Here is a 288,358-nt window from a genome sequence, read left to right as displayed (position 1 = left end):
CCTCTAATTGCCACTGGAAGCTTTCAGAATGCGTGAGTGTAAATACTTCAAGTGTTATGTCAGAGCTGTTACATGATCTGCTTTCTGGTTTCCTGCACACTGGGAAGCCTATAGAACTGCATAATTCCAGTGATGCTCCTGTTCTGTTTTAAATGGCATCACTATCTGTTTTAAATAGCAGATGTGTGGGACACACATCTGGCTTTCTACTGCAAATGCATGGAACCTGACAAAATATTTTGCCTTACATTTTATTGTAAACAATGCTCTGAATTATTATCATTTTGGCTAAAATGAGAAGGGAAGAGAAAAGGGATTTTTAATTTGGAGAAGCCTAATTGCAGACTATGATTTTGGGACTCAGCATATTATGCTTCATTAGCAGACTGAGGAAGCTGATTTAATTAACGTGAAAGTAATTATAAGCTTTTCTTCTTCTTCTCCTTTGTTTTTAAGTACAAGGTCCAATTTTTTACTTTAATCCAGATGACGCTGAAGAAATGTCTAATTCAAATACACAATATGAAATCAAACCTAACTCAAGCAATCTAATTCCCATTCGCTGGAAAAATGACACCTTTCTGTGCAAGTTTAATCGCAGGTGACACTAAGATGTGGGAGGAAGTAGGCACTCTAGAAGGGAGGAATAGGCTACAATCAAACCTAGACAGGTTACAGGGGTGGGTGGATGAGAACAGGATGGAATTCAGCACTGACAAGTGCAAGGTGCTGCACCTGGGGAGGAAGAACCAGCACCATACCTACAGGCTGGGGAACTCCCTTCTTGTCAGTGCAGAGGCAGAAAAGGATCTTGGAGTCATCACTGATGCCAGGATGAACATGGGCTGGCAGTGTGGGGACGTGGTCAGGAAAGCCAACCACACCTTGTCATGAATTCACAGATGCACCTCAAGCAGGTCCAAGGAGGTGATCCTCCCCCTCTGTGCGACACTGATCAGGCCGCAGCTGGAGTACTGCACCCAGTTCTGGGCGCTGCACTTCAAGAGGGATGTGGACAGCATGGAGAGGGTCCAGAGGAGGGCCACTCGCATGATCAGGGGGCAGCAGGGCAGGCCCTATGGGGAGAGGCTACGGGACCTGAATATGTTCAGCCTCCACAAGAGAAGGCTGAGGGGGATCTCGTGGCCTGTTACAAACTAGTCAGGGGGGATCAGCAGGCACTGGAGGAGTCCCTGTTCCCCCGAGCACTCCCAGGAGTGACTAGGAATAATGGTCACAAGCTGGCAGAGGGTAGATTCAAGCTAGTATCAGGAGGCACTACTTCACAGTCAGGGCGGCTAGGATCTGGAACCAACTTCCAAGCAAAGTGATGCTGGCTCCAACCCTGGGGGTGTTTAGGAGGAGGCTGGATGAACGCCTCGCTGCAGTCATTTGTCCCCAGTACTCTTTCCTGCCATGGCAGGGGGTTGGACTTGATGATCTGCTCAGGTCCCTTCTGACCCCACAAACTATGAAACTATGAAACTATGAAGGTGGCAAATTCAAGGCCAGAGGATTGGACCAAACCAGAAAACAGTGCAAATCCCCATGCAGTTTGTAACAGTCACAGATGACTCTGTCCCCCCTGCTGCCCCACAATATATAGGCTGCCACCACCCCAACAGTTGCTTCAGGAATTATGTTGCCATTGATTATCAGATGCCCAGCAGAAATTAAACAACATAAGCAATTCCTCCTTAGACAAGTTCTATCATACCTCTCTGCCCCAAACATGGTCCATTAGCAATCTGGACCCAAAACTTGGTAGCACAATCCAAGCTAAAGGCTTGACTTTGAGTTGGGGTTCTCAATTATTTTGATCCTGTGACAGCTCTAACCCTAAGCACAGTTCCCCACAGCTCATCTCCTTAATGATTCACTGGTCAGGCATGATGAAGATGCACCCTAGCTGGCTGTGCATGTGATATCTCCAAAGGGGAAGCAAACTGTCTGTGTTAGCGCAGCACCGTGCCTAGGCTAATGAGCTCTGTCACAGCAGAGCTAATTAGCTTGCCTACAGCACCATACCAAGTCAGCTATTCTGTTTCCCCTGTGGAAGGCATTTTGTGTGGAACAGCTCAGAGCCTCTGCACAAAGCTTTTCTGTTCCATGAAAATGTTTGGAGAGGAGGGCTGACAGCCATAACACCATTCTTTATTCAACCCTTGAGGCCCTGAATGGCCTCTGAACTGCTTCCATCGAGGACTCAGTGCTGCACACCCTCTCTTTTATACTGGGATTCACCAAGTATAGCACCATGCAACAGCAACTTTCTCAATATACTGGAGAGAGATGAAATGTCAAGTAGATGGATCTAACATCGGAACTCCCTCCAGAAGACTCTGAGCATGAGTGCACATTGCAGAGCAGTGTCATCATATGCCCTTGGCTAAGATATACTCCTTGAATGAACATGAAACAGGCACCTAGAGATTAAACTATAAGAATGCTAGAACAGTTTCTTTTCAGCCTTCTCCTCAGCGAGATGAAATGTTGAGTCCCAGGAGCAGGATTATTAGCCATATTTTACTAAGATGGTCCTGTGCTGTATGGCTCAGTACAGCCAATTGTACTCTAAATTTATTTGAAGTTGATCTGCTTTGAAAACCTCTTTGCTGGAAATTGCTGCTGCAACTACTGTCCTGGCTTGGATCAGGAAAGGGAACGCATTGAAATTGTCAGTTTTGGTTCTGGGCAAGTAGCAAAGGCAGATGATCTGTACAGACAAGTCGGCTGGCAACAAGCTGGCTCTGTCCTTTGGATTTTGGCCCTGCACTGAAATATCAGTTTTCTTTCTGCAAGTCCTGCAGCAACAGTATTTTATCAGCTAATAGAGCTTGTTTTACCATTTTTGAGAATTAAACTGTCCAGTTGCACCCAGGCCAAACCATGTACTAGTGTTGATGCTTATACTGAGAATGCCTTGATGCAGCACTGTAGTGCTGACATGAGTTAATTAACTTGCCAGTGTGAGAACATGCAAAAATGTCACAACAATGCAAGCCATTATGTCCAATGAACAGAATGGCTTAGGCCTGTTCCTGTCATATTATCTTGTGACAGGACTGTCATTAACTTTTATTGACACAACTATATTATGCATAATGAGTCCTTAAGGACAGCTATGATTGTGTGCACTTCATCCATATTGCCTCTTCTTCTACTACATAGATCTTAAAGAAAGGCAAGTTCTTGGACTGACTGTTCTTCAGTGTTTGCTAAACTGTGACATTCATAGTCACTCAGATCTATCTAATGTGATCTAAAAAGGCATTTTCTGTAATGTATCACAGGTATTCCTCAGGGTTAACTGGGACTGGCTGTTAAGGTAGGAAAAGGTTCTAATGTGAGAACACATTTTTCAGGAAAGAGGAAGCATGGCACAAAATTACCATTTAACAGCCATATCTAATTCCTTAGTGTGTACGTGCATTGCCTGTTACACTGGGTACTCAAGTTTAGTCAGACCCTCTAGGTGATAGTTAACTACTACTTCTGCACAACTAATTACATGTGCACTCCTTGGTACAACAATAATGAGTGAGGAATCCAGTAGGCCTGTGAAAATAGGGAAGTATTTGATTCGGATTTGGATTTGGCCGATTCAGAGGCCAGCGATTCAATTTTGAGATTTGGATCAATGTCCTGAATCGATTCGGCTGAATTGGCTTCAGAAGATTCGGCACCAATTTGGAGGTTAGGCCATAGACTATAATAAAGAATCACTGGGATACCTATAACTTTGTCATTTTTTTGGCAGATTTGGATGAAAACAGTGGGGATGATAGCCCCTTCTGAGGGCATGAAACTTGCAAAGTTTCAAGAAGATAGGTGCAGGGGTTTCTGGGAAACTGTACCTCAAGCTTTTGAAAGCAAAACTCGTGATGTGTGACTTTGTGTGTGTGTGTTAAGGCACAGCAGGATGAAAACAGCAGGGATGGTAGCTTGTAATAGGAGACCTTCCCAGTGCTCATGCAGAAACAGCTCACAAAAGGGACAGAAACGCTGCAGATAGAGGCTTACTCATATGTGCTGTTTCTACGGCCCGCCCCAAGAGCACTGTGATTGGAAGGGGACTCAGGGAAAGATCATAGTCACTGGCCAGCCACAGATGTCAGTCTTCCCCTGCCACTCCCCTCCCTCTTCTGTTTCTGTTCACCTGAAAGGCTGCCTTCCAAATCTTGGAATCTCTGAATCTTTTTCTGAATTGATTTGGAGGGTTTTTTTGGTTTCCCAATTTGATTAGGATTTGGTGATTCAGCCTCCGAATTGGGCTGAATCTTTTCCAAATTGAATCGGCAACCAAAGCTTCACACACCTCTGAAATGCAGGCAGGGACTGCCTAACTACAACTTGAAAGAAGGATTTACATTCATAGGCCCCTCATCCATGTCTCATGATTAAGGTTTTTTTGTCATTGTCAGTTCTTCCCTGTGCTTAGAATGTCACTGAGCAGATTTTAAATAATTTCAAGAAAAAAAAAAATCACAGTTAAGACTTTGGGAGAGGGATGGATGGATGGATATCCTACTTAATGCCATAGCTGTCCATTACAAACTACACAATCAAATGTACTCCAAGTTGATTAGTGTCACAGGATGGGGTCCCCAGGGATGGCCGTGATACCCCTAGGGTTCCTTGACCATGCCAATTCAGCCCAAGAGGCACCTTCTTTCTCTCCTGCCACATCTTGTTGTATTATAATAAATAGGAAGAATCCCCTCAAATTTATATTTTGGGCGCAGTCTTGACGGACCCTATGGAACCCTGTGGGTTCTCAGACCCCTCTTGGGTCCTGCTCCAAAGTGGATGCCTCTTGGGACACCCTCAGCCTTATGGGCTAGATGTGTGGCTCCAAACCACCCCTTCACCATGCCCCAGGCCTTGCAGATGGTATTCAGATGTTGTCCCTCCAAGGCCTTAGTTTAGCTTGGTCTCCAGTCATCACTGGGCTCTCCGCAGCACTGTTTCTCTCTCTTGGCACCCACTCTGGCACTGGGGCCTGTTCCCCACCGAATCCAGTGCCCACTCTGGTGCTGGGGTCCCCACACTGTAGTGGACCCCAGCGAAGCCTCCTCCTTTCTCAATAGCCTCAGCCCAATCCTCCGGTGTTTATAAAACAGCAACCAAAAATATGAGCCCCTGGGCTATAACATAACACAAAAAGTTCAGGGTGTGCTCTGCCCCTTTAAAAGAGTCAAACTTCTTCCCTGGCACTAAATGCCTCATAGGCAAGGGTACCTGGTGAGCTCCTGGATCCCCATTAGCCCTAAGTGCAGCATATCAGGCAACTGCAGCTTCTCTAGGCGATTCCTCCCTGGAGGTTCCTTCCCCTTTGGCTGCCGGCAGGGAACTGCCTGTCTAGTCCTAGCCCTGGGGTTTATATGTGCCCAGGGCCCTGCCTCTTCTGGTCAGCTGACCAGCTGCAGGTGCAGGCTAATTCCCTCCTTAGGCCTGCTACCACAGTAACCTGCACCTGTGGGGTTCCTGCCTGACTGCAAGGGCCCTCTCTCTAGACAGTTTCTGCCCTTAAAGGAGCAGGCACCTTAATCCCCTGTGACACTTAGTTGTCATTTGTTGTATAAGCCTGCACTGTATTCACCTGTCCCCTAATTGAATGAGCCTCCCTTTTCAAAAACACAGCACATAAAACTTGCAGGAAGTAAATTTAAAATCCACAGTCAACAAATATTATTGCTAGTAGATTCACACCAATAGAAGTTCAATAGGCCTATAGCTAGCATGATTTCCTATTTATGTGTGAATGAGTATATCTATAAAGGGCCTCTGAACTATCTGGACCACTCCTCCCATCTCCTGGGCACTGACAATGCAGAAGTCAGTGGCCTCACAGCCACTGTCAGCCCCCTTGCTATTGTAAAACTTTATTTGAATATTTCCCAAAGGGGAATTAAGACTGGGTAGCGTGTTAAAAACTCCTTCTGAATGAACAGCTTGGCACTTAGAGGGAGGCCAAAGAGGCACTTGAAACCTGACGTATTTGCTCACCTTTTATCTTGCATGATTATTAAGCTCCATACTTCTCATCTATTTATTCTTTTTGTGTGGGTTAGACAAGGGGTTCTCTAGGAAATAGTGAAGTGTGTGAGAGATTTGTGAGGATTCCCATGCAGGATAGAAATGTGAAGTGGTATGCAGCTAGTTCATGGCTAGAAAGGTCTAATTGCCCAATAAAACATGATTGGATAATCAGTTTCTCCAGCTCCAGGGGTGGAGCCAGAAGGGGTGTAGTGGTGCTACAGCTCCTTTTGGATTTGACCACACTGTGGGAGCCTCTGGGGACTTTTTAACATTCCTAAAGCAAGTGAAAATAGTCTCTCCCTTCCCCTCCCTGCCTTCTGTAGTCCGACTTTCTTTGCTGTTCCGAAGGGAGAGAAGCACCGGAGCCATTCCTGTATGCTACGCAGGTGCTGGACTCAGCTGGGGATGGGGATGAGGGTAGCAGGGATGCGGGGAACTCTCATGCTGTGATGGGCCAGGGTGGGAGGAACTCTCCAGGTACTCTCTAATTGGCTTGTTGCCACTGTCCCCTGACACTGTCCCCCTGTCCTGCTCCCTTTGCTCCCTTCCCCAACCATGGAGAATGCAGCAGGGGCAGGTAGAGGAGTGGCAGGGAGGGAAGGAGGAGGGGAGAGGCTGCCTCTGAGCAGGAAGGGGAAGGGAGGGAGTATTTTCATCTGCTTTAAAACTTGACAAACTCCCCAGAGGCTCTAGTGGTTTGGTCTGCCTGCATAGGGTAGAGGAGACTGGGAGAGGTGAGTAAACCCGCCTCTGCAGTGAGGGTTGCTGCTCCTGCACCTTGCTTTGGGAATCTTGGATCAGTCTATGTCTAGCCCCACTCTATTAATTCAGTCCTTTCAAACTGTTTTAGTTGAATACAAGTCACTAGCTTTGCCTGTACCAGATCCTCAAGTTAGAAAAACAGAACCCTCTTGGAATACATAATGTGAGATACCCAGCATGAACCAGGTGGCTACCTCTTACTAAGTAAAAAGCACTTTGTGAAGTTACTGAACACTTTACTGATTTCTGGGTCTAGTTAAAAATGCAATAATAATTCACTTATTATTCGATCTCCACTTCGCATTCTGAAAACAGTGTCCAGGCTGTGAGGGAGGAGGGCCACTGCTAGACTGCTCACAGCCAGCAGCTGAATTCCCCAATGCCCCCTCCTCCCTGGACCCAAGACTGAACTTCTGTTTGGTCCGGAGGATCACTGTAACTCAGAATGCTTCCTGCAAAGTGTTATGAGTTACAGCAGAGAGCTGCTGTTTTGTCTGCACCCTTTGGTAAGGCTTGCCAGCTTTCCTGGGCTTTTGAGATGGCTGTATCAAGCAGCACATGCTTTGTAAGATCAAGTTAGTTAACATGGGCAAGTTTTGGGCATTTTCTGTATCATGGACAAGATACCAAGTTAGAGACAGGTATTCTGCAAAGGTAAAAAGGTGATGATTTTTTTTTTGCAAGGATGACCTAGAATCTCATCAAAGCAGCACATGGGGGAAAACAAGGGAAAAGGCATGTGAAAAGGTCCATATAACATCATTTAGGGGATGAAGAGGAAAAACTAAACTCTTCCTGCTTCCTGGGGCACTGAGTTAATACATTAGGTTACTAGAATTTGTATGAGAGAATGTTTAGGCCAGCCATTACTATTCAGAAAGAATAATGCCACAGGGACACATATCTGCCATAAGAGTAGGAGGATGACAGAATCTGAAACAAGTTAGCTCAAGGAAAAAGAGACAGTTAGTTTGGACTCATGTGCCTTCAAATAATTTCTCTTACCAGCTTTACCTTATACACCTGCTTGGTCCTATATGCCTCTTTCTTTCCTCATTTAAACCAAACACTGGTTGATCGATATCAATTGTAAAATGCACCATAATGCATTACATAATGGCCAAGATATGAAACTTTTGAAGGCACCATCTGAATTCTTATTTTTTAAATCAATTTGGGATGGTAGTAAAAGTTAAAACAATAACCAACAGCACCATTCATAAGACCATCGACAAGTTGCGACAGTGTTACCTTTGCTCCTTTTCCCATCCCTTATATTATTAGGGCATATTTTTCTTTTGAACACCAAACTTGGGGATTTGGGCCAAATGAAAACCAGATGCAAAGTCAACCCTGATTTTAGTTTTGTAAACACAGTACCATTTTTATGCAGTGGGAATATCCAAAGTTGATATATGTCTCTTTAATTATATATGTAATTCATTAATGATGATAATACTAGGTTTTTAATTTAAAGTTTCCCTCTTCTCACTTCTTTATTTTAATATACACACTTGGTTTATGTAATCAACATACACTATTGAAATCTGTTCAACAGACCTAATTAAAGATTGTCATTTCCTTTAGCTTCAGCCAGGCTATAGTCTTGCATAGTTCAACTTAATCTCCTCCAAAGCAGCGCAGTATAAAGTTCTTTCACACTGAATCAGATGTAGTCTTTCCCAGAAAACTAGTTTGTACAGACCTTGTAAAGACTGGCTTTCCCTCTGACTATTCTAGTAAAATTAATAGATTTTCTTTTTTTTTTGCTCAAGGCTAACACAGGGAAGGATGAGCAATTTAATCACGCAGAAGTGTGATTACTACTACATTAACAGTGATAACATGGTGTGTCAGTGTGCTGTATACCATAAGTAGGATTAATGCAATGAGGCAACACAGCTGAAGACAGGACTCATAGAAGACTATGCTGTATCAAGGAGAGGCTCAGGATACCCTTGGAATAGCTCACTGGATGGAAACTATAAACCATAAGTAGTTGACTTCAGATGGTACATGATAATGAAAGATAATGTAACAGCCATGATGGATGGTAGCAGGAGCTGAGGCCTTGCAAGTAAACTTCCTATTGGATAAGTCAGTGAAGTGGATCCTGAGCCTTTTTCTGTATGTACATTTGACAACCCTTGCATTGTGCTAGCTTGGATCTATTCATGGGTATTCTCTGCCTAAGAGGCATTGGACACCTCACTGAAAGATCACTGAGAATCACAAGGTGGCAGTCTAGGCTAAGTGGCTTTGAATGGCTTGGCTAAGGCTGTACTACAGAATACTGATTTTTCTACACAGGGCCCTGTAATGTTAAGGGGCAAGCATGGCTGGTGGATCTCCACAGTTTAAGCACATGGTACAAACACAGTGGCCTTTAGGAGCCAGTTTCTACTTGTGCAAGGGAGCTGACAATCATTATGTGCAAGAAGGCTTTGCCAGAGAGATTCTGCCTGGCCTGAAATGCTGACCAATTACAAACTCTCAAGATGTGGCAAGCTCAATCAAAGGGCAAGTAACTCTCAGGTCACATGGATGTGGCTATGTTAATAGCTGTAATTACCAAGTCCATTAAAAGTGCAGTCAATGGGATGATAAATCACTCTCTGTGTTCCTTGCTTTCCTGCTGTGCTGTCTCCAAAAGGATTAAAATGAGTAATACCAGAATGTCTGCAACTTAGATGGAGCTCTGAAGGGGTGTCTTTAAGCAAGTGGGGGAGCTCAGCAGGTCTTAGACATTTGTTTCAAAATCAAGGAGAGATGGACTACCCTTGAAGTCATATTGGGCCCAGCAACCAAGTTCATTCACAGCTGACCAGGAGACACACAGCTCAAACAGTTCTTATTCCTATGCCCTTTCAATAGCTTCAGTGTGATATATTCAGCTTCAGTTGCCATAGCTTCAGTGTGATATGTATTATGGGATCATGCCCAGGAAATATTTCTGTTCACTACAAGTGGGGTAAAAATGACATTCATTAACTGCCCATCAAAGCTCCAGTCAAGCTCAACAGACCTAGCTGGGTGTTTTTAAGACATTTAGAAACACAACAATGCTTCTTGCTGCTGCAATAACAGTCACATTTCCCATTCTTGAAAGTAACCATTTTCTCCTGTTGATAAGTGGGCTCCTTTCACAGAGTAGAAAAAGAAGCGACCTGTAAACTTTTGTTCTAAGTAGTTCTTCAAAAACATTTATAATTTGAGAACTAGATTTTGTTTCCTTTCACTGTAGGACTATTTTATTGTTCCATTAGTTTACTCCACTTTTATCTTACTAGGGGACAGCTTGCTATTGCACTGTATTACATTAAAATGTGTCTCAGATTAGAAGAAAGAGCCAGCCCCAAACTGACTGACATCCCTGCTTTCGATTGCCTTCTATGTGAAGCAATAGTGCTGGGGTAGTCTAGTCATGCTGATCTAGGGAAATTATTCTTAAGCATTCTTAAGCAGGGTGTCTTGAGATCCTTTCAAGGGTGCTATGTGGTACCATGCAAGATTAGCACTGTTAGGTGTACAATTCACAAGAAAGAGCCAGAGAGTTCAGATAGGAATCAACGGTGTTTAAAACATTCTGACCTATTGTGGTGTCTCTGAGATATCTGCAGAAGAATTGCTCTATTCTTTTCCTGTAGTCAAAAAAGCAGTGAAAATTAAAGAGCCAGCATTTTCCAAAGGGTGCCTTTGAATCTATCAAGAGGTGCCTTAAGTCTAGAAAGGTCGAGAACCAAAGATCTAGGGAATTAACAAGAAGCACATGTTTGGTCATTCATTTTATAGGACCAATTACATAGGAGAGAGGTTAGACAGGATTTCAGGAACAAAATGCCCTTCCTCAGGTCTCAGAAAACCAAAGATGCAGCCTAACCCAGGCAGAACAATTACTTTTGTATAATCCCATTACATAAATGAAAATGGCCTATGCAAAAGGGAAAGAGGACAGCATACGTGCACCCTTTGCAAACTTTTCTGTTCTCTATAGGTAGTATAATTACTTCTATGTAAAGGTCATTCCACCTTTCAGCTGTTAATCAGCTCTTTTAAAAACTCCCTAGTAGGCCTGTGCCCTGGGTAACAATCCTCACTCCTGCCTCATCCTTTCACTCTGGACAGATCTAAATTGGAGGAGGAAAATACAGGTCTCCCTCAATTTATGTGGTAATGCGTTTCCAGAGAAAAGCACATAAATCAAATCTGCATAAAGTAAACCCACTTTACAATGTAACAAATAGGGATAGGTTCTCATGGCAGTGAGGGAGGAAGGGAGGGAGTGAGGCTGGGATTACAGAAGGGGTGGGGGAAGGGTTGCCACTCCTGGCGCTGCACAAGACAGCAAAGCAGAGAGAACGGCGAAGACCCGGGAATGGCCGGCACCAGCGACCTGCAGCTGCTGGGCTGCACTGTGCTCCACCTGTCTCCCCATGCCTGGGCTCTGCTTGTCTGCAGTCACCTCTGCTCCCTGGGCTGAGCTGTGCCCTTGTGCAGGCAGCTGATGTTGGCTGCTTCTGGAGCTGCCCCACCATGAGCTGGGGTGAGTGCGGACAAGCAGAGCTCAAGGTAGCACAGGACATGGCATTCACCCCAGCCCATGCTGGAGTGGCCCAGGAGCAGCCAACACCAGGTGCCTGCACCGGGGCACGGTACAGCCCAGGAGCAGAGGTGAGTGTGGGCAAGTGGAGCCTAGGTGCAGTGTGGGGCAGGTGAAGCATGGTGCAGCCCAATGGCTGCAGGCAGCTGGTGCCAGCTGCTCCTTAGGCCACTGTAGCCAGGGCTGGGGTGAGTGAGGCCACAGCCGCTTCCCCTCCCCCAACAGACTTACCTGCTGGGGGGGGGGGGCATCTATGCTGAACACATAAGAGCAAATTTACTTCACATATAATGAATTGTGGGTCTAAATATGCTCATTACATAAGAGCGAAGTGACATATAAAGAACCCCCATAAATCGAGGGAAACCTGTAACTTGATAATAAGTGGGCCAGCTAGCATCTCTGCACTTTTTGTTTTACCCTGAATCTACAAACATCAGCTATGAAGCAGATTTATAGCAAATAACTTTGGGTTGAAACCAAGATAAGCTGAGCTAGGCCAAGCCCATTTACACTGATACAGTGCATTCATTTGAGAACTGGCATCAATGAGAAGACATTAGTCGATAAATAGGGACATTTTGTTTTAGTTGGTGTAAAATTACTTCATTGGAAGGGTTTCAGTCATGGGCAGATCTATGATTTTGAAAAGAGGTGGAGGAATGTAGGTGGCATGTTACATGTGATGGTACACCACAATACGCATTTTTCTCCAGGTAAAAATAAACTAGAAGCTTTAGGGGTTTAAGGCTACTTTATTCAGTTTAAGATCAAAGCAAAAAGAAATACAACTTTATTGGAATTTATATTAATTTGCTAAAGCATATATTATGTATAAAAACACAACAAACTGGGTTTCTTTAGTTCTGTTGTCATTTGAATTAAATGTACATTTCTTTGGAGCACATGCCTCTTAAGCAGGCTTAGACTAAAATAGCCATTTTTAAAGGTACATTAAGGGTGTGTGGCTACACATGCATGCTCTTAATGTGCCTTAAAATGGCAATTTAAGGCATCAAATTTAGGCAGAAATAGCTAAGTCACATTAGCGCCCATGTAGGCACAGTAATGCACATTAACATGGAGTGCGTCAATGGAAACACATCGCATTAATGCACATTAGCACATCTGCATATACACTAATGCAACTTAGCGATTTGTGCGTCCATGTGTAAACGCATGCCTAAATTGCTGTAACGCACCTTAAATAAAAGCGCATTAAGTTTAGGCATGTGTAAATACACTGTAGACATGCCTTTTCAGATTCATAAAATAAAATCAAGACTTTTTGAGCATCTTGACAGTACACCCAAAGCTTCACTGAAATTTATTTCCATACCTGAAGCTCAGTTCACCCGAACTTTTTCCATAGCTAAGTTAATGTTTTAGCTAGAGTTAAAAACAGCCTGCAGGGGTGTGTATTAGGAGCCACATTAAGATTAGCTAATAGCAAAATTTCAGAAGAAAGGATTGCTTGATTTGTGGAATATCAAGACCATTAAAAAAGGGGAGAGGGCCATTAACCCTTGTGAGATGAAGAGCTTAGAAGAAATCAGGTTATTACAATGAGCCATGAAGGAAAGTGACTACTTGCCTGAATAGAAATGCTGCTGCCACTGCCAGGCAGTTAGTATTAAATTTGGGTGGTGCAACTGCACAACTCCACTTTCCCCCTGACCTTCCCCTTCCTCTCCCTGTCTCCCATCCCTCTGCCTGGATCCACCCCTGGCTTCAATATATGAATCGGCTTTTGCTACATGTTGGATACCAAGAAAGAAAGTGTGAAACAACATTCCATGCCACTGACTTAAAAATGGTGACACATTGTCTAGATCTGGTCCATTTCTCTTTATGATACTACAGGTTGGAGGATAAGAGCACATAAAGGAAATAGCATGGGAAATGTCAGGCATCCAAACACGTGACTAACAGCTGAAGCATTTGTCTTGCGGTGCCTGCTGTACACTTGTTTTGTCTTCCAAAGGATTTATTTTTAAATAATTTATTTTTAGCTTTGGCTTATAAATCTATCCTAAACCAGAGACGTTCAAACGTTTCCAGCTTACAACTTTACATATGCATAGTTTTTTTATGTTGGTTCAAGCGAGGCATCCTCTAGTCTAAGAGGGATGGTAAGAACACAGGGAACAATTTGAAATGTGATGCGTCTTTGCTGAACAATTGCTATTTAAGGATGTTGCTTTTATTCCCCAGACTGGCTCCCTTCTCATGTCAAGAGTTCTAGCCTGTGACTAGAAAACTTAAAATTCCTATTCAAGAAGGTTGCATCATTGAAACAGCCCCCTATTCCTTCTTGTGCATTGAGAGCATTAAGTAGGCCTTCAACGGGAAATCAGCTAGGCCTGTGCAAAACCACTGAAAAGAATGTTTGTATAGCTGTCACCAATTAGGGCATAATTTACCTTGCATAAACATTATTACTGCAGATGAACGAAAATGACAGCTTATTTTTTGAATCCTGCAGTAAACTTCGGAGAGCCCGCAGTTAGATATTTTCATTTACCAGTGAGGTATAGGCCAGAAAAACTGATACCATTTCTTCACTTCCTTTTTAGATTAGATCTTTTCCACTTCTACCTGACACTTCAAAAAAGGTACATTTGATATTTTTTTGGTTGAATTTCCAAGGATATAACCTACTACACTGTCTTCTCCATCTTTTGTAGGAACAAATGCAATGACACATTTTCCAAATTGTGGGGCTTGTGGCCTAAGAGGTTGGTAGAATACCAGTCGGAGAACTAAACATCAGCCCTTTAATTTTCTAGTCTTTGCTTTCAAGAATGAATCAGTCAGTAGCTGCTTTGGTTTGCAAAGAAAGTCATCAAACACAGAAACTTTGATAAGCTTCTGGTAAGAAGCAAAAATGAACTTTGAGATGTTCAGAGGTTTGAAGACTTGGGGATGTTTCTAGCATTTGCAAAAACAGCCCCTAGGGGTAATCACAAGCAAAATGCCAGAAGCAGGGAAAAGGGCTTCAAGGTAAAGCTATTCTTGTCAAAGCCAACTACCATCTAGGTTTTTTGAGATGTGTCATGGTAAAATATTCAGAGATCCTAACATCTGCAACTTCAGTTTGTTGGCTCATTTTCTGTCTGCTCTGAGCAATTTCCTTTATTGGTCTGCCCATAATTTCCACACCCCAGACTAACATAAAGTAGAGACAGATAGAGTAATGCCTTTTTAAAATAAATATATCTGAATTAGTCATTTGTCCTGTTAGTTACCCTCAATAAGCTGCAAATTATCTTAACTTTTAATGTCCCATTAATTATTTCACTAGGGTTAGCAGACAATGACTGTTAATTGGCCTCTTTTGTTGCACAAATCCAATGTGCCAGCATATGACTCATTGTTCCTGGATTCTCCTCACTGGGACACATTCCTTCTCTTCCTCCAAGCCGTTAAAAGTAAATCTTTTGTGCTCTAATAAAAAGAACAATCTATTTAATCTCTGCGGTGAAATGAAACATTGTCTTTGCAGCCTCCCCCAATCTGACCTCAGATTGATAATCACAGAATCCAACAGAATAATAAATATACATTAAATTAGAAGGCTTTCACCTTTATATCAGAGCCTTGAAAGACTTTCTACTTCCCTCACACACTTTATAACCCCATACTCTCACATGCTTGACATCCCTCACTGTAGTAATATGATATTGTTTCCTGTGGGAGACACAAGTGGACTTTCTCATCAAGTAATTATTTTCTGGTAGGAGTCACCTTACATATCCTAAGACTCTATGGTGTCACCCTCATAATTCCCATTAGCTTCAGCCATGAATAACAATAGAAGTTAAACTGTTCAGCCTTTCTATCTTTCTGTCATGTAGTACAAGTCCTGGATCTGTTCCTCCCTCTACATCAGTCTAATGAATCTTTAGTCAGACTAGATAAAATGATAAAGGACATAATGAGGAACAATTGTGCCTTGGCTAGCAAAGAAGTGGGAGTGGCCTAGAGCTGAACCACCTCCTTTCCAACACTAATTTCTAAGCTATGAAATAATAACACAAATTTATGTCCATCTTGAGCTAAATGCATTCATGATCATTTGAATCCAAAAAATTGTTTGCAGCCACCATCATATTTTAGGTTTTCTGGAAGAGTTTTAGAATACCTCATTCCAACAAGGGTGGAGCACCATTTCTCGTGGTGTTCCTGCTTTGCAGGGAATTTTTGCATTAATTATATGTGTTCTGAAGGTAAGAAAGGCATGACTTTAAACAAATAAGATTTAATACTCTGTTGGAGCCTGCAAGTATAAACAATCTAGTCAAAATATTTGCTACAAAAGTCACGCTCATCTAAACCATGACACTTGTATAAATTTCAGTCTTAAAAGCCTAGGCAAGTTAACTAAGTTACTCTGAGGAGTAACTTCTAGTGTTATAAAAAAAATACTATTACTAAATCTAACCCAAAGCCCACTGCTTCAGAACAACTTCTGGTTGGGTGAAAGCTAGGTGAAGTGAACACACGTAAAAGGAGATGTACTTTTTCTTTTCTAGCATCTTTTTAGAGTTATCAATACATCCCATGAACAACAAAAGAGCTTTGCACCCCTTCATTAATCACCTCTTCATAATATGCAGTTGTGTTCTGTGCAACACTTTTGTAATCCAAAAAATATTCACATGGGACAACTGAAAACACAGTTCTGGCTAGCAGTATGGTCACTTCTGACGGTTTTAAGACCAAATATTGCTTTAAGAAAATTCAACCTAATTTGATGACTGTCAAGTAGTTTATTGTTTGTGGTTTTGCATTGTATTTTGAAAAGGATTTGAGGTTTCTCCACAGGGACCCTTAGAGAACAGCTGCATTTTTTTCAAGAGTTTTGGTTCTGAAATGGAAGCCCAGTAGGACAGGACATGGGACTTTCTGCCCTGCAAAAGCTAGGATTCTTCATTTTAGCTGAAATTAGGATCTAATACGGATATGGTATTATATAAAAATCCTTGCAAATTATGTGACATTATTAATAAAAATGTTTTGCAGAGATAATGGCCAGTGCTGCTTATCTGCCATAATAATTAAATAGCTCTAATAAAATATTGAGATAAATTTCAGTGCTTTATATTATGAAGCTCATCACAGAAAACCCAATTTTTACAGCATTAACTGCAACTTGTTAGGCAGTCATTTTTGAAAGCGAATACCATGATAAATGTTAATAATATGGCTAGAGCACACTTGCACGCAACATTAATTATCCATTTAAAACTCCACTGAAGATACCCAGAAATAGGGTAAATACAGAAATTTTAAAACGCAACCTGAGCCAAATTAAAATGGTTCTGATTTCATCTGCAATATCTGTGTTTTATACAGTGTTTTTCATCTAGCATCTGTATGCATTAAATTACTGTCATGCTTCCTTACCTCTCTCCTGCTTCCCTGGAGAGATCTGTGGATCTAGCTGATGTTCTTGCAGGGCTTACTAGCTCTGCTGAATACTAAATACAAATCTAACTATTTTTTCCTGGAATTTTAATTAGTGATGGCATGTGGCTTTACATTCCCTCAGCCACAGTCTTAATTGAGGGTGTTGTTAGACATTACCTTTCCCAGGTATAAAATGCTCTTAAAATGTACGTGTCCCCACATTAAGAAAGAAAAGATGAGTTAAGTGCCCTCTGAGCATCTCAGAGTTAAACCTCTTTGGGCAAGGATTATCTTCAGGTGGTGTTAGGCAGTAATGTCAGTCCACTCTCTGGGGCCAACACCAGCAATAAGCAGCTCTTAAGTATCTCAGGATGCACTGCTCCAAGCACCCCATATGTGGACAATGTGTCATCCAGAACTGTACTGCTTCTGACTGACAAAGAGCCAGGGAGAGCAGAACAACTGTGGGTGAGTGGGAAACTGTAGGTCGGGAGTATCGGTGAGCAGTGAACTATAGGGAAGCTATGGAAGGGGATTGCAGGTGAACAGGGAGCTGTTGGAGAACCAGAGAGCTGGGCAGGCACAGGATAATTTGGCAGCTCCCCAACACATCCCTGCTCACCAGGCCTCTTGATGAGAATTTTTAGTGCCCTGGACAACTTTCCTGCCAAAGTTGTTATAGTTGCTGTTTTGAGTGCATAAGATTTTCTACTGTGCATGTGCAGTAGGCAGTTAAGATTATTCTAGCAAGAGTAAACTCTTGCCCGTGCCTGCCTATTCTCCAGAACACACTCACAAGCCGCTTTAGCGCATGCACTGAGTATCAGCCGCTGTGTGGATTCCAGCAGCCTCTGAATGAGCCTATGGTTACCCTGGGGAGAGCCCAGAAATTCACCTGCCATGACTTTGATGATATCCTCAGTGGTGGTCTCCCCTTTGGTGGGCTCACTCAGATTGGCTGCAACCCTTGGCGGGTATCCATGGGGCTCTGCCTCCTGTACACCCCCTTCATACGCCAGCCTATAGGACAGCCCTTGATGTTCATACTGCTTGCTCTTCAATGTTGTTTCTGTACACCCCTCTCACCAAATGGCATGCGGTGGCTCGATCCCTATGTTTCTGGGATGTCCTGTCCTGCTCCAGGGTTTCCTGTGGGGCTTCAGTTAGGCCTGCTTATTGGCAACAACCCTCCGGCTGCTCCCGTCTTTGAAGTGCCACTTCTGCCCCTGCCCTTATTGCAGGGCTTCTTGGGGCTGCTGTCCATGGAAAGGGGTATACTCAATCAATAAGGATCAAAAAAAAAAGAAAAAAAAGGAAGAAAAAAACCTTCACCCATAATCCCGGGTAGGGCCATGGTCTGTTCCCCATCCTAATCATGCCCTTCAGGTTCCTGTGGATCCCATCATCCCCTGATGACATCCGGGGTTCTCCCCTCCACTGGGGACCCCCTCATGGTATGCTGGTCCCACCTCCTGTGATGCATGCCAGTGTTGGGGAGGCCCTGGGTGGGAAGAATCCATGGCATGTGCCTCCTGCAATGCCTTCCCAGCATCTCCCTCAGTGCTGGCTTTTATCTTGGCTGGGCAGCACTCAGGGACGATGCCAGCCCAAGCCGGAATTAGGCTTACAAACCGCGTGGCTGTTTGATGTTGGTGCGGTGCGTCTGCCTCTTCCCTTCCTGAAAGAGGTAAGCTTGCCCTAGTTTCAGGGCTCCAGTGGGCTGTTCCATCCCCTGTCCCACCGTGGGGGTGGGTCCCCCATTACCCAGTGACTGTCCTCCTGGGACATTGCCCTTTGCTGCGTAAGAGACTGAGTTTTGCTGTGGAGCATGCATAGTGGCTAGTATCTACCTGTTGAGTGCTGAGTGCAAAGTATTGTTCTGTGTACAGTGGTATGGTAGCATGTGCACAGGCATTTGATTAGACAGGACACCGTCCTGATACCAAACTTGATGATGAGCAAGTTGGAGCATGAAGTGATTGGATGAGTAAGATGGGGTGATTTGGGGGGCATAAGAGTCTGAGTTTAGTTTATATATTGGATTAGGAGGAGGTTTCTGCTCCAGAGAGAGAGGTTCTGATCCATGAGGTGTGCTGATTTTGTTGCTGTCCTAGGTGGTAATGAGATAAGCTCTAGGAAAATTGAACTTGGACCTATTTCTTCTCTAATCAAGCCATTGGTAATTTCTCTGCATGACATTCCTAGAGCTGTGGGAATTATAGGGCATTTTTACATGTGTGTTGTGGGACACGGCAACAGATGCTTCAATAAGGGAGCCGCGCTAATTAAAAGCACCAACATGTTGAATATATTAGCGTCCTCTTCCATCCCCGCACTGAAAAAAATGGCAGCGGTGTGCTTTGAACTAGTTCATCGAATGTATTTTATTTCAAAGCACTCCACCACCATTTTCTCAGTGTGGAGCTGCGCTGGGACACTAATACATATGACGTGGAAGGCTGCTGGAGCACATCAACTTCCATGCTCTAGTAGACTCAGTTAAACAAGTCTGCTCCAACGTGCTAGATTTCCAGCGTGTTGGAGTAGACTCCAAGCACATGTATAGGAGCCCATAGCTTATGGTAAAGTATCACCCTGACCCTCATATTGGGATGAAAGGCTTAGCCTCTGCTTTCTGGTGGGGGGACCCCAGAGCAAGCAAAGTTAAGGATCTTGAAGTCAGGAGGAGTAGCGTGTATTTGCCTGATAGTCTGAGTGAAGCATTTACATAAGTGGTTCGATGTCTGACTATAAAAGGTTCAGTGTATGTAAGCTCTGTAATAGCTGACCATTTGAGAAAGGAGAGCTGGTTTTGCATGAGAGAGAGAGAGAGAGAGAGAATAAATCTGTGAATGTGTGAGCAAGAGAAGAGACTGTTTTGCAAGAGAGAGGGAGCATGAATTTGTGAATCTATGGGCCTGGGGCCAGGGTTGCAAAGCAATGCCAGCTTGTTATCTCTGTGTTCCTAGTCTGAAGGTTGCTGTGTGACTTTGGTATATGTTAATATAACTTTTTTGTTTACTGTTCTATCCTGTTTTATAATTTATATTGTGTTATACCTAACACTATACTTATATTTAATTTAAAATATTGCTGTGCATGTGGTTATTTTGTGAAAACTCTCACATAAAGCCCAACATATATTTAGACTAAGCTTTAACTCTTAGGTTACCTGGCTAAACATTATGGCTCTTAATAATAAGACCACATCTTATACCTTAATATTTTAATTAGTTGCCTGCCCACCTCAATATAACTTCATCTGTGGACTCTAGTTAAAATAGTGATGTGTTAACACTCTTGCAACAAGTCAGAGCTGTGCATGTTAGAGAGGGTATGAACAAGTAAAGGCTGTTTACAGACATGGAAAAACCCCCCAAACAAACAACACTTGAAGCTTGGTGCACCCCCATGCTGAACACAGTGCATGCCCAGAAGAGCCATTGTGTTAGTTTGATTTGGCTTGCCCAACATCTGTATAGACTGCATGATTTAATCAGCTATTAGATAAAAGTGCAAAAAGCCCCACTCAAGTGCACAATCTATACAGATACTGGGGAGCTGAGTTGAACTAAATGCACTTCCTCTTCCAGTAAAGCACTGTTTGTTTGCTTGTTTTTCCCATGTCTGTCAGGAGCCAAATAGTATAATAAATTTAACATTTAAAGTATTTGACATAAACATATGGGAGCCTATCACTCAGGACCACCCCAAATGGAGGAAGAGTCTTCTACTAGGATCTCAACACTTTGAAACCTTACAACAACAAGACGAGACAGAAAAGCAGGAGGGGCAGAAATGGTGTAAAATCTGGAGCCACCCACCCCTCATGGAAACAAGTGCCCAGAGTCTGTCAATTCCAGATTGTGAGCCATCTTCAGACCCACAGTAAGACAATCATGGAAGACAATTATCCTTGACTGTGTGGGATTGCCGAAGAAGAACATTTAAAGTGCAACTGCTCACAGCACGTGCTAACTTCAAAACCACCTAACACTCCTTAGTATGAATTATAACATATAACAACACCCTGAGACTTAAAGACCTGGCATACAGTTTTTTTTATCTCCAGACTATCAGCAACCTTTCCATGTGTCTTCAGTATTACCCTCCCACTCAACTTCAGAATTGGCTCCAATTTGCTTGTGCATGGAGCTCCCTGTAATAAAAAAGCATGCCTTTTTGAGGCTGACAAAAGAGTGTACTTAGAGCAGGATTTCTCACCCTCCTGGTGATCCTGCTACTGGGAAAGCCATGGCTTTACTGTTGCTCAGCTGGCTCAAAGAAAAAGCCGGGGGGCAAGAAAGGTGCATTGCATTACACATAGGCAGGAGGGGAAAAAAGGCAGGCACGAAAGTACTATTTCATGCCAGTAAGGCCAAATAGTTGCTAGTGCAAGATACAGAACTTTTTATTCATCCTCTGTTTAAGTGGAAAAGTGAAACCCCTTACATTTTGGTCTTGGGAAGCTATAGCAAACTGGAAAGGTATAAAAAAAATAATAACATTAGAAACAACTGCATAACACATTCCATCAGCGAGGAACAATGCTATGGCAACTAGTTGCACTTGCTGTTGAAATGAAAAGAACTAATTTTTCCTCAGAATATGAGCAGACTATTAGGTAACGTGTCATAAGTTGAACAGGGTTAAGCTCCTTGTGCAAAATGAAATTTCCACAGGCTGTCTCCCACAACCTACCCCATCTCTGAGCACCACACAATGTCCTAAATCATAAGGGTCAACCCTGAAACTAGCACTTCAGCTATGCAAATTTGCAAATCAAAATGTTCTGTTTTCATTCTATTATGGAACAAAATCAGATTCCCAAACTTCAAAAGCTGCTCCAAATCTTTTGTGATGAACTCTAGTGATGTTGTCTATGGAATGACTAAATTTCTGGAGTGTACACAGTGTTTTGACTTTTAAGGTTCTTAAGACACCTTTTAATGCAACTGTTGTGGGTTGTTGCTTCAGCTTTTGCTTTTCCAGGGTAAACTTGTCCCCACAAGAAACCCAGTGCCCATAACAAAAAAATGCATATACAAAGAACAAACGGTTAACACAAAACCTGCAGTCCTTCCTTGGACCTGGAGAAGGCACCCTGGTTCTGTGCTGCCTCCTCAGCCATGCAGCTTTCCTCTCTTCCTCAACAACCCTTCCTTGGAGCTTTCAACTTCCTCTAGGACCAGCAATCAACCATCTCAGGTTGTTCCTTCCCCTGAGCAGGCAGTCTATTACTCATTAGCCTCCTGCAGCTGAGCTCCCACCTCAAGCCATACACCCAGAATGATGCACCCAGTTATACATTCCCCTCCCAAGAGAGGACTCCAGAATACACTCTTCCCTTTCTTCATTCCCTGAACCTTCTTGGGAGAAAAAGTCTGTATTTGCATGTTCTGACCCAGGGAAGTAATGTATTGAGAAATTGAAGGGCTACAGAGACAGTTACCACCTTGTTAACCTGGGTTTAGCCTCCTGCATAGCATTCAGACACATCCAAGGGGCTTGGTCAGTGACCAAATGAAACTGAGCCCCTAGGAGGTAGTATTGGAGGGTCTCAATCACTCACTTTATTACCAGACACTACTTTCCTATGATGGCATACTTCTGCTTTCAGGGAGGGAGTTTTCTATTGAGACACAGAATGAGTTTTCTGTTGAGAATGGGGTCTTCTCCACCCTCAAACTCTTGGGAGGGAACCATCTCCAGGCCTTGTTCTGAGGCATCTGTCTGCAATATAGGACTGGGACACTGCATAGAGGCAATTTCACTGCCCCAAAAGCTGCCTCACATTTGGGTGACTATTGAATTTTTTATGGTGATCTCTTCCTCAGAAGGCCAGGCAGTGGGGCTGTGATAGCTGTGAGGATGAAACACTGATAGCAGTTGGTCAGGCCAAGAAATGACTTCAGCTGCCTCTTGGTTATGGGCAGCAGTGCTTCCACTAAGGACTTTACTTAGTTGACTTGATGCCTGATTTTACCATTGCCCAGTAATATTCCAGGTATCTAGTCTCTGTATATCCCAGGTGACGCTTAGTTAGGTTACCTATTAGTCCAGCTGCCTGTATCAGTTGTCACACTTCTTTCACCTGCTGGAGGTAGTTAATCCATGTGTTGGTAAATATTACTATGTCATCCAGATAGGCAACTACATATGCCTGGTGTGGGTGGAGTACACTGTCCATTAAACATTGGAAGGTCACTGGGGCTCTGTGTAAACCAAAAGGTAACATCTTGAAGTGCTAGAGTCCCCAGGGCATTGCAAAGGCAGTGATTTCCCAAGATGCTGGATCCAAATGGATTTGCCAGTATCCTTTGGTCAGGTCCAGGGTGGTCATGCACTTTGTGTTACCTATTCCCTCCACCATTTCATCTATTTTGGGTGTAGGGTACACATCACACTTTGAAACTGTGTTGACTCTGTGGAAATCAATGCAGAACCAGATGGTGTGGTTGGGCTTTGACACCAACACAACTGAGCTACTCCACTCACTGACTGATTATTCTATTACCCCTGAGTCTGACATCTTCTTAACTTCTTGTTTCACCACTTCCTCAGTCAGTTTGGGATTCTTGATTTTCCCTTTTGAATTGCACAGCTCACTTTGAGGATAATCCAGTGTTCAATTATTGTAGGCTGGCCTGGATTAACAGTAAACACATCTTTAAATTCTTCCAGGAGTCTCTTTATTTCTACCCATTGAGTTGTGGTGAACATCTCCCCTAGCTTGAGGCCAGTTATCAGATCCAGGAGGGAATCCAGAATCCCTAAGCCAGCTTCCAGTAAACATTTAGAGACCAGACAGGCCTCTCAGGCCTTCCAGGGTTTTAGCAGGTTAACATGGTATATCTGTGAACCCTGCCAATTCCTCACCGGGTAAACCTCATTATTTACTTGACCTACTCTGTGCAGGATCTCAAAATGTCCTTGCCACTTCACCAGCAACTTACTCTAAGAGGAGGGAAATAATAGTAGTGCTCCATCTTCTGGCTGGTAGACACAGAGCTGAGCCTTTTTATTAATTTGCTGTTCCTGGTCCTGTTGGGCTTCTTCCTGCCATGGCAGGGGGTCAGACTTGATGATTTGCTCAGGTCCCTTCTGACCCTACCAACTATGAACTATGAGATTTTGCTTTGCGAGGACCCCCACTAAGTCTAGCCTCTCTTGCAACTTTGAGATATAGTGAACTATGTTTTTTGTTTCTGTTTGCTGGGCCTGCCAGGACTGTTGCAGGAAGTCTAGCACACTCTGGGGCTGCCTTTGTAACTTAAAGGGCAAAAAGCCTGCAGAAGATTGTGGAACCTCTCATATCACAAACAACAAGTAGGGCAATAACTGATTCAAATGTCACAGCTCCTCTGACACAAATTTCCCCAACATCCCCTTCAGTGTTTGATTAAACCTTTTGACTAGGCCATCAGACTAGGTATGCTGAAGTCCTTATTGAATGGAGCTTCAATACATCCATAGTAATTGGGACATGAAAGCCATGTCCTGTTCTGTTAAAACCTCCTTAGAAATGCCCACCCAGGAAGAAAATTGTTGTAGTTCTGTGGCCACCATTTGTGCTGATGCTAAATGAATTGCCATTGCCTCAGGGTAGTGTGTGGCATAATTGACCAGGACCAAAATAAACTGGATCCCCTTGAATTAAGCTCCAGGGGTCCCACCAAGACCACCCCAAGCTGCTCAAAGGGTATGCTGACCTGCTGGATGGTAACCAGTGGAGCCTTATGATTGAGACAGGGGACAACGAGCTGGCACACAGGGCAGGATGCACAATAGTCTTTGATTTCCTGGTATACCCCAGAAAAAAATCTGGTACTCTATCCAGGGTCTTCTCCAACTCCAAATGGGCCCTGGAGGATACATCATATACCAGTTTCAAAACCTGGCCATAGTATTGTTTTGGGACCGATAATAGGGACCTCCAGGCCCCTGTGACCTTGTCTTCAGACACCCTCATCAGGGATTCCTTTACAACTCAAAATGGGGGTCCTGGGCTCCTAATCTTGCATCCACTATGGCCTCATTGACTTGTTCCAATTGGCCATACAAAGGAACATATACCAGATCCTCCCTTTGATCCTGGATGAAATTTTGGCCTTTCCCCAACTGATCCAGCACACTCCCTCCCAATGAGCATTTGAGTTTCCCTGACCCTCCACCTCCTTTGGAGAGAGGCCTATATCGCATTGAACCCCTACCCCTTCTCCAGAGCATTTCCTTTGACTAGTAAGTGCCTCCCACCTGAACAACCACTGCACAACTTGGGTAGAGGTCCAAAAAGTTCAGGGTTTGAAAAAGTAAAGAACTCCCATAGTTCTGGCTCCAAGAGATTGGGGTCAGTCAGGGTTTTATCCATTTTCCAGTCCAACCATATTAGCTTGGCCATTGAGCCCCAATCTCTCCCCACCACCATAGGGTAGGCTAGATGGAGGGCCACCACTGCACTTACATGTCCCTCTTGTCCCCTGATGGCTGAGGAGGACTATGGGATAGGATTGGGTATTCCAATGCATTCAGGTGACATAGACACATTCACCTACTGGGATGTCTGCTGGATTTACAATCCTCTCATGTACAAATGTTTGGCCAGATTCTGAGTCTATAAGATCTACCACATGGATATCCTTGACTTTTACAGGGACCTTGGGTGTGGGCCCTCCCACCTCACCTCTGAGACCAAAGCATAGGAGTATGCACAGTCCATCTGTGCAGGCAGTCTCTATAATGGTAGCCTTTTCCCCTAAACTGGAAGTATGTAATCTGAACCTCACTTCCTCTGCGTGGGCTTTGGGGATGTATCAGGTGGTGTTCTTCTCTGGGATCCCCTGTTCAAGGGCTCTCCTCCTGCCTGGGGCCTTGAAGGAGATGGAGGTAATGCCCTTAGCTGGAAGCCTCCCTAGAGACCCAGCCTGTTTGCCATGGAGCCCTACTTTCCTTGGGCTGTAAACTGCTGGCTTCCCCAGGGATCCTTGCAGTCTAACTCTACCCCCATGAAGTCCTCAACCTTCTGTGTGGCTTCCTCCAATTTGGCCACCCAGTGGAGGTACACCCACCTTATTGGAAGGATGGTACAGAAGTGTTCTAAAGCCACTAGTTCCATGATCTCCACAGTCAACTGGGAGGCTAGGTTTAGTCATCAGATACACAGATCCTTTAGCTTTTGGGCCAAGGCTTAGGGGTTTGCATTCATGTCCCAAGCTGCCAACCAGAACATGTCACTATAGACCTCCTCTGCGAGTCCCAACCGGTCTAGTATTACTGCTTGGAGGAGATGAATCCCAGGCTGAATCTGCTCCCAGGTCCTGGTAAGTGGCCTGTGCCTCCCCAGTTAAAAGAGGGGACATCTTCCACAGCTTCCATGTCCTGTAGCCAAAGATATGTCTCCACCACCCACACAAAAATGGAGAGGAAAGCCTCCAGGTCATCTGCAGGTCCCATCTTGGTGAGTACTCCACCCTCTAGCCTCAGGGAACCTGGGAACTCACCAACATGGGTGGAGATCCATCTTGCATACAAGTACTGTTTCTGGACCTCCTACTGGTGTTGTTGCTGCTTTCTCTGAAATTGCTGAAGTTGCTGCTGCTGCTGTCTCTGGAACTGCTGTTGCTGAGTTTGGAGCTGCTGAAACAGCTGCTGCTGTTCCTTCTACAGCCACTCCAGCCATTTTAGCAGGGTTCCAGACTCCATAGCTGTTATTGAGTTTTAAAATGCCTGTGTAGTCTACCACACATAGTGAATTGCTGCTTCAGCTCTTACTTTCCTGAGGCAAACTGGTTACCACAAGAAACCCAGCATCCATAACAAAACAAATGCATATACATAACAAAAGGTTAACACAAAGCTGCAGTCCTTACTCAGATCTGGAGAGGGCACCCCGGCTCTGTGCTGCCTCCTTGACTGTGCAGCCTTCCTCCCCCTCTCCATCAGCTTCCCTCCCTGGGAGCTTTTAACTACCTCTGGGACCAGCAATCATCCCTCTCAGCTAGTCCCATCCCCTGAGCAGGCAGACTATTACTCATTAACTTCCCACAGCTGGGCTCCCACCCTGGAGCCATGCACCCAGTTACAGTGCTCAAAACAATCACCATTAAGTGGCTTGATATGAGAAACAATGGCTTGACTATAAAAAGAAAATTAAAAAAATAGCCATGCGCTAAAACTGAAGCCATTGTTAGCTAAAATGTTTTTCCAGTTTAGAGTACTTCAATTAGCTATGGTTTGCATGTTCTCTTGCATAGTAAAATCAGTCTGTAGTACCACACTATCATGTGACAAAGAAGATTATGACTTCACATGAGGAAATAGAAAGTGAACCCTTTCCACAAGTGAGTTTTAATTAGTACTATTTTTACTTGGAGCTGGTCAGGAAATAATTACCCCATTCTTTGACTATTTTCTAGATTTCAGAATGTTTCCCTATCCCTCATCAAGATGAACCCAAGAACTATCTAAAGTTTTTCAGTAAAAAATCTGAGAGAGAGAGTCTTCATTTCTTAGAATAGCCAGAAATCTATCAGTAATTCATTCAGAATGCCTTCCAGTACCAGCTCTGTCCAGTTTGGATAAAGGTCACCATGGATATGAGACATCTTTTCCTTTCTTTTGATCAATGCTCAATTTTGATCAAATCCAGCATATTGCCACCAAAAAATTAATGCTTGACAAATCAGCATTTTCTATGCTGAAAGCTTCTGATGAAGAGGTCCTGTCCAGCACTTATTATAATGGTAGCTTTTGCTGTTAACACCTCTTCTATGGGACCCAAAGCTCACAAGGCTGGCTCAGATATAGAAAGGATTAGGATAAGGTTTTTGTTTTTTACTGTAGCAGCGTAAAACCAGTCTGGATATACTGGGTCATCAAGTCTGTTCCCTTGCTATCATCAACAACTATGGCACACAATTCCATTCATAAACTGATCAAGCCAATGTCCCTCATGAGAACGAAAATTTAGGGGAGGGATTTTTTTTTTTATGGCACACACAGTGTTTAACATAATGAGAGAAAGAAAGAACCCATAGCTGAGGCATGGTAAAGAAAATAACTTCTCTAAGAAATAAATATTTTTTTACACTGCCTAATCCTGTTTTCACTCTCATACTGTTCTTGGCTACACAGCAACCAGAACCATAACACAACATAACAATGAACTATAGTTATTTTAGAACAAATGGTTATCACCTGGACCCTCGGTCTGTGATGTTTTCCTTTTCTCTTATTACTACTAATTTCCATGACCTAAAATTGATTGTATTATGTATTCCAGGGTAATGATTTCCTTCAGAACAAACCAAACTTATGTTCTGGATGGGAAACATCTCTTCTTATTACAAATTCTACCAGAAATGGATTATGCTTCTGGAACCATTCTAGCACTTGTGAATAAGACAGAGTATGTTTAATGGGAAAGGGGATGCAATTCAAAATTAAAGGAAGAAAATGTGGACAGGTAGGGAAGGAGAAGAGGAACAATGAACATATTGAAATACCAGTTCCATGCACTGGATGCCTTTCTTGAGATTAATGCGTTTGTTGTATATACTCATAATTGCTTCCATTCACATGGAACAGGTCCAGCTGCTTTCAGTGTCAACAAATGAGAAGCAGAAGGAAGTAGGAATGAAAATAACAGTCTTTTGTTATGTCCAACAGATAGAATCACTGGATAGCATATAAATTATGTTAAGCATAATTAAACACAGAATTAACAGCAATCATTTGTAATGTAACAAAACAAGACAGCTGTGATGAATGAGGAAGGGTCTGAAATACCTCTCATTGACAAAATGAGATGATACACTGCTAAATTACACATGTTTACAGGTACATGAATCTCAGGTCAGAAAACTGATTCCTTTTATCAGTCCATGTACAGAGTCGACAAATTATTTATGAAGGATTCTGATCCTTGGCTCTGGTCTTACACACACTAGACACTATAGGAGTATAACCACTATTTCAGCTCTAGCAGTGGTGCTTCCAAGAGCAGTAACAACAGGGCAGTCACTGCTCAAAGAGCCACTGTTGTCTGCCAGAACTGCATTCAAGGAAGGAGAGGTGAAATGGTGACAAAACACCTATAGATATCACTGTATCACTGGTACTAGAGGGAGTGTCATAGCAGGACATCCCCCCAGAATCCCAGTTCACTCAAATATATCTGAATTTAAGTTTCTAAGATTTGTATGCCTGTTCTCATTTTAAATGAACTGCCTGGCTATTTAACAGTTGTGTACACTTTCCAGAAAGCTCAAAAATACTTCATCAGTAGGGACCTAACAAATTCATGGCAGAAGTGGGGTGTGCTATGGCTCCTTTAATCTTGCAGGTTCCTCCATGCCCCCCACCCCCACACTGATTGGTGAAGGGGCCCTGCTTGTGGCTTGCTTCTGATTAGCAGAGAGGCTAGAGCTAAACTTTTAAATATGGTGCCATTTTCATCTCTTACCACTGATTGGCTGAGGGGCCCCAGATGCTGTTTGCGGGGGACTGGTGGGAAGGCACAAACAACACCATGTTTAAAACCAGGGGTTTTAGCTTCCCTGCTGATCAGGAGGGAGAGTCAGGGCCCTCTACTAACTGGGGGGGTGGGGAGGAAGGGGTGAGCCACTCATGGGGAACACACAAGATTAAAGAAGCCGCTGTGTACTTTACTTCCACCATGAATTCAGTAGATCCCTAGTCATGAGCAGCTCATTTAACTGAGGCAGACTTCTACTCTAGTCTCTTCTTTCCTTCATCATTACTGTTAAGATGACATGATTGATGAGTTAAAATAACATCCTTCAATCTTCTTTGGACAACTGACATTTCCAAACCAGGTTCAGCACATTAGAGAACAGGTTATTTTCTAGTTCATACTCCCTTGCACTAGAACCTGAATGGAGACACCCAGATAGTGTTGCTGCCTCTCTTGGGAACCAAAACTGGGGGGCTCATCCTGATTTTTCAGCCAGAAGAGAGTGGAATTTTCTGACATTTTAACACAACATGTGTTATAAATCATCTTTTTTTCTATAGTGAAATTAGGCTGCTCTTTCTGTGAGACTCCAGCCTGCTGCTTTTTCCTGGTAGACCCTTGACTAACATGTAACATGATAAGCATCCCTTGACCAAGGAGAGATATATGACAGCAAGACCAGATACTGGCAATAATTATTCATCTACCTGAAAAGTTGTGTGCCTGCAGGAAACTGTTAATAACGCTCAGGAGTTACCTTTATTAGAAGATGCCTTCAGTTCCCTTATTGCACTGACCCTCCACTGTGGCAGCATCATCTTCCTGACAAATGCAGCTACTATTTAGGTTTTCTTTTCCAAGTCTCTTTCACACGTAGTTATATTAGTGGCATTCATCAACATTTCCTAACCATGCCCTCACCCCACCCAAAACCTGCCATTCTCTCTTACTCTTGGAATAATGGTCCAAGTTTATCATTTAAATTTCAGTTCCTGGTGTAAATAACTCTGAAATCTTTGGAGAGTTCATGCCTCGATATTTTCAGGTACTGCTACCATTTTAATCCAGATGGAATGATGGGTGTTTCTATGCATGTGTTTTAATGAGCAGTAGCCTATTCTACTGCACATTAAAGTGGCATGGAAAAAAATGCTAATACGCTAATGAGCAGTAGAATAGTCTACTGTGCATTAAGTGTCACCTAAAAAGCATGTGCTTGAGCTACTGCACGTTAGCACAGTCTAAGGCACATTTATCTAGTACCTCATATTGGAGATACCAAATTTAATGGGTAGAAAAAATGTATTAATGAATATATAGGCATGTCCCATGAGCATCACATTCTGTTTCGGTGCATGTTTACAGATTCCAGCAGAGTTCTAGTTTGCCATAAACAAGTCTGTCCTTTCCTCTGCCTCTTCCTGTCTTCCTCTTTCAAAAATGAAAGAAAATAGCTAATGGGTAAAGACTATGCCAAATGAACACCCTTCTTTTTTTTTATGTTAGTGGAGATAAATGCCAGGTTCAGATGCCAACAGCAATTTCACACTTAATCTTGATGCTAGTAGCTTCTGCAAACTGATATCAAAATGGCAGCAGAGAAGGTGTATGTGTCATTCTCCCATTCCTCATGTATTAAAAGAAGCATTTTTCTATAGTTTCTCTCAACTACTGTAACTCACTTTACCATTACTGTTCTTCATGAAAGCTGGACATGCTTTAAGAGAAGATGCATTTTCTACAGAAAAGGTAAGTGTTTTGTAGTCCGATACACAAAACAACCTTATGCTTTCACATCCTGCTTAGTGGTATATGTTGATAAAAATAGCAGTATGTTGCCCAGATAGTTTCACTGTAGATCTAAATCTAAACTTTCTTATACTGGGAGCTTCCCCTTCCTCCTGCCCCTCCCTCACGCCCCCTCTCCCCTCTCGGCATCCCTGCACAGAAACAGCTTTGTGCAGAGTCAGCTATAGCTAGGACATCATTTTGCTTCATTCGGCATCTTGAAGTAATTCAGGATGAAGGAATGAAGACTAAGGGCTCTGGGAGTGGTGGGGGGAAGAGGGTTCTTTAATTAGAGTGGCTCCAAGAGCTACTTTAATTAAAGTGCTCAGAGTGTCTCATGTATCAGTGTCTCCACACTTAAAAATGGCAGCAGGGGAACTTTAACTAAAGCTTGTTGAATGAGCTTCAGTTAAAGCACCCCCACAGCCAGTTTTCAGCGCAGGGACACTGGTACATGAGATGCTGGAGTCTGCTGGCATGCAGTAATTACCATGCTCCAGCAGACTTGGTTAATTGAGTCTGCTCCAATGCGCTGTAATTACAGCACATCGGAACAGCCTCACTCACTGCATGTGTATATGTGCCCTAAATGGTTGTTTCTCTCTGCAAAGTCCATTGTCCCTCTGATGAGTGTTTGGTGTGAGACAGCACATTTTCTCTTTTGTGGAGTGGAGCGAAGTGGGAATTCTGAAATCCCAACTATTTTCTACATGACTTTCAAACATGGCTATACATTAACCTTCTCTTTAGCTGGGTAAATGTGATGAGGCAGTTGACATGCGCAGGTTGTATATGTTGGCTGAAGTAGCAATGAGAACACAAAGGGGTACAAGCATGCCCATCTTCTCATCTGCTTAAATGCTGCTTCGACTGCATTAGGAACTTCAGTCTCTTGAGGAGTGACAGTTCTGATTTCTGATCCCTTAGGCTGTACTGCAGCAAATGTGTTTGCACCAGCTCACTAAGCCCTTCCTTAACCCACAACCTCAAGCTCAACTGCATTTCCTTTTGCAGCAAGATGCAACAAGGTGCAGAATACAAATCCCATGGGACAGGGATTTGTTAATGTCAAGCAAATATGTAGTTGTGTATAAAGAGCAACAGCTCTTATTCACAGTCTGGTTTTGTCCTTCCACCCAAAGCTGATGTGTTGCAGCCCCAGGTCTGTGTGCTGCCTCAGTGCCTTGTTAGACCTTAATGCTGCAAGCCAAACAAATGTTAATCAGTTTAGTGTTGTTTGGCCTAGTGGAACAGTCACATCTTAAGGCAAAAAACCATCTGTGACTGTCCTGCACCTGCACAGCTGTGACTTACCACTCCAGTCTTAGTGAGCAAGAGTAGGACTAGGAGCTAGGGGCAGAATTGGCTCGCTGCTCCCTCCAGGCAGAGCAAGCACTGCATCCCCAGAGTGCCTGGTGGCTGCAGTGCATTTTTGCATCACCTGGACTAGCTTGTTGCTTGAGCTTTGAGGGGCCTGATCCTTTTTTTCCTCCCACCCCCAAGCTATTCCTGCCTGGGCTGCTGGCTGTCCAGGTGCTGCCTGAGCCCCAAAAAGGATCAGGCCCTTTGGAGCTCAGGCGGCACTCAGCCAGCTAGTAGCCCAGCCAGTGGTGGCAAGGGGGCTGAGTTCTGGAGAAGGATTGGGTCCCTAAGAACTCAGGCAGAACCTGATCAGATGATAGCTTGCCCCTCTGGGCTGCCTGGGCTCCAAGGAGCCCGATCCTTTTTTTCTCTGGAGTTCACCCTCCCACCCCCAGTGCCACTGGCTGAGCTGCCAGCTGGCTGGACACCACCTGAGCTCTGAGGGGCCTGATCCTTTTTTTCTCCAGAGCTTGTCCCATCTGCATCACCAAGGCAGGAGCAGCAAGCCAGTCTGGGCAGTGGCAGGAATCACCATGGCATCTGGGCATGTCAGGGTTGCAGTGCTTTGTTCGTATGACATCCCTGGGAAGCAAGGTGCCATACCCGGCCCTGCTGCATCTCCATTCACCATGACTCAGGTGGGGTCACTGTATTAGGAACTCAATTAGGATGATTAGAAATAATACTGCCCTGGAGTGGTGTAACTCTCAGATGAATAACAAGTGCTTTAAGCCACTTAAAGGTGTTAATGTGCTCCAGAAGCTACCTAAACTTATTGTTTAACAAGGCCCTCAGATTTTCCTCAGATCTGATGACTTTCTCTGCCTCAACAAAATTTGAGGCTACTTAACCCTCCAGTCAATTTACAAAGATGTGTGTGTAAGAAGTTAGGCAACACCATCCAAAAATACCTAGTTACTGTTGCACACTTTAACTCCAGCACTGGAAGCAGGATAGCTGCAACAGCAATAGCTGCAATTCTCTGCTGAGACCCAGGTCCTATTAGCTAGGGCAAAGTATGGAAATAATTCTACTAACTCTAGAGTTTACAAACTAGTCAGAGGGGATCAGCAGGCATTGGGGGAGTCCCTGTTTCCCCGAGCACTGCCAGGAGTGACCAGGAATAATGGTCACAAGCTGGCAGAGGGTAGATTCAGACTAGACATCAGGAGGCGCTACTTCACTGTCAGGGCGGCTAGGATCTGGAACCAACTTCCGAGCAAAGTGGTGCTGGCTCCTACCCTGGGGGTCTTTAAGAGGAGGCTAGATGAACACCTTGCTGGGGTCGTTTGACCCCAGTACTCTTTCCTGCTATGGCAGGGGATCGGACTTGATGATCTGCTCAGGTCCTTTCTGACCCAACCAGCTATGAAACTAAAGTAGCATTCGCTATCTCCGCACAATGCTACCTTGCACTGCATGGATGCCGGCATGCAAGCTAGTGTGCTCTCAGCTTGAGTTACCTCTATATTACACTCCACTGTGCCACATAGGCTTCTAGCAGATGAGCAATGAAAGACACAATGGGATTTTTCACAGATTTCATAGACATCAGGGTTGGAAGGGACCTCGGAAGATCAAGTCCAGCCCCCTGCCCGAGGGGCAGGAAGTCAGCTGGGGTCACAGGATCCCAGCAAGATAAACATCCAATTGACTCTGAAAGGAGTCCAGAGTAGGTGCTTGCACCATCTCTGGCAGCAGTCTGTTTCAGATCTTTGGGGCTCGGACAATAAAGAAGTTCTTCCTTATGTCCAGCCTGAAATGGTTTTGGAGGAGTTTGTGACTGTTTGACCTTGTCATCCCATGGGGCACTCTGGTGAACAGGCATTCCCCCAGGTCCTGATGTACACCCCTTATATACTTATAGGCAGTCACCACGTCCCCCCTGAGCCTGTTCTTTTCCAGGCTGGCGAGTCCCATAGCTCTCAGCCTGTCATCATAAGGCCTGTTCTCTTGCCCTCTGATCATGCACGTGGCTCTCCTCTGAACTCTCTCAATCTTCTCCACATCCTTTTTAAATTGTGGAGCCCAGAATGCATGATCCCCAAAATTGTGTTGCCCACAATGGCATGTCAAGAGGCACTGCTGTGGGATCAAGCATCAGATCCCATCAGGCCAGTGCAGGGGGAGCCTGGGAGCCTGATTCTGGGCTGTCCCAGCATGAGCAAGTAGAGAACTTCCATGGCGGGGAGGGCCAGCCTGGCCACATATTCAATTAATGGCAAAATAGGAACCAGCCACAAAGTTCTTACACATATTCTGTGTAGTAACTTTGTGGCTCATTCCTTATTGTATCACACCATTAATTGCATTAATACGTGGCTGGGTAACTACTTAAGATACGATTAACCATTCAATCACATGTTAAGTGTTATATCTGCTAGGGGTCACAGGACTATCTAGAAAACATTACTCTTGCTATGGTTGAAATCAAAGTTCAAGCACACACAGAGGACAGATTTTTTTTTTTTTTTTTTTTTTTACCAGTCTTGCCATGCACAGCTCTTTTCCCCAGCCTTTTCTTCCACAACCACTTCTCTAAGTCTCTCCATCCTCCAGACCGTCCTAGTCCCTCAGTGCTCTTATTAGCACCCCTATCTTGTTCAGCGGGATCACATCAGCAGTTCCCCAGCTGGCAGTGTATCCAGCCTCTCAATCCACCCCTCAATGGCAAAGGTTGCTATGCCACCTCAACAACTGGCAACAACGAATGAGCCCAGGCCTGCTCTCTACTATTGATTTGCAGCCCCAGGTGCATTATCTGCCTCACTTTTTAGACTCAGATCATTCTGTCCTTTCTTCCTAGGCACTCTTCTTACACTGCCATCCTCCTTGGCTACTGTCCTAATGGTTTACAGAACACTGATTTCCCCCCGGCATGACTGCCCTCTGTGGCAGCTTAGGTTCACCCAGCTGTCTCTTGTCCCACTGGCAGGCTCAGTTTACCCATCCTGTGTTGCCACTTGTTTTCTCTTCCACCTGGAGTGTTCAGGAAGGCATAGCAGATCACAGCATCAACCCTCTGGATAGAGCCAGCTCATTTTCGGACAGTCTTCCAATATTAACAGCAATGCTTCTTTCAGTTCTTAAAGCAGGCTGAACAGCTTTCAAAAGGAAGGACATACAGAAGTAAGGGAGGTGATTCAGGCCACAGGAATGGTAGTCAAACTTACTTGGGTTTTTTCTCTTTCACTGCTGTCCTCATATACAACTTTATGTAAGTCACTTTACCTCACTGCATCTCCGTTTGCCTGATGTATCACACACTGGGTGGTTCAGTTTAGGGCTACCACACTGATGGAGGTCATGGTGAATGTTAAGAAAAGGAAAATGCCCATTTATCTTTGTAACACATTTGGTCAGAGGTGGATTAAAGGTAGCATGAATTGTTATTACCTGCTTTGCTTTCCCTTACAAGAAGAGAGATTGCACATAAACGTAAATCCTTTGGAAATGCCCATTTCTGGATTTAAGATCACTTTTTGTAGAGGTCATTCTGTGTGTATCATGATTTGATGAGGGGTAGCCTGAACTGAGTTTGCAGTGCAATGACAAAGGACTAACATCACCAGCAATACCATTTTTCCTTCATTTGTAAAAAATGGAATTTTCCTCAAGTAATAGAGCGATGAGCGAGACCAAGTCTTACAGTGGGATCTTGATCTTGCAATTTATCCTATTTAAAATCTTAACTGCCTGTGCTCTGCAAAGATTAAAATAGAACTAGGGTTAATACAGTAGACTTTAGTTGACTAAATTAAAACCACCCGTGAAATACAAGGAGCGAATGTGTACAGCTAAGTATGTCTGTGAGCCTGTGTACATATATCTCTAAATGTATATTTTAATACCAGAAGAACCATGCTCCTTTTGTATCTGTGGTGAGTCAGAGCAGCTTAGTAACCAGTCTGAATAATAACTGCTGTGTATCTTGCCTGCAGACACTCCATTGTCTCCAGAACATTGCAGTCTTGGAATTCTTTTTGTTCATCAGAATTCAGAATGGTTACCAAGTATCTGACTAGAAGTTACAGATATGGTCCAAGAATGACAGGTCAATTTAAGCAGGCGGTGTGAATTCTTTCAAATGCAAGAGAGCAGGGAAAGACCGCATACATTATGTACGGTTATAAAAGAGATTTATTTTTGCAGCAGAATGCCAGGAATGAGGCAAGAAAACGATAGGAAAATAAAGGCAAATCTATCCAGCTCGCCATTAAACATTTACCTGTTACTGCATTATAAAACCTGTCAAATACTGCAGAATAAGCCATTCAAAAGCATCACATCAAGATTCTAAAATTACTAGTAGCCACTTGTAGGATTATTGGGTGTTCTGAAGCAGGGGAAGAGATATTATCTCCATTATGAGGTGGGGAATCACAAGAAAGAAAAAGTTGGCAGGGGTTGTGGGGCAGTCCTAGTCCTCCTTCCACAGTTTAGCGCAGATAAATGTGAAGAGTTTACTGAGACAGCATTAGGATAAAAGGCCATATAGGAGGGCCCACAAGGGGAACTTGTTTCGGGTTATTCAGGGTCCATCCAATCTGAGACAGAAGTCCAGTGACAACTGCCATGAATCCCTTTTCAGCCATTTTGCCAACTGCATGGTTGTTACAGAAAACACTCCTTTTCTGTAATAATATGCAGAAACCATACGAGAGCCAGGAGTAGAATTCTTTCAGAACCACTTAATCCTTTATCGTAGGCCCAGCAGCAACAACAGTCCTTGCTGGGGTGGTCCAGTACAACGTCACAGAGCTGCCTCAAACAATTCTGAAGACACTAGGGATTACAACTGGGCAATTTTTTGTCCCAACAAGTAGTACATGCACCTAAGTCATGCAGTTTGGAAGGAAGAAAAACTATTTGCAAACGCAGTTACGCATCAACCAAACACACGAGGAAAAAATGTCAAAATATTTCATTACAGAATAAAACATTTTACTCTGGCACTTCCCTGTTGAAATGACATTTTCATTTGGAAAATCAACTTAAACAAAAGAAAAAGACTGAAAACTGAATAAAACAACCAAATGAAACAAAAGCAAAATGTGTGAAGCAAAATCTTTTCATTTAAATTAGACCATTTGTTTTTTTGGATTGGCCAACAAACTGGAAAATCCATTATTTGGCCCATTCTACACAGAAATCTATCGTGTAATGTGCTGTTTTAGGCATATTTGTTTAAATTCTGAAATGCATTGTAATCCTCATCAACGTGTTTATAGTTTATCAAAAATAGCTCAAGCCAAAGATTAACCAGTAGGTCAGACCAACACCTGGTTAGGCTTGGGAAATCTGGGTTCAATAGACAATACCTGAGGAACCTGAGACAAGCCAGCTTACTTTCTCTGTACCTAAATTTTTCATCTGTACATGGGAACACTAGTACCTTTCTATCCTCAGATGAGTGCTATAAAATGCAACATCCATTAGTGATATCCTGAGCCAAAAAGGTATTAATAAATACAAAAGGTAATAATGTGGCTAGAGGAAACCTTTATTTCTAGCTACCTAAGGGAAACCACTTGTATTACTGAGGAAAATCTAATACACTGTTCATTTTCTTTCTAAGCATGTCAGTTTTATTAGCTCATTACTAAGATTGCTATGCATAGAAAATTTCATGAAAAAAAATCACCACAGCAACAGAGGGAAGGAATTTTAGCTGTTTTTCTAGCTCACAAATTACATCAGTTTTGTGGCAATGTAAAATGGTCTTTGCACACCTTTACTTACATATACAAACCCCACTCCCAAGAAACAATGGGCAAAAACTATGTCCTATGATCAGGGATCTACCTAAATCGTGCCCAAAGTGCGCTGCACGGTGACTCTTTCAATTTTTGTCTTTTCCCTGCCGCCCCTGCTGCTGATTGGTTGAGGGGCCCTGGTGGCTTGCTCCTGATTGACTGGGAGGCAAAAACCGTGGTTTTAAATTTACTGTGGTTTTTGCCTCTTGCTGCTGACTGGCCAAAGGGCCCCAGTAGCCTCGTCACTTGCCATTGATCGGCTAGGAGGCAAAAACTGCAGCATATTTAAAACCAAGGTTTTTGCCTCTTGGCTGATCAGGAGTGAGGGGTGAGAGGCAGAGCCGCTGGGGTCCCTGAGCCAATCAGTGGTGGGGAGGGATCTGTGGTGAATAGAGCAACATTAAGGGAGCTGCTGTGCAACACGCTTGTGGCGTGATTTAGATAGATTCCTACCTATGATTGGTAGTGTTGGAACGATGTTGTAGCTGTGACGGTCCAGGGATTATGAGAGAAGCAAGGATTTCTTGGGCTGATATTTTTTATTGGGCGAACAGCACACCTGGGATAGAGTTAGGCAAGTTACCAAATGCAAGAAGGTGGTTTTACATTTGAAAGCTTGCCTAACCATCTCAACTACACAACTGTCCCTATGTGTGACATTATCATAATTTCAGATTCTTTAAATTTCGGATTATAGATTTTTTATTCTTTTGTGCTTCTTTTTTCAAGTTGTGTTTTGAAGTACCTCTAAGAAGCTCAGTTATAGTCAACTCACAAATTAGGGTGAGAACATTTTTATCAGGGTTAGAAACACCTGATCAAACACACATACTCACATAAAGAGCATGCACGCATGCTTGTGCGCTGCATGCAAACAGACTGGCTTGGTCATAAATTTTTGGTAATTACAAATGAACTCAGAAAGCCAAACAAATGCATGAGGACACTGAAAAGAGAGTCCCTATTCAAATAGTTTAATTAAGCTAGATCCATTCAGGACTAATTTGTTCCCTAGCACAAACTCACAGGGGTTCTAAAGCAAAGAGGGGACAATATGTCATGCCTAATTGTATCTTATTTATTTTAACAACTACAAAAGAATTACCCTAACTGACTTGGGGCTTGTCTATATTGACTATGCGCCATACCTGAAACTACTGCTGAGCAGCTTGTCCTACCAACACACAAAAAGCTCTGGAAATAATGCAATACTGCCACTGCATAGAGCACATATCCCAGTGCTGCTCTCAGGCTCTGTCTTAGACCTAACTAGATTGTTTAATAGTGCAGATAAAAAACAACCTTGGGGTTACAGTGGACCATAAACCGAATATGAGTCTACAGTTTGCTCTTGTTGTGGATTTAAAAAAAGGAAAGGGCAACAGCATACTGATTTGTATTAATAGGACTGCTGCAAATCAAGAGGAATTACTTTTAACTCAATTCAGCACCAGTTAGGTTTCACCAGAAGTACTGTGTTCAGTTTTGGGCACCACACTTCAAGAAAGATGTGGGGAAAATCAGTCTGGTTGAGATTAAAAAAAATAATTAAAAGTCTAGAAAAAATGACTTATGAGGAAATGTTGGAAGAATTTAGATCATGTGGTTTAAGGAAGAGGAGACTAAATAGGGGGCTGGATTTGATAACAGTCTTGAAATACCTGGAAAGCAGCTATAAAAATGATGGAAATAGACTCCTCTCTGTGGCCATATTGGTCAGAATAAGGAATAATTCCATAAATTGCAGAAAGGGAAATTTAGGTTGGATGCTAGGAAGAAGTGTTCCTGGCTATGAGGGTGGTTAAGCATTGGAAACTCCTTGGGAGTGTTTATGATCAGGTTAGACAAGCACTCGTCTGGGATAGTTTGGACAGCTGTGATCCTGCCTTGAGCAAGGCTGGGCCTCCTGAGGTCCCTTCTAGGCCTATTTTTTATGATTTTTTTTGTCTACATTTCCTGGCATCTGCTCATTTACATCAGCTCATAGCTGGGTAGCAATGTGCTTCTCAGTGGGCACATCTACATGTGAAAATACTCCCGGGTCAGTTTACTCCGACCCAGGCACGCATCTACACGTGCAAGAACGTGGAAGCACATTTGCTGCTCCTGAACTCCCACTTCCTTCCACATCTTTAAAGCTGTGTGGAATAGACAGAACTTTCATGTTAGGGTATGAACTCTATGAAACCCTTGGGACTGATACTAATCATCCTGTTTAGAATTTAGCATGCCAGCTTCAGAGAGGGAAATGGCTGATTGAAATCTTACTTAGATTTGGATCCATGATACACTGCACCAGACAAAACATATGCCTCTTACTACATTTATGAAATGCATATGCTAAGGAAACCCAGTTTGTGTAATACCGGGAATAAAAGCATGCAATGTGATACTGTCTTATTAGATTTAATTGTTTTAAATGGTGAAGTGGATCAACAGCTGACAGGGAAACCATAAATAAAAAGGTGAATATAAACGGTACCTTCCTCACAAGTGAAATTAAGACAATTTTATATTGTTAAACAGGTGCAGGATAACCAAGTTAAGAACATTGAGACTCCTGAATTTCTGTGTAAAGCAGGGCACAGCAGTACATGATTTCCATGGCGCCTAAACCACAATGCCAGAGGACCACTGTCTGGAGCCAGAGGGTTATTTGGTGGTTTACTGGTCTTTTTGTTGAGTCTGATCTGATGCTTAGCCTGTTAGAGTTAAGTATTGTTTTCTGGGATGAGGTGCATTATTTATGAGAAAGTAGACTGAGTATACCAATTCATTTTATACAGGCTCTACCTGGGGATCTTAAGTATAGCTGTTCCTACTTATCTAACTCCTTCAAATAAAAAAATTCTTTGCTGTTCACCATAATAAAAAAATAACATGACAAAATGAATAAAGTACTCAATAAAAAATGAAAATTTAATTTTCTGGTATGCTGGATGATGATACCCATTATATACAACCATGCACCAGAAAGCCACTGGTCATGATAACAGTTATAAAACTTGGAAGTTTTGAAAAATTTATCTTGTTGAATGTTGGCCAACCAACGAGGAAATAGATATAATTCTATGCAATTAAACACATGTAGTATGAGTTTTCAAGAGTTATGAGTAGCTGCATAATACCTATGCAGTTCAATCACTTTTTTGCCCATGCAATTGGGTGAGTACTGACAAAAAATAGAATTGCAGGAATTGAAGAGGTCTCATGAATGATATGCAAAATAAAAAGCTATTACCTTTGCTTAATCATTATAGGACTGGAAGGGGTCTTCTGAGCCATCAAATCCAGCCCTTTTGTTCACGGATAACTTTCTATACAAAGAGTCCCCAAAACTGTATAATTTAATCTACTATGTACCTGCCACCACCATTAAGCCCCTTCCAAAATCAAAAACCAAAAAGCCAACAATGTGCTAATCATGGGGAGATGAACCATGCCTTTCCACTTCAATGGCAAAGAATAGGTCAATATATGCTCTGATAAATTTGGAAGAGGACTATGTACCACTTAACAGAGGAAGGCAAAACCCATCACATTCTTTGCCATTTGGACTTGGGGAAACAAATTCATTTGTGACCCCACTATGGTGATTGGTTAAATCCTGAGTGTAAGAGCAAAACACTCCAGCCAGGTCCCTGAGAGCTTTTTAAGTGCCAGCAGGAGCATCTTGATTACTGATTTAAGAGCACCTATATTATGTCCTATCATAATATTTCTTCCATAAGCTTTTGAACATCCATCTTGGAATGATTCAGGTTCTTTTTCTCCCCTACTTTGCTCAGAAACCAATTCAACCCACCTTCATTTCTCTAATATTTAGGAATCTTTTTGTTTCCAGTCAAAATTGCTTCATAAGGTGCTTGTAGCCAATAGATCTTGTAACAATGTTGTTCCTTAACTTGTAAGGAACTTGTAACTCTTCTCCCTCTGGAAAATAAGCTTGATAAATTTATTTTTTTAAAGTATTTGTATTATCTCCTTATCTTCATTTTTAAGCTAAAGTCTTTTAATCTCCCTTCATAAATGCTCCATTCTTTTAAACATCCTAATAGCCCTCCTTTTTCCCTGTTTCAGTTTAAATTAAATATTTTATAAACATAAGTGATTAAAACTGTACAGAATATACTAATACCTTGTGCAGTAGTACTAGTCTCTCCTGATATAACCCACCTGATACAACCCAGAACTGCATTAACCTATTTCAGAGCTGTATTCTGCTGGTAGCTCATGGTCATCCCACTATAGGCAGGTCCCTCTCTTCCTCTTCTGCTTCTATGTTATGAATTGTTATTTTACAGCAAAAAATCTTGCTATTAAATCTTAATTGCATGACTTTGCACTTCCTATTATTGAACTTTATACCATTTGTATTGTGCCATTCCATGAGACATATTGCTTCCTAATAAATTATCTTCATTTTAAGGGGCTAGCACCATTTAAACATATAGTAGACAACATTAATATCTCAACATCTGTTATAAGACTGCATTAAATATGTTTTGAGACAGTGACATGCTGTGCAAATATTCTTTCCCCAAATTCAAAGCTTTAGATCTGCTTGTGGGAGATGTTCCCTTTTAAAAAATGTTAGATGCTTTTTGCAAATTACTTCTCACCTCCTTTGCTTTACAATTATTTTTGCTGGGTCATTATTTTCTACCCTTCAGGAGTTATTCACACAAAGTGAACACCAGAAGTAATGGCTGTGTGAAATTAAATCTTATGAATACAGGGAGCCTACTTTAATATTACCTGGCAGTCATGGATAAAATGGACACTTAAAAATCTTTAGCGCTGTGTTTTGCTAGCATACTGGTATTTATTTTTAACACAAAGACTTCTGATGCACACCATTTATTGTTTTTTTTTTCTTCTTTTAAGATTGTTTTGTTGGAATTCATAAAGCCAAGTAAAAAATTACATCCTGCAGCTAGAAGTTATCATTACATGTTTTTCCATGTTAGAAGATGATAAATACTGGATATGAGGCTGATTTATTTTGCTCCTTGATATTACTATTATTCTTAACATTTTTTCCATACCTCTTAAAGAAAACAGCCAATGCACAGACTACTAGAAGGGAATGCTGATCATGCCATTACTGAGCAACTTCAGGGGTCAACACCTCTAGAAGCCAGAGCAATCATAAATGGGAAAGGTGGCAGAACAACAGAAGACTTAGATCTCCAAGACGGCCAGTCCACATCCCAAAATAGGGTGAGCTTCAGTAATCCAAAAGACCTCCCTTTACAAACAAAATTAAAAAGGGTAAATTGTCTTCTTGAGCTGAGATGGCTCATTGAGCCAGTATTGTTAAGATGCACCAATTACAGTCAACAGCATAGAAGTGACTGATGCGACTATTTGTGAGTCCTGCTGCCTTTTACTCAACAACCCAAATGATCTTCACAACTGGAGCTACCGTAGGGCAGCCTCCATCATGAATCCAATGTGAGGCTTGGATATCATGCTTTGGGTTTTATAGAAAGGTGCCTTAACCCACACTACCACTGTAGCTAAAGTGGGACTTACCCAAGATAACGGGATAAAAGTAAAGTTTAGTATACACACACGTTCCATTATCGACTTCTCCACTGGGATGGTCTAACTATGTAGTCTGCATGAAAGGAGGTAAAGGTCTCCATCCAGTTCCCATTGGACAGGTATCCATTTGAAAGCTTCCATTCACCACCAGCAAGACTGAAAACTTAATTCTCTTTTACAGCAGAGACATGAAATCTATTACATTTTACCAGAACTGTATTCAGTACAATAAAGGAAGATTCAGTTCCTTTTATAAAATGTTGAGTGAATACTTATTCTGGGGTAAGCTCCAATTAAATAAATAGGAGCAATGGAGGGGAGGTTTTTAACTACTAAAGATTCAGAATTCATAAGAAAATAATACTAGCTGACAAAAAATATTTAGATTTAAAAATAATTGAGAAGACATCTATCCAAAGCTCTATGTGCCCTGTCATCATTATTAACACAAAAAGAACCAGCAGCACTATGCAATCATTTCAATGTGAACTCAACCTATTTAAACATAAAAGTAACATCAGAGAAAAAGGGAAAACCTATCTTTAACTTGCTAGCCAGAACAGCTTAATTCTCAATGTCAAGAAATAATACTTGAAAAAAGTTGTAGCTTATTCATTACCAATAACTCATTTTACTTCATAAGTCCTGTTATGTTTTACTCATTACACAAACTCACATTTGAGTATGCTTAATGATGTCTGATAAAACATACGAAGGAAACAGAATCTAATGAATCATCTTTCTCATCTTAACTGTAATTTGGTAGGCTAGACGTTGGCTGAAAAATGCTCTTTTTATCTCTCCATTAGTAATATAAGCACAATGGACATAATTGCTCTGATTTTCTTCCCACACTGTTGAAAAACAGAAACAATGCAGATGACATCAGTAAAGTTAACCCAGTGTAATACAGAGTAAATCAATAAGACCCATAAACTTACCGGCTCTGGGGATTTTCAGTCCTCTATAAATTGATTTCATTTTATAAGCAATACATTAGAAACAGCTTGGAAATAGTAAAGAAAAACAAATCAAGCAAATAAGAGAGAAAGTCATACAGCAGTAGGAGGAGCTTCTCTGGCTCTACATTTTGACTCATTCAATTTTGAAACACAAGAGAATGCTGAGCGACATTGGAAAAAACGCCAGTTGTGAAGTACCTTCCCTTTTTCTGTCGCTTCACCAGAGCCAGTTACTTCAGCTCTAAGTTTTGTGATTTCATTGAGCACCATGCCTCCTTGGTAGTCTTCTGTACTAAACAAACCCTAAAACAATTAACCCAACACTAATGGGGTTAATTGTTGATTTGTCTGGTTCTTCGCCAGCATGGCTTCAAATGGATCTAAAGCTTAATGTAAAATATGAAAGGCACAAAATCTCAGGAAACGTGAATAAGGGAAAAATGGGCTGACGCTCACCTAAACAGAGAGATTTTGCATAGCTCTGTCAAAAAACACTGACTAGAAAAGTTTTATTTTTGATAGTAATTTCATAACAAACACTGAGGATGGACCAGTTTTGGTTGAAATCAGTCACTGCCATTTTGTATCAGCACATTTTCATTATATTCTGGGAGGGGGGGAGGGCACTTCCTTTGTCTTGTGAGAAATCAAAGAGAAGTTTGTGTCCTGGGATGCTTTCCTTAGAACATACAGTGAGGAGGAAAGAAACCATCCCTGCAAAGCACTGCCCAGAACCTCTAGAACCCACTCCTACACCATGGAAAAGTATTCACATGCACATAACTATGGAAGGTATTTTCAGGTTTCAACCATCGTTAAAACAACTTAGTAGGAATTAAAATCAAAATTGTAAAAACAATTGTAAAAACAATTATCAGTCTTTTTTGCTAAGGGCACAGACATGGAACCTCTTTTTCATACTCGTAAGAGCATCTAAATTCATGTTCTCTCTGTCCCTCCTTTTTCCTCTTGTCATACACAGTGAGGGTTGCCAACCCAAGAATTTTTTTTTTTTACTGACCATCTGCAAGCCTTTTACTGACAAGTAAGCTTTTTTACTGATATGTGTTTTACATAATGCAACTGTAGCTCCTCTGTCAGACTGTGGACAAGGGCTGGATAAACCACAGTAAAATAGTTTGGTTGTCAGTTAAAATTTTGAAGATTATCAGTGAAAAAAACCCACTTGGATTAGCAACTCTACTTGTCTGCATCAATGGTTTTGCACCTCACCTCTCCCTTACCCCTGCATGCTGGTACCCAACCTGACCTCTGCACCATGCTGTACCCCCTTAGCTTACTCTCCAGGTAGCCCTACTCTGCCAAGAAAGATGGCTGCCTACCTGGCACACAGCAGTGTTACAGGCAGCCAGGAGGCACCAGGAGTAGCAGCAGCAACCCACAGCTGGGGATTGGGGGAGGAGCCACAAAGCCCTAAGAAGAGCTCCCTTTAGGGTGCTGCGCTTTCACTGGGACACGATATGCACTGCTGTCCTCTGTCTATGCTTCAACGCTGCCTCCAGTTTCTTTTCTGACTGACAGCACTATTTTTTTTTTTTTTTTATACAGAATTTACGGACAGGCATTTTTATAGTGGTTATTCACCGAGTATCTGTAAATTTATGGACAATTGGCAACCCTGTACACAGTGCTACTAAACTGCCTGTTAGTGACACTCTAAGCTTAAAGATACCTTAGTACTACACAACTTCTTTTCAGCTAATCCCAGACAAGGCTATTTACAGTTAGCAGCCACTGATCTATTAACTGGGATACAGGTTAACAGATACTTCATAATTTTACAAGAAGGAAGCAAAAATCAACACCTAGAAACCTGAAAACTGACACCTTCCTCCTGCCAGCTAAATTTGCATTTTCACACAGCAGAAGGCTGCTTCAATACAAATGAAATTCTTTGCCCAGCAGAGCATCTACCTACCTGCCTGTGAAATATGAAACATCATAACCAGAAGGAAACATACTTCAGCTTCCTGCTAGCCATTAGACAATTTTGAGGTACACAGACTGCTCTAATTTTTATCTGAATATAATTTGCACAAAATGAACTTTTCCAACCAGGAGAACTCTTATTAAATATGAATTTTCATGTCCACCTAGCAGAAATTTTAAAATCGCTGCATTTTCCTATGCCTGAAGAAGGGTGAGTGTGCCCAAAACCTTGCAAATAAATACTTTTTTTGCAAATATCTAGTTGGTCTATAAAAGATATTACCTTTACCATGCATTCTGATCTATTAACTGAGAATTCACCTACTTAGCATCTTCTTCCCATTCTCTACAAGAACTAATTCCTGCTCTTCCCAGGGAGTGAACTACACATTAAAAATAAGACTGAAGCTTCAAGCTGTACACACACACTAAGGTCAAGAGAGATGGAAAGCTTTGAACTACACAGAATCAAGGGAGCTAATGTGTTCAGTGAAAAAGTGAGAAACGCAGAACAACAGAGTGGTGATAAAGAATGGCAAGAGATATTTTTCACTGGATCAGTGAACTATGCAAGTTTTGCACTGGTACGTTTCTACCCCTATGAACCCTGCATGCTTTGTATCCAGAATGAACTAGAAGCACTCTCCGGTTGACAGAACTTTAAGAGTGAGAATGCAGTTTCCATGCATCCAGTATGTATTGATCATTATAATTAGATTATCTGAAAGACAGACATCCTAGCACTTGCTTTAGAAGCTTTTTTACCCCTTTCCAATAAATTTTCCAGCATCATGAAATCACCCAAGTTATATTCAATATAGTATTGCTTCATCTTTTCCTTTTCTCAGCAGTCTAAGAATCTTAGGCTGGCAGTATCATTGTCTTCATGCAATTCCAGCTGCAAATGACCTCCTCTATTTTGTAATTACACTTCACAGAATATCAGACTATCACAAAGCCCTGAAAGCAATCTCTGAAAGAAACTTGTGTTTCACTCCTTCCTTTGTCATGATACTTGTGCACTGCACATTCAACACACATGTTTGGTGCTCTGGATTAAGTTGGTGGGTGGAAGCAGCGCTGGGTGCTTACTAGAGAGAAGAGTATGTACATGGCTCTGACAGCTCTCATGCCCCTGGGTGGTTAAATGGCTAGACTATCCAGGAGGATTTCCACCCTAATGGAAAGTGTGAGAACAGACAATCATGGTAAAAACACACAAATACATTAACAGATTCTAAAATGTAATGTATTTAGGGGGTCCAAAAACAAGAGGACACAATTTAATAGTATACCCTGGGACCCTAAGCAATAAACAAGAGAAGTTGGATTTGCTCATAGACACAAAGAAATATTATGTACCTAATAAATGTTGGTGGGATAAATCATATACTCAGAGCATCAAAACTGAGGGTTAACATTTATTTTGTAAGTTCAAAATGGGAAGTGAGGAATGTTGCCAGTTGTCACCTGACATGAGAGCTCAGTCTGTCCAGCACAACCACTCACCCTGGTCTGCCACCCTTCAGCTGACCAACCAAACTGGGCAAGGGTGGTTTGAATCCTCTGTCAAGGTTTAGCCCTCTACCCACTCCTGTCACTGGAATGATCACGTGACTCTTCACTTCCCTCATATAAACTTCTGAGCAGGCAACAGAATTTGTCTGGGTACAGGGCTCTAGCTGACCCCAGGCTGCTTTGCTGCTCCCTCTGGCTTTATTCTGTTCAATCCCCCAGCTACTTAACCCGGCTTGCTCTACAACTCCATTCTTCAACTAACTCGAGGGGTGTTGATTAGGGGTATGTGAAATGGGCCGTATTCAATTTGGATTTGGATTCCGACTGAATCGGGGACAGTGATTTGATTCATTGATTCAGATCACTGTCCCTGATTCGATTCGGCCGAATCCGAATATAAAGGTTTGATGCTGAATCAGAGAATCAGCTGTTTGGCCATAGACACAGCTTAAAAGGTTTTTTCTACATACCTTGAGGTACCAGGCATGGCTTGTGAATGCTGTGATGCTGGGGCAGATGAAGCATCCCACAGGAGTGCTGGGGGGCCCCTCACATGTGCTTGGTGGTGAACCCTGAAGTGGACTGGAAGTATGTCTGGTCCACTTCTGGGTCCACTGAGGAGCACGCTGGGGGGTCCTCCCTGCATTCCCTTGGCTCAGCGATTGGCCACAGGTGGATCCCACATGCCCCCCCCACACCTAGGAGGCACCAGTTGCTGAGCTGGGGGGGTGGGGGGTGTGCATACTCCCTGGTGGACCCGGAAGTGGACTGGAAGTGCTTCTGGTCCACTTCCGGGTGTGCTGCCAAGCATGCCGGGGAGCCACTTGCGCTCCTGTGGGACTCTCCATCTGCCCCAGCATTGCAGCCTGGTACCTTGAGGTATGTAGAAAAAACATTGAAAGCTGTATTTATGTCTGAACCTTTCCGAATCTCTTTGAATTGATTCAGAGGGTTCTGATTTGATTCAGAGAGATTAAAGGGTCTCCTGATTCGATTAGAATTCAGGGATTCGGCCACTGAATTGGGCTGAATCTCCACCAAATCGAATCAGGGACCGAAGCGTCACACAGCCCTAGTGTTGATACCACATCCAGAACCATTCTCAGGCTGTGTTGCATTGGATGTGCTTATTGGCAAGATGTCAAGGGAACTCTAAGGAGAACCACTGTCCTATTCTGGAGATTTGGTGGGCATGAAGAGGGAGGAAGTGGGCAGGAGTGTGCTTTTTCTAGGCTCAGCCTGAAAGAAGCATAGAGATGCCCTACCTAAGGGATACTGGTCACCAAAGAACAAAAATTACATGCTTCTATAGCAGGGGTGGGCAATTATTTGGGTTGGAGGGCCACTTAGGGAGTTTTGGTGAGTTGTTGTGGGATGGATCACCACATCCCCCTACTGCTGGGCTGGGCTGGGTCAACAGTCTGCCCCCTCTCCCACCAGCAGCAGCTTACCAAAACTTCCTAAGTGGCCTTGCCCCAGAGCCTGGCTCTGCACTGTGACTGCCTGCTGATCCCAGCCTTGGCCCTGAGGATGTCCATGGAGAATGGTCCAGTACCCCTGTGCTCAGCCAGGCAAATGGGATGGGGCTGCGAGTGGATGGGAAGCAGTATCTGGGAGCAGGATGGGTGGGCAGGGCTGGGATTGTAGGGCAGTAACAGTGTGGGGCCAGGGCCCAGGGCAGAGCCACGATCTACTCCTCCTGGAAAACCCCTACCCATGGAACAGCTGCCTGCTGCAGGGATGTGTAGGCAATGATCATGGCTGTGCCCAGGCCCAACCCTGCACTATTACCACACCACTATCCTGGCCCCAGTCCTGGCCTTGCCTGCCCATCCTGTTCCTGACCACTGTTTGTTCACCTGTAGCCCCATCCTATCTCCCTTGCCAAGCATGCCCATCCCATGCGGGCCCTGGGCCAATCTCCATGGAGATTCCATTCACTTACTCCATCCAGTGTCCCTGATGGTAGGTGTAGGGCAGATGGGCCAGGGTGCCTGGGCAGTGGGGATGGGACACACTGCTGCCAGGGCTGCTGGCATGGAAGTCCAGCTGCTGTACTGCGTCAGCTCCACTGCATGCCTGGGGGCATCAGGAACAGTGACATGTGCCATGGCCTGGGCTGCCCCTCACATCTAGACTGGGTGGGGCCAAGGGATCCGACATGGGCCAGATAAAATCCCTTAGTGGGCTAGATTCAGATCTGGCCCAAGTACCATATTCTACCCCCACCCCCCGCTCCATAGCTATCTTGCAAAAGAGTAGCCAAGGTCTAAATGCAGTACAGTGTATCTAAATATGGGAACATATTCTGACATATAAAGAAGATCGGTGGTTAAGGAACCATTAACTTTTAGCAAGCAATGATCACCTTTATTTTGTATAACACAAAAGCATTCTAGGAGTGTCTGTAGTTTAAGCTTCATAAAGGAATCAACTTTTCAAAGCTTTAAGCAACTGTTTGCTTGACTGCCTAAGAACATAACATTTTTGCAGAAGAGTTAGGCAATGAAAACTAGGAATTTTTTGGACATTTTATTCAATGCCCTAGAAGCCTCACTTCCACAAAATCAAAACCAAAACCTGTACCGATTAAAAAAAATAAAGAAAATGTGAAAAGAGGAAAAAGAATGTAGAGAATAGAGAAAAGGGGAAGTTAATGACAATGAGCAAAAATTGTAAGTTAAAAAATATACACAGATGATAGATCAAGCTAGAGGAATCAATAAAATAGCCATTAGAATTAAAAAAGGAGGCAAGGATTTTTGTGGATGATTTCCTTTATTTGACCAGCTGTGTATCTGGGACAAGCTTTCTGGTACCACATACCCTTTGTCGTGTCTCCTGGGGAGAAGGGAATATGATAGGTGAAAGCTTGTCACTCACACAAATTGTTGCCTTTCATTATTTCTGGACCATAACGGCTATAACGGCACCCCAACACAAAGATCATAAATAGGCATTTTTAAAAGGACATATTAGAAATAAAAGGAACTCCGGGTCAATCATAACTCTATCGTTCAGTTTAGATGATAAAAGTATAAACAGTGATACAGAAGAGGCAGAATATGGAATGTGTATTGTTATTACATATTTGGAAGGAAGCATCTCCCCCGTCCACAGTTGGGGATGCAGATGAAAGTCATCCATCTCCAACAGATGAGGGAAGTGTGTTATAAAATGAAACATTTTCAAATCAAGATGCCTAAAAACCAGCAGGTGTATTACCTTTCAGCTCTGGGCTGCCAAAATTAGATTGCTACTGGTACCCAAACAAGCTCAGATATCTCTATGTTACACTGTAGCTAGCAGTGGATAGATCTGCCTAAGTGAACTAGATGAGGATCTCTCCAGCCTGCTGATGCTAGTTTTTAACAGACCTGGAGGAATGCCCATGTAATTGCAGTGTTTTAAACAAGGGATGACTCAGGAAGTTGATGTCAGCCAACCCGACATCAATAGCAGGCAAAATAAGGAAATGACTAATTTGGGGCGCTACCAGAATTAGAGGCCAAAAAATGTAATTAATGCTGATATTCTTGGTTTCAGAAAAAGTATGTTTTGTGAAACCCTTTTTTTCTGAAAAAACTGCAGATTGTCTGGTTGATGAAGGTAACTCCACTGATATAATTATAATTAGAGTTTCCCAAGGTATTTGACTTAGTGCCACATGTTATATATTAATTAAAAATTTGCCTTACATGGAAAAAACAGGGCACAAACTAGATGGATTAAAAACTAGCTCACTGACAGATCTCCAATTGTAACTGTCAATGTCTGGGGTCTTTTCTAGCTGGCTCACCCTCTTGTTTTTGATCCAGTACTATTTAATATTTATACCAGTGATCTAGATTATATAAAAATCAATGCCGGTGAATCTTGCAGATGATACTATAAAATGAAATAATAAATTAGGAGGAGGACAGGTTACCGTTTCAGAGTGATTTATAGAACTTGATTGCATGTTTACCACTAAAAATATGTTTTAATATATGTGCATGTCAACTAATACACCTGGAAACCAAGAACACAGATTATACTTTGTAGATGAATGTGTGTCTTGGAAATCAGCAACAACAGGAAGGACATGAAGGGTATTATAGAAATCTGTCTCAATGCAAGTGATCTGCCAGTTATGGAGTTCTGGATGTCTAAAAAGGGAAGTTACTGTGACTTTTTTACACAGTATTGGAAAGACTGCTACTAAAATGGTGAACTTTGTTTAGGTGTCCACTTTCCAAGAAGGAAGTAGAAATATAGGAGAGAAGCAAAAAGTAAGTCACAGAAATGATCCATGTGCCATGTGATATGAAGCTTAATAAAGCTCCTCTTCAAAGAAGAGATGGACAGGTGAGTTGATCACCATTTAAAGGTACTTACATCTGAAAAATGGATTTGCTGGTAAGCAGCTTTTTAATTTAGGAAATGAAAACACAACAAAATCCAGTGCAAGAAGCTACAAGGCAGACGCAGTGAGACAAAATGAGGGACTCACCATTGCTTGAAGTCCTTTAGATAAAAATACGTCTTGTTCTGGAATACATACTTGACTGCAGCTTGGGAGAAAACTTCTACAGGCCTTTATGCAGGAATTCAACTAGATGGATGCCTTTTGTAGCCTTCTACAAAAAAGTCATAGAAAAGTAGAAATAGAAAGGACTTCAGGAAGACATCTAGATCAGCACCCTGCTCGAAGCAGGATTATCCCTGATTGAAATATTTTAGTCAAGTGTCTAACCTGCCCTTGAAAACTCCCAAGGATTGAGATCTAGGTCGTCTCTAGGTAGTCTGTCCAATGCTTGACCAACCTCACAGTCAGAAAGTTCCTCCTAACCTCCAACCTAAATTTCCTCTGCTGCAGTTTGAAGCTTTTGCTTCTAAACCTTTCTCCTATGGCCACAGAGAAAAGCCCATCTCCACCTTACCTGGAATCACCCTCCATGTATTTGAAAACTATTATCGAATCCCCCCATAGTCTTCTATTCTCCAGCACATATAACCTTAGTTCTTTCAGCCTTTTCTCATATGTCATGTTTCCCAAGCCTCCAATCATTTTGTTGACCTGTGCTGGACTCTTTTCAAACTGTCCATATGTTTCTTTAAGTGTGGGGCCTAAAATTGGACACTATTCCAGGTGAGGCCTCATCAGTGTTGAATAGAGTACAATAATTACTTTCCTTAATTTGCAAGAGGCACTCTTGTTAACACAATCCAGTATGCTGCTGGCTTTGCTCTGCTTTGCTTTTCTGCAACCAGAGTACACTGTTGGGTCATATTCAGTAAATGGTTGGCTGTAACCCACCAGGGTCTTTCTCTGCAGTACTGGAGCCTAGCCAATCATTCCCCAGTCTGTATTTGTGGATGAAATCATTCTGTCCCAAGACTTTACATTTGTTGAATTTCACATCCTTGACTGTCTTCACTGGGTTTAAGTACTGCTGAATTTAAAGGTCAAATATACAGCCATTACACAGGCAAATGCTTATTATTGTCACTGAGAGTAAAAGAACATTAGGACTTCAGGATTTGGCCCACGCTGTTCAAAATTAATGTTTGCAGACTCCTGCTGTACCTTTCAGAATGAGTGGAAAATTTGAAAGTTAATTAAAATAATAGTTCCACAGCTGAGACCCTGAATACTGCATTTCAGCTGGATCTAATGTTTATGACAAGTTATATTTCCTTCCAAAAAGGCTCTAAAATTGAAATTAAGAATTGTGCCTTTAATATTAATCTTTGCATGTAGTAGAACCTGTTCATTAAATGGAGGAGGCCTGTAAAAGGGTAGCTGCTGATGTATTAGTAGAGAATCCCTTCACAGAATGATACAATACAGTAGGAAAAAGAAGTGCAACTTCTTTAAATGACCAGTTTTTAAACTGCAGCATGCTGCTGCTATTCTGGTAATAAATTATCACTTAGCTAGGCCTTTATACTGCTTCTGGCCCAAATCCCATGGGACAGAAGGCAAGAGAGAAAGCCTGTTAGGTTCACCCTTCAGTTCTCATTCCAAACACCCACTTCCAGGATTTGTACTCCTGAGAAGTTATGTCCTAGTAGTGTGCTTCCAATCCCTGCTGCCTTCACAAATATAGGCATTTTTATTTTGCCTCCAGAGCTTATCCTGGAGAGCCCAACTTGGCCAGATCAGTAGCAGCAAGAACAGCAAAGTGTATGAAATAGGGCTTTAAAGGGTTTTTGCTTAACCTCTATGCATCCCTCTGACTTGCCCTGCAACAACTTCATAAGAACCTGTATATCTTCTTTCGTCCAGTCACATGCAGAATTGTGTTTGATTCCTTTAAAGTTAAAATGGGAGGGAGACAATGAATTTTGTAAGTGGAGAACCTCTATTGAAGTGAAAGGGGGAAAGTACTTTTGGGTTTGATATTACTTTGCTTATTCTAAAATATATTAGTCAGTGTCAGAAATAAGTACCTTTTTTTTTTTTTTTTTACTTGTCACATGGTTCATTCTGAAATGTTGTAAGTGAAAAGAAATGGTCAAGCGCTGCCCTCTGTAAGGCACTCAGTTTAAAACACCTATTAAGTAGCCTGAATACAAGCACTTCATCAGATTCGAAACTGCAGCAATGCTTAACATAGAGCAGCAAAGTGCAGGTCAGCTCATTCAGCTATGCAGTGGGGAGTGAAGCTGAAAATATTTATCAATCACTTGTCTGAGAAAGGCAGACTAAATGACATCTTTCTTAATAATTTTGATAGGCATTTTCTTTCAAAGAGCTATTTACTATCCCAAGAGCATGAGCTTTCAGCAAAGGCTTGTAGAAAATTGAGAGAAACTGTAGAGTCTTTATAATGAAAAAGAAGAGCACTTGGATTTGGTATATTTCCCCACTGTGAAAGATATAATATCAAAGTTAACAGGGGCAGTGATATTATCTAGATATATCCTATTAAGTTCCATTTCCCCTCTTGTGTGTGAAGCCTAGAACTATTTTAATCAAAGTTCACCCCCCGCATCAAAATCCTCAACAACCTTGAAATACCCCAAAATAAGTAAGAAACTGAAAGTTCGTTATATGGGTACTGTTTGCTGTTATATGGGTCACAGTTTAACTTATGGAATAAATGTAGGTTAACATTAAGTTCTCATGGCAGCTAAAATGGGAGAAGAACATGGATCTGACTGCAAGATGGAGACTATGCAAGCATGTGTTTGTTGCAGCATCTCAAAGCAGTTTGAAACACTACAGAAGGCATGCCATGAATGAAAAACTGTTGCTTGTGCTGCATGGACTCTAAATTTGATACTGGGAAATCCCAGTTTTAAAAGAAAACACTCTGGAAAAAAGTGGTGCAGGGCATGCTCCTGGTGCATGCTTAGAAGCAACCAGAGTCTAGGACCTCCAAGGAGATACTCTAGCACTTGGCCAGAGCATCTCTATGCCTGCCGCATGCCCCTGCTGCTCTAGCATACTGCCTCAGTGTGCTGGAAGAAATAGAAATGGGGCAAGGCTGACAGCTGTGGCTTGGACCCAAACTCTGTCTCTGGTAAGCAGGGATATGGGGGTAGAGAGAATGTAGGGGTGGAGGTGGGGGGACTGTGGGGTTTCTGAGGGGGTTGTGGGTTTGGAGTTTGTGGGGGGTATCATACACCTGTCCCTCCCCCCAACCCTCCTGTGGCACACAGATCCTGGCACTGGCAGCAGCAGCCAGCCAAACTGTCAGGGCACTCATGCAACCACAGCCCCACGGTGTGTATGTCTTTGGACAGAACCAGGTCGGCTCCTGCCACCACCTGGGGCTCCTGGCTGCAGGTCTGACCCTAGGGAGGTGTGGGACCCAAGGCAAATCAGCCTGTGCAGGGCCCTCTTAAGAGAGCTGGGTGACATGAGCTGCAGAGCAGGATGGAAGCAGCAGCTGTGGCCCTGGTGCTGAGGCCATGGGCAATAGTATAGCCTGCCTTAGGGGACCGTCTGCAGCATGGGACAGCTGAGGTGAGAGCTGTGCCGGGCAGGCTGGGCTGGGTCAGAGATGCCCTTGCAGTAGGGGGCCCCAAGCCAAGTTGAGCCATGGTGCCCAGTGTCTGGCAGCCTCATAGGCCCAGGCTGTGCTATGGTGGTGGGTACTAGACAGCACCTCTGCTGTAGCCCTCAGATGTTGAAAAGCATGGAACCCTGGGTGATCACCCTGATTTGCTGTACCATAGAGATGGCCCTGCCCCACACTGCATGTAGGATCTACTCACCATTGGGCCGGGCTGGGTTTCCATGTGTCCAGCCCGATGGCACATAGCTCCTGCATGCAGTACTGGGAGTTGCAGGAGCTGACCTGGTCTTGTAAGAAGGAGCATGCCAGCAGGTCAAGCCAGCTCCACTCACTGTGTGCAGCCCCTGGGTCTCAGGCAGTGCCACACTGCCACAGGGCTTTGCCCGCAGGGGGCCATGAATGCCCTGATGGCTCGGCTGGCTGCTGCTGCCAATGCCAGGGTCTCTGCACTGTAGAGGAGGTGGGGAGGGCAGGTGTGTTGCATCTCCTCTCAAGCCTCACACCCACAAACCCCACACCCACATCCACCACCCACCTATCCATGAGCCCCTCCACCCACCTACTCAAGAACCCTACATCCACCCCACCCCACACCCCATCCGATCCTCCTCCCACAAACCCCACATACCTACACATCTCACACCCTGTGTGCCCAGCCACTAGACAGGATGGGACCTGCTGGCAGGAGGTGTGGCTGCAGGCTCATCTGTCCCCACATCCTGGTTAGCAAAGGGGGCAAGGGGAGCTCTGATTTTTCTATGATAAATAAACCAAAAGCAAACAGCATTCTGATGATAGAAGCACTGGTAGGCTTCTAAATTGCTTTAAAATTGTAAATATATCAATAAGACATTGCTTGATTGATCTCTCTTTCTCTCTATATATTGTGGTGGTTCATTTTAATCATGGAAGAACACAGATTTTTTATCAGAGGATTTGCAATTTTTAAACAAGGAACACCAGGATTCCTGCTAGTGAGGCAAGTGGTGGGACCCAGGCAGAGGAGCCTGCCCAGCGCTGACAGTGGGGACCCAGCTGGAGGGCAGATGGAGTGGCTGACCTCCTGGCCATTTGGGGCCAGAAGGACACACTTTGACAGTTCAAAGCATGCCATCAAAATGAGCACATTTTCCAAGTGATAGCTGCCCCGATGGCAGGACAGGGGCACACATGGCAGCAGTGCCTCACAAAGGCCAACTGTGCAGCTGTCCCAGAGGTGCAGATGTCTCTGCTGCAGTGCCTATACAAGAACCCAAGTGGCCATGTGGCAAGGTCATGAACCTGCAGGTCCAAGGGGACGGTTGGTGTCACAGGTGGCAGCAAGTCAGTGCAAGGCAGCAGCCCCCATTGCAGTATAAAAAACTGCCTGGTGAGTAGCTCAGGGCTACTTGACCTCAGGAGCTTCTGAGGCCTGGCCAGTTGATAAGTGGGTATATTAGCCCCTTTTGCCAGCTGGACTGCTGCAGCAGCCCTGACTCAGAGTGGCCAGACTGCAGCAGTGGGTAGACTGCAGACCTCAGTGGGTAAAGGGTTCAGGAGCCACTCTTAAGTCAGGGCTGCTGCAGCAGTCCAGCTGGCAGAGGGGGCTAGTATACCCACATATCAGCTGGCCAGCTCTCAGAAGCTCCTGAGGACATGTAGCCTGAGCTGCTCACCAGGGCAGCCCCAGACTCCAGCTCCACCTAGATGCAGATCTGGGAGGAAGTTGCACAATTTGCCCCACAGCACACGTGCTGAGGCACAAATTTGTGCTGCTGCTATCTAAGCTGCTGCAAATGCTCGTGCCTGTATGTGTGGATGTAGCCTATGTGTTTTAATCTATTCAGAAAGAAAATGGTCTCTTAAGTGTTTGTGTAATGCCTACTTGATTAGAATCAAATTACAGCTCTGCTGGTAAACTAACCTTTTCACCAGAGCAGGTAAAGAGAGGATTTTGTCTTCTTCTGAGTCATTTAGTTCAGCCCCATATGTGGCAAGAGGGGATTATTCATCTTCCCTGTGGCTGGGAATCAGATCTATTTCAGAATTCGTTCAGGGAAATTGTTTATAGAAGTTTCCTAGACTCGATTTCACTATGTTCTTAATCTTTTTTGCTTCTAATTTTCAGCCGAAATTTTCTTAGCTGCAGTAAATACAACATATGCTTTTCTTGTATGTTAAGAATTGACATTTTCCTTCCTTAATAAGTATTTGTAAGCAGTTAACTTTATTAGTCTATTGTCCCAGTCACAGCTTTGAAGATTTGCATAATGTAAATGGCCAGAGTAAAACTGTTTTTCTTCTTGTTTCATTTGTTAAATTCAGTGGAAGATTATCCTGAAGGTTAACTGGGCAATCCCCATTTTAATCATTGTAGCCAATGATCACAATGAGCTTATCCAAAAAACAGAAAGAAAAATAAGGCAGATGTGAATAGGAGCAAAATGCCCAGTTTGAAGGGACAGGGCAAGTTGTTAGGCAGGGCAGAAGGGTCTGTTATTTTCTCCAAATGACACTTATACAAGATGTAACATTCTTTACTTTTAGTAGAGCAATGGTGAAAGAGATATAAAATGCCCATCCTAATTTTGAAAACAAGGAAAACCAAACAAATTAATTCTAATTTGATCCTGTTAGCTGGCCACTGGATGAAGAACAAAGTAAGGGGGCAAACTAATTAGCAAAAAAAAGAAACTGGGCTTGGAAGTAAAGGTCTGAGTTGTAGAAATAATGACAAGAAACCACATTCCTTTTTATAGTATGCTGTTGAGAAGCATTAGAGCAAATTCTGGGGGGTTAAGCTGGCACCTGAATTATGCATCAGTCAAAATTTAGTGACCAGAGGATTAATCAACACCTCCCACCACAGCAGTGGCTTCCTCTGAGAATGAACTTCCAGCCAACACCATCCCCAAGGCTGCAGCTCTGCCCTTGCAACCCACCCCACAGTCAGCACTGCATCTGCCACAGTTGCTGCAGGGAAGGTTTGGGGTGGACAGGGTTAGGGAGAACAAGATGTTCTCCCTAGCTACACTCCATCACACTCCCACCTGAGCTTGGGCCCAGCTTACCCACGCAATTGGGACACTACTATATATGCACACAGTGAAACAAAAAACCATGGCTGCCATTCCCAGGTTGTTCCTTACTAACAGAAACTAGATTTTATAGCATCTTTTAAATGGCCTCTGGCAAAACATTTTCACTGTTATAATGTTCCCACTGATTTCATGGGGAAAAGCCACATGCACTGAGGCAAGACTTCATTCAACTTTATAAAATCTCTTATTCATCGTAACAGCACAGAAAATAGTCACCTTATGCCAGGTATGCTCAACCCCCAGGCTGTGGGCCAGATCCAGCCCATTAAGCCATGCTGTCTAGCCCACAGAACTTCCCACTATCTGAAAATTTGAGGGCAGGGGAGCAACAGCACCTAACTGTCACTCCCTTGCTGCCAAGTTTTTGGACTCATGGGAAGCCCCAGGAGGCAAAGAACATAGCTCTGCATGCTAGATTGGACATGTGGGGCCCATTTGGCCAACAGGTGTGGTACAGGGCTGACTGGGACAGCACAGGGTGGCACAAGGCTGATCATAGTGGTATGTGGTTGATCAGAGAGGCACTGGGTAGATCGGGGTTGACTGGGGCAGTGTGGGATGGCAAAGGACTACTCAGGGACCAATCCAGCTTATGGACCCACTATGTACCACTCATTCAGTCTGCAAAGCCAAAAAGTTGGCCATCATTTTCTTAGGCTGATTAAAAAAGACAAATAATTTTGCTTTTCCATATGTTCCATAACAGTATTGTTTACACACGTTTACACTCATGCCTTACTTGGAGAATGAGACTATGCTTCTATTTCACATCCTAGCACCTGTCTACAGAAACCAGGAAATCTATACATAAAAGGAACTGCTGAGGAAGACAACAAAAATGGCAATTAAAAACCTACTGAAGCCTTAGAAACATTATAGTTCTTTTCAGTATTTATTTTTTTCTCAATGTATTTTCCATTCCTCTCTGTCTTCCAGAGTGGCATTAGCTGTATTCTGTATGTCTATTATATTAAAAGAAACCTACAATACAACCATATTAAGACTGCAAATCAGGGACCTGAAATTAAGACGTGAATTAAGGCTGTCTATAAAAACTGAGTTTTCTCCCATCTCTCTTGGGCATATTCAGTATGATAGTTTCAAATTACACAAAGTATTATTTGGGCTACGAAGTCCTATGGAATCTAACTCAGACTTCCTTGAAAAAGCAAGAACTTATTAGGTGCCACCAGTGAACTTTCTCATACAATATATTTCATTTTAATTGAAGACACCAAAAGAACAAGAACAGAAGTCAAATGTCCATCATAAAGTGCATGTTTCCATTCTCTCCTGTCAAAGTGTGCACTTGACCCAGAGTCTCAATGGCTGACTGCAGTAGTAACCTGGGGACTGAGAATACAGTACACAGAAAATAAGTCACATAAACTGCGCACACCAGTTACCAGTATTTCAATTCCTGATTTTTGCCACATTTGAGATTTTGCTTCCTGCCAGCAAGACACTATAAGTGACAAATTTCACATTTTTTTGTCAAGTTTCCATAAAAGCAAAATACAATCACCTTCTCAGGTTAGAAAAATGAGGTAGCTTACAAGAAAAGATATAGTCTGCTGTACACAGTAAGTTGATTTCTTTCCAGCCACTGAAACTAAGTTGTCTTTTTTTTTTTTTAATTTAAACAATATTATTTTACCAATTTACTGCTTGACTTCACAGTCTACCAAATTAGGTGCAGATATAACAGATGTATATAATAGAATCATCTACTGAATGGATTAATGAAATTACTTTCACACACAGTATGGCATTGCAAAAGCTTTACAATTTAACATGAAGACCAACATTTGTGGTCTCTCTGTATTTCATTGTCAGCTGAGATTAACAAGTTTCTGTGAAGGTTTCTTTAAGAAGTAATTTAAAAAAAATAATTGGATTGTGATGCTCATGAATGCCCATCATTTTTTACCTGCATATCAAAATCCATTTTTTTCTTTTTCTAAAAATATCAAATCAGCATGGGGATGTGGCAGCTCAAGCTTCCTACATACCTTTCTGAGAATTATCTGCATTCACAATCTGTAACTATCAGCTCTTGGTATACAACAATAGGTAGTCCAGACTCTAAAAACATTTAACTTCTGACCTTTTTACTTACGCAGTCGGCAAGGTTGTAAGTAGTGATGGTATTTAAGACATGGAGACCTATGGGGTTGAGGGCCAGTAAGTTATTTCACAGACCACTGAACAGCTCTAGCAAATGCTAAGGATCGTTCATTCATTCCAAAGAAGGGCTGGACTGAATCCAAAAAGTGAAAGGGTCTATACTTAAAGCTCCAGGGAGACAAGATGAATTGCTTTTCTTTATACAGATCAAGGCACAAAGTCGGATCTCAGGTTATCATTCCAGAGTGAGTGCAGAAAAAAGCCAGAAGGTGATTTGCTACTTGGAGGAAAAGGCTTTCACTGAGAGAGGTAAAGAGCTCAGTCTGTTCAAGCTTATTAAAAGGTTTGACCACTTTTGTCAAAATTCTTCTTTAAAGCTAGCTCCTTGCAGCTGGTATTTTCCAAATATTTTAAAGCTAACAGAAATGTGTCTTACAGAATGCACCTTGCAGCTATTTGATGCATCTCCTATAAAGATATCAAGGCTCTTCACAAAATGCTTAAAAGGAGGAGGAGATAACAGATTGCTCCAAGCTAGTTCCATAAATGTGTTACTGTTACTTACTTATCCTCACAAATGTTTTTTAGTGCTGAGGGTGTGCGCACTGTCTAGGGTGGCACTCAAATAGCACAAAGTGGACAAATGTGACTGATGAATCACAACTTCCCCAGTGAGACATGAAACAGCTCTTTCTATCTGAGGAAGTAAGTTGCTGCAGAAGGAAAATTTAAAAGAGAAGAGCAATGCACGGATAGGGGAATGGAAGCAAAGTATTTCTCCAACGAGCTCTCATCTGGCACAGTGTTAAGCTGAACTTAAATAACAAACCAGCTAAGCAGCACATGAACTCTGTCTTTTAGAGGAGCTAGACATTTGTATAGAAGACATTATAGACTTGGATTTCAAAAAGGCCTTTGACTTGGTCTTCCACAATGTCCTCATGGTTAAATTGATAAATTGCAACTTCAGCAACTTAATGGTCCAGTGGCTGGGAAACTGGCTCTGAGGTCAGACCCAGAGAGTGTTAATAAACAGAACTAAGTTGACATGGCACATGGTGACCAGTGGTATACCTCAAGGCTCAGTACTTAGACCAGTGCTTTTCAACATTTTCATCAACGATTTGGATACAGGTGTGGAAAGTGTACTGGCAAAGTTTGCGGGTGACACTAAGTTATGGGGGAGTGCTGTCATGCTGGAAGACAAGCTGAGGATAAAGGCTGAACTGGGTAGGCTTCTAAAGTAGGTGGATCTAAACCTGATGATGTTTAACACTAAGAAATACAAAGTGCTCCATCTGGGGAGAAATAATCCACAACATGCTTACAGGCTCAGCAGTGCTACACTAGCCAGCACCACAACTGAAAGAGACCTGGGGATCATGATCGATCACAAAATGAACATGAACCATGGAGGAAACTGGTGGCAGCCTTTAGCTATAAGGGGGTGAACACTTGTTCACCAAGGCACCCCAGGTGAAGACTAGGAATAAGGGTCATAAACTGATAGAAGATCATTTCAGATTAGACATAAGAGAAAACTTCTTTACAGTTCATGTGTCTGGAGTCTGGAATAGACTCCCCCCAGCGGTGGTACAATCACCTTCCCCAGATCTTCAAAAGATGACTGTACGCACACCTTATTGGAGTCATCTGACCTCAGCAGTCTCTGCCTTAGAGCGGGGGGGGGGGCTCAACCTTCCAGCCCCTAACTTGTATGAATCTATGAAAGCTAAAGAAAAGCCATAGGACACAGGATTACCAAAGATCCCGGGCTGTCTCAAAAGCCCTGCTAATTAAAACTGAAGCTAGAACTGAAGCAAGCAGAGAAGCACAGATAGACTAGTCAAACCAAAGTGATGGACAGAGTGGAAAAACTGGGCTGTTAGCATATGCACATAGGCAAAAGAAGAATTCACTCACTGAAGACTGTAGTGCTTAAAAAAATAATGGCTACCAATATGATGTTTCACTTCACTTTACTGTTTTATCAGGCTTTAAATTTTACCTAAGCTCTCCATCATGTCTCAGCTATCCTTATGCATTTTCATCTAATTTTGCCTATGGGTGGGGAAAGAGTTGGGCAGTGTTCCCATTACAACTGACTTTAAATCCCATAAAGTTTTATGTGGCTAACTGAAATTAATGATAGCCTTTCAAACTGAAAGTCAAAGTGGTTTTTCCATTCACCTCAAGCAGTTCCATCTAGTCCAAACTCTCTTCAACCCCAAAGAACAACCCCTTTCCGTTTCCTTCTCCCATGTCCAATTACTGCATCATCAGCAAAGCACAATATAATCTCTATTGCTTATTAATACACCACCATGAGTCTACACAGGAGTTACCAAACTCTCTCACAATAGTTACTGCAGTATTCCACAACCCTGTATTAGCATCTTACATACTGCAGCTTAAAATAGGAATCAAGGGATGATTCTTCTTAATAAGGTATATTTGCTAAATGGGGAAGAGAGCAAACTAAAGTTCTTCAAATGGGCCAAGCAAGACCATAGTGAAGCTTATACTTGTGTAATCATTAGGAATAAAACAGTTGAATTAGAAGGCATGGATGTCTGCAAAGGAAAGATGAGAGCAGATTTGTTTCAGCACTCTGCTGAATGGATTTCAAGTAACCCGGGTTCCTTGCTTCATTTCTCCATGCTTCCCATTTTTTATATTAAAAGTTATTTCCCCCCCAGACTCAGATGTTAAGGCCACAAGAGATAACTACATTATTTAGCCTGTCAGAAGACATTACAATGTTACCAAATTGTGAAAAGCACACTTTTATGTTTGGCTAAAGCATACTTCAAGAACATTGTTCAGTCTTGATTTGAAGACATCAAGAGATAACTTCTCCCTTTGCTTCTCCAGTGGTTAAGCACTCTCACAGTTAAAACTGAGGCTAATTTCCAAATTGAATTTGTCTGCCTTTTGCTTCCAGTGATGGCTTGTTGTTCTGTGTTCTTTTCTGAAAGAGTAAAAAGTCCTTTAGAACGTGGTAGTTTCTGCCTATGAAGGTACTTCAGTATTTCATTCATGGTACTGCTCTATCTCCTTTTTGGAGCTCTGTAAGACTGTTATTATAAGACATTCTCTCCAGCCATTAAATAATTTGTGGCTCCTTTTTGGGGCCCTCTGCAATTTTTCAGTGTTCTATTTAAAATTTGGACATCAAAAATGGAAGTTACATTTCAACAGTGGACTCACCAATATACTTACATAAGTCAAATCATCTCCCTATTTCTACTCATTACTCACTTGTTTATACCCCAAAGCATCACATTAGCACTTTTTCAGATACTGCTATAGACAATTTATTTTTCCTTTTATTTTTAATATAGCGTTTACATGACTTCACAGCACTAACAGCTCATTGCAAGTTACTTCTCAAAGGGAACATAACATCTGTGAATGTTTTCCAGGATACAGTTGCACTTTCTCTCTGAATGGTCTGTATGCTTTGTTTCTATAGGTATACCTGTGTAAATTAATATATATTTTGCTCAAATGAGCTCAGTTACCAAGTGATTTAGATAGTTTTGTATGCCCTCATCATTATTTATCATGCCTCCAGTTGTATCATTTGCAAGTTTCACCGCAGTGATTTTGTGTGCGCTTCCAGATCACTAATGAACAGGTTACACAGCATGAGGACTAATGTCAACTGCTGCAGAATTAACCTAATAGTACATCCTATATAAGGCTAATTCCCCAATGACTTCTGGAAATCTTGTCAGTTCTCAATCTGTGTGAGGTATGCTTTATTGATACAACATAATGCTAGTACAATTTTCTACTTTCATCATTTAAATAGATAAGTCTCCATTGCCTCCTACTTCTTGTGTGTGTGCGTGTGCGTATGTGTGCGTGTATTCCTAATTCCTGATAGAACCATAGCTATCTGTTGGACACATCTCAATTTTTACTAATTTCTTTACTGTCTAAACCTTTTATCTCAATCCATTTCTCTTTTGACATTGTAGTTTTGACTTGGGAAATAAGCCCTTCTGAGCCACTGAAAGAAAGCTATAGATATTTTAATGGTTGGGACAGTCCACGTTTTGCTCATACTGAATGTAATCAAATCATTAGGAACCTACTGAATTGGTGTTTGACTGATTTTTGTAGTAACTGCATTTCAGGCAGACATTGTGAAAAATGACAGGCTCCATGAAAAACAGCAAGCTCTCCAATTTTGTGGACTCCCTGCAACCCCCCTCCCCCCCCCCCAAAAAATGCCAAAAAACCTCTACTTATTGGCATACAGACAGTCTTGGTGCATCGGGGGCGGGGAGCAGGGCTGCTTGCAGCATGAGTTGCAAGGGCTTCAGCCAGTAGCCACCTGCAGCCTCTGTGCCTTCTGCTATGAGCAGCCCTGCCCCACCACACATCCTCCCTGTCCCCTTCCCCCCATCCTTTCTGTCCCTTTTCCCCTTCTGCTTCCCCCTCCCCCTGCCCCTATACTCCAAGACTCCCTTTTTGCTGGTAAGTCATTTTTTTTCTTTTGCAGACAAATTTTTGTCTGTCAAAATCACAGAGCCTGCTGCTTGGGTGTGGCCAAAAAACACGGCTTAGTTATTCTGATTGAGCTGGGGGAAGCCATAAATACACATGTTAAGTGTGGATTAATGACTTCCCCCAGCTTAATCAAGGTAATTAAGCTGTGGTTTTGGACCATGTGGCAATCTGTGTCGACGGGAAGGATTGCTGTGCCCCTCAGCCAATCAGAGGCATGGGGGCAGCTGCCCTCTCAGGCTGTGCAAATGGAGACTGGCCCTGGAGATCTGCCTATGAAATCATTCAGCTGCCTCTGAGTTCAATAGACCCCTACAAATTATGATTACTAGAGTCCCTGGACAACCAAAAAATTCTATTCCAGTGATTATTTCATTTTCATGCATCATAAATTTATTTTTCATAAAAAGAGAGATATATTCTATTTTCATTTGTCATTCAGTTGTGGATTTCCTGGCTTTTAATAGCTTTCAAAAACCAAACAAACCTGACAATATGTTGATGAATGGTTTGACCTATAAGTTACAACAGGGGTGGGCAATTATTGTGGGCAGAGGGCCTCTTACTGAGTTTTGGCAAGCCATCGAGGGCCGCATGACAGGCAGCCTAGGCAGATAAATATTAATTTTCTAAAATTTTTTAGGGGCCCTGAAGGCTGGATGGAATAGCCTGGCAGACCACATCTGGACCCCAGGCCACATTTTGCCCACCCCTGAATTACAGCATGCACTCCTTGCATTAAGTTCATCTTCCTGAAGGTTGCATATCTTTTAAAAGGTACTACAGTGGCTGGGGCTGCTCTCAGGGGTTGGAATCCCCGCAACAGAAACCAACACTCCCAAAGGAAGGCCCAGGGACTCCGGTGCCACAGGAAACTTACATGGGAAGGAGACAGACAGGGCTGAAGCTGCATTAGCTGGCACTGCACCAGTTTCTCAAACAGCTCACAATCAGACTGAGTGGTGGCAAGCTGATGACATCAGCTGGGACCACTGCCACAGGAGATTTAAAAACCCCAGCAGAAGCTGGGTGCAAGGGGGGAAGGTAGGAGGCAAGATGCAGAGTTCTCCATGGTGCAATACAGCAGAGTGGATTCCTCTACAACGCTGTCTTGCCAGGGGCGAGTGGATGCAGTGCAAGGGATCCAGATGGGAATCCTCAATGCCGAGCTCCCCAGGAAGGCGTTTGGGGTTGGTCACTGTCCCTAGGGCCCTGGATTGGCACAGCCATCTTCAATCCTAAAGAGGGTACCATAGATACAGGCCCAGCGCAGGGACGAAGCAGGGCCAAGTGGCAGGCTGCAACTACAAGCCTGTACTTCATACTGAGGCTGACGGGGCCGAGGCCCAATGGGAGGCCATAAGAGACTGGAGCCAGGAGATGGAGTGGCGACATGAGAGCCCTCACAGTTGGCAAGTGGACTGGGGTGTAGGGGAAACAGAGCCCCAGGATCAGCTGCATTGATCCAGTGAATATTACCATCTCCAAGTCAGGGCAGGAACACCACTGAACCCCTCCTTTCAATTACAGTTCCATCAAGTTGTGGCAGGCAAGTCGGGGGCCTGGCCCAGGGAGCAGGGAGATACACCACCAACTGAGGGTGCCATAAGTACACAGAATACCCACTCACTCATGTTACTCTGATAACCTGGTAATCTAGTCTCTATGTCTGTAGTAGGGCTGTATGAAACAGCACCTTTTTGTTTTGACTTTTATTTCACTATTTCTATGGGACAGTGTTTCATTCTGAGTTTCATTTCACTGCTCCCCATGCACTCCCCAGAAGATGGGGATCATCCTGTTCTGGGGAAGGAGGAAGAAACAGGGGATAGGAGAACTTCAGACTGAATGCCTATGCTGCTCCCAAAGACATTTCTAGCAGTGGAAATTTCTCAGAAATTTCTACCACTAGAAATGTATACCTGTTCATGGTCAGCATGGCTTGCATTTGACAGCTAGCAATAGATACTTATACAGTGAGAACAGAATTAAGATGACTGAGTCAATTCACACAAGCCATGATCCAAGGTTAAATATTTTTCATTCAGAAAATATGAGGGCTTATTTTAATCAAATGAAGGACTTGGAAAGTGAAAGGTTCTCTATTACCAAAACTTCTAAAGGGGAAAATATTCCCTCTCCCCTTACGCACATATTTGTACTTAAAGACAATAATTACTTATAAACTCATTGCTTTTCTGTCAGAAGCCTGTAAAAAAACTGTTAACTTCACCTCTCTAGGATCTTATAAAATTACAATAAGATTATTGATAAAAATAGTGGCTACATCAAATTTTGTTTTCTATTAAACCAACTAAATCCTTCTGTCTTCCTTATTTTAATCATCCTTCTGTTTTCTTTATATTATTAAATCCTCACATGCAGTCTTAGACAAAAGTTATTCCTTTCCATTGCCATGACAATAACATCCTTAACCCCATTCTAACAGATGTTTTCACTTGATCTTCCCGGAGAAAGTGCAAACAATTCATCCTCACTTTCAAAGCCATCTGGAGAATCACAACTGCCCATACACTGGTTCCCATTTCATTCCACTCTTCTTTCCTGGATTCCAAAATTTTTCTTTCCATTCCAGCCAGGTACAGACATTATACATAGACTGGCATAAGTGATTGGAAACTGATCTACACCTAGAACAGAACAGAAGTTCAGGGCACATAGACTGGTTTAAAAATGGTGGAACCTGGTCTAAGACTTGGATGGATGTAGTATCAGATTGAGCTGATTTAGGTTAGACTGGACTATCAAATTTCTGTACCATATCCCCTATTGAATCAAGTTAGGTTGGTGTCTGCCAGCATCCTGCAGGCCCCTGAAACCTGCACCCCCCACTCTGGCTGCCACTGACAGGTAGCACAGCCTGAGTCAGCACAGGTCATAGGGGCCGCTCCACTCCCCACCCCCAACATTGCCTGCTGGGCACAGGTGGCGGGCAGAAGACAGGGCTGAGACAAGGGGCTGAACTGGCCAATCAGGGGTGACTCATTGCTGACTGCACTTGGCATTCTCCAGCAGCCTGCTGGGACATGTGTGGGAGCACCCCCCAATGTGTTTGCTCAGTGCATGCACCCTGCATACACTCCCACTAAAGGGTGAACTTGTGTTCTGTTCTCTCCCGAACTAACCTAGTCCAGTTAGAGAAACCCATTTAAGTTAGTTTCAATCCATCTTGGGATTTTTGAATGTCTGTGTGAAAAGGACTTACCTCAGGGAGCCAAGAGGTGGAGGGATGCCATGCGGCAAAATGGAGCCAGCAAAAGTGAAACTGCAGTGGGTCCACCCACTGTGGATACAGATCAAACGGAAAAAAAGCAGACAAGCCAGAGGGAGCCAGGAACGGCTCCCATGTTGGCTTGGATGCACTTTATACAGGCATGCTGGGGCCGATTGGCTAGCTGGATGCCTGGAGCTGGGCCAAAAGGCTTGGCAGAACACCAACCCGGGGGGCCGGAAGTAGGGTCCCCAGCAGAGCTGGGGGTGGGAGCCCACAAGCAGTCCAGGGGAGGAGCTCTGGTGGGCACCCCAGGAAGGGTTTGTCCTAGGACTTCACTGGCACCCAGGACTGGAGGTGCCTTCTATGGAGCCAGGGTGGACAGCTGCAACCTCTGATGGAGACTGGCCCTCGGTTGGGCTTTGAGATGCCACAGCTTAGTCACAGCTGATGGACCGATGAATCCAAATTCAGAAGAGAAACAGGGCACTGGCGAACAGAACAGTGTCAAGCATAGACACTACATAGACAACGAGAGAGGGCTGCCAGAGATGTTCACGAGAAAAGACAGTGCAGCTTATCCGTGGCTATCAGACCAGTGGGCTTGAGCACTGTGAAAATCCAGAATACCATCTCCGATGATGAATGGTTCCATCACAATTGGTGGTAGGCAGGGTATAGGGGAGGCAAAGGCCCACAAGAGAGGTGTGGAGGGAGTGAGCAAGGAGAAGCAGCAGGAGAAGCAGGACCAGAACATCATCCTCCCGATTAAAATGAAACCAATCAAAGACGTGGCAGGCGTAGCCTCTGATGCACCACTCCCAGGTTGCTTATCAACCTGACCATCCATTCTGAAAGTCACAGCAAGGCTCAAGCAGCAGCCACACACATAATGTCCCGCAGAGAGACACAGAAGGTTACGGTCTGTGTCTAGCCTCCTTCTCTTAATGCTTTCTCCTCCATTCAAACACTCTTAAAAACCATGTCCAGTTTTCTCTCTCCCGCAATGGTCTAATCAATGATTTCAGTCCACTTTCTTTTTCTTCAGCTGCCATGCCTTGCACATTCTTGTGTGTGGAAGGTACATTCTTCAGGCAACAAGGCTGTTTGTTATATATTCTGTATACTAACACTGCTGCTAAAATTCTTCACAGTGAATGGGATAGTGACACAAATAGTAAAACAACTCAGGTTTGTCAGTTCAGCCACATTTCTTGGGAGGAAAATCACCCAAAGGCCCCACTATTGAGCTCTACTCACCCACTTTTCTTCTGGGACTAGAAAGATGGGTTCACAGCTGGCTTGGTCCTAAATATCTTAATTCAAAGAAATAAGACCAACAGTATTCACATTTCCTCTAATATTTTACATCAGTGGATTTTTTCAATTTGTGCGTTTGTGCATGCATATGTCTCAAATTGAGTCTTAAGGAAAAACACTTTAATGTTAAGTGACAACTGAATACAATTATGGGTAGGATTAGCTGGGATAAAACCAGATTTAATTTTAAATAAGCTTAGACTGTTTTGTGTCTGATGGCCAAAAGGTACAACAGACATAGGCAGTGACTGGGGCCCTCTATCCATGGACTGTGAGGAAGCAACCTGCTGTTCCCACTGTGAAACCCAGAACTGGAGGCTGGGAAGCCTCTCATGGTTCCATGAAGCACTCCCACCTTGTGAACTAAGACTGAGCTTTCCCCCTTGTACAACCAGCAGGAGCTGTGCTAAGCTCTTCTAATAATAATGCTTAGTTCTTTTAATCTTCAAAGCTTTTTGAAAACAATAACTAATTAATCATCACAACATCCCTGAGAGGTGGTAGTTAAATATTTTCATTTCCCAATGAGCACAATTAGTCCTAATTGTGTCTTGTTTAACTTGACCATTTAAAACAAAGGAGTAACAGGAGTCACAGAGAGGTTAAATAATTTGTATAAGGCTAGAGACCAAGTCAGCATGGGAGCTGGAATTATGACACGGTAGTTCCTGCTTCTCAGCTGTAGTCCTGGAGCACAAGGTTAGACACTCAACCCTTCAGCTTCCGTTCCTGAAATCAACTGCTCTTTCCATATTGAATAGGCTTCAAAGAAGAGATTTTTCTGAACATTTTATTCCTCCTGTAGTTAGGAAAAGCACCTCACTGATTAACTCCCTCCCATGACAAAGCGAATGATTATTTTTTAACCTCTAAAGAAACTGGAATGCAAAGTTACCATTCACGGTACACTTCGGGATTTATTAAAATTTGATTACAAAAGCCAAAGGGAAAATGCACGCCGCATTTTGAACAGCTTTGAAAAAAGTCCATCTAGACAATCCTTTATGAATGAGTCAACCCTTGCATATCATGGGAGAAAGCATGTACATTACAAGTTATAATGTTCTTTCCAAGTGTCATTTCTAATTAGAAATGGGTAGAACACAGCTGCTTTTTAATATCCAGTAAGTACATAATAGGACAATATTTTGTAGTCAAAGACATTCTACAACTAAACAAATTCAGAAGTCATTGAAATAAACAAACATAAATGATTTTTTCAGATATCATTGATCACTTCATGTCAGGTAACAATTCCTAATAATCATACCTAAGAAGTTAGAAACAGCAGCAGCAAATAATGTGGTTTGGGGTTTTCAAAAAAATATTTATATCATCTTGCAGATTCAAACAGTAATTTACACTGCAGAATTAAGGGAGAATGTTCAACAAACCTAAATCAGTAGAAGTTGCTACATGGCTGCAGGTCATGTTATCTGAGAAACTTTCTCTAACTTCGTGATAATGCCTTGATCTACTCAAGAGGTAGATGTTGTGACACTAATGTAATAGACAAGTACTCTCTGGGCATGTCTACACAAGACATTTAATGCACAATTGACTAATTAATTATACAGTAAATGTCTCAGCAGACACATCTACACAAGACGGTTTGAGCACAGTAGACTAATTCTACTGTGCATTAGTGTGGTGGGCAAAACCTGTGCTCATGTGCATTTGCATCACCAAAAAAAAAAAGCATGTGCAGTAATGTAATGTACAGTAGCTCTGATTATGGCACATTAAGGCAGTACCTGTAATTACATGTACTAAACTTAATGTACTGTAATTATGGTGCATTAATGAATGTGTAGACATGCCCAACACCTACATGTACACCCCTTTTAGGCTGGAGTAAATTAATTTACTCTGCAACAGGACCGTACTTGTTAAATTTAAGCACTATTCAGCTGCAAAGTAAAACACTTTGCAGCAGCATACATGTAGATGCTGGAGGGTTTCACTGGGGCATGAGGGTGAAGCACCATATCACTTGTTTTAGTAAAATTCAGATAGGTGGCATCTATCATGCTTCCTATTGTGCTTCTTTTGCCTAGAAAAATCAGCTCTCTTATCAAAGAAAGCTATCAGCTTAGTTAGTTTAGCACAATCTGCCTTTGGTAAACCCATGTTCCATCTTATCCTATTTTCCATCTACTCCCATGTCTAATAATTCTTTGCCAAAATTTATTCTGCAACCTGGCTTAGGACTAAAGACAACCAATGCACCTGTAGTTGACCAAATCACTTCTTACCCTTCTTAAATGTTAGGATTATTTTTGCTCTTCTCCATTATGTCATGCCGCTCTCAACTCGAGATCTATGAAAAATCCATGCAACCAGATATGCAAATTCATTTGCCAGTTCTTTCTGAAATTAATAAGTACTTAAAAAAAATTATTCAAACTAACGTTTTAGGATTTTCTGATGTACAAAAGCCACAGGATAACCTCTTTTTAACTCAAATACAGGACAACCCTGAATGCAAGATGACCCACCAATAATCACATTCCACACACAGAAAAATTATAAATGTATTATAATTTTCCATGTATGGAATCTAATTATTGAAGGATCATCTTAAATTCACCCCCCACTCTCCACACAATACTGCAAGGGATGAGGAGGATGGTAAGGGGACAGGCAGTAGGGGACAAATAGCTGGGGAGGCAGTAGGGGGCAAGGAGCAGGGCAGGCATCTTACCCCCTGCTGCCTAACCCTCTCCCCAACTCACCACCCATTGTGCCTGTCCCTCTACTGCCTCAGGTTCCCCTGATTCCTCCTTTGCCTCTTGCCCCCTCCTCTCCTCTCCAAGTCACTTCTGCCACTTGCAGCCTCAGGTCCCAAACTCACTTCCTTCCATCTTTCCCATGCCTGAAGTCTCTACCCCCCCCCCCACACACACACACGCACACACTCTCCACTTTCACTCTGTGCTGACAGGCTCCATCTCTGCTGAAACTTGGGGCATGGAGCATGGCTCCAGCCCAGTCCATTAGCAGTGGTGTGTAGCAGGCACTGCTGTTCCACCCTGGACTCATAGCAGCAGCTATAGGGAGCTGGCACTGCTGGGGAAGTGGAGTTGGGGAGGTGGGAGGACAACCGGGAGCAGCAGGGGAGAAGTGGCTGGGTGTGCAGGGATTGTGAAGGGAAGGTATCAGCTCTGGCTCTGGCTCCAGCTCCAGCTCCAACCCCGGGCTGGGACCGGAGTCACACCCACTGCCTGCCCTCTGCTCCTACCTGCCTGCCCTTGTGCTTGATTGTAAGACAAAGGGCTTTTCCTCCCATGTTAAATGGGGGGGGGGACCTCATTTTCTAATCAAGTAAATATGGTAATTAAAAAAAAAACTTTCACCATTCTCCTTTTTGAAGCAACATAGCTTGAATGAGATAAATGAAAAGCCCTTTGTATTGCTAAGCCTGGATCAAATATTTAACACAACAATGACTAAAACATTTTTGACAAAAAATAGGATTAAAACCTTCAACACACTCTTTTTGGAATAAAATGTGTACATATTGAGGACTGTTCCTTAAATCTGTATCACAGTGCAGTATTGTTAGTGAAAGCAAAATATTTTTGAGCCATTTAAACAGCTTAGTTTTGACCTCTCTAATTATCTCCTATCAATGATCCCTTTTAAAGTTCTGTGACTAAAATTATAATCTTCTGATTATATCTTCTTGTTAAATTAATATCATGTTCCAAGATAAATCATTTAAAATTGTGTTAGGTAGTAACTCACAGGGAAAACACTATACCAAACAAATATAGTCACAAAACATACATTTCTCAACTTACATTTCTTGATTTCCAGAAATGTAACCTGGACCTGTCATCTAAGCAACAATCTTATCAAAAGTTTTTACTGCAGCATTATATTATTGTCAGGCAGCTGGTTCTGTACGAGTGTTTTTATAAAAAATGTGTCTTCAGCTCAGATAGCAACCTGCCGTCTGATTTTAAGGAAAAGGAAAGACTCTAGCCTCAATTACATTAATGTGGATCCAGAATAACTACTAAAACCAAAGTAGCATAACAAAAATTGCTCTGGCTTAACTAAAGTAGTAGAGTCAATTCTTGTGAGAAGCCGAAGACCTAAATTCAAGAAAGCATGCTTGATCGAATTACAGAGAGTGCTGAAAAATTCTAATAATTCACATTTTTACAACTTTCACGTAAAAGGATATCAGTGCTTCACAAATATTAATCCTCAAATTCCACCTGCATGATGAGAATTATAATGCACATTTTGGCAATAAAGGCACAAAGTAAGAAAGTAGCAGAAAAAAAGAACCCAGAAAACTTTACCACTTTAGTCACGTTTATATTAGCTCCCTGCCAAGACGAGGACCACCAAAGATTAAGACAACATTTGATTATGTATACCTGTAAGCCATGGCCTAGTCTCTTTAGGAAGAAAGTTTTCCTGTTCACTCTCTAAGGAATGCTCATTTGAATATAGTTACTAGGATTTGGCATTTTTACAAATGTTTCTTCTAGGTGCTATAATAAATATTTTTTTCACTTTTTTTGACTAATGTTAGGCAGTTAAATTTCTTACAAGATCCTTAAGGTTTAGCCATTTGCATAATGCCAGGCAGAACAGCAGTCAGCACCAACTCCATAAGCCTTATAAAAGAACAGAGTTATGAGTTTTATTAAAAACAACAAAAACAATAGCATATCAGAATGAGCTGTACAGAATAATGGCTACTCACTCTTTTGCACTGGCTCACTTGGTCTCCTGCAGGGCTCCTATTTCCATCCCACTCAAGCTCAGTCACCATGCTGGGTGAAATAAAAGAGGCAGATAGCAGGAGCGCTGCATTCAACAACAGAAAGCTCTCTATTTTATTTATTAGAAACTCTAAAGAGAGCAACAAATCTAGAGGAAACACTATATCTAGGTCTACTGTTTTCCTCCGCAGGAATGAATTCTCATGTTTTTGATAGGCTTCAAGGTATGGAACTTCTTCAGAGCTGAATGCAAGTCCTAATTCCAGAATCCAGGTGAAATCAGTGAAGGAATTTAGATTAACCACAATTGCATAGACAATAATTCAGGAGGAACAGCAGAAAGATTATGCATACTTCAAATACCACTGCTTACTGTTTCTTCAGTTCTAGAAGGCCAGGACATTAGTTTTACACCCCATTGAAAACAGAGTCTTTCTTAATCTGATTAAATGGGTGCAAGTTCATTTTTAATGCAATGTTTTGTGGTTCCTACAAAATGTACCAGGTAGATAGAAGTTCATTCCATATGTGAACACCAATTTAGTTTTGCTTTTTTGAAATGAAAGATTTTCTTGTAAGGAAAAGTTACACTGTTTCTGTGTAACTATAAACATAATAAAGATTGTGTAAATAACTGCCATCATTTGTGGCTGGTTCGTGCAGAATGCTGCTGACAGCAGTTACTATTCTTTTGATACACCAGACACATGCTTTGCATACCAGCAGCAGCTGACACCACAATTAGCTCTTGTAGAGACAAAAGAACTCTTCTGGAGAATATTTGGTTTCCATGGATGGTTGGGTCCGTACTACCACAAACTTGTCAGCCGCCCAAATCCTGAAGTCCTCCACCAGGGTCAAATTCTCTCATCTTTACTTGACCAAAATTCCTGTTGAAATCAGCAGGACTTTTGCTGGAGAAAAGCTGGTGCACAGGACTTGAAGATTTGGCTTGTAATTGCTACTGTTACCATACAAAACCATATGACAGAACAATCGAGTTTCTGTAGTAAACCAATAGTTGTCAGTCTGGGAATAGAACCTGGCAAACAGTTTTGCTTTAACAAATCTTGGAAAAATGCTAATTTCACGTTATCCAATATCCAGGAATAGTTCCATCTGGTCTCCAGTAAGGACATTGGAAACTTTGCTTATTATCGTAATAATATTCTATGTAATTTAATAAGGTTACATATATCGTACTTTTGACAATTATACTCTTGTTAAGCAATTCTATAACTTGCCTTAAAACATCTCTAATAAAAAATATCCCTGTCTACTAAGTTGCAGCTGGTTTTCTATTAAGTTACCAAGTGCTGTAAATTCACATATCTTTATTTTTAGATATTCCTATTACCTCATGAACAACAGTAAATTTGTGCCCAAAAAACAGAATGTCAATCATTCATTGCAGTTGGAATAAAAGCTCCATATGCTGATACAGAACTGCCATGCCTATTGCTTTCCTCACAGGCTACATGGTTTTTTGGCCTTTTTCACAAGTCTAAAGGGAAACTAATATAGCCTATTGGTTTTTCTTCCAGCTCAAGGCTCAAGGGGAGATTTAATATGAAATCAGAATGATTTGTGTGTGTGACAGAACAGCCTTGTCACTGAAATGTTTCAGAAAGTCATGTTCTGCTTCCCTGACTCATCTCTTAATTTGATTATCCAAATCCCAATTTCCCAGAGGCTCTCGCAAGCCATTCTAACAAACATCTCTTTTCCTGTGCTTTTAATGCCCACATTTCTCACATTATTCTATTGCAAACAGACACGTTATATGGACTTCTAGGAGCTAACTTCTTTTTTCAGGTTGTTGCCTGAGCTAAGCAAAGAAATGCTTTTGCAAGAAATAAATGGGAGTGCATATTTAGAATCCCTGCCTTCCCATAGCATGTCATTGTCTGGTCTTCTAGGAACATTTGTATACAACTGTTTCAAATGACATGACTTGCTGTATTTACTTTGAACATTTTTTAGGTTAATGATAAATTGGGATAATACTAACAGGCATTCCCTGTTCCATGGTTTTTACTTGACATGAGGAAAGAAAATTACATGCAAGTGCTACATTATTTTTTGCTTGAATTTATACATAGCATACATAGTTGCACTAAGCCCCCCCCCAAATACAAACTTATGCCCAAACTGCTTTACTATCTACTTCAAGTTTCCCAAATACATCAACATTTTAAGTGAATTGTACTGGTTTGAAGTGAGGTCTGAGGAAACAGTCAATGTAGCTGAACAGAGCAGCTTACAGACAAAAATATCAGTGAGCTGCTTCCAGCTGGATCACTAACTTAGAAATATGTGGTTGAGTGTTGAACCATATATTTTAATTCAGTAAAAAGAAATGTTTTGTACTGTATGGATCCTTTTCATGAACTGGGGATTTCAAAGCATCTTACAGACATCAAGCCACCCAACACCCGAGGAGGTCAGTACGTATTTGTTACTCCCCTTTTAAATATAGGCACCCTGAAACACACAGAAACATCAATGGCTCAGTCTTCAGAAGTACTGAGTATGAGTCTGGAAATCAGGCCCTTATGGACTTGCCTGAAGCTCACCAGCAAACCAATGGCAGAGTTGAGGAGATGGTACAATTTGACTCTCAGCCCCCTGCTCTAATGTCTTGGTGACCTCTAAAAAATGTTCCTGGATTATCACAGAAGAGTATTGTGTCCAAAACACAATAGAATGAACAATATTGGAAGGATGCATTTTTTACTTAAACAAAATATGTGCACCCACATATAGCTCACTAGAGGGAGCACTTACACCATTGCCTTCTAACATTATCATTATGATCTGCAGAAAGATATTGACTCAGGTTCTGAAGGTTTTTCCATCTCTAGAAGCTAAATGAAAATAATACATCTCTGTAAGTAGACATGAAATCAACATTGCTATTCCTGGGAAGGGTTTTCCTTTAAAAAAGTGTGGTTTTATAAATAAATTCTATTATTTTGACAAGCAGAGTATGGTACTAGTACAAAGATGCATATATTGGAAAACTAGTCCTTCATCCCCTTCCAGGGTCATTTTTTCTTAACCCCTCTTTTGATTTTCAACAGTTGCACCACTGATAATAATAATAAAAAACCAACCTAGGAACCCTATGGCCTTGGCAAAGAAAAGAGAGACTGGGATCTTGACAGCCTCTGAAATGAAATCTGTTCCCCTAAACCTTCAGCAGTTTACCACATTAATCCCACTTTGGCAATACTTTCTGGGGAAAATAACTGCACAGCCAAATGATAACATACAACCAGTAGAATCTGATGGGTGATGGCAATATTTCCAAAAAGGCTGCAACAAACTAAGCCATAGAACATGCATATCTCAATATGCTTGCCACAGTACTCTTATTTGCCAAGATAGCTCAGTAATACTTCCTGAAAGGTTGCTGTTTCAGAAAAATGCCAGCTCCTGGTGTCATTCTTTTTAAGGCAGAAATATCATGTATATGCAAGAACTTTATGAAGGTAACAAAATGGTAACCAGAACTAGGCATTGACCTCCACTTATACTACAGTCAAAAGCCATACCTTTCAAATGAATGATGACTATTTGTCTTTGCAGGCAGCCCCAGCATATTTATAGAATAGAAAAATAGTACTTGCTCTACATACATGTAACAGCAGCTCTGTATGGCATCCTGTTGTGTCTAGTGACACTTGAGCCCATGTGGACTGGATGGGCATTCAACCATGGTTCTAACAAAACACAGGGTCTATTGTGATGGTGTAGCAAGGGCTAACTGTGAGTATATCCCCCGCTGCACATCCACAGTAATCCTAGTGATACTGAGACTGGATTCCTGCAGGACCTTACAGCTAAGGCATACGGGGCTAGACAACATGCTAAAATTGGGAAGTGGCCTTTCTATTCCTGCCTGTGTTACATGGCATAATGACTTTAAGCATCTCTTTCTGGATTGCTGTTTCTTTGCACCTTCCCTCTCACTTGAGGCTCATCTCAAGCCAAAGTGTCTAGCATACCAAGACAGTTATTCTCAGGTGGCTCAGGTGAAGACTGCAGTTTCTCTCAGCAAATAGTGTCACACAAAAGGGAGATTTGATTACACATCTGAAAATTCAGAGAGAAAATAACAATCACCTCTGCTTATCCAAGCATTGAAAGAAATGTAATATAAAAAGTAGATGGGGAAAAGGGAGGGGCAAGACTGGCCCTTGCACTAAAAGACAAATGCTTGTTTACTTGCAGAAATGCTCCATGCCAATAGTCCATGTAGTTGTAGCCAGGGAGCCAACACAGCTGGCTAGATTAAGCAATTTGGCAATAACTACTAATCCAGATGTCAAACAGACACCTGTCAAAGAAAACTATACTATTCTACCACAGAAGACCATATCACCCCACTGCTGTTGGATTTTAGATTAAGACTGTAAGGGACTCTAGGGTTTTGTTTTTTCTTAAAGGAAGAAAAGGGAAAATGCAGTAATTACCCATGCATTTGTATTAAAATCCTTATTGTATACAGGGGTTTGGTGGCATTTGGGGCAGTGATCATGAACATGTCCTATTGCCCTGCAAAGGCATTCCAGTGAAACTTTCTCCTTATCCAGTGGGCTCTTATGTACCACACTGGTCTATCCTAGCCACAGATTATATAAAATCATAAGCACCATAAAAAAGGTTACTGAGATTCCATCAGTCTGTTTATAAAGGACTGTTTATCAGTCCTTTATGTATTGTAGCTCTCTCTGACACTTCAGTGCCAAAGTATAATTCAAAACAGATCAATCAATCCTGGATAAGGACAGAAAGATCAATGTGACTCAGGAAGAATTAAACCCATTTCTCTTTCAATTCTTTGGAGGCTTTTAGAACATTAGATGTTTCCCTATCATCAATATAGCTAATAGTAGTAATGCAGCTATTATAGTACTACTATTATAGTAAATGGCTCTTCCTTACCTTCTGACAGAGTACCAGCGACTGCAGGCAGTCGCATACACTGGTAATGTGATGACACATTATCCAGCTCCAATAGAAGCTTTCTAGCCTGGTCACTCTCAGGGTTGCCAACTGTCCATAAATTTAGAGCCACTCCATAAATAACCAGGTTAAAAATGCCTGTTTGTAAATTCCATAAGAAAATGGTGTCATCCATAAATCACACAACAAAATCAGCTCTGCAATATCAACTCCATAAAAGCATAGAGCTGATTGAAGCTCCATGGTCAAAAAACAAGCTGGACACACTGTTGAGGAGCAGACAGAGCACAGCAACACCACTTGGTATCTGAGACAGAGTGCAGCACCCCAAAGGGAGCTTCTCAGCTCTTCTCATCAGCTATGTGCTGGTGTTGGTGCTGCCTCCCAGCTACCTGGCAGGTAGGCAGGCACTAGTCCTTCTTTGGGGAACCATACCGAGATGGGGGGGACTGTAGCTGGGTATAGATAAGGCTGAAGGGGGCAGGATAGTGCATTGTGCAGCCAGGAATATTAGGTTGGGAGACCTCTGGGGTGGAGGCAGCACTGTGTAAAATTATTGCTGTCCTCAAGCAGGATTACCAACCCAAGAATTTTTTTTTAACGAATACTAAACTTTTTACTATGGTTTGAACCCAGCCCTGGTCCAAGGATTGACAAAAGCATTTATGTAGATGATGACCCTACTAATGCCATCACCAATACAATAGCGATGATTTTTTTTAAGAGAAAGAGATGGGCATAGATGCATCCCACAAAACTAACTGCAGGTCAACTGAACGCTCCCTGAAATTCTTCCACCATGGCAGACAGTAACTGTGAAAACATTAATGTCAAACAGGTTTTAGGAAGAAGAATGACATCTATTGCATTAATTCTCTGGACATTTCCCTGGTCATTCACCTCCAAATGGTTCACACAATAATTCACAATAACACAAAATGGTTCCGGTCTGATCTACTGAAAGGGAGAACAAGGCAGCTCCAAATTTTTGGAAGAGAATATAAATGGAGGAACAGCTCAATTCATAAATAAGGTAGACTGAATAATTGAGGTAAAGCTTAAATAGCATGCCTGGGGAAACAGAAGGAGGTAAGAAAAACACTTTCACTACTGGAATTAAAATCTTAAATCAAAAACCAGTGTATCGCATGAAACACAAATAGTACCGAGTCCTGGGAATTCCAAAAGGGAATCTGATGACGTAGGAGTATCTGTTTAATTTAAAGATAATTCCATTAACATAATCAACCAAAGAAGTACTAAACCCACAAATCCAAAAGGTGCAATACTATTTGCTGGGGGAGGAAGGACAGTGGTGGTAGAGTTAAACAGAGTACATAATCCCAGCATTAATAGTTGGCGTGCTGACTCTGTTGTGTAAGTTTCAGGATCAAGATGAACAATCTCAAGGCAAAGTTCTTTACAGAAGAAATGCCCTAATGTCATTTGTCAATCTCTGCCACCCCCATATAATGACAGACCCCTGTAAACCTGAACTACTTGCATGCTGTTTTCCATTTCTCCCAATGAAAGATGTCCATAAACGAATTACTGCTCCAACAGCTAAATCCTCCTGCAACAATGCCAGTTCATCTTAAGGCTAAGCTGCCTTATCTGTTCAAAAGCCAAGACTGCTTGCAATTATGATTCACACCTGATTCCCTCCCACTGCCATCATCTGACAGGAACCTGCCCTGTGTTTTAGATAAGTAAAGCCCATCTGCCTTGTACTTTGAGTGAAAATAGCTTTTTAAGGCTTACCATTTTCCATCATCCCCTTGATCACCCTTTACAGTGGACTCAAAGCAGAGGCTATTTTCCAAGGGCAAAGACACAAGAAACATAAGTTGTGCTCACATTCCTATTCTCAGCCCATAAAGCTCAGGCATCTTTAGTCCACCACACAAACATTCTTGGGCCTATTGGAACATAGTTGATTTTGGTTTTCAGAAGTCACAGATACTTGAAATGTTTTCCATTTTCAAAGGCCCAAAGCCGGTGTATTTATCTAAGTACTAGCAATGCTTGTTACTGTCTTGAAAACAAATTAACATTCTAGTAAAATATTTTAATGGCTTTTTTTTTTTAAATGGCCATATTATATAATAGTGTTTCTATATAATGTGATAGATTTTCAGTCAAGTGAAGACTCCTGCCAGGGGCTACTGCTGTGGTAGAAGAGGGGAAGGCTGGACTCCAACCAGAATGTGGGCAATTTAGTACTGTGGTTTTTGTTCTTTTCAGGCTGTCTATTCTGGCAGCATTTTTAGAGCTTGCACAGTGGTTGGAACTTGGGTGGGTGCTTTTCTAAATTTAGGCAAAAACAAAAAAATAAAATCCACCTTCACAAGAACTCCTGTTAGCAGAACAACCCCCCACAAACAAAAGACGCACACAAATATGCGGGTGCGCGCGCGCGCGCACACACACACACACACACACACACAGAGGGAGCCAGATGTCACCTCTGAGCAAATACCTCAACTTTTAAATTCCATTTCACAGCTCCTGCCCCTTGGTTGGTTGGTTTGTTTACTTAAAAGATGTCACATCATCTGTCTTAGAAAGGAGTTTGGCACCAGTTTGATGCGCCAGATGTACTGTGGGTAGCTACAGAGATGCTTGAAATTTTTTCAATTAAAAAATTTAACTGAAAAATACCCTTTTTTCAAAACTGAAAATTTTTGAATGGAAAGGGTCAATGCCCATATTTTTAAAAAACCCAAAGTTTTCTTGAAGTATCATTTAGACCTTTTTTAAAAACCACCCACTTAAATTCATTAAAAATGTAAGTCATTCAGTGTAAAAAGAAATTTAAAATAACTGAAAATGAAAGAAGACATTTAGCACTATTAAAATGTTTTGATTGACCCAAACCATTGCTTTTCAAGCTTTCAGTTTATGAATATTTTCAAGATTTTAACTGCATGTTCCTGTTCAGCAATGGAACAATTATTGACCTCTTGAAACCTCTTGAAACTTTTGCTACGAGGGAAAAAGTATTTCCCTCTAAACTCTTGTATGAAGTCTCTAAATATCTGTAGACTCAGTACAGAATGGAAAGCTTTCCTCAGAAGTGTACCCTTGCCTCACACATTTCCTTGATAAGTCTTCCTTCTTAACCTGGGGACAGTGCTTGTAAGAACCGCTTAGCCATATTTTGTATTCTCACCTTCCAGTCTACCTCTCCCTCTCTCCCTTGAATACACACAACATATAACCACTTATTTTGTTGTTTCTAGTGACTTTATCCATGCAATGGATTAGGGTATAAGCTTTTCAGTGTATAGTCTTTTTGAATGTTGATGCATTAAGTACTGTGAGGTTAGAGTTTTAAAGCTGTGATGGTCCAGGAAATGTACAGGAGGCACTCAGAGCCTGTGGTGATGGACAAAAATTGTCTGAGCTAGACAAAATACCTTTTTTTTTTTCCATCTTTACAAAATAGACTGGTGGTTTCAAGGCAATTCTAATTAGAGAGGTTACCATGTAAACCAGCTGTATACTTCTCAGAATTGGCCAGCTCATTGGTGAAAGACAGGAAGGAAAAGGTGCTAAGCATTAATCATTTAGAGATAGTTTGCACATACTAAGGCATATAGGTATAGTTATTGCATTTTCTTTCCAAGGGATCAATGACTCTTTCCCTATGCAGTGACCAGTGGCCTAATTGTACTCACTAAAGACAATAGTTAAACTAATGCCAAGTGTTTTGAAAATCTCACCCTATCTACTTACATAAAATAGCACCTACTATATTACAGATGGACACACAGACTAACATATTAGTTGGCATTTGCTAGCTAAGAGCAATTAAGAAGAAGAAAAGAATAATATTTTTTCATTTTTTATGATGCTTGTTTATAGCCTCATAGCCCTGTAATCATTTCAATACCTCCCAGTGTGAAATAAAATTAATAGGACAAATGAAACAAGTACAGTTATATTTTAGCCACGAGACTCTTTAAGACGGAGACATCAACATTGCAATTTCAATGATATAACCTAAGTTAATAAAGCATACCTGTTTTTTCCCTTTTGTTTCTTGTTAAGGGTCAGCTGTGTCTGGGACACGCGCTTTTGACTGTCTGTGGGTGGCTGCATGTTTCACAAGTCCAGATCCACAAAACACCCACTCAGGGCCAGAAAGTGAATGGCCTTGAACTAAACTCCTATATGTTATCGGATTAGCACAAAAAAAACATATAATGGTCCTCGTTAGCCATGCACATTTCCTGTATTCATTACAGAAATAAAGCACTATAGAGAACATTTCATTTGCAGAACAAACAGCACTCACTAATGGAAGGCAGAAAGGGACAGTGAAAATGGAAGCATTAATGTTTGGGGCAATGGCATTTTTTCCAGGTGATTGACAGGATGCATTCTCACTGCTGACACAACCTATTTATTTCTGTTGTCCCAGTAATTTTTTTTTTAATCTTAGGTTTTAATTTTTTTACATGATAAGCATCAGTTCTGTAAGAGACAGAAAGCCTGAAGCAGAATCTATCTGATGTATGTGGTTTTATGTAAGCAATGCAGCGTTGATGGGTAGTGAACAGAGCACATATTCACCCTTTGGTGGTGGGGCAGGGAAATCTTAGGCCAGTTTCCACCATTTTTAAACCAGTCTACATGTGCCGAACTTTTCTTCTATGGGCATCGACCGGTTTCTTATCACTTACACTGGTAAAAGTATAACACTGTACCTGGCCTCTACCACATCTGAGATTCATGTCCTGTTCTGCCAGTGAAGTCCAACTACATAAAAAGAATTCTGTTGCATTTTACAATGCAGGAATCCAAGTCACAAAATAAGCTTGATCTTTCTGATGATGGAGGATGAGAAGGGACCAATGGTGAGAGAATCATATTTCAGCCCAAGTTGGAAAGGATATTTTGCACTGTCCTTGGCAGATATTTCCAAACACTTATCATATTGCTACACATATGGGGGGTAGTGGAAAGCAGTGTGCCAAAGCTGGGGATTTTGCCTGGGATGTGCCAATGGTCCTGACTTAAACCCAGAGGTTCCCGGCTAGACGGTCTTGCCCCTCCACTCAGGGTAAGACTGATTACCACATCTGGAGTCAGGAAGGAATTATATTCCATGGTCAGACTGGTACAGGCTGTGGGGGATTTTGCTTTGCTCTGTAAAGATGAGTGTGGCCTTCTTGCTTGGATCTCCGAAGCTTATTTTAACAAAACCTTCAGAGAAGTAGACATTGGCTGCCATGGTTGCCCTGTCTTATATGTGGCAAGTTAGGGTGTTACATCTTGTGGCTGTGTCAGGAATGACTGTGTAGTTTCATACATAGGTTAAATAATGGATTTCTATAGGATGGTTTGAATAGGGGCAATCCTGCCTCTGGCAGTAGGGTTGGACTGGATGACGTCTGAATGTCTCTTCCAACCCTATTTTTCTATGATTCTATATCTACATTGTGATCTTGATTGGCTGGATGGAAATGTCTTAATGGAAAGTTCTGATTTTTTATAAGTACCAAGTGCTTTCCCTCTAAAACTTGAGCCCATTTAAGAAAATCTCTAGTTGGGCACCCCAAAATCTCAACTTGCTTTGTAAAACATAGGCCCGATATCATGGCACTAGTCACCCAGAAACAGTGGCGCGTGCATTTTCATTTTAATGGGGAGTCCAGTGGCTGAAAGCAGAAACTAGGGGAAAACCACAGAATTCCTTTATTCCCACACAGAAAACATTACGTGGATATTCAGCTGCACATTCAAACAAATTTGGCATCTTCATATGTAAACAATTCAGGATATAAATTGTGCTTTCCTGTACTGCAGAAAGCCCAAGCACACGATAGGCATTAAGGATATTCTCATTAACCCAGTAACTCACATGGTGTGCATTTTTTTTATGCAACTCTTTCCAACAAGTCACAGTGCAATAGCTAAAACAACAGGTTTGCTATTTCCTTTTTTCTTTTCCTAAGATAAGCATTCTGGTAACTTCAGTCTAACAATATAGTTGTATGCACCTTCATGGGAGGCATATCACATCTCAGCTGTACAAGCTGGGAGGACATGACATATTTACAGCTAATCTCTTCCAGAAAAGAGAAAATGGCCTCTTGTGTAAGAGGTTTTCCTGATTGTATGCCTCAGTTTACCCAGCAGGACAAAACATGATTGTAGGAAGAAATCTAATGCTAGTTTAAAATGAGAAATGACACCATCTCTGTGTCTCACTAACTCAGCAGGGGTCACCACAGGATGTCTATACAGACTCTTTTGCTAAGATGTTCATATGGATTTTTGAGCTCCGTTCTGTTAAAATACTAACTATTGCAAGCATTTGCTATGACACACTTCAGGCCCACAGCATTGTGAGTAAAACACAGCAGTGTGCAGCATAAAGCCTTCTGTGTTTGCTGAACTCAACAGGAATTAAACAGCTGCAGCACCCTGTAGAAGGCAGTTAGCATTTTGCAGGATAAAGTATTGCTTGTACTGGTGCTTCTCCAATAAGTCACCTTTCTTGGCGGTTTAAGTGGATCATAGGTCATTTTTCCTGAAGTTGGAATACCATGGCTTATGGGAATAAGGGGAGGCCCTCCGAAGTGTGGGAAGTGTCCCTTTTCTCAGGATCTCCTGAGCTTATGTTAACTATCTACTTCCATGTATTTTGGCAGGGCACTGGTGTTACCTTGCCTTCTGTCCTTTTCCCTGTTATAGGGCATTCTCGGCATTTCAGATCTATTTCTTTGTTATTGTGAGAGAGGGTTCAGAGTGATAGTTCTGATGATTCCTTTGGTTAATGATGAGTTCTGAATGCAAGGCACTGGATTCAATGGCCTTGAAGGCCCCTTCTAGACCTATGTCCCTAGTGCTGTGCAAATTGGTGGGTTTCACCCTGCTTCCTTCACCTCTCATGTCTTTCTTGTGTTCTAATCTCTTTTTCCCCCTGCTTCAGTCATTTTACTTTACCATTTTATCTGAAACAGATGAAAAAAGTAAGTATAAACTGTATATCATTGACCTATATACCAGCATGCTTACTCTCACTTTTAAAATTATTTACAGAAGCCAGAAGCTTTAGCATGCAGTATACAGAAAGATATACAGGTCTTCCTCAATTTATGTGGGTTCTTTATATGCAAATTCACTCTTATACAATGAGCATATTTAGACCCATAATTTGTTATATGGGAGGTAAAGTCGCTCTTATGTGATCAGCATAGATGCCATCCTGCCTAAGCAGGTAAGTCTGTGAGGAGAGGGGAAAGGGCCGTGGCCCCACTTACCCAAGGCCTGGCTACAGCGACCCTGGGAGCAGCTGGTGCCAGCTGCCTGTAGGTGCTGGGTTGCACTGTGCTCCACCTGTCCCCCTGCACCTGGGCTCACCCCAGCTCCTGGGCTGTGCCATACCGTGGTGCAGGCACTTGGTGTTGGCTGCTCCTGGGGCTGCTCCAGTATGGGCTGGGGTAAGTGTGGAAAAGCGGAGCCCTTGGTGGTGTAGGGAGCATCACTCACCCCAGCCCCGGCTGCAGCAGCCCAGGAGCAGCCAACACCAGCTGCCTGCACCAGGGCACGGCGCAGCCCAGGAGCAGAGGTGAGTGGGTACAAGCAGAGCACAGTGCACCCCAGCAGCTATAGGCAGCTGGTGCCACCCACTCCCAGGGCCACTGCAGCCGGGGCTGGGGTGACTGCCGCTCTGTTCCTTCTACTTTGCAGCCCTGGGAGTGGCACCTCACCCTCCGCCTCTTCCCTAGTCCCAGCCTCACTCCCTCCCTCACCATGGGATAGCCCATGGGTTCGCTTTATGCAAATTCTATTTATGCGCTGTTCTCTGGGAACTCATGTACAGCATAAACCGAGGGAAACCTGTAGCTCATGGCCTGAAATAACTACAATCCAATGGGAGAGATGACACAATGAAGTGGGGAATGAATGGACGGCCAGGAGACACAGCAATGGAATCCAGAAGTGGCAGAAAGGCTAGTGGAAACCAGAAACAAAAGTTGGGGGTTTTTTTAAGTATGTTAATTCATTTCTGGTAGGTCTGGAGGCACAAGTCAATTAGGGTAATGAAAACCAGAAGGTCACTGGGTTTAGTAGGTCAAAAAGAGTGTTCCAAGCTGAAAAGGCATCACCAAAACCAGTTCCAAGATGACTGGGAAAGGGGTAGCCAAATGAAGATATCAGTGGTAGGACACAAAAGACGGGCAAACCAACGTAGACGAGGAACAGAGAAACAGGAATGGACTGAAGTAAAATAAACAGAGGCTGTGTTTACATTTGCATTCCTAAATGGCAACACATTTTGAAGCAAAATGAAACTTCTAATGTTCCTCCACTTTTCTACTCATCATTACCTGCTACAGGAACCAGGTGATGAGTCTTTTCCAATCTGTTTTTTCTGTAAGTCATTATTATGACACTAGGTATTAAAACAACTATGTCTCTCAATGAGAGGTGGTGGAAAGTTCAGTTGCCTCACAGGGCAATTGTTCATAGTTAATGGGGAATCCCAGGGGTGGATACATTATTTGTCAAGGAGGGGGATGTGACATCCCATCCTCCACCTCCTCCTCTACACCCCCACCCACTGGTGCAAGCAGACCTTGCTGCAGGACCTTCTCAGGACTTTTTTCAAGTCCCCAGAAGACCTAAGAATCTCCCCTCTTCCCCTCCCTGCTCAAAGGCACAACCCCTCCCCGCTACCCTTTCCCTCCTTTTCCTGCCTCCTGCTGCTTTTCCCATTGCCCCAGGTGTGGAGGAAGCTTTAATGCATCTCCTGACTTATCTAACTGGGCAGCACTAGCGATGGGCTGTGGGGCGGTTCCCCCTTCCTGCTCCAAGAGGCTGGGCTGGGTACAGAAGTGCACTCCTCTTTCCCCCATTCCCACTCCCTATCTTTTGACATGTTTCCAGAGGTATTTTCAGCAGATTTCAATTGACCCTACCTTAGCTGCCTGGTGAAAATCATTGCCAAAACCAAGAAAGAAAAGAAGTCGTAATCCTGAGTCTTGTACCTCATCTAAACTACAGGGAAATACTGTGGGATAAATTTTGCTCATGTTACTCATGCGATTCACCCTACATACACCTTGCAGTACCTGGCCCAATTCTTCAGTGTGAAATGATGAAGCATGTTCCAGGAGATAATCAACACCCAACTCATTATATTAGCTGACAGGACCCGCTGCTGGGAAATGCACATAACACACATGCATACACACACGCACATGCACACACACGCACTGTTAGGACATACCAGAATTAGTAGGGGCAGCAAAAGCATTAATAGATACTTCAAAAGAATGTTAAAAGGAATTTTTCAGTGCATGCTTTCCAGTTGCTATAAATGTTTTACTGCTTCGTGCTCAACACCTGACAAATTTGAAATGCTTTTGCCCTCAAACAAACAAACAAATAAAAAAACCCCAAAAACATAACTCAGAGGGAGGTATTTGGAGAAACTGAGGCACAATAAAAGGTCAATGATTGTCTTAAGCACACAATGCATAATGATGGTTGGGCCACAAGAGGAAACAAAAATCCAGGTCCTACATTCCCACTGTTTGACCATAAGCCAACACCACCTCATGCATGCCTCAAGCGCCACTCCTTTGCAAGAAAAGTCAAGCAGCATTCGTAAAGCTATAGATGACACCAGCAGTATAGTGATACTGGGGCTGTACTAAAGAGAATTGGAATCATAAAATGAAGTATTACCTAAGGAAGGGGTGTAAAAGATAGGGCCTGCAGGCTGGATATGACCTTCAGAGGCCAGCCCCAGCCCACAGTGCTGCCCCTGACTGTTGGAGTTGACCCACAGGCAGCATGCAGGGCACACCAGATGGCCCCATGTGCTGGCCACAGTGCCTGCTCCAGCTCACATCCCAAAGTGGCCACTATGTGCAGCACAGCCATAGAGAAGCTATGTGCTGTTCTGCTGCTATGTGGCTGCAGGGCCAGCTGGTTTTGACACACCTGCCCTAACCAAACAGACGGTAAGAGGACAGGGAGCAGAAAGCAATTGAATTCTGAGAGTGTAACGCTAACAGAAAAAGACAGAAAAGAGGCATGAAAAATGTACAGCAACTTTTCCAGTCCTTGGGCCTCCTGTAGATCATGTCATGCTTTATATTGCACGTGCTCCTTCTCTCAGGCACTCACAGTGAGACACTGACAGATTGGTAAGCTTTTTGTTTATTTTATTTTTAAGGCTCTTCTAGCATACTTGTTATTAGGACAAATGCATGCATTTTGTCTGCTGAAGATGCTCAGTGCTTTCTTTGTGTCCTTATTTGCCTCCCTAACCTGTTTTCTTTCATGTCCCATCATATATTCTCCTCATTCACCCCTTATTTTTTTTTGCTTCACTCCATTTTGAATTGCAAAAGAAAAAGAGAAAACGTTTCTACTCAGTGTTGCTGTCAAAATGCTGCTCCCTTCTGAATTGATGACCCAGATGTTAATTTGCAGAGCTAATTTTTCCTCTTAGACACACAGAATGGATTTCATCTAGGTGGTTGCTCTGTCCCTCTATATGATAAAACGACTGTTGTTGACATCACAGGGAGCCCTGGGAATGCATAAAGCAAAACAGACAAGATTTTCTGTTGGGGATCTGAGGAAAGCCATGTAGCCTTTAGACTTTAGGAATGCTGCAAGGAGCTGAGAGCCTTCAACTCTACAGGAACACTTATTATTGTGGAAGACCAGGATTTTTGTGAAGAATTGCTTCCTAATTAATCCCCCTTTACAGGTTTTGAATTTATCCAAGTTTGGCAAAACTACTGATTCTGACTTAAAAGTGGGGGAAGAGGAAAATTAGGCCGTTTTATTTTATTTGTATTCACACGCGGGCGCACAAATGGTTAACTCTCTACCGTATTCATAACTTTACTGCCAGATTTATTCCTCTGCCATCTCAGAGTAAAATACCATTTTCCAAGCAATTTAATCTCCCAAAGCTATTACATGTATGCTATTGATTTATTTAACATTAAAAGTACCACCACCGCTTTAAAGTTACTTGAGGTTCTTGAGAGGTTATTCTTGAGGGACAGCTGTCCCTTTCCTTTCTCCCCTATCACAGTTACCATATTGCCACTCTTCTACCAGCAAAGCAGTCAAAAGACTGGTTTTACAAGAAAAAATAGCTCATGCTGTAAACCCAGTCTTCTGACAAGTGGGTGGTTTTCTCAGAGATCTGCTTCTCCGGTTTTATGTTTAAGTTAAGTTGCTTTTTAAGATCTCCTATCTGCAACAGTTTACTTGTTTAATTTTGGACAAAGATTAAAGCACAGACCCTCAGGGAAGACAGCTTCAACCAATGTATCCTTGTCCCCTAGAATAGTAGAAGACCTGATGGCAGAATGTGCTCTGGGGGAGAGGGAGATGTGAGTTCAAGTACCCTCAGAGAAGGGAATGAAGTCCTGAACCAAGTGGATGACACCTTGACCATGTGGATGAGCTACTAAACTACTGCAGAAAATTAAACTACCGGAGGGTAGTATGCCCAGGTCATTTGAAAGAAAGCAAATTTTGTGGAAAACTTGATCTGGAGGAGGTGCTCTGAGAATGCCTTTTGGATCAAAGTCTTTGGAAGAGGAGGCAGAAAAATGCTAATTTTGCAGATACCAACAGCATTTGTGTACGGACCAGATGCTGAGTTGCTCAGAACTGTTCAGACTGAGATACTCCTTCCCAAAAGCAGACATTTACACACTTGTTGAAATCTTTGAGGCTAAGCAGAAGTGGCTTTTGAGGGTAGTTATTTGGAACGTACATGCCTAAATCCTGCCAAGGTTCCACTTGAATTGCTTAAGAGTGGATTTGCCCCATCCACCATACAGCCTATCACTACTTCCCTATATCACAAGGCTTTTGTAAAGTTCAATTTATTATCATATGTAAGGAAGTCAGCTTTGCTGCCATATAAGACCAAGAATTAAATGAGCAGCTCTCAGTTAGGACATTCTCTCAGCTGCCATTTCTGCTTACAGTGGAAGGCAGCTCCTCAAACAAGCTCCAGCTCCTTTTCCAGTTCCAACTTCAGCCTCTATACTGTTTGCACCAAGCATCAACTTCAGAAAGACTCCACAAAGCCAGTTACAAAAAGTATAAGAAAAGGCACTCTCCTCTTGCTTACAGCTTTCTACAATGATTTTAAAACTTTGTTGGTGAAGCTGAAAAATGTAATTCCTTGATTCCATGCCCACAGGGATTTCGTACCTTACTGCCAGCTTTTGGAATATGGAAGCCAAGCCTGTAACTACTGCATCTATAAATCTTGTCCCAGAAATCATGCTCAGGTATTTCATTCATGCCTTTTCTTAAACCTAGTTGTGAGGCCGACATAGACTGGCTATAAGGATTAGTCATAGCCTCCACTATCCTGGCTAAGGTGGTCAGAAAGGAGCAATTTTCCTGATTTGTACGTTGAAAACTTTCGGGAGTCTGGTCCACATGGAAGTCTCAACCAGAGACTCACTTTGTTCTAAAAAATGATCGGTTCAAATTTTTGGTTTTGATTTGTCCTATTGCACATGTTAATTAAACCAAATGCCTCCTTGTATAGCCTGTTGGGCTCTCTAGTACCACTTTGGGTTTGGTAGCAGAAGACAGGTAGAGCTATAATATGGAGAAATCTAATGGATTGCCAACTTACTGGGTATAATATAGGGGCAGGTTCCTTGGGAATGTCAACTGAATAGTCCTGAAAAACAGAGGATTCACATAAGGAGGAGACTTAAGTAAAAATAAAGTGGAATTTATACTGCAATTGAGAGAGACTATTTTAATTACTTCCTCCTCCAAAGACATACAAATTTGGTAGATAAAGAAAAGCAACAGATACAAAATATTTTGATTGAGTGTATTAAGCAAAAAACCTGGCTGGTGGAACAAACATGGCTCATGAGAAAGCAGTGAATCACTCTTCTGTTCACATCTATCTATATTGCCATTGGGGTGGCAGAAAGATGAAACTAAAGAGAGCTGTAAGTTTTCAACGTGCACAAGGGAAAATATTCATATAAGCAGGGCTCTGCACATTGCCTCCAACCCATCTACATGCATACATACGGTCTTATGCTAATTACTAGGTTAGTGAATCATAATCTAAAGAGGTCAACATATTGGAAAAAAAAAAACCAAAATAATTCCTGAATGGAAATTCCTGAATTCTGATTAGACAATTAACAATGGAGATGCCTCAGTATCCACATTCATATAATATGTATGGCATCTAGCATGTGAAAAAGAGGTAAGAAGATGTTCTGAACTGTAAGGTACTTTCAAGTGCTCTCATATAATGGGATAAAATGTATTTTTGTGTATTTGACAGAATGCTCCACAAACTATGCGAGCTATATTCAGAAGAAAAATGATACCAATGCATGCTTCTTTTATTTTGGGATATATGAAAGTGCTGTCTCTGCCTTACATTTAAGGAGTTCAATGAGCAGCCAGCAGATTTCCCATTGTGAGCAACAAGCCACTACATTAGGAAAACCGAAGGCTTCTGACAGAAAAAAAATGTATTTAAAACCTAAGAAACCGACTAGTATATTTTTACAATAGATTTTGACTAGCTGGGCATTCCCTTCATTATGTTGTCTCACACAGGCACTTTTTCTCCCAGATGGCCAGCAGAATATGAGGGCAAAGGGTGGATGAAAGAGGAAAAAGCTGATAGTGCCAGCATACCCATACTAATTAGTGTGCACTGTAAACCTAGAATATCCTTTCTTAGTAGCAGGCTTTGAAGTCCTCAAACTGATGAGGCTAGCAATGAGAACAAGTGGAATACCCATTGCTAAGCCAAACTACACGTGAAGAACAGCAGGGGCACTTTGCAAAATGACAAACAGCAACATTAGCCACAGTAGGTTGAATCAGGCACGTGGGAGGGACAGTTGGTTGAGAATAGACAGTAAGGTTATATGGGGGCATATACTGTATCAAAATGACTAAGGAACAATGTCTCAGTAAAAGCTATGCCACAGGTTTAACTTCTGGTGTTAAATGTCATCATAAATACATAGAGGGCTGAACTTTTACTTGCATCCATGCATATGTACATGTACAAGTGTAACATCCATTAGCATAACTAGGGCAAGGTGAGTGGGGCATCAGCACCAGGCACTGATTTAGATGGGATAGCTGCAATATCCCACATAATCCATACCCTCACTTTCTGGCACTCAGCAAATCTCCCTTGCAGCTCTCCAGCACTTGGACCAAAGCACTGAAACTGCTAGTTACATGTCTGGTAACATACACTGATAACATGTTAAACCATGGAAGCAGGGTACTGTTTTTCAGAGCCCCAGGACTCCAGTATTTGAAGAACTGTAAAGCAGTCTTATGTAGTTCACAAAAGAAAAAAATAAGACATAGAAAAAAGCTGAAGTAAAAAGTTTGATGACACTGTTGGCACTGGATTTATGACCCAAATACCTTGTTCTGGGAGGACCCAAACCCTCAGACTGACCATGATCTCTCCATTCAATAATAGGTAAATTTTGTTGGTACACAGTGATAGTAGATAAGAATAATGGGAATGATTCTGTATCTACCAGTCCTAGAGCTGTCATCAGAGGGAAAGTACATCTGGCCAGTATGCAACCTTGACTCTGAGGTTGTCTCTTGAATGTGAGATGTCAACAGCCTGGGGGTCAGAGGCTGAGGCTCCCCCCGCCTCCCCCCCGCAGTGGGGTGGATGAGATGGGTTGGACTGGACTGGTGGTACGCCCTCTGTCCATGATGGCCTCTGGTTCCCCCCTTGGGGATTCTTTGCTGCTCTAAAATCCCTCCTTTTGGATCCTTTTTCTCCTTCTGATGACTTTTCATCTTAGGCATCACTGATTGGTGTCTCTGTGGTTGTCATACTGTCTACATTCTTTCCTGATAGCATATTCCTTTGTTTCACAAGACATCATATGCACACATCCTAATTTGGTTCCTTCTGGGTCTTCTTTTCATTTGGTTTGTGTACCAAAACTGGAAATCCCAAGGGCCCTGCAGTTGGGCACTGTGACCTGGTGCTACCTTATCTCAAGCTATGGAACAGTGTGGTTCATGTCTTTAATTTCCCAGCCCGTGTGTCTGCTTGCTGCTTGCCTGTCAGACACAGTAAGCCCTGAGTAAACTTCGAGAAACAGGCTTTTAAAAATCAACTAAACCTAGCTGTTGTCCTGGACCATAATTCTAAACATTGGCAAAGCACACGAGTGCATGCACCACCGATGCTGCCGACAGCATCTGCAGGTAGTCACTGCTCGCCACCCCTCCCCTCCACCACTGACACCACTAGCAGCATATGTGGGTAGTCACCGATTGCCACTGGCCACCCCCCTCTCACCTCTGATGCTGCTGCAGCCACGTGTGGGCGGTCCCCGCTTGCTGCTGCCACACCTCTGCCACTGCTGCCTGTGGGTGGTTGCTTTGCCCCCCCGGCCTCTGGGCGCATGCGTCATTTATGATTCTAATACAATATCTACTTTACCTACAAGCCAATTTCCAAAAGCAAACCTCTAAATACCATTTTCTAGCCATCAACATGAGGAAGCTAGTTTTTTAGAAGTGTTTCTTGATTTACAAGAACCACAATAACAAAGCTAAAATAACACACTCCTTTTATTCTAAACCAGTTTTTCAACACAATCTCTCTGCAGGCTGAACAGAACAGCTGGTAAACTTTGCAAGCAACAGCTGTGTTTCATCATGGGGTTAGCTACTACATTCCCAGAGTGGGCAAGGTGTTAGGACCTTCATAGGTCTCAGATTAGGTTTTTGGTGGCCTGGCTGATTTCATTGTCTCTGACAAATAGCAAGAAACATCTTGCTCGTTTCTATCCTTGTGTTCTCTAATTAACTCAGTAATTCTCAAGGAGCCTTATTCCTAACATAATAACAAAAATTCTTGGACCACTATTAATATGCAGATTAGTTTTTTTCCTTTCCTCTTCCAAGGTGCAGAGCAGCTCTGATGTTCACAGAAGGCTGCAACTGTCAAGAGAATAGAACTGGCACAAAGATGGTTTCTACCTTCTGTACATGCTAAGCTAGATATCTCAGCTCTTGACATCTTCTCTTCTCCTCTTTTAATTGAGTCTTCTTGCCAATATATCCACAGCACAGACTAAATTAGAGTCCTTATGAAATTAAGGTGGACTTGATCTATTTTGCTTGTGGAAACATTTCCCTCATCTTAAAATATGAAAAATTGAGATTATACATTAGAGGAAACCTAGACACGTTGCCTTTATAGCTATATACCAAACATCCTAGGAAGTCATTGCCTCATTCACTGAGGAAAGGGTTAATCTCTGTTCATGTAGCCCTCCTTGTACTGCAGGAGGAAACTTTTCAAAATGTATCCATCTAGGGAAGGTCCGGAAAATCCTTCTGAGCATTCTCAGTGGAGCAATAGTGGTCACTGTGGTCAAGGGAGTAACATACTATGCTACCAAGCAAATTGAAGTTGGTGTGGCAATTGGTGCCTAGAAAGGAGTGGTCTGTGAGGACTCTGTGAACAAGAGCAGGGTCTGATTAACTGAAATGGACAGTCCTATTGAAAACACTGACTGATCAGGGCTGGGTGAATTTTGGCTTCTGGCTGGGAGAGGGGCAACAAATCAGTCCAGTGTCCCAGGGACTGCAGGAGGTTGAGGAGAATTTTGATGACATCTCTCTCAGCCACAGAGGGACATGCATCCTGTTCTGAGCACCTGCCAGGAAGAAGAAATATAACACCAGTATACTGGATTCATCCCAAGTCTCTAGAGAGGGTGGATTTGATCTGCACTAAGAACAGCTCTCAGATATAATGTATCTATATTGCAACCTTTAATGTTTCTTTATAAAGTTTTCATCTCTTGTTGGTTATGCATTTGTTATTGCAGTAAAAAGATAAATTTAGACATTTTTTATTCATTATTATTTACTGAGACAAATTTAATGCCAAGTACCCATATTAATGTTGATATTTTTCATGTACATGTGTACATATCCCTTCCATGAACATCAGAGTTGATCTCTACCTTGGAAAAGAAAAGAAGAAAAGCTAATCAGCATGTTTACGATATAGATGTGGATATACATCTGTAACTACATATCTATAGTGAGGGAGAGAGAGAGAGAGGGAGAACCAAGTTTTATATATATAAAAAACGGTAAATGATTATGAAGCAACTTTAATGGATGAATTATAAAATATAGGGCTACATTTGGGGTGTTAAAGTCAAATTATGGGAGTTTCCTCCGACTTCTTCTCTAGTTTCTACTAGTTCAATTTACAAAAAAATTACAGTAGATTGTTGCTGGTCTCACACAGCAAAACTATGTTGTATTCAGGGTCAGAGTATTGCACTCCTGATCATGAAACCATACTTCAAGCTATTAACCTATCCTGGCCAGCAGCACTGCCCTCATACATACAGCACTGCCCTGCATGTGATATCCAGGGTCCTGATTTAAAGCAGAATAGCCAAGTCTGCCAAGCTGCAGCCTATTCAGGCTAATCAGGATAATTGCTGCTACACTGCTTCCATTCAGGAAGAAAGTAGCTTATGAGGATCAATACTGAATGTCTGAGGACACAGCTGCCAGGCCTGGTCAGTTTGCTGGCTATATCTAACTTCAGTTTTAAACATCTCAAAACATAATGCTGTTCAGATTCAGAATTCTGGCATCCAGTCATAATAAAAACTCATCAGTGCAAAGCAATATATGGTCTAATCTTCAGAAGTGCCATCACCTCAGGCATAAGACAGCAAAAGCAAAATAAAAGCATAATGGGAATTGGGAGGAAGATACTTAAAGTGGCAGCCAGTTGCAACATGGCAATTTTAACGATGCAACCACTTCCTTCTTCAAAGTTTACAAAGCCAGTCTCAGAAAGTCATGGCAGGATCAAGAAAACACTGAGAAAATGTACACAATGGCCATCTGGATGGATACTTGGGCTTCTGAAAGGGAATACTAGTAGATCAGAACTCACTGGCTATCACCACCACCAAAGAACTATCTATTGCCCTAAATCTGGCATAATGGATTTGCTCTCCAAAAGAAAGAAGAGACAAGGCAATTCTTCCTCTCAGAAAACATTTGTTTAGGCTATATATTAGGAAGAATCCATAAATTCTAAGATTCTATACCCAGGATGAAAATTTAAAATGTACAAAAAGAAGGAAAGGCAAATATTAAGTTGACTCCCATCAAGAAGTGCCATTGGACACTATATGCAGGATGAGACTTAGGAGAAAATGAAAACAAAGATTTTTTTGAGGAAACTAATAAATTGTCACAACTTTTTAAAAATACAGCTGGCTCCTGGTTTTATCTAGGAACCTAATCTTAGAAACACAGATGTGAACGCTTTAATGCTTTAACATAGGTTTTGCATTTATAGTACAGATCTGATTATATTGACATATGCCGCATTACTATTGTATGTTTTAACCTTCTAAGTAACCTAGAAGATTCTTAAATCTAGTAATGGACTACTGAACATAGTAAAGTATTTCATTACTCATAGCAACTACATCTAGTGTTGCTCACTTCATGGATTTTCCCTGTGAACTGAGCTAAGCAAAGTTAAATATTATCTAGCTTCAAGCCAGGGGTAACAGGAGAATTGGAATGCACATCACTGCATTTAAATCCCTATAAGAATTGGCAATGCTATTTGCAAGTGTAATACTTGAATGTCCCAGGAGATGGCTAAGGCAAACAGGCAGGTGCAGGCACTGACAGAGAGAGGGAAGGAACTCTAAAATAGCAATGTATCTTCCTTCCAACTTGCCCTGAAATATTTCAAAGGAGCTGCTTTAACAAATCATTTGACGTGTGGTGTATATCGTAGTGGGCAGGGAAGCGGGGCAAAAGGAAGGCAAAGTATTGGCTTATGCAGCTTGTCCAGGCATTCACTTTGCCAAGATAATGGCCTATGTTCCCTGTAAATGTGTGATATGGAATGTGCACATTACAAGGCAATGAAGAAGTGCTCTTAAGTTAGTCATTCAGGAATGACACCGACAGTGCTGGAATATATTTGCAAGTAACAGCTTTTCTCGTTGGCTACGTGCTGGAGTGAGGCCTTGACAGAGGCAATTTTGGCAGAAACCACAGCAATTGCATATGGCTGCACCCTGAACAATTGCTTGGCACGAGACAAACTGAATTCCATGCTGTGAAATGTGTATGTAGATTTAATTTACTTGCATGTAGAGTCCAGTTTTATTTAAAAAGGATGACCTGTTTTTTGGTGGAATCTGTCTTATGATCTGGCACTCTCACCTATTATATTTTGCATCACAGACAAGTTGTACTGGTTTACTTTTATGTTATAATTTGACCCCTTAGTATACAATGGTTTCTGAGGGGAGGGGGGCATTTCTATCACCCAGAAACTTTGATAAGGACATAATGAGAAGAGCATTTGTGGCTCATACTGCAGTTCGCTTAGCAAATCAAACTCCATCTCTAATTACTTTCAGAGGAGCAAGGTATTGGTTGATGCAGTTTAAATGGCTGACTATCAGTGACTGATAATCCATACTATTCATAGTGGACTCCAAAGTTTCTTAAGGCTGGTGATACAAAATGTTCAGCATGCTGTCTGCTTCATGTCACATGGCTTTTGGGAAATAAATTCTTGTACATGGGGTTGGGAAGGAATTCTTTTGCCTGCCTGCTGCTGTGTATCAGGGTTTGGTTGGGTTTTTTCTCCCCACTTCTTCAGAAGCATTATGTATTAGCCATAGCCAAAGCTAGGGATTTTGACTATGGTGTGCCAAGGCTCCTGACTTAAACCCAGAAATTCCTGGCTAGAGGGTTTTACCCTTTCCTCCACTCATGGGCAGATTGATCTCCACATTTGGGGTCAGGAAGGAATTTTATCCCATGGTCAGATTGATAGACACTGTGGGGTTTTGTGTTTTCATTTGTAGTGATGGGATGTAGCTTTCTTCCTTGAATCAAATATTATCTCCATCCCTATAGACACAGTAACTTGTGGAGATGGTAGTATGGTGGGCAAAATTCAAGGTCTCCACACAGGCACCATTACCATAAAACATGGCTTCACATGGGTCCTATGAATATTAGTCTACAGGTTTTGAAGGAGTGGAGTATTCAGATCTGAAAGGATACCAAATTGCTTGCTTTTTTAAACATGTAAGGCCAAGATGCGAGAGATATATGAGCCACGGAGTTGAGAACATACAGGGTGGAGGATTCCCAATGACCTTTCTCCTTAACTAATTACTTATATACCACATTTACTCAAATCCACATTGAGTTTTTTTCTCCCCATTCAACATGGAACCCCCGCAAAACCTTATCTGGGGTTTGAGTACCAGCATAGGGCAGGCTCTAGATCCAACCCTGACTTGGGCCTATGGTCAGAGCCACTGCTTGCTCTGGGTAGGGGCTGGGACTGGGATTGGGGTCAACATGTGCTCCATGGGCCAGGCTAAAGCCATGATCAGATCCAGAACTGCTGCACAGAGTAAGAGGTGGCTACAGGGGGTGGGAGGTGGCAAGGGGGTCAGAGGTCAAGTACCTCCCTGACACTGCTTTCCATGCCACAGGGGTGAGGAGAGGACAAATTTAAGCTACACCTTTAATAATTTGATTCTATATATGTAACATTATAACTAATTTATCACTCAGTCTAATCATTTTCCATGTGTCTAAAGTCTTAAATTTGAAGTTGCCTTAGATTTGAGAAAATTTAGTATAACATTCAAAGAGTGCATGCCCCTACTCAATCACTCCTGTCCATTACTTTATGGGAAATACATTCTTCTCTCTAAGAATAAATTTGCCTTCTATTTGAAGCATTGATTCTGAACTAAATTCAAGTACAACCGTTATTTCATATTTCATCACATCCTACTTCACATTCGCATATGTACAGTTCAGCAGAGTTTTGCTTTGACTGGAAAATCAGATACATGGGATAAAACTGAGACCCTTTTATATAATGACACAGGGTTATTAAATTGCATGATACCTAGTGAAAACTTGATAGCTGATTGAAACACTTGCGTCCTCATGTAGGCAGGCATATAGGTTTCATTTCTGAATGAATATGATGAAGGCATTTAAAAAGTTTGATTGAATAAGGAATCAGCTGAATTGAGCATGGCATTTTCTTTCATTTACTTGGATTGTCATGAAAGTTAACACTTTTATAAATGCAAAATAACGCAATGGTTGAGCTATATAGATGAAAGCTTGCTTTACACACATGCACGCGTGCGCACCCACCCACACACATGCAGACACATCTCCCCTCTTCCCCCATGCAAAAAAAGACCCTCCCCAAATCGTCTCACAAATTGGAGTTTTTGAGTCTGAAGAAGCACTTTGGACAGCATACTCATGAGGAACAGAACTTGCCTTCTTAAAAGATATAAACCAATATTCCCACTTATTGGTATGGCTCCCAGTGCCGAGGATTTAAAAATGACAGCAAATACTGAGAGTCAAAGAATCACAAGCATTCACAACTGCTGATTAAAGGTGGACTTGAACCATGCTTCCCTAAAATTCTATTTTTTTCCTAATGGTTAAGACCTTTGTCAAAGCTAAAATGTTTTCACATTCACACTGAGCAGTTGGGGTTCATAATCTGGATCAGACAAGTAATTCCTTGTCATCTGAAAAGCTGTTTTACTTCTGAATTTCACTTGGCTGTGAGTGAAAAATCCTGTAAGGTTTTCAGAGTGCCAGTTAGATCCTATTACAATCTGATTGAACTGCCGTGCCATTAAAATGCTTAGCAGTGGGTTTTTCTTCTGTCCTTGCAAGATGCAATTTGCTTCTTTACATGTGCCTCATTTAGGAGACTGACTGATCACTACACATACAAAGAGCAATCAAAACAGCCATCGTTTAAATCAATACTGTTAGCAGTTTTCCAATGACTCTACTAACTAAAGAAAGCTTGCATAAAGCAAACAATGCACTAGGGAAAGCTAGGTCTCACAGGCAATAACCTCTACCTCAGTATTTCAAATGGGATGTATGAAGCATATCACCAGTGCCCTAACACTAAATGTCAAATATAATCCCACACCCATTGGGCCCACAGGACCCCACTGAAATAATGGCATTAATATGAGATTATGGGGGGATATTCTGCACTCACCCCTGTTCAAGTGAGAGCAGAATGGGTCCACTGACAAAAAAACCCCCATCACTTCAAGAAGCACAGATTCAGGTTTTTTATGTGAAATGTCTCTGCTCCAGAAGTGACAACCAAATAGTGATGAGCTTAACAGATGATAATTAAATCCTTATGCAAAGGTCTTACACAACTTAAGCTAATTCCTTTGACTTCAAGGGCATTGTGCCAGTAGATACCTTGCCTGTACCTGGCCCATTGCCATTATTTATGCAAAGCTGGGCTCTTGTTTTCTCTTGATAAATGCCAGCACCACAGTTCTCTTGAAGGAATCTCAGCAATCACAGTATGACAAGAGACACCAACATGCAAACTGGAACAGTAGATAATACAAGAATTTACAGCTTTTCTATGCACAAACACGTGGGAGAAGGCTTCGGTTATTAGGGAAAAAAATCTTAGTCATAAATAGCAGGAATCTTGGCTCACTAAACAGAATTACAGCTTCAGTCTTTGATCCCCTCTTTGAATCATAATTGCCAATTAAAAAGAACACATATTTAAAAAGCCACAAGTGCTGAATTTGGCTGGCTTGAATGGGAACGGGATTAGTAATCTAACGTTATGACATGAAACTTTGAAATATTTATAACAGGTACATTAAAAAGGTAGTAAAGCAAAACCTTTAGGGCTCAAAGAAATTCAGGTAACGATGTATATTCAGGTAACATGACTATTAATCATGCTATTAAAGGCTTTATAAACCCTTTAAAAATGAAATGGTAAAATATAACATCACATTTTGCTGACAGTGGTATAAATTATCTCCATTTACTTGTTAAGCTATAGAATGTACTACCAAGTGCTTACAAGCCTTGCCATATAAAACATTTAATAGTTTCTAGCTTTTAAACCTCAATCCCCTATATCGATCCAAATTAAAAGACCCCTCTTTTGGCACTCAGCTCCACTGACTAATAAAGATTAATTCCTATATCCACTATATGAAGTTAATTAACAAATTTATCAAATTTCACATGTTGAAGTGTTGTTTAATAGACCTTGGTCTGGCATATATCTTTTTTTTTTAACTATGAAAAATTATGCATCAAAGTTCTATAACGATTGGCATCCTATTAACATGTCCAGCATTGTCATATTAGTTTGCTAGTAGGAGAGAGTTAACTTTCTATACTAATGCAAACAACAAGACTTTCATGTAGAGTTTACAGACACCTCTAGGTTCTGCTCCCATCCCAGGTTATCCTGCACATTTTAACACTCAACTCTGACAGCACCCACACACATACTAGGTGTGTAAGAAACTTCATTATTGCAAAAATTTGGTGGGTGGAGTGGTGGGGCATGTGTATTGAAGGTTCTTCAATAATTTAGAAATCACCTGGAAGAAGTGAGCCTGAAAATACTTTAGGATGACCATTCTATGGTAGAGAATTCAATGAACAAATACATATTATCTGAAATGCCATGTAGTTCCTTGACTAAGGAATTCCTGAATTTTAAACCAAGTGCTACCACTAACTAGTTGAGATACCTTGGGCTTCTCCCTTAACTTTCCATGATCCACCTACATGTTGGAACTGATACTAATCCAACTGCAATTTAAGATTTCCAAAGTGGTTTGAACATCTGAACACTGATTGAAATGCTGTGAACCATTAAGGCAAATTTCACTCTTTTCATCTACCTGACAAAGATTTATGTAGGTAAAAAAATCTGAATCTGAACTTCATCTGACAGAAAATTACTGAAGGCAGAGTTCATGGACCCCCTTAGCAAGAGTGTGTTTCTCATTACAACTGCTGAAGTTTTGGTTATAGCTGTGTTGGTCTACGGACTTAGGAAGACAAGGTTTTTTGGCTAGATGTGATATGTTTCATTAGACTAACTGAATTGTGGGAAAAAAGTTCTTAGCATGCTTTTGGGCACAATCACCTTTCTTCAGACATAGGGAGGCTCTGCAGAGACTCACAAACTACTCATGTAGTGCAAAGGTGGATAATATAGGATGGAACAAAATTTTACTTTCATCATTTGAGATGACACCAATGTGCTCCTTCCTATTTCAAAAATAAAATTCTAAGAGCGTCTGATTAATCAGTGAACCTGGAGTTCTGATTCTTTCTCATTTGAACACATTAGTGGGAATAGCTTTTTACTTTCATTTTGGCAGTACTGTCCTTCATCTGAGTCTGTAAAATGTATTTTTCCACGGCTAACCGGTATATCTCTCTCCTCTGTAATGAAGATGTGAACAACTATTCCATGTGCTCGAGCATCAAGGCGGCCATACAGTCAGAGGTTGGTAAAGAACTCCAAATGAGTATATACATGTGAATTTTACTAATTATGTGTACAGTGCCCTCTACTTAAAAGCCTCTAAGTACTTGGCCCAGTACTATTGGTGACATTACTAGTAGAAATGGAAAGTGGAGGGAAGCCACAGCACCCATCAAGCTGCCTGACCAGGGGTGGTGCTTGGGGAAAAAGGGTTAGGTGGTATGGGAAAAATGTCAATTAACCTTGAGTAACCAAGGCTAATTGAACTTTCGCATAGCTTTTGCCCGGCTTCAGGTAAAAGGCACAGCTTTTTCTGGGGAAGGGTAGGGGGAAATGAGATCGGGTCATGGGGCTGGGATTGGGTCAGCAAGGTTTGATGGAGGGCTCTATGCAGTACAGCCCTCTCCCAGTCCCCCTTAACCTAGGATGGGAACACAGGGGGCCTTTAGAAAGGAGCCACAACCCCTGTGCCTCACTGCCTCCAAGCTCCATGCTCCTACTGCTGAAATCTCCCTCTCCCATCCAGAGCAGGGATAGGGCACCAATACACGTGTCCAACGCTGGCTCCAAGGCTTGCTAATTAATACAAGTTGGAGCAGACTCCATGAACCGAGTCCACTGGAGCGTGCTAATTTGCAAGCTCCAGCAGCCTTGGCATCATGTTTATTCAGTGTCCCCACTTCAAAATGGCAGTGGGGGTGCTTTAATTAAAGCTAATCAAATGAGCTTTAAAGTGCTCCTGCCACAAGATGCTGTGGATGCTTTAATTAGAGTGGCTCCTGAGAGCCATTCTAATTAAAAAGTGTCCCCCACTGCCCCTACCAGGGATAGATTCATGCATAGGTAAACTGGGCACATGCCTAGACCCTAGAGTCAGAGGTCCCCAGAGTTGCTCACCCTGGGAGCCACTTCTGATCCTCCACCAAAGTTTAAGAGCTGTAGGGGGGGGGCCTTCAGCCAATTTCCAGAGAGCCGCAAGCACCATGCCAACGAGCCACATGCAGCTCCTGAGCTGCGGTTTGGCTACCCCTAAGTGAAGAAGGGGCCCAGTTGTGCTTATTTTACATATTATAATTATTGAGTGAAAAAAGGAAAATAAATATAAAGTATTAAGTCGGGGCCTATGAGTTTGTTTGCCTAGGGCCCATTAAAGGATTAATCCAGTCCTGCCCCCCACTCCAGAGCACGTGTAAAGAAGCCCATAGAGGCCAGGTGTCCTGGCTCCTAGCTCACCAACCTGCTAATGGCAAGTCAGAGCTGTGAAGGCAAACAGTGGCATAAACCCTTAATGTGCGAGCGCTCACAACACATTCATTCTAACTTTAACACGGCTTAACATGCCATGGATTTAGTATGGTCTGAGTGTACTGTGTAATTTCACTCTAAGTGCTCACCTAAGGCTGTTTCTCTGGTTGCCAACCCTTCGGTACACGACTGGCCCATCCTTCCAAATATAAATGAAAACCAAACTCCTGAACAGCATTAACATTTGGAGAAATGCATCTAATTGCTTTAATCTTTGCATGGATTGGTTTTGTTGATGTTCCTGGCATGCGCTTTTCCCACCCCAAAGCTCCCAAGTACTGTAACCTAGTACAAGGACAGGATTGCTTATCTTCTCTCCCCTTTCCTGAGCTCCTGGAGTGCTGCCTGCTGTGAATATTTCAGATAGGCTTGCTGCTCCCATTATGTCAAATATCTGCACATTATTCTTCTTTATCTTCTGGCAGACAACAGAGCAAATCTACATTCTAGAGTGCCTTTCTCCAATGGCAAAGCAGGTGTTCATATCTGAAGAGTGTCAGATACTCCATTCTAACAAGCTAGCTACTATTCTGGCTGCTTGATATTATCAGACTACAACAGCAGGATATTCTGCAGTCAAACATGTTTCTACACTGTATGCATTTCTGTAAATACTGGCAGAAATAGTTTCTACATGTTACCCTTCCAGTGGCTTTTATAGTAGTTGTAAAATTCACCTTTCAGAGACTGGCATGGATAAATGAGTGATGCCTATATTTAAAGCTTTTTAAACTTAGGAGGAAAGGACTGGAAGGCACCCCATGGTTATCCAATCCAGTTTCCTATGAACACAGACAACCAAATCATATAATCCTGGTCATAAATTTATCAAGCTGTATCTTAAACCAAGGAAAAGTACCCTGTTTGGGTTTTTTTTTAGTGTTCCTTATGCTCCTTTTGGAAGGCTTTTTCAGAACCACATATTTTCTAACAATCTGAATTTATTCATGGCCAGTTTATCGCCATTTAATTTCAACCCAACATTGTCCTTTACCTTAAATAGCTCTTCTTCCTCTCTGGTGTTTACTGTCCCCTTGATACTTTTTAAAGACAGTAATCAGATCCCCTCTCAGCTTTTATTTTCTTAATTTCTTTGGTCATGTTTGTACTGTTCCAGGTTAAATGCATTTTTCTTGATTAAAGGTGACCAGGCTTCTGCTCAGTATCCCATAGGAGGTCTCTCCAGTGCCTTGAACACTGGCATTAACACTTCTCTATGTTTATTGTAAATTTCTCAACTTATAACTTCTTTTTCTCATCTGGATCACAATTTTACAGTAACTATTCAGTACATGTGGATGAACCCTCCTCTGAATGTTAGGTCAAAACTGTTATGAGTAATCAAAGGAATGTTTCTGTAGATAAACATTCAGTACTTGCTGAAACTTTTCACACCCAGGCTAGGGACAGAAGTTACACATAAATTGGTTTAAGTGATCAGAAACTGTTTTAAACCTATAACACAACAGAAGCTCAGTGCACATAACCTGGTTTCAAAATGGCCAAAACTGGTTTAAGATAAACCTGATTGAATGTAGTATCAGACTTAACTAATTTGAGTAAAACCCAAACTTATGAAACTTCTGTCTCAGACCCCTCTTCCTGATTCAAGCTAAATCACAGCCCCCCAGCATCCCAGAATGCTTCCCAGCCCTGGGCTGGGCAGTGCTATCTGCTCTAGAGAGCAGGGCTGCCCCTCTGCCCCCTCACTGGAGCAGTGATGGCTGGCTGACAAGGTAGTGGGAGGGTGCAAGCCCTGCTGGGAATGCAGCCTAGTCTGCAGGGGAGGGGACTTTCCCCCACAGCAAACCTCCCTGGGGCCAGAGATGGGGAACTAAACACCCCTTCCTCTGCTTAAACTTACTGCTGGCTGTGACTGTAGACTACAAATCCCAGAGGAACCTAGAAACAGGAAGAGGAAGTGATGAGCAACACTGCAGAGTCCTGCTGCCATAGTTCTGGACTGCAAACCCTAGAGACTTCAGGGGCAGCAGAAAGAAGAAGTAAACACTGCCAGAGAGCCATGCTCTAGTGCCCCCCTCTCTCCTCCCCAGCTTCTGGCTTGAGCCACTACAGGTATGTGGCTCCATTTCCTGAATCAAAGCTAAATGTCTGTTCACTTCTGTTTCAGCTTAATCTGTGCATCTTAAACTAACCTGCAGAGGCTGAGTTGTTTCTGCCTTGGGCTTTTTGATCACCTGTACCTAGCCCCAGAGAGCAAAATGCATTTAACATTGGGAGTAGAGGCAACCGTGAAAAACCACTATGCAAAGGTGGTTTAGCATATTTATTAGTAATGGGATCTTTCACTTTTACATTCTCAAGTTCACAGCAATTTGCATAGAAATAAAATAGTTTAGATAGCCAGTTTATATCTAGTGCAAATTAGCAGTGACTGACCAAATGTTTGAAAGATGGCTTGTTCAGCAGACTGACTGAAGAGAGTTGGCACTCATGGTCCAGTTTTCAGCTGATGCTACTTGAAGATCACAAAAACCTACATTATATGGCCTTCATAGAGAGGATAAAGATTGAACAGAGATATCTTACACTGTATTTCTCATGCCAAAAGGTGATTCCCCATGGCCATGGCTGAAGTAAGCCTCTGGGACATGAAAGAAGGATTGTTCTTCTTTCCCCACCTTATCATCCCTCTTCTCTGAATTTAGGGTGCACTGCCTCACAGAGAATATTAGTAGAGGTGAAGACACTTTCAAAATGGAAAACACCTAGATGAAATCACTTGCCTATTGGTTCTTTTAGGAGCCTATATCTTAGATTATTTCTCAAAGCCAACATTTAGCTAGAAATCAGGAAAGTTGAAATAGGTAGAGAAAAAAAAAAGATTTAAGTAGATCAATACAAACTGAAAAATACTTGAATTTTGTATAAATTCTACAATGTCTAAAGGGTGAATGTTTTTTTCTCAGTCCCTCGAGTCTCCAGAACAGTTTTCTTTTTAATGACAGAAAAATAATTCATTTAGAAATTATTTAAAACTTCTCGATACATTTGATATGCTTTGTCTCTCACTGCCTCTGACCCTCACTGCCACACATTTGCATTCCCGCTGAGCCTGCATTCTTGTATACAGGAGAGCAGAAAACAACTGCAAACACTACCTCTGCCTGAAGAAGGGTTTGTACCCAAAAACTTACAAAGACCAATTTTTCCAACTATTTAGTTAGTCTAATAAAAGATACCGCATTTAGCCAAAGAACCTTGTTTGTCTGTACACTTGAGGCATTTTGGGATGCTAGCTAAACTGAAACCTAGGTGCTAAAACCCTTGAACTGCATACTTATTATTTAATTTGTCTAAATAATATGTTTAAATTAACATGTGAAGGTACAAGATGAGGATGAGAGAAATGTAAAGAATTTACAGTAAAGAAATACTGGAGTTTCGCTTTTACTGTGTAAAGGAATATTTACTTTCCCAAGCTTTTGCACCAAATAACTGAGTTAACAGACATATTCCATGTCCATCATATAAATACAATGAGAACATCACAAAATTGTTTTCAGCTTAGTTTTAGCCTTTTGCTGCTCCTTATACATATTTTCTTCACGTTGTCTGTCTGATGGCATGAGTCTAAGTTTATAAAATCCCAAAGGCCATGTAAAACTCGTATTCAACTTCTTAGTAATCAGTATGAGACATTCAAGATCCTACCACTGGATAAGAAGATATAACGGGTAGTTAGTGATAGTGTTACAAGGTTAGGAGAAGGAAGCAATTGAAAAAGAAAATGATGTGCCTGGAGCTTGAGGAAAAGAAGGAAAGGCAGAAATATCATCTTTAGGGTGAAGCCGATGATGTGGAAGAGGAACAATGAATCTGAGGCCTTATAAACAGAGAAGAGATTAACACTACTATACTAGAGATACAAATGCAAGGTAACGGATTTAACTGAAAGAGATTAAAAAAGGCAAAAATTAAGGGAAAAATTAAATACCTGAAGATAACTAAATTTAGGTAATAAGTGATATGAGGCCAAAAATCTCAATAATATTGCTAGTAGAGAAGTCATCATATTGACATGGTCACTTCACAAATACGATCACCTAATTTTTGGTTTTTACAAGATTGTCGGCTTTAACAATAAAACTTTCACACAGACACAAAATTAAACATAAACTTTATGGTGAACTTCTTGAATTATAAGGCTTGTAAGGAGCTGCAGTGAATTGACAAGCCAAACTTATTAGTTTTCAACAATCCTTGCGTGAACAACATTCCCCTTTGTCCTGTGAATTCACACACTTATAGCTTCTGGAATGGTTTTATTGAAAGTGCTGGGTTGCTTTTTTAAACTTGTCATAGAAATAGCAAGTGAAGGACTCACTGCCTAAACAAAAGGAAACTAACAGGCTTCTTGCTCAAAAATTGCAGGCTATCATTTTTTAAGACCAGATTAGAGGTAGAAGGAGGGAAAAAATCCTGAACATAAAAGTTCATTCTTAAATGCCTTTCAAATCTCAGAAAAATGTACTTTATTAGCTAGAAGAATGCTGGACAGTATGAATACTGCAGTATAAACCATCCTGCATACTTAGGGGAGGCAATCTCATCTAATAAGTGCCAGCTATTAATGTAGGAAGCAGAATTTAGCTCCCCTGGCGCACAGGGAAAATCAATTCCTTTTTTTGTGACTATTTTTTAAAGAACTGTGGCTGCAGTATCTGCACCTAGAATTCTTTTCCTACAATATATCAGATTAATAGTACTAGATCAACAAAGCAGGATTTAAATACGTAACTGCAGTCAGACATGAAGATAGTACTGGATCTAATATTTTTTAATTTGTGACTTATTAACTCTTCTTTTAGACCATGTTACTGATTCAACTAAATGGAAGCTTTGTCTTACTTTTCTATGGATTCAAGGCCCAATCAGCTTACAAAAGATAAGCACCAGAGGAAAACCATATTCCCTTTACTAGGACATCCACTATACAATGAATAATGAGTATACCAAGTATCTGTCAGTTTACTAACACCTGGTTTACATTTCACAATGTGAGATCTGAGAGTATTGGGATGTTCTAATTGGTGCTGAATGCTGTCTTTATGACACTGCTGCTTTCAGAAAGAAGCCCTCTTTCACCTGTCGGTATTTCAGTGTGTCAGTAATGTGAGTTTATAAAGGCTGTTTGGTGCTTTTTAGCTGAGTTAATAGCACAAGATGAGAAGGGTTTGTGTACCTCTCCTGAAACTTACTGCAACAAATACCTTTTAAAAAGGAAATTCTCCGGAAGCATTTCTGCACCACTTATTTTAAGGTGAATTACTACTGGATGCCGTATTAACTGCAGATGAACTAATGAGATGAAAATGACAGAAAAAAAGGTATTTCAATACTTCAACAGTTTAAATTCAGTTTAATACTATACCTTTTCCTTTAGTTTCTACTGCAATTCATTAGAGCATTACTTCAAATCCCAGAGTGTAATAACCCATTGTGCCAATTATACTTTTTCACTTTGGGGCAATCCATCATTTTTATTTGATTTCAGGTATAAAACGAAAAGTAGGAACCAACAAAATTACTTGAGACCATAATGACCTGGAACAATGAGGACATTCATCTTCAACCTCTGCTGTGTAGTTTCTACAAATAGTTTCAATTAATAGCTTATTGCTAGAGCAGCTTTCAAATATGCATTAAACATTGTGCTTGATCCTAGAAGGTGCTGAACTTGAAATAATAGCACTTGAAAGCCCTCAGCACTATTCCAGACCATGTGCATTAAAACCACATATCCACTAGGACTACGCAAAGCTTTGGGTGCCGATTCAATTCGGAGGAGATTTGGCCCAATTCAGTGGCCGAATCTCCAAATCTGAACTGAATCAGGAGACCAATAAAAAGGTCTGAATTGACTCAAAGTTCTCTCAGTCAATTTGGAAAAGATTCAGAGAGCTTGGGAGATTTGGGCAGTCCCCGTTCACCGCTGCAGGAAGCTGGATCCAGACTCTATGCTGGTAAGTAGGGGATGAGGGGGAGGGGGGGCTGGGAGAGGGGACTGTGGGGGGACCCCCACCAGGCCTCACCCCCTGCTTGGTCCCCCAGCCCCCCTGAGTGCCCCCAACCCCTGTCTACTCTCCCAACCCCACCTATGGCTGCCCTGCCTGGCCCCAACATCCCGGGTATTAAAAAAAAAACAAAACAAACAAACACAAAAAAATGCCCTGTACTTACCAGTTGCTGCCAGCCCATGGTGGGTGGGAGTAATCCTAGCTGCCCCCCACTGCCTCGTGCTGCATGGGGGTCTCTGCTGTGTGCCTCACTCCGCTGCCCGCTCTCCCAGCCCCGCCAATGGCTGCCCAGCCTGGCCCCACCATCCTGGCTCTTTAAAAAAAATGAAAAAAAGCCCTGCATTCATTGGCTGCTGCATCATCTGTTGGGGCTTTTCAGGGCTCATGGAAGAGCCCCCATGCAGGGGAGAGCAGTGGGGGGCAGCGGGGATCACCCTCACCCCTGCCTAGCAGGAACCAGTGAGTGCAGGGCTTTTTTTTTCTTTTAAAGAGCCAGGACACTGGGGCTGGGTGGGGCAGCCATGGCGGGTGGGGGGCTGGGAGAGTGGGTAGGGGTTGGGGGCTCAAGGCAGAGTCCCCCATGCAGCAAAGGGTAGTGGGGGGAAATGGGATTTGCCCCCTGCCTGGCAGCAGCCGGTGAGTGTGGCTTTTTTTTTTTTTAAAGAGCCAGGACACTGGGACTGGGCAGGGTAGCCATTGACAAGGCTGGGGGAGTGGGTGGCGGATGAAGCCTGTTTGATTTGGAGATTCAGCCAATTTGATAGCAGCTGAATCTCTGAATCAGATTCAGCTGAATTGATTTGGGACAGTGATTTGAATCACCAAACGGAATCACTGTCCCCTGTATCAGCCAAATCCAAATTCAAAGCGAATACTAGCCACTTGACAGGCCTAATATCCAGCCCAATCCAATACCAGTATTTAGCAGGAACCTGATCCTAAACATGCCTGCATTCAGACAAATTAACTCAGTGTGAAATTCGTATGTCTAAGGACTGTGCGATCAAGCTTAGTCTGACCAGAGATGTGTGGCAGGCAGCTCAGGGAGATGAACACTGATCCCCGCAACACTGTGGAGGAGAAGGAAAAAAGCTGTCTCCACCAACCAGTTATTAGCAGTTCATGTTCTGTCAGCAATACACAAGTGTATAACTCTTCACAATACAGTTTGTGAAGAGGAAGGAGCAGCAAGTCAATGGGTAGGAGCAGAACATTAATACAATGTGTCTGTGAACCAGCACAAGATTCGTATAGTAATCACATCACCATATGCATATATACATATTTCTTCTTTTTTGGCAGATATATGGATTCTTAATCACTCTTACTACCAGAGCCACACATGCATATGTGTACAGTTGACAGAGCAGAACAGTGGGTATTCTCGCTATCATTATTGTTTGAATCTGCTAGCCCATAGAGCACTGAAAATGGGAGATCAGGGCTGTTTTGACAGACATCAGTCAGAAATATTATAACTCCTACCCCCAGCCCTAACTCCAAAATCTGTGGTTAAATTGCCACATATTTGTTATCCATTGAGAAGAATTTGACCTGCCGAATTATCAACTTTCATTCAAAATATTATTCCCAGGTATGGGTGCTAAGTGATAAAGTATTTGATCCTCTCTCAGCTGTAAAACATACATACATACAGTAGTAGGCAAATAGGTATTAACCCATCAAAACGTTTCTGCTTCATCTTTTATCTTATACAATCAAATACCATTAGATACAATGAAAAATCCTATCCACTAGTAATATAGTAAGATTCTTCTCTTGCCATAATTTTATTTGTCCAGATTTTTTTCACTCAGGCTAGATACAGATATTACACATAACGTGCCTTAAGCACATAACGTGCCTTAAGCACATAGAAAGTGCTTTAAAGCTATAACAGAACAAATGTTCATGGCACTTAAAGTTCTTCAAAAATGACAGTTCCCACTCTAAGTTAACCCTTGATGGATGTGGTATTAAACTCAAGTGTTTTAGGTTGTAGTGCTTTTTTGAACATCTGTACCACAACCATTGCTCATCAATGTAGGATGTATTTTGCTGCCATCCTAGGGGCCTCTCACTGGGCAGCTTTCAAGGCTTCGGCAGTGCTTGTCTGCTGTTGATGATCACTGGCCCACTGCCGCCCTCAAGAGGTCACAGAGAGAAGACAGGAACGTCTCTGTCTCCTCCCTGTGCAGCCAGATGGGGTTGGGGGAATGGAGACTCTGCTATGCATATCTCACCCCAAGCTTGTGGGCTTGGGTCTTGGTGAGGGCCAGGCTGGGTCTGTGTGGCAGAGAGATTCTGTTTCCCCTACCTTGCCCAAGTTCTTGGAGCAGCAAAAAGCCGTCTGGCCAGCTCTGTGCTGCAGCTGTCAAAAGCTGGGGTGTGGTGGGAAGGGAGAGAGCCCGCCACAGCTTGCTGGCTGGAATCCAGGGGAGTGGGCATCAGGCCAGACCAGGTCTGTGCAGTGTAGGGGCTCCCTTCCCCCACCTCCCACCTGAGTCTCCTGACCAATGGCAGCCACAAGCTGTAATGCAGGGCTGTTTGGCCAGCTTTTTGTCATGCCAGGAACTGGTTGAAGGGGAGGGGGGGAGAAGGGAGTCCCCCTTGTCACAAGGGCTGCCCTCCCATAGCTTGCTGGTTGGGGTTTGGTGGGGAGGCTGGGTCCACACAGTGGCCGGGGGGGGGGGGTGGGCTTCCTTTCCGCCATCCCAATTCCTTGTGCAGCAAAAAGATGACTGGACAGCCCCACATGGCATCTTCTGGCTGCAGCTGTCAAGAGGCGGGGATAGGGGTGGGTGTGGTGGGAAGGGAGCCAGCAAGCTGTAGGGAAGCCCTCAAGGAAGGAGGGGTGGCTTCCTTTCCCCTTGCCTTTGCCCCAACCTCCTCTTGACAGCAGCAGCCAGCTGATGCCTGTCTGGCTTTTCACTCTAGTGGAAACTGAGGCCGGGGGGAAAGGGAGCCCCCTTCCATGAAGCCTCCCTCCCAACTGATTGGCTGGGGTCTTGGAAAAATGCCAGGTCTGTGAGGAATGGGGGACTCCCTTCCCTAGTTGCCAACATGGCAAAAAGCAGGTTGGGCAGCAGCTCCTGGATGGAGCTGTCAAGCTGCTGGGGTGGGTGAGGAAGGGATACCCCTGACATTTCCAGACCCCAGCCAGCAAGCTGTGGTGGGGAGCCTTGTGAGGGAGGACTCTGTTCCCCCTGTCTCCACTACCAGCCACTGTTGAGGTGGTGGGCAGAGAGTGGGGAGGGGTAGGACTGGCTTTTGCAGCCTCCTAGGAGACATGAGGGAGCACCCCCCTCCCCGGCCTTGGCCAGCGCAGGCAAGCATTGAATCCCCTCCCCCTGCCAACCAAACAGCAAATGTCTGTTCAGTTCATTCCTGCTCTAACTTACAGCACTTTAAGGAAAGTGTGATAGTTAGAGTGCTTCTGCCAGGGGCTTTTGAACCTCTGTACTTAGCCTCAAACAACAGGCTGTTTTACATTAAGCATAAACATTGATTTTCAGTTAGTAAAAAGCGATATTTTAGTTGCTATCATTGAGTGTAAAACAATGTTCCTTAAAATTATTCAATGGTCTCCACAGAAACAGATCAGCCAATATTGCATCTGATAATATAACATCTCCAACCCTACAGCCTTATTGACTTCACATAATATTTCCATTCCATCATGTAGCAGCATGCTCGGTAACAAATGAATTAAGGTACTGTAGCTTTTCTCCTCTAACATTTTCCATATGTAGTGATAGGTACTAGACAAAACACAGCAGATTGGATTGTCACCATCTAAAATTTAGAGCCTAAGTTTGGAGGTAAGTTAATTTTATGCAGTGGAGTCTATGATTTCTAATGACTGTGTTGTTAATACATCAAGATCGTGTTGGGTTATACCTATACTGCAAAAAGCAGGACCATGCAAGGATGCCTCAAGCTAACTCCAGAACCAAAATCAATACACACATGCTCCAATGCCTCTCTAGACATGCCTATACTGCTTGTACTTTTGAAGCCAGAGAGCACATCTACAAGAGACACAACAATGATGTAGCTTATTGCTACAACAACATAGCATCAATGGGCACAAACCATGACCCCAATGTTACAGTACAGTAGGGTCAGAAATGATCTGTGCACAACCAGGACTGCGCAGTAATGGCAGTTACTGTGGAGTCACTTAGTACTTGCTAAAGCAAGTACTAAATGACTGAGCGGTAACAACTACGTAGTCAGGCGCACATATAGATGCACCCAGAAAGCCCCCAGATTACTTGGGGTATACCTGGCAAGTGCTGCATTGCACTGCACTCCAGACACACACACGCTTACTCATTTAAAAATATTGCACTGCACAAAAAGACTCCACCTTTACTTGCATACATAGTTAGTAGAGCTGGCCTGGAATTGCTGACAAAAGCAAAACTTTGAAGAGAAATCCATCAGGTTCAATTACATTTTTCATCAGAAGGGTTTTACAGGGGCAGGATTAAATTAGGAAACTGAGGGAAGAAACAAAAGTAGATACTAGGACTGTCAACAGCTCATCCAGGAAGGGCAGTAACCTAGGATGGGGGACAACCAGGTTAAAGACCTAGCTTGAGGTTATATGTAGCATAGGCCGGAACATTGCAGATGACTGCCTAACTGCAAGGTGTTCACTCAATCATTTCCTTTTGTGAAACTTTTCATTAGGTCTCCAGGTCATCTCAGGACAGAATAAAACCAGATACAGATACCTTGACATCCGTCATTCAACAGAATTCCTGTTTCCTTGTCACTCCTAGTAATTAGTGGCACTCTGATGCAGTTCTTCAATACACACACGATTTGTACATGATTTGCAGCTGTCCCTTAAAGGTCCTAGGCTTTTACACATAAGATAAACTTTCTTACTTCACATATAAACTGTGCTACAGAGACACCTTAATAGTGTCCAATTCTTTGTTACACGTCTGTTTCCAGATTACTTAGATTGAAATATGCAAGCTAGCCAAGTTGCCTACATGAGCTTGTAATGTCAATGTCTAAATAATCACTTTGTAGTGGTCTCTAATCAAGATAGTAGTGCTTGTTTGCTTTCACACAGAATTCCAGCCTCATTGTTTATTCATAACTTCTCATAGCCAGTGACTAAAGTATATCGTATATGACCAAACAACAACTGCACACCAGAATGAATGCACACCAGAAATCTATCAAAGACAGGAATACCCAATTACCTGTGGGGGCACATTTCTCACAAGAAAACCACTCTCTCTCCAATCTCTCAGATTTTAAAGTAAAGTACAGTTTTTAGGGGGTTGTTTTATATCTGCAAGCACCTACCAATAAAAACCAAAGTCAGTGCCTATGGTGTTTTGTGATGATGCATCACACTACCTGCATCAAAATCCTAAATCTACCCATGGGAACAGAAGAAACACTGGAAATACTAGCTTCCCAGTGATATTTTACTGATGTGCCCTCACCCTGACTTAAAAACTAGCAGTACATCTTTCCATGTGAAACTAACTCAGGCTCCATTGCCCACTTACCTTCCAGCCCTGGAGGCCAGACTGCAAAAAAGGACACAGTGGCTAGATCCAGATGTGCAGGTACATGTGGTTTGTGGCAGGGCAAACTTACCATCTCTGAACACTGAACAGTTGGAGTACAGCAGCCAGTTTTGGGTGGCGTACTTTAAGAAGGATGTGGATAGCTTTGAAAGGGTCCAGAGGAGAGCCACTCGTATAGTTAAGGGTTTACAGGCCAAGCTGTATGAGGAAAGACTGAGGGACCTGGACCTCTTCAGCCTCTGCAAGAGAAGGCTGAGAGGTGATCCTGTGGTCACTTACAAATGCATTAGGGGGATGCAGCAAGGTATGAAAGATGCTCTGTTCACTAGGGTGCCTCCTGGGAAAACAAGGAAATATGGTCACAAACTGACAGAGAGCAGATTTAAGCTAGACATCAGGAAAAACTTCTTCACGGTGAGGGTGGCCAAAATGTGGAACGGGCTCGCAAGGGAGGTGGTGCTCTTTCCATCTGACCCCAGCACTCTTTCCTGCCCAGGCAGGAGCTCGGACTCCATGATCTGTTGAGGTCTCTTCCGACCCTAGCATCTATGAATCTATGAACACTGCGAGGCCCCATGCAGCTGGCTGGGTGGGGGCAGGGTGTCTTGAGAAGGGGGAGCAGGCAGCCCTGGGCTGGTTGCTTCCCCGTCTCCATGTGCATCAGTGTGGGGTTTCCAGTGCTTCATGTTCTGTGGGGGGCTGGCTGGGGCACAGGGTGCCTCAGTATGGGGATCACCAGCAGGTAGTCCTTGCGCTGAGGTACCCTGTGCCCTGGCCAGCTGGGGAGCAGCACATGGAGATGTGGGAGCAGGCATCCCTGGGTTGCCTGGTCTCCTGTCTTCACGTACTGTGGAGCCCCATGCCAAGGTACTCTGTGCCGCAGACAGCTGCTCCTTGGTTGGCTGGGGTGCAGTGTGCCTCACATGGTCCTGGGCTGCCTGGTCCCCCATCTTCATGTGCTGCTCCCAGGCTGGCCAGGGCACAGGATGCCCCAGCATGGGGGCTGCCTGTCCACTAGCCCTGTGCTGAAGCATCCTATGCCCTCCCCATCCCAAGCAGAACAGGAGCACGTGGAGCAGTGGGACAATGTGTCCTGTTGCAAACTGTACAGGCAGGGGTGTGCACTGTGACAAAAAGTAGCGGCACAGATGTTTCGCCACTACTTGTGCCACTGCAAACACATGTCCCTGCTCACGTGGATGTAGCCAATAAGTGATAGTTTGCTATTTGCAGTAGTGTTTCTTACATGGGAACAAAGCCCAGATCTACCAGATCATTCCATAATAGAAGAGAAAAAATATTTTAAAGAAAATTAACACTAATGACAACATGCCCCAAATTCAAATATCCCAGAACTCCAGGGAACGTCTGGTCCAGATGATGAATATTACTGCTCAACCATGGGTTAAACAAAAACTCTGGTTCTGTTGTCACTCTGCCCCACAACTTATACTTTCCCCCACTTCCTCATGCCTGCCCTTGCCACAGCTGTGGATCCCCAAATCTCCTGTTTACTGCAGGACTGCATAAATGGACAAGAGAGTAGGGGAGAAGGAGAATAGAACAGTCTTTAAACTAAAATAACTGAATTAGAGTTCTACGAAACTGACAGGTGTTTTAAAATAATACAGCCTACAAAAATGTATCTCCATTTTGAAAACCCCAAAGGTTTGGTTGCACTAGGTTTTGAATGTGTAGAAATTTTAGTTCAATCAGTTTTACTTATTTATGTTTAACCAACTGGTCATGTCATTATTGGCTAAGGTCAAGAAAGAAACAGTTGCAGTGAGAATAATTATCCTTTGGATGCAGATGATTGGCTTTTGGCAGCAGTAAGTGGTAGTCAAGTACTGCAGCTGGATTTAAAGAGGGACCTGCCTTCTCTGAAGATCACCAGTACCATGAAAAGAAAGAATTCTGATCTCTAGGGATTCAGCTGATGGTTGTGCACACAGAGAACAAATGCCCCAGACGCTCATGAAATGATGTAGTCTCTCAGAAGCCCTTCAGATTTTACATCTCCATCACAAGTACTAAACACACATTGACTGCTAGTGGATGGATACTGGAGCTGGGTGATGGAACTGGAAAATTCTAATTTAAAACAAATATTAAAAAAAAAAATGTCTAAACTTATTCTTAAAAAACTCTCATAAAAAGCCCTTGAAGGCAAACAGATAGCATCACAGCAGAAGGAGGAAACGAAAGACTTAGAAAAAAAATAAATGAAATGCTAGTTAAATCATAATATTGAATAAATATGATTTTTCTGACCCATAAAATAGTTACGTCAGGATTTTAGAACACCCAAATTAAAAGATCATTGCCTTTGTACAAAAACAATACTTAAAAATATTCTTAACTAGTTACTCTGTTTACTTAAATGACATGTATTTTATACAGATTGCTCATTGCTAAAGAAAGAGCCAAGTTTTTATCTAAAAGGGGTGCATCTACATGTGCATTTTGCTGTGGAGCTGACTAATTAGTTCCACAGTACGGCATCACTGTCCACATGTGTGCTGATATTAGGGCACAGTACATTAATTAACTCCAGCATAAGATAATACTGTCAGGGACAGTACTACCTTATGCTGGAGAAATGAACTATGATCAAATGCTTATATCGATGGTGATTGCTGGGAGCATATTGTGCCCGGTCAACCCAGCCAGCCGAAGGCCAGAACCTTCAAGTTCTGCCAGCCCCTCTGCACCCAGTGCTACAACCTGGAGCCCAGGCTGACCCCTCATGCCCCCTGCCATCCCAGGGATGCTCCACCCTGGCCCTAATTGCTGTGGTCCCAGGCACATGTATAAATGCTGTGCCCAGGAGCAGTTTACTCTGGCATGTACTGCTTCGGGGTTTGTGGTGTAGTTATAATAGCATGTGTAGATGTACTCAAAGAGAAGCAAAGATTCAAAGGTAACTTCTTTTGCTTTTCTAAGTTGAAAAAAACTCTAATCTCTTTAGGGAATTAATGAAAAGGAAAAATATATTGAAAAGTTGATGTACTTGGACACCTGGAAATATGCAAAAAAATAGAAGCTATATTGCTCCTCACACGTCTGAGTTGTTTTAGCTGTTCAACTGCATAGCAACTGGCTTTTTAAAGAGTGAAATGCCTGAGGCACTTGACCTTATCATTTGTTTTTTGCTGTACCCAGCAAGTGCTTGTTTAATTATTTACACAGCTTAATAATGCAAATGTCTCTATAGGAGCAAGCAGCATAGGGTGTTTCAAGAAACCTATTTTTTCCTGTTTTTGAGAGGGTTTTATCATTTCTTCAACTAGACAGCAGAGAAAAAAACCCCTACCTCTGCCTCTAGAGCATTTTCCTAGTTTGGCAAACCTTATGGAAAAAATTGACAGAACGTGTTGTGTTCTAATAGCATCTACCTGCTCTGAATCCAATTTCTCTTCATGTAAAAAATAAAGAGAAAAATGGGGGAAGACATGCTCTAACTTACAAAACTAGCTCAGAGGAGGTGAAACAAAACAATACAGCAACAAAACCCTGTACTCATCCAGACAGTTCCTTTTGAGATTGGGAGACAGTGGACACATGATCCTATGTTGCCATAGCAATGCACTTCAGCAATGTAGTGTCCGCAGGCAAAACCCATAATGCCACAGCTACACCGCTGTACTGATGCACTCCCCCATCATGGCACATCACTACGGCAATGTAGTGCCTAAAAATAACCCTGCACAGCATGCATGGTGAAGTACTGGCTGTTACTGCGCCATTTTTTAGTACTTCCAAAAGGAAGTACTAAATGATGGCGCAGTAACAACAGTGCCATAGCAACATATATAGACTCACCCACTGTCATCAATTAAACCACTCCCTCATTATTTAATAAAACTGTGTTGGGAAGGAATATAGACTGGTGAACATCCAAGTAGCAGGCTTGCTGTGCATTGATGATATACTCCAGAGATACATGCAGTAGTAGAAAGAGAGTATACTTTTATACTGATAGACTCCCATTTCAGGTGACTGAGTAATGAAATTAAAAAAAAATATTGGCAAAGAACTCTTCACAGGTTTATTTTCTCACTCTCACATCATATACTGAATTGGTTCCTTAATGAAAGAGGTATTATTACGTGCCTCCAACTCTCTAATGTCAAGAAGTTTTCCATTAGAGCAGTTTACTGACCGCCCCCCCCCCAGCAATATTTTCTTCATTTCAGTTCTGTGAAACATATTATTAAATTTTTATTAGTAAGATTAAAACAAATTTTAGTTTGGGTTCATTGGACACAAATTGGAAAATTTTGGATGGTTGGACTCACCTCAAACTGCTGAGTTTTCAGGTTAATTCAACAATTTTTTTTTCTCTAATGTGACTCCCTACCTGGGAGTTATAGTTTGGGAGCCTGACATGCTCATTTTTTTCCTATAGTTCAGTCAACTATAGGAGACTGATGTTTGGGCAACATCTCCCAAAATGCAACACTGAGTTTCCTCTAGTCCAACTATAAGGCATATAAGTGCTGCATGACTAGATGCATCACGAGAGAAAATTCAGTCTTGGAGCCTATTATGTAGAAGAAAAATCAATGACCAAAATGTTTTGCTGTTCTGTAGTGAAAAGAAACAAAAACAAAAGAAAAAACATACATTTTACCATTACCAAATGAAAAGTATTTGGGGCTATTTCATTTGATGAAATTTAAACTTTCTTTCCACTTGGGATGAAATACAATTGGGAATATCAGAATATCCTATGGGGCAAAAATGTCAGATTTCACTAGTTTGTTCTAAGGATGAAGTTCAGATATGTCAGATTTCACTAGTTTGTTCTAAGGATGAAGTTCAGGTATATGTAAATGGGATTTTTTTTCCATGGCTCTTCCATATTCTTGCATAATTTTTGGAACAACAACAAAAGGAAGAGAAATCACTTACTCCAAACTTTGCATCTCAAATGAAACATATTCTTCAGTTTCTCACCTCTCTATTATGTCCATTAAACAATGTAGCCAGTTTTGAGGAGCTTTTTCTTATGCAGTCTGCAACTCTTGTCACAAGTATTAAGAATCATGATACTTTGGTGACATATTTATAATTTGATTATTGCAATTGTCAAATGAGAAGGTGGAAACACAAAGATGTTAGTGACTTGTTCCCCTTACTCCCACACAACAAATCCAGAAGAGAATCTAGTCCACCCTAACTCCTTACCCATAAATGAAATAATTGGATAATGATCCCAAACCCTCTTTTCAAATTTAGCGCTGCAGTTTTGGTGAAATTAAAATATACCTTCTTACTCAAACTACATGCTTTCAGCAGAATGTGAAACCCAGGTACATTAACTTTTGTGACTCAGTTTATTTTCTACTACGTTTTACTCCAATGGAACAAGAGCAAGCTGGAGTCCAATCCTCTTTGTTTATAACAAGATTGCTATTGCAGATCCATGGAGAATTTGCTATTAACTTTAGGTAACACAGGATTTGGTTTACAGAAAAATATTTAATAACACAAAGCTCTAGAGCAGATTCCTTGAAGCAGGTATCTCTGCAGGTACACTTTGAAGAGTGTGTACTTGGGTTTGTAACATGGGGGTATATCAAGGATGAAGAATGAGCCCTGCTTGACACTCAAAGCCCATGATAATTTGAAAGGATGGCAGTTAGAATAGATATGGCCTACCCAAACAACTGTTTGATGTGTAGTTTCTGAAAACATTAAACATGCTAGGTTTTAGAGAAGGCAGGGTAAATCTACACCTTTCTTGCTAACTAAACCAGAGATGTATACACTAGCTTTCATGAGCCTGAGCTCATTTCATCAGATATTTAGTGTCACATTTCACACTTTAAGAGAGAGTTCTACAAAGGCTTGTCTAACAGTTTGCATTCTTCTTCTCTTGTCACCTGGACATTGGCAAGGGACAAATCCAATTAAAAGTCAGATATTGCTTAACTTCTTTCTCAGGGAGTGCATTTACATGCGTCATTAAGGTGATGTGATAAATTCCAACGCAATTTGCCTCAGAGAAAAATGCTCCTGGGTGAAGCGTTTACACATGCACCTGGGACCACAACAGTTTGAGCTGGGGTGGAGCAGCCCAAGGGGGGGCGGGGGTCAGCCCCAGGCTCCAGGTGGTGGTGTTGATCAGTGGAGGGGCTGGCTGGGGCATGAGGATACTAAAATTTGGGGCAAGGCAGCAGGCAGCCCCTGCACTTTAGTACCCTCATGCCCCAGCCAGCTCCTGTCACCATTTACATGCGCGTTTTGGCAGAGTAAATTACTCTGCCATAGCATAGTATTGTCCCTGACAGTACTATCCTACAGCAGAGTTAATTAATTTACTGTGCCCTAATACCACCACACATGTAGATTGTGACGCTTTACTGAACCAGTTAGTCAACTCTGCAGTAAAACACACACATAAATGCACCCACTAACAATTATTTCAAGCGAACCACGCTGTAACTGTTCCCTTTTAATGTTGCACTAAGTGCCAGCCATTCTCCATGTGCAATAAGTTGTATTTTATGCTCCTTTTGAAAAGAATGTGTAAAAAAAAAAAAGTCCAACATTTTACACAGCATAAAAGTTCATTTGACTAATTTAAAATACAAAGCTCAGGTCTGAAATATATGCCACATCTTAGAAAGGGAGAAAATAAAGTCTTTCAGCCATTGTAAATGGGATCAGGCTGTAAAGTGCTGTGAAATACACAAGTAGATTAGTCTGACAGCTGTTAGGTGGAAGACAATGTAACTAGTAGTGTCACCACCTGCAATAAAGGACATACGACATTATAAAATGTCCAGAATGACTTAGAGTCAAAACATCTTAAGAGATATTTTCCTTCTGTTGGTTGAAGAAAACAGTTTTCTTTAGTACCCTCCAAAGTTCCTTAATTACTAGTTCAAGGTTTTTCTACCTACCACTCATAGGGCAATATAGAAAACAGTAGTCAAATGCTACACCACCAAGAACTAGGGTTGGGTATTTGACTGGTCAAATACTGGTAAAAAATACCAGTACATTCAAATAATACACAGAAAATTTTTTTTCCATTAAGTAGCATGTCAAAAACAATAAAAAGTCATATTTCTGTCAAGAAATCTGACCTTTGACCAGTCAAAAATATGCATTCAATTGATAATATTTGATCAATTTATTGACTGGCTTGCCAACCCTACCCAGAATTATGGACCTAGCCATACACAATATGATCCTCTTCTGCTTCCTGGTCACCAAACTCAGGACAGACATATCTTCTACTGCTCTTTAAGAACACATATCTATTCTGCCTGGCAGTTTGAAAAGGACTTCTGACCAGAAGCAAGATATCCATACCTATTCCTATTTTATAGGCACAGCATGACCCTTTTATACAACATACTTCATTGCACAAACTCAGAAATTGGAGAAAGGGCTCAATACTGCAATTACACTGTATACACTTACACAGGGTAGTACAGTTCAGCACCACAGATGCATCCAAGCTGGCTTGAGAATCAGAAGTAATATACATACATGAGTACAGCACTCCACTTGAGATTATCAGCCCCACTGAGAATGTTCACGCAGCTTAACAGGTTGCATACCCAAGCTAGTTACTCTGTTTACTTGAATATAAAATAGCCCCTCAATAATTAAATTGTATAAATTTGTTATCATTTTCCAGGTATAGAATCTAATTATTGGGGGTTTACCTTGAATTTGCCCCCCTCCCACTGCTACAGCAAGAAAGATAAGTGTGGGGGCTTAGGTAGTCCCCCTGCCCTCTGCTCCCTCTTAACTTCTTCTGCCTGTAGTCTTCTCCCACTCTCTTTACTGTCAGACCCTGCTCTTCATGAGCACATAGAAATGAAGGAAATTTTTGAAAACACTGACCTTGAAATAAACATACTTGAAGTAATTTGCATATAGTACTGCTAGACTTACCAGTAGTTCATCCAGAATTAATATGCTTTTACCTTCTTTGAAACTGTTGCAAGTTTTAGCACAGGTACTCAATAAACACACTTTCAAGCAGCACTTTTGTGCCACTGTATATAGTTTGAAATATGTATGATATTAGCCCAAAGCCAGAAGGCTCATGATTTACCATATAGTTCACTGGCCTGGGTCCCAGCAGAACTCAACAGCATTTCAAGCCATGATGACCCCACAGCTCAGCTTTGCTCAGTGTGAGCATGTACTCCAGATATCCTGCCTGCCCCCCTACAACAAAGGATTCATGTGCTAATTAGCCCCCCCTCAAAATGGGTGTTTTTGTCACAAGGCCTGTGATCCTCCAAAAATTTATATGCAGATGAAGTACAGGGCAACCTGGTCTAGTGCCACTTCATGGAGGCAGGGCCATACTAATCATATGAGACAGGCTGAGAGAAGGGGCAACAAAGGGATCCTAGGTGAACTTTTTGGGGCCTTGTTTGGTGATATTTGCTCAACATTTAAGGCTGGTAAAGAAATAGGAATCATGAAAATAAGAAAGAAAGGCACTGCTTAGCTGTAGGAGTGAAGAGGAAGTAAAAAATATAGTAAATGTAGTAGCTCACCATGACTTGAAAAAGATTTAACGCTGAGGGGGACTACACAAAATGTGCACTGACATTCATCTAATTTAGATAGGCTGTATTATCCATGCCAGTAGAAGCCTATTTGGGCCATATGTTTTAAAGTCATGCTCAGTGTTAGCTGCATTTATGCAACTTAATAGTTGGTTCCTGTAGAAGCAGAGCTTTTTCCCCATGCTGACTGAGGGGCGGGGGGAAAACCTCATCTTGTATTTGAGTAGGTATGGTAATTTGGTTTGTCTGTGCCTTTGTACATATAACATCTTTGTACCACATGGATATATACTTAGTACCTTTGTTCACTTAGCTCTTGTTGCTTCCCTGTCTGACTTAGGTAAACTTTGGGATCATCATGTTATCTCTGAAAGACGGAAATGTATAAGATAAATGGTATTCGTTCCCAGTAAATACTGATGAAAACTTTATGCCAGAACACACATTGCATACTACAGAAGAGTTGTGGTAGTGTTTTAGAGTGGCTTTTGATTTTTCTTGGGCCTTTTCTTCACATCCCTGCAACTATGAAAAGTCGTGGCCAGAGATGTGGGTTTTCCAGAAAATTTACCGATTCAAAATTTTCTGGAAAATTTTCCAATGCCATGTTTCTTTGACTTATATTTAATAAACAAAACTAAAAAAGTATCCCCATGTTAATTTTATGTCCAAATAGCCACAAGTAGTTGAACTGAAATACTTGATTAGGAAAAAAAATAAATACAGCACACTTAATGTGGTTTAAATGTTATATTCAAACAAATTCAAAGCTTTATGTGGAAAGGAATTACGTTTATTGGAATACTTGTAAAAAATGTAAAGACAATACACAATAGCATGTACTTCCCTTACATTGTTTGTTTAAATTTAAGAAAAAAAATGAACGCACTGAGAATTGTTGACACACTACTTTTAGCACACCTAAAGAACTGCATGATATCCCGTGGACATCCACTCATCTGCTTCAACAGAGTTTAACTCTCTTCCACTGAGGACACTGCAGCACCTCCAGTTTCACTGTCATTATCTGTAGAATCACTTGCACTACATATTAGTTCCATTTCAGAATCAGATGAGGCAAATATGCATCTTCTTCAGTAATTGTGCTTCTGACTGGTTCTCCAGAAGCAAAGATTTTGAGAAACAGAAACAAGCTTAGTGGTACGTTCATTTGTATTTTATTTGATCTGCACAGTAAATTAAGTGAATTCATAACTTGATTTTTAGTTTGGATTATTATGTGAGAGTATTTATCCTCCTGTTTACAAATTGATAAAACACACACACACACACACACACACACACTTCCTAGGGATAATCACCTGAAAAACATTAGTCACAATGTTGGAACAGCCAACCTTACCTAATACTGTATTGGCATCCATTCATTGTTACTAATGAATTTTATGTAACAATGAATTTTTAGAAATGGAAAATTTCCCACGGAAAAATAAAGCACTGGAAAATTTTCTGCCCCACAACTCTGGTCATGCCCTAAGCATCTTGACTCTTACTGTGTATATATTCAAGTAGGTAAAAAAATAAACACTAACATTTCAAACAAATTGATTCACAGCAGCTAACCATTCCAGTCTGGGACTTTTCAGAGCTAAAAGTAGTAGCCAAGGGAAGTGGGACAGTAAGAGACTTTTCTTTCTAGTGAAAAGTTCCATTTTATAGTGCTGATTGGATGTAAAAAGAGTCTTCGAACTTGTTCTGAAAATTGCCCACCATAGAAAATGTAAGCTGACTTACAAGAAATCCTGTAGTTTGGAGAAAACAAGAAACAAACTGATGGGTTTTTAAAAGTTTGTATCCTTCTACATTTAATAACAAGATGCAGAAATGTGCTGGACACTGTTATAGTAGAAGCAAATAAGTGGATAGAGATCAGAAAAGGCAGATGTTGTAGTATCTTCAGCCATGCATTATTTATCCATTGCATAAACAGTTGTAACAGGGGTTTAAATTGAATGAGATTTCCTTATTTGGCCCCTGGGCTCATTGAATTCCACCTGCTACATACCCCAAATTAACTACTTGATTTTGTTAGTACTGTATTTTTTTAAAGGGGATCTCTAAGGTAAAAGCAGAATGTGCTCCTATTTGAGGTATACTTTCCATAAGCCCACACAGGATGAATGAATGCATTGTCATTTACCCTTTTAAATTAATTTAATGAATTGCAATGCATTTGCACCTGTCTTGTCATTATAATTAGCTATACACACAGAAGCACACACACAACATTATTTTTTTTTCATGGGATACATTTTTGGAGACCCTTTAAGATGTGCACTGCTTTCTTCAAAGGATACAAACTGCTTCAATGCTATCAGAGGCAGATTGTAGAGTTTTTTCTAATAATTGGGCACGACACCTAAGAATTTCTAGAAGATTTAAGAATCGGACACACAAATTCAAGAATATTTCAAGGAATTTGGATACTTAAACTAAGACAGTTCTGAATATTCCATTCACCTTAACCATAAACACCTAAAAATATTCTGGGTTGTCGTTCTTATTTTTGTTAAGATGTACACTGCCTCTGAACTCCACTATCAGTTACTTATCTCTCAGTTTTTGGGTTGCTTAATGAAAGTTATATCATTATTAGAACCCCAAAAGAATGAAATGTCTCCCTTTACCAACCCAGTATAGCCAACTTAGACTAAAGCCAGTGTTCCTAACCTTCTCCCCACCAAAAAAACCCACTCCTATTTACATCAATAGAAGGTGAATGTGAATAAAGAGAGAGTAACTAGATTATTTTAAATGCTCCTCTTAGCGTCATTATCCCAAAGCAAAAGCTTTTCTGTGGCTCCGTTATTTAGGCCACTTACAATAACAATTTAATCTGTCTTTTGATCTATACAATGCTCTCTTTATTTTTCCCAGCCTAGGTGCCTCTCCCCACCACTGTTATACAAAAAGGATGAACTTGCATTATAGAAAGAAATGTGCTTGTCTCTGTTATTCCCCCTAAGACTATTTATTCTCTCATCGATTTACTTTGCCAGCAGGTGAGCATATTGTTTAAAGCTATTTGTGATGCTAGGCCACTGAGATATCTGCTTCTGATCATGTTATAAAATTGTCACTTCTGCCCAGCAATGTCAAAGCATGCCCTCTGAGGAGGATTTTCTGAGATTCAGGGCAGTCACATCTGACTTTCTCAAGATTTCATGTGGCCATCTTTTGTTCTGCAATCTTGCTCCTAATTAACTGAAGGTGGCGGACTATTTCAAGTGCAACACAAAAGGTCAAAGCCATTTTTCTGTAGATTCTCAATCCACTTCTTAAACAGAGTACCATGGAGTTGCTCTTGTTCTGGGTCTATAATACATTCCATTTCTCAGCAATGAACCTGTACACTGCACAAATCGAGACACTATAAATGAGTACAGTGTAGCTTTATGTTTTTATTTTGCTCTGAACCAATGTACAGATGCCACTACATCAGCATTGATCATAGACAATTCAGAAGCATGAACATTTCCATGCACCTACCACTAGCCTGATATTAATTTAAAATAAGCAGTTGAGCTGTGGAATTTGGATAGCAAGGCCCCTGACATTGGTCTTTCCAACTGTTACCATTCTAAAACATACCTGAAAAACTAGAATAGTGGTTATCGTTTTCATTTCTGTCTAATCTTACTTAGCACCTTTGTCTACATGACCCACATCTGTATTTTGTGCTTGTGCAGTGCCCAGTAGCAGATCCAAGAATGGGGCAAGAGGGGTATCCCACCACACACAATCACACTCTGGCTGTGCCATGCAGTGCGTTCTGATCTTACTGTCTGGTCTATGTGAACTCTTGCTGTGGTGTGATCAGAGCCTATGCTTTCACATGGCTCTGGAGCCCAGGGTGTGAGAGCTGCCTCACCCATTCCCTCCTTCCCCCCTCTCTGTTCAGTTCAGCCACTGGAGAAAGAAGGGGACTAGCGGTGGTGGCAGTCTTTAACCCTGGGCTCCAGAGCCACAAGAAAGCAGGGCTCAGTTAGATCCCATGCAGAATGATCACATATGGCACAGCCAGAGGGAGGTGTGACTGTGCCACTGCACCTACTTTGCACAAGAATGTGTGGGTGAGTGCAGCAGGAACTCCAGGCACTGTCTAACATGGAAGGGTCAGAATGGGGCTAGGGAGATGTTTTACCTTCCCATTCCCCATTTCCCCCTCTCCTTGCTCCCACCCCACATCCTATCCCTTCCCTGCATTGACATATGTTGAAAGGAGATGATGTCTCTCTTAGAAGCACAAAACCTCCATCTGCTGCTCCTACATTGCTGCTCTGCCCTTCCCACTGACAGACCATGAGCTGCTGCAGGGGGGCCCAGTACTGGAAGTTACATCTGTGACAGTGCCAGTCACAAAGGGCCCTGGTTCATGGACCACAAGGCAAATAAATTAAAAAAAAGAAAAAAGAAAAGTAAAATATGGTAAGATCTACACTGCTAAGCTGATAATGACATATTGGCAACATTGCCTCTTTTTACAGTGAGAAGAGATGTAAGGCTGAAATGTTTCCAAACCTGTTACACTTGGAAACATTTGAAAAGTGTAGTCAGCCTCCAACTGCTGTGCTTCAAAATCACTATGGCTGCACACAGGGGGCAGAACGACCAGGTAGTACAATAGTGGGTGCAGCAGCCTACAGCTCCATTCTCCCATGCCCCCCACAGGTTTGGGGGTGAGGAGCAAGTGGTCAATACCGCTTTGCAGTGCTCCCTTGCTTCCTGAAGCCTGCAGCTTGGCTTCCCTGCCCCCATGACAGAGGAAGACAGTGGGCAGTAGGGCTGTGAGAAATTTCAGCAGCCATTTCATTTAGTTTTGCATTCAGACATTTCACTGGTCAAAATTCCAAATCCAAAATGAAATGCAGTGCTCCAAAACAACTCTGAAATGAAATGGGCCATTTGAAACGTTTTGGATGTTTAGGAGCTGTTTCGGAGGTGGGCTTGCAGGGCAAGAGGGAGGGGGAGGAGCGGGGGAAGGACTGCTCTGATATTGACATCTGTAGCTGGCCAGTGACAACAATTTTTCCATGAGGTCCCTTCCAACCCCGGTGCTGGGGAATTGAACCGGGGGCTAGGGGAATGTTCAGGAAATAACCCAGTGCTGGCGCTGGCCCCAGCTGGCAGGGGCAGATCTGGGGGCCTGCATCCACCAGGAGGGCCGTGGGGTTGTGCCAGACTCCTTCCAGGGGGAGCAGGCCTCTGGATCTGCATGCGGGATGACAGCATGCTGCCGCTGCCGGGAAGTGATACTAGCTTTGCTTTGAACAGTTTAAGGTGCTGTTTATCAGAACCCCCTTCACCTATCTCCTTGAAACTTAGCAACCTTTATGGCATCAGAAGGGGCTACCATCCCTACAAGTTTCATCTGAATCAGGCATGAAATGAGAAACTTATAGGCAGTTTTGTGATTCCCCATTATAGTCTATGGGTGAAACACCAAAACACCGCTGAAATCCGAAACAGTTTTGGCCAAAATGAAATGGAATGGTGATTTCCAAAATGAATCAATGTCCCTTCAAAACACCGAATGCAAACTGAAATAAAACACAGCTGTTTTGGACAGCCCTATGAAATACCAAAACAAAACACCCTCCCTCCGAAATGCCAAATCCGAAGCCAAAACAAAATGCAGGCATTTTGCACGGCCTGAGTGGGCAGCAGAGTGGAGCTGATGTCAATGAGTGTTCTCCTGCCACTTTGCCTCTTCTCCCGTAGTACACAGCCCCTGTCCTCCCCCACCCCCAAACTGGAAAACAGGAGACCTACATGCTACACGACCCTCCTACTGGAACCAGAAGTCCCGATACACGAGGTCTCCAGACTCTGGTGGGGATGGAAGGTCTCCAGTTTGCTGGCTCCAGTGTGGGGATGGAGAAGGGGTGCTTCAAGAGAGTGGAAGCAGAGTTACAGGCTCGGGAAATGGGTGGATGAGAACATGATGGTGTTTAACACCAAAAAATGCAAGGTTCTTCACCTTGGGAGGAAAAACCTGCAGTATGTTTATAGGCTCAGCAGTGCTACGCTCACAAGCACTACAGATGAAAGGGACTTGGGGGTCAGGATTGACCACAAGATGAACATGAGCCTTCAATGTGATGCTAAGGCTAGTAAAGCGAGCAAAACCTGGCTTGCATACATAGATGCTTCTCAAGCAAATTCCAGGATGTCATTCTCCTGTTGTACTCAGCCTTGGTGAGGCCACAGCTGTTGCACCGCATCCAGTTTTGGGCTCCACAATTCAAAAAGGATGTGGCGAAGCTCAAGAGAGTCCAGAGAAGAGCCAAGCTCATGATCAGAGGTCAGGAAAACAGACTTTATGACGAGAGGCTGAGAGCTATGGGACTCTTCAGCCTGGAAAAGCACAGGCTTGGGGGCAATCTGATGGCCACCTATAAGTTTATAAGGGGTGTTCACCGGATCTGGGGGAACATTTGTTCACCAGAGTGCCGCAAGGGATGACAAGGTCAAATGGTTATAAACTCCTGCAAGACCGTTTCAGGCTGGATATAAGGAAGAATTTCTTGCCTGTCCAAGCCCCCAATGTCTGGAACAGCCTGCCACCGGAGGTGGTTCAAGCACCTACTTTGAACACCTTCAAATAAAACCTGGATGTTTTTCTTGCTGGGACCCTATAACCCCAGAAGATTTCCTGCCCCTTTGGGCAGGGGGCTGGACTCGATCTTCCAAGGTCCCTTCCAGCCCTAATGTCTATGAAATCTATGAAAAATGCCCACTCACTGTCTGCCCTACTCTTTCTTTCACCCTCTCTTTGTGGGGAAAAAGAGAAAAACAGCAGAGCAGTGTGGGATGTTGGAGGACCAAGGGCTCCCTGGTCATATTGTGTAGAATACGCAGATGTAACAAGAAGTGAAGCACTTCTAAATAATAATACTTCCTTCTCACAGATACTATTTTGGAATGCTGTGGACAATTTGTGGAGCACTTCAAAGACATTTGAAGTACTTCAGATGCGAAGCCTGTCCACACTTACATTTCTGAGATTGATCAGTTTTGCCTTAATAACAGCTACTGTGAAAAAACAAAGAAACATAAGTGGATAGCTGAGCATGACAATGAGTGATAATTTTCACTGTAACAATGGAAAGGAACCATTGCAGAATTAAACAAATACCAGTGCCTACCATGCAGGGGGCTAGATAGGATTTCTTCCTTGAAGGGGTCACTATCAAATCCTGGCATGTTGTCAATGTTGCCAAAAGGCATCAAAGAACCCTCAGGCTGATCAGGATCACTGGAAGCTAGCACATCTTCCCCATGCAAAAGCCCAAGATAAACCCTGAAAAACAGATTGTTCTCAAAGCCAAGGCAGACACCGAGCATGATATTCCTGTGAAAGCAGATCTTTGCCACTTGGCGTAACATGCTATATTGCAACAAAATTGAATAGACAGTTTTAACCAACTTCTGTTCCAAGTGCCTGGTGGCTGCTTCCATTTTGGACAGATGTGAGCTAGAGGCGTTTCTGAGCCTGCTCAATATCCTAACACCTGCCCTTCTTCAGGCACTCAAAGTCACTGGGTACATTTGCCATGGAAATGTAATCAGTGCACACATTGTTATATCCCAAAGTCACTGGCTACATTGGCACCTCTGCCACCAACCCCCACTTTCATATTCCTGTTTCCTAACAATCTACTGTTATGTGTGCCCGCCCTTTTTTTCCAACCCTTGCTCAAGCTAGTGGCACTAGAGGGTTATATAAAAAAAAAAACTTGTAATATGAGGCATGTTTATTGAAATATCTGCCACAGGAAAAATAAAGCAACTTTGAAAGTGCTTTGCTTCACAGTTTTGGGCAGTACCCTTTAGCTCTCATCTCTTCGCATGCTATAATGTATACTTTTCAAAATGAGATATTTGAGATGCCTAGAGATAAGGCAGTCAACTTTAATCACACTCCCAAAATGGTTAACCCTTTGGGTTCAATTATTGTGCAATACTACACAGACTAATGGAACTCTGTCATAGTACATAACAAAATCACATTTCAGCTCTTTGGTAGGACTGCAATGAATCCCTAACCATCTGGCCCTGGGAATAGGATGCAATGCACATGAAAGTCCTCTGCTCTGATCAAGAAGGAAGAAAGAAAACAGCCAGATTCTTGGACACAGTTACTTCAAAATAGTTGTTCCATTAAGTGTGAGTGCACAAAAACCCATTGGACACCTATGCAGGAGAGTCTTAAGGGAATACAACAAGGAAGATCAGCCAAGTTCCAATGATATAAACTGGCAGTCAAAAAAAAAATGGCATTGTGAACCCATCTCACCAGGTTAAAAACTGTTACAATGTATGGCTATTTTTATGTGAACCACAGGAAAATGGAGGGGAACTGGTTATATGCCTCCTTTCTGCATTTAACATAGCCTGATGGATGGGGTTGTTTGGCAGAAAAGGAAGGCAAGTTGCCAGGTCCTCAGCTGAGAGCTATTAGCACAGTTCCACTGCCCACAGCACATCTATGCTGATTTACAGGAGTGTAGGATTTGGCCAAAAAGATCAACATATGAAACATACAGCTCTTGAAGGAGAACTGGGGAAGTTGCTATTATCAGGAAACCCTCTCTTCAGGAGTTGATGCCAGAAGTATGTTCAATGTAATGCCTTTAGCTCCTTGAGTGATAGGCCTTCTCATTTCATGTGCAATGTGTATTTAAGTATCAGTATAAAGTGAGGCTTCTGTTTCTGAAGCAGATTAGGATTTGGAATGTCATAGACATCTCTTTTTTAATAGAATTTGTTTGTAACAAAGCCTGAAACTAAGGGCAATTAATAAAAGATTAGGCTGCCTCCATCCTCACTGAGTTTTTATTAATTGCCATATTCAGCACAGAAAGGATTCTCCCAGTTCCCTGTTCTATGACAGGTAATACATATTAAAAAAAGATCATTTGTTACCAAGGCAGATAATAGTTACGTTAGGCTCATCTCTACTGAGATTCACAGATAAGTAAAAGATACTGTAGCAAGCCCAGGATTATGAAATAAAGGAAGTTAAAATAAAGGACAAATCAATACTAAGCGAAGTAAACGATAAAAAAAAAACACTGTAAAAATTCATCCTCTTCATTATATTTGGCCACACTTATATGCCTGAGAATCTTACAAGATGCAATCAATTTCATCAGTACAATGTCTCTTACTTTAGAGAAGTGTTTTTGTTTCTAGGGCTGCCTCCAAAGCTGGTCAGGCATTTTGGAGTGAAACACTTTTCTTCTAGTCAGAAAATGCTTCAGCTGTGACTAACAGGCTTTTTTTCACTACAGTTTTCTAGTATCAGTGAAATTTTATTTGGAAAATAGTTTTTCAGGTCCAGGATAACATTTCTGGTCAAAACCAGAAGGGAAGAATGTGTATGTTCAAGGCGCAAAGGGCTTGTCTACATTGCAGCAGCAAATCCCAGAGAGGACAGGACTGACCATGCCCCATGTTCTGTGCCGAAGCCCAAAAAATTGTTGTATTCCAACATGTTATGTGCCAGGCCTCAGACATTGCTGAGGCTGCTCTAGGCATGCCCCTTTCTGCACCCACTACTGTGCCACTGATTCCTTGTGGGCATTACAGTAGATTCTGGGGATAAACTCAGAGCCACCTCTTGGGTTCAGAGGGTTGGCCAGAAACCACTGCCCCATGTGGTCCTTAACCTAATAATTAAAGCACTTGCCTGAGATGCAGATGACTGAAAACTTAACTACTTCATGGATGTGTTGATGCTATAATTGTGCCATCACAGCACAGTTAAAATTACCTACTCAAACAATGTTAGCTAAGCCAGCAAAAGTCCTCTTATGTCATCACTGAGATATCCAGACCAGGGGGCTGCTGGCACAGCTAAACTGGCTACATTTTCTCACCCCTAGCCACTATAGCTATGCCAGCAAAACTCTGAGGTATACACCAGTGGTTTTAAACCTTTTTTCATTTGTGGACCTCTAAACATTTCAAATGGAGAAGTAGACCCCTTTGGAAATTTCAAATGGAGGTGCAGATCCCTTCAAATTGTAAGTGTGGGTATTCACATACTTTTGATTGATCACGGTCATCTTTCACAGACCCCTTAGACAGTCTGTGGACCCCCACGTGTTCCTGGACCATAGGTTAAAGACCATTGGGGTAGACCAAGCCACGGTTTCACATTTCAGACAGAGGACTCAAAACCCCAGTTTCCTGCATTCCAACTTTTTGGTTATTTTAGGATAAGGGTCTCTCTCATTTTTCACAACCAACATAGAATGATCTTAGTTTTATCCCTGTATGAAATGGAAACACTTCACAAATCTTAAAAATATTTGCAGCATTTAGTCATCTATATTTAACAACCCTTTCTGACTGGTGTATTTAATGTCAGAATGGAACAAGGTTTTTGCTCCTTGCTATATTCATGTCATTATTGTAACTACTTAGCATTTCCCAGGGGTGTTCATGATTCCCCCTATAACCAACACAATGTCAGTACCCCTGCTCTGGTTTGCTAAAACTGACCTCAGTTCCCCACCTGCCATGCCTTTGGTTTTCTAATCTCTCTGTATCTTAGGAGGCTTTCTTCAGAGACCAGAGTTAGGCCTTGGGTGCCTGCTTTTTCCAGGTCATTACCAGGCTGCCAGTTTTCCCTGATCTTTTACCCTCCCCTGAGTGAATTTAGGCCCTTTCATTCAGCCCCAGAGGCTTGGGCCCTCTATCTATCCCCTCAGGGCCCATCTGGGCATCAGACCCCCTCATTCTTTGGCGCTTCAAAGAATGCCCCATCCAACTCTCTCATCAGACCCTTTGGGGGCTTTAAAACTTCACTCTTTGCTGTACCGGGTTCTGGGCCCTCCTGCACTGCCCTTCGGGCTTCAGACCCTCTCACACTGTCCTTTTGAGCTGTAGGTCCCTTCTCCATATCCTTTGGCCTGCAGGTCCTGATCCCCAGTTTGCAATCCTGCCTAGGTCTTGTGACTTAACTCCAGTGCACAGCATTGCTGAGGTTCTTTCAGGCCCAACTGTCTGGAGTTTCCTTCCCAAGGCAGGCCAGATTGAAAATGCCACCTCAGCAAGGGTCCTGGCCTTATAAAACCCATAGGCATGCCCCCGCCTTCCAATTATTTCCCCCTCCGGCCTAACCATTATGGCTTGAGAGTTTGTTGCTGGCTCTGATGAAACTTTCCACACCTGGGCAGGAAGCTGCTCTTCTCAAACCCTCTTAACTCCAGACAGTTCTTACAGAGTCCTGGGGTCAGCCTATTGCTCCCCAGTCCTCTCCTTCTCAACAATGGGGCAAGAGTCCCACTACAATCATCCAGTAGCTAATGCAAAGTAGTAGGTTTTTACATTTTTCTATCTGTAGGAACAATTGCCACTGTGGGTACTGGCCTCAATTCCTGGTGTTAATACCTAAATGTACTTGTCTGATGGCTGAAACAGTTTAATCTAAGGTAAACTAGTAAAATTAAGGCAGATGAGTTTTGACTGGGCCTAGATACAAAGTTTGATAACTGAAGGGACAAAGAAATTCTAAACCCAGTGTGTCCATGTTGTAGCTTCTGAACTGCTGTGAGAACAGCCCTAGACACAACAAAAAAAAAGGTGGGGGGGAAATGGTTTTGCAATTAATTGTCAGGATTGGAGTTCAGAAATCAATAAGTGGGTCAGAGCCCCGGGGTATGGAAGAAAAGCAATCTTTACATAGTGACTATACAATTCCTACATAGTGACTCATCACCATCACACCCAAGTGGCTTCCAGCAGCGTACTAGGCAATTTAACTAATACCTACTTTCTGTTGTTTGTTATTTCTCATCCTCTTCCCAGTGGGAGAACTGTGCATCTGGCATAATGTTCTGATAAGGTTTTCTTTTGACCTTTGTTTCATTTATAGCTATCCTTATGTTGAGGTGTATTTTTAAGGAAAGGCAAGCTGGTTGAAGAGATGCACACAGTCCTTGGAGCAGTAAGTGGGATCTTTTATGGCAATCTAACTCCTGTCAGAGGTTGTTCCATGGCCTGGGAAGGAGCCAGTGAGAAATAACTTACAATACTTATCTCTATGCTAGCACCCTTCAGATATAGGTCTCTAAAGTGTTTCACAGGTATATGAGGGACATCAACAGTTTTACATCTTGGCTTATAGAGTGGCTCCTGACTACCCAGAAAAGCAGTAGCAAAGCTGGAAATGCAACCTATGTGTCCCAGCTCCCTTCCTAGTATTTTATCTGCACATACAAACTACACACTGGGGAGAAGCTTCTGTGGGCCCTAAAGAACAGGGAGTTATCGGCTACAGGTTTCAACTCAGTTTTCAACAATCCTTTCAATATGCTGGATACAGGCCAGTGAATACCTTGAAGGTAACAGAGACATTAAATCTTGACTTAGCCCTTGAATCAAGGTCTTAAATCTTTCCATGTCTGAGATGCTCATCTTTAGCATCAGGATAGTATTTTCCTATCTCAGAGGGTTATTATAAGGACATATTAAACTTTGGATGCCCTCAAGTATTAGAGTGATAGTGTCATATAAATACCTAGAAAGAAAAAATAAATTGAAACCAAACATAAAAACCTAACTGAAAGTCTGAAAATACTGAAATGGTCTTTTGTGCTCACAATTCTGCTTCAACTGAAAGGTAACTAAATGTAATTTGCAGCATCAGCCATAAAAGAAATCTTACCATAAATCAAATCTCATTATAGTACAATACAGTTCTCACTGCTTTCCAAAAAAGAGTCTAAGGCCTCCGCCAGACAAAAGATATAACTAACCAGTCAATCAAATCTTATAGGAACCAGACACAGGTTCATGTAATTAGTGATGCAGTAATGGGAAAAAGGCCACATATGTAAAAAATTTGTGGCTGGTTGTATGTAAAGAAAACTTACTGAGGGTGCAGGAACAAACCATCCTAGTATGCCGGAAGAATAGTAAATATGTCAAGTGACCAGTTTTCAGAGAATTTAGCAGAGGGCTCAGCAAAGAACTCTTTGGTGATCTTAACCACACAAAAGGAAGCTTACAAGCAGTGAAAATTTGGACTAACAACTAGGGAGGAGTATAAGAACATTGCTTGGGCATGCAGGGATGATATCAGAATGGCCAAAGCACAATTCGAGTTGCAGCTAGCAAGGGACGTGAAGGGTAGCAAGAAGGTTTTCTACAAGTATGTTAGCAACAAGAGGAAGGTCAGAGAAAGTGTGAGACTACTGCACCAGGCACTACAGTTTGGGGAGAAGATGAGGTGCTGAGGCTAATGTGATTGCAGAGCCTCTGGCCATTATTCTTGAAAACTTGTGATTGGGGAAGTTCCAGGATGATTAGGAAAGGGCAAATATAGTACCCATCTTTAAGAAAGGGAAAAAGGAGGATCCAGGGAACTACAGGCCAGTCAACCTCACCTCAGTCCCTAAAAAAACATGGTGCAGGTTCTCAAGGAATCCATTCTTAAGCACTTGGAGGAGAAGAAAGTCATCAGGAACAGTCAACATGGATTTACTAAGTGCAAGTCATGCCTGACCAACCTGACTGCCTTTTATGATGAGACAACTGGTTCTGTGCATACAAGTAAAGCAGTGGATGTGATATACCTTGACTTCAGCAGGGCTTTTGATACAGTCTTCCACAACATTCTTGCTAGCAAGCTAAGGAAGTACAGGTTGGATGGACTACAATGTGGATAGAAAACTGTCTGGATCATTGGGCTCAATGGGTAGTGATCAACAGCTTGAGGTTTAGTTGACAGATGGTATCAAGTGGAGTGTCCCAGGGGTCAGTTGGAATGGAATGCACCCTCAGCAAGTTTGCGGATGACACCAAGCTGAGGGGTGTAGTAGATACACTGGAGGGTAGCCTAGGATTCAGAGTGGCCTAGATAAATTGGAAGATTGGACCAAAAGAAATCTCATGAGATTCAATAAGGACAAGTGCAAACTCCTGCACTTAGGATGAAAGAATCCCATGCTACTGGCTGGGGATCAACTTGCTAAGCAGCAGCTCTGCAGAAAAGGGTGACGGTGGACAACAATTTTGGGGTGACAGTGGACAATAATCTGGTTATGAATTAACAGTGTGCCCTTATTGCCAAGATGGCTAACACCATACTGGGCTGCATTAGTAGCAGTGTTACCAGCAGATCAAGGTTCCCCTCTTTTCCACTCTGTTCTGCACTGGTTAGGCAACTTCGAAAGTACTATGTCCAGTCCCCACTACAGAAAAGATGTGAACAAATTGGCATGTGACTTCTGGAGAAGAGAAGACTAAGGGAGGATTTGATCACACCATTTAAGTTCCTGAAGGGGGTTCCAAGGAGGATGGACCTAAACTGTTCTCAGTGGTGGCAGATGACAGAACAAGGAACAATGCTGTCAAGTTGCAGCAAAGGAAGTTTAGCTTAGATATTAGGAAAACCTCTCTCACTAGGAGGGTAGTAAAGCACATACAAAGGCTGTGGAAAGCCAGGTAACATACAAAGGCTGTGGAATCTCCATCCTTGGAGGTTTTTAAGGTCCAGCTCAACAAAACCCTGGCTGGAACGATCTAGTTGGGGCAGGTCCTGTTTTGAGTAGGGGGTTGGATTAGTTGACTTTCTGAGGTCCCTTTCAACCCTAATTTTCTTTGATTCTATGGTTTCCATCCCACCTTAGATTGAACATGTGGCAGTGTCCCTGCTATGCAGCCTGATGTTGACTACATGGCAGGACTCTGGGATTGCCCCAGTGTGGTCTTGAGGCTGGGAGCCACAATAAGCTGTCAGTTCCAGACCTGGGACCAGACCAGAGGTTTGAGCCAGCTCCAGGATGGTCCCAAGGCTGAGACTGGCAGTCAGCTTAATGGCAGTGCCAGTCCCAGGACCACACAAGTTCTCTGGGTACCTGGCTTTCTACTTGCTAGTGCAGAAGAAGTACAGGATCATGATTCCAGGATTCCCCTGCACTTGCAAGTAGTAATGCCATTATTAGGATCTGATCCCCAAATCACATGTCATGCAACTTGGTTCTGTTCACTGCTCAAAAGTTATAGGCAGCATTCAAAACAAACTGTTGAAGAAAATTCTCTTTCCTTAGCAAACCAACTAAACCTAAGAGTCAGCAAAACAGATTGACAGAAATGGATTTTAATATAATTACAAAGAAAATTCCAGCAATAACTTGCTTAGCCCTCCTGTAAGACATACACACAGGGCATTTAATTTAAGCTTTATTATACATGTAAGAGGCCAAATATAGGTTTGCATGGCCAGTCTGCAAGCTGGATCAGGCCCACACTGCCTTCACCTTGTCCTGCCCACCCAGATCAGGCCCATGCAGCCTCAGCTGCCCCCTGTATGACCTGATTGGGCTCCACACCACCCTGATCAGGCCCCTCCCCTACCAGTGAGGAAACCTGTCAGCAGAGGAATGGCAATTAAAGCTGTCACTGCTCCCTCATCGCCAAATTTTTGGATCCAAGAGAAGCTCCAAAGGCTAGGCGATACAATTCCAGGGATCCAGTCTGGCCCATGGGCCAGGGGTTGAGCACGACTGGTTTAGAGAACTGTGGCAAGGAGAAATAGCATGGACAAAAGCTAACAACGACAGACTTCAGCTAGCTTTAGGTGAACATATAAAAGCACAATGGATAACATCTATGGGTTCTTTTCCTGTGCGACTCTAGCCACTCTTTCATTCCCTAAGCAATTATTACAGGGGCAGCACTTGGACACTTTGGGGGGGATGTCATGGCAGGTACATAGAAAGAGGGAGCTTGGGAGCTGGAGGAACCCCAGAGAGGGCCCCAGCCAGGGAAGCAAATGTGAATGGGGCTTCAAGTAAAAGGACAAGAGAAAGAGTCTCTGCATTTGGGACTTCCTGTCCTGGGTTTTGAGTGGGATAATACTATGGGGGTATTGATCCCTGGAGCAAACCACCAGGATTACTAAGTAAAAGTAATTTCATGTTGGTCAGGAGCGTTACTGTGTTCATACTAATTCTACTTAAAAGAAAGACTGGTTTCATATATTATTACCATGGTTACTTCTGAAATGTGCATTAGAGATGAACCAATGCCAAGACTTTTGACATGCAAAAATCTAGAACTCTTGGTTCAGAGATGACAACTTTTATTAGGACAACTAAGAAATCGCAAAAAACCTGATCTTTTTCTGCAAGCTTTCGGGCACACATGCCTTTCCTCAGGCTCAGAGAAAATTAAAGATGGTAAAAAGTACCTATAGGTACTCATTTTTGCACAGAGAAAGCTGAAGGTGGAAGTCTGTTCTTCTGGGTCCATAAGCGTGTCTTTGTGAGGTGCTCTTTGATGTGCAGAAAAAAGCAACTCACAAAGACATTCTCATGGACCCAAAGGAACAGACTCCCACCTTCAGCTTCCTCTGCATAAAAATTTAATTTATTTTCTACCTATGGGGACTTTTTATCATCTTTAATTTTCTCTGAGCCTGAGGAAGAGCATTTGTGCCCAAAAGCTTGCAGAAATTTTTGTTGTTGTGATTTCTTAGTTGGCCTAATAAAAAGGTATCATCTCTGAATCAAGAGTTCTAGAGTCCTCCATTTCTTTTTGTCTCAGACCAACACAGCTACCAAATACATCCCTGAAGACTTTTGACAATAATTCAGCTGTGCATGGAACTACCAAACATTTACTTTAGCCTCCTCTCCCTATGTAACAACTGTGCAAATCAACACATCTGTGCAAATCAACAGAAAGCATCCAAGCTTAAAAACAAGTACCTTAACAACCATTGTGTAAAAAGCTCTGCCTATCTAAAGCACAATGCATTTTTCCACTATAAGTAAGTCAACCTACACAGCAGGATGATGTTTAAAGACAAGCAGGCAGGATAACCTTATTTTTCCTACACACAAGTGCTAGCAATGCATGTGCACACTGGTTAATTTTCAGGCATGTGTGCAATCCTGCATATTTCTCTCCCAACTTAGCCTTTGAGACAAGAAGGCTCGAAGAGCCGTGCAAAACAAGTCATCCAAAATGTAATGGAAATGAGAATTAAGCTTGTTCTGTTCATTGCTACCATCTAACATTCTGGACATGTACTTTGCAGACTACACACCAGGTGATGACCCTCCATGGCACCCAGACCATCACAGGGAGGGGAAGCAAATGAGGATATTCCTCAGTACAGAAGATGTTGGCATATTTACAGATCTCACTGCACAATGCCAATAAATGCTCTTACAACTGGAAACAATAACTGATATGAAAATGGCTAACAGAAACAAGCAGATCTACATGTTGCTAAAGAAAAGTTGGAAGTGTCACAGTCAGATGCTAACACGTCCACGCTGATGGGCAAAAAATAATAGCCCAGTTGAAATCATTCTAGACAATGTAATTGGGCTGACAAGGGCGAGTTAAGACTAGCTCAAAAAGATCTCATGGATCAGAGAGAGAACTGAAGAGTCAGGATTAACTATGAGCCAGCCTGCTCATGTGTCAGCAATAATTTATTTCTTCTGAATCAGTTTGTATAGCTCATGCCTGGGGGCTGGACTTGCTTCAAAAGTTCACTACAAACAGCACTCAAAATGAGACCATTATGGTCTTGTCACCTGTAACCCAACAAGGCAAGCCAAGGTGTAGTTCCAACAAATATAGTTAGCAATTCTTACCATGTTTCAGTGGGCAACTGCAATAGTTAATTATGATTACCAGTATATTAACTACTGTATAAGAAACAAGGACTTTAGTAGACTAAGAACCCAAAAAAGTCTACAGTAATTTGAATTCAGTTATTTCCCCTCCCTGCATAATTCACTATGCACACACATTTTCTAATTCAAGTGTCACATACTAATGTGCCATTTTAATACACTGACCAAAATACTTTCCAAATGTCAGAGATTGATTTACACACATTTTATGTGCCTTATACATAAAATCTTTTTAAAGGCTGGTGGTGAAATGCTGCAGTTAGAAAAATATGCTGCCATAAATTTTTAGACAGGGCAAAGAAACATTAGTGGCAATTCTGCGGTGCTATAAATGTCTAGTTTTACCTGCTTTTAATATTACAGGCAGCCAGAGCAAGGCAGCCCCATCCAGGGAAAGACTTATTCTAACCAAGAGCTCTGTAAATGCTTCAGCACACTGTTTCACAACTCGGGAAAGGGTGACTGGCTAACACTTGTGCCCAGGGTTCTCGATAGCATCAGTGGTGCTTGTTGACTCTTGCTACACAGCTCTCTGCCTTCCACTTCAAGATTTTTTTCATTTTTTCTCCTGAGGGCTGAATTCAGTCAAATATTCCTGAACTGAGTAGTACTTCAAGTATCTGAGAAGCCAATAGATACAAATGCTGGGCCTTTAAAAAGAAAAAGCTAAAAATATGGCATATTGTCAAAACTGAACCATTTCAAGGGAACATAGGAAAGTAAACCTGAAAAGGACCATCCAACTCCCTGCAAGGGGGGAAGCAAGGATTTTTGTTAGTGGCATCTTGTACTGGACCAACTGCATTGTTGGGAATGATTCCTGTTTCAATGAAAAGTTTATCAGAAGAAGTTTCTTGGGTCCAAGATGGAATTTTTAGACAGAGAGAAAGACCCCTGATCATCCCTGCTAATGCATCTCATTCAAATCCATTCAGAGCATTGAGCTGCATCTAAGCTTTTCTGTTTTGTCTGGTTTCACCAGAGATTAGAATTTGAATTTCTCAAATCTTGTGCGTGTACCTTCACCCCAAAGGCACTGAATATCCTTGAATAGTGTCAATCTCTTTGGTTTTTTTTTCCTACAAAGGAAGTCATGTGGCTTTAGTTTCCTTTTGATGCAGAAGGGAACATTATTGAAATCTCAAAAAGATGGTATTAGAAAACAAGTTCTTGCCCAGCTGTACGAATGAGAGCCCCTGTGCTCAAATTACAGGTAAAAGACATACTACAGAACAAATATATCTATTAAAGGGCCCACTCAAAAGTGTATATTCAATTGAACTCAGCCCACTTATTGACATGTTGTTTGATTCTCAATGGGAGAGAGCATATAGAAAAACTCCAATATAATATACGAAGAGCACACTGGATTCTTCCTGTCTTAGTACAGTTTGTATTTCAGAAAGGAGGGACTTATGCATTACTGCCTCAGGGCAGTATTTTTTAGAAGAGATCTCTCTGGAACAGAGAGTCCATGGGATTTGTCAAGGGTTATTCAATAAATTATTCAAACTGCTAAATATTAGGTCACTAATATTTTCCTTAGCAAATTTCTTTTTTGATCATGGGTGTCATTGGTCCCTTCCTTCCTAACAGAGAAAAGACACAGTCCACATCCATAAAATAGGGATTTTAATTCTTATCCATCCACCCAAGAAACAGTGGGTATTTCCCAATCTCTCCCCTACCCTGGAACCGACTAAAAAAAAAGTTTTAAGTACTCTAATAAGCAAGACAGATCCATGGAAAGGAAGTAGCAGAACTCAAATTAGCTTTGCTTGATTTCTTATATGAGAAGATAGCTAATGTGGTCCCCATCTTCAAAAAAGGGAAGAGAGAGAACCCGGGCAACTATAGGCCTGTCAATCTTACCTCAGTCCTAGGGAAACTCTTTGAGAAGATCCTCAGGGAGCACATCTGTGATGGGCCAGCTTCAGGGATGATGCTCAAGGGCAACCAGCACGGTTTCATTAGGGGCAGGTCATGTCAGACCAACCTGATTGCCTTTTATGATCAGGTCACAAAGGCAATGGATGCAGGTGTCGCTGTGGACATAGTCTTTCTAGATTTCAGCAAGGCCTTTGACACCATCTCCCACCCCATCCTCATTAAAAAACTAGGCGACTGTGGCACTGATGCCTACACAGTCAGATGGATTGTAGATTGGCTGAAGGGTCGCACTCAGAGGGTGGTGGTGGATGGGTCATATTCAACCTGGGGGGAGGTGGGCAGTGGAGTCCCCCAGGGCTCGGACTTTGGGCCCGCGCTGTTCAATTTCTTCATCAGCGATTTGGACGACAGGGTGAAAAGCAACTTGTTTAAATTCGCTGATGATACCAAAATTTGGGGTGAGGTGAGCATGCTAGTAGGGAGAGAAAGATTGCAGCAAGACCTGGACAGGTTACAGGGGTGGGCTAACAAAAACCGGATGCGTTTCAATACTGACAAGTGCAGGGTGCTGCACTTAGGCAGTAGAAACCAGCAGCACACTTATAGAATGGGAAACTCCCTTCCTGAGAGCATGGAGGCAGAAAGGGATCTTGGAGTCCTTATTGACTCCAAGATGAACATGGGCCGACAATGCGAGGTCACGGTTGGCAAGGCTAACCGGACCTTGTCGTGCATCCACAGGTGCATCTCAAGCAGGTGATCTTCCCCCTCTATGCAATGCTGGTCAGGCCGCAGCTGGAGTACTGCGTCCAGTTCTGCGCACCCCACTTCAGGAGGGATGTGGACAACATGGAGAGGGTCCAGAGGAGGACCACCCACATGATCCAGGGACAACAGGGCAGACCCTACAATGAAAGACTGCGGGACCTGAACCTGTTCAGCCTTCACGAGAGAAGGCTGAGGGGGGACCTGGTGACTGTCTATAAACTCACTAGGGGGGACCAGAAGGGTTTGGGGGAGACACCGTTTCCCCTAGCGCCCCCTGGCGTAACAAGGAATAATGGACACAAATTATTGGAGAGTAGGTTTAGATTAGACATCCAGAAGAACTACTTCACAGTTAGGGCGGCTAGGAGCTGGAACCAACTTCCAAGGGAAGTGGTGCTGGCTCCTACCCTGGGGATCTTTAAGAAGAGGCTTGATGCCTACTTGGCTGGACTCATTTGAGTCTAGTTTTTCTCCCACCCAGGCAGGGGGTCGGGCTTGAAGATCTACAAGGTCTCTTCCCACCCTGCTTCTATGATTCTATGAGAAGCTCCTGTGGAAGTGAGCATTAAGGAACACATATGGACTGACTTGGGTGCTCATAACAAATGAAATGCAGGGCTGAAGAGATTTGTTTCAGTTTTATGAGAAGACTGATGGGATAATTTGTGGGGCTAGTTCTAAACCAATAACTAGATACTGTAAAATGCACTTAGCCATTGAAGGAAGGGTCAAAAACCAAGTATACCCCATCTTCAAGAATGCTGTAATCATAAGGCTAACAGAGACATTCTTTTTGTGAACTTCTGGTCCTAGGATTCCTGCAGTCTTGGCTAGCCAGTGAAAGCTTCAACAAGGGGTGTAGGATGCATTCTTTACCATATTTTTTTCAAATCCTTTCTCCAGGTGAAGATGACCTAATATTCAGGTCTGCCACTTCCTGGAGGAGTGCTCCAAACACTAAGCTGCTAGGCAAAAAGGTTGTCATCACCACTGTTACTTAACTGGATTTTGTGCTGTTAATGCCAAATGGATTTGGTGACTTAGAAACTTCCCCAACACAGGTTGGATCAGGTATCTGTGCTGGAGAGGTCAGGGGCCAAAATGTTCAAAGTGGATCATGAATGAGCCTACAGAAGTCCAAATAGTATTTAAGTAACTTTGCAGTTCAAAATGGAGGGGCTAGCTGAGCTTGTTTCAAGGCTAGTAAAGCAGGGCCAATTTGGACTGCTCTTTGGAATTAAGCACTTAACATTTCATCTAAGCCCCAATGCCTCTAGACCAGTCAGGATCTGGCCAATGATCCTGTTCCTGTTCAGGTCAACTGATGCCTGTTGACTTGAGTGATGCAAGATCTAGGTTGAAGGGCTTATTTTCACATAGACAGCTCTATTTTAAGCTATATATGCAGACAGTCAGTTCAGTCTGCGTATATAGCTAAACAAGTAGTAGACTATAACCCTGGCAATGCCTTAATCAATATTATATTTTTCCCTCCTCTATGAGCAATTCCACCATAACCACACTAAATACCAGACTAAAATTATCCTTATGATCGTCTCTGTACTTTACAAATCTACTAACATTGGTCTTTCTAAAGTTGTGTTGGATAGTTCAGACATTTGTCACGACAGAAACTTCTGGAGGTGGGGGTATGGGAAATGATTAGTCACTGACAAATAACGTCTTACTTGTTATGGAATTTGGGAGTGTTCTAGTAAAATAGATAGTGATTGATAAACATGTCACAAGATTATTACAGCAAAATAATAGTAAAGAGAGGTTCCGCAAAGCTTAATGGAAAGCTCACAACTTGGGTGGGGCATTGCAGAAATCAGTTTATGCTAGCTCCATCACACATAGAAAATCTCTGATTTTACAGTGTTTTCCACTAGGACCTGGGCCAGATTATGCAGCTTTAATGGAATAAGATATGTCTCTAGAAAGGTCCTGTGACAACACTAAAATATTTTGAATGATGTATGCACTTGGCTGTGAAGACAGCCCTTTAATTGCATTAGCAATATCTGAATCCTGGATAGTGATACAAGAGCACTCCAATAAGCTGTTCTAAACCAGTGCTGCAGCCTTGCCTTACTGACTGTACGATGATTTTATTAGAGCATGAATGCACAGAACTGCATGGTTACTCAGGATGTTGACAGGGGAGAGGCAAGATTACTAGACTGTAGTTTATGCTGCTGTGCCATGACTGATATGCATGGCAATTTAGTCATTTGACCACCAGCACACACAACTCTGGTGATATGAATACAAGCCTTTTGCCCCTTATCATCATAAATTTCATGGCTCCATAAAAAGCAGAAAGGCATTTTTCAAAATCTGGGAACACATACAGTGACACAGGGCAGTTGCAGGCATAAATTTTATGACCTGGTAACAGAAATCACTTTAATATATCATTCACCCTTTATAAATAAGCACTGCACTGTGATGCTAGGTTTAGGGAATTGAATGATACTGAACGTATACATTGCTCACATTTGCCTCTTAATCTAGCCTAGCTTCAATTCTTGCATTCACACTTACTCTAACAGACCAGAGTCACTAGAATATGGCAATAATTTATCCACTCCACTATCTTAAACTAGAAAAGAAAAAAAACCGGTTTGATCCCAAACAGCAGCAGTTGGGACCTCAATTAAATACTATGACTACTGAATGCTACGGCATTTTTGGCATGGTTTTCTGACCCAGAAATGATTCATGCGCTAAATAAAAACAAACTACCCAGATATCCTTTCTTCTCCTCTGTCAACTAAACCTTGTGCTGCAGATTATGTGAATGGCCTGGTATGTGTAAAAAGTGATATGCCAGATACAGCAGGACAGTTCTACACTTCATTGACAAAGCTCACCCGATTATACTAAGCGTGGCCTTAGAGCATGCAGTTACCCTCCTAATATTCATAGGTGCTAAGTATGCCCATCTCTAGACTTTGTTGCTTAGGCAGGATTTAGAACCGGAGCCAAAAAGACTGTCTGAAAATAAATTTCTAGGTAGTTTGGGAATGTAGCCTATGCCAGTTTGATTTTTTTTATAGGATTATGACCCTTGCTCCCAAACAAAGATGCATTTAGAAACAACTCTCAGATAAATACTTCTACCATTTCCCCTCATTTTCAGTTGCCAGTATTTAGTCCTCTCAAGCATTTTCCCTCTTTGCAGCTATAAACATTCCACAGGACACTAAAAAAGGCCATGGACTCTAAGCCCTAGGATAAGTGATCTGCTGAGTTGACCTCTCATTTGGTCAACCCAGACCTTTTCTGGAGATGAATTCAACTTCCAAAGTTGCTCAGTGGGCTTCAGCTAGAAATTTTTCACTTTTGCAGGGCCAGGTAGCACAGGTTCTGGCATGCAACACATTCGTGTTACTCTCCAGCATAGAAAACCTTCATGACGTCATCCCTGAGGGCTGATCCAGGGAACAGTAGGGTTGTATCACTAATTTTTCTTCCTGCTTCCACTTCCTCCAACCTGAGAAAGGGGCCACATGACTGCAGTGAACTCAAAAATTCTCTTCACAAAGCAAGAATTTTACTATTGTCTTCAGCAGAACCAGAATTTCACCCTTAGAGCCTAGTTTTATTTAACAGGCTGACCTAGATGGGGAATTCAACTCAGCAGAGAAAAAGGTACTGGAACTGCAAGGGAAAGCGAGAATAAATACGTATAGACATCCAAGGTACCACCATTTCCTCTCATTAGCACATTCAGAACTGGCTCCTTGAACTTATCTTTTTTCAATAAGTCGAAAGAGGCATATAAAATGAAATTGGGCTCAAAATACCCCAACAGACAAATAGTAAGGACAACGTCAATATTCAGGGAGCAGAGTTTGAGAGGACTGAACAGAAATAATGGTACTAGTAACCCAAAACTCTTATGAGGAAAAAAGGTACAGAAAATTATCTAAGTCTTAAATGTAAAAAACATTAGATAGAAAAAGAAAAGAAACTGAAGCAGTAAATAAGTTGTACTGAGAGTTCACACACCCTTATTTCATTTCATAGAATCATAGAGAAGTAAGACTGGAAGGGACCTCCAGAGGTCATGTAGTCCAACACCCTGTTTCAGGTAGGATCATCCCTATCCAAACCATACTATACAATCTATTTAAACTGTTTGTAAGACTACTCTTAACCCTGACATAATGCCCTAACCTGCCACAGGTAAAGTAGGGGAACCACGCCAGCCAGTGTCTTGCTGCTATAACATTTTTTAATTTTTACTTGAGAGATCCCAATTAGAGGGCCACAACCCTTGCTGCAGAGAGAGGCAAAAAACTTTTTGTCTGTCCAATCTGACCACGGGATAAAATTCCTTCCTGACCCCCAAACCAGCAATGGGTCTGACCCAGAGGGGAAGGGCAAGACCCCCTGCTTTGGTCCCAGCAGAAGCATTGGTACACCATAGTCAAAATCCCCAGCCTTGGCTGCAGCCAACATCCGGTACTTAAAAACACCCTGCCACATAGCAGAAAGGGTGGGCACAGAAGCAGCAAACACAGCCCAGAAGCATGAGAAGCACCTCTGGTAAAACACAGGCATAGCTCCACCTAGATCATCTCTGACCCGTGGCTATCTAACCTCTTCTTGATCACCTCCAGTGATGGTGCATCCACAGCTTCCTTAGACGGTCTATCCCACTGCTTCCCTATAACAGCAAAGACATTTTTTCCTAATATCCAATCTAAACTTACTTTGCTGCAACTTTAAGCCTTTGTTCTGAATCGTACTCTCTGCAGCAAGAGAGAAAAGGTGCTTTCCCATTCTTTATGGCAGCCCTTCAAGTATTTGTGAAGAAAAATGGTGGTCTGAGCTCAAAATCCAAGCATTTTACTTTTTGCTTAAAAATAAAGCCATTGTATAATTTCATGAAATCAAAGTAATTACTAAATTAGTGATGTGTCACTCATGAAGCTACTAATGACATCTGTTAATAAGAGAAGGCAAAGAGATGTAGTTAGTTATGTTAATCTGAAATCAAGTAGAAGGTAGGTTAGATTTGTGCCAGTAAACTAACCAAAGTGTGTGTGTGTGTGTGTGTGTGTGTGTGTCAAAAGCTTTTGTGGGCTAAAGCTAACTTAATCAGATGCTGCAAAAGGACATGCACAAAGGATTTTATAAGGAGAGAGAAATATGAATACAAAAGGCAGAAGGGAGGGACAGAGGGGGAAAGGGGAGAGGGGCAATAGAAGGTAAGGCAAAAAAAATAATATAATAAGCAATACAACAGAATAAAATAAAAACATGCAAGTAATAAATAAAATAAGTGAAGGCAAGTAAGTCTAAGAATAAGAGCTATACAAGAAGTAATAGTTAATTTGTTCTGTTCCCTCCTCTGCTACTCACTCAGTGCAGCATCCTCCAGCTTTTCTACCTGCTCTACAGAAGTATTTTTATGTATCTGTGTGAAAACTTCAGAATACCAAGATAAACAGATATTATAAAGTCACCCACCTGTAAAGAGTGTAGCAGGCAGCCTAACTAATATTCAAGTCTCCCTCTGACAACTGAAGTGATGCCACACACACACGCTAGACACCAAATCTGTTTTTTTATTCTTTTGAGCCTCAGAGATATATAACAAGTTGGGGGTTTTGAAATGAAAATGTAATCTCTTCCCTTGGTTTCATTTAATGCATGAATGTTCTTAACATAATTCAGATAAGAAAACAGCATCATTCAGATGCTTGCAGGGATTTCTGAACTTCTGCCAAATTAACCTCTATTTTTATCAAAATCCTGTGGGCTGAAACCTGGCTACATTTCAGCAAAGTTTGTTATATTTTTGATTACTTTGTTTTCATTATAGAAACAAAAGACATACAATAAAAGTTCTATCTGAGCAGAGAGACAACGATAGAACAGCCAACCGTATGGGCAACAGATCTCTACATAATACACTCTGCATGTTTATAGTATTTAAGCATGAACAATATTGTTGAGTGACAAGAAATACACACCAGTTTAATTGATAACAGAGATAAAAACCAATCTTCTGTCAAATTAAACTTTTAGAAAATGAAGCCATCGGCCCTTTAAAATGCATCTGGTGAAGATGAAAGTTCAGGTTCCAGATGGCCCAGAAGCAAACACAACAATCCTATAGGCAGTCTGAACTAACAAGCTACTGTAAAGTGATCTGCAAATTTGTCATTGGAGGGATTAAAGAAACACTTTGGGGAACAGTTGACCTTATGAGTTTTAATGATTGTCAGCTCAGCTTGCCTGTTTGAAATGATTGCAGGCATTAATAATGGGAATTTTGGGTTGTTTTCAGCCAAAATTTTTAAGTCAATGATGATTTTAAGTGTTATTTTCTTTTTGTTCTTCATTCTAACATGCCACAAAGAGACCCAGTTTTCAGAAATGAGCACTCCCTGTGCTAAAAAAAAATTAAAAAAAAAAATCAATGGCTTGAAGGGGTCTCATGTCAAGAATCCAAAAAATCGAGTCCCTCCAAATCAGACACTTTTGAAAATCCTACCATTGTAATTTTGTAAGATGCTGCACCAGAATCTCTGAGAAAAACAGCAAAGCCTGAAGGGAATTCCTCTAGTGAAAGCATCCTGGAATTGGGGTAAATAACTATGAATGAGTAAGGTAAGCAATAGGGCTGGCCTTATGGATGGGCAACATGGGTGACTGCCTAGGGCATCGTGATCATACACACATCATCCCAACTCCCCCTCTCCACCTCCCCACTGGACTGCGCTTTGCAAGTTTCCCGATCCAGCCCCACAGTTTCCCCCTGGGGCTTTATTTCTGAAACTTTCACTAATTCTACTACATTCTTAAACTCAAAGAAAGGGTGCCAAATAAAAGTTGGTCCAGGACACCATTTTCCCTAAGGCCAACCCCAGTAAGCAAGATGATACAGGTAAAAAAAAAAGGCTGAAATTAAATTATAAGAATGCTGTCTACCACCACACACATACCACTACCCTTCTATGAACTATTTGGGTAAGGAAGAACAAATCTCACTTGCTGCATCCTTCTCCAACAAAAAATATTTACATGACTATCTGAAAACTTTCAGTTGTATTACAGTACCAGACAGATACGTCATCATAGACAAATAAGCCATTCCATAAAGTATATGTGAACTATTCAAATTTATAAGGCTGAATGAAGGCTTCTAGGAGGTCTCAAAAAGCAAGGTAGCACCAGTCTATTTGCATTTGGAATATGGTGCACATTAGAGAAGGTAGCAAACCCAAAGACAGGTACAGATTTTTCACAGAATCCTAAAAATATATGGCTGAAGAGAAATACAAGAGATCTGGTTTGTCATCCTCTGCTTACATCTGTATAACAAGGTTTAGGCCCCTGGCAGACATTACATTTAAGACATGATTACCCAGTTAAGTATGTCTTAAGTAGTACTCCAGCCACATGTTCATAAAATTCCTGGCATGATAAACAGGGAATAAGCCATAAGGTTATTACATACGCTATGTGCACATCACTTTGTGGCTGATTCCCATCATGCCTTAAATTTAAATGTGTGGCCAATGCTGATTAACTTATCAGTACTCCCAGCCTCAGGTATGCACTAGCCCTTTAGGACTCTTATGTATTCCTGAGGCTGGAAGTGCCAGTCAGTTGATGGCACAAAAGGAGGTGTGATTATTGGGATCGTGGATGAGAACCCATTGCACCTTGAACTGAACATCTGTCAGTGCCCTTACTTGTGTGCATCGTGCAAGATGTGCCAGGCAGGACAGAAAGATACATAATTAGCAACATGGAATATATATCCATAACAGTATTTCATCTTTCAGGGTACAAAGATCACCTGTGGACCTTTAACCTTCCAGTATTATTAAGGTATATTAACTGCAGTTTAACTCCCAAGCATGATATAGGTTTCTGAATTATCAAACCCATGACACTCTTAGAGGTAGATGGGAGGAAGAGATGGACAAGGGATCTCATCCAGTATGCTTGTAAAAAACACATTTCTAGATTTAACAGATTGCAACTAAACCTTTTTGAAGTCTAAGGACATAAAAGGCAGCTTGGGTTGGAGAGCATCCTCTTGTCAAAACAGCACCAACGGATCTGTTTGTGTAAAGCAATAGGAAGAGCTCTGTACAGTGCTTTGTTCAGAAAGTGAACAAAGCCAAAAGGCAAACCACCAAATATGCAGTAATTTTGAGTGTTTGAATAGAAATCTGCACTTTGCTAAATAGCCATGCTTTAACATGGATCTATGAATCTATGAACATTTTTCAAAAAAAATGCTTGTGTAATAAGCTGTCGGAGGGAAAAATATTTAAAACAGTCTTCTGGAAAGAAACTCAGCAATATTCCCCAGGGAAATTGTTTCAGAAAGTAAAGTGGTCTGCAAGGAAAACAAGGCCTCTAAAATACACATCAAACGGAAAAGCAAAGGAAGAAAGACATTAGTTGTAAACATCTCCTAGCAGGGGACTGTGTATTCAAAAATGCATCTCTTTAAAGGCAGAAGGAAAAGCAACAACTTGAGAAACTTGAGCCCAGGAAGCCACTGGATGTGATTCGTATTTATTCATGTGATAGTTCTGAGGGAACTGGGCTCCCAACCCCCACCTACCCCCTGGAGGAGACAGCTCTGTGCTAGGCAGAACTGCTCCAGGGAACAGGCAGGGGCTGATTTCCCAGCTTTCACCCACTTCCCAGAGCAGTCAGCTCTGTGCTCAGCAGGACTACTGCTGGCAAGCCCGGTGCCCTCTCTCCCCCCCACCAGCCATCTGGATGCTTGCTGGCAGCTGCCCACACTTGGGACAGCTCCCAGGCAACCCTCTGCTGGGCTGGGAAGCCCTGGCAGGGGGCTTGCTGGCAGCTGTGTCCCCCAATGGACCTAGGGCCAGGAGAGCTCTGCCTACTGTAAGGGCAGTTGTCTCCCAGTCTGTTGTACATCAGGTCCCCTCCCAATGTAGATGAGGTCAGGAGACAGCTGCTCCTGCAGCTGGCAGAGCTCTCCTGGCCCCCTGGCCCTTGCTAACCCCATGGGATAGCCCCCATGGGAGCCTGGAGCTCCTTTTGGCTGCCTTAGTGGGGCAGAGCAGGGCAGAAACAGCCCTGTACTGGGCTGCTCCCATGTGCAGTAAATCTGCTCCCAACAGGGAGCATGTGTAGAGATGCTCCTAGGAAGGCTTAAAGGCACAGTAAAATACTGAGGACTAACAGCACGTATTGACATGCCCAGAAAGAACTACAAGCCCTCCAGATTTGACTAAATGGTATTTGAGAGGAATTGGCAACATGAAACTAAATCAGAATAAGAAATACAAATCTATAATATAAGACCCACATTTTTGCTGCCCTGATATAGCGTAAGGATTAGAGTGGAGCCAAAAGAGAGAGGAAGGAGCTTTAAGGGGGACAGTACATTTATAAGAGGTAAGAAAGACCCTCAGATGTAAAACTCAGAAAAAGTAAGCCACCAGTGGAAAACATGGATAATAGAACCTCACTGTATATGAGAAGGGTGGTATGAATCATGGTTCTGCTCTTGCAACATTTGGAATGCCTAAGGCATATAGCAAAATTATATTTACAGAAACAGCTACACCTGGGCCACGGGTTAGTGAGGATTTAGTTAGGGAGCTTCTGGAGGGGTTGGACGTATTCAAGTCAGCCGGCCCGGATGATCTCCACCCTAGAGTTCTAAAGGAACTGGCTGAGGTCATTGCAAGTTCCCTGGCACGGCTTTATGAGCACCTGTGGTGCTCTGGTGAGGTACCAGAGGACTGGAAGAGGGCCAATGCGGTTCCCATCTTCAAAAAAGGCAGGAGGACCCGGGAAACTATAGGCCAGTTAATCTTACCTCAATCCTAGGTAAGCTGTTCAAGAAAATTATGCTGGCACACATCCAGGAGGGGCCAGCAGGGGACTGCATAGAAGCAACCAACACAGGTTCATCACTGGCACGTCCTGTCAGACCAGCCTGGTGGCCTTTTATGATCAGATCACCAGATCATTAGATGCAGGGGTAGCAGTGGACATAGTCTTCCTGGACTTCCGGAAGGCTTTTGACACTGTCTCTCACCCTGTTCTCATTAAGAACCTGGGGGGCTGTGGTGTAGACACCCACACAGTCGAATGGGTCGCCAACTGGCTGGAGGGCCGCACCCAGATGGTGGTAGTGGATGGGTCCTTCTCAACCTGGAAGGACGTGGGCAGTGGGGTCCCCCAGGGCTCAGTCCTCAGGCCTGCACTGTTCAACATCTTCATCAGTGATTTGGACGAGGGGGTGAAAAGCACCCTGTTCAAATTTGCTGATGACACTAAGATGTGGGGGGACGTGGGCACACTGGAAGGATGCAACAGGCTACAATCAGACCTAGACAGGTTACAAGGGTGGGCGGATGAGAATAGGATGGGTTTCAACACAGACAAGTGCAAGGCGATGCACCTCGGGAGGAACAACCGGCACCATACCTACAGGCTGGGGAACTCCCCTCTTGTCAGCACGGAGGCGGAAAGGGATCTGGGGGTCATCATTGACTCCAAGATGAACATGGGCCGGCAGTGTGGGGAGGCAGTCAGGAAGGCCAACCGCACTTTGTCATGCATCCACAGATGCATCTCGAGCAGGTCCAAAGAGGTGATCCTCCCCCTGTATGTGGCACTGGTCAGGCCACAGCTGGAGTACTGCGTCCAGTTCTGGGCGCCACACTTCAAGAGGGATGTGGACAACATGGAGAGGGTCCAGAGGAGGGCCGCTCGCATGATCGGGGGCAGCAGGACAGGCCCTACGAGGAGAGGCTATGGGACCTGAACCTGTTCAGCCTCCACAAGAGAAGGCTGAGGGGGGATCTAGTGGCCTGTTACAAACTAGTCAGGGGAGACCAGCAGGCATTGGGGGAGTCACTGTTTCCCCGAGCACCGCCAGGAGTGACCAGGAATAATGGTCACAAGCTGGCAGAGGGTAGGTTTAGGTTAGATATCAGGAGGCGCTACTTCACAGTCAGGGCGGCTAGGGTCTGTAACCAACTTCCAAGAGAAGTGGTGCAGGCTCCTACCCTGGGGGGTGTTTAAGAGGAGGTTAGATGAACACCTTGCTGGGGTCGTTTGACTCCAGTACTCTTTCCTGCCATGGCAGGGGGCGGACTAGATGATCTGCTCAGGTCCCTTTCGACCCTAGAAACTATGAAGTTACAAAACTATTTACGTGAATAGAAGATGAAGTGCCCCCTCCCCCCCATCAACATAGAGAAAAAGCCCCTCATCTTATATTTGCATACAAGGAAACCTCATTAAATACACTGTCTATCTTTGAACTGCTGCTAAAAGCAGCACATGCTCAGTAATGGAAACCAGCTATGAAGTTAAGTAAATACAGCCAACACTGAGTATAATGTATATGGTCCATATGGGACAAACATGCTAAAGGGAACCTATTTTTTGTGTGGCCCTTTAAAAAAGCACCAAAAAATAAACAGGCAGGCATTCCACCAAGAGGGAACTGGCATTAGGCCTGGAGGTACCGCAATAGCAGGCAGATACTTGGCAAGATTAGGGCAAGCTCCAACACCCTCCCCTGGTGCCAAAATATGCTGATGGGAACTTTATTTTATAAATTTTATTAAAAACACACTTATCATTCTACACTTACTAAGCTACACATATTAAACATCCTTGCTTTTCTAAGCACAGAAACAACTACATATCAAAAACATACAGCTATATATATCAAACCGTTAAACAACATACATAATCTTCCCCAAAACACCAAACCCTTCTTATAGAAATCTTTTTCTTCATACACAGCCCTATGAAAAAAACTTACCTCAGTAACCACCTGAAACTCTCTTCCCTTCCCATCAATCCTCTCTGTTGATTTGGTGAAACAAGTGTGTCCAGTCCTTTTCCCCCTCACTTCACTTTTTCTGCATGATCTCTTCCTTGTCCCATTCAATGTAGTATTTCATTTCATGCAGCCCCCACTTCAGGCACTCTCTTTCAGTGAAAGCCAACCCCTTACACATCCAGAGGCCATAAACTAGTTTTAACATGTGCTAATAAAATTCTTAATAACAGTTCATAGATTTCATAGGCATTAGGGCCGGAAGGGACCTTGTAAGATTATCGGGTCCAGCCCCCTGCCCAAGGGGCAAGAAGTCAGCTGGGGTCAAAGGATCCCAGCAAGATAAGTGTCCAAATGTTTCTTGAAAGTGTCCAGAGTAGGTGCTAGAATGTAGATGGGGGATGCCGGTATAGAGCAAAGGTAGGCGCAGGACAGTGGGAAGCAAAGGCTGGGAGAAGGGAGCAGGGGAGAAGAGGCTGGGAAGGAGGCCTGAGGCTGTGAGGGGGAGAAGGAAGGGGGCAAAGGTGGCAGTGGGGAAGGTACAAGCAGGGGACAAGCTGCTTGACCTCCCCACACCACCTGGTCCCTGCCCACCATTGCCTGCAATGGATTGCAACAAAAATGGTTCAGTGGCTGGGGCGCATGACTTATGAGGAGAGGCTGAGGAAACTGGGTTAAGTTTAGAGAAGAGAAGACTGAGAGGAGATTTGATAGCAGCCATTAACTACTCAGGGTGCCTACAAAGAGTTAGACAGTTTTTCTCTTAATATCCAACCTAAACTTCCTTTGCTTCAATGTAAGACTGTAGCTCCTTCATCTGTCACCAAAAGCAATCTCATTAGGAGGGTGGTGAAGCACCAGAACAAGTTACCTAGAGAGGAGGTGGACTCTCCATCCTTGGAGGTTTTTGAGGCCTGGCTTGAGAAAGCCCTGGCTGGAATGATCTAGTTGGGGATGGTCCTGGTTTGAGCTGGGGTTTGGACAAGATGACCTCCTGAAGTCCCTTCCAACCCTCACTTTATTTTTAAAATGTTTGTAGAATTATGGGTGTATAGAGCAGGGAAATACCTTAATCTTCAGCTGACTCAACTTCTTATCTCCCCTCCTTAATACACACAGCCTAGTTTCAGGGGGCTGATTTTGCAGTGGGGAGGGGGTTGGGAGGTGTGCTCTGATCATAGAAAAGTAGGACTGGAAGTTATCTAGTGAAACCCCTCCTACTCAAGGCAGGATCACCTCTGTGTAAAACCATGCTGTTAAATATTTCCAATTATGGCTGTTCCAGTTTTTACATTCTTAGGTAATCTGTTCTAGTGATTAACCACCCTCATTTTTAGAAAGTTCCTCCTAATATCCAGTCCAAATTTCCCTTGTTGCAATACAAGAACATGACTTTTTGTCCTGTCCCCTGAAGCCACAGAGAATAGTCTATTGTCCTCATTATAACCTGCAAAGTATTTGAAAACTGTTATCGAATCCCCCATTAGTCTTCTCTTCTCCAGACTAAATAATTCCAGTTCTTCCAGCCTTCCCTTATAAATTGTATTTTTCATGCTTCTAATCATTTTAGTTGCTCTCCTTTGGTCTCTTCCCAATTTAATATAATTGGAGGTAGACTGTAGAGACAATGCGTCCATAAATGGGCAAAAGATAGTTAAATATAATAGTCAATATGATGAGAAATGTATAAAAACTAGAATTGTTGCATTTGGAAAGAAAGGATTTCTGCAAGGTATTAAAGCCATAAAATTTACCTTTCAGAATCTCAGTTCCTCCTTTTTCAAATAATAAGCATCACAATGAAGTGAATGGTTAGTGGTTTTAAAAATCAAAGAGAAAAATTCCACTTCATCCTGTACTATGGCCTGTGAAATTCACTGCTGGATAAATCAGAATTGAAATCATCAATCCCTATTTCAGTTCAGTTCTACTGCTTATGATCAATACCTTGATTTTTTTTTGCTTGCATATATTAGGGTAGAAGTAATCCAGTCATAACTAGAAGTACAATAGTTGGCCAGGGACAGGATCAGGGCTAGCTGCAACAATTGTTTAATTTTTTCTTGGCACTTTTTTATTCATCCCTAAATAACAGCATCCTTTTTCATTTCACACTCCACCACTCTCTATATAGCATAAGGAGGATTGTGTTTATATATTAGACTCAAGTCACTCGGCCCCTGGAACTGAAGGGGTGGGGAGAAGCGCACAGCCTCCTAGTATGTTAGAGGACAAAACTACACCATCTGCCACTATAACCACTGTTCAGGTATTCTTGATGGTGCTAGAAATACTCATCCTGGCAAGAAGTTGCTGGTTGGAAGAACTAGTACTTTCTCACAAATCTGCCATGTTTTATCTATGAGAAACCAATCACTTTTTACAGCACCAGAAGGATGTATTTCTCACTAGACATATAATGTCTATCTATGGCCTGAATTGCCCAAATACAGGAACTACATATAGTTGATGAAATATGTGTAAGAAGTTTAGACAAAACTCTTGCCACCTTTTATTGCTCAGACCCAAAAGTCTTGAAAATTTCAGATCAGTTCTATATGAGTAAAATATCATCTCAAGTTCCCCAAATGCTCTACCTATCTTCTATTAACATCTCATGCCATCGAACTTTTTATAAAAAGACATTAGTTAACATCAGTTGAAAATGCCATTACTGATCTGCATTTCTTTTGGAAGCTTGACCTTCTACATGCTCATATCTTAATCTTTGATGAGGAAGTCATCCACATTCTTTCCCTAACCTGACATCTGAGTATTTACCTGCGTTTTAAGAAATGTCTGTTAACAATCCATTCGGTTGTTTAGGCAGATAATGGGACAGATGAGGAAAAACTGCTATTAAAAATGCAAATGTTCCAAATGTACTTAATAACAATAGAAGGAAAATGACTAACATTTAGACAACATGGAATTTGACCTCTAATGCCTTGTGTCATGTGAAAAACTAATTTTGATTATTACAAAAATCAAAACCTCTTGAAGAAATGTACAAATACATAAAGTAATGGAATTTCAAATCTTTCAGTTATGCACTGCCCCACACCTTTATGAACAGATAGTCATGACACACTTTTAGTCATGGTATTTACCATCTGCACTGACTGAGCTAACAGAAAATACGGAATTTTCAAGTTTTCAGGTTCTGAAATAAGGCGTTTTAAATGGTCTGATATGTTAAAACAATTCATTAGATCCACGAATAGCGTACCAGAATAGTAGCAGATTCTTGTTCAAACAAGCCTACAACAATTTTAACTAGCACAAATTATCAGAACTTTCAGAACCACCAAAATGAACTAAGTTTTGCATTCACTTTATAATTTGTTGTAAAATCAAAGTCAGAATAAGTTTACTTGACCTTATTTATAACCCAGCTCCAAAACAGATGTGCCAGTATCAATTGTCAGGTTTGTGAGGAAAATAACAATATGACACATAAATTACTCAGACTTATTCAGATCTGCTGATGAGATCAATACCTAGCAACTAACTGTTGCAAGAGGAACACAGAAATCATGTTTTCTTTTTTTTTTTTTTTTACAAATAGAATATGAGTTAAAACTTCCCATAAACTGATGACAAGATCTTTTTACAAGCTAGCTTTTTCATAAGAGTCCATGCCTAGAGTCTCTTCTTTGATGATGGAACAGGTAGTTTCATAGATACCAGCATGAGATATGCAAAATATCTAATATTTTTTAAATTGTTGCTTAAGCAACACATTTTTGAGCTGATGCTCAACAATATAGTGGCAGTCTGAACTGACTATACTTGCATGGCTGTAAGGCAGGTGTTTGACCTGATGCGTCATAAAACTTCCCTGGAAGACTGAAGTACCATTATCCCAAGACTTAGCAGCTCACTGAGAAGTCATGACATCCAAAAATGGATTTGAAATGGAAACTGTACAACATGAAAAAGAAAGAAGCCATACTCAACAGCGACATATATTTAAGCCTTTGCCAGAAACACAACTTCATTCCCCGAGGACTAAACATCTACAATCCTCTGACTAGTACACACAACTCCAAATATGCTTCACAGCTATGCAGAAGAACCTCAGAGAAAATTAGAAATCATCTACTTCACCTACTCTACTCCAAAAGAGACCAGCTCAGGAAGGAAATCACCACATACTACAACAACTTAAAAGCAGAAATCCAATCATCTTCCCTAACAATATACAATAGATACAAAGAGACTACAAAAACTTTCTACAACATTCATCCTACCTAAAAAGAAAAAATGGAACAAATTACTCCAAGAACAAGTTCCTCAGCCACAAATCAACCATCAGAGGAACAACATCAACAGCTTACAACATTCCAACCTCAGACTTGATAAAACTGAAAGCAGCAACCAACCCACAAATATTATCAATCTCTCCACACACTTGCTTACCAAAACTGAAAAATCTGACCTTTCTAAAGGCCTAAATTTCTGTCCAGAAAAATACCCTAATAAAATACTTCAATGTGGAGTACTAGAAGAATTCTTCCGACGTTTGAAAGAGCCACCTGGATACCACGTGAAGAACTACTGCAGTACAGAAGAACCCCCCCCCACAAATCGCACACTGCTGGTTATGACACATCACCCCTTCCTCGAACCTGTATGGAAAAGCCTCAAACAATTCCAACCCATACTAGAAAGAGACCCTATTCTTAAAAAGATCTTCCCAGAGCCACCCATTCTAGCCTTCAAACAAGCACTGAACCTCGTTAACCTCATCACCAGAAGCAAACTTCCTCAAGCCCGGAACACGCCAAAAGGATCCAGACCGTGCCATGACAAGAAATGCAAAATCTGCCAACACATCTCCACTATCCCCACAATGACTACACCCCACAACAGAGCCATCAGGCTGGATCTTACAGCTGCACCTCCAGAAATGTAATATATCTCATTCAGTGCACCAAATGCCCAGATGGAAAATACGTAGGAGAGACCAAACAACAACTGAGCACCAGAATGAGTGCACACTGGAAATCTGTCACAGACACAAATACCCAATCACCTGTGGGGGCACATTTCTCACAAGACAACCACTCTCTCTCCAATCTCTCAGAGGAAACTTACAAAATACTTCCCAGAGACAAGCCTATGAACTGCGGCTAGTCAACCAAAGGCTGCGGCTAGTCAACCAAAGACTGTGGCTCTGGTGTCATCGGGAAGGCTTGGCTTCCATGACCACAGCCCGCTCTTTGGCGAGAGAGGCAGTGAGCTGCTCGGAAGACATGGCCTCCACCTCTCTCCCCTGGGGAGGAGGCTCTTCTCAGCCAGACTGGCTGATCTGCTCCACCAGGCTTTAAACTAAGCCAGCTAGGGGATGGGGGGACTACCGCCACTGCTGGCCCGTTGAGCAACCCTTGCAAAACCAGCAGGCCAAGGCACTTAAGGAAGCCCATCCTTGCCCCAGCCCTGGTACAATCTGTGGGCAAGGCAAGAGGCCCCAAGGGGACACTCACCTGCCTGTACACAAATTCCAGGAGCACATGGGGAATAAGCAGGAGGAGCTCGTCCTCCTGCTCAATGCAAATAATTATGATGTCATTGGGATAACGGCGACCTGGTGGGACTCCACCTATGACTGGACCTTGGCTATAGATGGCTATACCCTGTACAGGAGGGATCGAGTAGATAAAAGGGGCGGGGGTGTAGCTCTCTATGTTAAGGAAAGCTACATGTCCCTGCAAGCTGATATTGGCAACCAGGGTGGATGACTGGAGACCCTCTGGGTTAAAATTCATGGGGAACACGGCACAGGGGACACAACGGTGGGAGTCTACTACAGACCTCCCACCCAAAGTCCTGAGCTTGACCAGGAGTTCACCCGGGAGCTGGCTGAGGCCGCATGCTCCAGGACCATGGTTGTCATGCGTGACTTCAATTACCTGGACATCTCATGGGAGGATCACTCAGCAAAATCCATGCAGTTGCAAAGCTTCGTCTCATGCGTGGATGACCTCTACCTGACTCAAGAAGTCTATGGGCCAAGGAGAGGCAAAGCACTGCTCGACCTGGTACTGGCTACAGGGGACGACCTAATCGGAGACCTAGTGATTGATGGGAAGCTGGGTGACAGTGACCACAAGCTGATCACCTTCACCATCTGCCGTAAAGCTGGCAAGTCAGTCAGCAACATGGAAGTCCTTGACTTCAGAAAAGCTGACTTTGACAAGCTCAGGAGGCTTGTCATTCAGGCCCTAAGGGACCATGACCCCAGGGAGAGGGGAGTTCAAGAAGGGTGGTTGCTCCTCAAGGGAGCGATCCTCAATGCACAAGCTAAGTCTGTTCCATCTCGAAGGAAAGGCAGCAAGAGGGAACAGCAGCCCCCCTGGCTTTCCAGGGATCTAGCAGACCACCTGAGGCTAAAAAGAAAAGCCTACAAAGGATGGAGGATGGGATTCATCTTCAAAGAGGATTATTCTGCACTGGTCCGGTCCTGCAGAGAGGAAACCAGGAAAGCCAAGGCTGCAACTGAACTCCAACTAGCTTTGAGCATTAAGGACAATAAAAAGTCCTTTTTCAGATATGGCGGTAGCCGGAGGAAAAGCAAGGGCAACGTTGGACCCCTGCTGAACCAGATGGGGCAACTAACAACTGATGCCCAGGAAAAAAAACAACCTATTAAACGGTTACTTTGTGTTGGTCTTCCATCAGTCCCATGGGACTCCCGTGCCCGCTACAGGACAGGGAGGTCTGGGTGGGGGAGATCCCCTGCCCTCCATAACTGTCAACCTCGTGAAGGAACACCTTGAGAGGCTGGATACCTTCATGTCAGCCGGTCCTAACAATCTACACCCCAGGGTACTCAAGGAGCTGACAAGCATCATAGCCCAGCCCCTGGCATGGATCTTTGAAAACTCCTGGCGCTCTGGTGTAGTGCCTGAAGACTGGATGAAGGCCAATGTGGTGCCTATCTTCAAGAAAGGGAGGAAAGTGGATCCTGCTAACTATAGGCCCATCAGCCTGACTTCTATCCTGGGGAAGGTCTTAGAAAAGTTTATTAAAGAGGCCATCCTTAATGGACTGGCCGTCACCAACATCCTAAGGAATAGCCAGCACGGGTTTGTTGTGGGTAGGTCTTGCTTGACCAATCTCATTTCCTTTTACGACCAGGTGACCTATCACCTGGACAAGGGAGAAGAGATTGATGTCATATATCTTGACTTCAAAAAAGCCTTCGATCTGGTATCCCATGATCACCTCTTGGCCAGACTGGCCAATTGTGGCCTTGGGTCCACCATGATCTGCTGGCTGGGAAATTGGCTCTGTGGTCGGACTCAGAGGGTTGTAATTGATGGCAGTCACTCATCATGGTGTCCTGTGACCACTGGGGTCCCCCAAGTCTCTGTCCTTGGACCCATATTGTTCAACATCTTCATTAATGATGTGGACACTGGAGTCAGGAGCGGGCTGGCCAAGTTTGCTGATGACACCAAACTTTGGGGCAAGCATCCACGCCAGAAGATAGGCGGGTGATCCAGGCTGACCTGGACAAGCTCAGGAAATGGGCGGACAAGAACCTGATGGTGTTTAACACTGAAAAATGCAAGGTTCTCCACCTTGGGAAGAAAAACCTGCAGCATCCTTATAGGCTCGGCAATGCTACTCTGGCTAGCACTATGGAAGAAAGAGACTTGGGGGTCATCATCGACCACAAGATGAACATGAACCTGCAGTGTGATGCTGTGGCTACTAAAGCGACCAAAATGCTGGCTTGCATCCATAGATGCTTCTCGAGCAAATCCTGGGACGTCATTCTCCCCTTGTACTCAGCCTTGGTGAGGCCACAGCTGGAGTACTGCATCCAGTTTTGGGCTCCACAATTCAAAAAGGATGTGGAGAAGCTTGAGGGAGTCCAGAGAAGAGCCATATGCATGATCAGAGGTCAGGAAAACAGACCTTATGATGACAGGCTGAGAGCCATGGGGCTGTTTAGCCTGGAAAAGCGCAGGCTCAGGGTGACCTGATGGCCACCTATAAGTTTATCGGGGTGACCACCAGGATCTGGGGGAACGTTTGTTCACCAGAGCGCCTCAAGAGATGACGAGGTCGAACGGTCATAAACTACTGCAAGACCGTTTCAGGCTGAACATAAAGAAGAATTTCTTTATTGTCCGAGCCCCCAAGGTCTGGAACAACCTGCCATCGGAGTTGGTTCAAGCACCTACATTGAACTTCTTCAAGAGCAAATTAGATGCTTATCTTGGTGGGATCCTATGACCCCAGCTGACTTCCTGCCCTTTGGGCGGGGGGCTGGAGTCAATGAACTTCCAGCCCTAATGTCTATTAAATCTATGAACTCTACTTCATCAACCTCCTGGATACTAAAAATCATGGACTAAATATAGACATTGGATTTATGACACATTATAACCTGCCTGACATCTGACTCCCCAGGTACCTCTCCACTATTCATCCCCCTTCTCTCTCCTCCCCTCCCCCCCCACCAGCTGGCCTCTCATTCATTGACTCCTCAGTCTACATCTTCACTGACTGCCTGTCTTGTATACAGCCCAGCCCAGCCTCTGGCTTCTTTACTTTTCATTCCATCCAGGAAGAGCACACACCAATTGCTGAAACGTCTTCACCCTGACTAAGGCTTTTTGAACCCGAAAGCTTGCTTAATAATTGTTTTTCAACTATTTAAGTTGATCTAATAAAAGATATCAGATTCACCCAAAGAACCTTGTCTGCCTATGACATCCAAAAACACATTCAAGTCTTTGACTAGCATCCTTGCATACTGCTAGTGTTAACTGCTATCCCCACAGAACATCACTGTTTTCACTTCCTGATTGCTGATCCACCTCCTGCTCTGTGGGTGTCCAAAATAGCTGGGAACCTTCTTGTTACCTTAAGCATATTCATTCCCACCCTTGCCCTACACCATTTTTTCTTGTGTTTCTATTATCTGGGAAACTTTTAGATTTAGATTTTTATATATAGGTTAAGGAAATAAGAACTTTGTGGTATGCCTGTTTAAGACAAAGAGAAACCATGTAGTCCACAAGTAGAATGTTCTTGCAAGAAAAGTTTCCCATTTTAAACAGCCATATTCATAGCTTCATGTTATTTTGAAGTGTGCTTTCTGTGTATACATCTTGACTTTGGATAGTCTGGCAAATACTTATCAAAATTCTGCTTATCGGGATTGCTCTCTTTATGTCTTCTTTTTATCTGTTACTTCCACACGAGACTAGAATTCAAAGGATGCTTAATCATCTGAAATTGTGGATGACATATTAGGTACATAGACAACAGTAACAATTTAATTCAGTCCAATATGGAGATTAACTATTTGATTTGACTGTGATGTTCCATTTTGAGTTATATTTAAAATTACATGTAGTTGAGCTTGGTTAATATATTTTCTCATTTTCAGCAACAAACATTGGTCCAGCCCCCCTGTGACATGGGTGGGTAATAGCCAGACAGTCTAGATTCATGACCAGCTTCATCTTTTCTTAGAAGGTTAAATCAGATACAGACAAAAGGGCTAAATTTATTTGCCTATATTATTGTTCTGAAGTTAAGTTGAACAAGAGATAAATTGCACCTAACACTCATAAAAAATTTTGATCCAAACCTTCAACACTGACTGTATTCACCAGTTGTTTCAGTAATACTCAATCCTATAGGTTAGACTTGGGAAAGGATCTTAATTTTATAATTCAGAGGGAGAAAAATTATTTGTATTTTTAATAAATGGCTCATATTTTATACAATCTCTACCAACAATGGCCCCTTCATTTAGTAGGGCAATAAATCCAAGAGACTTATGCCCCTTGCCAGATCTGTCTTTAGTTTCTTTGCTGTTTATCTACAATTGTATTACTCAAACACATTTTCAACGCTGCCCATGATTTAGTAACTGGATATTACTGCACCTATCAGTTATAATAATCAAACAGCTCACTGTTACAATTCATTGGCAAATTTCAGCTTTCATATTATAAAAGATTGAGGGGCCTCAAATATGGTAACAGTGAAGAAAGTGAAAATTATTAAATGGAATGAAGTATCATCATTTCCTTCTCTGGGAATAACTTCACACATGGTCAATATGGATCCTTATCTATTAATAAAACAGGAACTATTATTGGCAGCCATCTCACAAAGCAGCAATTGAAGGGAAATGAAATAAATAACTCTTCAGTTATTTAGACTTATATAAAGTTAAAAGGCAGCCAAAAAGCAGAAACACAAAAAGCAGAAAAATAATAAGCTAAGAATAAATCCTTTTTATTTAATTGGAAGTTAGTCCTGATATTAGCCATGACAGAAAAGGGCTGTACCTACAATGGTGCAAGAGTCGATGCCAATTTAAAAACTGCTTAAAAAGAACTGTTGGATATGGCACGGGGAATAATTTATAACTAGGTGGTCTCTATTTTACCACCTTCCCTGTTCAACTAACATTTGAAAAAGGATTATAATTTTCTCTAGCGCATTCCATAATTAACGTTGTTTGCCAAATATCTTTCTTAGTCTAGCTTTTATTTGCAAATAATTATAAATTGAGCACATAGACACCCACATCATATGGCACACTCCTACTTTTCAGTGGCTTCAATCTTGTGGGTTCAAATACATTCAAATCACCTTACCCACCCTTACTGCCATTTTTCAGTCTGTTTCAAAACTAGTGACCAGACACCCCTCTCTTTATGACTAGGGACAGACATTAGGGCTGTGCGAAATTTTGGCACCTGTTTTGTTTCGGAGGCATTTTGGGCTGTTTCAATGCCAAAACACTGAATTTGAATTGAAATGGAAGGCTGCTTCCCTGCCCTGCGACTGGCATAGCAGGGATCAGAGATCCACACTTGTTTCCCCACCTGCATAGAGGGCAGTGGCCCTCCCCCTCACCGCCCCCCCCTCCAGCTCCATGCTGTGGGAGGGAAGGGAGTGCTGCTCTAGCACCCCTGGCTTCTATCCTGAGACACTCCAGGCATGCGCCTGAATTTCAGGTATGTCTTTGCAGTTACAAAGCAGTTTAGCCTGGCCAGGTTAGACTAACCTGTGAAGACTGAATCAGTTCAGGCTCAGGCTTTTTGAATATCTATCCCTAGCCTATATGTTTTCCCTTTCACTCCCAACAACAAAGAAGCAATATGTTTGGTAGAATACATGGAACTGGAAAAGACCAAAGCACTCAAGACAAAAAAAAAAAAATGTTTTGGGACATGGCTGTTTCTGGATGCAATGTTTTCCAGGATAAAGGATAAAGAGTAGATTGTCCCTAGATTAGATGCATGTTTTTGCCACCTTTGCCAGATGTTTGGGGTACTTATGCAAAATGGGTATTCAGGAAATAATAAAATAAAAAGAAATTGATGTTTAATGCCTTCAAAATTAAGGACCTATCCTTATTATGAACTGAAATTTACTGCATAACTCATTGATTTCAATCTGAACTGTATTTCTATCTTCACCAATGGAAAAAGTGAACTGGAAATACAACAGAACTATGACTTTTAAGTATAACCCTGACATAAATTAAGAAGTTTTTTGGTCTAGTTAACTTTGACACTTCTCACTCTTTAGACCAGTGATTTTCAACCAGGGCCATCGGGAACCCTGGCATGCCATGTGATCCTTTGAATGGAGTTGCAGAAAGTGTGAGGAGATAAGCAAGGTGTGAGGAGATAAGCAGATAAGGACAGGCTCAGGCTGTCCCTAACCTGATTGTTCTGCCACCTCAAGGAGATAAGTACTATAATAAATTAATAGTTTTTTGATATAGGGAGCCACTCAATTACAAAGTTATAAATGGGTGCCTTAAGCCTGACAAGGTATACCTGGAGTCTAAAAAGTTTGAGAATCGCTATACCAAATATCACTAAACTTTCAGTTTTTTACTTCACTTTCATCAACAGAGAGTTGGGTTTTAAATTGAGTTTGACTAGAATCCAGCTAAAACCCCAAATTCAGAAACCTGCTATCCTATTATTTTTAAGATCCTTACAGGGAAATCTTTCACAAGACAGAAGAAAAACAGGAGAGTTTTCTCTTTTGCCTTATTCACAAAGTACTAAACACTATTTGGCTCTCCTGAACATATAAAATGCTAGACCCAAATATTTACATTTAATCCTCTATTGATCATTTAATTATAACCTGTGTAGATTTGCATATGCATATGTTCCATGTACATTTACATACACACAGATTTACATTAATGGCTTACTCTAAAGAGTAACTTATTAGTTATGAAAACATGTAATTTTGATGGTACAACTAGCAAGAGCTAACCCTACAAGATGTCAAGCAAATAAAGAGCTAATCCTACAAGATGCCAAGCAAATAAAGTTAACAACAACATTTACTAAATGGTAAAGAAGAAGGGGTAAGAAATGGAAGTGTGATAGGATTAACTCCCTGGACATACAGAGTATCCAGGAAATGTGGCATCCCATGAGACAGTCTGGATGAGGGAGGAGGAGCTTCCGGGTGTGGCAGCAACAAGGCTGGGCTCAAAACTCTTGCAAGGGTAGTAGTATGACTGTTACTTCTTTTCTGTAAACATTTCTTTAAGTAAGTTACTGTAAATAATAAAGCATTGCTTCCACAATACCAGAAGTCTTATCAAGATACTACAGACTGCATGCAGCAGCTCACTTGCCTGTAGCAGAAGCTTTTGTGAGCTGAAGCTCACTTCCTCAGGTGCTGTGAAAGAAGGTGTAGAAAGTAGAATACAACAAGAAAAGAGAAATTAGGATATAAAAGAAAAGGGGAAGGGCGAGGAAAGAAAGGCAGGGCTGGGAGAGGCAAACAAACAAACAGTAAACTCAAGGGAACAAAGGAGTTATAAAAGCTAATCCAAGCTAATGGGATAGGAATCCATAGTCCCTGTTTAAACCACACTTAACAGAAACCGGTCTGTCAGTGGTTGTTCTGCAGTTTGTCATTTAAATTGGTTTTTAAAAGTTTGCCGCCTGAGAACAGTCACCTTTACGTCAGCAGTGGAGTGTCCAGGGAGGTTAAAGTATTCTGACACAGGCTTGCATGTCTTTCTGCATCTGCTGTCAGGGCAGTGTTCATTCATTCTGACATGTAGTGATTGCCCTGTCTGTCCAATGTAGGCAGAAGAGGGGCACTAAGCATGTGTGAGAAAGTTAACATAGGACTCTACTGTTTCTGCTTGCAGTGGCCAGAGGCAAGCAATCAGAAGGAAGTATACACAATGCTCCAATAATGTCTCCCTGCTTCTAACCAACCAAACAAAAAAATCAGCTTTCCTGATTTCCCCCCAGTTTTGGAGGGTGGATTTGGGATGCGGGGAGGCAGGAAGGGGTATGGGATATGCAAGTAAATACAGGACCACCTAAAAAAAGGAGGGAGAGACAGGGTAGGTTACATGACCTAATAGGTGCTTTCAGTGACTGATTCCTATGATTTACTCTTTAAGCTTCTTCACGGTAGAATTTTCCAGCTCAGACTACTTTAGTGTAGTACAGGTATGTCATGTAACTTTATAGGCCCTTACACAGCTAGAAACAGGATCTTATCCTGTAAAAGATTTCATAAATTACATGAACTTCAGAAAACCAAACAAAGCAATATTTTTGCTAGAGGAAGAACAAGCAGCTGTCTGTGGGATTATTTCCAAATACAAGCTGGGTCCTTTGAGACCATAATATTAAGGCATTTAATTCCATAATAAAGGTGAGTCTGCTGGCAAACACTCATTTTTATAGTCCCAGAAATGCTCAACTATGCTCATTTCTGCTTCCTCTTATACACACAGATTTTTTTTTAATTTAAATCACTTTTATCATGGTTCCTCTAAAGAGGAGGGCAAAATCTTTAAACATAAATCTACCCTTAGAAGTTGTTGCTTTATTTATTGCTATATTATTTATTGATGAGCAGATATAGAAGATGAAATATATGACTGGAAATCTAAACTGCCTGTTTGCTATTTACTGTTGGCATAGCATATCTAACTTGTTTAACATGTCAAGAGACTTACTGCATATGATTTCCAGTTGCAGAACAGTGAGTAATCGGAATCCAAATTCCTCTTAAGAGGAAACAAAACTTTTCTAGTACCATTCCACATAGCCAACATTTATAAAGGTACCTGAAGTTTAGTTCCTAAGTCTGTATTTACATACCTAAATGTTTTATTGATTTTTCAGGAGTTGGTATGGTCTGTTTTCCCTCTTTAAAAGCAGGTTGAACTCCACAGGTTAGTCTGTGTAAGCCCTACCCCATCAACCAGCTGCTTCACAATCACTGACTCCATACTGCCATACACTCAATGGCATCCCCATAGCTACTTGCTGTTGATGGCTTTCTAGCCACTGATCTGGCATGGCCTTGTGTTAGAAACAGAATTGAAAGGCTCTATTTCCCATTATAACTCCTTTAAGACATCCATCCTCATTGTCTCTCAAGCTGTTTACTAAATATGATAAATAAGTTTGTTCAGATAGCACACTGGCAATGGCTGACAGACCCATTGCTCATATGGATGGCCGACCAAACCTTAGAAAAAGGGAAATCTATCCTGCTTTGTTTTCTGAACTCCTTATTAAATCACTGATATGTGACTTGGCTGCCACAACTCCTTGATGCTCCTAATGTACTAAAGCCACAGATGGTACGTAACTCTAAAAAACCAAATTCATGCAGTTAAAAGAATAGTGGAGCCAGACCGAGCCATACAACAAAAATAAGCCTTGTCCAAATGCCTTGTCCCAGAAGTTGAGCAAAGACCAAAAGTATTTTAGGAATCCAAAATTGTTTTGGTGACTTTTGTTCTACATCAAGTAAATGGAGACTGAGACTGATTTGGGTTTCCTATTTTGACATCTAAAGGGATTCAGTTCAAACACATTGAAATTGGTTTCAAACAAATTTGGCCTTCTTCAGGCATATCATATGTTCCCTCTAAGCTGTGTGGCATGAATGGCTGCACAAGCACCCCTGGTAGCATGGCACGAGTGTGCTTGTGCACAACACACAGCTTCGAGGGAATGCTGTTGGGCACTCAAAACCTGAGGTAGTCAAAATCACTGCTTGCTTTTGAAAAACCTAGTCAAAGTCCTGGCCTGAGTAGGGGCTATAAGGTATTGGGACAAAATGTTCAAATCCAAGTTTTGAACTAACAAGTTTGTTAACCTCTGGGTTATAAAATGCAGAGCTTCACTTGCTATGGGGAAGAGCTAAATGTAATTATCACTAGAATATTTACAAAGGTATAGGTTGTCCATTAGGAATAAGCTAGATTCTCTAGCAGATAGAAATATTTAACAAACAAAATGAAAGTGAATATCATGCACTTTAGCACTAAAATTGAATGGTGGGAACCAGCACTGTAAGCAGGTTTCAGAGAATGACTTCAATCCTTTTGGCAATTGCCTTTTATTAGCTCCTTTAGTGACTCCTAGATAAATCCTGGGAGAGCTGTGTTTATGAATAGAATAACAAACCTGGATCTCAATTCCATCCTAATCACATTATTTTAAAGTTTTCCTACCCCTTCCGACAGGTTTTTACATCCAACTATTTCTATTAATTCTAGGAGCTAATAAGAACCTGTCTCATCTGAAATCTTGACGAAATAGTTTTCTATCTCTATACATCTAATGATGGTCTCTCCCTGCTCCAAACCAAGACAGTGTGTTGCAGGTGTATGACAACCTTTTCCAACAGACCAATGATTGCAACAAAAAGAAACTCTGACAGGGAGCCAGAGGGCTCCTGTTACTTTAACAGAAGGCAGCAGGCTAAGCTGGCTGTCTGGGGCCACATGACAGAAAGGTCATGGGGCTTCAAGGCCTATAGGTCCAAGGCCTGAGTCAGAGTAGGCAGTCAGAACCTGCATACTGTAGGAAGAGGAGCTCCCCAGGGAGGATGACTTCAGGAAGCATGACCATGGACCTGCAAGCTACCTGTGAGAGTGAGCTTAGCACTGGGAAGTATAGTTTGCATAGGGTGTTGACCCAGAGCAGGGGAGAGCTTTGCAGAAGCAGTTTGCTGATGTTTATGTATGCTGATACATACGTTTGTTTATCACTGGAGGACAGGGTTGTGACTATGGGGTAGATGAGGAGGCCAAAGTCAGGAGCCTGGTAGGGCACCCAGCATCAGGCAGCCTAGCCTGGGCCAGGGACCAGAGGGCTGAAGAAACAAGCAGCCCAGCCCAGGGTCAGGGACCTGAGGGCAGAGATAGTGAAGGTGGGCTGACCTGGGATCAGGGACCCTGATGGCTGGGAGCTGGCCCAGAGTGCCTGAAACAGCAGCCAGAGGCCCAGAAACTGACCTCCAGGAAACTGGACCTTGGACTAAGGGGCCCAGCCAAAGGAAAAGGGCTGAAGCCAGGAAGGTGGAAGCCCCAACAAAGGTTTGAGAGGCCAAGGGTCCCCTACCACTTAAACACTGACTGACATGTGCAAGGCATGGGTATGACTATGGGGGTGGATGGAGGTCATGATAATTGCCCCTATGGCACTGCTGGGGTTGTCTAAAAGGAGAAACTCATGCTGGGGGGTTTGGAGCAGAGAAGCCCAGGGGATTGTAGACTGAGGAAAGGCACCTAGGAAGAGGCAGCATCCCCAGTTAAAAGACCCAGAGATCAAGTCATGGCAGGCAAGAGATGAGAGGTAAGGGGAGACCAGGGAGGGTGGGAAGGTAGGTCTGACCACTAGGGGGCATCATACACTGGGTGGATCGCCGGAGCCCATGACAGCACACTACATAAGGATATTCAAAGAAGCTCATGACAGGTATTGAGAATGAGGCAACTCTGCTTGCTGAGATCAGAATTATTCAGATTTGTTGATGGCATCATGGACAGCAAAAGCAATAGAGGGAGCTGAACTGCTTGCTTTACTTCTCATATTATTTATATTTATCTGTTGAAGGACAGACCTTGTGTACCCTTAAATTAGATTTCAGTAGGTAAAGGAACATTTTTTTAAACTATTTTGTGTCTCTAATTTGAAATGTATTAGTGATTTAGACTAAGGGTCAAAAGGTACCTGTCTTATTTTTTGGGCAAGGCTTTTGAGTAAGCTTGTCAGAATTTTCCCTAACACCTTTTTTTTGGAAATACAGATTTACTGAAATCAGAACTGTTTGCCAGAAAGTATAGGTTTCAATGGGTTTTTCTATGTAAAGTATTGAAACAAGAGATATTGTTCTATGTACTTTAAAAAAACATCTGGTGCTAAAGAAAAAAAGACTGGAGCGGGAGGTTTACCAAGTAAAGCATGCATATCACTGGTATCCACACATCTTTTTCAGTTACAGAGAAGATACGCTTGGTGAACAGCATGCTAAGTTACTCTTTAAGTCAGCTGCCCTGGTGCAATGACATGAACTTCAATACTGGGTGGACTCAGAATTTGATCCAAAGTCTCTCAAAGGGTGCAACTATTCCACACTGTGATGGTGGACCTTGCCTCTCTGTATCCTTTTATAATCTCTCAAAAAGCTGTAAGTACCCCAGCTTCCCCTCCTGCCACGTCTTGGATGTTATTATAATATGTTCTGCTTTATGATGTCACTTGTCAGGAGGGTTGTTTTATATATTTTTGCTGTTTTATTTTGCTCTTTGGGTGGTGTCTCTATTAGGAATCCTGGTATTATAGAGGAGAACTTCACTCAATTATTCCCACAGACTCACCGATATATATATTCACAATCAGATGCAGATTAACACTTGTCTTTATCTTTATTTTTTATAACACTATACAAACTTTTGTTATCTTTAAACAGAAGTGGTCCTTTTTTTTTTTTGTTAATGATTATATCAACTTTGTAATTCTATCTACGTACTGTTCTTATTTAACCTTTATCAGTTTGGTTGGACTGAACTTGGTATTAATAAACAAAGTCCCTTTAACTCTGGGTTGTCCGTTTATTTCCTTTTTTGTTTTGTTTTGTTTTGTTTTTTTTAAGAGCAGGCTTTGCTTTTCAAGCCTTGTTATTTCTTTCTCTTTACTTTTGCTACCCTGAGTGTGCACCTTTCATCTGGTGCATGCCTGAAGCCTTGAATCCTTGTGGTCAGCACTCAGTTGTTTTCACTAAGCTTGTGGGAGTGAGTCAATTCACTCTTCTCTTTTTTGTTTGTTTAATTTTCAGCGCGAGCCGCATCTCCGGTGACTCTTCAGGGATCTGCCCCTCTTTCTCAGAGCTCTACTCGCTCCAGCCGCGAGAAAAATCCTGAGGTAAGTGTCTTATCTCCTGGAGATCTTCTTTCTCCCTCACTTTCTCCTTCAGATGCTCTTTCTTTCTTCTGCCTTTCTGAGACTCCCTTCTACTCTTTCTTTTCTTTTCCCAGAGCTTCTGTCCTAATATGATAATAGCTCTGGAAGTGGAATTCTCCAGCTCTTTTTGCTGCATCTTTGTTTACTCTTACACACACACCAAGAGAAAAGTGGGCACACTAGAGGAGAGGGACAGGCTGCAATTGGATCTGGACAGGTTACAGGGGTAGGCAGATGAAAACAGAATGGGTTTCAATACTGACAAGTGCAAGGTGCTGCACCTGGGGAAGAAGAACCAGCACCATACCTACAGGCTGGGGAACTCCCTTCTTGGCAGTATAGAGGCAGAAAAGGATCTTGGAGTCATTATTGACTCCAAGATGAACATAGGCCACCAATGAGGGGGCACAGTCAGGAAGGCTAACTGCACCTTGACATGCATCAAGAGCAGGTCCAAGGAGGTGACCCTCCCTCTCTATGCAACATTGGTCAGGTCGCAACTGGAGTACTGTGTCCAGTTCTGGGCGCCTCATTTCAAGAGGGATGTGGCCAGCATCAAGAGGGTCCAGAGGAGGGCATGATCAGGGGGCAGCAGGGCAGACCCTACAAGGAGAGGCTTTGTGACCTGAACCTGTTCAGCCTCCACAAGAGAAAGTTAAGAGGGGATTTGGTGGCTGTCTATAAACTGGCCAAGGGGGAGTTCCCCTGAACATTACTGGGAATAACAAGGAATAGTGGTCACAAGTTGATTGAGAGTAGATTCAGGCTAGACATCAGGAGGCGCTACTTCACAGTCAGGGCGGCTAGGATCTGGAACCAACTTCCAAGGGAAGTGGTGCTCACCCCTACCCTGGGGGTCTTCTCTTCAAAAGGAGGCTAGATAGACACCTAGCCAGCATCATTTGACCCCAACACTCTTTCCTGCCCATGGCAGGGGTCCAGACTTGATAATCTGCTCAGGTCCCTTCCGACCCTACCAACTATGAAACTATGAAAACTGATATGTAGAAGAATAACTCAGAAATATAAGAGGATCAGCAGATCATCTTGAAAGGAGGTACTTTTAACAGTCTCCCTCCCCATCTACCCCACTGTTCTTCTAGCAACAACCTGTTGTTACCTTTTAGCCTTCAAATCTTATTTTCCTGCCAACTATCCCAGCATTTAAAACTTCCATCTAAGATCCATATTCCCCACACCATCTGCACACATTCAGTACAGTAGGGATTTCATTACATATATAAATACTCTTTGTGGATATTAATTGATACAAACATTCCTGGCCCTTATTCTCTATATATTGTTAGTTAGAATTTTCAAAGAATCTATCCATAGCATGGCAATCTCCATAGTGTTGAGTCCTGACCTTTGACAAGAAAACATTTTAATCCAATGTGTAAAAGATCAAGTTCACAAATATTGTATACCCCAGGTGAAAAGGGAAAGTTTTAGCTTGGGGCTGGGTGGATTTAAGACAACTATATCCTATCCTTGGCACTAACTGCACGATCAATTTACTTACTTTTTCTTCGCCTCATTTTCTCTCCCTGCAAAAGCAGGATAATATTTATCTAACAACAACATTGTGAAGACATTTTTAAAAGGCTTTTAGATGCCTCTGTGGAAGTATCTATGCAACATCAAAACCTCATTTGCTTTCCTCTGAAAAGTTAGAAACAAATTCTGGTGTCCATGAGAGATTACCCATTTTCACAGTTTTTAATGCGAGCATATCTTGTTATTTCCATATCATAGGCTATCCACATTGTTATTTCATCTTGCTTATTTCTTTATTCTAAAAAATATTAGAGACATATATTTTACCTAAATTCAAGGTGTTAAAAAGTATGTAATATACGGTCAAGCCCACAAGACAATTCCTGTAACCTGCAACTCTAATGCACATAAAATTACTGCTTCGGTGAAGGGAAGATTTTCTCATAGCAATTAAGTGAGAATAGGCTCATTGTATATGAGCAGCATGAGAAAAGAAACAAAAAACTTCTCTAAGGCTACAAAAAGATATTGTATTTGCCCTGTGGGAAACCATTTTCTTCTGGGATAAAGTGCAATAGTTCAGACATTCATGTCTGTTGTCCTAGAACAACCCTAGAAAGATTCACAGCATAAGTGCTAATAGATCATGAAATGCACCTGAATGGTTGTGCTGAGACTGCTTTATTGAATCAATGGCAGAAAAGCAGTAGTACGTACAGCCACTCACTAAAACATGGGTACTATGTGTACATGCCAATCCTGGAACATTTCTGTTCCAGGACACACACAGGCACAACTTGTTGCAGGACAGATGCAATATCTGTTCCAAACCCAAAACACACACTTAAAAACAACATTTCCCCATATCCAATGGAAAGAGGATTAAGCTTGCTTAATAAATGTGTTGAGAACACTCAATTTCCAATGAGGTCAGAAGGATTTACACTTCAGCACATGCCAGAATGTGGCCTTTATATAAACCTACAAATATTAGTTAGTTGTTTTATGCATTGATGAACATTTAAGAAAGGAGCATTATTCTTTCTAGTGACAGCACTATCAAATTAACTACTATCTGTGTTCAGATACCAAATGCAAAGTTCAAACATTAATGTTAAAGAAACCTACACTGGTAATTTCCCCTCTCTTCAAACATATATTGTGATATTGCAATGTCAATACTACAATATTTCCTAAGGAAGCATCACAAAATTGTGAAAGATTTCAGTAGCTGTCTTTAACATATCCATACATACTGAAGAAAAACCACATCTGTTGACATAACCCAGCTGTTGAACAGTTGCCTTATGGACTTAAAGGAGGGTTGCATAACTAGCACAAAGAAATACCCATTGTCAGCTGAGTCCTACTACTATAAAATACCAGAACTAGCAAGAGCACCTATGATGGCGTTACTTTCAGACTTACATTAAAGACTGTAAAGGGTATGTGGGGACCTCTGACTTCTTATACCTGCATTTACGTAAGAAGTTTCTTACAGAGCACGGAAGGAGCTGGCGTTCTGAGTCTCATTTAAGCAGGACAAGCAAGATTATCTGAGTAGAAGCCGTGTTTATTTCATACCAAAATGCATTAGCCTGTCAATTTTCATTAGTAGCTCAGACAGGATTTTTTAAATCTATATCGTCAGGGGCTTTGTAGACCTGTCTCCATTTCTAGCTTCCACATCTTCATTTTTTATTTAATGAAAAAAAAAATTATAAAAACTAGTTGCAATTTTTATAAATGCCAAACAGTTCACTTTCCCATTTTCATTTTTCCACTATTACCCCTGCCCTGCGATACACATTCAAGCCAAACTCATGTAGTAGCTACTTGCATCCACAGAGCTGAAGCCACTGTATATCTTTGACAGTACAAAGATACGCTCTCCAGCAGGTCTGATGTTCTACACAGCAGAAAGCAATGGTGCAGAGTATTGTGAATGCAAAAAGGCAAAAATAACACTTTAGTAGATTATGTGGGGAGGGAGGAAAGGAAAGGGGGGAGGGGGACACAGAGATATTTGAGATATTCCATAACCAGTCACCCATATGTGTAACAGGCTATTAACAGCATATAATGTTAAAAAAAACAGGAAAAAAATCCCTGTACTCTAAATATATTCTCTGAGGAAAAAATTGCATCTAAAATAATCTCTATGGCTACTTCATCATTACTTACAACAGAAATCATGTAGCTACGCTACACTTTTAGTTGAAACTTAAGTGCTTTTTCTCAGTCCCAGAAGAGTCCTCCAACATTTTACAAAGGACAAGAAGCACAATTCTGAGATAAATTTAGTACTTCATGGCTTTAATCCACTGAAAAACTTAATGTTACTAGTTTTTACTTTACAGCAATTAAGTTATCAACTTCAAACTGGTGACCATTCATTACTAACCTGAACAAAGGATGGTGGAAAGATAAAACAAAACAATGAGACACAACTTGGGAGAAGAATATGAAAGAAGAAAAAAGGAAGAAGTTTATATTACATTGTCCACCTGCATATGATCTTTCAGAAAGAAACACACTTGTAAGTTTTATTTAAATATAGACATTTTTGTCAAGATATTAAAAGGACCCCTTTAGATAAATGATGTTAAAGTAAATGAACAAAATAAAAGATATTGGGGGCAACATGAGAAATGTAAGCTTTAAGTGCGAAAATTGTTGTAAAGAAAGGCATTGCCATTTTTGCCACTTTTATCTCCAGCTTGGAAAAGGGTGAATCATAAGACAGGTTTTGCCCTTCGGAAGTGATTTCACCATTGTCACTCTGAGCCAATGCTATTTTTAAAAGAAAAAAAAAAATGACAGTTACTCATTACAAGATATCATCCTTAAATTTTATTTTCTTCCCTATATCTCTTGTTACTCTTGTCTCCTTTCTGTTCATGTTGGTATTTTATTTGTAAAGACATTGGCACCACATCCTATAGAACTCATGACCTTACTGTTCTCTCCTTCCAGTTGTCTCTTTACAGGACAACTTTGCTTGCCCTGGAAGGCTATCCATTATGAGGGTGACAGTTATTGATTTTAATTAAAGCAGCAGATTGAGGCTCAATATATAAGCTGTAAATTTTCATGTTCCAAGTATTAAAATAAACAGTGCCAAAAATGTACACTGACACGATCACATATTTATGTGTATGTGTGAATACAGCCAGCCCATGGAATCCCTTCCAAGTCCTCCAACAATGTAATTTCTATAGAAAGCTGATCTGATATTTGGGACAGCATCTAATAGTCTTGGCACTAACCAGCCACTGGGAGGGTTGCCTCCATTACATCAAGAAGCTTGATGGGCAGTGATAGTCACTTAATTTGTTTATGTAACCAAGCAAGCTGTTTTTGCCCTTTGTTTCTCCCTCCCCCCTAGCATTGCCTATTTCATGTATTCAAAAAGAATGAATTATTTGGGTTCACATTCAGCCTTTCACAATTGCATTTCTATGTGCCTGCCAAAAGCAAAGACAGGCCTCACTGCTGGAAACAAGAAAAGCAAAATGGGCAGCAGGCTTCTTTTACATGGCACATTTTGTCCAGGATTCTTACTATGCTCACAAACAATAATTAAGCCTTGACATCCTTGTGATACATTAAACTATTATGTTAGTTTCCAGATGAGTAAACTGATTCAGAAAGGTTACATGACTCACCCAAACTAATACAGTGAAACTTGGGCAAAGACAGAAAAAATTTCCTTAAGTCCAACTCAACAATTTCCTCAATGGTGTTTCTAATAGTTGGACACATATACCTACATATAGATTACCATTTTTATATCAGAAAAGTTCATTCAGAGGCATACCTTGTAGAGTCTGTGTCCTGGGTAGCTAAGGAGAGGGAGAAAGGAATAGGGGTTGGAGACATGGTGGCTCTAGGGTCCTGGTACCTACAGGGGAAGGTGTTCGCCAGACAAGGAGTTAAGCGTTGTTCCTGCTCCCTATAGTAGTAACCCTTTCAACTGCTGCTTGAAAGACATAGTGGGAAAATATATAAAACCTCTAATTAAGGAAGTTGTGGGGCACCCGGCTGTCTTCATCTTCTACTCCTCCCCTCTAACATATAAGTGCCAAGCCGTAGAGCCACCCTACTGTAACTGCCTGGCTCCTTGCCCCACTTCAAAGAGCCAAAGCCTGTAGCTGCTGGAGTAGGCTTGTCCATTCTCATATCTCACTCCCTCTGTTCTGGCACCACCCTCCTTAAACAGCACCTGGGGCTCATGCCCTCTTCACCAACTCATAGTTATGGTATGGATTTAACCAGCCCAGTCACAAACATTTGACCTTACTTCTCAAACTTTAGAGTCAGCAGATTTACAGGAAGAAAGAACTTAAAGGTTATGGGCTATCTTCTCAACTTTCACAGCAGTAAAGAAAAGAGCCTGAAGATTATGGCAGAAAATGTTCAATTAATTCTTATTTGAGATTCCTTGTAGCAAAAAAGAGTAATTGTCTTGTCCTGATGAATGTCCTTTGTCACCACCTTTCATTACATACAAACAGTCTGAGACATTAATCTGTCATTTTGGTTGTTAAGACTTTTTCCTACTGACTGTCAAATCTCAGGTTGGCAATATATACCCTGAACAACTTTATTTTATTCAGGATTACTGTACAGTCATAGAGTCTATGGACTGGAAGGGACCTGTAAGATCATTGGGTCCAGTCCTCTGCCATAGGCAGGAAGTTAAAGAGCTCAAACTAGATCAACAAGGTGCTTATCCAGCCTCCACGTAAACACCTCCAAGGATGGCGACTGCACCACCTCTACTGGGAGTGTGTTCCAGGTTCTACTTACCCTTATGGAGAAGAAGAAGTTGTTCTTTATATCCAGCCTAAATCTTCCCTCTATTAATTTGTGACCATTGGTCCTCGTCCTCCCAAAGGGTGTCTTACTGAAGAGTTGCTCCCCCAGACCCTGGTGTTCCCCCCGACATATTTGTAGGCAGCTATCAAGTGACCTCGCAGCCTCCTTTTACCCAGACTGAATAAGCCCAGCTCCTGGAGTCTCTCTTCATAGGGCCTATCCTCTAGGCCCCTAATCATGTGGGTGGCCCTTCTCTGTACCCTCTTGAATTTATCCGCATCCTTTTTCAAGTGTGGCATCCAAAACTGGGCTCCAGTTGTGGCCTCACCAACACTAAGTAGAGAGGAAGAAGCACCTCCTTGGATCTGTTGGCAGCACATTGGCTGATGCACACCAGGGTCCTATTTGCCCTGCTGGCAACTTCCTTGTACTGTTGGCTCATATTCATCTTGTGGTCAGTTGTGACCCCCCAGGTCCCATTCAGATGCTGTGCCAGCCAGTGGGCTACTGACTATCCTACAGTTGTGGTGAAGGTTCTTCCTACTCAGATGAAGGACCTGGCACTTTTCCCTGTTGAATTCAGTCAGTCCATAGAACCAGTCTGTCAAGGTCATCCTGGACAACCTGTGACAGGCACACTATCCTCTGGTGTTTCTGCATTTCGCCACAGCTTGGTGTCATCTGCAAACTTAATCATAGAGCATTCCACCCCCACATCCATGTCATTAATGAATATGTTAAAAAGCATGGGTCCAAGCACTGATCCCTGTGGGATACCACTGTAGACATTCCTCCAGGATAAGGCCATCCCATTGATTATAGCTCTCTGGGACTGGCCTCTAAGCCAGCTATCCACCCACCTCACTGTAGGCTGGTCCAAGCCAGTACCGTCCAGTTTGATTGAGAGAATTTCATGGGAGACAGAATCAAAAGCCCTACTGAAATCTAAGTAAATTATATGTACCTCATGACCCTTGTCCAGCTGGTTAGTTACCTGGTCATAAAAGGACACCAGGATTGTCAGGCATGATCTACCCTCCACAAAGCCATGTTGGTTGTTTCTTAATACTATTTTAAAAGTGAAAAAGAAAAAGGCCATTTTAAACATGTGACTTATTTCTTCACAAAGATTTCATTTGCTTTCTCTCTGCTTTCATTTTAATTTTCTGGCTATACATCTAAAATACATACAGAACTATCAAGGCAGATGCTGAAAGCAACATTAGCCAAGAACAGCATTTCTAATTTGGGCTAAATGCCAAGCTTCCTCTATAGCTCCCATTGGCTTGATGGCAGGTGCTGAAAACACTCAGTTCCCATAGATCCAGCCCATCAGCTATACCCAGATGCTTGCTGTTCATTTGAAGCCAAAGGAGAGTTATTCCGTGCTGCCCAGGATCATGAATTAAGCACCTGTGACACTTGCCCCTTTAGAACTGCATTAAATAAGAGCTTTTACCATGCAGAACAATTCTCTGTGCTACCTAGACAAAGAGTTGGCAGAACAGTTCTATGCAAAGAACAACTGTCACTTACCAAATAATTTGCATGCAGAAAATTAAATGATTTCCTCTCATACTTTATGGACTTTGACAAGGAAAACAAGATGCTCATGTTGTAAGCCCGTACTGTCTAGTTGGATTGCAGCACAAACAACCATCTATCCCGGAACCAATTACTGTTCTTCAAAACATCCATCACAACAAAGCACAATTAACTATATATGAACATGTAGAGGACAGGCAACCTTTCTGAGGCAAAAACTAAATTCCCAGAGAAATTTGTGCACATGCTATTCCAGGTTCCACATTTCACAAAACATAGCTTTAAACACATGTTGCACATATACTGCTGCTATTGTTGTATATAAAGTAGTATCTGGAAAACATATGGCAGTTCACCCACCCTGTTTCCTGGTAGCTGAATTTGTAACTCTCCTCAGGGGAATTTCCCAAGGGGTTTCTCTGTGTTTTCCAAGTTAATCACTGAATTAACAGACATATGTTGACTCCCTCTGGGGCTCCAAAAAAGGCAATGAATATTCATTTCCATCTTCTCCTACTCCCTTCACTGTCCTATAATGTTCTAATACAATGAAATCAAGCCTTTTCCTCAAACCCAGAGAAAAAGGAAAGCCACATGACCTAAACCATATATTTTCAGTACCTGGTAGAATACCCATTAACCCTCTTCTGAAAATGGAGAAGATAAGATACAGACTTGAGGGCCTGGACTTGGGTATCATGTTAAGTTTTTTCTCCCATATGGGTACATGTTCCCTCATTTCATTCACAAGGTTAAAAATGTTACTACTAGTGATACAAGAAGGCCTTAAAATCCCAGCATTGGTAGGAACACAAATAATCAGGTTTTTTTCCTACATAGGAGTCATCTTTTAAGAGTGCAAAGAACTCATTGTGTCATTCTGGGCTGACAGAATGCAGTCACACTATGCTTGTATTGAAAAGGAGCAGATATTGATTAGGGAAGAATTTGAGGATTAGAAGTATAGCAAAACATTACTCACCAATATCTCTTAATTGGGCTTGCTCAGCACTTGAAGCCTAATTCCTAGCTCTGTTTAAGTGAGTCAGTACTATGAAGGCAGCTGCACAAGTTGGGCAGAATGAGCATGTCTAAACCAAAGGACGGAAGCAAGAGATACTATAGCAAAACATGCACACTCATTTCAGCTAGCTTCTAAGTAAATAATGCAGCCATATTACTGTGATGCTGGGGATAAGCCAATAAGCCCTCTCAATTAGGACTGCTTATTGCCACCTGATTAATGTTACACTTGGGCTTGCTAACGGGACCCTTTGATGGTGTAGACTTATCCATCATAAGCTATCCCAGTTTGGTTCCATTTGTTGGTTGAAGAGCAGAGCATGACTACTTCTTTTTTCTGGTCAAACAAACATGTTATTTTTCAGAACATCTGAAAAATAATTAGGCTTTCAAGTATCCTGCCTGGAATTGTACTAAAACCAATCCCTGCTGCCTGATGTATTTAAAAGGGGTAGCTGTGGACCGCAACTCATGAAAATGGTTGTTGGTTAAGACTCTTGGACTGGGAAAAGCCTGGTGAAATTGTGTGTGTGTGTGTGTGTGTGTGTGTGTGTGTGTGTGTGTAAAATATAGACATATAGATATCTATATCTATCTCTATAGATAGATAGATATCCATCTCTATATCTATATATCCATATTTTTGATAGATAGATATAGATATCGCTATATATTCATGCATTCATTCATTCATTCATTCAACCTGCAATTCCCAATGGGATCAAGAACTTTCCTGTTCCAACTAGAGGCAACAAGAACAACAACAAAAAAAATCAAGATCTTTTGACATATCTGGAAAAAAAATAAACCCAAGGACCATATAATATCATGATTATATAACAGACCCAGGACACAGGGGAGGGAGTTTTGCCAAAACTAGCACATTGCCATGATCAACCAGCATTTCTAAACAGAGGTGGTGTGTGTTTAAATCAAATCCTACTATTGCTTTCCACCTGTAAGGCACTGCTGCCTGCCATTATTAGGGGTTTAAATAGTTTATATCTAAAGAGAATTAGAAAAAGGTGGGTCATGGCAACCTGGGAGTAACAGCTGGAGTGATAAGGGAAGCTTGACTCTTTAGATGCAAAATAAGAAATCTCAGAAGCTCCTGCAAATACAACTGCAGACCATTTGTCCCTCCACTCAGTGACGGATATATTCATAAAGCCAAACAAACACACAGCCATACTTTCTGAAAAACATGACCTTTTATGAGGAGGAAATGTTCTTTCTCTCCTACTGCTTTGCAAATCAAAGGATTTAAACTTCCAGATACAATAAGATAAAGCCTTAACTCAACATCTGGAGTCAAGCAATTTGCTAATTTAAAGCAGTAAGAGAACAAACATCTATCTTCATCAATTCTACTATGTAAAAAGAAGTTTACAAGAAGTGGAAACTTGGCCAAACAACTAGGGAGAAGTATAAGAGTATTGCTTTATTAGTTAAGATTATTGACACATTCAAAAACCCCCAGTTTGAATTTAATGTTGTGTACTTATCATAACGGTTTGTCCATTCCCCCCCGGTAATATATCTTTTTCTTGTTTAATCCCCTGGGAGGACAGTCCAGTCTGAGGGGGAAAGGAGTCACGGAAAGCTGGCTGTACTTCAAAGAAACCTTACTGATTGCACAGGAACAAACTACCCCAATGGGCAGGAAGACTGGAAAATATGACAGAAGACCAGCTTGGCTTAGCAGGGAACTCTTCAGTGAGTTAAAACACAAAAAAGAAGTGGAAATTTGACCAAACAACTAGGCAGAAGTGTAAGAGTATTGCTTAGGCAAGCGGTGGTAAAAATCAAGAAAACCAAAGTGCAATTGGAGTTGCAGCTAGCAAGGGATGTGAAGGGTAACAAGAAGGGTTTATACAAGTATGCCAGCAACAAGAGGAAGATCAGGGAAAGTGTGAGTCCCTTACTGAATGAGGGAGACAACCTAGTGACAGATGATGCAAAGGCTGAAGTACTCAATGCCTTTAACCTCAGTCTTCGCAGACAAGGTCAGCTCCCAGACTACTGCACCTCACAGAACAGTTTGGGAAGGAGGTGAGCAGCCAACAGTGGTGAAACAACAGGTTAGGAACTATTTAGCTGGACATGTCCATGGTGCTGGACATGATGTACCCAAGGGTGCTGAGGGATTTGGCTATTGTGATTGCAGAGCTGCTGGTCATTACCTTTGAAAACTCATAGTGATCAGGTGACTGTCAAAGGGCAAATATAGTGCCCATCTTTAAGAAAGGGAAGAAGGAGGATCCAGGCAACTATGGACTGGTAAGCTTCATTTCAGTCCCTGGAGAAATCATGGAGTAGGTCCTCAAGGAATCCACTTCTGAACACTTGGAGAAGAAGGTGATTAGGAACAGTCAGCATGGATTCACCAAGAGCAAGTCATGCCTGACCAACATAATTTCCTCCTAGGATGAGATGACGGGCTCTGTGTATGCAGGAAGAGCAGTGAATATGATATACCTTGACTTTAGCTAGACTTTTGATATGGTCTCCCAAAACATTCTTGCAAGCATACTAAGGAAGTATGGGTTGGATGAATGGGTATAATGGATAGAAAACTGGCTGTATTATTAGGCAAAGAGGGTTGTAGTCAATGGCTTGATGTCTATTTGGCAGCCTGTATCAAGTGGAGTGCTCCAGGGGTCAGTCCTGGGGCTGGCTTTGCTCAAAACCTTCATCAGTGACCCAGAAGATGGGATGGAGTGCACCCTGAGCAAGTCTATAGATGACACAAAGCTGGGAGGAGTAGTAGATACACTAGAGGGTAGGGGTAGGATTCTGAGAGACTTAGACAAATTGGAGGATTGGACCAAAAGAAACCTCATGAGGTTCAATGAGGACAACTGCAAAGTCCTGCACTTAGGATGGAACAATCCCATGGACCCCTACAGGATGGGAACCAACTAGCTAAGCAGCAATTCTGCAGAAAAGGACCTGTGAGTTACACTGGACAAAAGGATTATGAACAAATGGTGTGCCTGTTGCAAAGAAGGCTAACGGCATACTGCGCTGCATTAGTAGCAGCACTGCCAACAGTTCGAGGGAAGTCAATCAAAATAGATTCCCCTCTATTTGGCACTGGTGAGGCTACATCTGGAGTACTGCAACTAGTTTTGGGGGTCCCCTTACAGAAAGAATGTAGAAAAATTGGAGAGAGCCCAAAAGAGGGCAATGAAAATGGTTAGGGGACTGGCACACATGACTGCCAAGGAGAGGCTGAGGGAGCTGGACTTATTTAGCCTGGAGAATCATAGAATCATATAAAGTTAGGGTTGGAAGGGACCTCAAGAGGTCATCTAGTCCAACCCCCTGCTCAAAGCAGGACCAGCCCCAACTAGATTATCCCAGCTGGGGCTTTCTCGAGATGGGCCAAGAAAACCTCCAACCACCACCTTGCCAGGTAACCTGCTACAGTGCTTCACTCCTCTCCTAGTGAGAAAGTTTTCCTGTTATCCAAGCTAAACCTCTCTTGCTGCATCTTGAGACCATTGCTCCTTGTTCTGTTAGCTGCCACCACTGAGAACAGTCTAGCTCCATCCTCTTTGGAACCACCTTCAGGTAGCTAAAGGCTGCCAGAGCTTTGTCCAGCTGGGTTTTGAAAACTGCCAAGGATGGAGTTTCCATCACCTCTCTGGGCAACCTGTTCCAGTGTTTTACTATCCTTCTAGTGAAAAAATTCTAATGGCATACTGGGCTACATTAGTAGCAGCATTACCAACAGATCAAGGGAAGTAATTACTCCCCTCTATTCTGCACTGGTTAGGCCACATTTGGAGTACCATATTTAGTCTCCACTACAGAAAAGATGTGAACAAATTAGAAAGAGTCCAGCAAAAATGAAAACGAAAATGATTAGGGGGCTGGAGCACATGACTTTTGAGGACAGCCTGAAGGAACTGGGCTTATTTAGTAAGGAGAAGAGAAGACTAAGGTGGGGATTTGATAACAGCCTTTAAGTTCCTGAAGCGGGGTTCCAGAGAGGATAGAGCTAGACTGTTCTCAGTGCTAGCAGATGACAACAAAGAGCAGTGGTATCAGGTTGCGGCAAGAAAGTTTAGCTTAGATATTAGGAAAATGTCTTTCACTTGGAGGGTAGTAAAACCCTGGAACAGTTTGACCAGAGAGATTGTGCAACCTCCATCCTCTCTCTGGAGGTTTTAAAACCTGATTAGATAAAAACTTGACTGGGATGATCTAGTTGTGGATGGTCCTGCTTTGAGCTAGGGGTTGGACTAGATGACCTCTTAAGTTCCCTTTCAACCCTAATTTTCAATGATTCTATGATTCATTCTTCAAATTTAAAGAGATTCCAGGATGTTCTTACTTCTTACTCAGGCTCCTGCACCCAGACAAACAGAACATCTAGATACCCTGTATCCAACATGGGGAAGGAGCAGCAGACTTCCATCACAGAAAAACATATGGACAGACTCTCCCTTTTATGAAGCTGAGAGTTGCCTCTAATTACAAGGGTAGTACATGCAAGCCATAGCTGCATGACAAACATACTGTGCTGGGCAGTGGAGCCTCCCAACATGCTGCCCTGCCCTGCTCTGTGTGGGAAGCCGCCTGACCCAAGAACAGTGTAGTCACATTTGAGTGGTGCCAAGTAACCTTCCTGTGATACTTTCCCTTCACAATGCTAAACAGCCTGTTCACAAGGCAATCCAACATAGACACCCTGCTGTCAGTTCAGGAGGCTTCCCACACAGCGCAGCACACTGTTTGTTAGAGCTATTGCTGAACACAGAAAATTTGCCATGTAGATATACCCACAGGAAACCAGTGCTGCCGTCTGGAAGTCAACAGCTACTTTTGCTCCTTAGGCATATGGCATTTCAGCAGTATATGCATCCTGCTATCTCCTTCTCTGATTCAGACTGACTTTAATTTAAACATAGCTTGGGTCACCCAAGCTCATTTAACTTCTTTCTATCACTGGTATGGAATGACCACAACAGGAATGGTAGACTGGCCACATAGTGTTCAATCCTGCCCCACTAGCACTTAACTCTGGCAGACTTCTTTCTTTAATATTATACTTTACTCAAATTGATTGGACTAAATTATACTATACCTTAAGGATGAAGAACTACACATATTTTGTAGAATAAATCCATTGACACCGGAGCTGAATTTGACCAATCATCCTTGCCAATATACTCAAAAAAAATCAGCCAAAAATCTTTAAGCATTAATATTCTTAAATATTATACATACAAACACAAATGACTGCAGTATTACAATCATTTGAATCTGTATGCACAATCTTTAAGAATATTAATAATCAAAGGTCTATCTTTTGAGCTTGCATACAAAGGTGTCATAAATATTTTTTCAGTACCTCATTTATGCTAAAAAACAAACTCTATGGTTATACTAGCTGTTCCTTTTCAAGAGCTGCAAGTCTTAAATTAAAGGACCCTTAAAAACATGAAAACCAAGAGCAGCTATTCTTGAGCAAATGTTAATAATTAGATATTACTTTGGAAAAAGGTCAGCGCTTCATCAGAAAATGAAGTATTATCTTTGATATCTTATGTGCACTTGGCAGAACATTGCCACTGATTGTGCTTCTAATCTAAAGAGAAAGTTGGCAGGTCTGTCCTTTTTCTAGTGAAATGTAGTTTCCTCTGGCAAATCTGCACCAACATATAGTGAGAATGTTTGTTTCTAATTAAAGGTGGTTGACTGATATTTCTGGTATTTTAAATATACTAGATTACTATGGGTGAATTTTACATTTACTTAGATGCAGATTATGCTGAAAAAGAAGCCAGAAGGAAATACAAAGGGATGATATTATCTAAGAAGCAGACTCACCATTGTGTGAGGACTACAGTAGAATAAAATTAATTTGCTTCAAAAGTAATGTCACCATTTGTGAATGAGTAGGGTACACCAGTAACCCAAGAGAGAGGTAAAATTTCAGCTGCCAGGTCAGATTGTGCTTCTCCTGAAGAACAGGAAGGTCTCACACAATTTTAGGTTGTCAATACATATGCAAGAGTCAGCAATAGAAAAATACAATTGCCATGATTTTCACAATTATAAAGGTTTCTTCTACCTTCTGTCAAAGAGCTACATGGAATTCTTTCTTTTCTGGGAAAAAAGGGGGATGGGGTTGGACATGAATGGCTATAGGAAGATTTCATTGCTGCTATGAACATGTGAGTGCAAGTTAACTTCACTTAACTGAGGCAATTTTTCCCAACATAACAGTACATAAATGTAAATATTCAACTCAGGATGAAACTCAAGTGCTCTCAGTTGACTCCGACTGATGCACCTCAGATCATCTGTCCATTAGGGGAAAAGGGGGAAACAAACAAACAAAAATAGAATGAGTTAGTGTCCTTTTGCTCAGAGTACCTGAATTCCAATTTTGGCTTCAAGCTGGACACCGGTGAATACACTTAAATAACATGTAATGCAGTTTTTTTTCCTAAAGGTCCTGAAAATGTATTATGTCATGAGAGATCAGAATAAATACATCAGAAGAACTTTGTGCAGAATGGTCTCATATAGGTTAATAGACAGCATAAAGCTAATGTCAGTGGACCAAATTAAAAAATGTATAACCACTTAGATGGCAATTAATTCACAGTAAATTAACCTCTTTTGAGCCCTCCACCAAACACATTGGACCTGCTAACATTTATGAATACACACACAACCCTGCCTCCACCCATCATACAAGCTACATGCTGCTTCTAAATTTGACCCACTTAATCAGAGGGCAGCTACACTGGTCTGAGTTACATACTGAAAAGCCAGAAGTATTGTAGACAAGCCAGTGAAAAGCCAGATTGAATTAGGAAGTAAAATACTTTCAACTTTATTTCTGGCTCCCTCAAATTCCAGTTACAACATCTCACTCACTCTTCATTTTTTAGTTAAATTAGTCAACATTTTATTGCTCAATAGATTTAACAGATTTTTTTTTCACAATGGCTAAACACAAATTTAAAAAAGCCCAAGGTGGAATCAATCTATATTGCACCATTTTCTATAACAGACATAGTTTAAATGACAGTGAACAGAGAACACAATTCACCCTTTGGTAGGGGAGGATTGAGGGGGTAGGAGGGTGAGGGGGAAAATTATACCCGGTTCCACCATTTTTAAACCAATTTGCATGTGCCAAACTTCTGTTCTGTTATGGGTGCAGACCATCGTCTGATCACATATACTGAAAAATATGTCTGTAACCTGTCCAACAAATACTAGATTTCTAGATACACATAACTTACCAGTTTAAAATAGTTTGTGGGGAGTTGGGGATGAAGAACTTGGGGCAAACAGAAAACATGGATTCAGAAATGCTGCCATGGTGGTACAATGGAGTTGTAGTTTAGGTGCCTCATAAGCCCCACATATTCCTGGCTATAGGCCAGGCTGCCCTGCTGGACCATATTGTAGCAGGGAACTGAATCTCAGCCCTGCTACATTTGCCCTCCCTGATGAGCCAGGGCCAAAAGTTGAGTGGCAAGATACCACTGCCCCGGGTGTGAACCCTTTAAATTCAGCGTTTCCTAGACCAGGGTGGGGAGAAGCCCAGAAGGGCCCTGGAGTTCCAGGCTGGCAGAGATGCCTGTGAAAGGGAAAGGCAGGTAACCCCTGGAAAGGGAAGAGAGGGAAAAACTACTTACCAGGTGTTGGTGCAAAGGTGCTGGCAGACTGCTGGTGAAAACAGCACTGGAGGGTCTGCAGCATTTGGAGGAAGCTGCATCACTCTTATTGTAGGACACTGAGGTCTATGGGAGCCAGTGATTTGTGAAAGACAAGAAGTGCACAGAGCTGGGGGAAAAACTGTGAGTAATGGTGAGAACCTGATATTCAGAGACAGAATTATCTACTTAAAGGGGCACTGGAATCCTTCCTTGTAATAGGGTGAGGGGAAAGGGCCTTACAAAGTATAATTAAAGCAGTGTTCACGGCCCACAGGGCTGCTACGGACAGCAGAAAGGAACCTCTGGCTGATAGGGCAATCGTGCAGGAAGGACTGTAAACTTTACAGGAGAGAGAAACTCATGTGGCCCACAAATTGATCTTCAAGGGGGTGACTGACTAAGAGGAAGGCATCCTATACCTGGCATTCGCAGGTCACTAAGATGTGCCTGCTGCCTTAAGGGCAGAAGCAGCCTAGCCAGGGAGCCCTGCAGACTAGACAGAGCACCACAGCTGTGGGTTGCCTGAGCAACAGGCTAATGAGGTAATTAGTCAGTACCTGCAGGTGGTCAGCTCACTGGAAGGAGGCAGGGCCAAAGAGAAAGTGGCTGAAAGAAGGAAAGAGGGCCCAAAGAAGTCAGATGCCTGATTGCAGCCGAACACTGGAATGTCTCTTCCTAAAGGAGGCTGAGAAGAGCAGAAGGTGGGAAGAGAAGTTGCACAGGATGCAGAAGGAGATGGCTGCATTGACACCAAGGTCAGTCGAGACCTGGACATTCCAGGTGGCTGAAAAGTCAGACCATGAACAACAGATTGAAGACTCCAAATGCCTTATCGTGACCATAGAGGAAACAGCTGCAGAGCTGAGAAGACCAAGTAGAAGAGTTGCATGAGGAGTTGGAGAGCTGCAACAGAGATACTTCAAATTGGAAGAAATTACACAAGAACTATGGAGAGAGTCATCCCAGTACCAGATTCAGTCAGTGGAGAGAGAACAAGTAACATCTACAGAGATGGAGAAAGTAAAAAAAAAAAACCAGATAAAAGGGTACAAAGTACTTCAAGACAAGATGCTCTTCCCTGAAGCAGAGGTGAGAGGCAGAACAGAAGAGTGTAACAGGTTGTGGACCCAATTGCAAAATGGGGGGCTGGAAAAGATACAATTCATGAGGACCCTTGTGAAAGCAGGTGCAAGAAGAGAGCCAGTTATATGCATCCAAAAAAACCAACTACAGGAATGTGAGCAAGCCAGAATAGATCAGATCCTGTCACTAGAGCAGGAAACCAAACAACTATGGGAGAAGATGGATACGTCCACTATAAAAACCCAGGATGTCTGTGAGAACAAAGCACAACGTGCATGCTACCAGACCATGATAGCTGAAATGGAGGTGAAGCTACAAACTCTGTAGGAGACCCTATGAGAGAGAGAACAGATCTGGGAAGCCAGACTGGCAGTGAAGGAAGAAAAACTTCAACAGGCTCACAACCAAATGCAGTCTCTGAAAGAAGTGATAGAGACCTTGGGAAGCAAGCTGCAGGATATGGACCAGCTGAGAGAAAAGATGGCTTTGCTAGAAACACAGTTAACAGAATCTGTAACAGCAGCCAGAGCAGACTGCTAGGATCACCTTCTAGAGACAGAAGTTTTGAAAGAGGCCTTAACCAAGATTGAGAAGCAGCTAGAGGCCATAAGACTAGAAGTCCTGAAATCCTAGGAGATCAGGGAACTACCTGACTGCTCTAGCTCAGGGACTGCAGGAGATGAGATGGGACCAGGGCAGTGAGGGAGGAATACTGAGGCAGATAAGTCTTCAGAGGTAGGATTCACACCCGTATGGGAAGAGTACTAGTGAAGTTGAAGCACCTGGATTGGAAGTTGGATGATTTAGTGAGCCGGTACCTGACAGAAACAGACAGAGTAAGAGAAAAGCTGGGAGAACTCACCAGCCGGCATGAGGCAGAGATATTGGCAGGCCATATCTGGCAATTATAAATGGAGTTTGAAGGGACTACAGATAAGCAGACAAGGAAACAATCTAAAGCCAGAAGCAGAATAAAGTGGGAAGGACACCGAGGAGGAGTCATGGAATTGGAATTGACGAGAAGGACTCCAAATAAGGAGACTGGGGTGATCCCAGATAAGATGAGATGCTCTGCACCTCTTAAGAGAACCAGGCAAGGAAGGGTACAAAAGCCTGGAAGGAGGCTTAAGATATATATCAGCAACCTCCCAGATCAAGGTAAGTGGTGGACTGTGAAAAACCTATTTGCAAAGAAAGTAGGGGTGTTGCTTGTGTAAAAGCCTATAATGAGGCTGAAGCCTATAATGAGGCCATGGGCCAAGGAAAAATTGAGTTCTGGGGCAAAGATTATGCTCAGCAAGCCCTGAAACTGCAATAGGAACTTGGGGGAAGACTTTTGAATGTAAAGGGAAGCCTAGGGAGACAAAGAGCACCAGGAATTCCACAGAGAATAAGAGACTCAGAGTGTATGACTACCTGGTATAATCAGACCAGAGGGAGAAAGAAAACTATATCCCCAGTTAGAGGAGGGTAGATGTCCTGAGATGGAAGAGAATTCTCCAGCTACCAAACCGGAAGTCTTAGCTGAATACAAGAGACAGCCAACAAGGGGTCTACTGCAAGGTATGAAGCTTCAAGACTGGTGCCAGGAAGCACGTATGACCCATAGTGACAACCCCTTGGAAGGAGGTCAATAGTCCAAAGCCAGTGCAGAAGACCAAGAGAGGCCTTGTGGAGCACAGGTACTAATGTGCCGTAAACTGACTGTCATGGAGATGGTATAGAATACGCTTATTGACTCTGTGGGAGAAACATCAATTGGTCCTGAGCATGACTTGAAAATGCACCCTACCAAGGTTGGCTAATGTGGACAGACTACCTGTGGTGGGGTAGCTCCAAGCAAATCCCATGAGCTGCTTCATCAGGGAAAGGCAAGTTGGGGGTGCCTGAAAACCTCCACCCCTGCTGTTCATGGGTTATTGTAAGGCAGAAAGAAGGCTGAGTGAAGCCCTGGGAGAGGGATTCTATTGCATAAAGAGTGAAGATGCACTTGGGTGAATCGGGTCTGCAGGGGGCAGGTATGTCTCAGGGTACTAAGATGTGCCTGCTCCTTTAAGGGCAGAAGCAGCCTAGCCAGGGAGCCCTGCAGACCAGGCAGAACACCACAGTTGCAGGTTGCCTGAGCAGCAGGCTAATGAGGTCATGAGCTGGCACCCGCAGGAGGTCAGCTAACCAGGAGGCAGGGCCCTGAACACATATAAGCCCAAGGCTGCAGCTGGCAGTGGTCAGTTCTCCGACACCTGCTAGGGGAAGGAATTCCTGCCTAAAAGAGAGCTACCCAGAGATGGGTAGTTTTCTGCTTTGCTGCCTATAGGAGCAGTAAGGCACCAGGAGCCCACAAGATACCCAGGGTTAGGAGGCACACTGTCCTAGGGGGGACATTTGCCCTCATAAAGGAGCAGAGTGCTGTCTCCATTGTTATTGTGATGTTATAGCCCAGGGACTTATGTTTGTGTTGGTTGTACCAGAGGTTTGGGATGGGGCTGTAAGGCAGTTATGGAAGCTCCATTAGTGCCCTGAGAGGTGAAGATACACAGGGGCTAGAGATCCAAGTGCCCAAGAAGCACAGCTACTCAGGACCTGTGGACCCAGTGCCAGCGGCCTGGCACCAGAGGGGCACAGCCAGGGACCAGGGGTCTAGTGACAGGAAAAGACCAATTGGAGCTAGTGCCTCAAAGCCAGGTCCGACACCATGGGCCTAAGCTAGAAAGCTTAGCCAGATTAAAGGGGTGGAGGCCAAGTAGACCAAGGCCTCAACAGAGCGAACAACATCTGTGTAAGACTCATGAGGCATGGGGCATGGTATAGGGTAGGTTTGAAGCCATGCATTTAGCCCATAAGGCTTCAGGTGCCCTGTGCAGCACACTGCTGGAAAGAGGTCCCCAACCTATGATACTGGCCAACTGCTTGTGGCCCAGAGAACAGGCAAATAGGATAGGACCCAATCCAGAGCTGGGGTCATGTGGAGACAACCCTGAAGACCTAATAAGCTGAGGTCTGAGTCAAATCAAAGGTAGTCCCCTGAAGGAAGAGGATCCACATAGATAAAAGACTTACCACAAACATGAGTAGGTATGTGCTGAACTGTTTTATTTTCAGTACATGGCTGAGTTTGTGTATGATGAACTGAACAGAACTGTTAACTGCTCCTGATTGTGGCCCCACTGAGCAGCATACTGGGAAATGGATGTATTTGTGCTCCCTATGAGACAGTCAGTATTGCCAAGGTCAGCAGGTTGAGTGATGGACCAGGGGGTAGGGTTGGAGGAGCCCTGGATAAAATATACTTCATGACTGGTGAAGGGGGAGAGAGATAAAGATCTGGGGATCAGAGAGATCACCCTAGGAAATGGTTCCAGGACACAGTTTTTTTCAAAAAATGTGTCAAGGCATGGAAGACATACATACATCAGCAGCAGGGGAAGTGTGGGTCTGAGAGTGAGGAGTTGTTCCAGCTCCAATAGCACCCTGGCACACATACTCAGTAAAACACTGTAAAGGCTCATGAAAAAAGACAGAAACAGGGTTTATCGTTTGGCCAGACAGCCTATTCCAGAGCAAGGAAATGGAAAGTGAGGCATCCCATTTACAGTTGCCCTGGATCACCATGTTAGTGCTGTCTACAATGAGAATTGTTGTATTACCAATTTTCTATATTTTCCCCAAAAACAGTTTATTATTATTTTTTTTGCTGTGGAAAAAGGAATATTTTCCAATAAGCTATAAAGATTAGATCTAACAGGCAAAGTGAATCACAGAAATGTTGACATGCTATCTTTTACCTCTTAACATGGGGGTATGCAAGACATCTCGTTAGGGGGAAGGGCTATGCGGGAGAAATTGTATATGGTGGATTTAATTTTCATTATAATAATTGGCATTTAAGGGGGTTAAATATAAAACGTATGCTGGTAGGGGTACATGGGCAGCTGGTAACTCTGGAACGGGGTTCACAATAAGAAAAAAGTTTTGGAAACTCTGTGTACTGGGATCCAGGCCAAAAGGTCACACTAGGGTGGGGCCTAAGAGCCACACTCTCAACAGGTATTTAGTCCCCTTCTCTATATTTTTCTTGTCATGACTTGTTGTTAGTAAGAAGGATATTGGAGGTAATACCTGACATTGAGATGAATAGAGGTCTTGGTGTCCAGGCATCTTCTGTGGGGTTCTGCCTCCCCTACCGCCCACCCCTTTCCATTCAGATGTTCTTGTGATGTTATTGGGTGTCTTGTCCCTAGGTGCTTGTCTTCATGTAGAAAAAGAATGATCTGACACGGGGAAATAAAACAGAACTGTCTGGGACAGACATGATCTGGCTGGGCCTGGCCACTCCAGCAAGGGTTTGCCACAAGCGATGTCTGTACTGTATAGTAATTAACAAAGAAATACAACATAAACAGTCACTTCCTTCATTGATTCGCAAGCCTACCTTCAACCTTAAAGTATACATCTGTCTTTTCCTACAGTGTCTAAGGCTCTTCAGGGCTTACGCCCCAGTCATGAGCCTGATTCACAGCATTGTGTCTGGCCAACCCCTGCAGGTGATTTTGGGCCATGGGTACTATGAACTCCCATGTGGCCTTGGTAGGTACTTGGAATTCAGCAGCCACAGTCAATAGGTTCCTGTCATGGGATCAGAGGTTGGGCCAACCTCCAGTGGGGTGTCCTCAGATCCACTGGAGACACTCAGTGCAATCAGATGCCTATGACAATGTCTCCCCCATCCTAGGACTGGAGCCCCTCTATAAGAGAAATTCCAGGTTTTTCTGGGCCCACCCAGACCCCTGCAGGCCCCGTGTCCTGCTGCCACAGCTGGGTGCTGAGAGCCCCTGCTGGGCTCATCATTGCCTGCAGCTCTGGCTTCTGGGCTCTAAGTGGTGCTGGGTACCCTAGCTACCCATTTTTTGCCTCTGCTTGTGTGGAGCCCTGCTTCTTTCTCACAGCCCTGCCTTGGGCATGGGTATCCAGGGAGTGTGGCAGTTGCCTTTTCCCTGCCCTGTCCAGGGAGGCAAACGTGGGGTGGTATGCTGCCTATTGGCAAGCCCACTGTTTACCGCCAGGATGGCCCAGGACACAGCTGGCTGCAGAGCTCCAGTAAGTGTCCCGGTAAGTGTGGAGCTAGGCTGGGTCCCTGCTACACTGTCTTAACAGAATCTCTGAGCTTATGCCAATAGGTTTTAACTCACAGTATAAAACCATTGAATGTTCTAACAGCATTCAGGTGTTTTATATGAATCCACTTCTGAAACTGAGCCCACACACTTTGTGAAAATGTACAGATAGTACAAACTACCTTCTGTGTAGGTTGCAAGAAACTGTATTAGAAAAAGAGTCTTTCTGATATTTACACCAAAACATTACATTTTTATTCCACCTAATGACCCAGTTATAACCAATGAATACTATCTAGGGGGTTAACTCCCTGGTTTTTGAATTAAGCATACACATCAAGTACAACAAAACCTTGAACAGCGATTAGAATTTGTGACCTTCAAGTATAATAGTGACATTTACAAATGAATCTTTAAGGTTAATTAAATGACATGGCATTGAGAACACTGTTAACCTCAGTTGACTAAGTTTTTCCTTTATATGCTGCAAATCCTGACTTAACCTCTCCCTTGCCTTAAAAGTGTCTTGCATTGGCAATCTGTTCATACCAAATGAATATCATAAGTAAAATAAATAGGCACAAGTATATACAGACCCAAGTGGTTATACTACATGTGGCATTTCAAGGTCATTCTGCTGTGAGAACTAGGTTCTGTAGGGTTTTTTTCTGTTAATCCCTCTGCATTTGTTTTACTGATACAAAGACATCTCCATAAAAAAAACAAACCCAGTCGTGTCTTAGCATGTGCCTTTGAAAATAGAATACAAAGTTTTAGTTCTAAAAGCCACTACTATACTTAGTGAAAGTAGCAACTCATCTACTTCACTCAGTAAGTGGAACAAACATGCATGAATAAATGCAGAAGATTGGCTTTCTTTTTAAATGGAAGAATGGCTGGTTCTAAAAAAGATGGATAATTTTCTGGTGAAATGAAAACTGAAGTTCTAGGTGGTAGAAATTCTCTGCCTTCCTTTATCCTTTCCCCTCTTTTTCTGCTTCCCCCTTCCCCAGGAAAAAACAGGAAGGAAAATCAAAACAGATTAGGATTCCACATCCTTATTTAAACAACCAAGAAAATTTTTAAAAATTAAGAAAGTTTAATAGCTTTTCAAATAATTTTTTACATGCTTAAAAAACAAGTATTAAAACAACAGAAGGTGATGGCTGACAAACCCATGAATCAAACACACTATCTTCAGGTTTGTAATTTCCATGATTTAATTTTCAGCATTAATGATAACTCTTCTTATGGGAGCAATGAATGCAATTTGGAAGTATGCATCTAAGCCTGGGTCCAACAGTTGGCACTTGAAGGCATTTAAAGAGATTTTCAATTTTCCAGAAGGTATGGTAGTCAGAATGTCTGAATGATAATCAAATCCCACAACAGATGAATGCACAGAAGCTATATGATACAAGAGGTCACCCAACTCCTATGAATGCCCACATTCTAATTAGAAGTAGACAAAAGATTTCATTTTTTAAAACTTCAGCTACTGTAACTGAAGGGGGTTTTTTGGAAGCATCATTTGCTTATGTATTCTGTAACATAAGTTGTGCCTGTTAAGAGATGTAAATTAATCCATTTCTAATGTGACAGGAGTAACACCAAATCGGACTGCATCGAGCAGGCCTAGCTGCATTCAAGGGACGGTCTAGAAGTCTGTCGTGTCTTCAGTACAAAGAACAGAATAGAATTACTCTCCTTGCAAACCAAAAGTGTAACTATGGTGAGAGGTATCACAAACTAGGTGACTGTCATGAAAGTTTTCTGATTTCTATATCCAAAGTAATAGGTTCTCCTGGGAAAACAATGCTTGGGGAGTTGGATTTTGGGCTCAACAACAGGCAGCACCTTTCTGTCTGTATCATTACAAATTCCTCAGAGCAGCAAGACTGGATTACAGGTTGAATACTCAGGGGGTTGTATACTAGGGGGCTGGAGCACATGACTTTTCAGGAAAGGGTGAGGGAACTGGGGTCTGCAGAAGAGAAGGCTGAGGGGGGATTTGATAGCAGCCTTCAGCTACCTGAAGGGGGTTTCTGAAGAGGATGGAGCTAGACTGTTCTCAGTGGTGGAAGATGACAGAACAAGGAACGATGGTCTTAAGTTGCAGCAAGGGAAGTTTAGGTTGGGTATTAGAAAACGCTTTCTCAGTAGGAGGGTGGTGAAGCATTACAATGAGTTTCCTAGAGAGGTGGTGAAATCTCCATCCTTGGAGGTTTTTAAGGCCCGGCTGACAAAGCCCTGGCTGGAATGATCTAATTGGGGCTGGTTCTGTTTTGAGCAGTGGATTGGACTAGATGACCTCTTGAGGTCCCTTCCAACCCTAATTTTCTATGATTCTATGACACTAGAGGCCAATGTTGAGGGCCATGATTTTTAACCAGGGTGCCACAGCACTGTGACACACTCAGGCAATCCACGTGGTATCTGAGGCTCCCTGGTGACCAGTCCTACCTGCCCACACACCCTAGCCTCCTCTTACCACCTACCTCTCAGCTGCCATGATTTTGATCTTATAGTATTTAACTAGGAAGGCTGCCTATAGAAGCTAGAGTCGCCTCTTCCTGGGTACCATAGGTGACGCACGGGGAGGAACATGGGGGCATATGCCCCCCCTGAGATTGGCCCTCGCTGACCAGGGAATGGGGAGCACTGGTAGGTGTCTCCCCTTTAGAAGCACCAGCGGCACTTCTGGTTTTGCCACTGGCACTTCTGGGGTCAACGATTAGCCACTGGGGGACTCTCCCCCCCTAGACTGCGATTGGCCGCTGCTGCCGCCCCCAGAGTAAGGAGGCACCAGTTGCCCATAATGGGTGCCTCTCTTCTGTGTACAGCTTTTGGGGTTCCTCTGCTCCAAATTCCATGGGGTTGGTTTCTCCTTTAAGGCTGTCCCAGTTGTGCCTTAGGGATATTAATTATGACCTACAGCTCCCCCTATAGTTGTGCTCATGCCTCACCAATGTTAGTCAGTGTTCTGTGATGGGGCAGGGGAGATCACTTTAGCCCCAACTTTGCACAAGGCCCCTTGCATCTCAAACCTTTGTTGAAGCTTCTTTCAGAATTTTTTTTTTTTTTTAAGTGGGTCCCCCTAGCACAATGTCCAGTGTCTGGGATCTCAGCTTCTGGGCCCTGTCTCCTGACTCTCCTAGGGAACTCTCTACTAGGTATCTTTCAGGCACCACTGTGGCCTCAAAACTACCCCTGTAATACTATCTCAAATCCAGTCCTGTGGTCATAAACAAACACACACCAGCATAACTGAAATAAAAGCAAACTGCTTCTACGCAGTTCTTCCTCATGGTCAGTCAGTATCCTACCACAAGCTATTCTTCTCAGTGATAAGCTCACTTTCATGGGTAACTTGGGTATCCATGGTCCTGCTTCCTGCAGTCAGCTTTCCCTGGGGAGTTCCTTTCTCTGCAGTACGCAGGGTCTAACTACTCCCTCTGGCTCAGGCCACATGCTTATATGCCTCAATGCTCCACCCCCTTCTGGACGCTGTGATGAACCCTTTACCATTGTTCAAATGTTGCCCATACCCTGTCTGACTCAGTGTCTTGCCTCAACATTCCCTAACCTGGCAACCAAGTTTTAGTCAATCAAGTTTCACTAGGCCTCCCATAGTGGGACTGGAGAATGTATGGCCCAAGATGCCTGTTAAACTTTACTTCTGCTTAGTTCTGGGTAGATGAGGTGTGTGTGTGTGTGTCTGGGGGTGGGGGAGGGAGTCCTTTATAAATCCAGATTAGAATTGGTCTGATAAATGCTGAGACGGGGGTGTGTGGGGGAGTTCATTAGCATTTTGAACACAGATTCCCCATCATGCAGTACTCCCCTGCTTTTCTGATACCAATATTCAGTGCAGTCCTTGCCTTGGAATCTCTGTTCTCCATCCTGAATGCTAATTAAGGTACATTCCTGTCCCACCTCCCATTTAAATGAATTATCATCTGGTTCCATCTTGGATACAAATGAGACCTAGGACAGTTGTTTCACTCTTGTCACCCTTATCTGGAGGGCTTTAGGTGCGTCTCCCACTGCATCTTCATTGTCTTTCTTAATCAGTTTTTGTTCAGGTAAAGAAGTGGGGGGAAATTCTTTGTGAATCAAACAGGCTGCATCCTGTGCCAGGGTTCCCCAAGAACACGGAGCTGACAGGTAACAAGAGAGGAAGGGAGATGGTGTGGGTTTCCAATCAGACATGTCTCCTTTCTTAAAGATTGTCATGATCATGGCATCCCTGGAGTCATCTTGGATTTTCTTACCACACTTGAAAATTTTGGCTGCTATTCCATCTACTCTAGATGCCTTGTAATTCATCATTATGGGTATGCCTATACATGATGCCACATCATTGCAGTGATGCGCTATGGTGACGTAGCATCCACAGGTATCTACACATGACCAGCAGCTACCTCACTATAGAGGCATGCTCCCTCATTACAGAGCACTGCTACCACAAAGTAACTGCTAAAAATAACCATATGGGTGGTTACTGCGTTGTGCCTTAGTACTTCTAAAAGGAAGTGCTAAAGGCCAGCACAGTAACAACATCACTGTAGGGCAATATGTAGATGCAACCTAGGTGTATTTTTTTTAGTATCACCAATGTCACCTATGTTCCAAGCAGTCAGGGACCAATGCCCTTGAGACCTAAGGATGGAGAAGACCTGATCAAGGAAAGGGGAGCCATCAGTGTCTGCTGGAAGGAGCATTTTTAAGACCTTCTCAATCTCTGTTTTTGACAAGACTGTTCTCACAACTCCATCCTGCAACACCAAGTTGGAGACAACCTTGGAATCCCTCCAACCTTTGATGAGGTGAGGAAAGCCATGAAGCAGATAAAAAATAACAAGGTCTGATGGTGGAAATTACAGAGGGATAACCTTGCTGTCCACCACAGAAAAGATCACTGCAAGAACCCTCCTGAACCATCTCCTTCCACTTGTTGAACAGCTCCTCCTGGAATCTCAGTGCAGGTTTAAGACATCAAGAGGCATGACCAACATGTTCTTCACTGCTTAGCTCTAGGAAAAGTGCTGGGAACAACGCAAAGCCCTCTACGTGGCCTTCAACCTCACAAAAGCCTTCAATTCTCTCAACTGAGAAGTGCTGCTGAAGATTCTTCTGCAGTATGGATGCTCACTGATATTCATCACCAGTCTACACCTGCTCCATGACAGTATGCAAGTGGTGGTTCTCAGTAATGGATTTATCACAAATCCTTTTGAGGTTAAGACAGGAGTTAAGCAAGGCTATATCATTGCTCCAACAGTCCTTACTATGATGCCACATCTGATGACCAACAAGCTTCCAGTGAGAGTGAAACTAAACTACCAAGTGAACGGTAAACTGTTTAATCTCATCCAACTCTGAGCCAAAACCAAGACTACCCTGACCTCAGTCATTGACCTCCAGTATGCTGATGATGCTCTACTGTGTGCTTACTCAGAAACAGACCTTCAGGCAATCATCAATATCTTTACTCAGACATACAAGAAAATGGAACTCACACTTAGCATTCAGAAGACTGACATCCTCCATCAATAAGTTTTTAACAAGCAGTCCCCAGCTCTGGTAATTCAGATTCATGATGAGACTGGAGAATGTTGAGTATTTCCCATACCCCAGAAGCCATTGATGAAGAAATCCAACATCACCTCAAATGTGCAAGTGCAGCCTTTGGACATCTGAGGAAATGGGTGTTCGAAGATTGTAACATCGCATTCAAAACTAAGCTCATGGTTTATCAAGACTTGTGATGCCTACCTTACTGTATGAAGCTAAGATGTTGACAATTTACAGGAAATACCTCAAGTTGCTGGAGAAGCACCATCAGTGCCAGCTATGGAAGATCCTTAGAATCTGGTGGGAAGACAAACATGCCAACATTAGCATCTTTTAACAAGCAAACACCACAAGCATCAAGGTGGTGATCAGTCAACATCAGCTTTGCTGGGCCAGCCATGTCATCTATATATCTAACTCCAGATTCATGAAACAAGTTTTATTTTGCCAGCTCAGTCAAAGTGTATGCTCAAAATAGGGAAGAGAAAGGACTTCAAAGATGCCCTCAATACCAACTTCAAAAATGCAACATTGACATCAGCCCATGGGTAGCTATTGCCTGGGACCACCTCAGATGAAGGAAGAGTTTTCTGCAAGGATCTCAGTATTTTGAAACCTCATCATGACAACAGGAAATGGAAAATCAGGAGTGGCAGTAACATCATGTTGCTGACCAAATCAGGAATGCAGAGCCATCCATTCCACATGGAAACAAGTGCCTGAGTCACAGTAGAGCCTATCTACCCTAGACTGGCCTTCTCAGCCATCTTCGGATCACAGATAAAATTGTGGAGGACTATCATCCATGATGAAGGTGTTCTAACCTCCAGCTCTGAAGGCTAATACCATATCCATCCAGGATTATCTTAGAGTGGGATCTGCCATTTTTACAGCACTCATGCCCTGACAGTCTGTTGTAGAGCATTTCCTGGGTACCTACCATACAATAAGTATAACTTCTATAGCTGGCCATAAAGTAAAGGTTGCAAACCTGACCTAAGCTGAACGGATACAATAATATTTTCAGTTTTTTTCTAAACCCAAACAGACCATTTCTCTAAGATGTGTCAACCACCAAATTAACCTGAAAACATGCTTACCTCCAAGACCATGCTGACCTTTTTGAACTGAGACAGAGGAAGTTGGTTGCACTTCTCACCCACTGCTCACAAACAAAGGAAAAAAAACCCCACTTTAACATCTCACCCACTGTTCACTTCAGCTCCTGCACAAAAAGCACATTCTCCACTGCCATCTATACTTGGGACTGGACTGCTAGTGGAGAAAAGAAAGAGGCACCATTTTCATACAATAGCCACTCCAAATGGAAGCTAAAAACAAGTGCAGCTTTAGGACTGGATTCATCTGTGATGCCACAGTGCAACGTAAGTAGGGTTCCAGATGACCTAAATCCAGTGCTAGAAGAAGGAGGTTTGCATGTTGCATTCCTAGAGCCAACAAGCCCTCTCCACTCTTGCTGCACACCCTTCTATCACCACACCCATCCCTACTGCCTATAAAATGTGTAGAATGTTGTAAAGCTTCAGCAAGTAAGTGGATGTTAAGGCAGCTTTACAACCCCTTAATAATCCCAGATAATTGTGCAGTAAAGAGGAAAGCACCTCAATTCTCCACATCCCTAAATGAACACAGGCACTCCTCACACACACAAAATGTTCCATTGTGCATCCTATGCCAAAGCCTTACAATCCTTTCTGGAATACACCTAACTGCAGAATGATTTCTCTGCCATTTTGTGTGTAGCAGACCAAAAAAAGTTTGAGACACTGCCTTGGCATGCTCTTATCAGTCAAATACTGGCCTGGCTCAAGTGACTTAGGAAGTCGGATGATAGCAAAAGGTACTGTTTTTTTCCTCTTGTACATCTCTTCGGTAGCTTAAAGATGTTTTTCCCCTGGATGGCAGTATAATGAGCAGTGGGCAAGGAGTGTCCAGCTTCAAGTGGCAAGTTAGGGGGAGTACCAAAATAGAGATGCCCAGGGGGTCTGTGCTACAGCAGTGGCAGTAGCAGTAGCAATCAGGCACATAGAAACTCTTGCACCCTCCTCCTGCAATTGGTGCTTCTTCTGCCACCGAATTCCCCTCTGTCAACTGTTTCCAGTGATGGCACTAGGTGGCAAAGGTAAATTGGTGGTGACGGCTACAGCAGGGGGCATAAGAATGTCCATCAGGTTTAGGAAAAACTCACACAGGGCACAGATCTTACTCATTATACCTCTGCCCCTGGAAACAAGTTTAATTCATAATGAAAACCTTCCTTTTTATGAAAGAAAAAGGATTAATGGGCAATAAGATTAAGTGGGAGAAAAATCTCAAAATGAGTATAAAGAAGCTTAGTTTGCCTCATCTCTAAGTAGTAGAGAACTAAAAATGACTGATTGGGAGGCTGCTGCAAACATACAGTGTTCAACAAGCAACACAATGCTTCAGTTGAAGTTATAGAATTATTTTGAAATAATTCTAAAAGGCAAAAATATTTTTCATGGCTCTAGGATTAATGATAGAGGAAGTTGATTAAGTAGTGTCCATTCTGAAATGAGCTGAGATCAGTAGGCAAACTGTATTAACTTCTGGCAGCTACTTAAAGACCTGTTGGAAGAACTGATGACCTCTGTGCATCTCTTAAAGCATCAGAGATTGCACAATTGTCAGCTCCAGCAGAAACACTACATATTATCTGGAGGTCAGAGAAATGCCTTTATTATCCTAAAGATGATTGTTTGTAATTTGGCTTGAAGTATATGAGAAAGCTGGAAACTGACAAAGGTAGCATTGCTTCTAACTGAGATAATTGGAGGACTCCAGACTTCAGTTTCAGCTGATGCCATTTTGGCATCTTCTATGAACACTGAAGTCACCAAAGCAGCAGTCTGAAAAAACACCACATTTCACTTCTACCCCTTAACACCAATTCTTCTATAATGAACACATTTTGTTATTTTTAGTTCTGCAGATATGTACCAAACATTCTTCACTAACAGTTTTCCAATCCAGGGCTTGCGGCCTAAAGAATAAAGTCACGCCACCCTGAAGTTCAATGATATAGAAAGGAGAGAAATTGAAGGACCCTCAGAGAGAAACATGAATGACTGTTGTATGAAAACATGAAATGAAACAGCTAAAATTGCAATATATTTATTCGGTCTTTGAGCAAATTGAAAATTAATTTGAAAATATTTACTTTTTGGCCAATGGTCGGATCCAAAAACTTCTGAAACCCACATCTCTCTTTGAAGTTAGTAACAGTTGAGAGCAACTAGCACTTAAAGATCCATGTTGAAAATGCCTCAGACATATGTAGGTTTACATAGCAGTGTTGGAATGAGGATTGGAACAGCAAGGTGCAAATAGATTTGGAGTCCTTGTTCTAACAAAATTAATTTAAAAAAAAAAGAAGGAAGACTTTCCTCAGGACTTAAGCCATTCAGGTATGAAAATCTGACTCTTTCACTGGTCTGCACTTGCTTGCTTTCCTTATGGGACATGTACAGATAAAATTGTTACGAACTGTATTTTCACTATTGTACTCTTTTAATTATCTAAGCCATTTTAAAAAAGAGTTGATGCAGCATGTCAACTCATGTTTCTGAGAGAAAGCCTTGACTGTTCCTTCAAGAACACACTGTTCGTTGTGTTGTTACTTCTGAAAGAAAAAATGTGTACAGATGTTTAGCTTTTCAGGTAGTGTGGATACAAGACCGCTCTCTTCATTATCTGAAAAACAGATTTTGCAACCATCGCTCCTCTTGCTCTCAACTTTCTATATAACTGGACAGTCCTGCTCGCTCATGTTAGATTGCTTATATGATATGGACATGGACATCTCTGCAGTCATTTTGTTTCAAGGAAGTCCCCTTATGCTCACTTCTTGTGTGTGCCAGGAGGTGCAACTTGCAATTACACACAAGCCTAAGATAATTTTTTATGCTTCATACTTTGCACCTGTTGTTGAAATTACAGGACCAGTTATTTCTCAACTATATCATATTATTTTGGGTTACTGGTGCCCTTACCAACAGTAAGGGAAAAATAAAGATGTTTGCTCCTATAGTTTGCTGTAGTTACAGGAATGCAGTAAGTTACAGGAGAATAGCAGTGACGATTTACTTAGGAGTACTGCTGCAAAGTAGCAGTATTTCAGCACACATTATATGGCAAAATAGCTAAGAAATTGGACAAATTTTAGCTACAGGTATTCAGCTTTTGTTTCAGGCTGTTAAGTATAAAGAAGTACATATTAAGCAAAAGAAGATACCTTATCCACATTGAAGCAGTACAGAGTAATTTAATGGAGCCGCAACAGTGGTTGCCAGGGACAAGTCTGAGATGGGATGTGGAGTTTCCAAGGACAGCAGATGGGTTTGGAAGCACAGTCACAGTGTAAACAGAATGCTAGCATAGCCCTTGTCACTTCTTCAGTCAGTGGAAAGCTGATAGCAACAGAACTGTTAATTAACAGGAAATTGGAGATTCAAGCTGATAGCTATAAATATTTTGTTAGTTTAAAAAGACAGAAGGTTAAAGCCTTTTTAGCCAATAACATGACATTAATTGCAACAGTTTGCATGCATACCAAGATGATTATCAAAACAATTAGCAAACTGGTGTGTAGGAGAACTTCAGAAATACAGAACAAGGCAATGAGTCTCTACCAAGGCAAGAGTAGCAAAATCTGTTTAAGCTACAAAACATTTATAAATGTCTGCTTTGTATAGTTATGGAAAAGCAATAGTATCCTTTTCTAGTGGTGTGGGTTTTTAGTAGAGTGAGATTCTTTTTCTTCTTTTTTCCTTTCTTTTTTTGTGGGCGTCATTAAAACATTAGGCTTTCAAAATGAAAACAAAGCAATTGCAAGACTTCATCGAAGTCATTTAATAAAGAGCAGGCATGCTATTTTGTCACCTTGTGGAAGAATGTCAAGCCACAGCCTCAAACCACGGCCTTCAGCCTGTCGGCAAAGCTGTTCATCTCAGCCTACCACCCTGCAGCTAGTCAGCCAAACTGGTTAAGCTGGCCTGAAGCCTCCTTCTTACCCACTCACTGCCACTGGAATAACTTGCTGGGTCAGTTGAACCTCCACTTCCCCCATATAAGCCCCTGAACTGGAACAGGAAGTGTCTGAGCAACAGGGTTCAGCGTGACCTGACTGCTTGATATTCCTCCTGGCTTGTACCATGGCTCTGCACTCTGCTTGAATTCCCAGCTTCTTGACATAGCTAGCTCCTGGACTTTACTCTCTTTCTGATCTCTCAGCTCATCAGCTTGGCTTGCTCCTGGACCCTGGTTTCAATTGAGCTACTGGCTTGCTGACCCAGTTGGACCTCAGGTTCTGCTCACCCACCCATCCACCTGGTCAGCACCTGAATTCCTGAGTGGCTCAGACCTGGTGTCCATGTCTCAGTGTAACATTTTGCCTGGATCACCTTATTTGGAAAAGAGGGATTAGCATGGTACCCAATCCCATGCTAGTGCCCTTGGACCTGCTCGCTTTGGATGCTGCAGCTCAGGGAGACCTGTAGGTCAGGCAGAAAAGGTTGAACCATCATGCCTTTGCATGCCAAGTCCTGGAAGCCCACGTACAGCAGCTGTTGGATGAGAACCAACCCTTCTAGTCCCAAGTGGCATACTATCAGGAGAATGATCATTGGTGTGAGGCACACCAACTATAGTGGCAGTTCATTAGCTCCAGGCCCATCCCTCAGAGTGCCATGAACTGCTGCCCTTGCAATAATCCATCCTAATCCAGCCTTACCATTTTTGGTGGAAACAAGTACCTCCAGTACTGCAATAGTTATGGTGCTCTCAAATGGCAGGCCTCCAAACAGGTCTTGTACCCATTAAGCTGCCTTCTCTTGTAAGCTCATCCCAGCAGAAAAAAAATTATGAGATCCTGAACTGTGAACTCTTATCCATGAGAATAGCTTTGCAGGAACCACGGCATTATTTTGAAGAGGTATGTCAGAAGTTACAGGTTCTCAGTGACCATACAAATCTGGAGTACAGTACTTAGAAAAGCTAAGCCACTAAACCAGACACAACTTTTGTGGACACCCTTGTTCTCCTGCTTTGACTCCCACGTAACTTTCCAGCCTGGGCCTAGGAATGGGAAGGCTGATACCCTTTCCCAGTAGTCTGAGAATGACATATAACCAGGTGAACCAGCCCTATTCTGATGTGTCATGATTTTTTTGGTGCTGTGTTGCCAGCAGACTTGGTCTCCCTACTCCATGCTGCTGCCTGGGAGGAGGTACCCCCAGAAGAGCACAACAACCATAACATGTTGTAACATGGTCCCTACCCCATTACTGAGAAGGAAGGGCAGAGCCCAGGGGGCTGGCTAGTCAGACAATCTCAGGTACAGATCCAAAAGGGGGGCTAAGACTGGAACAAGCACTTACTAACAGAGCCAGCAGGAATGGCAGCAGCAACAGCTACAACAAGGAGCCCTGCAGCTGCCTGATGGCAGCCAGGATAGGGATCACCTGTGGCAGTGTGGGGGCCAGTGAAACTGGAGCCCAGAGTGGGGCAAAGTGTGGAGGCCAGTGTGCCTGGATCTCACAGCAAGGCAGACCAGGCTTGCACAGGGGTGAGACGAGGCTGGGAACCAGAAGGCAGGTCCAGTCCAGTGGGCCTAGTCCATGGGACCCAACTGAGAGAAAAAAGGACCCAGGCCAGAAGGGCTGAGTCCCACCAAACTTTAGCTAGCCTATAGATCAAAGGCTGGAACTTAGTTTTGGAACCTCTGAGGCAGCCTCCCTCAGATACAGCACTCAACATCAAGTCATGGTGGGCAAGAGAGAGGAGATACCTTCAAAAGAGGAAACCAAGCTAAGGATAGGTGTCCACTAGGGGACACTGCAGTCATCTCTCCTCCCCTCTCCGGGGTTAGCGCCTTTGTTACACATGTCCAAGATAGAGTCATATATACCTGTGTGAAAGACCTCGCTGTGCCGAAGATCTTGTTGTAAAAAGCTGCAGTCTCTGTCAGGATCTGATGGTCCCCTTTGGAACTCACTTACTATGCCTTGGATGGAAAAAGAAAAAAGAACCCAAGAAAGATGTAACGTTGGGAAGAAAACCAGATGGTTCACTTCCTGCTAATTTTAGTGGTCACAACTGCATCAGACAGTACAGGCCTTGATCCACCCTTGAAATGTCTGTGCCAGCACCAAAAGACCCTGTTAGAAACCCAGTGATGATAGATGAGGCATGCTGCATACTTTCCATTTTTAGGACAAGAAAAATATTAACCTTTCAAGTGTAACCAGGTACACATTCCTGGAAGAAGGCAAAGTAGAAATGCATCTTACAGACCAACTGAATTGGAGACTCATGACCACATCTGTGTATTCCCCTCAGAATCACATTGTCACCACTAATATTTGGGCAGAGCAGTAACCCATGTAAAGCTTATAGTCACATTTTAGTCTACCTCCGGGGACATAAAAAAACAAACAAAAAGCCCCCCACTTTACTGCTATAATTAATCAACACTATAGTGCACTTCCCTTAGTGGAGATGGACAAAAATGGTGATGGAACTGTTTTGATGCCATACTTCTGAAATGGCAGCAGTTACTTGCATCATTTGATAAAGAGATGTCCATCCACTCCAGGTAACACTCTAAACTATTTCATAGTTTTGGTGTTTTTGGACTAGTTTACAAACCAATTTCTGATGTGCTTTTATGCTGGATTAAACTCTCATTGAATTCAACAAGTATGATGCTACATTGAAAAATCAAGCCCACTCTTTCCCAAGACTTTTTAATATAACAAAAGACAGGATCTAAATTTCATTAGGAGCTCTCTCAGAGGAAAAGAAGAAGGTTCTAGCAAAAACTATAAGGGTGTAGTAGAGGTCTATGCCTCTTAATATGACTGAAAGGACTAGAAAAAACATCATTTTTTCCCAGCTCAGGAATTTAGCATACCTCTAAGGCTCTCAAGTTGGCTAGCGTACACCTTAGTTTTTGGGATCACCTCACTCAGACCTGTCAAGAACATCAAGTTTCCCGATGGGATAATCAAAAGTTAATGGAAACAGAGAGAGGCACTCCAGATCACTAGAATCTCCCAAAAATATTTGCACTATGTTTAAGGAGATAAAAATAAAATTGGTTGCTGGTATGTGTGAAGAGAGGCAATTTAGAAGAGGAGCACATGTAAGTAGAAAAAGCAATAGGTCACTCACAGCATCACAGGCAGAACACTACCTATAAAATTGGAAAACGCTCCCTAGAAATGTTCTTTCATTTTTCTGGGGCTGAGCCTTACAATTTACAAAAAAAATTATGGCTCCTATTTACCAATTGCAAAAACAGACTAATCAAATGAAAGGTAGGGGATTTTTAGCTTTTAATCAAAAACAGAAAAAAATCTGATTTTTGTTTTGGCAAAATAAAATCAGAACAATCATTGCTCCCAATTATTTTTCTATTACAATTATCTGCTCTTTTTGGCAGCTGTCTCAGTTATTCCCAGATGGCTCCATCTGACTTGTTACTCCATACTTTATGGCATTGTAGCAAACAGTGGTAGATTCAAGATACTAAGCTTTGATTTTTATCAGACCTCCCACTAAACTCATGGGTGACCAGGCATAGGGTTTGGAGTTCAAGACTCACTAAAATACAAGTCAAATGAAATAAATTTTAATTTAAAATGTACTTAATGCCCCTAGATCAGAATCAAAGTTTTGCTAAGCTGCACAGCACAAATTTAGGCTAGCTGGCAACAGGTTTATGGACTATTTTTGTTTATCTAAATATAAAATTTCCATATATTAAAAGGTCTGCCAGACATATATTCCTACAGCAGGAAAGGCAAGTAACTTCTCTGTTGTACGAATGTGTGTAACAGGGGACTTTAGCCGAGCCCCTGTTACTAAGGGCGAAACTAAGTCACAGGTGAAGGCACGTACACCGTGAGCAGGTAAGGGTTTAATCACTACTGCCAGACATAAAAGGTGGGGGAGTAGTAGTAGATATTGCCCTCTGGGCACTAGAAGAACAGAGAAGCAAATAAATGGTTGTTGGCGAGAGCAACACGGGATGGTGAGACAACACAGATGATTCTTAGCTGGTGAGACAGAGAGAAGATAGGGAGGACACTTACCTCCAGGACAAGCTGCAGCCGGCTGGGACTCAGGGTGGTCAGGAGCGGCGATCTACAGTCTCCTGGCTGGGAGTGCTGAGGGACGAATAAAGCGGTGGTGCATTATTAGTACTCCGGGAGAACATCAGAATTCCTACGAGGGTGGAAGGGGTCAGCAACCAGCCGTAAAGACCCCAGAAGAAAGGCACAAATGTTTGTGCCTGAAGAAGCAGCTGGCATCACCAGAGTGGCAAAGACCTTTGGGGCAGAAGCAAACTTGAAATTGGCACAAGTGGCCAGTCTGCCGCCTCCGGCTTATTCAGCCAAGAGCCAGTAATTGTCTCAAGTGGCGAACCCACCACCTCCAGCTAATGAAACAATTAGCAAGGAGATACTTTTGTTTCTAAGTAAAATAAAGAATTTCACTGTTGAAAACAACCAACTGGGTGGTCGCCTTATCTTAACCCACTCCTCAGGGAATAACATCCCTTCATTCTTCCCATCTTATTAGTCATGGGAGGAGAGTGCTGAGGAAGAGGAGGCAGATGGCAGACCGACTCCCACAATGCACTTATGCATTAATATTTCTTGTAATTCTGAACTATAATCAAGAAGAAATTTTGAACTGATCATTTTGAATATGTTGGAGACTTTTATGGCATTGGTAATCAGACTCCAAAAAAGCTTAAAATAATCATGACATTTCTGATTTTTGTAACTTCTGGATTCTTGACCCTTCAGAGTTCCTGGTTTCAGTCCTGCTGGCAACTTTGAGAGCTAAAAATTTTTATTTAAATAAAAGCTGGGATTTTCACATAAATGCTACACACCAGAAACTGGGTTATTAGGCAAACACATCTAATATAAAATTTATGATAACATTCTGACAGATGGAAACACTGCTGACCTCAGAATCAAAGTCATGACCAAAAGAAAGCTCATAGTTGTTTCAAATGAAAATACCTGAGCTTTGCACTGCTCTGATCCTGGTATTGTGCTCTACTTCAGACATGCTTCAGAATATTTTTAAACATACCTTTCTTCTCAATAGATTTGTCTTCATATGGAAATAAAAGGAGAATCAAACATTTCCCATCAAACATAAAGCCAGGATGGCTAAACACATGCAAATGATGCACATTGTGGAACAAGTACATTCTAAAGAAAAGAAACATATTTGGATTGCAAAGTGCTTGGGGAAGTGAAACAGATATTGATACACATTTTGAAAAGGAAAAAAGTAATTAGTAGAAATGCAAAAAACCCAATGTTTTTCTTCCTACTTAACCTGAAGAGGAGTATTACAGCCTTGGACACACATTACTTGCTAGAGCTATACAAGCCCTTATCTAACTACAAAAGTAAGCACACACATGCTCAGTATGTTTGTAGCAATGCAAAAAGGGTGGATTCACCACAAAAAGAGTTTTTTAGTTGAAACAGGCACTTTTCATAGCATTGGCTTTCATAGCAGTACAGTTGCATGTAGTGCTATGGGAGTCATAAAATCTTAGAGAAGCAGAGCTGGAAGAGACCTCCAGAGGTCATCTAGTCCAACCCCATGCCTGAGGAAGAATCATCCCTATCCATATCATCCCATACAAACCATAATTTAAACTCTAATTAAGTCTACCCTCAACCCTGACATAACATAGACCTAACCCCCTAACCTGCTACAGGTAAAGTAAGGGAACCATGGCAGACAATGTCCTGCTTCCATAAAATGTTGTCCAAATATGTTCAACAAGTCCCAGATAGAGGGCCACCCCCCTTGCTACAAAGGAAGTGATAACCAGGGATCTGGGTTTTCTGTTTCCCATGGGAAAACAGAGAAAACCACAGATTTCCCATTTTTATCAGAGAAACTTGCAGATTCCCCCTTTTTGCAAAGAGCTCTGCAGGTTGGCTGAGTGCCAGTCTGCAAGAGCTGTTTGCAAAAGGGGCAGGAAAGCCCCAGCCACGCCCAGAGAGGAAGGGAGATGCGGAAGGCCGGGGCCCAATGCTTGCACTGCTGCTGCTTCAGGCTCACTCTTCTTGCTGGGGTTTGGGGGTTGCAGGGCAGGGCTAGGGGGGAAGCTTGCTGGGGGCTGAGGAGTGGGGAAGTTTGCAGGTGGCTAGGCACTTGAGCTGGGAGGGGTGGGGAGTATCCAGGAATGCCTGGTTGGCTTCCAACACCCTCCCCCATTCCCTCTTCCCCCCAGCCAACTTGGGCACTCTCTGGCCAGAAGCAGGGATTGGCAGCTGGCAGAGCACTGTGGCTGAGAGGGAGGAGAGAGGGGTTTGCACCCTTCACTTCTGCCCCTGCCTGCAGGGGAAGCATGGCCAGGGCAGTGTGGAACTTGTAGTGACAGGCAGGTTTCCTAAGCATCCTCCCCTGGTGCTGCCATGTTGGGTTGCACATGCTGTGCTCCAGAGGGCCTGGGGGAGGGCAGCAGACTAGGGAGCACAAGCCTACAGCATGGACCTGCCCTGTCCTCATCTCCCACATAGATCTGGGTGACGTGGGTCCCCCCTACCCCCGGGAGTGCACACGGCCACCAGGAGCTGTCCCTGCCCAAGCCTGCAGCAGGCAGGAAGCATAGAGGGAGTCGACTCATGCTCCTGCTGCAGCAGCCACTGCATTCCACTGGGGGCAGGGGGCTGCAGACCTGGGGCCCTGGCAGCTGGGGGGCATTTAATTTTATCCATGGATTTTGAGGTTTTTATCAGAGAATGTGCAATTTTTTATCAGAATTTGTGATTTTTTTACCACAGAAAACCAGGATCTCTGGTGATAACCCTCACACTCCATACCAATCTGACCATGGGGTAAAATTCCTTCCTGACCCCTAATATGGTGAGCAGTCTAACTCTGAGTATATGGACAAGACCCTATAGTCAATGACCTCTGGCTTTGATCCCAGCAACAGCATTGCCACACTCCAGTCAAAGTCCCTAGCTTTGACTATAGCTAACACCCAATGCCCCTGGACAGCTTAAAAGCATCCTGACATGTAGCAGAAAAGGGGCTGAGGCAACCAGAAAAGCCCAGAAGCATGGAAATACCTATGGCAGAATATAGGTATAACTATGCTAGATTATCCCAGCCAGTGGCTGTCTATCCTCTTCTTAAATACCTCCAGTGATGGAGAGTACACAACTTCCCTAGGCAGTGTATTTCCCTGCCTCACTGTTCTAACAGTGAAGAAGTTTTTCTGTATATCTAATTTAAACTTACTTTCCTGCAACTTCAAACCACTGGTTTGTGCCCCCCTCTCCACAGAAAGAAAAGGTATTTTTCCACCTCTTCTTTATGGCAGCCCTATAAGTATTTGAAGACTGCTATCATGTCCCCTTTTAAGTACCTTTTCCATAAGCTGAACATATCTCTCTCTTTCAGCCTGCTTTCCAAGACCATGATCATCTTTGTTGCCTCTTTAATTTCTCCCCATCCTTTTTTAAAATGCGGAGCCCAGAACTGCACACAGTACTCCAGATTAGGCCTAAACAATGCCAAGTAGACTGTGGTAAACTGTGGTTTATCAAGCCCGCCAAGTCCTTTTCCATAGCATTGCCTTCCAGCCAAGTGTCACCCATTTTGTACTTGTGTTTTTGATTATTCCTCCTGAGGTATAGCACCTTGCATTTGTCGACACTGAACTTCATCCTGTTAGCTCTAGCCCAGCTTTCCAATATGTCTGAACTTCATCCTGTTAGCTCTAGCTCAACTTTCCAGTATGTTGAGATCTTTCTGAATTGTACTTACATTCTCTGTGTTTGCAATCTTTCCCAGTTTTGTGTCATCTGCAAACTTGCTTAAGAAGCTTTCTATGCCAGCATCCAAATTGTTAATAAATATATTGAACAGCATGGCTCAGACCCCCAGTATCTGAGTGCTCCCCTCCCACCCATCCGCAGGGGGCAACCTGACAGAGCTACTGCTGCCCCACTCAGTTGAGTAGCTGATCAGTTAAACAGAGTGGGGCAGGGGTGAAGCTATAAGAGCACCCTGCTGCCACATCACAGTAGGAGCGCTGGGAGATGCTGGTATTGCCATAGCTCCACTAGTGGTGGGACCATCTGCCACCACATGGTGGGGGATGTTTATGACAGCTGCTGCTCCAGAAGCAGGACTAGTCCTGAAACACCTGCTGTCACAGATAGCCTGTCTTCTTTCTTGCCCAGAGCCAGTGGAGACTGTTCCCCTGGCACCAGTGGGGAGGGGGGAAAAGAGTCCCTTCACTTTCAGGGACCTTTTTTGACAGATGGTGCTGTGGACTGGGATCCAGTTCTATGGCTGTAGGTGCGGCTGTCAAACACAACCCTCTGAACGGGTTGCTGAATGAGAAGAGTGTGCCCCATTCCCCACTGCAAGCAGTAGGGGGCTCTGGTTGTCAAGCATCCACGCCTAACTACAAGGATGGCAGAGGTAAGAAGAGTATGCCCAGCCATCCTTGAGAATGGCAGGCAGCTGCTTTTCTGCCAGTGCTGCCTCCAGGTGATGCTACCAACAACATCAGCTGGAGAATGGATAGGGTCTCATTGTGATAGCTGCTTCCAGTAGCTGCCCATGGAGCATTGAGTTTGGAGACAGCTTTTCTGCCATAGAGTGGGAGAAGCAAAAAAGTAGCCATGCACCACTCCCTGGCTAGACAGTGCATCTCTGAGGGATTCTGACACACTCCAGCCAGGGGGAACTTAGGAACATGCCATGGTGCTCTCTTTTTCTAGTGCTACAATGTGCCTGTGGAGGACAGTCTGCCCCTTTAGGGAGGACCAGTCAGCCCTGTTAAGAAAACCCAGCTCTGGGACATCTGAGTAATACTGAAATGTCCCACTGGGAGCTTTAAAAATCTACCAGAAGAAAAAACAAGAGATACAAAGCAGGCTGTAAAGGGAACAACTTGTTTCAAGGGGCAGGAGTGGGAGAAGGGTAAGACTACTGTGCTGAGGGGCAGAGCAGAAATGGATTGTCTCCTAGTATCCATGAGAGGACAGAAAGATTTTATTTTACCCATTTGTTTATTGCAAGACTGAATTTTGTGCTGGAGAACAGGCTGAGGAGCTTCTCAGGGAGTGAATTCTACTGCACAAACCAGGCTCAGTGACCTGCTTACAGTGCCTCAAGACTCCAAATGAACATGTCAGGGCGGCTAGGGTCTGGAACCAACTTCCAAGAGAAGTGGTGCTGGCCCCTACCCTGGGGGTCTTTAAGAGGAGGCTAGACGAACACCTTGCAGGAGTCGTTTGACCCCAGTACTCTTTCCTGCTATGGCAGGGGATCGGACTTGATGATCTGCTCAGGTCCCTTCCGACCACACTAACTATGAAACTATGTGTCCAAGGCCTAACTATAGCATGTCTTGAGTTGTATCATATTAAGAGAAACATCCTATCTGTGCAGTTGAATGATCATCTGAAGGGACTCATTTGCAACTCAAAAACAGTCTGTTTTGCAATGCTTAGGACAGAGTGTCCCAAACTTTTTCTTATTGCATACTCCCTTCCAGATTTACCAGTTGCCTGCATACCCCTACCAGCATTTGTTTCATATGTTAATGCCTTAAATACAAATTAGTTTTATAATGAAAATTAAATCTGCCATTACACAATTTCTCCTGTGTAGAGAAAGCCTCCCAGAGATGTCTTGCATACTCCCAGGAGTACATGTACCATATTTTAGAAACCCCTGGCTTAGGATACTTGATTCCAAGGTAATATTGGTAAAGAATTTAGATTCAGTTTGTTTCTGTTCTAGTGCATCATTGGCCATGACTTGTCAAGGTACCACATTTAATGGATTTCCATTTGTTAAATCTGTTTGTTATGTTGATGTATAGAACAGAGACAAGATCCCTTTTATTCTCATCAACCCTTATCTTTTCAACCACTTGTGCTCCAATTACAGTTATATAACAGAATAGAATATATAGCTAAACTCTGTCCCAAGGACAGCACAACACATGCTCAGTCAGTAAGTGCAGCTCAGTCAATAGATGGAACATAATCACTCAGAAAGTACAACACTGAAGGCTGGGGGATTTTTTTCAGCAAATTGTTCATTTACTGAAAAAAGTGGTTTTAGTCGACCCAAATCTGTTCACAAACTCAGCAGATAGTTTGGGATCAGTGAAGTAGTTTCAGGATGTCATGTCATTCACAAACCCACTTATGAAAACATTTAGGAAATGTCAGCCAGTTTCTTATGAAAACTATTTCCCAGTGATTAGAATGCTTATATGCAAAGTCAGAGAACATGCAATATTCAAAGAGACTGGAAGCCAGGCCTCCCGCCTCTCAGGAGACGGTCCAAGCCACCAGGCTGTAGCTGCCTAGTCTTCTCTCACTAGCACAATGAATATTTAGCTATTTCTAGCAGTGAAACAGATACCCAACAGAAAGCCTGAGAGAATTCCACTTCAAGTCATGCCACAGCCAAGTGGCTAGGGGTAGGAGATTTTTGGTTTCAAGCCTAGATCTACGTTAGTAAAAAAAAAAAAAACCCCTAAAATTCTCCATTTCCTACATCCAGTCATCACTGGGCAAAAAGATTCAGGAAAGAGCATCACCAAACCACCATTACCTTCTCCATTTTGTAAGTGAATTCTATGGTTTATTACCAGCTCCCAGAAAATAATTCAGACATGTCCTAAGTGTTTCAATGAAATGTTTCACTTGAGCCCAAAAAAACTTAAAAAGACTCTGACCCAAGGGAGTGCATTACAATGTTAGTACTATTAGATATACAGACATAATTCACAGGATTAATTTAGGAATATCAAATAGAAATCCATAGTGTTAAAAATATTCTGACCTGGGTCTTTTTGAGTTCTTTGCAACAGAAGGTATTATTTTTCCATAGTAAAAAGTGAGTAAAAACTAAGAGCTGGCATTTTCAAAGGGGGTTTGTGAGTCTATCGGGGTGCCTTGAATCTAAAAAGGATGGCCAGCACTGATATATGTAAGTGCCTTCTGTTATCTCAGAAATAGCTGCAACTCAGAGATGGCTTTCTTTTCATCAGACTGTTTGCTAACAAGAGATGGCATGCCATTGGCACAGATTTGATGATCATATGGAAACTTAAGAGGCCACGTCCACTTCATTAGGGTGGGACTATCATGAGAATCAACTATTTATTCTGTGTATAGGAAAGCATTTACAATAATTTAAGGAGTTGGTACTAGAGCAGGGGTTGGTAATAATTTGAGCCTGAGGGCCACTTTGGGAGTTTTGGCGTGCTGTTATGGGCTGGGTCAGCAACACCCCTGCCCCAATCTGCAATAGCTCACCAAAGCCCCCTAAGTGGCTCTGCTCCCAGGCCTGGGCCTAGCCCTGCACTGTCACCACCTGACAGCCCCAGGATCTCCATGGAGACTAGCCTGGGACCTGCCTGGGAAGGGTGTGCTTGGCTGGGGGGATAAAATGGGACCATGGGTGGGTTGGGGGTGGTGTCCAGGACTGGGATAGGCAGACAGGGCTGGATCATGGGGTGTTGAGAGTCGGGGGTTGAGGCCCAGGGTAATCCACTCCTAGCATACTCCTGTCCACAAAACCAGTGTCCATCATGGGGATGTGTGGACAACAGATGGTGGCTCTGTCCAAACCCCAGGCCCAGCCCTCTCTACCCATCCCACTCCTAGATGTTGCTCCCTGATGGCTAGAAAATGGTATTTGGACATTTGTTTTTGGAAATTGGCTTATAGGTTGGTTTTATATTTATTGAAATCAATTAACCCTTGCTGCTGCCCTGGACTATTAGCATAATTGATTTCTAAAGGCCTGGTCACATAGTCACACAGTTCTCACAGCCTTTAAGGCAGACAGGGTGTCTAACACAACAAGGCGAATGGATATACACATAGCTTGGGAAATTATGGGCATATACCACATTGTTCCATAACATGAGAGAAGGTGGCACCAGCTCATAAGGCCCAAGAGAGTGGGAGCCTGAGGTTCCAGTTTTGGGGGAACAAACAGAATTAGAAGGACACCAGGAAAGCCCAAATTAGAATGTGTGCACGTGATGGGATGGTGAAACAAAGGAATATGCTGATAGCACATAACTTGGACAGTATGATAGTATGATGACCACAGAGAGATCATTCAGTGATAACTATGGATGAAGCGTCATCAGGAGGGGAAAAGAATACAAAAGAAAGGGCTTTAGAACTGTAAAGGGTCCCCTGTCCCTGAGAGGCCATGAGACTTGTCAGCCTGGAAAAGCACAGGCTGAGAGGGGACCTGGTGGCTGCCTATAAGTATATAAGGGGTGTATATCAGGATCTGGGGGAATGTCTGTTTACCAGAGCACCCCAAGGGATGACAAGGTCAAATGGTCACAAACTCCTTCAAGACCATTTTAGGCTGGACATAAGGAAAAATTTCTTTACCATCTGAGTCCCAAGGCCTAGAATAGACTGCCTCCAGAGGTGGTGCAAGCACCTACTTTGGACTCTTTTAAGAAGCATTTGGATGTATATGTTCCTGGGATCCTTTGACCCTAGCTTACTTCCTGCCCCTGGGGCAGAGGGCTGGACTCGATGATTTTCCAAGGTCCCTTCCAGCCCTAATGTCTATGAAATCTATGGAATCTATGACACCTATAATTTGATCTCAGCAGCATTCCTGACCAGAGCAGGGATGTTGGACTTGATGATCTTTTGAGGTCCATTCCAGCCCTAAATTTTTATGATTCTAAGATTCAAAATAAGGTTGCATTTCTGGCATGTCTTAAAATTTGGCATTAAGCTGTTGTTCAATTCTGTATTGTACTGCTTTTCAGTCACAACACACAAGCAGCAGGATATTAAACTAAAAATGTATAGGTTTAAGAAATTACAGTTTAAGTTGCCATTTATCAATTTAATTAGATGTTAATAGTAGGGTGTACAATGCCAATATTTGTATCAGGTATGCTTGCTATATATGTATTAAGCATAATTCATTCTTCCCAAGTCCTTAATAAGAGCTGCTTAATCTCAGCTCTAATCAAGCAGCTGACAAAAAAAATTTTTAAACTGGCAATGAAAAATGTTGTATGCATATCTCAACTAGAGGGCTGTTTTCTTTTTTTTAAGCTGAAAATCTCTGTCTACACATACTCTCCTTCTCATTTACACGTGTTGCTGTCCCAGTTTAGGAATATGAAGACGAAAGCATTGAACGTTCTGTTCTGATTGTCTAGTTTTTCTGTTAGCCACATTCCTGTTGTAATTTCAATTTTAGCTGGAGATATTAAAATTTTTCCAAGACTAGTGAGCAAATTATTAATTTAAAACTAATCAATAGGCCAGTTTTTAAAAAAATCCTACCAATAATAATAAACAGTTAAAAAAGTTTAACTTACTTTACTTTTTTGAGGGGGTTATGATGCGTGTTAAAAATATAGAAGAAATATTAAAAGGCAATATCCTACCCAACCCTTTGGTTATCATTCTGCATCATTATTAATCACATCATGAATGGCAACTGAGGCTAAACTTTTCTTCCAAAAAAAATGTGTTTAGTCAATGACTAATTTATTGTGTTCTCTTTTAAATAAATTACTTTGCTGGTTATTTTTCTCCACCATGCTCTGAAGAAAATGTGTACTGAATATATAACATATAGTAGTTCTGACAGGTCACTTTTCCTTTGTCACTTCCAAGGGAAGCAGCACATGGTTGGATCAAATGTTCCCAATTACCACAGTTAAAATTGATCTTAGTAGTAATAAGTGGCTGGGAAGCAATTGCTTCAGTATTTTGTAGGAAGTACCATTTAAAAAAATGGAGGAAATCCATCAAGAAAGTGGCACGTGAGGTTTGCTGCCTGCTTGCTCAGATTTGGGACATCACGGTGATGATCCTAGACCTCATCCAGCCCTCTGATCACTACCCCTCCATGTGGGCACTAATGTCCTCATTCATGTGGGCAATCCAGGCTGACCTGGGCAGGCTCAGCAAATGGGCAGATGAGAACCTTATGGTGTTTAACACTGAAAAATGCAAGGTTCTCCACCTTGGGAAGAAAAACCTGCAGCATCCTTATAGGTTCAGCAGTGCTACGTTGGTTAGCACTACGGAAGAAAGAGACTTGGGGGTCATCATTGGCCACAAGACGAACATGAGCCTGCAATGTGATGCTGTGGCTAGTAAAACGACCAAAACACTGGCTTGCATCCATAGATGCTTCTCAAGCAAATCCCAGGTCGTCATTCTCCCCTTGTACTCAGCCTTGGGGAGGCTGCAGCTAGAGTACTACATCCAGTTTCAGGCTCCACAATTCAAAAAGGATGCGGAGAAGCGTGGGAGAGTCCAGGGAAGAGCCATGCACAGAAAACAGACCTTATGACAACAGGCTGAGATCTATGAGGCTCTTTCGCCTGGAAAAGCGCAGGCTCGGGGTGATCTGATGGCCACCTATAAGTTTATCAGGGTGACCATCAGTATCTGGGGGGACGTTTGTTCAGAGTGCCCCAAGGGATGACGAGGTCAAATCGTCATAAACTACTACACGACCATTTCAGGCTGGACATAAGGAAGGATTTCTTTTCTGTCTGAGCCCCTAAGGTCTGAAACAGCTTGCCATTGGAGGTGGTTCAAGCATCTACATTTAACACCTTCAAGAGTAAATTGGATGCTTATCTTGCTGGGATGCTATGACCCCAGCAGACTTCCTGCCCTTTGGGCAGGGGGCTAGACTCAATGATCTTCTGAGGTCCCTTCCAGCCCTAATGTCTATGAAATCTATGAAATCTGGTGATTGCAGCAAAGGAAAAAGCTGATCTCTTCAATGAGTTCTTTGCCTCCATATTTCTGAGCTGGGACTGGAACAACTCCCCCACTAGGATTACAGACAGGCTCAGGGGACACAACACCATACCTAGGGTCAGGTACAATGTAGTTAGGGAATGCTTGGAGGGGCTGAACGTGTTTAAATCAGCCTGACCCGATACTCTTCATTCAAGGGTGCTAAGGGAATTGGCAGAGGTCATTTTAGGGCCCTGGCATGGCTGTATGAGTGCTCATGGTGCTCTGGCCAGGTCCCAGAGGACTGGAAAAGGGCCAATGTGGTTCCCATTTACAAGAAGGGGAGAAAGGAGGATCCGGGTAACTATACACCAGTTAGTCTCACCTCGGTCCTTGATAATTTTCTCAAAGGTCTTCCCAAGGAGCACATCTGCAGGGGTCCAGCATGGGAGGTAATGCTCTGGGGCAACCAACATGGGTTCATTGTGGGCAGATCCTGCCTGACTAACCTTGTTTCTGTTTACAACCAGGTCACAAAATCCTTGGATGCAGGTGTTGAGATGGATGTCATCTACCTGGACTTCAAGAAGGCCTTTGACACTGTTTCTCACCCCATTCTCAAAAAAAACACAACTAGGTGACTGCAGCATTGATGCGTACTTAGTCAGATGGGAAGCAAACTGGCTCAATGGTCACACCCAGAGAGTGGTGGTGGATGGGTCATTTTCAACCTGGAGGGATGTGGGCAGTGGAGTTCCCCAGGCCTCAGTCCTTGGGCCTGTGCTATTCAACATCTTTATCAGTGACTTGGAGGTGGGCATGGAAAGCACGCTGTCCAAATTCATGGATGACACAAAGATGTGGGGAGATGTGGGCACACTGGAGGGGAAGGGACAGAATCCAACTAGATCTAGACAAATTACAGAGGTGGGCAGATGAGAATAGAATGAAATTAAATGCAGACTAGTGCAAGGTGCTGCATTTAGGGAGAAGGAACCTACAACATACCTATAGGCTGGGGAACTCCCTTCTCAACAACACAGTTGCTGAAAGGGATCTTGGAGTCATTGTTGACTGTAGGATGGACATAAGCCACCAATGCGAGGAAGTGGTCAGTAAGGCAAAGAGCACTGTCTCCTGCATCTACAGATGCATCAGAAGCAGGTCCAGGGAGGTGATCCTTCCCCTCTATGCAGCACTGGTCAGGCTGCAGTTGTAGTACTGTGTTCAGTTCTGGGCACTGCACTTCAAGAGGGATGTGGCTAGCATTGAGAAGGTCCAGAAGAGGGCCAATTGCATGGTCGGGGGCAGCAGACCAGTCCCTAAGAAGATAGACTAAAGGGCCTAAATCAGCCTCCACAAGAGAAGACTGAGAGGGGATCTGGTGGCTGTCTATAAACTCACCAGGGGGAACAAGCAGAAAATAGCTGTTCCCCTGGGAGCCACCTGGGATAACAAGGAATAAGTGCCACAAATTGAGTGAGAGTAGGTTCAGGCTGGATATCTGGAGGCATTACTTTACGGTTAGGCCTGCCAGGCTCTGGAATGGGCTTCCAAGGGACGTAGTGCTCTCCCCTAACTTGGGGATCTTCAGGAGGAGGTTGGATAGATAGTTGGCTGGGATATTATGATACCAGCACTCGTTCCTGCCCAGGGTAGGGGTTTGGACTCGATGATCTGTTCAGGTCCCTTCTGACTATGAAACTATACATTTTGGAATGCAGTACCCCTGATATCAAGACACATTTGGATGCTTATCTTGTTGGGATCCTATGATTCCTGCTGACTTCCTGCCCCTGGGCAGGGGGCTGGACTCAATGATCCTCCAGGGTCCCTTCCAGCCCAAATGTCTATGAAATATTTCCCAATATTGCTTGTTCACTTTCCTAAAAATTAGCATTTTGCATGGTTGCATTTAGAGTAAGATGTGGAATGAAGTGCACCCACCATACATTTATCAGTGTACCTCAATCAGCACTTAATATTTCTATTTGTCCTCCTGTATAGCTGTGTCATGGCATTGACAGATATGTAAAGCTATTAGGTCTGTCTTTAAGAGCTTTCATGTTTCCTTGCTCCACTTCTGCAATGATATTTGTTACATACTGTAACAGGGAGCCTGGGGCTCCTGTTACTTTAAGAGGGAAAAAACAGTAGCAGACAGTGCTCAGGAAGCCCAACAAGGGCTAGCTGCAAAAGAATAGGCAACCATAGATCAGAAGCTGAGAAGGGCTATTGCTGTGCAACCTGTGCTAGTTGCACAGCAATAGCACAATAGGACAGAGCCCTGCCAAAGCAATGGATGCACACCTGTGGTAGCTGGTGTAGCAGCAAGAAGCTGCCCATTAGAATCAGGAAGAAGCAGCTGTGCCAGGGCTAGCCAGTCACCTGCCCAGGAGTGTACAGGGCTTGCATGGAATATACGTCTGGACCCTAAACAAGCCAGGCAGCCTGGCTCCAGAAGCTGCAGAGAGAGGAACTTTGCAGGGAGAGGGCTGTAGCTGTGGCACAAACAGACCCTGATGTAACTGGGAATTGCAAAGTAAGGCACTGAGATTTGGACATCCAAGTGGTGCCCAAGAGGCATGTGGATGTCTTGAGCCCTGCCAGGGGGCAGGAGCTTGATTGCAGTGATGGAGAGAGAAAAAAATAGGGCTAGGGGGCCTGTGCTCAAAGAAAGACATAGACTAGGGCCAGGGGCCCACAGCCCAAGAGGGGCAGGAACTAGAGAGGGCTAAATCAGCCCAAGAGGAGTAGGGGGAAGGGCCAGGAAAACAAAATCTGGCCCCACCAAGTATTTTATCCAGCCCACAGCAGGTCCCTCAGCCCTACCTGGCCCAGGCATAGAGGGTAACCCGGCCCATGGCACATGTGGCCAATCTTTACATTCCTGAGGGCACAGTGGGGTTCAAGTGGTATGGTGGCTGGGCTTCACTTCTCAGCAGCACTGGTGGTGCCAATTCTTTCCTGCTGCGGCGGCTAGAGTCTCTGCAACCACCAGACCCAGCCCTGCTGCTCAGGCATCCTGGTCCGTCCACTCCATACCCACCAGCAGTCATACTGTATGGAGCAGGCAGGGGTTATGGGTAGGTGAGGAGTGGCATCCAGGATTGGCACAGGTTGGCAAGGGCCAGAGCTGGAGCCAGGATTGAAGGGTGGTGACAGTGCAAGGCTGGAGCCTGGGGCAGAGCCATGGGGGGGACTCCCTGCATGTCCCTGCCATGGGAGGAGGAGATTGTGGCTCTGACCTGGGTCCCTGCCCCACACTGTTCCCACCCCATGATCCCAGCCCTGACCTCTGCCTGCCTGTCCCACTCCCAGAAGCTGCTCCTCACCTGCCCGTGGTCCCATCCCACTTGTCCGAGCACACCCAGCCCATGCGGTTTCAGGCCAGTCTTCATGGACACCCTGCCTGCCAGCTCCATTGAGTGCCCCAAGCAGTAAGTGTATGGCAGACGGGCCCAGGCTGCATAGTACCAGTTCCCCTTTCCCCGTGCTGGGGTAGGTTAGTACCCTCACCCCCAGCTGCAGCAGCTCACATAAGTTCCTGAAGTGGCCTTTCAGTCACCCCTGCTCTATTATTAGTTATTTTTTCCAAAGCAGGCAACATAAAATATGGTCTCTTCCAGTGGACTGAGTAAAGACTGTGGGATGAAGGACTACTGCGGGAAAGATCTTTTCAATAGAAGTCTATAGTAGTACTCGCTGCTAGCTTCACTGCATAACCATCTATACCCAAAGTAATATAAGAATTACAAATTGTTCAATTCAATCTACCATTTATGGCCATAATGCCAGGCAAGTTACTCACAAATCAGAGATTAACATTGTTTTTCAGAACAAGGGCTGGTCAGGTACTACAAAAATGTATACTGTGAATTTATCCTTTTTTCATCATATTAGATTTAACAGATGTTACATAGTTGTCAATCAGCAAAACTATATGCCTGGTTGACTAATTTTGATGAAGAACCTCTCACAAACAATGGTAACACTGAACCAATCATTTGACACGTGTTTTTCTCAGCAGTTCATGGTTTGACTGAAATTCTAGCCTTAATCATGTCCCTTGAGTCTTGGCAAGTCACTCTGAATGCTGTTCCTACTGCATATGGCATCTTTGTAATGGCACTCATCCAGGTTTCAGATCTTTTCTCTCAGAGTACCCTATAGTTAGTTGCTCCAGACAGCCCTGCTGTGGCTCAGCGTTCTTTATCAGATTTTATATTTAGTTTCACAACCAGTATTTAAGCTCTTGCCAGCTATTTTCTTACTTTTGCATTCACACATAGCCTCTCCTGTGATCACTCTTCTCTCCTGTTTTCATGACAAATCAGAAATCTTTAAAAGGTCTATTCAGCATAGGGAGTCCCAGAACTTGAGGCTGAGAAATAAATGGGGATTCACTGAAGCAGGTGCTTGGGAAACCTGGGAAAAGAAAAATCAGGATTGTATCAGAATGAAAAATAAAACAGAGTAGTGTATAAGAGTCTGCAGTAGCAGGAAAAACAGAAGCACAGTTCAGGCTTGAGGGTCAACTTGACAAGGCAGAGGACCACCACCAACATGCTTTAAGAACTGGCCAAAAATATGGAGAAGTGCAACTGCCACAGGTTTCTCACCCTATGCGTGGCATCCTCGCAAATGAGACATCTCTGCAGCAACTCCTAATGTGTGTCTACATCTTGCACATAATGAAACTAAAATGAAGATGTGCACAATCCTCTGGAGACCCAAAGTATGCACCTGGTTTATGAGGCCTGCCTACAGGATTCTCTAGGGTCCTGATTATATTTTGCATTCTAACAGGTTTCCAGGAAGTAGAATATCTGTGTAAGGCCATCCTTCCCAGAAGAGGGATTAAACTCCAGCTGCAAAGACAGAGCAAAATAAATTAACTGTCAGCCTTGTCATAGCAACCCAATAGGTCAAATGGTGCCTCTTCCCCTGGCAGTGATGGATGCCAAGTATAAATCCACCCTCCTTGGATCACCAGCAGCCTCTACTGTTTTCAGAAAAAGGAATGCCCCATCCCCAGGCAGGGGAAGGGTGAGAATTAGACCCTGCATAGTTATAGCCTCTCTCCCCAGAGCTCTTTGAGGATGCCCTTGTCCTGTCTCAGTATCTAGTTTTGTTCTGTACTGTACAGCTCACAAATTCCACCCAGCATTTTCGGTGGCCATAAATACCTTTACATGGTCTGCTAATCTAAGTTTTTAAAAACTGTACCTGAAACCTGGAATACTGAATAGTGAAAGCAATATGGGGGTGGAGACAAAAAAAATACTTGGAAGAAGAACATTTTGAATTTAGCAAAAGTGTCTATTTCTTTAAAAAGATACTTTGAAAGAAAGTGAAGGTTCCAAGATCATGTTGGATAAGACCAAAATTAAAAGATACTTTTGCAACCATAATTTGCCGTGGTTCATCCTCCATGGCAGAGCATACAATCTCTAATTACTCAACCTCAGTCCATGTACAGGACAGATTTTCTGTGCAGGAGAATCAGGGATGTATAATGAAAGGATAGCTGTCTGTAGAAACCCTGCTTTACATGCAGCAGAACTTGAAAGATGTATACCAAATGAAATGGGGGACTATAAGAAGAAAAAGAAATAGTCTTTGGGTTAAGGCAGTCAACTGCTACTCCAGAGACTGGATTCTATCCAAGCCCTGACCACATTGGCTCCAGGGAAGACTAGACAGGGCTTGAATAACATGAAATGAAGCAAGTCTGAGACCTTACACCGTTTGGGGAAATGCTGTTCACCAAATAAATACCAGTCCTATGGAAAAAATATGCAATCATGTAACTAAAGGAGCTTAAAGAAGGTTGCAGAGAAGCATGACCAACAGTCAATTTTCAGATGCCAACATTTTGCACACGCAAGATGCTTTTTTTTTCCTCCCCAGGGGTCAAAGATTAACTACGCAACTGCTCACAGATTGGCAGCTGGCAAATCATTGGCAACAGGTCTACCCACTGCCAAGCAAGGAGGTGATAGAACATCTCAATTTAACCTACCCTGAAAACCACAAAGTAGTAGAGAGCTATCCGAGTCAGCTCTCAACAATCTAGCTCAGGGACGAGAAGCAGCTTTACTGCAAACTGAGAGCTCTGCACATTTCAGTTCCTGCCAAGGAGCAGGGCAAATCAGCTCTCACACAGGTCTAAGCACTGACATGGTGAAACTACTTCCAGCACCCAAACCAGCACGTTTTAGGCATAGCCAAGTCTTCACAGGATGGAGCATAAATTGTTATTGATTAACACAGTTTATTTTAGCTCCAAAGGTCTGAGTCAAGAGAGTTTAAAGACAAAAGGACCCATTAAGGGATCTACCGTGACCTCCTGTGTATCACAGACCATTAATGTGCATCCTCCTACAGGCTGAAGTATTAAAATGCACACTGCCCCAGCAGTTGTTGTTCTGTGAACAGGTTTGCTGCTTCACTACCAGGCATCTGCTGCCTTTTCAATACAGTTTAGTGTTCTAAATCCAGATGCTTAGTTAAATTAGAGCATGAATAGCTGTGCCACTGTACAAACAACACTCTTGATTTTCTTAAGTGGGGGAAAAAAGCAAGATGTCACTTGATTTTGTTTAACAGCAAGTTCATTACAAATTGCTTGCCTAGATCACTTCATTGCCAGAAAGTGGGACTTGGGGGCATAATATTCTAACAGTCCAGAAAACATAATCATGTTTGCTAAATGAGTAGGAGAAAAGACTCTTAATTTAATTTAGCTAGCCTTTTTTTAACATCTCAAAGCAGCCAAGTTTCTGACCAAGCCTTTGGATACCATCCAATACCTCCTTTTTACTTTTACACATAGAATAGCAACTGGATGTATCTTTGTGTTCGTATATTTTTCCAGATCAGTTGCCTCTCCCTAGTGAAAAATTACTGGAAAAAGAGAAAAACTAAAAGCTGTGGCATAGAGAAAAAAAAATGGAATCTGTCTAGGTTTCTGAAAGGAATTTATCAAACTATTTACCAGTTCCATCAGTGAACCAAAAATGCCCCCTTTTCAAAATCATATTTTAAATTAGTTCATAAATAGGTTCAAATAAAGAAACAGAAGGAAGAAATTGTACACTCCTATATTCCCACTGTTCCACATTGGCATGGTGATTCTGGAAACATTAGATGGCCTGGAGAATTTGTAATGAAATACAGAACTGTTAATTGCCTGTACTGGTGCCGGGAAGCCAAAGCCAGCACTGATGGCTGAAAAGACTCATTTGATGGCTGTTAGATGGCCTATGTGCACGTGTAAGAAGATACAAGACCAGTGTTACACTGATGGATGTCCACTCCACAAAATACGGGGGGGAGGCCACAGACTGTTAAAGTCTAGAGAGCGATTACAACAAGCACACAGCAGTCCAGTTAATTGAAAAAGGTACAAACACTCTTAGCAGGAGTAAAATTTACTATTAAAAATGAACACCTAACAAATAGAATACACCCATGGCTGCCACAACTGAAAATGTTATCATTGAGTCTATTAAAGACCAGATGCTACTGTGGCCAGAGACTGTTGTATGGGAGGAAAAGCACAACTTTAAAATAACCAAGAAATCTAAACTTGTTTTGGAGCCATGTCCTAATAGCATGTTTACAGATTTGTCCAAATAACGCTTGCTTGTGCTATGATCAAACTAAATAAAAAATATTGCAAGAAAATTTGAAAGTTAATTTCACAAAATTAAATAAAGCCTATGTGAAAGTCTGGAATATGTTTGACTGAACTATAAAAAAAATGTCTAAAAAAAAGGGGCTGAAAATTAGTTAGCAAATATACAGTCTGCCCTCTTTAAGGCTGTAAACAACACTGCCTGTAAATTGCTGTCAGTGGCTAGGTATTCAGCAGCCTACGTGAAATGAGTGGGTGAGCCTAGTCCAGTTTCTAGAGGACAGGTGTCAAACCCAGCACATATGGCATTAATTGGAAATCTCAGTGTCCATCTTGGTAAAAAAAGCAAAGAATATACTTGGTGGGAAGAGTAAGCTAAGCTCAGATCTCAGAGGAGGTCTCTGTGCAAACTACAGAGGCACAGGATCAGGGAAGTATGGTAGAAGCTTGGACTCATTCCACACACATTATGAGTGGAGAATCTAGTTAGTTTTCTAGAGTAATTTAATGGAAACCTTCATGAATGGTGGGTTTTGCTTTTTATTTTGTTTTCCTTTTTGTGTGTGTGGAATTCTTGAAGGAAGTACTGAACTGTAAAGTAAATATATCTTACCAGAGAAGAATTAAGATGATGATTAATGGCGTATATTGTGGGGGAAGCTAGCTCAAAAAAGATATGGCAGCAAAGCTACAATGACTGATGCATAGCTACAATAGCTGCATAGGAAAAAGAAACCTAGTAGATAGATTAAGTGCCCATTCAAACCAAGGTCCTAGGTTAATAAATAAGTAAGTTCAATAAGTTAAAAATGGAAACGGTAAGCAAAAAAACTGTGAGATTGTTCTATTTCAGGACTATGCTAGAGAGCAGATGGCTTGCACAGTTCAGGCCTCGTAAGGAATAGAGTTCAGGATACTCTATGAACATCTGCTTAAAATGTATATTCCTCAAATGCTTTCTAGAACTGGACACTTAAAACAACAACAAAAAAAATCAGTTCACTACCTAATTGACAGGCAGACTAGAAATAGAGATTTCATCTCAGATCAAGTACTGCTATAGAAACAGCAGTTATATAGAAATTTCTTTCTTCAAAGCACCATACCAACTATAACTAGTCTCTGCACAAAAAAGGTGTGGTTCCCCAAAGTACAGAAGAAACTGATGACAAACTAAGGCGCTCCATAGGAATGCTGCAACTTGTAGGTCCTTATTCCCTATATATGCTCATTCAGTCACTTCAGTCTGCAATAATTAATCTATGTTGGTAAAATCTGAAAAAGGCAAAAAGAAACTTGACTGATCTCAAGGATACCGAAGAAGTGATCGTCAAGCAGTTCAAGTCAAACAGTAATTAAGCTAAATGACTTTGGTGCACAAACAGCTTGACATTTCTGAACATTCAATAACAACTCTTGGTGAGGCGTTATTTTATTTTGGACTATACAAGCATAGCTCCTCTTTCATATATCACGTGATCAGAAAAGCTGGGGGAGGAGAGGTAAGGGCTCCTCCAAAATGTCAAGGTATCTGGACAACCGGCCATCATTTGCCTGGCCTGCTCACCCATTGATGACAGAATGGTGCAGTAATGAGTATTTCAGTATATATATATATTTTTTTTTACCTAAAAGGTGGCCTCTTTCAGCATATCCCCATGAGTATGAATGTGTACCTTGAAACAATTTGGTGTCACAAACTGCACGTGGAGCACATGAACCTGTTAGCTGCACTGATAATTAGCTGCGTAGCATGTTTTTGGACACTGGGAGATCCTGGTGTAAAAAAAATGCCACTAAAAAGGGGGTGTAGTGCACGTGACAGAAGTGTTCACCAGCAGAAAGGGAGCCTGGTTGGCCAGAGCCATGCTCTGACTCCATGCAGCCGAATCGCCACTGTTGTTGCCCCAGGAGGTCCTTAGGACCGCAGGTAAGGCTGCTACAGCCAGTACAGGTGCTGGCCCCAGCCTTCCCTACCTCATCTGGGACAATTTGCCTTGCACCAATCCCACATGCAGGGGCATAAGCAGAGGCAAAAAGCAGTGTCACAAATTCGTGCCACTGTTATTTTTGCAACAGTGACCGCACACCCCTCTATGTGAGGAGGTGCCCTTTCTTCTTAATTCAATTATTAAAATTGACCAAGACAGACAGAAGTTAAATTGTCCAGTCTAATTTAGTACCTAATGTGTTCATTTAAGCAACTGGCTCATAGCAATTCCATCCTCTACAAATTAAAGTAAGACCGGAGACAGAATAATTTAAATAGGTTGGTCAGTACAGCCTTGCAAACATGCAAGAACACAAAACCCCTCCTACTATGTATTTGATGCTTTTGACAATGCCATGCTACTCCAGGAAGAAATTTTATAATAAAAAACAAATTAAAAGGAATTACTTAAATTTCTAACTACTCAGTATAGCACTGCAAATATGTATGAAGTATTTGAATTTGCCAACACCAATGATGGGATGTGGAAAAAGTGAATTACTTCATACCCGAGTCTCACAAATTTCACAGTGCATATATGTTAACAAACTGTAGATAAAGCTCAGAGCAGGTGAAGTCTTCATTAAGTTTTCAGTTTCCCTGTAGAACAAGTGCTTTCCAGTCTTCATTTCAGCAACCAGAGTACACTTCAAGTTATTGCAGTAAGTCAAACTATATTCCACAGACATGTGTAGTACTCTGCACAATCAATGCATGAAGAGGCTGATTGAGTGGCAACCCCACAGCTGAAAATCCTTTCCATACTCAAAATGAAGATTATGTAACCACAACACTATTAATAGGGACACAGAACAGGACTCTAGGTTTTTTACAGTATTATTTGTCCTCCTGTCCATGATGTCCTTTCTCTTTCTGAATTTCCCAACACTCCTGTGGACCAGTGTGACATACTGCACCATCTCTAGCAACGTTTGGCTATAAATACTATTAGGAGAAGGGAATTTAGGGTTTGGAGAACCAGGTGCTAGGATTACACAAATCTGGCGAAACTGGCACTCTGAGAAAAGTGCTGTATGTTAAAGCCAGCACACACCTTAAAAACACTTGCCTCATCACTTCGGCACATGTTGCTTAATTTAGACCTATGAAGACTCAGGAAACTTAAAGAACAGACTTCCATTGGCTAAGAAGCAGCTTCCATTGGCTTCTTGTGATGCAAATATCACCATTTCTTTCCTAAAACTGTGATCTTTGATAAAGTTATACTTTTATGTTAATAAAAAGTTATTAGTATTCAGCAGTGCAAACTCTAGTGAGCCATTTCTAACAGGTTAAACATAGAATGAAAAGAAAATGTTCCTTTAAACATCACTGGGGGAAACTGCACAGTCAGAAGAGAATTTGCTTACAAGCTCATGGTGCTTAGAGGGGAAATAAGATTTTCACTTTCTATGTGCAACTTTATACCCATGAGGAGGGAAATTAAGGTAACCAAAAAGGTCCTTTCAAAATTGGTGTCCAGTATGCTCCACTTGACACTAGTCATGTCAGCTACAGAACTGATGCTATAAAGACTTCTGCAGGATACAAGCAGTCACTCCTTTCAAGATGGAAATAACACCTTACAAGGCAAAATACACACTGCTGGAAGATGGCAATGTGTCAAAGGAGAAAACTGTGCCAATAGGGCAGGGGTATGAAGAAAGCAGGCCCCTCAATCCTGCTGGTATTCAGCAACCTCTGGGTATAGGCAAGAAGCTGCAGAAAGCTAGGCATGAGTCTGCCCTTCCTTTTGGTATCACAAACTCAGCAGAAGCCGCAAGGTGACTAGCAAAATCACCTGAAGATGTACAGTAGCAGCCATAGGAGGAGTCAGACACACAGCTTCCAGAAGCTGGTATGAGTACATAAGCCAACTAAATTCTATGTCAAACAGCTGGATCCTGTTTACACCCTACCTTCAATCCCTACATCTATTATTATCCATGCGCATGGGGTTCCTAAAAAATGGGGAATGAAGACTTATCACAATACTGTAGTATCTATCCTTTTTTGTATAGCTCCTGTAGGAGTTATCCTACAGGGGAGGTTTCCCCACCCCCAATTTCATGAAACTGGAAGAATCATCTAGAATCAAGTGAGAACCACAGTACAGGACTTGAAGGAAGGAGGGAATTTATATAGGACATCATTTAGAAAACAAGATCTCTCTCTGTTTTCATTAAGTATGCAGGTTTTGAAATATTTTGATGCAGAGTATTTGACATCTTCAACTGTCTAAGGATGAAGAGAGATGAAAATTCAGTTAGACACAATCCAGTGAGAAATTACTGCATAAAGACTGCATCTGAAAAAGCTTGGGATTTCATAACTTTTTTTTTCTAAGATCGACTTCATCCTGATATTGCAACAGCATATTGCAATAATAACAAGCTTTCATATGACCACTTAACAAATTTTACAGTAGTTCTGTACAACACAGGACTGTTTATTTTACTTCAGAAATTATGTTCTCGTTCTATTAGGCTACGGGCTTTTCTTATTTCATCACAGTTAGTTAATGAGCACTATGATCGCAGAGCCAAGCATGCAGCGTATCAGACTGGAGGACTGCTGATCATTCTGACACTTCAAACAGCCTGTGTAGCTTTAGTCAACTCTGCTGGAAGTTTAGGATCAGGGTAAATCTTCAAATGGAGATGTTTATATGTAGTTGTGCAAAGTTACACAGTAGGAAATACTAGACCATTTTATTAATTAGTTCAGGATTCTGTCACTAGCAGCTCACTTCAAGATTTACTTTAAAAGCAAAGGAACTTCCAATTAGCATGAGATACTTTCCCTTTTGGTCTGGTTTCTCTCTACAGAGCAGTCTCCCTGCCCTTTTTTTACTGAGCATCCCAGCAACACAATTACTTAGTTTTCACTCAATTACTTTAACTGGTGCTTCCATGGGAATCTCTAAAGCAGCATCAAAGTGCTAGACTAATCCCAACTGGTCTCTAATAAGATCAGGTTTTCCACAGGCTTTTAGACTAATTAAAGTGTACGCTTAAAAAAAGTATGATCTGTCAGGTGTAAACCTGTCTGCTCCTTTAATGAGGTCTTTGTCCATAATTGACTATTTTGTCTTGTGCAGTGCGACTCCTGGAGAGCCTGTCAAAGAAAGGTTGAACTCTGATGTAATCAAAAAGCAGTTATCTGGTATTTAATATTACCTATGCAGTCATACTATTACTGGTATTGCATAAAAGCAAAGTGAACCTGGTGCCCCAACTAATAATACTCAGTTGTCAGTCATATTACTGAAAGTTTTTATTTGTCTCTGTTAATCAAAAATTTTTAAGCCTACAAGGAAACAGTTCAGACACACACTTCCATCTAATCCCTACTTGCCTCCAGCGGATAGAAATCAACCTTCATTTTGTTTCCCAGATACGTAACATTTACTATCTGTCTCCAGTGAGACTCTCCCTCTATTGTTTTAAGAATAGCAGACAAGTAATCATCTGTGTTTCCCTCAAGCTATCTAAATAATGGACTGTATCAAATCCCTCACTTAAGCCACCATAATCAAGTGGTCAAATTTGGAACTGGATTCCATCTCTAAAAAAAAAAAAAAGGTCTTTATTTTACATTTGGGCAGAGAGAGACAGGCTAAGCTGAAGACCACAAAAACACTGCCAGCAGATCCAGGATTATGGATCACAAGTTACTGGCTACCTTCTCTAAGTTCTACATACCACACAGATCTCCCCTTTTATTTGATATATACCTTATCAAATGAATTTTGAGAAAGTACTGTAATAAAAGATAATATCATATGGTAGGGAACAGAAACTAAAGAATTCCATCAAGAAGATGGTTCTGAACCACTGCTCTGCTAATTGCATTAATCACATTTTCTTTTTCTACTTCACTGGAAGGGTTCAGAGTTTTCCTGGATGCAGGCACATCTGCTCACAATAATGCTAGGGTTGAAGAGTTAATACAATAGAGACTTCCACACACCTGGGTCAGTGCCATAGGGAGGAATTACAAATTCAAATATCTGTACTGCACGGAAGACAAATATATTCTCATTGTAAGCACCTGACAATCCACAATCTTCTATTTTCAGTTCATTTACTGTTCAGACAAGAATTTAGTAGTAAAAACCGATGGAAGAGAAACAGGCCAGTGTATAAGGAACCTTCTTTCAGTTACTTTTATTGGACTCTCAACTTTAGGGACTTGTAGGCAAATTGCTTCTCCAATATTTTTACTATTCATATGAAGAACAGGAATTTGATTGTACTAATCCAGAAAAATATGGACACTTCTTCCAGAGTAACTCTATCCAGCCGCACACTCAAAGAGGAAAATACCCATGCAAGACATTTAGGATAAAAGATGGGTCAACATTTGGTCTATGACATTAATTCTCATGGCAATTTCATGTAGGATTCGTTAAGGCACTGTCCACAGCATGATAGAAACAGACAGCCAAGGTCATAGTCTTCATAGGAGTTCAAGGAACATGAACTTTAGAAAACTTAATTTAATAATTTCCAGGTTTGGAGAATTCATTGTAACCTTTGGTCATCTGTTCCACAGATTAATTATAGTCACTAAAAACAAATCAAATACTGAATTTCAATTTAACTTCTAATTCCACTGAATTTTGTTCAACTTCAGTATGCTACATTGAAATGCCCTCCACTATCATATTGCTACTTCCCTCCTCCAACTTGGAAAGAAATATCATGATTAAATTGCATCTTAACCTTTTCAACAAGATCAAGGCATTACAGTCCTTTTGTTGTATATGTATATGTTTTTACTTCTTACTGACACTTTATAGAATATTCTCCAGTTTTTCAAAATCCTCTTTTGAGTGTTCATGCCCATAGATTTTCAAATTCCAATACCATACGTACACTTAATAACGCTGCTTTCCACCTTTTAAAACAATGAAATACAGTATGTGCCACTTACACACCACAGAAGAGTTAGGCAGGCAAACATTTTAACTGTGAAAAACACCAAATTTCATTGATTTTGATATTAAAGACATTGCTTAAGGGGACATAAGCACATTGGCTACTTCATATGGGAAAAGATACCTCCCCTCTTGTCTTTTCACAGCTCATTAATGTTCATTTCCTTGTTATTCAGACCAGGTTTCAGCTTCTGCTTAGTTGTTTGCACCTCATTAAGACTGGGTGTGTTATCTCCACATTGCCACACTTAAAACAGCAGCCTTCAGACTGAAAGGACCTTGTCAGGGTTGTGGACACATGCAACAACTGAAACATTCCCAAATATCACTGACTAGGAACCTGTTCACAATTGTTGTGGGTCAGAAGTGTACTCATGTACAATGCCCTAGCATTGCAAGAATGGTCACCACTTAGGCATTGGGGTGCTGTGGCTCCAACAAGAGGGGGTAGGAGTAAGCACCCAGCCCAGCATGCCTCACAGTGGGCATGTTTACATGAGACATTTACTGTGCAGTTGACTAATTGACAGTGCAGTAAACATCGCAGGTGTCTACATGTGTGCTGCTATTAGAGTGCATAAAAAAAGGCAGAGTAGTACTTGTAAATACATGTAAGTACATGTTGACACTGACCCGGCTGGCTAGGGTATGAAGGTGCTTCAGTGCAGGGGCAGCAGGCAGCCCCTGCACTGAAACGTGCTCATGCCCCAGCCAGCCCCTCCACAGTACATTGAGCCCAGTCAGATCAGCCCTGGGCTGGCAGGCTGACCTTCCTGGCCCGATGCCAGCTGGGGCTGCTGCAACATGCCTCAATCTACTGTGGTCCAGGTGCATGTGTAAACCGCATGTTTGGGAGGTTCTTGGGAACAATAAATTGTGGAGGAATAAGCTCCACAGTTTATTGTTGCACATTAACGACACATATAGACCTGTCCAGTGAGTAAGCAAGGGGGAGTTCTTGTACCCATGCTTTAGGAATCCTAGAGGGTGGGTTCATAATGCTTGGATACATGCTTTTGGGCTCCCAAAGGGTGGGGCATGATAATGGGCCACACCTGCGTAGGGAATAAGGACAAGAGAGGTTGTTAGGTAGCTTTTATTGAACAAACTATGCCACAGATCTCATTGAAAAAAAGTGCCAAGAAAAGTGCTCTGGGGGCAGGTGGCAGACAGTAGAGTTCTTGCTGTGTACTAAAGTAGCTAGTTTCAGGAGTGAACAGTGATGCAGTGTGGGATACCTGGACAACTGACTAGATCTGTCACCGAATGCTTGGGGTGTGGACAAACATAACAAAGATTGCTTAAACGTGATTTAACCCACAAGCCAGTTAAGAACCTCTTGAAGGGCTTCATAAGTTTTCTGGGATAATCAGGTATAGTTCTGAACCAGTTCACTGCTAAGTGTGGGAATCAAGCTTTCCATGAATAGTATCAGATCATTCCTCCAGGTATCCCAGACTGTACTGTTTTTTATGCCCACACTTCTCCTACCTGCACACTGCAAATGGCTGCTCTAGTACTACTCAATTCTCAGATGGGATGGGAGGGTGCCCAGACTGGTGCCCTGTGGAACAATTAACGGGTCAATTCACATGCATATGTATAGAATTGACAGCCGTTCTGTGGTATTTAGTGTCCACTGGGTAGTGGATGTTTTTCCTTACCCAGTATGTGACAAAGGTTTACTATTAAAGGTGCCACCCATCCAGCTACCAAGCTCACAGCAAGGTTTGGGGTGAATTGAAATTATGTGGCTTTCTGTGACAGGGTACTTGGAGCATCTGTCACTTTAAAGAGAAGAGGATACCAGGGCATATCTACAAGAGATGTTAAATCACTGTAGCCACAAACTATATAGCCATAGCCCATTGCTACAGCAATATAGTACCTAAAAATAACTGTGCACTTCCGGGACTGTGTAGTACTGATGGGTACTGCACAGTCGAAGCAAGTACTAAATGACTTCACAGTACCAAATGTGCAGTCAGGGTCATGTGTAGATGCACCCCCTGAGAAGCAGCCTGCAGGTGGTCAGGAGTGCTGATCAGGAAGTCAGCTGACCAGGATGGGGTCAGGCTTGAGACACATAAGACCAGGACCTGAGCTGGTCAGGCAGTCTGCTTTTGAGTGCCACTGATGAAGAGCTCCTGGCAGCAGGGACTCCTAATAAACACTGAGCTGGAATAAGCAGCACTGGTCCCGGAACAAACTGAGCCTTGGAACAGGAACAAGTGGCCCATAGCCTGGAAAGGGGTGGCAGAAAGCAGAGGGCTAGGATGCCCAAAGCCCAGTTAGCAAAGAGAGCAGTGCCCAAGAGGGCTGAGGCAGGTATTGAAACAGATAGGCCTTGGAAGAAGAGCCAATGGCCCAGTGCCCGAGAGGGGCAAGGCAAACTTTCCAACAGATAGGCCTGGGGACAGAGGTCAGAGAGGGCTGGTGGTAAACAATGACTGGTGGTTGTGGAAGGGACTGAAGGGGAAGCATGGAGGTCATAACTGGCTCAGCAAGTGAGAGAGAAGGGCCAGAAGAATAATCATCCTGGGGCCCATGGGGAGAGAGCTTGAACCCAGGAAGGACTAGGTACTTGAAAAGAAGGTCTGGTGCTTGGGCAGGGACAGGAAGGTCTGATGCCCAGAGGGGACTAGAGTGCATCAAGAGGAAAGTTCCAGTGCCTGGGGCCCATCAGAGGGCAGAGAGTTGTGTTAACAGATCACCTGTGAGGCATGGGAGTGGGGAGGATAGAGCCCACAAAGCTAGCCCTTAAGACAATGACCACAAGCATTTGTTGTCCTAAGAGTAAGACCAGGCTTGGGAAGCCATGGGGCAGCCCTGTTTTCAGAAATTAATAACATCAAAGCATGGCAGGTAAAGCAGAGAGAGTCCAAAAGGGAGCTAGACTGGCAAGGACTGAGCAGCCGTTAGGGGGATATTGTGACCACCCCTGGGACAGACATTTGCTATACTTTCTACAAAAAGTCTTTTTAAAGCTGCAGCTGGAGGCAAATATCTTGATCAGCCCAGGGAATACCCACTCCTCTGGAAATGCAGAAGTAGGGTGTCCAGGCACCTCCACCTTCCTTGTCCAGACAATTGGAGTTTAATGATCTGGTAGGTCTGTTAATTTAAATGTGGGTTAAACGCAAGCGTTACATATGCTCATACCCTTAGTTTCAGGCATAGGGCTAGTAACTGATAATAGCTGAGATGAAGTAGAAGGATTAACTACATGCATCTCACCACAGGTAGTTTTTGATGGCCAGGTGAGTCTGTGTGATGTAGCTCTGATTGTATTGAGAGAATAGTTATAGCACTTAGCTATTGGTGGGGGGGAAACCTTAAAAAAGAAAAATCCAGCGGGCAATAGAAATGCAAGTATCTAGTAAATAAACAGCAACACCAAAACATACTGCTAACTAAATGTTATCACATTAACAGTTTGCTCACACCTTTTGAGCAAAGTCCTTTCTCAAGTTTAGAAAATACGTGTGTGTGTGTGTGTGTGTGTGTGTGTGCGCGCGCGCATGCATGTGTCAGGAGGAAGTCGGGGTGGGGAAGGAACTTTGAGGATTTTTTCTTCTTCGTTTTAAACTTACTTCAGTAACTCTCAAGGCACCTCAAATGTTCTCATAACTAATTTAAACTCTGAAATGACTGTATTTAAGAGACTAGAAAAATAAAACAATTAAATTTAACAAGGTGGAGGTTTTTTAATATAAACATACTTAAAGAAATAAAGGCAATTAAAAAACAATCAGTAAAGACTCCAGTGTATTTAGGGAGACTTGCAGGAAACAGAAACCTCAGAAGGACCCTATATAATTTATAAAACCTAAATTGATATTCCAGTACTATTAATATTTAATTTATAATTAGGTACAGAAAATCTAGGCTCCACGAGATACTTCCAGTACAGAGCTCCATGATAATTCCCGTGTTGAACTGGTGTTTTTATTGTCTGGGCCTGGAAAATGTGTATTTAAAAAAAAATCTCATTATCAAATAATTATTTCAAATTAATTATTCAATATACTTTACAAACTGCCATTAAGACCTACCCACAAAAGTTTACTATGTGCTGTGATATCAATTAAATTCAGGTCTTGGAGAGTTTGCACCTTTTTGACCAAAAGGTTCTCGTTACAAGTTTGGGTCCTATAATCTAAACGCACTAGCTTCAATGGGGATCCATACAGATGCAAAACTTTGTACAGAAACTAGTGTGCAGAACAGAACTTAGCCATGTTTCAGTAACTTAAAATCACATCCAAATATTCAAGTAATTAACACATTATATTAATACTACTAACAAGACAGAGTCCAATTTCAGAAGGCATGTGCAGTTTGTGCACCAACAAGAACCTCTGCAGTCAATGTATAAGATCACATCAATGTTTTCTAACAAGTGTCATTCTAAATTACTTTGTGACAAAAAAGCTACATTACTCAACTATTAGAGAGCATAAACATGGAAATATTCAATTATCTGTACATTTTGAATTAGGCAAATAAAAGCAATACAAATAATAAATCACCAATGCCTGGAAAAAGCCAAATTAAATTGTATGAATTATTTCAGTTGTCATAAATACAAAATTAGATCATTAAAAAGTATCCAGAAAAACACAGTATTAAAGCACTTTGCTAGTGGTCTTTTGCCTTGCATTCAAACACAATTAAGCCTGAAATACTGCTTGTCAGTGGAGTAACTAAAATCATGGATCATATTCCTCTACTTCATGCTCACTTCACATTTGTATCCTGTTGGACCTGGTCCTGGCCACAGGTGATGACCTGGTGAGGGGACTGCAGGTGCTTGACCACCTGGGTGATAGCGACCATTGCCTACTGGAATTTATCATCCAGCGCAGGGTGTCACAGGCCTGCAGCAAGGCAGCAGCCTTGGACATTGAAATCTGCCAAGGGCAGATTTCAATGAGGTAAGGAGACTAGTCAGGGTGGTACTGAAGTCCTGGAGGGGAGTGGAGAAGGGAGTCCAAGAAGAGTCGTTGTTCCTTAAGGAGACGATCCTCCAATCCCAAAGTGTGACAATCCCCACATGGATCAAAGGGGGCAAGAGTGCTCAAAAGCCCCCCATGGCTCACCAAAAGCATCCACGAATGCCTCAAAGCCAAAAAGGAGGTGCACACCCAATGGAAGGGAGGGGCCATCACTAAGGAGGATTATACCTCCTTGGCTCAAGAGTGTAGGGGGGCTAGTAGGAAGGCTAAGCAGAGATGGAACTGGGACTAGCAACCTGGATTAAAGATAACAAGAAGTCCTTTTTTAAATACATAGAGGGTAAAAAGAAGGTGCCTAATAATGTGGGGCCTCTGCTGGAAGCACCAGATGACAAAGCTAATCTCTTTAACAGATTTTTTGCTTCCATTTTTTTGAGCAGGGACAGGGGCATCCCCCCTACTGGGATTCCAGACAAACCCAGGGGAGATGCAGCCAGGCCCAGGGTCAGTAAGGACCTTGTCAGGGAACTTCTGGAGGGATGGACTAGCTGTGTTCAAATCAGAAGGCCCTGATGACCTCCACCCCAGAGTGCTTAGGGAACTGGCAGAGGTCATTGCAGGACCCCTGGCACAGCTTTAAGAGCACTTGTGGTGCTCTGGTGAGGTGCCTGGCAACTGGAAAAGGGCCAATGTGTTCCCATTTTCAAAAAGGGAGGAAAGAGGACCCAGGAAACTATTAGTCTTACTTCAGTCCTGGGGAAGTTCTTTGAGAAAATTATCCAGGTGCACATCTGTGAGGGGCCAGCAGGGGAGTTTATGCTTAGGGGCAATCAACATGGGTTCATTAGAGGCAGGTCCTGTCAGACCAACCTGGTGGCCTATGACCAGACCACAAAAGCCTTGGATGCAGGTGTCATGGTCGACGTAATCTTCCTGGATTTTAGGAAGGCCTTTGACACTGTTTCTCACCCCATCATTAAAAAATTAGGCATCTGTGGTGTCAACCCCTACACAGTCAGATGGGTCGGCAAGTTGGCTGGAGGGCTGCACCCAGAGAGAGTGGTGGAGATGGATCGTTTTCGAGCTGGAGGGATGTGGGGTTCCCCAGGGCTCAGTCCTTGGGCCTACACTGTTCAATATCTTCATCGGTGATTTGGACAAGGGGGTGAAAAGCACCTTGTTCAAGTTTGCAGATGACACTAAGATGTGGGGAGAAGTGAGCATGCTAGAAGAGAGGGACAGGCTATAACTAGATCTCGACAGGTTTACAGAGGTGGGCAGATGAGAATAGGATGAGTTTCAATATGGACAAGTCCAAGGTGTTGCACCTGGGGAGGAAGAACCAGCAGCATACCTACAGGTTGGGGAACTCCCTTCTTGTCAGCACAGAGGCAGAGAAGGATCTTGGAATCACTACTGATTCCAAGATGAACATGGGCCACCAATGTAGGGATACGGTCAGGAAGGCTAACCGCACCTTGACATTCATCCATAGATGCATCACGAGCAGGTCCAAGGAGGTGATCCTCCTCCTCTGTGCAACATTGGTCAGGCCCCAGTTGGAGTACTGCATCCAGTTCTGGTCATCGCACTTCAGGAGGGATGTGGACAGCATGGAGAGGGTCCAGAGGAGGGCCACTCGCATGATCAGGGGGCAGCAGGGCAAACCCTATATGGAGAGGCTATGGGACCTGAACCTTTTCAGCCTCCACAAAAGAAGGCTGAGAGGGGATCTGGTGGCCACCTGTAAATTTGGCAAGGGGGACCAGCAGGCAGTGGGGGAGTCCCTGCTCCCCTGAGCACTACCAGGGGTAACAAGGAACAGCCATAAGTTGATGGAGAGTAGATTCAGGCTAGATATCAGGAGGTACTACTTCAGTCAGGGTGGCTAAGAGCTGGAACCAACTTCCAAGGGAAGTAGTGCTTCCCCTACCCTGGAGGTCTTCAAAAGGAGGCTAGACAGCCACCTAGCTGGGGTCATTTGACCCCAGCATCCTTTCCTGCCCATGGCAGGAGGTCAGACTAGATGATCTACTTAGGTCCCTTCTGACCCTACCAACTATGAAACTATCTACTACAATGGTAGCAAAGGCTTCATCACTAAACCTCATAGGAATGAGAGCCAGTGAACATGTCTTCACAGAGTGGGTCATTCTAGCAGCAGCAGACCAGTGTTAGAGTCTCATCTCTGCCAATGTGGAGCTTTACAGGATCTTGGGATAGCTTCACATTTTTTCCTAAAGTACTGTCCAGTATACCAGGGGAAAATACATGACTTCCTCCCCATTCTGCTGATCATAGAGGCCAAAGTGCTCCACCATGCAACCATGGAGGTTTCATTTGCTCTAACTAGTGCCAAGGAAAAGCTCTGCCACCTAAGGCTGATGAAATAAATTATGCACCACTCATCCCCTTTGGTGCCTGAATGATCCTCTCTACACATCCAATCAGTTTATGGTATGTCCCCAGAGTCATATAAATGAAAGTAGCTAGTGTTGGAAGAGTAGAGCAGCTCAGCTCTGGGTTGGCTATTACTCCTTTAAACATTTTCAAGTTCACCATATGACCCCCAACCCACTTATTATATTTTTGCCTTTAGGTTCCTGTCTGTTTTGGGAATTATACCTACAGCCTCAATAATGCTCATATGAAGAGGTCAACTCTACTCTTGCCAAGACCAAACTTAATTGATTCATGGATAAATATAAGGAATGCAAGCTCAAAAAACTGACTTGATGTAGACACAGTAAGAGAAGACAAAAGGTCTGTGTTTGCATTGGTAGGTTGTAACAGGCTGCATGTTTTCAGGGGGTTTATAGCTGCCTGCATGCTTCCAGGGGCTGCAGCTAGCAAGCACTTGATTGCAGGCTTACTAGGAGAACTGGATTACAGGTGGCCTAGGGAACAGGACCAGCTGAGGCAGATAACCTGGCATCCAGGCAGTTAAAAGGGCTCCCAGAGAACGAAGTAGGACTCAATCAAGAGGGAAGAGAGCTTCAGGCTGGAATCTAAGAGTTGTAAATGAGAACAGATTGTCTAGAGGGAGAGAGCTGGTGGGTCAGATCATGGAGGAGCCTGGGGATCACACCAGGATGCCTCTCTCCCAGTGCATCACAAGTGCAGCAGAGAAATGTCCTGTTGCTGCAGGGACCATAGGGAAAAGAGAGAGTGCAGGCAACTGGTGGCAGAACCTTGCCTGAGGACTCTCTTCAGGTCTAGGAGAATACCTAGACATTTGGTTTATGGACTGAGCTTATGCAGATTCCTTCTGGGAGGGAGTCTGCCCCAAAGGAGTAAAGATACTGAGAAAGATGGTGAATGAACTTGAGAGGCTGTGTGTTTGAGCTAAGGAAATCCCTAAACCTACTACACAGGTACTTACCAGTTTTATTTGAACAATGTGTTCCTTTATCTGCACAGCTACATGTTGTTTCCTTCAGTTGCTATTTCTAAAAATGTCATATTTGAGATCCAATCAGGCTTAAAAGTATCTAGTACACAGCTTGCATTTTTATTACCATCAAATACAATGTTTACTCTAAGAAATCAGAAAGTAATAGCAACAGCTTCCCTAAAGGCAACTACCGATCTTAGACCACAACAAACAGAATATAAGAGGGGAAAAAAAGGAGATGAAGGAGGTGGCAACAATTTGCCTAGAGTGAACGAACTAGCAATATATAAGACACAGGCCTCAGAAACTTATACTGCATGTTCCTCAAGCTTCTGTGGAAATCAGCTGGCAGCTTTTTGGGCCCCAAAAGGGATGTGTTTTTTTGGCTATTCTCCTTCGTTAGGTAGTCTGCATTGTCGTGGGGAGGAAAATGGCAGAAATGTCTTGTCTATCACCAGAAATAAAAAAACCAGAAAGAAAGCAGAAAAACCTACTGGTTTTAAACACCAGAGAATATTTAAAGAAGCCAGGATTCCAGGTAAAGAAACTAACTTGTTTTAGCTAGCTAGAAACTAGTTAGCTTCAGTACAGAGGCAGAAAAGGATCTTGGAGTTATCATTGATGCCAAGATGAACATGGGCCAGCAGTGTGAGGATGCAGTCAGGAAGGCCAACCGCACTTTGTCATGCATCCACAGATGCATCTCAAGCAGGTCCAAGGAGGCGATACTCCCCCTCTATGCGGCACTGGTCAGGCCGCAGCTGGAGTACTGCATCCAGTTCTGGGTGCCGCACTTCAAGAGGGATGTGGGCAATATGGAGAGGGTCCAGAGGAGGGACACTCGCATGATCAGGGGACAGCAGGGCAGGCCTTATGACGAGAGGCTACGGGACCTGAACCTGTTCAGCCTCCACAAGAGAAGGCTGAGGGGGGATCCAGTGGCCTGTTACAAACTGGTCAGAGGGGACCAGCAGGCACTAGGAGAGTCCCTGTTCCCCCGAGCAGTGCCAGGAGTGACCAGGAATAATGGTCACAAGCTAGCAGAGGGGAGATTTAGGCTAGATATCAGGAGGTGCTACTTCACGGTCAGGGCGGCTAGGGTCTGGAACCAACTTCCAAGAGAAGTGGTGCAGGCTCCTACCCTGGGGGTGTATAAGACAAGGCTAGACAATCACCTTGCTGGTGTTGTTTGACCCCAGTACTCTTTCTTGCCATGGCAGGGGGTTGGACTCGATCTGCTCAGGTCCCTTCCAACCCTAGAAACTATGAAACTATTACCCAGAAGTTCATTGAATAACTCGGAGCATTTTTCCAACAGAGAGGTTTACTCATCTATTTGCACACGCTACCCTGGAGATGTCACAGCCACAGGTGACCATTCTAAAACATCTAAGTTTGCCAGTTAAGTCATGTTGCTTTCTTTCTGTGCTCGCTAAGAACTGGAATTTCAAAAATGAACTGGTAGGCAATCACATACAACCACTCTTGGAAACATACCAACATTAGTCCATGGCGAGTATTGCCAAAACCTAAGACAAGACACACATCCTAACTATGTCAATTTCAAAAGGCAACCATTGATCAACATTATTGGTCTAAAACATGACTGATGATGGGAGGAGGGAGCTTCTGAGAAATCATCTCCTTTCAAAGTCCTTATTGAAGAAATTGCTCTTTTACTGTGTCTTTCTATGTCTCCATCCTGATAGACAAACAACTTCAGTGAACATCATGTATGCAGCAGCTGTCAGGTCAAGCCTTGAAAGATAAATCCTGTAGTCTTTACTAACACTGAATCATCTCTGGAGATCATCACAGCCCTTCTGCACTTTATTTTCTTTTACTTCTACTAATATCAGCATCCTACCGCCAATTTAATGGACTCTGAAGGTTTAAGAATAATCTTTGAAAACTGAACAGATAAGACAGTATAATACTGTGTGTCAGTTACCAATGATCAAAGTGATTTTCTTAAATAACCCCATCATGTGAAATTGGTAAGATCATCCCTAGGGTAGGAAATAGACTTGGACAGGACAGAAAATGTTCTCAGAGTCTCAAGTACTAGAAGCCTTTCGCAATAAAGCTTTACATTTCTCAGATGCCTGATTATTCCATAACCAGCAATGAACTGTGAGGTTTAGGTAAATTTCTAGGTAGCCATTAGAAATCTTATTGACTTCTTTAATAGAAATATCAAAATAATGGTTTTACATTACAGTGTTTGAAGACATGACTGTTTAAATCATTAAAACTCAACTTTTCTTCTGTATTACTCAATTTAATGATCTGTCTTAAAAGAGAGTCTTTAATTTAATATATAATTCCTTCTTTACATTTTTTAATGCATGCTCATTTTACTTTGCCCCTTTTTATTTATTTATTTTAAATCAGGGTGCCCTTGTTGTGAAGAAGGCTAACAGTATACTGGAGTGCATTAGAAGGAGCACTGCCAGCAGATCAAGGGAAGTGACTATTCTCCCTCTATTCAGAACTGGTGATGCCACATCTGGAGTACTGTGTCCAGTTGGTTCTCCTCCACCTGTGAAAAGATGTAGACATATTGGAGAGATTCCAGTAGAGGGCAAAAAATGGTTAGGGGGCTGGGGCACATGACTTCTGAGGAGAGGCTGAGGGAACTGGGCTTATTTAGTTTTGAGAAGACAAGTCTTCAACTGCCTGAAGGGTAGCTCTAAAGAGGATGGAACTAGACTTTTATCAGTGGTGGCATTTGACAGAACAAGGAGCAATAGTCTCAATTTGCAGCAAGGGAAGTTTAGGTCAGACATCAGGAAAAAAACTCTCTCATTAGAAGAATAGTAAAACACTGGAACAGGTTACCCAGAGAGGTTGTGAACTCTCTATCCTTGGAAGTTTTTAAGACCTGGATAGACAAAGCTTTGGCTGGGATGTTCTAGTTGGGGATGGTCCTGCTTTGAGCAGGCAGTTGGACTGAGGTCCCTTCCAATCCTAATGATTCTAAGCATTATCAATGGTAGTACACCAGCTTTGTCTGTAATCAGGTTGCCTGCCAGTTTCCTTATCATAAAATAGTATTTTAAATTTAGCTTCATGCTTAATCACACTGAAATCTTGTGTGTCATATGTTCACCTTCAGGTTGCCATTTTTTTTAAAAGCAGTTTTCAATGAACTTGAAACTTTCATCATCCCCAAGAACAAATCGTTTTGCTTACATTTAAGGAGCTGTTTCATTGACAAATTCTAACACCTCTGTGCTTTAGAAGCAAAGATTTTGCATTTGCCAGAATGGAGACAGGTTGAAGTAATAAGACGTAGGGGGAGGAAAGTACAGGATAGCATTCATAGATTGTAAGGCCTGGAAGGGACCTTGCAAGATCATCAGGTCCAGCCCCACCCCACCCCCTGCAGTAGGCAGGAAAGACAACTGGGGTCAGGTGACCCCAGCAAGGTGACCGTTCAGTCTTCTCTTGAAGATTTCTAGGGTAGGTGATTGCACCACCTCAGGAGGGAGCCTATTCCGCAGTTTGGACACCCAAACTGTGATGTTTTTCCTAGTGTTGAGCCAGAAATGTTCTTCCAGGAGTTTGTGGCCATTACTCCTGGTTTTCTCCAAGGGTGCTCTGGTGAACAGTTGTTCGCTGAACCCCTGATGTATTCCCCTGATGTAGTGGTCAGCTGCTACCAAGTTCACGCTCAGCCTTCTCCCTTTTAGGCTGAACAGTCCCAGGTCCCTCAGCCTTTTTTCATATAGCTTGCCATGAAAGTCTCTGATCATATGGGTGGCTCTTATCTGGACTCTCTCAAGCTTTCTGACATCCTTCTTGAAGTGTGGCACCCAGAACTGGATGCAGTATTCCAGGTGTGATCTCACTAATGCTGAGTAAAATGGAAGAATCATTTTCTTGGTTTTGCTTGAGATGCATTGATTGATACATGTCAGAGTATTATTTGCCCTGCTAGCTACAGCATTGCACTGATGGCTCATATTCATACTGTGGTCTATTTTTACCCCTAGGTCCCTTTCAGTCATGGTGCTGGTCAATTTGGCACCACTGAGCCTGTAGGTATGTTGGAGAGTGTTCATCCCCAGGCGGATCATTTTACATTTCTCATTGTTGAACTACATCTGATTCCAACCTGCCCAACTTGCTAACCTATATAGGCTGAAGATACAGGCAGGCCTATCCCCAAGTGTGATCATGCTTCCCTGTTACTTAGTGTTGTCCATGAGCTTGGCCAGTGAGCTCTTCACCCCCACATTCAAATCATTGATTAAAATGTTAAAAAGCACTGAACTAACCACAGACCCCTGAGGGACACCACTGGCCACTTCTTGCCAGGATGACACGGATCCATTCATGAGAACCGTCTGGGTCCTACCCCACAGCCAACTTCCTACCAACCAGCTGTTGAGCAGTTAAGCCTGCAATCTTCCAATTTTCCCATGAGAACATTGTGGAATACCAGATGAAAGGCCTTTTAGAAGTCTAGGTATACAATGTCAACCTCCTCTTTCTTATCCCAGTTGTGAGTTACCTGGTCATAGAAGTTGATGAGATTGGTAAGACAAGACCTGCCTGCAGCGAAGCCATGCTGGCTGTCATTTAGAATCCTACCTTCTGCAAGCTTATTGCATGTAGACTCCTTAATGAATTTTTCCAGGTTTTTCCAAGGGATAGCTAATTAGCCTATAGTTACCCAGATCCACTCCCCTCCTCTTCTTGAAGATGGACACAACATTGGCCTTCTTCCAGTCCTCAGGGACCTTTCAGGAGTGCCACAAGTCAGTTTTGCCAGGGGTTCCACAATGACTTCATCCAGCTCTTCCAGCACTCTCAGATGAAGTTCATCTGGTCCTGCTGACTTATATCTTTTTTTTTTTTTTTAAACTGATCATGCACCATCTCAACATCAACAGCAGGAAGGTGGTAATTCCCACCATGCCCATTCTGTGCCCTATCTAGCATGATTTTCCCCTTAGTCTGGTGAAATACTGAAGCAAAGTAGTCATTCAGGAGTTCAGTTTTCTCCTGAGCATAGCAGATGTTCTGAGTTGCTGAGCAATGGCTCCACACTTCCTTTTGTTTTCCTCCTATTCCCTATGTAGCTAAAGAAGGACTTATCCTGGATTTCCATTGCTAATTTAAATTCAATCACTGCCTTAGCCTTTCTAATCTGCTCCCTACAAGTGTGGGCCATTCTTATATATTCCTCTTTGTGGACTGCCCCAAGCTTCCATTGTTTGTATGCCTCTTTCTTCTAAGAGGACCATGATTTCCCCTTTTAGCTAAGAGGGCTTCCCAGCACTTTTGCTACCTTTCCTCCACATGGGAATGGACTTTCTTTGTGCTTCAAAGATTGTGTCCTTAAGGAATGACCACTCTTCATGCACTTCCTTTGCCTTTGCTCCTCAGTTCCACAGCACTTCCCCTACTAAAATGTGTTGTTCCAATGAAAAAAGCTTTTGGCTTAATCATAGGTATCATAGGTCTTATTTGAGCTATGATTTTCTGGAGAAGTAAAGGAATGGGATTATATCAAAAGCCAAGGGTCAAGAAACTCAAACTAGTTGGCCAAGGAGGCTGAAGAAAAAAAAACAAAAAACAAAAAAACCCCACACACACAGGGAAAAGCAGGAAAAGAGATTCCAAGAGAGAAGATAATTTAGCATGTAGGTGTGTGACTACCCTTCCAGTTACTGTATTGGTCAAGTGCTGGAGGACTGCACTGTGAACATGAAATGTTCAGATCCTTCTGCTGGCTAAAGTTGGGGGTTGCTACAACCCCACAAGATGGAATCCATTGCAAGTTTTCTTTCCAAGTTGTTTTGGCAGTTGCAGGTCCTGTGTCTCCAAGAAAGTTATCATCAACTGAGGAAGATGATTCTAGAAAAGCTTATGCAAAACACAGCATTATTTAATAACTAAGCAGCAAAGAAGAAAGAGCAAAAACAATAAAGCTCTACACCCTCTACCTTCCTCTTAATCTTTCTTTTCTATTCATTCTAGTTACCTCCATATCAGAGTACAGAAGGATAACTTGTTATAATTCAAGTCTGTCCAACACCTACAGACATCTCCAACTCAAAATCTCCTTCCTTTCCTAGACCTGAGGTTTAGGTAATCCCTTTGATCTATGGTTGGAAAAGTAAACCTTTCCAGAAAGGCTGAATACCAGAAAGGTTTCAAAGTTTATAGCTTCCCTTGCCGCCTTTGTTCCCTTAAGAAATCTGTTTATAGTTTGTTTTCTGTAGCTACCTACCTAAAAGCCTTCTCAGAATTCAACTATTCAGTAATGCAAGATCAATCTGATAAACCAAGATGTTGATTTCATAGACATTAGGGCTGGAAGGGACCTCGGGAGATCGAGTCCAGCCCCCTGCCCAAAGGGCAGGAAGTCAGCTGGGGTCATAGGATCCCAGCAAGATAAGCAACCAATTTACTCTTGAAGGTGTTCAATGTAGGCGCTTGAACCACCTCCGCTGGCAGACTGTTCCAGACCTTGGGGGCTCAGACAGTAAAGAAATTCTTCCTTATGTCCAGCCTGAAACGGTCTTGCAGGAGTTTGTGACTGTTCGACCTCGTCATCCCATGGGGCGCTCTGGTGAATGATATTTAATGATACATAAGAACACAACCCATACCGTCTTCATTCTCCATGGCAGCATATTCTTCCAGGCTGTTTGGGTGCCAGAACCCACCTTAAGGCACAGTGGGACTTGGGACTGCTAGAATTCCAAATCATGCCCACTAGGAATGGAGGCACTGTGAAACAAGGATATAAAGCAGGGGTGGGCAAAATCCAGCCTATCAGCTGACAGGATCTGGCTTCCAGGCAAACACCCACAAATTAGTTGCATCTGGCCAGTGCCTGGCTTTGCTGTGCTCTGCATGGGGCTGCGTCCTACCCACTCTCACCTGGGGCAACCCATGCTGTGCTCCCAGCCTCCCCCACCACAGGGTCCCAGTCAAGGCTAGAAGGCACATCTTCCAGGCAGGACTGTTGCTGCCGGTGCTGCAGCCACTTGGGGAACTGATGGGCTACCCTGGCCTCCAGTAACTCCTCCTCCTGTCCCTGCTGCAGCACTTGGGGCAACAGGTAGAGAGGCGTAGCTGCAACACTGAGGAAAGAATGGCGGAGGCAGGCTCTGCCTGCAGCTTGCTTTGGTCCTGCTTGTGCATGGCTGGGCAGGGGAGTGCATGAATGGAGGGAGGGGTGTGAAGGAGCTCAGCTTCATTGAGACAGAGGCCAAGAGAGGTGGCAGGGCTAGACTTGGCTTCCCCGCTCCCCCCGCAGGAACTTTCTTTGCTGCCTGCTGGTGGCAGCTGCTTTCCCACCCTTTTGCAGCACACTGCAAGCCAGGCAGGAAGTGCTGATCCCTACCCTGCCCCTGCCTGTGGAAAGCCCCAGGTCAGCCACTTCACAAAAACCAGGCATGGGAGAAAACCCCCACATGTGCACACCCAAACCTCCCATACCCCAACAACACAATATACACACACTTCCTCCCACTATATTTACCCCCACATCCCACCACACCCCTAAAGATCCCCACACATACCCCCAACACCCTCCCACACACCCAACCATACCCCCACACATGTCCCACACCTACACCCATCCACCCCTCAACTCCACCCACCCAATACACCTCCTTAACCCCACATAAAGTCATACACTTGTATATTATATTTTCAGCTATTATGCAATCACCTCTACATACACTACACAAACACACAAATCAGGACAAAATATTTTTGAAATAAAATTAAAATATGTTATAGTAGATGTTTGAGGGTTCAGGTGTGATCATAGTGGCATATTTTCTATGGGGCTCCTCTTCCCCTACTCCTGTTTCCACTCAGATGTTGTTGCCACTCTTCTTGATACATTGAGTATAGTGCAGTCTGTTCTTTGCAGGAAGACTGATGGGGCTTGAATATATGTGGATCCAACTACAGCATCTGGCTTTTTAAAAAGGAAAGCTAAAAAACAAACAAACCCCAGTAATGTAACTTCAAATGGCTCAGGCCTGGAGCTTCTCCCCCTTTCTGGGGTGTGGGTTGCTTTGGAGCCTTGCATACCTTGTGTCCCCATTATCATTGTGCTTCTTGGCAAGATTCCCTCTCTGTGAAGGCCCTTCTTGATTTGGTGCTGGGATAGGTCTGGCTTCACTTTGTAGCAGTCACTGCTATGCCCACATGAAGACAGTACTCCCACCAGCCACCTACTGGTGTGCCCCCAGTCTGCATACGTCTCTGATGGGCCTGTGCTATTGGGAGGCCTATTCAGGGAGGCTCCCCCCATTTCCCCCAAAGGCTTCCTCCATTTACCTGCTCACAGCCCCACTGGGTTTTGGTCTTTTGGTGTGGGCTCCTGGGCAAGTGCTCAGTCCCTGCTTTGCTGCAGGTAGGGTACTGCCTGGCTCCACCTGTTGGGAGAGCAGCTGGTGGCACTTCTGGGGTGCTTGTAGTAGGGAGAGTGCCCATGGTTCCTTCAGTCATCCCAGCTGAGGGAGAGGCAGTTGGTTTCCCCACTCCCACATGGAGCTGCCAACTTGCTGCTGGAACAATGTCACGTGCCTCTCCATGCCCCCTAGCAGTGGGGAGTGCATCCAGCTCTTACCTAGGCACCTTGGCAGGGGTGAGAATGGCTAGACGTGCTTCTGGTGTCCCGGTTGGTCTTATTCCCCTGCTCTGGTCTCCAGTGACCTTTTGGCCTGCAACCCCAAGTCTCTGGGCCAATCGATGGCGCACTTCTGGTCCATGCAGGGCTGGCCAGCTTGAGTACAGCTTGGCCACGCAAGCTGTAGCAAGCGGGCAAGGTGGGCATGCACCTGTTAGAACTATATTTGAACAAATTCTTCTGGAGAGGCCAAAAAGTGCATCCCTGTCACAAATGCTTTACCCAAGCCAAAGTTCAAATTCAATGCAAAGAAAACGTTGCTAGATTTTTTTGTTTGTTTGTTTATACATAGGTAAAAGAAAAAAAAACCCCAAAATAACAAAAAACTCTTTCCCCCACATTATCATTCAGCATGTGGAAGTTCTAGCTAAATTATAAATAAAGTTGGCAGATTTTCTGCTGGAAATACCAATTTGTCAAAAGCAAAATATTTCATGGCAATGTGTCACTTTCAATGACTCTATCAGTGGCCTGCTGAAAGAGTTTCAAATGAACTCTGCCTGCCAAGCAAGGTGAAGGGGGGAAAAAAAAAAAATCTTTTTCCATTGGAAACCTGCCTGGTTTCCTGCCAACTTGCTGGCCTCACTTTTTGGCAAATAAGAGTTGTTGATTTTAGTCAACAATTTCCAGGGTTCAGTGAATGGATTTCCTTTTCAAAACCCTGTGCATCAGACTTTTCACATGTGTGTGTGCATTGAATATTTAAAGTATTTTATTTTATTCTAAAGCCAATTTGTTGAAATTTCGCATGAATCAAAAAGTCAAAGTTTCAACTACTTCCACTTACACATCAAATGAAGACAGGATTTCATAATGGAGGGTGTTCACAGTTTTCATAGGAAATACCACTAGCCTTATAATTGAAGTAACTAGTTAAAATTAACATGTGAAGACCACGACAGAGCTGGGAACAAGGCATACATATCCTGCTTCCAGCTCTCCTCCATCTATCCTCCCCAGCAAAGGAAGATTTTAGATCAGTCTTTGTACTAAACAGTATAAGCAATCATAAATAACAGAAACTTACTTGAAATACCCAAAGCATGTAAATCATTCTTCATTAAGTGTAAGGGGGGTGGAGGAAATAATGACTTAAAATTATTGTAACTATTTTCATGCTGGAATCTTTCTTATTAGCTAGCAGCAACAATTTATCAATGTTGTAGGCTTTTGCCTACAAAAAATTAAATAGTTACTGTGGGCACTATTAGTTTAGTAATTATAAATAATCATTTGAAAAGCAAGGGAAAAAAATCATTCTCTATCATGCTGTATGTCTTCCAAACAATTGAAGACATTCTGCTATAAAGCAAATTTAACTGATTATTTTGAAAACCTAGTTAGATTCCTATGATATAAATAGAATGTGGAGCAGATAAAGGGGAAAAAACCAAAAAAAACCAACAACAAAAAAATCAAGAGGATGAAGCAGCTGACTTCATCTACTACTTAAGGGTAAAACAAGTGAATTACTATCAATACATTTAAGGATATGATAATTTCCAACCCTCTCTAACCGGTTATATATAAGTCAGTTAATTTCTAAATTGACACGTACAGACAAATGTAAGCAATTACACTGTCATTATTCTAGTAGACTATAATCAGCTGCTCACATTAGCAACACCCTGAGTTAGCTCTCATTCTAAGGGTCTGTAATTAGTGTAATTAAGATAATATTTTGATTACATAGATTCAATCTCATATAATGGGAAATTGAGCACATTTGAGAGTGGGTGCCCTTTTAAACACTACAGCAGATGAACTCATTTAGCTTGGATCCCCTCATTCCTCCCTTTGTACTCTCAGCCCCTACCTCCCCAGAGTTTCACCGCTTAACTTCCCAGCTACACAAAGGTACAGCTGCTATATACAGATTCTGACCTTGCAAAACCCCATCTTCTCTACAGAGCAGTTGGCCTGCAGCCAAATGCTGTGAGATAAGACATGTGAATTACTATCAATTTAACTCAGGAAATAGTGGCCTGATCCTGCTGGTTGCAGAGTAATCTAAATACTTTTCAGCAAACTAAGAACACTCAGCACCATCAAAAATGCCAGGTTCCCAATGTGATGCACTCTCTCAAGTCAAACACCCCACTTTTAAAAAACCCCCTCATGATTGGCACCTTTCTTTCAATTTCTTCAGTCGTATGTCCTGTTCCCACTTTTGCTAAGCAGTGCAGTTGGTTTGTGGACCTGGAAGGAGGCCAGGCAACCTCAGAGAAGTGTGTAGCTAATTGAAAAGCAGATGACCTGCATTTTCATTTACACTCTCTCCCCTGACTTGCAACCCACGGGACTCATCAAGTAATACTGGGTACATGTCAAATAAAATGTGGACCCTCCTTTTATTGGCCACTTTTAATGCTATAGCTGTTCCTTTGGGAGGACAGCAGTAAGAATGTGAATTGAGGGAATACAATTTTATCTATTTTTTCCCCTCCTCTTCAAAGTCAGTAAGCGTTTTCACTTCCCTCCCTCCACTTTCCATCCTAACAAAATGCTTCCAAATGCATCCCATTTTTCAGGGAGGGAAAACTCCTTTCAAAGTACACCAGCACTACCCAAAGTTAACTAAGAAAAAAAAAAAATCAAAGCCAAAACATAAAAGTAAAAGCAAGTTAATGCCAGATATGCAGTCATTAGTTACAATCCAAGGTGAAATCACACTAATAGGGACATTTAAAATGAGTTTGCAATCGAAATCTCTCATAAAAGAGATTAAAAGGAAGAAAAGTAAATCTAAGTACAAAAAAAGGAAACAAATCAGCTTTTAAGATGCATTGTGCTAGTTTTTCTGGGCATCGGCTTTTCTTTTAATCACTGAAGTTAGTGTCACCAAGAGAAAGTCAACCCCAAAGATTAGTGACTGCTCACAACTCTGTACTTCAGGATACATTCTTATCTTTATGCATAAATCTAGGTAATAAGATAAAAATTCATCCTCAGTTCTCCACATTTCAAACATATCCTTCTTATGAATCCAGCTTCAGGTTTCTGTGCCCTTTCATTGTCACTCAGCCCAACCACTGCACTTGAAAAATCTCATTTTTGGAAAGTTTTCTTATAAATGTCTAGCAATATCATTAGCAGAAAAACATCAGGCCCACACAACAGGAAAAGCTAAGTAGCAGTAGTGATGGAAGAAGAGGTGGGGAGGGGAATCCCTCTAGATAACAGTACCTGCAGCTACTATAACTTGGAAAAAAACGCTAGACAGCAGTACCCTCCCCTGTAAGTTTTAATTTCAAGTAGTGGTAGTAAAATGCCTCTCACTAACTTTGAGAGTATGGTTCCATACAGATGTTAATTTCTAGTGGAAAAAAAGATATTCTGATAGAAAAATATCCTGGGAACTTATCTGTATAGCCATTCCTCTATCCCCAAGGCTGAAGAACTACACAAGCTAGAAGATCTGCATGGAAGCTTGGGTAGTTTTCACCAATCTCTTATACAGTCTGACTTTTAAATTTCTGTCTCTGCCACTCAGGTGACCAGTGAGGGTGGGCAAGTAGAAGCTGGTAAATCCAAGACTTGGCCTTGCAAGCCCTGCGTGCTGCCTGTGTCACTCAGCTGAGTAGAAGGAGTGGCCTGGCAAAGTGCCTGCCTTCTTCTCATATAAGGAACACGGGTGCGAGCATCAGGCAGAGAGCATTTGGGGTTGATCCTTCTTTCCATTATTATCTGTGGGAGGTGGGGAAGCAGCTGCCTCGTGCCTTCTCCAGACTGGGGTGATTTGATCTAGAAAGGCATGGTACCCAGGAGAAGTTAAGTCAGGGGAAAGTGTACAGATGTTCATTTGCCTGGGAGAAACTTTCCCAGGAGCAATTTAACCTTGGTCATTTTTGCTCTGAGATAAAAAGCTTCAACATCTAAACACATTTGTTTTCTACAAGGACAATGGTGAATCTCCCTGTAGAAACTGAATGTCAGTAGATGGCCCTACTCATAACCCTAATTTCTGTTTGCTGTGGATTTGTTTGGAGGATTAATCCTCTGATCATAGATCCTTAAAGGAAGCCTTACACTATAGTAACAAAAATGCCAAATAGGAAAGTTCTCTTCTTTTTCTCCTGCCCAAGCCAGAGTAAATGCAAGTTTACATTTAACTCTGACAAAACAAAGAGCAACAGTCTCAAGTTGCAGCAAGGGAGGTTTAGCTTGGATACTAGGAAAACTCTCTCACTGGGAGGGTAGTGAAGCACTGGAACAAGTTACCTAGTGAGGTGGTGATTGGAGGTTTTCTTGGCCCAGCTCAACAAAGCCCTGGCTGGGATGATCTAGTTGGAGCTGGTTCTGCTTTGAGCATGGGGTTGGACTAAATGACCTCCTGAGGTCCCTTCCAACCCTAATTTTCTATGATGCTTTGATTACTACAAGGAATGATAATTGAAGGCACTTCACCAAGATCAGCAGCTGAAGATAACTCCAAAAAAAAATGGCCTGCCTGTTTAAGGTGCTAAACATTTAATATGTGCTATTAAATGTGTAGGTGTAAGAAGTTGCTAGCTTAGAACAATTCTTATTATTATTACTAGCTTTAGGTGTTTTCACCAAAATATTCCAAGCATCATTATCATCTTGAGGAACTAAATGCTTCCCAGTACAATTACTGTTATAAACAGATTTCCATCATACATCAAACAGCAGCTGGTGAGAGAAAACTTTTGATGGAACACACAATTCCTTTAGCAGCTATTTAATTAATGACAGGGTACCCTAAGCCAATTAAATCTGCTTCTCCCACAGACTTGACACTTCTCTCACCTAGCATGAAAGACCCACTATGTTGATGAGCAGAAAGAAAGGCCAATGTACAATACATGTCTTTGGTAATTCAGCAGTGGGAAGCCAGTGTATGTCTGACACCTTTTCCCTGACAAGTAGTAAGTGGAGCTGTCTTTCTGTCAACTCCTGTGAAATGCTAGAGAAGCTTTCTGTTCCTGTTTCAGATTCACAGTCCTGAGAAGAATGTGAGCAGCCTTTTGATGATTACATAACTGAAAGTTTGTTAACAGGGAAAGGAAGCAGGACTAACCCCAAGCTTGGTTTATTCATTTTCTTAAAAGCCCTGAAGCACTAATCTGGTGTCATCCACTTCTATTTCAATTCTTTAAAATAATTCCCCAGAAGAGAAACTAAGTCCAAAACCTTTTTTTCTAAATTTATGTTGATACATATACTCTGTGATTATTTTAGTTCATTATACTTGGGTACATGCCCCACTGCTTGGAGATGGGTGACTAACTAACATAGAGGAAGAGGCCAAAACAAAATAGAGTTCCAGAAAGACTTTATATAAGGTGGCCAACCACAGATCTATACTCATTCATAAACCAAAGGCTATCTTCTAGAAAACGGCCTTTCCTTTGCTTTGGTTCCTATCACCACTTTATGACAGGATATGCTTCAGTAGCTGATCTGCCTTAGTTACCCCTAGCAATCTTTCCCACCACTCAGAGGACTTGTGATTTGGCCTTCCAGCCAGGAAATGTAGAGACACAATCACTGCTGTATGTGGGTAGGTAGGAAGACAGTACAGGCAGCAAAGGTTAATGATAGTAAGACAAAAACAAGGTGGCGCATCCAAACAAGACGTTTACTGTGCGTTTGATCAATTAGCTGGACGCATTTACAGGAAACATTTACTGCATAGTTGACTAATTAGCTACATGGCAAAAATCTTGGCATCTACACATGCCCCCCTATTAGGCTGGAGTAAACTAATTTACTCTAAAACAGAATAGTACTTGTAAATAGTAATACTATTCTGCTGCAGAGTAAAAATCTCTGCAGCAATGCACATCTAGACACTGCAGGGGCTGGCTGGGACATAGGGTTGCTTTAGTGTGGGGGCTGCCTGCTGGCTAGCCCTGCACTGAAGCTCCCATGTGCCCCAGCCAGCCCCTCTGCAGCACATTGAGCAGGAGGGAGCAGGCCTGGGTTGGCAGACTGACCCCCGGGGCTGGGGCTGCTCCAACCTGACTCCAGGTGCTACACATGGATAAACTGTGGAACTTATTGCTCTGGAGTTAATTGCTCCCAAGCACACACAGCACATCTGGGAGCAATAAGATACAGAGCAATGACCTCTGGAGTTTATTCATGTGCAGTAATAGCACATATAGATGTGACCAGTAAGACAAAATTCTCTCAGGGGTCAGACCCCTCACCCTTTCACAATGTTTGTCCATCTCCTTTCTGGGTTCAGTTCTTGGACCCCCATCTCTCCTCATATGGAACAACTCATGGCCTGGCCTAAGAAATATCTTGAGGTCCAAATAAATACACATAGTCAATGCCATGCAGGCCTGGCATGCAGAGAGGCCTATCTGACTAGAGACAAGAGTTCATCCCTTTGACTGTCCTTTCCTCCACAGGTGAGAACAGTTGCTCCACAACAGATACAACACGAAGGGCTGATTCAAGTCACTGCAGCTCAGACTCTTGCTGTACTATATAGAAGTTGCATACCCATCATAGTTTTTACTACAGTTAACTACAAGGACAGCTCATGCCTGTGGTTACAGGTTTAGAAAAAAAAGGTCACACAAACCCAGCAATGGTGTATCACCAAATCAAACAACCTTTCCCCTGACAAGTAATCAGGGATTATCAAGCTCTTATTAGCAGTGTTCTGCAACTAACAATGGGAACCACTGCTTGACAAATTCTTGATGCTTTGTCCAAACCGTAAACAAGTTCATTACTGCTCCACAAGTAGTCCTATTCTTCAGGAAAGCTGAACAGTTGCTAACCTTGACTAAATATTTGCCAAATGCTTGAAACACTTGGTAGTAAAGTTAGACAGGATTCACAGCTTGTAGCAATTGTTATGCCAAAAAGGTGTTATGCTGTTTTAAATAGCATTTAGGCACAAAATATACTGAAACATTATCAGCACGCTGGAAGTAACACGTGACATGCAATAATGATTTGCCACGGGCAGGAAACAGCTCAAATACTTCCTTTTTTCCTCCCTCTCTCTCTCCCTCCCCTCTCCACATGCATGCACACACACACCTCAGTAAGCATACATTCACACATACACACACACATGTTCTCTAACTGGTTATCAGTTGCAGCAGTTAAGACTCCAAATGAGATGCGGACACAAGTGCACTGGGTACACAACCATATACACACAATAAAATGCCCCTTGTCCCAAAGAGCTTTCTTCTCACGAGACAAACAGAAGCAGAAGGTTGTATAGTTTGTCTCCCGACACAGTGCCATACCAAAGGGGGATGGGGGGGTGGTGAGCGTGGCAACTGCCCCAAGTGCCAAAGCAAAGGGGCACCAAGGGGCACTGCCCAGCCAAGGTAGGGCATGGGACAGAGCCACGAGCGACTCGTTTGGGGGAGCATGGGTATGGGGGGATGGTGGCTCCCGCTGCTGTCTGCACTCCTGGGCAAACATGGGGAAGCATTTGCTGCCTTGGTCTGTGTGGGAGAAGGCGGGCTGCCACTGCGGGCTTTGCCCCAGGCACCAAACTTCCTTACCACAGCACTGACCTGACACAGAAGTAAGTTGCACAAAGTGATATAAGAACACTGTGGCTAAGCTAGAAACTAAAACCATGGGGACTTTATTCCTTTTAATGAAAGAATCAAAAACAGTAGTTAGTGTTTGTTTGTTTTTTAAATAGATTGATACACTACACTGCCACTTAGACTGGATCCATTGGTTGCATCATATTTTCATCACACCTAGATAAAGAACCTAGTGTTGCACAGCTTTATCTGTCTTTAGATTTGCGAGTCTTATTTACTGACAGAATAGCTCACGGTGAGTGGAATGAATTATCTGTTGGTCAAAGTTTTGTTATGCCTGTTTTACAGATGGAGAAACTCACAGAGAACACTGACTTGATTCAAATCATACTGTAAGTTAACAGTAGAGCTGAGGGAACAGAGGCAAGATCATCTTTCTCTAGGTCAGTGACTTCCTTTTAGATCACTGGCTTCTTGGATGAGTCAGAATGCCATGCACTTTTAAAGAAGTGTAATGCTTTAGATACTAAAAGCAATAGCAGCAAGAACCTGGGCCCCAAAGCCACATTACACATTCTGTATATTAGAAACCTGATTCAGTGAAATGCAGAAACCACATGGTTACAACTGAAGTCAAGTATTAATTTATCTGGGTGTTGCAATGAATTTTTCACCTCATGAATTTGAAAAAAGTATATAGGAGGAGCAAAAAACTGTTTAAATCATCAGAAAATACTATAACGACAGGTATGATTTTTAGAGAAAGAGGCATGTTCTTGATTTAAATACACATACATCAGAAGCAAAGACTACATACCCAAGCCATTTTTTCATCCCAAAAATATTCTACTCTAAAGCACCATAAGAAAGTCACATCTAGCATTGTTTATCCAGCCTTACCTCCCCATAAAAAAAAAATTTCACTCTCAGATGCTAAAAAACTGGCAGCCTGTTTGGGCTCTTTTAAAAGCAGACCAGTTCTCTCAGTCTCAGAAGGGCAGGCTAAGTGTTCCCCCATCCCCAAGCATTTCAGTTCTGTTCCAGTGACAAAACCCTGCTAAATCATATTATAGAAAGAAAATTCCCCTCTGCGCTACCATGTAAATTGAGTCTCATTTCCAGGAGAATTCCTTTTCTTCCTTCTCCTTATAGAATTGTGTTAATAGAAATCTTAACACAGCCTAACTAAAGCATTGCAAATACATTCTAGACGGATGGCAGTGAAGTCTTTCATTACTGAATTAGGGTACTGAGCTGACTAAATTGATATAAAATGACTAACTTTCTGTTTTACTTTCAAAACCATTTGAAAAGTGATATGAATCCCTTCCCAGTGAGCATTTATCATCCTATTATGTCCACCCAGGGATGTTAATGCTTTTGGACTACTGCCTCAAGCCCTTGCCTCACCTCTAAGTGGATATTATGCAATGGCAGTGCACATTTCATAGAGATGTATTGCTGATTATATTTCCATTAAAGATCAAAGCCAAGTCTGACTTGTAATTTCTCCCAGACTAATATGCAAGTGAGTACTTCCTTGCACTGATGAGATCATTGTAGAGATGGGATTTTGTTCCCGTCCCCAAATTTGTATAGACACAAGCACAGACAAGACAGAGTAATTAAGTTTACCCACAACAATTATAAACAATAATAATACTTCCTCTGATTTCCTAAGTCCTTGCTTATTGCAAATATTTTCCCCTCTGTAAAGCTAGGGCTACAGGTGAGACTTAGGCACATATTTAAATGAAAGGAAATTTTTTGCCAGTAGAAGAACAAAGGGTGAGCGACAAGGGCAGTAAGCACAGGCAGAACCAACCCAAGCAGGGTGCAGGGCCTGGGGCAAATCAGCTTGTGGGGCCGCACCCCGATCCCATGCGCCTCAGACCAGAAGAAGCTGCCATCAACAGTGGTGGTGTTGGTGGTAGGGGGTGAAGGATCTAGCAAGCAACTGGACACAAAGCTGGTGGTTGCCCTGATTCACACCCCCAGAAATGGTCCTGGCTACAGGTACCCACTTAGAAGGGACACAAGAATGGTAGCTGGTGCCGCTAATGCACCTGGCCTCACTGCTGCCACCCAGGATGTAGAAGCTGGTAGTAATGCTGTCTGCTGACTATTAATGGGCTTAGCTACAGGGCTTTCTTGTATGGCGGCCTAGATTCTCTTTTACCCTCTCACAGCGGATGCATTAAATCACTCGAGGGATCACATAAACACATGTACCCCCATTGGGAGCAAATTGCTTCTGCTATGCTCTGCCCCTTGCAACAGCCAGGGGGAGTTCTAGGCTCCCCCAGGGGCATGGGAGCCAGTCCCAATCCCTGTGTGGCTGGGAGAGCTGTCCCCACCCTGTAGGAATGCTGTCTGCTAGCCACGTGGGGATCAGGACCTTCCCAATCCCTATATGGCTGGCAGGCAGCATCCCTGATCCTGATCCTGATCTCAGCACGACTGGAACACAGTGGCCTCAACTGCCAGGACAGCTCACCTGGCCACATAAGGAATCGGGACAGGTCCCAGTCCTGATCTCCTCTAAGTAGGAAGACAGATGCCCCTGCAGCCGGCAGAGCTCTCCCTCACATCAGGGCTTAGGCAGGCAGCAGTGGGCTCCATGTTGCCTGGGCTGAGCTGGAGCAAGTTGCTCACAGTCAGCATCAACACATGCACTGCACATGCAAAGTAGGTAATGCACCATTAATATAGTACCTGTATTTCCTGATACCAGCAAATGGCACATTAGCCTAATTTCCTGTGCAGTAAGTCCCATGTAATGCACAATAAAGTGTCTAATGCTCAGTAAAGCATCTTGTGCAGACACGCCCAGACAGTATTGGACCAATACTGCAGTGTAATGCTCATGGATCCTTAGAAGTGACATTATTTTCAATCAGGGCTAAAAATACAGAAACCAAGATCTTCAGTTTCTTCAAGGAGCAGATTCCTTGGCAAGAAAGGTATTGTGGAGAAAAGGAAATGACTTTAAAGAAGAAAAGCTGCAAAATAAGTAATCCTTGTGTAACTTCTTCACTTGCATATCATCCTTAACCAGAGATTTCACACATTTACTTTGGAACACTGCCCTGCGCTCTCTGTAAGTGTGGGCTTAGTCTTCCTTCTTCTTCATCTACCTGGTCACATTTTGTAGACTCCCTGGGCAGGGAATTCACTCACGCACATTCTTTTCTGAAGTTCACATCCAGTCCTTCTGTTGTCTCGACAACTCAGACCACAACCATGGCTCTTCCATCACTATGAAATGTCACCTCTACCACTGGTAGTGATGAGGGAATCAAAGAATTGGACTATTGCCTGTTCTACTGAGTCCTGGACCAGAGCCTGCCTAATTGTAGCAGTTGCCCTTACATTAGCCTCAGTGCTATATTCCCTGGGTCACATCCAACCTCTTCCCTAGAACTCCATTGTCGTCATCACTTCAAAATTTTTTTTATCCGTTCAGTTTATGCCAAGACACTTCTATCACTTCTCAGCTTGAATGCTGACTTGTTAATATTAACCTTCTCCATTATGTAGCATCCAGTTACAGACCGAGTACTTTGAGTTCTTCCTCCTTTGGCTTTTCCACATAAACTAATTCTTCCTCCCTGGCTCCCAATCTTTATAGTCCTAGGAAGGGTGGAAATAGAAGTGATTTGATTAAAGCAAAGATCATGACAAGACTGATGGGCAAAAATTCTGCCTCATTAAGGAGTGGTTTCTGCATGACTTACACTGGATGCATACAATGAAACTTCCCTGGTTACGTTCTAGTGCTTCTTTTCGAATATTAAGATGTCTTTATTTATAAATCCATAGAACTGTCTCATTAAAACAGAGGAGATTTCTTGTCAAGGCTGTTTTGCATAGTCTTACCACTTGAAATGTTAACATTAGAGTGAAATATTTGTGTTGGGCCTGCTTTTATAGTTCCCTAAAAATGTAAATATGTTACTGTAATTGCCTTCACCCAATGCCATTATATTGAGTCATGGAAAGAATTAAGCCATATATCATGAAAAACAAAGAACAAGAATATACAATCCATAAACTACCACATGGGGAACATGCAAACTTCTATGAGGTAAGACAAAATAAACTATAATACTACCTCAGCCTTATTCTTCATTTTCTCTTTCCTACTAAATTGTACTTTTGTCCATCCAAATACAGCAAAAAATACTGATGAATCCAAAGGACGGTTTCATCTTTTACAGCATATCTGCCTCTATACAACACGTACAGCCCATAACACATACCCACAAATAATTCTTCAAAAGCTGAGCCAGAAGCTTGGCCAAATTAATATGGATAGATTTTTTAACCTGAACTCCCACCCAATTTGAACCAGCTTTGGAGTTCATTGGAATGAAGCCACAGTGGCTTCCAGCTCTACCACTGCTGTGCTGGGTGACCTTAGCTTTTCTGTGCCTCAGTTTCCTTATCTGTAAAAAGGAGGTTAATGGCATCCCACACTCCTTGACACGTGCTTTGAAATCAATATTTTATGCAGATTTTTTTCCATGCAAAGCATCAAAGATAAAGATCCCTCTGCCATTGAATGTTAACACTTGAAATCGTGCTTTTTTTCTTGACTAGGGGCTTTGTCATAAATATACCTCCTACCTCAACAGACACACTGCTGATTTGAGCGTTTCGTCACCAGTAGCAAGGAAAAGTAATTTTTTACTCTATTTCTATTAATCTTGTGGATACAATATAGGTAAAAAATAAAGACGTGCTTTCTTGCTCTTTTTAGTCAGTGAACGGAATTGTCCAACAGGGAAGGACATAAAATGTTGAGGAACAATGTTGAGTGCTGCACATCAATCACCATCCCACATTTTCTAGCAAAGATAACAAGGGTTCAAAAAGCCAACTTAGTTTGACAGAAGATGTAGTAATTTTGGACAAGGGTAGATCCCTATTATTTGTGGATGGTAAAAGCGGGGAAAAAAGCAAGCAAGCAGCAACTGGCAGCGAGGAAATGGGCTGGAGCAGTGGTACATTAATCCCATTAAAAAACACTCAGCTTTTTAAATAATTAACAGCTCTGACATGAGGGACTATATTGCATTTTGGTCTTCCAGGAATCTTTGCATATACAGTGAATGCTACAATCACACTGAGCTGTCTAACAGTTTATTACCCAGCCTCCTTTTATTCAAAACAAGTCTTTCAGCTAAGAGATACCACACAGTACACTACTTCATTTGATTTCATTAAAGAGACTCTCTGCTCTTTTGGGACCAAAGAGCTCTTGGCTAAAACATAACTGTCTTTCCAGCAGAAAAAGGTAGCACATACTGTAAAACACACAATAAACAGAACCATATTCTGAAGTCACCTTGCAATTATTATCTTAACCTTGCTGATCATAAGAGAAAATGTGAAGTTTTACAAACCACTTAAAACCATTTAAAAACTGACTTGCATTTCCCCCCTCAGTAGGAAAGGATGCATTTTATCATTAAAAAAAATCTGTACTATTGACATCTGTTGCTTAAAATGAGCATGGAATAAAATTAGCCATTGTGGGTATCAATTCACAAAACAAAAGTAAATGTGGATAAACTTTCAGGTCATTTTCTGCAATTTCTTTTGACTAAAGCTATCTAAAAGGCACTAGTCATGTTCACTTTCATTCATCCGCTGATTTTTTTGCCATTCTAATTGAATCCTTCAGTCCTGTGTGACAGTTAGGTCCAGATTCAACAAGGGAGATGGGCACCTATTTAATTGCTTTGCTCTCTCTATATGGATTTAAGTAGATGCTTATGTTATCTTCTGTAATGCTGGTAAACCCATTCCATTCTTTGTTCAGACTTCAAAAGCCAAAGAGATGTTTTGGCACCAAACAGCTTTTGAGGCAACTGGCCCTTAAAAAAAAAAGACACCTCATGCATTAAAAACCTACACGCATTTGTATATCTTAACTTGGGTCAGGGACACCGAGCCCCAATAGCATTTCTCTATCTCTACCACTTCCTAAAGACAAAGTCTGGAAACATACCTGGCTAGTTGTACAATAAAAAGTGAAAAGATCCTTCTAGGCCTACGTTTCAAATGCAATTACAAGGGATCTCAGGCTCACCCTTCTTACGTATGTAGTCACCAAGCAATGTTTGTTATTTAAAGGTGTGCATAGTTTAAGTTCTATTGAAGAAATATTATAGCATGCTGTTGCAACTCCACAATCAAGGTTGGGCCACACATTTTTAGCTCAGTGGGGGATTTACTGCTTTATTTAATAAAAAGTTCATTGAGATGGCACAGCCAAAAGGAATGACACAAAGAAAGCAGAATTTCAATGTCAGCGTTCTGATAAAAAATTGATACAAACAGAATTGCCTGAAAAGAGTCACCTACTTGAGCCACCTTCTCCCAGAAGAGTCTCATTTAATCCTGTAATTCTTTTTCAAGAAATTGCTCTAGAATACACGCTACGGCCACGTTGTTTCTTGTCATGTTCCATTGAGCTGAACATCAGTTATACTTACATGGATTCTATAAACCATGCCAGTACACTTGTACACCAAACTGAACCAAACACATTCAGTGACAGATTTTCCCAAGCACGCACACAGCCATGAACAGCTGGGGAGGAGGTGACAGGGTGAAGCAGACCACCGGCCCACCAAGTCAAAACTAGCTCTGACCTAGAATGAACTTCTTCAACATGGAGAGCGGAGTCTAGCAGTTCCAATATCACGTCTTCTACCTCCTGTTTAAACTCCTATGCTGTTTACTTTGGAACAGGGCCAGGACCGCCATGTAAGAAGAAAGTGAGGAAAGAGGTACTGAACAATTCTCCTCATCTTGCTTTCCTCTTCCTTCCTGTAATACAAAGTAGAAAACAACTAGGACAAGATCATTGCAGGCACAGAATTCAAGAACTGGAAAAAACTGTAGTCTCAGATATGATACCACACAGTGAGTTGGAATAACCCAAAATGGGTTGTACCTACAATCATAGCAGCATAGGACTGGAAAGGCCTTCTTGATACATACTCATATTACCTATGGCCACCCACCACCCCCTTCAGACTGAACTTGGGGGTCTATAACAAACACTTAGCACCGTCTACAGTTGCCAACAAAGAATATTTCTTGTACTGAAAATTTACAAACTTTTTTTCCTGCAGGCCCCAGACTGCAGTAACAAGGGCTGGATTCACATTTAGGGATGTAACTGTCTAAATCTGAATTGAGTCCCCACCCAGAATAAAGCCTTACTTGACAACAGCAGTGGTTTTGTACTGTGCTGTGCCCACCCCAGCTGTCCCCTACTCACCCGTGATGGACATCTCCCTGCAGGGCACTGAGCTGTGCTCCTGCTCATACGCAAGGTGGCACTGTTCTGCTTTGCCTTTTCATGAACACTTGCATCCATTTCAATAATAAATCTTCAATAGAGCTCATAGGTTTTTTATTTTTTTACTTTTTAAAATTTTTTTTGGACAGCTGAATATTTTATGAACTTTATGGACAAGTACTTTTAGCTCCTCCCACCCCACCCCTTTCCCCTTCTATTTTTTATGGACTGTCCATATATTTTCAGACAGTTGGTAACCCTGGCACAATCTTTGTAGGCCCTGTTTATCCTCCCTTCCTAGAGCACTTCTCATCCAAACAGATTCTCATCCAAACTGTCTATACCTTATGTCATGCTCCAACATCCAGGGGCAGAATCTGGAATTCATCATCATAAACATTTGGTTGATGATTCTTAAATGCAAACTCTATTGGAAAAGACTGCATCTAGTCCCCCTTCCTTCTTCCTATGGCTAATATATCAAAGGGAGATCAGACCTTATTCCTGCTCCAAAAGTAGTAAGGGCACAGGCTGGGGACTGGAAGGGAATGAGACATAAGCCCTGCTTGCTGATGTTTGTGGGGAAATGCTATTTTTTCATGTGATTCATAGAATGTGAAGACTTCTTTAAAGGCAATTCTGCACTGAAAAAATTAAGTGCAACATGAATGATCAAAATATAGGAAATAATTTCAGTCATTCAACATCTATGTTGCTTCTATAGCGTTCAAGCCCTTCTGGAGAACTCTTTTATGTGGGGAAACTGTGGGAAGGTCATTAAAGAACTACTACACTTTTTTCTCCACCATAAGCAAGCAGATTACAGCCCAACCTTGGACTCACACCCAGAATCATGCGTAAACTAGTCCAGACATACAAACCTTCAAACTTAGTTTTTCTATGTACACAGTTGGATGATTTGAGCTAAAAACCAGATAAGAGCTTGGTAGAAATTTGAAGTGATGACACATCCATGGTCTAGCAATGACCTTCAGGGGCTTAATCCTGGGTGTTATCCCAGATAGTTACCTTTGCAACAGTGAATGTCGCACAGGCTGAGTCTACGTGAGAGGTTTTGCAGTCATTACTGAAAGTCACTTAGTACTTGTATAAGTATTATAAGCAAGTAATAAATGACTTCAAAGCAGCTGGAGTTACTGCCCAGTAGCCACACTGAGCAGCTTTTCTGTGATGCTGACTGAGCAGTAGCCCGAGATTACTGTGCAGTAGCATCACGTCACAGATCGCCACTGAGCAGTAGTCAAGGGCTACTGAGCAGTCAGTGTCTTGTGTAGATGAAGGTACTGTGGCTGAGATGAAGACAGGAGAAAGGAGTAGTACAGTAAGAAAACCTCCACTCATGCCACTGTGGTGTTCTAGCTGCTCTTCTCTGTATCAGAGCTCCAGAAGTTTGTGAGAACTGAATGACATTTAGCAATGCCAAAATCCTTCAAATCTTCCTCCATCTGGCAGGTAGCTGCCACATCCAAAAATGGAGAATGACTATACCTGCCTTTTTTCAACCATTATAGGGCACAAATTATTATGAACAAGTTTGTAAGGTGCATTTTATCTTCTCTGTTTTTGGAAGATTTGACAAGGAGGACTAGCTTTGGACAACTGAAGCAATGGACTCAAAAACTGCAGCAGAGGAAATTTAGGTTGGTGATTACAAAGATCTTTTTGATTCTGAGGACTGTTAAGAATTGGAACAGGCCACCTAGAGAAGTGGGGAAACGCCATTCCTGGGAATTTTCAAGAACAGGTTGGACAGGCACTTGACTGGGCTGTCTGAGCATGGAGCTGAATTAGACAACCTCATTAGGTCCCCCTTCCAGACCTCCTTTCCTATGATTCCATGACCTGACACCTCTTTTGACACTCTTTTCTAAGCTGAATGCTTTTGGTCATGGACAAGTAATGTAAGTTAATAGCAAATGTTAATTTGCTAGTAGATATTTATTTTACTCTTCCAGATGCAATTCCCCTTTTCCCTGACTCTTGGGATCTATCCACTCATGTTTTTAAAGCTATGTAAAAACAAGCAAATTAGAGGCAATCACTTAAATGACCCTAGCAGTATTAAGGTAATGTAACTTGTCAAACAACAGGAAAAAGAAGAAAGAGGCTTACAAACAATGGAAGCTTGGGACAGACCCCAAGGAGGACTATACAACAACAGCCCACACTTTTAGGGAGCAGATTAGAAAGGCTAAAGTGGCAACTGAATTTAAACTAGCATCAGAAATCAAGGACAACAAGAAGTCCTTCTTTAGGTATGTATGGAACAGGAGGAAAACAAATGGAAGCATGGGGCCATTGCTTAACAACTCAGGATAGCTGGTTACTGACACTCAGGAGAAAACTGAACTCCTGAATGACTATTTTGCTTTTGTATTTCACTGGACTAAGGGGAAAATCATACTAGGTAAGGTTCAGAATGGGCATGGTGGGAATGACTGCCTTCCTACTATTGACGCTGAGCTGGTCCATGATAAATTAGAAAAGTTAGACATTTATAAGTCAGCAGGACTGGATTAACTTAATCCGAGTGCTGAAGAAGCTGGCTGAAGTCATCACAGGACCTCTGGAGAAAACATGTGGTGACCCCAGTGAGGTGACCATCCTCTTGAAGGTTTCCAGGGTAGGTGACTGCACCACCTCTGGAGGGAGTTTATTCCACATTCTGGACACCCTGACTGTGAAGAAGTTTTTCCTAGTGTTAAGCCTGACACTGTCTTCCAGGAGTTTGTGGCCATTACTTCTGGTTTTCCCCAAGAGTGCCCTGATGAACAGTTGTTCATTGAGCCCTTGATGTATTCCCCTGACATAGCATTAAGTTCCTAACAAGTCCCTTCTCAGCCTTCTCTTTTTTTAGGCTGAAGAGACTCAAGTCCTTCAGCCTTTCCTCATATGGCTTGCCTTGCAAGTCTCTGATAATATGTGTGGCTCTTCTCTGGACTCTCTCAAGATTTCCAATGTCCTTGATAAAGATGTTGAAAAACACTGGACCAAGCACCGACCCCTGAGGGACATGACTGGCCACTTCTCACCAGGACAACACAGATCCATTCATAAGAAGTCTCTGGGTCCTACCCCACAGCCAGCTTCCTACCCACCTAACTGTTGAGCAGTTAAGCCCGTTATCCTCCAATTTTCCCAGTGTTGACCTCTCTCTTGTTCAGATGGCGAATTACCTGGTCATAGAAAGAGAAGATATTGGTAAGACAAGACCTGCCCACAATGAAGCCATGCTGGCTGTCAATCAGAAACCTACCTTCTGCAAGTCTATCGTATATAGATACCTTGGTGAATTTTTCCAGAATTTTCCTTGGGATAGTAGTTAGGCTAACTGGCCTATAGTTGCCTGGGTCCTCTGCCCTCCCCTTATTGAAGATGGGAATAACATTGGCCCTCTTCTAATCTTCAGGGACCTCTCCCGAGCACGAGTTGTCTTTCCCACCTAGTTCCCCACAATGATCGTGTGAGGTCCCTTCCAATCTATGAATCTATAAAAGCCTCAATTGTCTTCCTTTTATTTCATAAAATATTTACAGAAATCAGATCCCAAAAGAAACCCAATTTAATCTCAAATTGTTATGCAAACATGTTGTTATTTAAGTAATTACGCTAACTGGGTTTTGGATTCCAAACCACTATTTCAATTTTATTATTAAAACATTAAGTTCACCAATCTTCATTAAAAGCAAACAGAGAGGCTTATTTTTTCTCTGGCATAATACACTTACCTCACTACATTTAACATGTATTGCCCAAAGCATGAGTGACTGGTGCCTCCTGAATCTGGCGGGGGCACCCACAGAAACCGCTGATGGCAGTGGCCCTGTCAGGGGGGGCAGGAGCCCTGCCGACAGCATTGGTCTCAGACATCAGAGGGTGCACTGGCCCTGTTGGCAGGGGGGCACGTGCACCCTTGGGCATCCCCTACCAGTCACCTATGGCCCAAGGAGAATGTGAACCTTTTAACGTTCATTGTCTTCTGTGTGGCAGGCATCTTATCAACTAAGATGAAGAAAAATGCTGAAGCTAGAGTGAGTGTCCAATCTCAGGGGAAATAAATGGTAAAATAGCTCATGTTAGGCTAAGACCATAAGTATTCATTGACAAAAAAAGACTAAGAATTGTGTATAAATTTTAAATACAACTTGAATAAATATATGGTACATTATTCAAACACCAAACCACAAACTCTGGCCAATTATATTCATGTTTTTAGGGTAATAAATTTTGGTGCCAAGAATTAGAGTACTGTTAATTAGGATGGCTTCACATCAATTCAGGTTGAAGAATCGGGGGGAAGAGGGCACCATGGAAAAGTAAAAGCAGCAAATTCCAAAGGGCAGAGTCACAGTATCTAAATAGTAGACCAAAATAAATATTAACTAACATATTAACATGTGCTATTAATGTATATTAATTGTTCATGACAAAAGATACTGGGTTTAGAAAAGGCACATTTCTTTACAAGCGAGTATACGTGGTCAGACCACCAACTGGCATAGGAAATTTCTATTTTAGGTGTAAGTACTATATACATGGTATTTTTAGACTCCTACTTTTGCCAAAGGAAAAAAAAACAAGTTAGGAAAAAAAGTTTCTCACCCATTTACTCATACATTTTGTTGTGATTTATTCCGAGTACTGGAAATATTAGTTTTGATGGTATAGGGAAGATTGTGGCCAACCTCTGAAATCTTCTCTTCCATCATTCAAGTAAGGGCCAGTTTAGAACAATAAGACAATGTGAGGTTTCAGAGCAGGGGGAGTGTTTTTAGAAAGACGAGAGATCGTTGCAAAAGTCTGCTTATTCATAGCAACCAGATCAAAAGGCCTACAGAAAAGGCTAGCATCAGCTACTCTCTTAACCTTCTTTTCCTACCCTCTTCCCTGGCCCAGTTCTTTCATAGGTAGTCTTGGAAATAGAACTCGAAAGTAACATTTGAAAAAGTCTGCAAATAATTCTGGGCCCTAAACAGAGTTATGATGATGTATTACTCTATGAACGGGCACAGCAGGATTCAACCCAACCTGATGTAGATATCACTCCACCTTGGATACGTGACTACTTGCACACAGGGGCACATAGCTTTAGTAATAATGTTAACGTAACATCACAGAAAAAAAAAAAGGAGCCATATTTCAACATGGGTATTTTCATAAAGTGTTATTCTTATTCTAGGAACTGGTTTTAAACACTGGTACTATAAGAGTTTTGTTTTAACAAGCAATTAAAATCATAAGTATATTTCTAAACTGGACCACTAAAGAGAGCTGGTAATTGTGGTTACTTCAATGCAGACAAGAACAGTCATTCTGGGAAACGTAAATAGGCAATGGCAGATAAAACTGACCCAGGAACACACATATAAAAGTAACTTGGTTTATTTCAGTGAAGCTACTCAGTTTTGGTCAACATTGCTAAAATGGTAACTTTCTTTCAGTGTCTGCCAGTTATCTCAGACTATGATGATAGTTATAGACCTCCCAGTTCAGGACATGGCACTGGCTACTTTAGAAGAAAATCCTGCATAAAACAGAGCATGGGTGTTGACTAGAATGATGATTCTTCTATAATTGTCTTTATAGAAGAACAAAGAAACATTTAAGACATTTTGTGTTTCGTCTTAGGTAAGTACCCTGCTTGTATGAGACAACCACAAAACCCTTAAGAATGTAACTAGGAGGGAATCCCATGAGAGTATCTTTCAATTCAACACTGTTCACATCTAAACAAACAGAAATTGATTTCACCTCCTTTGTTTTAAAAAATAAGCTTATATAGTTTGTTTTTTTAATCAATGTGCACGGGCATGTAACATGTTAAACTTCAAGGCTAAGGCTTTCAGACTGGTAATTGTATGCAAGCTGTAAATAAGTCAGAGATGGCTAGATGCATAGATACAGCATGTGCTATATGTCTCATGATCATATCATGAGAGTTCACATAAAATTAGGTTTAAACAGAAGCCCTTTAAAGGTTTTTCATTAAAAGGTGAATCTTAAGTCCAGGAAACCAGCCCTCACTGTGCCAGCTGAATATGTCAGATCTCTTTTTTGATGACAGAATGCCAAACAGTCAAGCTAACAACGGTAACTTAGAGGCAAAGTAAGAGTTATGCTCAACAGAGTGAGAGGTGGCTTTTTTTTATATATAGCTTGACCACCTGATCTCCACTGCCAAAAGATTACAGTCTGACTTTTTGTCCTTGTTGATGCTGTAATCAACAAAATGTTGTCAGGTAATTTGCTTGCGGAGGTAATCAACTACAGTTTTAACTAGCTCAGAGGACTTCATTTTTTTGTGAATCATTTTCTTTTCTCTCATTTTTCCCCTAACACAATATATTAATTTATGAGTTGAAGATACCTTGTGTCTGTCACAATGACATTGCTCAGGTCAATGGAAAGCAAGTCCTGTTGTCACACAGCATTTTTTTAGTCAGCTGCAGAAGGCTTGAGAGAAACAGCTGAAAGGAATGAGCACTAACAATTGCATCAGAACAAAATTACTGTATAATATCTCTTCAAGTTGGTTTGTAGCAACTCATGTTTTGTTTCTTGTCCATGCCTGCAGCCAGCTTCTTCCCTCCCTGTTTTCCTACCTTTAGTGACTGAAACAGTTGTATAGTTTTTACTTAGGACAAAAAATATTCAACAAAATAATCAAGTTGCTTGTCATTTTCCTTCACTTTTATTCCAGAATAAAAGGAAATGAAGGAACAACTGAAGAGAAATAACACACGCAGCAGGAAAACAATCTCAACAGTGACTGGCACTGCATAGTAATCAATAGTAGGAATGAGATTTTATAGCATCAGTCAGCTGTCTAAACTTCAAAGCCTTACTGCCCCTAAAGATAAGTAACCTCTTTCCGTCTTTGGTCAGAAGCCTAAAAGTTAAGTCTTTCTCCCCCAACCTGCTCATTCCCTTGTTAACTGTACATTAAATCAGTCATTTCATTTTGTCTCTGATTATGATATGAATCATTTTTGGGAATTTCAGGGGAAGACAATTCATTCCTTAGAAAATAGGATGCAGTACAACTAGGACAAGTTGCAGAGTGCTACACCTAGGGTGCAAAGATATCTACCACACTTCCTGGCTAGGAAGTGACCCCCTCAGCAGCACAGAAGTGGAAAGGGATCTTAGAGTCATAGTGGACTCCAAGATGAATATGAGTCGTCAGCGTGATGAAATCATCAGGAAAGCTACCTGCTCTTTATCATACATCAGCATATGCATGACAAATAGAACCAAGGAGGTGATACTTCCCTTCTATGTGGCATTCATCAGACTGCAGTTGGAGTACTGCATCCAGTTTGGGGTGCCACACTTCAAGAAAGATGTTGATAGACTCGGAAGAGTCCAGAGGAGGACCATTCATATGGATAGGGGCTTATAGGACAAACCCTATCAGGAGTGACTGAGGAACCTGGACCTCTTCAGCCTCCGCAAGAGAAGACTGAGAGGTGATCTTGTGGTTGCCTACAAATTCATTAGGGGGACACAGCAAGGGACCAGAGATGCTCTGTTCACCAGGGCACCTCTTGGGGTAACAAGGAACAATGGTCACAAACTGACAGAGAGAAGATTTAGGATGGACATCAGGAAAAACTTCTTAATGGTAAGGGTGGCCAACATTTGGAATAGGCTTTCAAAGGAAGTGGTGCTCTCCCCTATCTTGGGGGTCTTTAAGAGAAGGCTGGATGGGCATCTGGCTGGGATCATCTGACCGGAGCACTCTTTCCTACCTAGGCAGGGAGTTAGACTTGATGATCTGTTGAGCTCCCTTCCAATCCTAGCATCTATGAATCTATGAATAACTAACCCTTTAACTACTTAATAATGACTAATTACCATGTTTTTAAAATCTGGGTTGCTAAAAAAGAATTTCAGTGATCCAGTTCTGCCCTATATTTCAAGAATCATAACCCAAATGACAGCCATTAAACTTGGAAAAGAGGCATTGATCATAATAAGTTCCAATTCCTGTGAAGCTAATTGAAATTACCGTCACTTAAAGAACTGCTATAAAAAACTTTCATTGTTGCAAGTAATTTGAATGATGTTATTAGCTGCTGACTGTTAGACAGGCATATATGATGACAGCATGCATCCTTGAAATAATTTATGTATTACTATTACCCTAAGTATGCAAGTCCATTATTATAAATTTGTGGGGGAAATACTTTTTTAGTCTTTCATATTGCCTCAACAATTCAGCAAGATTTTTAATGAGGCTGAATAGCAAAGCTGTCTTCAGAACAAAGCCACAAAGGTTAAAGATCACTGGGACAGTAATTTAATCATTGATCTGTTTGGGAACATGTACTTTTCGAACTTGAGAAAGAGGATAGCTTCACAGCACTGAAAGGTGAAATCATATTTCCTTAATATTTAAAAGAGTATGCTAGTATATATGTAGGATGTTGGCTGAACAAGGAAGAGCTTACAGGCAGGGAGTTCAACCTTTTAGAGGAGCAGACCAGGTGCTTGCAACCCAGCTGCACTGTGGGCCACCACTCCTCTTTGTTAGGGAAGGTGAGTGGGATTAAGTGGGGAGAGGAATGTCAGAAGGAAGTGGGGAGAGAAGGGGAAGAAGGAAGAGAGCAGAGCAGGATGATTGCCAGGGCAGGGGTACAGTGGGGTGGTGTTACACTAGCCAGAAGTTTGAAGTCCCCAAAGCAGATGGAAATCCCTACTTTCTTGGCATCCCTCCCTTCCACTCTGTGCTCACCTGAACCTCCAGCTCCGCAACCCACTACTGACACTGCCCAAGCTATCCAAGAGCGGAGAGGACTCCAGAACTGCTCCTGCCCCATTCCACACAGGCTCTGCAAAGAGCCAGGCTCAGCCTCAGACAATGTTAGTAGCAGGCAGGTTCCTCCTCCCTGCCCGGTTCCCTCAGAAATTCCTCACCATCCCTGGAAAAGGGGAATCAAGCAGGGGGAACAACGGGGCAAAACCCCTATTTCCTTATACTGGGAAATCTGGCTGGCAGCTGCAACTCCCCTACCGGTCTATGGGAAACTCTTCTGGGAGTGATTTCTACCTGGTTGTTTTCAGGTTATTGTTTCTTCCAGAGCAGCCATTTCCAGGAGAAAACTTCTGCACACTTTTGGTTTCTGCTGGGAGAACTATGATTTTCCCAAAAGAAATTAATGTCTGCACATGGCGTTTGTTCTACAAACAAATCTACATTTTTCCTTAGTTCTCTCTACCTCTTGAAGAGCCTGTCTTTCATCACCTTTTCATGAAGCAGTTGCCCACCAACCAAACTTACACTTAACTAAACAAATAATCACAAGCACATACACTTTATGGAGGAAAACATCTTTTAAGCAATTTATCTTTGCTACCATAAAATAAAAGAAATGAAATCTCAGTGGTAAAAAAGGTCTTAAAGGGTACCAGTAACTCAGGGCACTAGGAATAGCTTCATAGAAATCATTTTTAGTTATTATACCTGGAGTAAAAATAACCTGCTGTTGTATTTAAATTTTGGATATGAGATTTTGGAAGATAGTATCTGAAAAGGTAATTTTGCTACTCTTAACATACTACACATACACTTCCACACTCAAAACTGGATCATATTTAATCTGCTGGCAGAACCAGCAATATTGTGACAAAAAGCAGAAAGCAATTTTGTTCATTGTAGGGTTGACAGCTTTATGTGCTCTATAGCATTTGATGAAGGGCAGAATTTCCTTTTTTCTCTTCTTTCTGTATTTGAACTTCAACTCCTTGGGCTCAATGTTGAAAAATGTCACTTGTCATATCTAGGTACTAGCAATACTTTCATATTGACTTTCAGGCACTTCCGGCAACACTGCTTAAACGTATATTGACTTAACAGTAACAAAGACACAGCTTTCAGTTTCTGTACAGTTTTGCTCACACTTACAACACTATTTCCCGCTTTATTCATTGCGCAAAAGCTAGATTTTAGTATCCACAGATCGAGAGAAAAGGGATCCCCACCCCCTGAAAATGTACTTGTTCTTATTACTAATCTAACCCTCGCATCTCAAAGTGCTGTGTCATTTATTAGGCATATTTAACAATATAAAAAGACTTGCCTGGGCTTATTTTGATGAATGATCTTCAGCAAAGTCTGTGGCCTGAAAAATAAGTCCACTTGATCAACTGCTTGTTGATCACCTAAATAAGTACTCTTAATTACATGGTCATGGCCCTTTCAAATTGCCACCCAGATAGAAGAGTAACAAAGCTGACATTCCATTCAATGTATGTTTTATTTGGAAGTGTTAAGGCTTCTGAAAGAAATGCCATGCCTTCATACAATACCTGGGCTAACATTTTCTGCTGTACTTATGCTTATAGTCTTGTTCCCTTCTTCTCTATGGTTCTCAGGTAAAATTGCCTTTGTTATATTCAGCTAATTTACATGGAAGGGATAGGCTTAGAAACATAAAAACACAGAGTTTCCTACTCTGACCCTTAGTATTTCCACATATTCCTCAACAGCCAAGATTTTGTAATGCCTATTCAATAATAATGTTAACAGGTAGACAGGTGATATCAAACAGTTTTAACCTACCCTGTCAGCACTATCCATAGCTACAGGTAGAATAGAATAAAGGCCTTCTTGCAATATAGCAAACACTGGACAAATTTATATTCTAGAATCACATTTGAAAATATCCTTCTGATGTTTCTATTTTCTTATTAAGCACATAAAACAAATAATTTTTGAAAATATCAGGTCATGGGGTACTTCTTGGTGAACCAAATACAGTTAGGCCTAGATTTACATGGTATTTTTTTGCAGTTTCAGTTATGCATGGTCATTTAATTGTGACCCTTTATTTTTGTATACGGTATGGATTCACTTTTACATGGTGTAGCACAGTCACCAAGATGCACAGATGGGTCTTGAATCAGCTGGTCGCTTCCTGCCCCGCCCCCCTCCACCATGCTGCTCTCAATGTAGCTGGTAAGTGTGTTCTGTTGTGGTGGAAGGTGACGGTGGAGGGAAGGGGGTGGGGGGGCAGATCAATCAGTCAATCACAGTGGGCGAGGGAGTAGAGCAGGGGCTGCCCAGCCGGGGCAGGGCAAGCGCTGGATGGAGCTATGGCTCATCCAGGAGTGCAGGGGGACAGGGGGATGGCTCCTGCAGCTACGTGCACCCTGGAAGGGTGGGGTGTGTGTCCACCCCCTGGATCTGCATGGGTAGGGCAGGCTGAAGCTGAGGGCTGGAGCCGGTGCTGCACAAGGATTTCTGTGTGGGGGCTGAGTTGGTTTGGGCTTGGGGCAGGTGGCAACAGCTGGTGCTGGAAAGGGGCTACAGGGAGGGCTACAGTGAAATTTGGGGGCAACTGCACATGCCCCCCATGCCCCCCTGGGGTGTGCATAGTAGCAGGAGCCACCCCTGCCACCCATTCCCCGCAGATGAGCTACGGCTCCATCCTGCACCTGCCCCACCCCACTCCCTCCCTTACTGTGGGTGGCATTGATCTGCACCCCACACTTTTCCCTTCCTCCTCCCCTTCCATGACACCAGACTTACCAGCTGGACCTAGCTCTCCAAGCTTCTGGGCTCTTCTCGCTGTCTGCATGCTGTGCTGCGGCTCCACACATGCACAGGCATTTATAGGCTAAATTATTGGCCGGATCTGGAACCTAAACCCTTATTTCCCATAAACTCTTGGTATCTTTTTACGTGCTATCTATTTGCACAGTGTTTTTTCAAGAGTATAACCACCATGTAAATCGAGATCGGATCGTATTACCACAGTTGAGGCTGCTCCTTGCTATGTATTAATAGCAAAAAGGCTATGTTTATTCCTTGTACTAAGCAGCACAATATTTTGCCCTTTAATTGATGCCCCCAGTACAGTATTAGGTCTGAAAAGCCATCATAATGGAATTCCTTTCTCAAAAGGCTGATCATTGGAGGCAGAAACTTCTGGAATGCATATGAAAATACCAGAGAATGTGTTGACTACAAAAGCTATGTACAAATGTTACGTTTCTACCAAAAGAATCATCACTCTCTCAGTAGACCCTAGCAGTGTACAAATATTTATTCCAGGTCTGTCCTACAGAAGTGGAATGAAGCAGTAAGTGTTCCTGGTCTGTGGAAGCTGTGGGGATACCCTGCCACTCCATTTCCCCCAGGGACTGGGACAAATAGAGCAGCCAATGCTCCCCATGCCTTCCTCAGACTGGGATCACACCAGTCTTCTGAAAGCCCAGAAAGCAAGGGTACAGGCATGGCTCTAGGTTGACTGCCTGTACTGCTTACTTTCTGGAAATATTTCTACAATTTCTCAGAAATTTCCACCACTAGAATGAATGCCCATTAATGGTTTAAGTCTTTCAAGCACATGTATAAAAAGCTTTTTCTCTTGATCCACATGTCTGTTCAAAGTTGCCAGGGTGTGTGTGTTGGAGGGATTCACACATTATGTTCCCCCTTTGAAAAGCAGCAATCCATTCCACGGTGTACTTAAGGCAGAATTATGTATATATGACGCATTAAAATTAAAAGAAACAGAGGACATTGTTAATAAAATCAATTTTAGCAATCATTTAATTTTGATGTAATGTCTGGTGATGAAACACTGAGCACCGGAAAGCAGATTTCAGGTTTGCAGTATTTATTAAGTCCTGCCAAGCACATTAAGTTCAAGAAAGTTCAAACAAGTTTCATCTCTCTTTAACTGGTGCTTTCACAAGCTGTTATGGAAAGTAATTAAAGCAAGGATGTACTCAAATAAGTGCCAAATATTCTTTAAACTGTCTAAGAGATAAAGTTAGTTTCCACTCTTCCTTTAGCAATGTGAAAATTCATAGATTTCATAGACATTAGGGTTGGAAGAGATCTCGAAAGTTCATTGAGTCCAGCCCCCTGCTCCAGGGGCAGGAAGTCAGCAGGGATGGTAGGATCCCAGAAAGATAAACATCCAATTGTCTCTTGCAGGCATTCAAAGTAGGCGCTTGACTACGGTGGCAGTCTATTCCAAACCTTGGGGGCTCGGACAGTAAACAAGTTCTTCCTTATGTCCAGCCTGAAATGGTCATAGATGAGTTTGTGACCATTCAAACTTGTCATCCCTTGGGGCTCTCTGGTGAACAGATGTTCTCCTGGATCCTGGTGAGCACCCCTGATAAACTTATAGGTGGCCACCAAATCACCCTTGAGCCTGAGCTTTTCCATAAGGCCTGCTTTCCTGACCCTTGATCATACATGTGGCTCTCCTCTGCACTCTCTCAAGCTTCTCCACATCCTTTTTGAATTATGAAGCCCAAAACTGGATTGCAGTACTCCAGCTGCGGCCTCACCAAGGCCATGTACAATGGAAGAATGACGTCCTGGGATTTGCTTGGATGCAAGCCAGCATTTTGCGTCAGACAATGCTCATCCACACACGAGAGAAAGCTTTGCGACCGCTTGGATTTGGCTGAGCGCTCTTCCCATGAGATGTCTGGGTAGATGAAGTCTCCCATGACAACCATGCTCCCGGAGCGTGTGGTTTCAGCCAATTCCCTGGTGAACTCCTGGTCAAGCTCATGATCCTGGGTAGGAGGTTGGTAGTAGACTCCCACCATTGTGTCCCTTGTGCTGTGTTCCCCATGGATTTTAACCCAGAGGGTCTCCAGTCATCCACTCTAGGTGGCAAAGTCAGCTTTCAGGGATGCACAGCTTTCCTTGAAATAGAGAGCTACAGCCCCGCCCCTTTTTTCCACTCGATCCCTCCTGTACAGGGTATAGCCATCTATACCTGTGGCCCAGTCATGGATGGAGTCCCACCAGGTGCAAGAGGATAAGTTCCTCCTGTTCATTCCCCAAGCTCCTGGCATGTGTGTACAGGCAGGCAAGAATCCCCATAGGGGCCTTTGCCTTGCCTACAGCTCACTTCAGGACTAGGGCCAAGGTGAGCTCCTTTGAGTGCCTTGGCCTGCTGGCTTTGCAAAGGTTGCTCAGTGGGCCAACAGTGGCAGTGTTCCCCCCATCCCCTGGTGGGCTTACTTTAAAGCCTGGTGGAGACAGTCAGCCAGGCTGGCTGAAAAGAGTCTCCTTGCCAGCGGAGGTAGGTGGAGGCCATCTCTTCCAAGCAGCTCACTGCCTCTCTCGCCAAAGAGCAGACTGTGGTCATGGAAGCCAAAGCCTTCCCGATGACACCAGTGCCACAGTCTTTAGTTCACTACCTTGATCCTCCTCTCCTTCCTCAGCCTGTAGTCTGAAACTGGATCAAGGAAAACACCACCTGCACCCCCAACCCCTTAAGCCCCTCTCCCAAATCCCTGTAGCACTTCATGACCCGGCTGGGAGTGCTCCGAGTCATGTCATTTCTGCCCATATGGATAAGGAGCATAGGGTAGTGGTCAGTGGGCTGGAGGAGCTCAGGGATCTTCTTTGCAATGTTTTGGATCTGGGATCCCAGGAAGCCGCAGACTTCCCAGGCTAAATGGTCGGGGCAGCAGATTGCCCCCTCAGTGCCCCTCAGGATGAAGTCTTCCATGACAAACACTTTGCGTTTTGTCTTAGGGAGAGTGGGGGCAGTAGCTACAGTTAAGCCTGTGTTGCCTGTGGGAGCTGGCAGCTTGGTGGGCTCTGCTGGAGCTGCAAGAAGTTTGTACCTGTTGCAAAACTCAAGAAGGGTGGGGAACTTGGTGTGGCGGGCCTTGGGGCCCTTGATCACCTTGGTACAATCCTGTGGCTGGACAGAATGGGAGGTCCCCGAGTCCTTCCTTGTCATGGAAGGACACCTTGGTCTATCCTCTGCCTGTAGGGGGAGAAAGGCCTGGTAGAAGGAGTCTATCTCCTGCTCACCATCCCTGATGGCACGCAGTCTCTGGATTGCAGCCTGGAACTCCTCCAGCTGGCATGCCAGAGACCCCAAGAAGAAGAAAACCTCACAAGGGGAGGTGGCCATGTTTCCACACCCCAGAGCCTGAAAAAATGTCAGGCAGCCCCCGCAGCTGAGAGCTAGAGGCTCTGTCTGCGTGGAGCCCAGAACCATGGGTTCTGTCCGAGTGGAGGCCTCTGAGGAGTCAGAGTGGGGGGCCACAGACCTCGAGGGGACCCTTGGGTTGCAGTGCGTGCCCATCCTCATGATGCCACTGGTAGGCCAGCTGCGGCTGGGCCTGCCTACCCTAGGGGGGTCGATGGTAGGGCCGCAGGCCATCCCACGTGCCCTCCTGCTTGAATTCCCATGCTAACTCATGCGCTGGGTTCAGAAGCATGATTGTTTGTGCAGCTCCCTGAGGGGCTGGGTGAAGTAGGAGTCCGGGCAGGGCAAGGCCCTCAGCTCCACGCAGCCGCCCTGCAGCTGGGTTATGTCCCTCCCGCCACAGGTCCCGCTTTCCTCCAGCAGTGCTGGGGATTGGCAGGGTGCTCCATGATCGCTGGGGGAGCCTCAGGGTGTTAGGGCACAATGGGCTTACAACCGTGGGTAAGTTGTTTAGATCTACATGGATAAAGACTGGACATGACTCTTGGAGAGTAAAAGGTCCTCCACATATTTACCATTGCTGGTAGTTATGATCCATGTAAGATCAAATAATACCTTGAGATCAACACAACAGTTAAGGAATGATTTAAGGTGGGTGTGACAGGGTGTCATGTGAACCACTGGTCAATCCCCCAGCTAGGGTCAACACTCTGCTGTCCTTTATTTTCTTTCCTGCTATGACTTTGCTGGTATTATTATAGACAGAAGGAAATGCAAGCCCATGATGGATCTTTTCTAGCTTGTTTTTGGGCTGTGTCCTTTACCAGGGCTCCTCCTTGCCCTACATCCTGGTCTGACGTGCACCCAAGATGTCTTCAAATTATTGACCTTGAAATTTTCCCTGTCAAATTCCTTGTCACCTTTAGCCTGGGAATTCCTCTTGTTTTATCTTTGCCACATATTGTTCACACACGGATAGAAAGTCAAACAAAACTAAAATTAACACCTTTGTCCCCTCCACAGACCTCCTTGGAGGTCTCCATGACACAAATCAGATTCAGTCCTCACTGGACCTTCCCCAGTGTCTGGGTCCCACTGTTGATAATACGTTAAAGTCACTCTTGAAGGGACTCCTTTTCTCACTCAATTATTCCCCTCTATAACAGGGCTCAAGGACTCCTGAGTTCCCTCACTGATGTCCATGCCTTGAGCCATTAACAGCCTCTCAGAATCCTCAGAGTGACACCTGTAGTCTGATTCTTCAATTAACTGCCACTCTCTAAGTCAAATAGAAATTCTTCTCCCTCAAGTTTTTTCAGATGCAGTCTATGTAAAGGTGTGTGGAGGTGTGTTAATCCCCAAACTATGTCCCACATAGTCTGTATTTAGTGCCAGCAATGTGCCCTCAGGGCCACACTTGATTTGAATTGAGAGCCTGATTAGGATCAAGTTGTAAGCCCATCATTTTTTTTCCCATCACTTCTCTTTCCCTTCTGGGTCACACTCTGGATCCATCTCTGGACTCAGAATTAGATCTCTGTGCCCCTTTTTACAGCCAGATTGGCATCTTTTCTGGTGCATGTCCCTCCAGTGGAGCCACAATTACAGGTTGTATCCCTTGGCTTATGCAGTGGTGGAGATTCCTAGCTCTTAATACCCACAACTAGTCTGCATCAGCACACAATTCCCAGGTAAGCCCCTTCCACCCCAGATTTACGTTGTCCTTGAGGTAATCTGCATGCTGCAAGAACTGGGGCAATGCATCCCAACCCCACTGTTTCTCACAGATAATCATTTTCCTAGAAGACCGTAGGGATAACCTGCCACCTTTGCAGCCCTAGAGATTGCTTCCATGCTGTTGCAGCGAGTGAAGTCCTCCATGCTCTTCTATGGCAGTTATTCCATGCTCCAGCATGGATGTCAGGTAAAACTCCCGGGTCAGCCCCTTTCCATGAGGCAAAACTACCTGGATGTTCCCCATGGACTCTTATAGACAACCAGAACTCTCAAGGTCTTCTGGGTGATTGCTTCCCCCCAGCTGGGCAGAGAGGTGTGTACTTTAACTGTTTCCTGCCCAACCTAATATTTTTCTAGGATTGGACTTCCAGGCCAAGCTTGCCTGAAGTGGTAAGAGTAGCAGGACTGAGACTTGGCTCCCTGTTATAGTGGTAGTATATATATTTTTTACTAATGCAAAAACAAGTCAACTTCTCCAAAATACTACACAGAAGGCAGGGTAGATTTGCACCATAGGGTGCGTCCACACGAGCACGCATGTGCGTCTTGCCCCGCCTCAAACCCCTTTGGGGCAGGGCAGCAGGCACATGCGGGAATGAAAAAATGTTTCCTGTG

At 42.6% G+C, this 288,358-nt stretch overlaps 1 long non-coding RNA gene across 1 annotated transcript; it reads left to right on the top strand.

Moving 5' to 3' along the window:
• The first annotated feature begins 175,594 nt into the window (after positions 1-175,594).
• Positions 175,595-180,690, top strand: LOC149874203 (uncharacterized). Its single transcript, XR_016439904.1, has 3 exons — positions 175,595-175,706; positions 176,355-176,440; positions 180,337-180,690. It is a non-coding gene; the product is annotated as an uncharacterized LOC149874203 (long non-coding RNA).
• The last annotated feature ends 107,668 nt before the right edge of the window (positions 180,691-288,358 follow it).

This window comes from Crocodylus siamensis, chromosome 1 (genome assembly GCF_052110815.1).
Source record: "Crocodylus siamensis isolate JL-2025a chromosome 1, ASM5211081v1, whole genome shotgun sequence".
In the NCBI taxonomy this organism is placed as follows: domain Eukaryota; kingdom Metazoa; phylum Chordata; order Crocodylia; family Crocodylidae; genus Crocodylus; species Crocodylus siamensis.
Note: the sequence above shows the minus strand (reverse complement) of the source record. Positions and strands in the feature narration are given on the sequence as shown.